Here is a 288358-nt window from a genome sequence, read left to right as displayed (position 1 = left end):
GGTTTGCAATCAGTAGCATGACCCACAGATTCCATTTCTCCTGCTGCAGTCCTCGTACCCAGAACCATGGCTCAAGCCCCAAATAATCTTGACTTAATTAGGCTCTGGGCTGCCTCTTATTTCCCATTGCAACCTGTCTAAGGAGGATGGATTATGTTGCATAGAAATAAGTATGACTCTATGAATCATTGTTACAGTTTGTCTTTTAGTCACCGGTTAGATTGATTTTCTTAGCCATTATTCCTCTGAAAGATTCTCTTCAAAAAAGAACATCAGCCAGGTACCCTTTCTGGCCAAGATAAGGTCATGGGTAGACAACCTTCCACCCAAACTTTCCATTGGAGGAGTCAAGGTCAACGTTACTGAGAATCTATAACTAAGGTTGCCACCTTTGGGAAATAAAAATATAGGGCATCCAATTAAATGGGAATTTCGAGTAAATAATGAATAACTTTTTAGTATAATTATGTCCCACATATGGTTATTCAAATGTAAATACACTAAAATTAAATAAAATGTAAAATGCAATTCTCTGGTTGCACTAGCCATATCGTCATATGCTACATTTGGCTATGGCACTGTATTGGATTAGTGCAGACTATAGAACATTTCCATCACCAGAGAAAGTCTGTCAGACAAGTGCCAGTTAAAGCAAACCAGGAAGATGATTGCTTGATCACCCAGATGACAGCTTCACCTGCTATGGCAGTGGTTTTCACCATTTTACAGCTCTCAATTATTTTTATTTAATTGTTTAACACAGTGGATTATTGGTTAAAGAGAGGAGGCATCAAGATACTGATTTAGCCTTGGCCAGTGAGGCTGAGTTGCCAGCTCGATCCCCAGTGGAAGGTAGGTGCCCTTTCTGGCCAAGATAATAGAAATTATCTGTTATCTTGACCTGGAGGAGGCAGCTGATGGATGTTTTGCTCTCACATCGATGTTTCTCTCTCTCTCCCTCTCCCTTCCTCTCTCTCTAAAAGTCAAATTTAAAAATCTTTTAAAAAAGAATACTGATTTAGTGTATAGAACAAGCTACTGAACTGTACACTTATAAATGGGATAATTCAAAAAATAGAATGAACTAATGAAGGGCCCTGACTGGGTAGCTCAGTTGGTTAGAGTGCCATCCCAATAAGCCAAGGTTGTGGGTTTGACCCCAGGTCAGGGCACATACAAGAATCAACCAATGAATAAGTGGAACAACAACAACAAATCCTCTCTCTCTCTCTCTCTCTCTCTCTCTCTCTCTCTCTCTCTTTCTCTCTTCCTGCCTTCCTCCCTTCCTCTTCCTCTAAAATCAATTTAAAAAATTTAAAATAGAATGAGCTAATGAGAGACCTAAACAGAATTATTCTGAATTTTGACCTCAGACCTGTAAGTTATATTCATATTATCCTTTCTTGATATGTCAGAATAACTCCAGTTCTTCAAAAATAAAAGTTAAAAGAAGAAAAATTTTATCCAAATTGGCTTTTCCTTTATTGGGAATAAAATTATCCAAACTCACAGTGTGTTATTTCTGGAGAAGTACTTGCAAATAGCAAATACAAAACATGAAAATTATAATAATAAAGTAATTGATGTTTTTAAAGTGCAAAATTCAAGAATTTCAAATATCAGGCCATGGAAGCAGTTTGGAGGGTTGTAATACATAGTTAAATTTCAATCTGCATATTAATATATATTTAGTCCCCAAACACAATATAAATATGTCATTTGAATTTGTAGATAAACCATGGTCTTTCTTGCATACTTAATTTAAAATAAATTAAGCAGCATGCATCACTTGTTAAATGGGGAAGAGTCAAACTTTGTCTTTATATGTTATGAATATTAATAAAGAACATGTTAAAATGGAAATAAGACAATCTTTAATAGTATACTGATCTAAATTCATTTTCTAAAACTTAAAGTTGTTTGCTCTTACATGCCATACTCAAAAACACACAATGATTTCGCATTTCTGTGGGGGTTGATGAGATTACAGCTTCTTGTGAATGCAGGTTATAAGCACAGAGACTGGAAGACTGTGAGTGGCTGACCTGGAGAAGCGAGGGGTGGGGTTGGTGTGTGTCTGCGTGTGTGTTTTCTCTTAGCCAGGGCTTTTGGGCCACACCATTTCTAGTATAAGCAATAGAACTCAGATTCAACCCAGTTTAAGCAAAAAGAGGTATTTATTTGCTCTGGAAACTGGCATGGCCAGAGGTATAGCTTGTTACAGGGACTCTAAGATGTGAAATGACATCATATGGGCTCTCTGTCACCCTCTCCTCTTAGCTCTGCGTTTCTCTGGGTCGGTCTCTTTATCTCCTAGATATTCTTCCATGTAGTGAGGGGAGATGGCAAAGCTCACATCATCCCAGCTTAATTGACCCCAAAGAGAGCTTCTCTCTTCTATCAGCCACAGGTAGGTGCACAAACAGATGATAGGAGGGAAGCAGGAAAGCACAGGAAAGAGTTAAAAGACTAGGGAAGAAACCCATGGAGCTCTGCTTGGCTCATGCTCCCACCTCCAGTGGCTGGGGAAATGGGCTATTAGGACTGGCCAGACCTTGAGGACTTGTCACCTTTATCATCCAGGGAGATAGAGAACCACACACAGTGCGAGAAAGGCAGTTCTACATGATAAAGGGGCTTCTGTTACCCGAAGAAGGAAGGCCGGAAGTGCCGGACTAAGATAAACCATAGACAATGGCTCTGGTGTGTCTTTGTGGGACCCAGATAATAGCTTGGAAAACAGCTTGAGCTCCTGAGCTGGAGATTCCCCCTTTGTCCCTCTGGATCCCATCTGGGGAGTTTCTGCTTTTGGTTGGGTCCAGCCAATGGGGGGTAGGGGGGCACATTGGCAGGAGGTTGGAGACAGGAAGAGGGTGGTTGGGGTATTTATTCCCCCAGCTCACCCCCTGCCAGGCTGGGTTGGGCAGTAGCTGTTTTTCTCTAGCAAAGGCCACCTCTACCAGCAGCTTTGGTGACTGCCCCCCCCCTTCAGGCCTGGTGTGAGGTGGTTTCCTCTGTTGCTTTCCCTGGAGTGCCTCGCCACCCCTGGTTGGTTTCCTTGACCCCTGCCCTCATTTTGCACATCCTTGCTGAACAATTCTCCATTCCGATTTGGAGTGTGCCACCTCCTTCCTGTGGGGACCTGCCTGATACGCTGCCCATGCCCCACACCATGGCGATTCCAGTCCTCCTGGATTTGCCCTTCTAGATACAAATATGGGCTTCCAGTTGTGAGTACGCAAAACAGAGTTTATTCCTTTATTATTTATTTGTGTCATAGCTGTAAATCTACCTTTGCCCAGCCCTGTATTTCTTTTTTTAAATATTTTAAAGTTATTTTTTAATACTCATCCGAGGATATTTCCCATTGATTTTTTAGATTGAGTGGAGGAGGGAGGGAAAGCCAGAGAGAAATATTGATGTGAGAGAAACACATCTATGCATGTGGCCTTACCAGGGCTGGGGATGGGGAGGAGCCTGCAACTGAACCGGGCTGATGCTCTATCCATTGAGCAAAACTGGCTAGGGCCACCCTGTGTTTCTGAAGGACTCCTGCTGAAGGCTTCACCCTGGGCAGGGCTGTCACCGCAGCCAGCCTGTGCCCGCAGAGCTTTATGGTTGGTGGGTCTGGCTCTACAGCTTTGCTCCCAGCAGTGGATGCAAGCCCCTCCATTCATTCCCCGAAGATCAACTCATGATATTTACTGTACATTTGCTGAAGGTGTAGGGATAACACAGAAATGACAAGGTAGAAAAGGCAAACAAAACTGAGGGTGAGAGCTCCGGGGCCCCTGAGCTGTGTAGTGCTTAGGAACTGTTCTCTCTCTCCTTCCTGGGGCCCAGAACAAACTCCTTGAATAGGCCAGTTCACACCTGGCAAGAGGCTTTGCACTGACTCCCAGGGACTGTTCAAGAGGTCACTTTAGCAGGCTCATCAGCTTAAGCCAGTTCTTTTGAGGTGCAGATAGAGATGGTAGATTGGCAGGAGTTGACTACTCAAATGTTAAGGAGTTGAATTGATTTTAAGAAGAGGCTCCATAAAACTGCTGCTGTTGAGTTTGCGGCCTGAAGGTGGAAAACACCCAAAAGCTCAAAGAATGTCAGCTATGTTGGTCCTAAGAAAATCCGTTTAAAATATGAAAAAAAGTCTGGATTCTTCCAAGGCCCTGAAGATGGATGGACACAGACAAGGCCTACAGCCTTCATTTTGTTTTAACCAGAGATTTCAACATTGACAGGGGTGGGGGTGGGGGGGGTGGAGTGTGTGGTGTGTAGTTTTGTGTTTAAACCCTTCACATTCCCATGTCCTTTGCAGACGGGGGCCTCATGAGGTGGGTGCTGGCAAACAAAACAAGATGTGCTTGAATGCGCTTGATCCATGAGTAAGTTTCCCTAAATGAAGAAGCAAGGGCAGCCCGAAGAATTTCAGGTGCCACAGATGTTCTCTGGGACCCAGGGAAGGGGGTGGGGAAGAGGTCACCTTTACCCCACACTCCAGGCCACATCCCAGGCAGCATATTAGCATCCCTGTAAATTAGAGTAGACACATTTTAGGAGCAGTGTGTAGGTGTCGATGGAAGTTGGCAAAAGAGAACTCATGTTGTTTAGTCTTTAAGAGAAAAATAAGCTATGCTAGTTTCACTGTCCCCTAGGGCTTCCTGTGCTGACGGAAATGGCCTGTGTCTGTGCAGTTCCATTCCAATAGCCATGAGCCACATGTGACTATTGAGCACTTGAAATGTGGCTAGTGGGATTGAGGAGCAGAATTTTTAAAATCTATTTTTTTATTGATTTCAGAGAGGGAGGGAGAGAAAGACAGAAATATCAATGATGACAGAGAATTATCTGCCTCCTGCACACCCCACAATGGGGATTGAGCCCACAACCCAGACATGTGCCCTGACCAGAAATCGAACCATGACCTCCTCGTTCATAGGTTGACGCTCAACCACTGAGCCATGCTGACCGGCTGAATTTTAATTTTAATAACCTCACATGGCTAGAGGCTACCAAATTGGACACCACAGCAAAGTATGCAAAATGTATCTGATTTAGGGCAGAGGACTAGGGGATTTACATAGACTTGGGTTTTACTAATGTTCATGAAATTAGGCCAGTGTACACACAACTTGGTTGGCTAGTGTTTAAGATTTACACAACCAGTTCTGGCATGTGATGGTGATGAACCAGAAAGCAGAGGAGAAAGCCTAGGCCTGTAGCTAGAGGAAGTGGTTGAAAAAAGATGAGCGAGGACTGGGCAGGAGAAAATTGGTGAAGAACATGATCCATCCATATACAAGTACCCACAGGGCATGCCCTGGCCTAGGAAGAAGCTGCAAGTGTATGACAAGTTGGTCCCACTCTCAAGGGACTTACTACCTTTGACATTGACACAAGATCTAGCCACATAAAGCACTTGGCGAGCAAGGCAGCCCAGAATGTCAAAGTTATGCCAAACAAATAAATACAGTGTGAACCAGAGAAGGGAGAGATCCAGGTCAGCCAGATCTTAGAACCAGACTGCCTGGACTGACTGCTGGCTTCTCCACTTACTGGTTGTGTGACCCTGGGCAAGTCACTTACTTTCTGTGATCACTTTCCTCTTCATAAAATGGAAATAATAAAAGCGCCAATATTATAGGGTTGTGGTGAGGATTAAATGACATAATATATGTGTGGTGCTTAGAAGCCTTAGCTATTATCAAAGGGGAGAAGCAAAGGTAGAGTAGGGGAGAGGGCATTAGCTTTTAAGACCTGCATTTATACTGAATGTAACTGAAACTGCTTGTGAACAATCTGATACTGAGCAAAAATAACATTTTTAAAAAATTTACAAAAGAAAATGGACATGAGCTCATGGCCAGAGCCCAAAAGATAGAAATGAGCAAGATAAAACAGTTGCTAAAAATGTTCGTGCACTAAAAATGGTGTGGCTCAGTGGTTGAGCAGCGACTCATGAACCAGGAGGTCACCGGTTCAATTCCCAGTCAGGGCACATACCCGGGTTGTGGGCTCAATCCCCCAGGGGTGTACAGGAGGCAGCCGAAGATGTTTCTCTCTGCCTTCCTCTCTCTTTCTCTCAAAATTAATAAAGGAAAACAATTAATAAATGTTCCTGGTATATAACCACAAAGGAAGCTGGAGAAGGGAGAAAATGGGTCAGTTCTAAGGAAGCCATTGAGGCTACAGAGAAGGCTGTTCAATACCTTTGGTTTTAAAGGGCTATGTAAAAAACCAGGAACCTGGCATCATTAAAGGATAAACACAAAGCCTGTCATATATGTCTCAGAATAGAAATTAAAAAGCTAGAATAAGGGAAACAATACTAATTAGAACAATATTGATGGTAACAATAAAAAAGCTTTTATTCTGCCGAAACCGGTTTGGCTTAGTGGATAGAGCGTCGGCCTGCGGACTGAAGGGTCCCGGGTTCGATTCCGGTCAAGGGCATGTACCTGGGTTGCGCGCACATCCCCAGTGGGAGATGTGCAGGAGGCAGCTGATCGATGTTTCTCTCTCATCGATGTTTCTGACTCTCTATCTTTCTCCCTTTCTCTCTGTAAAAAATCAATAAAATATATATATATATATATAAAATAAAGCTTTTATTCTATATTTGAACCAGAAATGAAATAAGGAGGTGGGGGGAGTGAAGTGATATAGGCAAATGGCAGGGAGAAGAACCACACAATTCCTTCTTTGTCTTGAAACTGGAGGTAGAACCTGGCCAGCCGACATGGCTCAGTGGTTGAGCATCAACCTATGAACCAGGGGGTCATGGTTTGATTCCTGGTCAGGGTACATGCCCGGGTTGTGGGCTCAGTCCCCAGTGTGGGGCGTGCAGGAAGCAGCTGGTCAGTGATTCTCTCTCATCATTGATGTTTCTATCTCCTCCTCCCTCTCCCTCCCTCTCTGAAATCAATAAACATATATTTAAAAAAAGAAACTGGAGGTAGATGCAGAAATAGAAGAGTCCCTGGATGTTTGGAATAAGTTCAAGTCAGTCTGCAGGTGGAAGAGGCTGTCATGGCGGATAGTGCGTTCTGTTTTGTATGTCAAGTTTTTGAGGAAGCACCAACTCAGAAAAAGGGAGAAGGTACCTGAGAAATGGAGGGCCTGAAAATTATGGCAATTGAAAGCCATAGATGTTGTGTGGGTTTAGCGGGGCGGGGGGGGGGTAGAGGAGGAGGGTGACTTGGAAGTAGGCATCTAAGCTAGGACCATATGTGTGAAGGGATGCCATTTGGAAAAGGACTTGACTATCCTTTGTATGAGGAGAGAGTGGGACTATGCCCTGTGGATTGACATTGGCGGGAAACACAGTCCAATTCAATGTCAAAACTTCTGAATGTGCTGTACTGGCATGGCTCAGTGGTTGAGCATTGACCTATGAACCAGGAGGTCGCGGTTTGATTCCCAGTCTGGGCACAAGCCCGGGTTGCAGGCTCTATCCCCAGTGTGGGGCATGTAGGAGGCAGCTGATCAATGATTCCCTCTCATCATTGATGTTTCTATCTCTCTCTCTCTCCCTCTCTCTTACTCTCTGAAATCAATATATATATATATATATTTAAAAAAATATATTTTATTGATTTTTTTAGAGGGAGGAAGGGAGAGGAATAGAGAGTTAGAAACATCGATGAGAGAGAAATATCAGCTGCCTCCTGCACACCCCCTACTGGGGATGTGCCTGAAACCAAGGTACATGCCCTTGACCAGAATTGAACCTGGGACCCTTCAGTCCGCAGGCTGATGCTCTATCCACTGAGCTAAACCGGCTAGCGCAACAAATATATTTTTTAAAAAAACTTCTGAATGCTTAGAAGCAATTACCAACTGCCTCAAAGTAATGGTGTCTCTACAGCAGTAAGGTCCAAACTGAGATTAACTGAATTTGTCAAGGTCGTTGTAGACAGAATTTTCATATAGGGTATGAGTTTGGTAGGTTAGGACCTCAAGCCTTAGTTCTTAGCCTATTTTAGGCCATAAACTCCTGTGAGAATCGGATAAAAACTATGGGTCCTTTCTATTAAAATACCTGTATGTGCCAACATACTACTTTTTCTGTTCAATTTTTCAAGTTCACTTTCCCTAAAGCAGAATCATGGTCCCTGGGTTAAGAAGCCCACAGCTGAAGGGATTCTTCTATCTCTAAAATGTAGCGGTTCTAAGTCCTTTCCCCAGAAGTTGCATTTTTACAGGTTTATCCCCAAGTGGTCTTTTGTAAACATTTTCAGGGCTGGATACCAAAAAAAGGGGGGGGGGCGGGGTGTGCTAGCAGTGCTTTCTCTCCATATCTGTGTTGGACACTTGCTACTCACGATCCAATGCCAAATCTCAAAGGTTCAACTTTCTAAATCCTGAAAGGACCAATGCCAAGTTGTTTGCCTCTTGTCTTCCAGCTGTGTCTGCATCAGGGGGGAAGCCATGTTGTAATACACAGACACACCACCAGATGGCACCCTTGGGAAAGTCTTGCTTTGCCAGTTGGCTCCCCAGTTCTGTTGTCCACTCTAAGCATAGTCAGGTAAAATGTGTGGAAGAGGGAAGAGAATCTGATATGGGGGAGGAAAGGTGACAATGACAAGACAGCCCTGGCCCTTTCCTGGGTTTTGGTATACAGAGTCAAGCCTTGATTATTTTCTTCTACTTCGTAGTTGCCAGCTTTTGGAGGCAGATGCATAGATTTATAGTAAAAGCAAGCATTTTTTTTTTGGTCCACATACATTTATTTTATGCCTCGGCTGATGCACCATATGATTTAGAAGCTGCTCATAATCTGAGGGAAGAGCCTGTTCTTCTTTTGGATTGTAAGCTTGCATATTCATTCTTTTATTGCATCTGTCCCCAACTTAACTTCCAGTAAAAATATTTGGTTTGCAGGGAAACATCACAGAAGGCTGCTATAGAAAGGGAAAATTCATTTAGATCTGCTCTGTCTGCTGTGAACATCAGGCCAACTGGAAAGAAGATCAAAGTGAAAGAAGGGGGCAGAAGTGGGCTGGGATGGAAAGCAGGATTATATCTGAAATCGGCAAGTCCCATCTTCTCTCTTGCTCCTTCCAAATATTTCTGAAAAAAACAGTTTCTTAAAGACCCATGTTCGGTTGGTTAGAACATCATCCTGACATGCTAAGGCTGCGGGTTTGATTCCCTGTCAAGGCACATACAAGAAGCAACGAATGACTGTATAAATAAGTGGAACAATAAATCAATGTTTCTCTCTCTCTTTTTTCCTCCCTCCTTCCCTCCCTCTGTAAAATCAATTTTTAAAAAACCCATGTTCATGCTACATTAAGCCTTATGTTTCTAGTTCTCACTTATGGTTTGGGGAGGTGTTTGCTAAGTTTACTTGAGAGAGGAGCCGATGTTGATTAGAGTACAATTATCTGTGTTGAGAAAGAATCTCCCCACTGGTTCGTAGTCTTTGGCAGGCAGTTAGCAGAAATAATAAGCTCAGAACAGATGCTGTGTTTCCTTGGGGCCTGGGTTTGGCCAGCTCTCTTTTCATTTTTGTACCTGCAAGTGGAAAATCACCACTTTAGTGAACATGTACCCCGTGGAAAAAATATTTGAAATTACCCAATAGAGGAAAGTGGCCTTTCTAAGATTGGCAATGAAGAGGTATGGCAGAATCACACCAAATTTAAAATGGGGGATTCTTTCCCCCCTTACATTTATTTAGAAGGTAGCTCTGCTAGAAACCTGCCTTTCTGAGCAGAGACGTGAAACAGAATTCCAGAGTGTGGAGACGCAGGCGTCTAATCATTGAGAGGGCATCTTTCTAGGCCTGGCTCTGTGCTGGGCGTTCTGGGGAATGAAGAGATTAAAGAGACATTGTTCCTCTCCTCCAGGAGCTTCCAACCTGGTGGGAAAGGCAAACATACAAGGACCCATGTTATGCCTGGAATTATAGTTGAGTGCCAAAAGCAAAATAAAATCAAAGTACAGCTCTGCTTGGCTGGGCAGCGCTGCGGCAATTGAAAATCTGCTAAAATGCAGACTGTTAGCAAAGTCAAATTATCCTTTGTCCTCGAAATGTAAGTAACTGGCTGGATGTGGGCCATTTTTCCTCATCTTTATACTTTTCTGTTCTTTGTAAAATTTCTAAAATAAGCATGTTTAGTTTCTTTTTTTCCCCCCTCATAAAAGCAAGTGGGAATCTGGTAAGAGGCAAATGTATACTTTTTTCTTTTACTCAAACTGATGTTAACAAAAGCAAACACTTATTTGGTAGTTACTATAGTGCCAGGTACTGTTCTGAGTGCTTTTATATATTAATTCATTTAATCCTTTCAGCCACCTCATGAGACAGGTATTATTATTAAACCCATTTTTCCCTGGCCAGTGTTCTCAGCAGTTAGAGTGTCAGTCCAAGCACTGAAGGGTTGTAGGTTTGATTCCTGGTCGTAATTGGGGTGCGTACAGGAGACAACTGATCAATGTGTTTCTCTCACCTCTCTCTCTCTCTCCCACTCTCTCTAAAAATCAATGGAAAAAAATATCCTCCGGTGAGGATTAACAACAACAACAAAACACCCCATTTTATAGAAGAAGCAATTGAGGCACAGAGAAGTTAAATAATTTGCCAGGGTTACACCAGGAGTTAAGTAGCTGAGCAAGGTAGCTCCAAAATTCAAGCTGCTTCATTTAGTGAGTTTTCTAAAGGAAGAGTTTTCCCTCCTAAATTAATTTCCCACTTAACTGAAGCTTGTCATCCTGTTTCAGGATTGGGCTTGGGAATGACCCATTCCTGGAGCAAGATGGCGTAGGAAGGGAGATGCTGGGATTGGAAAGACAAGCCCAAATGGCTCAGTTATCTGGAGGAACCTCCAAGTGTAGACCAAAGAGTTTGCAGCTGGTTGGCCTAGCCTGGCCTAAAGGATTCTGGGAAATTGCAAGTCATTCTCTGGAAAAGCTGCCGAGCTTGGGAGGGAGCATGGGGAAGGAGTTGTGTCAGGTTAGCAGTAAATGGATTTGGGGTTTGGGTTAGGGTTCAGGGTTAAGGTCCCAGATTAGAGTTGCATGTTAGAATTGAGGTTAGAAGGTTAGGGATAGAGTTGGGGGTGTAGTTTGGTGTTTGGATTAGGATTAAGGGTTTGAGTAACCATTAGTTAGGATTTTGGTTAGTGTTAGAGGTTTGGATTAAGGTTAGCTTTTAGGAGCTAAAGTTTGGTTTAGAGTTAGGAGTTATGGCTAGTGTTAGGGTCAGAGCAGGCCATTAACATCCAGCTCTTTTTTAAAAAATATTTTTTATTGATTTTTTAGAGAGAGAGGAAGGGAGAGGAGAGACAGAGAGAAACATTAATGTGAGAGGGAAATATCCATCAGCTACCTCGAGCTCACCCCTACTGGGAATCAAGCCTGTGGATCCAGCCCACAACCCAGGTGTGTGCCTTGACTGGGAATTGAACCGGTAACCTTTCAGTGCATGGCATGATGCCCAACCAACTGAATCACGCTGGCCAGGGATCAACATCAGCTCTTTTGAGTGGCTAAACGCTCTTGCCACTTGCTGGAGTCTGGGAGAAGACATGGGAATCTGGGGGGATGATTTTCAAGAACAAAGCAAGACCCTAGACCAGTGGTTAGCAAACTCATTAGTCAACAGAGCCAAATATCAACAGTACGATTGAAATTTCTTTTGAGAGCCACATTTTTTAAACTTAAACTATATAGGTAGGTACATTGTTATTAACTTCATTAGGGTACTCGTATCCTAAGCTGGCCTTTGCTAAAAACACCCTCAATCTGATTGAGGTACATTCGCTGAGGTTGACCCCTTCCAACTCTCCCATCCACACTCGTCTTGTATACTTGTTTCGCCCAGGCCGAAAACCGACTTCTGCGCATGGGCCACGAAGTTTCAATCGCACTGTACGTGCGCGCCCGCACATGGTATTTTGTGGAAGAGCCACACTCAAGGGGCCAAAGAGCCGCATGTGGCTCGCGAGCCGCGGTTTGCCGACCACTGCCCTAGACCAAGGCGGACCTCAGGATACAGCCCCAATCAGGTCTTCTAAATAGAAACAGAACAGGACCAAAGAAGACTCCTCATGACAGGAGCTGGGCTTGCGTGTGGGGAGTGAGCCATGACCAAGGCCGCCTGAAGTGGACCTAGGAGGCACAAAGCAAATACTAGAGGTAGGGACTGGCAACAAGAGTCCTGCAATGCAGTTACTATGCAGGGGTGAGTGAGACTGGAGCAGTGGGATGACTGTGGCTTTGAATCAGAAATGGTATTCCTAAGTCTAAAGTGTGGGACATCAGTGAACTTGTTTCAGTATAGTCCTCCTTGGGACTGGCTTAGCCTGGCAAAGTGGCCATGTGGATGGGTCTAAAAAACCCTGGACACTGGACTTTTCTTTCTCACATTGCATGGTTTCTTAGTCTATATCCCTCTTTGGTAGAGGGGACAAAGAGTCTCATCAGCTGCAATGTTCTCCTGGTCTGGTGGCCAACTGGCAGCGATTGTAGTGTCCTCCAGGGTCAAGAGAGTGCTGTGACTCCCACAAATACAGGCAGGAATTTTCAGGCCAAACACAGAACATCCCATGGAATTCTTATAAAGGGATGGCAAGAGAATGGGAATAGATGGATTTCTAAAGGTCTGGGTGGGTAAGGGCTTAAGGATTGCATTCCGGACAGTACTGATGGAAGGACTCACTGGAATTGGAAGCCAAAGTCATAACCTAGTTGCCGAGTAAATGCACTTGGAGGAACAAATATCTCTTTGAGACCTTGGTTTCAATTCTTTTGGATACATACCCAGAAGTGAAATTGCTGGATATATGGTGGTACTATTTGTAACTTTCTGAGGAATCTCCATACTGTTTTCCATATAGCAGTTGTGCCATTTACAATCCCACCAACAGTGTACAAGGGTTTCCACTTATCCACATCTTCAACAACACTTGTAATTTTCTGTCTTTTTGAGAGTGGTCATTCTAATGGGTGTGAGTTGATATCTCATTGTGGTTTTCATTTGCATTTATCTGATGATTTGTGATGTTGAGCATCTTTTCATATGCTTGCTGGCTATTTGTATATTATCTTTGGGAAAATGTCTATTCAAGTCCTTTGCCCATTTTTAAATCAGGTTATTTGATTTAAGCTATTATTTAGTTATAGGAGTTCTTGATATACTCTGGATATTACCCCTTATCAGATATATGATTTGCAAATATATTCTCTCATTCCTTAGGTTGCCTTTTTACTCTGTTGGTTGTGTCATTTGATGGTCAAAAGCTCTTAAGTTAGATGTAGTTCCATTTGTCTTTTTTTCTTTTGTTGCCTGTGCTTTTGATGTCATGTCTAATAAATCATTGCTAAATCCAAATATCAGGAAGCTTTCCCCCTATGTTTTCTTCTAGGAGTTTTATGGTTTGGGGTTTACGTTTAGACCTTGAGTCAATTTTGAGTTCATTTTTGTATATGTTGTAAGATAAGGGTCACACTTCATTCTTTTGCATGTGGATATCCAGTTTTCCCATCACCACTTATTGAAGAGTCTGTCCTTTCTCTATGGAGTGGTCTTGGCACCCTTGTCAAAGAGCATTTGGCAGTATGTGTAAGGGTTCATTTCTGGGCTCTTCTTCTATTCTATTGATCTATGTGTCTGTCTTTATGCTAGACCTCACTCACTCACTGTTTTTTTTTTAAGTTTGTTTTTTTTAGAAGAATTTTTATTTACTTATTTTTTAATATACAGTGGGGCCTTGACTTACGAGTGTCCCGACTAACGAGTATTTTGAGATATGAGCCGTCTCTCGGCCGATTTTTTGCTTTGAGTTGTGAGCTAAAATTCGGGTAACGAGCCAGCTTCAGATACCCCACTGCTAGTTGGCGCAGCGAACGTCACTGTGAACACCACATCAGCCCAGCATCACGTGTCTCACTCGTTCACTTTATGATTTGACATACGAGTAATTTGAGTTATGAGCTCGGTCACAGAATGAATTAAACTCGTAAGTCAAGGCCCCACTGTATTTTATGGATTTTCACAGAGAGGAAGGGAAAGGGATAGTTAGAAACATCGATGAGAGAGAAACATTCATCAGCTGCCTCCTGCACACCCCCTTCTGGGGATGTGCCCGAAACAAAGGTACATGCCCTTAGGACCCTTCAGTCCGCAGGCCGATGCTCTATCCACTGAGCCAAACCAGTTAGGGCCTCACTCACTGTTTTGATTACTCTAGTTTTGTAATATGTTTTGAAATCAGGAAGTGTGACTCTTTCAAATTTGTTGTTTTGGGCTATTTGCGGTTCCTTGAGCTTTCATAGGAATTTAAAGATTTTTTTCTATTTCTGCAAAAAAAAATGTCATTGGGATTTTGGTAGGGATTACATTGACATCTTAACAATATTAAGTCCTCTAATCCATGAATACAGGATGTCTTTCTATCTACTTGTATCATTTTAAATTTCTTTCAGCAATGGTTTATAGTTTTCATTGTATAAGTAAGTCTTTCACATCTTTGGTTAGGTTTATTCCTAAGTATTTTATTCCTTTTGGTACTGTTATAAATGGAATTGTTTTTTTTTTTACTTTCCTTTTCAGATTGTTAAGTGTACAAAAAAGTAACTGATTTTCATGTGTTTGTTTTGTATCCTGCAACTTTGCTGAATTTCTTTATTAGTTCTAACAGGTGTGGGGTTTTTTTGTAGAATATTTAGGGTTTCAATGTACAGCTTTTAGAAAAAACATAAGAATAACATAAGAACAAAATATTAACATATGCCTGAAATGATGAGTCTTTAAACAGTTCTTGTGAAAGCAAGCTGAAACTTCACTAGAGAGGGAGCTTATCCAAATTCCAGTAAACCTGAAATTCATGGCACCATCTATTGTCCCCCTGAGGTAAAAAGAGTGGACTAATCATATAAAAGTTACCATTGTCCATTACATAATGGAAAGGAGTGGGCAGACTTTGTCAATTAAGTCTGTTATAATGTTCATGCATATGATATTTTTGTTTTCAATGACATTTTTATTCCCTTAACCTTCTAGGGAGACTTCTGATAGCCACATATAGAGGTTTCATTATGCCAGTGCAGAATATAAAACACTGTTAGGGCTTTTGAATATTTTTTATTACAGTGAGTATATTGTACATGTAGTTTCAGCTTCACATTTATAAAGCTCACAAGAAGAGAGGGTGGTACTAGTAAAAGAAAAAGTCTGCCGGTTGGTGTGGCTAAGTGGTTGAGTGTCGACCCATGAACCAAGAGGTTGTTGGTTTGATTCCCCATCAGGGCACATGCCCAGGTTGTGGGCTTGATCCCCAGTTAGGGGGTGTGCAGGAGGCAGCTGATCAATGATGTTTTGCTCTCATCAGTGTTTCTCTCTCTCCCTTTCCCTTCCTCTCTCTCTCTCAAATTAATAAAAACATATATTTTTTTAAAGTCTGACTTTGAGGTCCATCTGGTAGATCAGTGTCAGGCATCTTCTAATAAGGCTCCTAGAGATTCCATGGAAAAAACAGCTAGAAATGTATTGGCAAAATCTCATTGCAAAGTAGGAAACTTTATTTCAGTAAATTCCTTGCCTGTGAACATTCGTCAGCTTAGAGATTGTTGGAGGTAAATGCACATGTGGAAAAACAAAAAACTTTCTTATTTTGCTACTTCTACTTAAAAATATTCTGAGACATTGATTGTGAACCTTTTGGGGAATTGTGGCAATAGTATTGGGTTAATTTTAAATACAGTGTGGGGCAAAAGTAGGCATATAGTTGTGAGTTCCCGAAACAGAGTTTATTGTATTATCATTTATTAATTCTTGTATTATTTTCCATGTGAACAACAGTAAACCTACTTTTTCCTACCCTGCATAGCCTATTCTGAATCCATCAGAGTTCTTAGTTGCCAGTGTCAAAATCCATTCTCACACTTAGCCCTGGCCAGGTTAGCTTAGTTGGTTGAAATGTTGTCCTGATATGCCAAGGTTGAGGGTTTGATCCCTGTCAGGGCACATAAAAGAAACAACCAATGAATGCTTGCTTTCCTCTCCCTCTCCCTCTCCCTCTCCCTCTCCCTCTCCCTCTCCCTCTCCCTCTCCCTCTCCCTCTCCCTCTCCTTCTCCTTCTCCCTCTCCCCTCCCCCCTCCCCTCCTGTCCCCTCTCCTCTCCTCTCCTCTCCTCTCCTCTCCTCTCTCTGGAATCAATAAATTAAAGAATCCACTCTCGTTCATTTAAGGAGTTTATTCAAAATATTAAATAGCTTTCAGAGTCTTGAGGAGGGCCAGAGAGTAGGGCTTGAAGTCTACGCAGCTAGAGAGGCAGACAAATCTCCCAAGGATTCCATGGGACTGTTCCAGAGGAACCACCCTGATGCAGAACTTACGATCCTAGATACACCACTCAGCTGAGTCCATGACACCCAGTTCAATTTAATCAGCATTAAAAAACACACAAACACAAATGAATTTATATTTTAAGACCTTATAGCAGTCTTTAATGTGTAATAGACTATGAGATTCGTTACCGATTGAGTCTGCTTGAGTAAGGCCAACTCTTCATTTTCAAGATGAGGAAGGGATGCCTAACAAGATGATATGACTTTTGTGAGGCCTTTTGACTCTCAGGCCATTATGAGTCGGCTCCAGTTTGTGTTGAATTAGTAAGACATTGTCAGTGTGCATGAATATCATTGCCGGACTCTCTTTGCTAATTTGTCACTGGAAGGATGATCATACATTCTCCCCCTACATTAACCTGCCCTTAACTAACTCCTGACCTTGGACAAGTCATGCAACCTCTCTGGCTTCAGTATCCTCATCTCTAAAATCCTCAGAAAACTGATATTGAGCACTCCACTAAGCACTGTAGGTGCGCTCTCATTTAATCCTTACCCCCATACTATGAAGCAGATATTTCTTTCTTTCTTTTTTTAAAAATATATTTTATTGATTTCTTACAGAAAGGAAGGGAGAGGGATAGAGAGTTAGAAACATCGATGAGAGAGAAACATCGATCAGCTGCCCCTGCCCACCCCCTACTGGGGATGTGCCCGCAACCAAGGTACATGCCCTTGGACTGGAATTGAACCTGGGACCCTTCAGTCCGCAGGCTGATGCTCTATCCACTGAGCCAAACCAGTTAGGGCTGAAGCAGATATTTCATTTGTTTTATTTTATGGATGTGGACACTGGGCCTAAAGGGGTTTGGAATCTTACCCCAAGGGGTAAAAATCAGAGCTGCCATTTGAGTTAGAGCACTTGCCCTTAAACCCTGTCTCTCCAGTTTTATGGAAAATTCCAGCTTTAATATTATTTTCTTCTTTGATTCGACCTTGATACCTTAGTGGGATTTGGGTACCTTGTTTGCTCTTGTGAGACCTATAATCGCCCACCAAGCTTCACTCTTTTTGGTCTTGGCCCAGTGTGATGTAATGACACTTGTCCCTGTTTAACAGGGAAGGTTGTGGGGATTAACGAGGTGATAGTGGGTAAGTGTTGTGAGCCTGTTTAATAAAAGCTTGGTCTCGTGGGCTTTCATATGGGAAAAGAATTCTTTTTAGTAGGAGGGAGAAACTGATGAGCACTCAATCGCAAGAAGTGTTTTGTTTTTAGATTGGTGGTCTCTTGAACCAAGACCTATCATTTTGTTTAATGATTTCCAACTCGAAAAGGCAATATAACAAGTGAGCCTTGAAATCAGTTAGTCAACCAAAAGGCAAACATTTTGTAACCAGGAGATAGGGGAGCTTTACAGCCTTTAAACAATATAATCTGAGAGCACCCCCTGCCATTTTACCAACTGGCAACAGAAAATACGTGGGTTTTAATCATTATAGTGCGATAGCCGGGGCAGCCAACTGATAGGAAGCTCAAACCTAATTTATTCCCAGGGGGAAAAACATAAGCTAAGAACCATGTTGTGTGTTTATTTTGTTTATGTTTTAAAGTCTACTGCAAGGGATTAACAATTCAAACACTATAAATATAACAGTCAAGTAACTCCTTCTAAAAATGATAAGCTGAGCCCCCTGGAAGATGCAGGGCTCATGGAAGGGACGTTAAGTGCAGGGGGCCGGCTTACAGCTCTTCTCATGCTCAAAGGAGCCAACGGCACATGCGTTGGGCCCTAGGTCTCCTAACACCAATGCGGTACCTTCATGGGCCATTCATTGCTTTAGAGCAGGGGTCCTCAAACTTTTTAAACAGGGGGCCAGTTCACTGTCCCTCAGACCATTGGAGGGCTGGACTATAGTTTTAAAAAAACCTATGAACAAATTCCTATGCACACTGCACATATCTTATTTTGAAGTAAAAAAGCAAAACGGGAACAAATACAATATTTGTATTTGCATGTGGCCCGCGGGCCATAGTTTGAGGACCCCTGCTTTAGACATTCTGACATCTCAATGCCCTAATATCTATTAGATCTCTCCTGCTTTCTCTTTGAGGGCACCTTGACCTTTCCCTCATAACCTTACCCGTAATTTTCATCATCACTTGCCAATGGTTGCCTCTTTCACCACATCGTTAATTCCATGTCGGTATACCCAATACCTAATGCAGAGTCTGGCACAGAGTAACTGCCCAATAAATATTTGTGTTTTTGTGGGAGAATGGGTGAGAATCGACAAAACAATTTTAATAAGATTTAAAATCTTTCTGTCTTCATAAAATCACAGTTAGACTTCAATTTTAGAAATGTGTGCTGCACCCTGGCTGGTTTAGCTCAGTGGATAGGGCATCAGCCTGTGGACTGAAGGGTCCCAGGTTCGATTCTGATCAAGGGCATGTACCTTGGTTTCGGGCACATCCCCAGCAGGGGGTGTACAAGAGGTGGCTGATCGATGTTTCTCTCTCATCGATGTTTCTGACTCTCTATCCCTCTCCCTTCCTCTCAGTAAAAATCAATAAAATATATTTTTAAACAATGAAAGAAAGAAAGAAATGTGTGCTGCAGAGTTTGTGTGGCTCCTGAAGCTGATTGGAGAAAGTTCAGAATATGGGCCCAGGAGCTCTTTTATCACCACGGCACTCCTTGGGGTAGGGGGAGCGTTAGTGGAATTGGGACATCTGTGAAGCTTTTCTTCTGTCCTCTGATGCCACTGTGTTCATGCTCAAGACCATGTGTATGTAGTATATTGGCAAAAAATTAAAAAGTGGGATTTAGAATCAGAAATGTCTCAGCTCAAATCTTACTTTCACTATTTCCTGGCTACGTGGTTTTAGCCACCACAGCTGCCATAAAAATGTTATTTCATGCTTCATTAGCATAATTGACTGAGGGCCCAGCTCTTCCCCCTTTGGATTCACTGCTACATTTGCATCTAGGCCTTGTTTCCCAGGTCTGCTCCCAGCCAGTGACTGAGCACAGTCAGGGCTCTGGCACAGGTCATTTCAGGGACATACAGGACTCCTTTACCTTGGCTTGAGGACTCCCCGTCTGCCTGGCTGTGCCTTTCCGAGAGCTGCGCCTCTCTGGGACTCTTCCTAGAAGTCCTGCTCCCTTCTGTCTCTCTTCCACAGGGACCAGACTGGCACTGCCATACAAAGTCACACCATGCATCTCCTGCTCCTCCCCCTGAGCCTTTCGCAGGCATTTCCTACACACATCCTTTGCACATCTAACCCCATCATGGTATCTAGTTCTCAGAGGGCCCAATGAATGAACACAGCTAGCCACCTAACCTCTCTATGACTCAGTTTCCTCATTCAGCGGTTCTCAACCTGTGGATCACGAACCCTTTGGCAGTCGAACGACCCTTTCACAGGGGTCGCCTAAGACCATCCTGCATATCAGATATTTTCATGATGATTCATAACAGTAGAAACATTACAGTTATGAAGTAGCAACGAAAATAATTTTATGGCTGGGTCACAACATGAGGAACTGTATTTAAAGGGCCAGGAGGTTGAGAACCACTGTGTTAAATGGAGATAGCAGAACTTCCCCTTGGGGTTGCAGTGACAATCAACATATACCCTTCAGAAATCTGTCGGGCATCTTGCAGGGAAAAGCTACCATTAATTCCCAGCTTTTTGCCTTCATCTTGCCCATCCCTGCTCCTTCCCATTCGCTCTTTATGGAAGTATCTTGTAGTTCTTCCCTTCAGGTCTCAAGGTATCAGCTAACTGGATGCCCCTGCTCCGTTCACCTGGGTTAATATATTAATGAACGTGAGTCTTCTGTGGCATAACCCCCAAGTCATTCTAACAACAGAACAACTTAAATAAATAATGAAAGGGTGGTGTGTCTTTGGCACTCTCCTAAGTCCCCCTTCTGCCTCTCTGTTCCTACCCCATGGCGGTGGGAGGAATAACTCTCAGCTGTTTCTTCTCTGCCCCCACTAAAGCCTGTTGTCAAAAAGGCCATGACAGTGAGGGCTCCTCATGCCTGTTCTGTATTTAGCTGCCTGTTCCTCTTGCTGATAGCATGGGTCTGCCATGTGCAGCTGGGAGTAAGAGCAATGAGGCTCCCAGTGTCACTGGCTCTGGATGCTCTCCTCGCTGCTCTGGAACTTCCTTTTAAGAACTCCATTCCTGAATGGCGCTCCCTCCTTTCTAAGCCTGAGGTTCTACTTGCACCAGAGGGATTGACCAAATAGAGCAGGGCTTGCTTATCCCTTCAAGCACACATGCTACAAGCATAGCACATAGAAGGTTCTATTTGGTAAATGGCAAAGTCCACCCTTGCCTCTGGTGTTGGAGTCCATCAAAATGTCTTCTTTGCCACCCAGACGTCTCTGGTTTCGCCCCACAGTAACTCATAAATGGTCTGATCTAGGGCAGACCTGGCATTAACTCAACTTGACTTCTGAACTAGGGCTACAGTGGGTGTCTTGGCTGTCTCCTAGCTGAATTGAACATTCTGAACCGTCTGCAACCTCCCTGAGAACTTCCAGCCCTGAGCCTTCCTTTCAGTATTTTCTGATGTGGTGTTATGACATATTAGAGTTCTAGATGATGTTTTGCAAATACCACCTACCTCTGTAGAGCCCAACAACCCAGGAGATCCTTTCAAACGGGCTAGAAGTATCACACAATGGCCTCTAAGAGCACAGAAGAAGCAGCCTGTGCTGTGTCTCTGCCTTTGGTAGTACACCATTTCCAAGACCTTCAGATCCCACATGCCTGGACTCATGGCTCTGCCAGAAGTTTGGCCCAGGAAGTGTAAAAACAAGGAATATTGAGACAGAGCGTAAATGCTGCATATTATAAAAAGTAACACCATAAACAAGTCTGGGTAGCAGACATTCTGGATGCCCCATCCATATTTTTGGTCCTCACCATTCCCATGCTTGCCAGTGGCTTCCTCCTTCAAGCCCCTGTGCCTATCATCAATTGATGCTAATTTGTCACTGGATCTACTTCCTTTCCTTTCCCCTAGGGTGGGACAACTCAGTTGGCTACTTAGTTGATAACTTTCTTTCTTTCTTTTTTTAAAAAAAATATATTTTATTGATTTTTTACAGAAAGGAAGGGAGAGGGATAGTTGATAACTTGCTCACAAATGTACCCCATGTTGGTTTTCTTCCCTTCCTTTTCACACTCCTATTTCCCTACCAACGCTTATTTGGTCTAGCTCTCAAACTACTCACACTCAAATCCTCATCTCCAGGCCAGCTTCTGGGAGAAGCCAACCTAGAACAGTTCATACACCAAACAATATTCTTTAAAAAAAGCCCTTCAGCCGGCTGGCGTGGCTCAGTGGTTGAGTGTCAACCTATGAACAAAGAGGTCAAGGTTTGATTCCAGGTCAGGGCACGTGCCCAGGTTGTGGCTTTGGTCCCCTGGGGGGGGGGGGGAGGGCATGCAGGAGGCAGCCAATCAATGATTTTCTCTCATCATTGATGTTTCTATCTCTCCATCTCCCTTCCTCTATGAAATAAAATAAAAAATAAAAAGCCATTCACACTGCTTATACCAATGAACTCCAATTATTTTGCTTGTGTACCTTCATTAGTACACATCTGTTATATTCATACGTATTTATTTATAAACTAGAGGCCCGGTGCATGGATTTGTGCACCGGTGGGGTCCCTTGGCCTGGCCTGCATCCTCTTGCAATCCAGGACCCCTCAGGGGATGTCAGACTGCAGTTTTGGCCCATTCCCCACAGGCCAGGCCAAGGGACCCCACCGGTGCACAAATCCATGCATCGGGCCTCTAATATGCATATAAGATCTTTGGTTAATCTCTTCCTGCCCTCCCCCCTCCACCCTTCCCTCTGAAATTCATCAATCTGTTCCATGTTTCCATGCCTGTGCATTGAGCATCTGCCCCCTGGTGGTCAGTGTGCATCATAGGTACTGGTCGAAAGGTCGAACGGTCGCTTAGGCTTTTATATCTATAATAATAAAAGTGTAACATGCTAATTAGACTGGACGTCCTTCCAGACAACCTTCCAGATGAAACTGGGACTGCAAAGGAAGCCCAGGAAGCCCAGGTCTTAGGTGCCTGCCAGTGGCTGGAGGGAAGCCTGGTCCCGGGTCTTGGGTGCCAGAGGGAAGCCAGTGCCGGCACCTGGGGGAAGGAAGGCCTACTCTTGCATGAATTTTGTGTGTTGGGCCTCTAGTATATAGATAATATACTATCATTAACCAGGATATTAAGTCAGAGGCTATATCCCGAGCAAGTTTTCTATCAATATCTCCAATAGGTACCTGGGTAATTTTGAGTTCTCGAACAAACTCTTTTCAGGTCTGAATAGATGGTTATTATTTTTTTTTACTTCAACTATTGTGGACAAATAGAAGGACAAGAAATGCAACATTTGTTGCACTGTCAGAGGGAGAAATCTAATATTTTCTGGTTGTTTGTTTTTTTGCCTTATTGTTATTTCCAGCTAGGTTGTTTTTGTGGGATTCTTCCAAGTCACCTGTTTCTTTTGTGAGGGTTAGTTTCATTATAACTAGAGACTAGAATCTGTAAACACATTTTAAGCAGGCAGAGAAAAACTGAGATGTTGCAAAATACTGAAATCAAATGACGAAGCTTATCATCCCCTCAATTGAGCAACTCCCACTCTGTCTCCAAAATAATTTGTTTTGTTCCTGTTTTGAGATTGTCTGACTTGCCCATAAATGGAAGGTGCTGGCATCAATCCATATATAAACTATTACTTGAGTTTCTTTTTCAGATACAGGTGTTATTTTTATTAAGGGTAAATCCACATACTAAAATTAACCATTTTAAAATGTGTACAATTTAGTGACATTTAGTACATTCACAGTGTTGTTTAACTCTCTCTCTACATATAGATATATATAAAGACATTTATATATTAGATATAGATATAGATGTAGACATATGTATTTCTATACAGACATAGTATATATTTAGGTGTGACAATCTGTTAAAAGAGAGCTACATTATTGACAAGAGCTATCAGAGGTGTGGGTTTTCTGGACACAGTGTGTGGAATCTTATTAGCAATCTGTGTTTTATGTCCTTGCTCCTAAGCTTGAGTTATCACCTTACTTTGGGTTATATAAGCTTTTTGCCTCTAATTCCAAGGATAGTTAAGAAGGAAGGCCTGCAGTCATATTAGCTAGGACCTAATCCCTCCTCATCGCTCACTAGTTCCTGTAACCTCAGGTAGTTGCTTTATCTCTTTGAGCCCATTTCATTACTTGTAAAGGTAAGATATAACAGTATTTACCTCCTAGAATGCTATAAGGATTGAATGAGCTGGTAGAAGTTACTTTACACAGAGTAAAACTGTTCAATAAACATGATGTAGCATCACTGTGGTCAGCATTATTATAACATTCAGCACCAGCGCCTGAAATAGCATGTTTTTTTGTTGTTGTTTGTTTGTTTGTTTTGCCTCCAGAGTTTATTTTCTTATTCTCTGGATCAAAAATAAATCTAATAGAAGTCATCGAGGTTTTCTTCCTGCACCCCAGTGGATCATCTTGACCACCCGTGGCAGTGTGCGCCCCTACTCTGGAGGCTACTGGTTTGGTTTCATCCAGCCCCCAGTTCTCTGTTCCTCAAGAGCCTCCCTGCCCTGCACCCACATTCCTGTACCTGCCCCGCCTCTCTAGGACACTCTGCTCCAGTCTGTCCAGCAACTGCCCTCCTCCAGTCCTTTGTTCCTGGCGCTGCTGTGTGCCCTCCTGTCCCCTTTACACCCACATTTTGTTCATTTTTCCTTTCCTGTGGGATTCTTCTAAGCTATTCCGGCCCAGAATGATGTCACACCGCTCCACATCCCTGGAACAAGTCTGGCCCTTGCCGCACATTAAAAAAAACTCACCTCCTACTTGTCTCTGCAACTGAACTCTAACAGGTACCCATAGGCCAAAGCTACTTGAGTGCAGAGACGAGGGAGAGCTAATTGGAGTTGAAGTGGTTTTTATTAAGTGGCATCCGGTCCCACATCCCCAAACCAGCCCGTGGGCCTGAAGATCATCTTGGGCTCCTAGCACAGACTGTGCTCTTCAGAAATCCCAGCGTCTCCTCTGGTGACCCTGGGGAGTTTAAACATTAATTGGTCTATGCCACAGAGGCAGTAAGGAAGCCATGAAGAGATTACTCTGACTTCCAGCTGAGAGGACAGAACAGTGCCAGGCTCAGGGTGATTTCACTCACATTTCTCTTAGATTACATCTTTTGTTCTGCCTTCCCAGGCTGAGTCAAGCACATTCATAATGAGACTTTTTTTTTTTTTAAAGAAGCCCAGAAGCCCACAATTATTTTTTTAAATAAAATGAAATCTCCCAAAGCATGGGTTGAACCCATGTTTTTTCTTTACGGCTTTATTAAAGATATATTTCACATACCATACAACTCACCCATTTAACGTGTACAGTGGTTTTTAGTATATTCAGAATTGTGCAACCTGACCTGGTGTTGTCAGTTTTACATTCAACTTGGAGAGGCAATAGTTCCCAGTTATTCAACTAATTAAAGTCCATCCATAATCAGTTGACTTAGTAAGGGAGATTATTTTAGATAATCTGGTGACCCTGATTCAACCAGGTGAAAGTCATTAAGAGCAGAGCTAAGGTTTCCCAGAGGAAATTCTGCCTGCAGACTGTAGCTTTAGCCTATGAGTTCCAGCGGCCTCTTTCCGGTGGCCTGTCCTATGGATTTCAGACTTGCCTAGCCAGCCCCCACTATTCCATAAGACAATTCTTTGCACCAAATCTCTTAATATACATCTCCTGTTGGTTATATATCTCTGGTTGAACTCTGACTGAGACACACTCACTTTTATAATATAAAAACAAAGTCCTCTTTTCTACCAGGGCCTGCTTTTCTTTCCTAGGATCTCTTGTAGTCTTCTCCCCTTTTGCCATGTGTTCTTTTTTTTAAAAATCTATTTGTTTATTGATTTCAGAGAGGAAGAGGAAGATAGAAACATCAGGATGAGAATCATTGATCAGCTGCCTCCTGCACGCCCCCTACTGGGGGGGATCAAGCCCACAACCTGGGCATGTGCCCTTGACCAGAATCAAACCAGGGACCTTTCAGTTCGCAGGCCAATGCTCTATCCACTGAGCAACACCAGCTAGGGTGAGAGGCTCTCCTTTGACACCCCCATGAGAGCCTAACAGTGCTAGAAACGTAGAAGGTGCTTGTGGTAGATGGCAAAAATGGCCACAAATTCTTCTTTTCTCGTAAGAATTGCAGTCTGTTACTCCATCTCTTAAATCTAGGCTTGGCTCTGTGAATTACTTTGTCAGTAGGATGTGTGTTACAGGGAGAGACTTGAAAACTACTTGGGTATTAGGGCTTGGAACTCTAAGATGACCTTGAGCTAGTCTGCTAGTGGGTGAAAGGCTACATGGAGGAGAAGCAAGGCATCCTACCTGAGAGTCTATCAACCACCAGACATGTGAGAGAGACCATTCTAGATCATCTAACACCTACCAGCCTAGAAGTTGAACACAGACACATAAGCCAGCCCAGATCAGAAGGACTACCCTATTAACCCATTGAATCATGAGCAAAATAAAATGTTTATGGTTTTAAACAATTAAAATGAGGTTATTTGTTACACAGCAATCGATAACTGGTACAGTGCTTAATAAATTCCCAAGCTCAGATAAAGAAAGGTATGTCATTTCAGTTTATAAATATTTTGTGCTTGCTATATGCCAGGCTTTGAGCTTGGCACCAAGAACATGAAGATGAGAATATGTGGTTCTTGAAAGCCTCCTTAAATATGACACCAAAAGTATAAGTGACAAAAGAAAAAAAGAGATAAATTGGCTTTCATCAAAATTAAAAACTTTTGTGCTTCAAAGGTCACTAGCAAGAAAGTGAAAAGACAATTATCAGAATGGGAGAAAATATTTACAAATCATTTATCTGATGAGGGACATACCTAGAATATATAAAGAATTCTTACAACTTGATAATCAGTTAAATAACCCAATTAAAAAAATTAGCAAAGGGTTTGAATAGATATTTCTCCAAAGAAGATATACAAATGGCTGATAAACATATGAAAAGATGCTCATTATCATTAGTTATTAGAGAAATGCAAATCAAAGCCACAATGATATATTACTTTCCATCTACTAGGATGGCTTATAATAAAAAAAGACAGACAATAGCAAGTCTTGACAAAGATATGGAGACATTGCAACCCTCATCCACTGCTGGGAGAAGCATAAAATGGCGCTGCTGCTTTAGAAAACAGTTTGGCAGTTATCCAAAAGAGTAAACACAGACTTACCATATGACCTAGTCTGGAGTATATTCTGACACCAACAGACAAATCTCCAATCCTCTGGACACGAATGGGATGTCCAACATTCTATTTATTTATTATTTTTTATTTATTTTTATTTTTAAATTAATCTTTACTGTTGAGAGTATTACATATGTCCTTCTCCCCCCCCCCCCCCATTGCCTCCCTCCAACCAGTTCCCACCCTTCCCCAGGCCTTCGCCACCCTATTGTCTGTGTCCATAGGTAATGTATATATGCATATAAGATCTTTGCTTAATCTCTTCCCATCCTCCCATTCTCCTTCCCTCTGAGAATTGTCAGTCAGTTCCATTTCCATGCCTCTGATTCTTTTTTATTCACCAGTTTATTCTGTTCATTAGATTTCTTATTCATTTATTTGATTTGTAGATTCAATTGTTGATAGATATGTATTTATTGCCTTTTTATTGTTTCTTCTTCTTCTTCTTCTTCTTCTTCTTCTTCTTCTTCTTCTTCTTCTTCTTCTTCTTCTTCTTCTTCTTCTTCTTCTCCTTCTTCTCCTTCTCCTTCTCCTTCTCCTTCTCCTTCTCCTTCTCCTTCTCCTTCTCCTTTTCTCCTTTTCTCCTTTTCTCCTTTTCTCCTTCTCCTTCTCCTTCTTCCTCTTCTTCTTAAAGAATATCCTTCAACATTTCATGTAATACTGGTTTGGTGGTGATGAACTCCTTTAGCTTTTTTCTTGTCTGGGAGTGGCAAGAAATATTCAAAGTGATGAATAGCCCTAACCAGTTTGGCTCAGTGGATAGAGCGTTTGCCTGCGTCGGCCTGCAGACTAAGGATTCCAGGTTCGATTCCGGTCAAGGGCATGTACCTTGGTTGTGGACACATACCCAGTGGGGAGTGTGCAGGAGGCAGCTGATCGATGTTTCTCTCTCATCGATGTTTCTAACTGTCTATCCCTCTCCCTTCCTCTCTGTAATAAATCAATAAAATATATTAAAAAAAGAAAAAAAGAAACCATTACTTAAAAAAAAAGTGATGAATAGCAAGGACCTACAACCAAGATTACTCTACCCAGCAAAGTTGTCATTTAGAATTGAAGGTCAGATAAAGAGCTTCACAGCCAACATTCCATTTAATTCTGACACTAACTACCTGGAGTTAGTGTCAGATTCCATGTATTTAATGGTTCAGTCCCACAAGACTGCCCATATTCCAGACACCATTCATAAGCATTGGGCCACTAGTATTTCTAACTGGCTTTAAATCAGAGGTTCCCATGGCCCACTCCTCAGGGTCAGTAGTTTTTTAGAATGGCTCTCAGAACTCAGGGAGATACTTATATTTACCAGTTTATTGTAACATACAACTCAGGAACAGCCAGATGAAGCGGTATATAGGGCAAGGTCTGGAGATGGAAGGAGTTGTGGAACTTTCATGCCTCTCCAGGTGCACCATCCTCCCAACAAGTCCATGTGTTCACCAATCTGAAAACTCTCTGAATCTCATTGTTCAAGGGTTTTGAAAGAGCTCCATCTCCAGCACCACCTCCCCTTCCCAGAGGTCTGTGGGTGGGGCTGAAAGTTCCAATCCTCAGATCATACAGTCTTTATAGTGATTAACCCTATCCTATGTCAATCTAGGGGTCCCTCACTAAGTCACCTCATTTGCATAAACTCAGGTGTGATTGAAAGGAGCTTGTTGTGACTAACCACAACAAAAAGATACTCCTAACACTGAGGAAATGTCAAGGCTTTTTAGGAGCTCTTTGCTAGGAACACTATGGGCAAAGACAAAATATATTTTTGTATTATATCACACCCAGCAATTTCACTCCTAGATATATACCCAAGGAAAATGAAAGCATGCATCCACACAAAAACTTCTACATGAATGTTCATAGCAGCATCATTCATAATAACCAAAAAGTAGAAACAACCCAATGTCTACCAACTGATGAGTGGATAAGCAAAATATGATATATCCATACAATGGGATATCATTTGGTAATGAAAAGGAATGAAGTTCTGATAAGTGCTGTGACATGGATGATCCTGAAAACTATTGTGCTAAGGGAAAGAAGCCAAACACACAAAAAACACATATCCTATTATTCTATTTGTGTTTTTTACTAAAGCACAATGTACAAATATTTTTATATTGTGACTAGTTGATCTCAAACTTGGCTGCTTATTGGACTCCCTGGGTAGCTTTAAAATGTAATGGTATCCCAGCTGGTGTGGCTCAGTGGTTGAGTGTTGACCTATGAACCACGAGGTCATAGTTTGATTCCCGATCAGGGCACATGCCCAGGTTGCGAGCTGTGCAGGAGGCAGCCAATCGATGAATCTCTCTCGTCATTGATGTTTCTATCTCTTTCTTCCTCTCTCTTCCTCTCTGAAATGAATAAAAATATATGTTAAAAAATATAATGATACCTGGGACCTGCCCCTCAGAGATTCCAATTTGATTGGCCTGGGCATGGAGATTTTTAAAAATACCTAAGTGAAAAAATAGCCAAGGCGGAGAACCTGTTCTCTAACCTCAGATTCTCTTTGGCTTGTGTGGATGTGCTGCTCAGGGTCAACATTACTTGAGGATTGAATGCCACGTGTCACTGACTCATGTTTTTATAATTCACATAAACTCTTTCTGTGTGTTGGCTTTCTCTAGAGCAGTGGTTCTCAACCTTCCTAATGCCGCGACCTTTTAATACAGTTCCTCATGTTGTGGTGACTGCTAAACATAAAATTATTTTCGTTGCTACTTCATAACTGTAATTTTGCTACTGTTAAGAATCGTAATGTAAATATCTGATATGCAGGATGTATTTTCATTGTTACAAATTGAACATAATTAAAGCATAGTGATTAATCACAAAAACAATATGTAATTATATATGTGTTTTCCGATGCTCTTAGGCGACCCCTGTGAAAGGGTCTTTTGACCCCCAAAGGGTCAGGACCCACAGGTTGAGAACCGCTGCTCTAGAGGATTTGTGTAACACTATTTTGACGGCATCCACTCTCTCCATAGGTTGGCAGTGTCTAAGGTGAATGGATAAGTATGTGGACATGACAGGTCATTTAGCCTGAATGGGTATTAAGAGGTCTTAAAACAACAATGAGTTACAAAAGTCATTCTTGAGCATATTTGACATGCACTCCTATCTCTCCTGAAGATGATGTGCCTTGATAACATAGCGTGCTTTTTACTGGAAGAAATGATGCTTTCAGATGTATAAATTACACAAGGGAGCCCAGCGGAGTGGCTCAGTGGTTGAGCATTGACCTATGAACCAGGAGGTCACGGTTCGATTCCCAGTCAGGGCACATGCCCGGGTTGTGGGCTTGATTCTTAGTAGGGGATGTACACGGAGGTAGCCGATCAATGATTCTCTCTCATCACTGATGTTTCTATCTCTATCTCCCTCTCCCTTCCCCTCTGAAATCAATAAAAAAAATATTAAAAAAATAAATGACACAAGGGAGATTTGAATTGTTCCTCCGCTGTTTCCTGCAGAGGTCACACACCTTTAGAAGGGCACTCTGCAGCCAGGGGGGACTTTCCCAAACAGGGACCTAGATGGCATACTTGAAAGATAGTGAAAGGCTTCTTTTAATAAATTACCTTCAAGAGGGAAAAGGAAATGCCTGCTTTATGAGCCAAAACAAATGGGCTGAACAGAAATCAAACACTTCAAGTAGAAAAGGAAGAAAAGGGCATTTGAGCAGAGAAGAGAGATGAGTCTGGGGTAAGTTGGTGCATCCAGGGTGTGAAAGGTGTATGGCTGACCCTAGTAGGGGGATGACCAGCTAGCTCCCCTGTTAGGGCTGTTGGCCGGTGTAAGCCGAGCCTCCTAGGTCCTGAGGCACAGGAAACACGGGCAAATGTCTGTGTTAGACAGAGGAAGTAACAGTGAAAGTAAAAGCACAGATATGGAAATACCTCCTGACTCCTGGGGAAATGGCAAGCTCTCCCCCAGTTCACTCTCCTATATGTTTGCATGAGAATGCTGACGTGTGGGCTGGAGTTCCTGGGAACCTCACCCTGTCCAGAGAAGTGCTTGGTGGAGCGTGGCCAGAAAGTCTGTTCCAACAGAGTTCAGAGCTGATACACTGTCCCACGCAATTTCCAGGCGGTGGTGGGTTCTGTCTTGTATTTATACAACCAACAGAAATAATCTATTTTAGAGAAAACAGCCAAAGAAGGGAGCTGAGGCTAGCAATTTCATAGCCTGCTCTGTAATTTAGCCTGGTATTCTCTGCTGAAGAAGAAAATAGTCCATGTGTTACCAGACAGTGGAGGATGAGAGGAGGAAGGTTCAAGCAATTTGGACACTGGTCTTGGAATTTTCTATGTGTCGGGAAGGGAGGAAAAACTTTTGACTTACCCCCCCCCCCATTTTAACATCATAGGAAGGCATTGCGTATTTGCAGAGGAGACAGACACACAAATTAAGGTATCGATGGACAGAGACATAAACATAGCAGGGTGGGCAGTAATAATAGAGAGAATGAGAGGAAATGAGAGTATTGGTCAAGAGCATGGGCAGACTGCTGCCTGGGATTGAGTCACAGCCACCACTGAGTAATAATTGACCTTGAGCGGGTTATGCAACCACTCTGTGCCCCAGTGTCCTTATCTGTAAAATAGGATAATATAGAGTACATATCTCCTGGAGCCTGGCATAAAGTGAGCCAATAAAAGTTCACTTTTATCATTATCATTAGTATAACTTGGATACTATGAGAGAACAGATGAGGATGAGCTAGCCTAGCCTGAAGCAGTCAGAGAGAATCACTTCCCAGGCCAGGGAAGGTGATGGCTTGGGCTGAGTCTCAAATGATGGATAGGAATTGGCAAGAGGGGAAGGAGACGGTGTTCCCAGTCTAGGCAGAGATGTGGGGTCTGTGGATGAGAAATAGGGTGTTTGTAAGGAAGGTTTCCAGTGATTCATATTTTTTGAGTCAAAATTCCCTTCCATGTGTGAAAAATAGGTGAACACATATATGAAAGTCACAATGTTTTCTTTGTGAAAACAGAAAATGACTGGGGTGCAAGGAGGTTAAGAACATCTTGTGATTTCCCTGATCTCTCCAGGGTCTGTAGTCTACAGTTTAGAAATCATTGCTGGAGACCTGGCTGGTGTTGCTCAGTGGTAAGAGCGTGGGCCCGTGCACCAAAGGATTTCAGGTTTGATTCCCAGTCAAGAGCATGTGCCTGGGTTGTCGGTTTAATCCTCAGTCATAGTCTCAGGCATCAATGTCCCCCCCCCCCCCCGCCACTCCATTCCTCTCTCTCTAAAAATCAATGCAGAAAGATCCTTGGGTGAGGATTAACAACAACAAAAATTTTTTTTAAAGAAATCATTGCTGGAATCTGCTGTATTTTGCACTCAGGTCCTGCTTTCCTCCAATAGCGCTACCCAGATGGAGAGCCATGGAAGGTTTTCGAACAGAGTAACCACGATGGGAATGATTATTCAGCATCTACATAAAACTTCTTTCAGTGCGCCTTTATTTATAGCAGTGTCTACAAATCAAAAAACTACATTTCCCAGACTCCTTGACAGCTGTGTAATTTCACTTGCACCAATCAGATGCAGTCATGTGAGACCAATTCAGTTCTCCCCTAAGTGAAGAAAGAGGCTGGCGAAGCTTCTGTTTGCATGTGCAGCTTACAATAGGCCTGGTGTGCCTGTGAAGTCAATGGGTCAGCAGTGCCTTCCTGAATCCTTAGACTACATCCGAGGTATGCGAGGCTAGAGCCAGCTGCTGAGAGGGCCACTTGCCAGTTTGCTCACATAACTCCTTCCCAAGGGTGGTGGTTTGCTGTCTGGAGAACCAGGTTAGCACACGTCTAGTGTCTGCTGTATCCCAGACCCAGATCCTGCCTTCTTTCCACCTCCAGCCTGTGCAGGGTTACCCCCACTCTGCCTGTCTCCTTTCCCCCAGCGTGTGGCCCCTCATTAATGGCATCTGGTCTCTACTGCAGGCTTGGGAAGGGAATCTGCACCGAGGTTTTGGTTACTTTCCTCCCAGAAGGCACCTGGGCTTCTTATGCAAACTTCCCCACATTGATGCAAACCTGACCATTTCCCTGCCTGGAAGCTTTTTGTTTGTTTGTTTAACCCACAAGTTCTCTCCCCAGACACCTTGCCACAAGTGATGCCACTTTGCAGAGGAAGAGGGATGTAGCCTAGGGTGGTGGGGTGGGGGAGATGCTGATACAGCAGGCCAAGCGATCTAGGTAAACTAACTGGAATGGAGAGGCAGGGATTTCCAGGTAATTTATACATTTTAATTTATTGGTTGATTTTTTGAGTGAGAGAAACATCGATCTGTTGTTCCACTTATTTCATGCATTCATCGGTTGATTCTTGTATGTGCCCTGACCGGACATTGAACCCACAACCTTGGCATATTGGCACAATGCTTTAGCCAACTGAGCTACCCGGCCAGGCCTCCAGGAAATTTATAGAGAAAATGAGTTGAAACTGTGTTCTGAAGTAGAAAGAATAATGTTTCAGAATCTTGAAGCAGACACTTAAAGTGAGGTAAGCAGTAAGCTGTAAGCACTAGCCTGGGGTGGGGTGGCTTATGGTAGGCCCGGGGAAGTTTCTGCCAGTCCTAGACAGGGTCCCCATGGGCATTGTGTCCGCTGTGTTCTGCACTCAGACACTTGGCTGAGGACACAGAGCAGGAGCAGAAATACAACCCATGTACCACTTGCCGAACTGTGTGCTCTGGGAGAGAAGAGATGGGTGCCTTTTAAAAACCACATTAAACCTCAGCCAGCGTGGCTCCATGGTTGAGTGTCAACCTATGAACCAGAAGGTCACTGTTTGATTCCCGGTCAAGGGCACATGTGGGGCATGCAGGAGGCAGCCGATCAGTGATTCTCTTTCATCATTGATGTTTCTATCTCTCCCTCTCCCTTCCTCTCTGAAATCAATAAAAATATATTTAAGAAAAAAATCTGCATTAAAGTGTCATAGGTGTAGCCCTTGTTCCAGGTGATGAGACAGAGAGGAGAGGCCCAGATACCACCTGTGTCAAAGCCTTCTGACACCTGGAAAAATGCCCCCCCCCCCACATGTGTAGAGCTGTCTGCCCAACCCTCCCACAGCTCTGCATGAAACAGCAGTTTGCCCTTTTATTACGTAACCACAAGGGAGGGCAAGGTGGCATTGACTTTGTTATTGTTTCTTCTGCCAAGTGTTCTCATGCCATAAACTGTGCATTACAAAGTCTGCAATCACTTTTTTTGAACTTTGAAAATTGCTTAGGGAAGAATTCTTCATCTCAAGAGAGGGTGTGGGGAGGGAGGAAGAGGAAAAAGAGGCGGAGACCAAGTCATCTTGGAATGCAAACTGCTGGTTTCCCTTCTGGAGTGATGACCTGAGTTTGGTCTTCTGTTCCTTGCGCAGGGAACGTGTTCAACAGGTATACAAGTGGATCAGGTTGTTTGTGGAAATGCTTTGAAAGTGCCTTCTGCTGTAATAGCAGGGCAGGCCATGTTTTCAAAACCACAACCACCAAAAACAGACAACAGGTCAGACCAGAATGAGCTGCTGAGACCCTCAGCCCACTGTTCACTGGGCACCACCTTCAGAAAGGGGGCGGGGTGGGCAGAGAAGAAGGATGGGTCCTCAACAGCAAGGGTGCAGCCTGTACGCACATTGGGGCAAAACCCCACAAGCCTGCACAAGAGACTGCGGTAGGTAGAAAGGCAGCTTTGGGAGTAAAACCTCTTTTTAAAAAGCACCAAAAGGACTTTATCCCAAGAAACCAGAAACACCAATCAGAAAGGATATATGCACCTCTATGTTCATAGCAGCACAATTCACCATAGCTAAGATCTGGAAACAGCCTAAGTGCCCATCTGTAGATGAATGGATTAGAAAACTGTGGTACATCTACACGATGGAATACTATGCTGCTATAAAAAAGAAGGAACTCTTACCATTTGCAACAGCATGGATGGAACTGGAGAGCATTATGCTAAGTGAAATAAGCCAGTCAATGAAGGAAAAATACCACATGATCTCACTCATTTGTGGAATATAATGATCAACATAATTTGATGAACAAGAATAGATCCAGAGACAAATGGTAGGGGAGGGGGGGTTAGAGAGCAATCAAAGGACTTGTAAGCATGCATATTAGCATAACCAATGGACACAGACACTGGGGTGGTGGGGGCTTGCCTGGGGTGGGAATGGCTGGGGTTGGGGGGTCAATTGGGGAAAAAGGAGACATATGTAAAACTTTAGACAATAAAAATAAAATAAAATAAAAAGCACCAAAGCAGCCCAGCCGGTCTGGCTCAGTGGTTGAGCGCCGACCTATGAACCAGGAGGTCATGGTTCCATGCTGGGTCAGGGCACAGGCCCGGGTTGCAAGCTTGATCCCTTCTGTGGGGTGTGCAGGAGGCAGCTGATCAATGACTCTCTCTCATTATTGATGTTTCTATCTCTCTCCCTCTCTGAAATCAATAAAAAGATATTTTTTTAAAAAAGCACCAAAGCCTTGGTATTAGCAATGGGCACAATTGCACAGTGAGAGTGTTCCCGTTATTGGACCTTACGCCATCAGAATTACTGAGTAAATTGTTAATCCATTCATCAATCATTAATGTGATTAAAATGACCAACTGATTTTTTCAGCATTAATTGAAAAAAAAATGCACCAAAGCGAACTAAAATGCTGGCCCAAGCCTGTTTATTCCGTCAGTAGCAGGTGCTTTGCTCTCCCAGTGCCAGTCCTCAGCATTTACTGTTTCCTGCACTCTGGCCCAACTTCAACAGCCAGCAATGCTGCTCAGCCCAGAGACGCTGTCTGGACATCAGAGTAGCCCTCAAACACGCTGGCTTCTCAGGCAGCGTGACTCAGATACATGTATTCTCTCTGGTCACGCTGCTCCCCAGCAGGAGGATGCTCCAGTGGACCACAATGGCGACTCACTTGACAACACACCCTTAAGTGGCTTCCTTCTCTGCCTTGTCTGATTTCCCCATTACCCTCCTGATGTTTCTAGAAATCTCCTCCTGAATCAACTACTTGCACTGGAATCTTTATATCAACTCCTACTTCTGGAGGAACCAGAACTAAGACAGCCTCCTAACATTGTCTGTTTTATTCAAATTTGCTCTCTTCCCTTGTTGAGCAGCTTTAACTGCCCTCCAAACAGGTTCATTCTCAAACTCAATGCCAGGTTGGAGTGGCTCTTCCATCCAAATAATGCATTTGATACACGGTATATGCAAGGTTTAACAAGCCTTTTGTGATTCTAAGGAACTTTCCAATTCTTTGGCAGACTAGATTTTATTACAGAAAATATTTGTTCTGGTATCTGACTCATAGATGGTATTTCACTTGGTAAATGTATTCTCTGATAGATTATATGAGGAGGGTCATGTTTAAATAAATTGGGGAAATTTAGAACTCAAACTAATTCTCTTGTAAATCCTTCCATAAACAATCCCAAATTCATCAATTTCCTTAAAGTGAGCTACCCTCACCTTGATTTAAACAGACTTGACCCATAGTCTTCCTGTTTTTTATGCTATTTCTATTAGTGCCTTTTAGCCTATTACCAAAGACCTAATACAGAACTATCTGAAATACAATATTAATGGTACAGAGCAAACAGGAAATTAGTTTTGTTCCCCAACATCACCCTAGGGCTGCTCTAATATTCCTTTATCTGTCATTAATTTGTTGAGAGAAGCTGGATGAATCGCTGACTCTGCATTCTTCAGTTTTCTAGTGTATTGATCAATAAATTAATATTTGAAGTTATATGAACTCAAGAAGGAATGGGACTATATTTCTTTCTTAGAAAATAAAATATTAGGGCTATTTTAGTATTAAAGTAATGTATGCATAGAGAAAACTAGAAGAATTCAGAAAAGTAGAAGATAAGAAAAGCATCTGTGTTCAGATACCTTCCCCCTATTTTTGCAATTATAAATAATGAACAATAGGATTTCGTGTTAGATTGTGCTTCCGCACTCCCCCCCCCCCATAATTAATTCTCATTTGTGATAGACAGACCCTGTGCTTTATAGATAATGGGTTTCTATACCTTTCTTCTATTTATATTGAGTGCCTACTCTGTGCTTGGCATCTGAAAGGGGAACACAGACCTCTAATCCACAAATAACAGCAGCCCAATAATAGAGTTCTATACAGGGTATTTTAGCAAGTCTCCAACTCTAGCTAGGGAAGGGTTTTAGAAGCATGAGTAAGACTTTTCCAGATAGAGCGCCCAGATAAGGATAATAAGAAAAATCAGGGTAATGTGATAGCAATGGGCGGAAAGCAGCAACAGTAGATAGGGTGGATAGGGGAGACCTCTCTGAAGAGGTGACATTTGAACTGAGACCTGAATGACAAGAAGTTTCCAGCCTTAAGGACCTGGTGGAAGAGTGTTTAAGGCCAAGGAACAGTAATCACCAAGGAGACTTGAGTGATCTTGGCTTATTCAAGGAAGAGCATGATGGGAATGACATGTGTGAAAGGGAGTGTAGTAAAGTTGACATCAGGGAATGGGAGAGGAAACTAAAGTGCGTCAAGTGAAAGGATTGCATGGCAAGTTTGAGAGTTCATCTGATACTGGGGAACACAAATCAGAAGTGGTTAGTAGCAATAGAAGTAGAGAAGGCAGATGGTTAGATTGATATATGGTTGGAGATTGCAGAACAAGTGCAGCAAAAAGGCAGTGGGTAGAGGGGAATATCCTGGGAGTGGAGTTTGTAGTGTTGTATTCTAAGGCAGCGGTTCTCAACCTGTGGGTCGCGACCCCTTTGGTGGTCGAACGACCCTTTCACAGGGGTCGCCTAAGACCATCCTGCATGTCAGATATTTACATTATGATTCATAACAGTAGCAACATTACAGTTATGAAGTAGCAACGAAAATAATTTTATGGTTGGGTCACAACATGAGGAACTGTATTTAAAGGGCCAGAAGGTTGAGAACCACTGTTCTAAGAGCTAAGCTGGAGAAGAGTGGACGGTGAGATGGTTGGGAAGAGGTGGGTGTGACAAACAGGAAGAAAACAAAGGGCTGAGGGATTGGAAGTCCTAGAGAGTTAAGAGAGCATTTGTGATAGAAATAGGCAGAGAGAAAGCTAGGACAAAAGGTTTCACTCAGAGACTATACTGGGGTGTAAGACAGCATTGTTCAAATAGCTTTGGGTGATGTCAGTGTCCCTTGTTGAGGTAAAATGGAGGTGATGGTTGTCGAGGTGTGGTATAAAGTGGGGTATTGGGACTTCATCAAATTAAAAACTTTTGTGCTTTAAAGGACACCATCAAGAATGTGAAAAGAGCCCTGGCCAGTGTGGCTCAGTTGGTTGGGTGTTGCCCTATGCACCAGAGGGTTGCTGGTTCGATTCCTGGTCAGGGTACATGCCCGGGTTGTAGACTTAATTGATGGTAGCGGGTGCGCAAGAGGCAGCTCATTGATGTCTCCCTCTCACACTGACTTTTCTCTCCCTCTCCCATCTTCTCTCTCTCTAAAAAATTAAATTAGATTAAAAGAATGTGAAGAGACAACCCACAGAATGGGAGAAAATATTTGCAAATTATTTGTGTGATAAGGAACTTGTAACTAAAATATATAAAGAACTTTTACAACTCAATGATAAAAAGATAACCAACCCAATTAAAAATAGAAAAAGATCTGAATAGATATTTTTTCCAAAGAATATATACAAGTGGTCATCAAGTACCTGAAAAGATGCTCAACATCATTAGCCATCAAGGAAATGCAAACCAAAACCATAATGAGATACCATATCACACCCACTAGAATGGCTGTAATCAAAGAAGTATATAATAAACAAGTGTTGGCAAGGATATGGAGAAATTGCAACTCTAATGCACTGCTGGTGGAAATGTAAAATGGTGCAGCTGTTTTAGAAAATAGTTTGGCAGTTCCTTCAAATGTTAAAATTAGAGTTACCATATGACCCAGCAATTTCTCTCCTAAGTATATACTTGAGAAATGAAAGCATATGTCAACACAAAAATTTATACACAAGTGTTCATAGTAACATTATTCAATAGCCAAAAGTGTAAACAACCCCAGATATCCATCAACTGACAAATGGGTAAACAAAATGTGGTATATTCATGTAATATTACAACATGGATGACTCTTGAAAACTTCATGCTAAATGATGGGGACAGGCACAAAAGACTACTTATTATATGATACATGATTCTCTTCATACAAAATGCACAGAATATGTAAATCTATAGAGACACAAAGTAGATTAGTAGTTGCTGAAAGAAGATTAGGAGGAGTAATGGGGAGTGGCCAGCATTCTGTTAATGAAATTGAACAGAAGAGAACAATAGCATAGAACCAAATAGAATAGGATAGAATAGAATAGAATAGAATAGAATAGAATAGAATAGAATAGAATAGAATAGAATAGAATAGAACACAATAGAATAGAATAGATCTTTACATCTCAATTTAGGTGTCATTTCCTCAGGAAGTCTTTCCTAACTAGGACAAATTCCCCTGTCCTTTGTAACACTAAGCACAGTTGAAAGTTTGCATTTATTGTATGAGGATTGGATGGATGTTGGAATCCCAGGGTGTGGATATAAATCCATTGCATCTCCAGCACCTAGCCCAGTGCCTGGCACATAGCAAGTGATTTGTAAATATATGGGAAGGAAGGAAAAAACGTAGAAAGTAAAGAAGGAATGAACTGGTAAATTGGGGGTCAAAGTTCTAGATGAAAGGCACAGAGTAACCTAGAGAGAAAGGAATAAAACGGGAATGTAGATGAGATCTGAAAAATAAAGGTTTCTAAGACTGTGTTTTCAAACTGGGGGTCACAACATTAGTGAGTTTGTGAAAATGATATCCTAAGTTGAGGCCAGCATTTTTTAAATGAAATTAAATGAATAGAAAATATCAGCGTCTATTGTACATACCAAGAGTGGTTGAGATTCTATTGCAGTGAGACTCGGCAGGGAATGCTAGAATGGGCTGTTACCCAAGGGAAAAGCGAAAGGGAAGGGAAGGGGAGGGGAGGGGAGGGGAGGGGACGGGAGGGGGGGGGAAGAACAGCTGAAGTGTCGGGGTTGGATGGTTGGATAAGAAGTAAATGGACCGGCTGTAGGATATAACCATTGGCTTCCAGAGAGACCTGGTAGTCAACCCGTTGGGACCAATGGCCATTTGGTAGCTCTAGGTTAACTGTGGTGTTACAAGCTGATGATGGGAGGTAGCCTATTGTTATATTGCCCTGTGACCTTGTAAAGCATAAAGGGGTTTTGGGTGATTAGTGGGGTCTACAGAGTGATAGGACCTGTGACCAGGATGAAGAAAGGAGCTCTCTTAGTAAGAGACTGAATATAAGTACATTAAAAAAGGGAGGCTTGAGTTTGCCTGGGCTGTAGAATAATTACATTGAAGAGTGGGACCATAGGGTATACCCTGATAATTTAGCTGCAGGTGGGATAGTTAGGAGTACCTGATAAGGGCCTTGCCATCAGGCTGTACATTATTTGATGGATAGATTGCCTTTAGAAGGACCCAGACCCTGGCTGTTGAGGAGGAGGGGGGATATTTCCTGTAAAAGGTTGAGGGAGGACCTGATCAGCATGTTCTCTCAGTAATTGTGGGACAAGATTTAAAATGGTAACATAAGCCCTAGCTCAGGGGTCCTCAAACTACGGCCCGAGGGCCACATGTAAATACAAATATTGTATTTGTTCCCGTTTTGTTTTTTTACTTCAAAATAAGATATGTGCAGTGTGCATAGGAATTTGTTCATAGATTTTTTTTTAAACTATAGTCCGGCCCTCCAACGGTCTGAGGGACAGTGAACTGGCCCCCTGTTTAAAAAGTTTGAGGACCCCTGCCCTAGCTGGTTTGGCTCAGTGGATAGAGCGTCAGCCTGCAGACTAAAGGGTCCCAGGTTCGATTCCAGCTGAGGGCACAGGCCTGGGTTGTGCAGGAGGGGTGTGCAGGAGGCAGCCGATCAATGATTCTCTCTCATCATTGATGTCTCTATCTCTTTCTCCCTCTCCCTTCCTCTTTGAAATCAATAAAAATTTATTAAAAAATAAAATTAAATGGGGATGTAGTCTCCTAGAAGGGTCTCTGTGGAAGGGAAGTTTCCTAATAACAAGGGTCCATACATGAGTTCAAAGGGACTAAGAAAGGAGGGTGTGCAGGGGGTTGCCCTGATGCAGATAAGCACTAGAGGTAAGAGAGTAGTCCAAGGTTCTTTAGTTTTGAGAGTTAATTTAGTTAGGTAAGCCTTAATTAAGGAATTCACGTTTTCTACCTTGCCTGAAGATTGGGGCCAGTAGAGGGGGTATAAATTCCACTTCATGTTCAGAGTGGAGGAGACCTGTTGGGTTATTTGAAATATAAAAGCAGGTCCTTTATCTGATTGTAATGAGGTGGGTAGGCTGGATCTGGAAATGATATGATGAATGAGAGCTTGTGTGACCTTGGAGGACTTTTCAGATGCAGTGGGAATGCTTCTACCCAGCCTGAGAAGGTAATCTACTAGGGTTAAGAGATATTAGGTTCTTTTATTTTAAAAATATTTTTATTGATTTCAGAGAGGAAGGGAGAGGGAGAGAGAGATTGAAACATCAATGACGAGAGAGACTCATTAATCAGCTGCCTCCTGCACACCCCACCCTGGGGATCAAGCCTGCAACCTGGGCATGTGCCCTGACTGGGAATCGAACCATGACCTCCTGGTTCATAGGTTGTAGTAGAGCTCAGGAAGTATGTCTCAGCGCTGTGGCTGTTGCAATGGTGTGAGCACACTCCACCATGACATGCTTCCTCGGCACACCAGGAAGTAGCAATGCCCGCCTGAACTAACTCCTAGAGCCACGTGCATAGTACCCCAGCCTTTCAGCCATTGGTCGCCTATAGCAACGTGTCTCCCTCTGATTGGTCACCTATAGCAACGTGTCACCCTCTGATTGGTCCCCTCATGCTATATATACCCCTGTAGTTCTTCAATTAAACAGATCTGCGTCAATGAACCTGGTCCCCGGGGTCGTGCATGCAGACGCCCTAGTGCGTTGGGGCCCCGTCGTCCTCACCCCCGAGGGATCCCCCGCTTTGCCGGGAGCCGGTCCATCCTTGCTGTTTCAAGGGACCTGGCATATATGGCATACGGTTCTTAATATGTTTGCTCACCTTCTTGGCGCTGTGTTTTAACCAAGGTCACCTCTCCGAGAAAGGTTGAATCCCCAGGTAGGGATTTTCCCCTGAAGTTAGGGAGGGAATAAAACCCCTCAACTAAGTGCCAGGCGGGTAATTAATCACTTTAACTATGAACAATCATGCTTAAGCTACATAATCTTTACTCCCTGGAATGGAGATAAGAAACGCCCTAACCTTTGTAATAGAGATTGATAGGATTGAATCAACTGGTATAAATACAGATGTAACAAGACAGCAAGACACAGAAGTTAGAAGTCAGAACTCAGAATACAGAACCTACACAGAACTTATAAGACAGAACTTCAGAGATAGGGCTTGGAAGACAGGACCAAGAGAGACAGAGCTTAGACAGAATTCAGAAGACAGAACCTACATGGAGCCTGGAGACAGAAGAACTTCGCTGGAGAGAACATGGCAATAGATCCTGGACTGAACCTGACTATAGAACATGGCAAGAGAACCTGACTAGAACCTGGTGACTGAACCTGGCTGGAGATCTGAAGCAGAACCTCTCTGGAGATCCAGACCAGAACTTGGCTGGAGATCCTGGCTAGGCTGCTGATCAACTGAACACTGTCTCCGAGTCTTTCCTTCTTCGCCGACTCCGTCCACACCTTTGGGGACCCCTGGACCTGCTGGGGTTGGACCCCGGCACCGCTTCAATAGGTTGACACTCAACCATTGAACCACACTGGCTGGGTGATATTTGGTTCTTTTAATAGGTGGCATGTGAGTGAAGTCAATTTGCCAGTCTTGTCCAGGGATTTGGCACCTTGCCTGATGAGTGGGGAAAGAAGGTCTAACCTGTCATTGGCTGGATACTGAGTAACAAGTAGAACAGGTTTTGGTGATATCTTGCAGTAGGGAAGCTAGGCTAGAACATGTGATGAGGGGTTTTAGGAGTTGTAAAAGCAGTCTGTATCCCACATGTAGGGAATTGCGAATAGCCTGTAAGATATTGCAGGCCTGTCCCTGGGGAAGGATATATTGTTCCTGAAATTTTAACCATGGATCTTCCTGAGTGGCCCTAAGACTAATAGGGGCTGAAGTTCCTCTGGAGTGTATTTGAGTGTTACATGAGGTAGAGCTAAGAGTTGGGAAGATCGAGGTTTCCTCTGAGCTGCTGCCGTGGTCTCCTGGTCTGCTTTGTTATTTCCCTGTATTGTGGGTTCGTTCCTGACTCGGTGTCCTTTGCAGTGTATGACTTTTAAGAAGGTTTGAAAAGGGGAGAGAGGTTCCTAAATACCAAACAGGAAGACCTATTGAGGCTTTCAATGATAGTGTCAAGGACTGTGGATGAGCGGTGGAAATAAATAAAGTCTAGGCTCCAATCTCAGTATTTAAGCAACAGGAGAGAGCCTGGGTGGTGTTGCTTTAGCTTAATAGGAGAAAAGGGGTCCCTTCGACATCAGGGATTTGTCCTGACTCACTGGACAAACTTTTCTACAACTTTCACAAACCTTCTTACCCATCACAAATAACCCATTTTAGCCAAAAAGTAAACATTTATAGATTTTCTGTAACAAAAGCTAGACTCAGATGAACTTAAAACTTGTTGAAATATTTAGATGTTTATCATTTAACCCAGCAATACTCCAAAGCCTTTAAGTTACCAAAGACTTTGGAAAATTATGTATAGGCCTATGAGGCTGGAGAAAAAGTGGAGGGAGGCGGGAGCAGGCCCTGCAGCCTGTTCTAGGGCTGTGGTTTCCAAGCCTGCAGCTGCTTGGATTTAAAACTGCCACATTTTTCCTTAGAGATAACATGTGAAGGTTTGGGTGATAGTGAGTTCTGCCTCTGATAATAGCAGGACTGTTAAGTAAGCATTTGCAGTTTTGCAGAAAAGAACGTTGTTCTTTGGGAAGAGGGGGTGAGAAGGCGTTGAGGTGAGAGCAGTTTTTCAGAGCATTGAAGAGGGTGAAAATGCTGGCCTTGGGATCTAAAGGCTCAGTGAAGATTCCCTTCGCTGTGTCATAGAGGGGCTTTGCGAGAAGACTAAAGTTGGCAACCCAGAGGCGAAAGTTCCCAGTGAGCTTGAGAAAAGAGAGTATCTCTTATCTAGAGGAGAGGACAGTCATGGAGGAGATAACATGTTTACTGCCTAAAGTAATGGCTCGACTTTGTGGGGTGAGGGTGAAACTGAGGTAGGTGACTGTGGTTTGGGACAACTGGGCTTTATGAGGGGATGCATGGTAGCCCTGGCCGGGCCCTGAGGTAGAATGAGAAAAGAGCGAATGAGGGAATTTAGTAAGATGCAGTGTAGAGGTGAGGTGGCTAATGGCTGTGAGACTAATCCGTTAACCCCCATAATAGAGACTGAGGAGGGGACAAGGATCCCAGCGAATTTGGGAAGGGCAGAATAAGTGGCCCCAGTGAAATTGGCTTACCTGCCACTACAATTGTTACCCAAGGCTCTGTCCTGGTGGTGTAAGTCTGGGGCCTTGTCAGGGCCTGGGCAGCTTCAGCCTTCAGTGGCCAGTCTTAGGAGGTCTGGGAGCTCCAAACTGGATCCAAAGGGTTGCCTTGCTGGACTGGCTGAGGTCCAACCTGGAGGGGCAAGACTATAGTCTGATTTCCAGTGGCCTTTCCTTCTGCACCTTGGGCAGGACGCAGGCAGGGGTCTCGGGTTTGGGCAGGACTTGGCCCAGTGTCCTTCCTCACTGCATTTGAACCGTGGGCCCAGAGGAGGCTTAGCTCCTGACTTACCCTTGGTTGGAGGACCAGCACTTTGTTTGGGGTTCATGAGAGCGGTGGCTAGATGCTGAAAGGACTCCTTCTGGGCCTCAGCCTTGGCCTGATCTCACCTTTGTTTTTGGATTTGGGTCTCCTTGTTTCTATTATTAAAGACCTTAAAGGCCAGGCTAATGAGGTCTTTTTGAGGGGTTTGTGGGACTGTGTCTATTTTTCAAAGTTTATGGCATATGTCGGGGGCTGATTGGGATATAAAATGGGTGTTCAGATGAAAAGCTTCCTCTGGGAAGGTGGGGTCTAAGGTGGTCAATTTCTGTAAGGCCTCCGTGAGGTGGGAGAGGAAGAGAGCTGGATTTTCGTCAGGGTCCTGAGTGATTTTATTAAGTTTGTCATAGTTGATTGCCTATGGCAGTGATGGTGAACGTATGGCACGTGTGTCAGAGGTGACACGTGAACTCATTTTTTTGGTTGATTTTTCTTTGTTAAATGGCATTTAAATATATAAAATAAATATCAAAAATATAAATCTTTGTTTTACTATGGTTGCAAATATAAAAAAATTTCTATATGTGACAGGGCACCAGAGTTAAGTTAGGGTTTTTCAAAATGCTGACACGCCGAGCTCAAAAGGTTCACCATCACTGGCCTATGGGAAGCCTTTTTGAGTCTGGCAATGAGACAGGTGATCATAAGGCTATGAAACCAGCACCCCAGAGAATTAACCTGATAGTCCCACCTCGGGTCAGTTCGGGGGACAGTGTCAGAGCCAACTGGGTTGGCAACCCCTTCCTGTCTATGGAGGGCATGACATGGTCCTGAGCTTTTAGCCACACTCTCTCCTCCTCCTCTGGGGTGAGAGAGGAGGACAGGATGACATAGATGTCATGCCATGTCAGGTCATAGGACTGGGTCAGGTACTCAAATTCCTTAGTAAAGGTGGTTGGGTCAATGGAAAAAGACCTTAGTCTTTTTACAGTCTGGGAAAGGTCAGACATAGAGAATGGGAAGTGGACTCAGACTATGCCCTCGGTTCCTGCTATCTCCCTCAGGAGTAGAATGGGAGTGGGAATAGAAGTGGCTGTTGAGGAAGGTGGTCTTTGGGTGGCCCGAGAGCACATGTTAGGTAGGGAAAAGGCTGTATTGGAACTCATGTTCTCAGGATTTGGGCTCTCAGAGGCCAGGAGATAAGGTGGTTGCTGGTTAGGAGGGTCTGGGAGGTCGGTGGTCTGCTGAGTCAAAAGTAGATTCAGAATCAGAAGTGTTAGGGGTATGATATTTTGTGTGAAGGAGAAGAGCTAATGGGTAGAACAGGATTGACAGAGAGAGGGTCCAAACCGAAGGGTGAAAAAGGCCTGGACATAGGGAATCTGACCATTTTCCATTGTGGTGACAGCAATTATCTAAATTGCGCTCATTATCTAGTTTGTATTGTGGCCAAACAGTGTTACAAGAGAAACTGAGGTGCGTGGGCCTGATCTCCCCTATGAGGGTAAGGTGTTTTAGGGGGTGTGGAGGGAGTGTTCCCCATGATAAGGAGAATAAGCATGGGCCACAAGAGAGGAGGGTGAGTGACAGACCACAAATCCAAGGTGACTGTTTAGGCAGGCATCTCCACCTCTAAACAAACCACCATGAGAAACAAGGGGCGACCCTCCCGACTGGGCGTCCCCAGTTCAGAAGGACGCAAGGCCAAACGGCCGAGGAGTCTTCTGGTCTAGCGCTAGGACTTTAGAGAAGTCAGTGAGAGTGAGTGGGCAGAAGGCTCAAGACGAGAGAAATTGTGGAACGTCACTCACCTAGAGAAGATTGGCCGGTGTGGGATGGAGGGGCAGCAATGGAGAAGGAGAGGTTTCTGATCTGGTCTCCTCCTTGGCTGGTTCCAGAGGCCTGTAAGGGAGGGAGGCCTAAATGAGACCAACAGTCGATCATGTCACCTGAGTATGATTCTGAGGTAAGCCCAGGATGAGCTACCGCTGCCTACTGCTCTCCGAGTAGCAAAGTTGGGGTGACTGAAGCCAGGACGATGGCTCCCCTTCCCCATGGAACCCTCCTGGGTTTTTGGCACCAAATGTTAGGGTCACCAAGGAGACCCAAATCCCACCAGAGGAATGCACACAGCCAAAGTGGTAAGGGATTATACATTTATTTGGTCATCTGGAAAACCAGATGGGCTGAGCCCCCAATGGCACTAACACCCAGGGATGGGAAATCAGAGGTTTTAAAGGACTCTAGGTAGGCTCTTTCGGCAGAGAACTCTCTGGGCAGGTCTGGATCCTGGGAAAGTCCGGAGGGGAAAGATAATGGTCTTAGCAAGTGGAATGTGGTCTTAGCAAGTGGAATGTGGTCTAAGCGAGAGGGAATGTCGGTTGTGAAATGGTATAAAGGTCAGTTCCCATGGGAGGGGATATAGATTCAATTATTTGATTAGACCTAAAAACGCTCGGCCACTGAGCCAAACCAGCTGGGCAGTACCTTATTTGATGAAACACTAGAGAGCCCAATTTAGACTGATCTTTTCAGAAAGTTTTTAACAAAGTCTTCCTTTGTACTTCTGCAACAGGTGGTTCTTTCCTTGGAGCCAGCCCCAGGCCATGGTATCTGGTGACTGTTTAACAATAGGCTCTCTGGAAGTGAGGGTGTGTGGGTAGCTGTGGACCCGATTTGTAGCGTTCGCCAATTTCTGTGGTGTGAAAAATTACATCACTGCTGATTGCAGGCTCCCAACTTGATGCCACCGGATGCAGAGTTGGGAAGACGAGTGCAGGGAGCTCCTCTGAACTAGAAGCAGCTGGATCCACACCACTGGCCCCAAGACACATGAAACCCTACCTGAGGGCAATGTTCTATGCACTCGAACTGATAATGTTTATAGGATATTTGATTTATATTTATGCTGCTAGTCAAGTATTTTCACAATTACTACACATTTTTGAAAAACACAACTAAATGCAATAACTTCAGAAATGCAACAACAACAATAATTACCATATTTACCTCTATCCTAGATCTGTATGGCACCTTCTTATTAAATTGCTCTCTTGATCAGACAACCTGCAGGGTTTTGCTCTTCTTTTTGCCTTGTGTCAACCTATTATTTTAATGACTAACATACTAAGTAAGCATTCCCAAGAAAAAACTACTCTGTAATTTTATTTATTGACTCTCTTGATGATCTTACTGACTCAGATCTTGGGAAACTCCCTTTTGGTGGGATTGTAAAATCAAAGATCAAAAATTTTTTTTAATGTGAAAAAATGTTCATCACAAATAGGGGAATCGCTGAGGCTATGGATCCTTTATCAAGGATATGTTTGAAGAGTTTAAAAACACTTCCACAAATAAAAGTTTTTTACTTTATGTCAGAGGTAGGTAATACATGGGAGGTGGTATTTGGGGGACAAATTTTAGAAATTGATGGTGGGCTGTTTTTTTTTTTGGTTGTCACAATGATTATTGACATTTAAAGGGTGAAGCCCAATCATGCTAGAATTGGAAATAGTCCCATGTTCCAAGTGACCTTCTAATGTCCTTCTGAACCTTCATGTAAGTGACATAAGCACCTAATTTCCCAGGAATGCAAGTACAGTATGACCTGAAGTGTGCTTGCATTTAATTGTGCTTAGAACTTTCAGGATTTGTTCACCATGTTGGGACATCATAGCAAACAGGCAGTACAGATTTTGTAATTTTTTTGCTACTAAAGTAAATCTGTGTCAGTCTGTGTCTAAAGCTGTCACTCACAGTGATGCTATCTATGATCTGTCTACTTTACTTTGTCTTCTAGCATTGTTATGCCCAAGGTTTACATTCTGAGGTGCATGATATCCTACCTAATAATAGACAAACATGGTAATTGACTGTACCTTCACTATGCCTCCCATCGGCTAATCAGCGTGATATGCAAATTAACTGCCAACAAAGATGGAGGCTAATTTGAATACTCCAGGCAGAGCAGGACAGTGCAGCTGCCAGCGTGAGAGCTGCCATCCAGGTCCCCGTGTGCAACCCCAGAAGCCGCTGGCCTGCTGCCAGTGATTAGATCCAATCCCAGCTGCAGGCCGACCCCAGAAGCCCCAGAAGCCGCCCAGAACCAGTGATCGGAGGGAGCCTGGGTCAGAGGCATCAGGTCTGGGCCGGGGGGGCCAAGTCAGCGATTGGTGTGAACTACAGAGGAAACACGTTTTCTGACCGCTCATTGGCTAAGCTCCCTGTATGCCACTGGTAATAGTCTTAGTAACTTGGGTGATAAGAATCCAAAAAGGTGATCTAGGGTTTTTCACCACACTCCTGGAAAAAAAAGGACGGTCCGCTGCTAGAGGGTTAAGAAATGTCATATCCTGCCCTAGCCAGTTTGGCTCAGTGGATACTGCCTTGGCCTGCCGATGGCAGGGTCTGGGTTCAATTCTGACCAAGTGCATGTACCTAGGTTGTAGGCTCCTCCCTGGCCGGGGCCCAGGTCAGAGCTCATGCAAGAGGCAACCAATCAAAGTGTTCCTCTCACTTTGATGTTTCTCTCTGTCTTTCCCTTTCTCTTCCACATTGTCTAAAAATCAATGGAAACATATCCTCAGGTGAGGATAAAAAATAATAAAGAAATTATTATTATATGAAAGACACATCTTGAAAATTCCTAAATAATGTTGTCATTTTTCATGGTGAAGGGACTGGAGTCCATGTTGATGAAAAAACCTTGCTGGCTGCGGTGACTGGCAGTGGCTGCAGCAGTGGGGTGATGGGGCTGGTGCCTTCCCCTGATCAGCCCGGTCACCTCCCACAAAGGGAGGCCAGACTGCGGCTTAGGCCCACTCTCCAAGGGGAGAAGGGAGCGGGCCTAAGCTGTCACTAGGACATCCCCTGAGGGTTCCCATTATGTGAGAGGGGGCAGGCTGGGCTGAGGGACATCACCCCCCCCCCAGTGCACGAATTTCGTGCACTGGGCCCCTAGTTTTATTATAAATATCTTTTATTTTTCCTTTCTATTAGGTCAGTGGTCGGCAAACTGTGGCTTGCCAGCCACATGTGGCTCTTTGGCCCCTTGAGTGTGGCTCGTCCACAAAATACTGACTTCGGCGCATGGGCCACGAAGTTTCAATCGCACTGTACATGCGCACCCGCATGTGGTATTTTGTGGAAGAGCCACACTCAAGGGGCCAAAGAGCCGCATGTGGCTCGCAAGCCGCAGTTTGCCAACCACTGTATTAGGTCATTACATTGATTTTTTTTACAATGATGTGTAAGGGTATGTGGTATCACCTATGAATTTCTTTTCAGATAAGTACAGGAAGACTGCTAAATATAGACTATACTATAGTAGGGATTGGTGGGTCTGAGACTACTGATCTAAATAGCTGTCTTTAGCATAATATGACACTACCATTTATGTTTCCAAGGCTGCCAGTGTATCCGCCTACCATGTGATATCAAAGAGTGGCCTGTCATATTCCCTTGGCTTTAAGACTGTTAAAAGATTATTCAATTCTGCCCCAGCCACTACTATTTGTAGTTTAAAATCACAATCATCATCTTCTTCTTCTTCTTCTTCTTCTTCTTCCTCCTCCTCCTCCTCCTCCTCCTCCTCCTCCTTCTCCTCCTCCTCCTCCTCCTCCTCCTCCTCCTCCTCCTCCTCCTCTTCTTTTCTTCTTCTTCTTCTTCTTCTTCTTCTTCTTCTTCTTCTTCTTCTTCTTCTTCTTCTTCTTCTTCTGTTTCCTTATTGGTTCTTTCTTTTAAAAATTTTTATCTTTATTGTTGAAAGTATTACAGCTATTTCCCCCTTTTCTCCATTGACCCCTTCTAGCCCACACCCCCTTTATCCATCTTCTTGATGGGTACTTCCAGTTTTGCCATTTGTTCCTCGGAACATTCTTGAAAAAAGGACATACTCACAAAGTCCAGTGGATAAAATCTTTGAGGCAGTTGTAAAATGAAGTGAACCCAAATTTCCTTGAGTTTAGAATTTGCCCCTGAGAAATTTGGAGGCAAGTATTAACAAGCACATCTATTTCATCTCACGCCATGCATATTGGCAATAAACACCCTGGTAAGAAAATAAACAGTTAGTGCTATGCACATAGTTACAATAAATAAATAAATAAATAAATAAATAAATAAATAAATAAATAAATAAATACTCTGAGCTGGATTCAAATATGAACCTAGAGTTCATGTTGTCCCACACAGTGGATGAGAAAAAAAATGCATCATCAGTGAATAAACCTGTAATGAATACGCAGGATTAACCTTTGGCAAGATTGCGAAGTAGCTGGCTTTGCTTCCAGCACTTCCATCTTCTTTCTGCGGAGCCCTTTTCTTCCCTCAGTGCCTCTCACAACCGCAAGCCTAAGGCTCTCAGTCAACGTGCAAGTAGCAAGCATTTTTTAGCTACTTCTACTGTATGCCAGGCAATGTGATAGGTGCAGTGAAATTTTTTTCTGAGTTTAAAAAATTGATTTGAGATGAGAGAGATAGAGAGAGAGAGAGAGAGAGAGAGAGAGAGAGAGAGAGAGAGAGAGAGAATTTGTTGTTCCACCAATTTATGCATTCATTGGTTGATTCTTGTATGTGCCCTGATCTGAGATGTATCCTGCAACCTTGATGTATCTGGAAGATGCTGAACCACTCAGCCAGGGCTCTTTTTCTGATCTGAAGGAGTCTCCCTGTCAGGAGGAAAGGGGTCTGCTCAACCTTTTTTTTTTCTTACTAACTCTAGAATCTTTTAAAAGCAGATGAGCTTTTTATAGAGATCAGGATAGTGGTTATCTTGGACAAGGAGGAGTGACTGGGAATGGGCATGAGCGCTTCTAGGGAGCTGTTTCTTTTTTTATTTTAGTCAAGATATATATCATAAAATTCACCTTAACTGTTTCTAATTGTGCAGTTCAGTATTGTTAAATACACTCACATTGTTGTAAATCATGTCCAGAATGTTTTCATCTTGCGAAACTGAAACTATACCTATTAAACACCAACTCCCCATTCTCCCTCCTCCCAGCCCCTGGTGACCCCTACAAGTAGAATGGTGAGTCTACTGCTTATTTCTATAAAGTTGACTAGTTTAGATACCTCATGTGCATGGAATGAGTCAGTATTTATCCTTTTGTGACTGATTTGCTTCATTTAGCATAATGTCCTCAAGATACAACCAGGAGGTCACAACTTGATTTCTAGTCAGGGCACATGCCTGGGTTGTGGTCTCGATCCCCAGTGTGGGGCGTGCAGGAGGCAGCCAATTAACGATTCTTTCTCATCACTGATGTTTCTCTCTCTCTCTCTCTCTCTCTCTCTCTCTCTCTCTCTCTCTCCCTCTTCTTTCCTCTCTGAAATCAATAAAAATATATTTTTTAAAAAGATGCATTCATATTGTAGCATGTGACAGGATTCCATCCCTAATGTTATATGTCTTCTTCATCTGAGTGCTGGTTACAGGGGTATGTTCACTTTGGGAAAATTTATCCAGCTGTGCCCTTATTAACTGGACACACTTCTGTATGCATATTGTACATCTAAAGAAGAGTTTACTTTAAAAAAATAGATGAAGATAAAATTTTAAGATCAATACTACCATTTCTCCTAAGGTCTTAGTGACTCATGGCGTTAATGTTGCCTTGGTTGTGTTAGAGGTGCGGGTTAGAGAAGGCAGTGCTTAACTCAAAGGACTACTTGCTGAGGGCAGAACCTCCAAAGAGGTGGCTTCAGATAGGCCCTCTTCAAACCTCACTCGAAAGCAAGGCTCTTGAGCCCCTTTATAGAGGAGAACATCACACTCCCAAATCACTAATACATAATACCCCCGAATAAAAGCAGAAGGTGAAGCAAAAACTGTCCTTAAAGAGGAGTATGAAATTGGGAAGAGAGCCCATTAAAATAAAATTTTAGAAAGAATAAAACAAAGTTGGAAGAAGACAGTCATGGAGGTTTGCCAGATTTAGCAAAAAATAAAATAAAAAAAATAACATAGGATACCCAGTAAAATTTGAATTCCAGATAATCAACAAATAAGTTTTTAAAGTGTAAATATGCTCCTAGTAGTGCCTGGGATATGCTTGTACTAAAAATACATTTGTTGTTTATCTGAAATTCAAATTTCACTGACCATTCGGCATCTTACCTGGCAATCTGAAGTGCGAGGGAAGAAGGAAGGAGATATATGGGCATTGACACCCTCCAATTGAAAATCTGTGTATAGCTTTTGACTCCCTCTCAGAAACTTAACTACTAATAAATAGCCTGTTGTTGACCAGAAACCTTATCAATAACAGAAACACTCGATTAACACATATTTTGTATGTTATGTGTATTACATACTGGATTCTTACAATAAAGTAAGATAGAGATAACAAAATGTTATTAAGAAACTCATAAGGGCCCTGGCATGGCACCTCAGTTGGTTAGAGCATCGTCCCGATGCACCAAGGTTGTCGATTTGATCCTTGGTCAGAGCACATACAAGAATCAACCAATGGATGAATAAGTGGAACAACAAATCTCTCTCTCTCTCTCTGTCAATCAATCAATAAAATCATAAGGAAGAGAAAATACATTTATTGTATTTACTGAAAAACACCTGTGTATAAATGGACCTGCATGGTTCAAACCCATATTGTTCAAGGGTCAGCTGTAATCATAGGGAACATAAAAAATGTCTTTTCAATACAGGAAACTACCCCAAAGCCAGATTTTTTGACAAGTACCTAGTATTGAATAATGGTCCCTACTCTAAGCAAGGGAAAGAAATTTCCACACTAGGATTAAGATTTTGCAATTAACAAAGAATTAGGGGACGTTTCTTGAATGTCTTGCTAGGGGTTTGGAGTTTAAACCAAATCTGGTCCCATTCACTGTTTTCCAGAGAGTTGGGTGACATCTGCTGCCTAGGATAGTGTTGTCTGGGCTGCAGACAGGAAGACAAAAGACTTCTGAAAGGCCTAGTGCCTGATAGTGACTTGTCTCATCAACTTTCATCTGAAAAAAAATCCTTGATGTGTATTAGTAGGGATTGCCATTAAAAGTGGTACATTACGCCCTAACTGGTTTGGCTCAGTGGACAGAGCGTCAGCCTGCTCACTGAAAGGTCCCAGGTTCGATTCCAGTCAAGGGCATGTACCTTGGTTGCGGGCACATCCCCAGTAGGAGGTGTGTAGGAGGCAGCTGGTCGATGTTTCTCTCTCATCGATATTTCTAGCTCTCTATCCCTCTCCCTTCCTCTCTGTAAAAAATCAAAAAATATATTTTTTTAAAAAGTGGTACATTAGTACTGGTGGAAAACAAATTCCTAAACACTCCGCCCGCCTTACTCATCAAAGCAAAAGCATCTAGGGTTTACTCAAGGTGAATGAGGGCAGTTATTCTGGCTGAGTTGGTCTTACCACACAATTTCTGATTCCCTTTGAAGCCCTGTAGTTGAACCCTTCTAATTTTGAGTCAGGAGAAGGGATAATCAGGCTGGATCAATGAAAGTGCTGAGGCTCATTGTTTAAAGAAATACATTTTAAAATTGCAAATATATCATGAGGATTAAATAATTAACAAAATGACCCTAAACTGAGGTTCTGCAAGGCCTATTTTAATGATTTCAGGAGTATAGTTGTACCTAATTAAAGGCACATGTCCTTTAAATGGTTTGCCCCTAGGAATAGGTAAACTATATATAAGTTCTATGATCTTTTTACACCATTAATTGCTTAGTAAACTTTTCTTTCATAGAGTGAAATAAACTTTGACCTGGTTCAGGTTCAATTATTACAAAACCTTAGAACAATGAAGCTGAATTTATTATAGGGAAGCTGAATCTATGACTGTTATCAACTGGGTATGTAGAATCTTGGTTGATACTTTTTATGGCCTTATGAAACTGTCAACAGCCCTGACCTGCATGTCCTTGGATGATTCCCTTAGGTGTCCACACCTCAGCTACTCAGCTACAAAATGAGGAGTGATCTCTACCCTGTAAGCTCTAAACCTTCAGGATCAGATTGCACTAAGGGCGTGTCCATCTCAAGGATAGATAACTTAGAACAATTTACCTAGATGTGTTCTTGGTAGTGATGGTTTCATCTTAATAAAATAAAGGTAAGAAGAATGTAGTAAAAGTGTTTCAATTCCTTCTTGTCCCCTTAGAAATCTTCATGGGTAAAATAATCAGGACTTGGAAAAAAACAGAATATCCATAAAGCAGTACAGCCGGGGTCAGCTCTAGAGGGGAGCACGGATTAAAGAACTGAGAATTGGTTACTGCAAGAAGAGAAGATGCTATGAGAGAAAACACACCTGTCTTTGCTTCCACAAAAGTCCAGATCATGCCTGTTGGGAACAAGAGATTCACTCCCACCCAGCCGGTATTGCTCAATGGTTGAGTGTTGACCTATGAACCAGGAGGTCACATGCCCTGGTTTTGGGCTCGATCCCCAGTAGGAGGCATGCAGGAGGCAGTTGATCAATGATTCTCTCTTATCATTGATGTTTCTATTTCTCTCTCCCTCTCCCTTCCTCTCTGAAATCAAGAGAAAATATATTGATTGACTGGAATCAAACAAGGTTATGTCACTTCAGCTGCTTCATTGGACCTGTTCCTGTCCCATTCCATGGTTCTGCCCTCCTCACCAAGGGGACAGGGTTCTGGATGTGTGTATGTAGACACTACAGAGTATATGTGCACACTCGAGGACAGACTAATGGAAACTAATTTACAAGAGGATCTAGGAGAGAGTTATAATGTGGTCCATGATGTGTATGGAGTATGTACAGTGTATGGTATTTTGTAGCAGTGTTCAGAATTTGCTCCAGAAAACTTTGCAAATTTTTTTTTTACCCTCCTGGGCATGAGAGGTATGGTAGGCGGAATAATACCTCCCTCCCCCCAAAAACGATGTTCATATCCTAATCCCTGGAACCTGTGAATATGTTACTTCACATGGATGAAGATACTCTGCAGATATGATTAAGGGTCACATGGAGATTAGGATTGCAATGGGGAGATGATCTTGGATTATCCAGATGGGCCCAATGTAATCACAAAGGTTCTTACAGGAAGGAGGCAGGAGTGTAAGAGAAGGAGAAGTGATGATAGAAGCAGAGATCGGAGTGATACAAGGCCAAGAGCCACAGAATTCAGGCAGCCTCTAGAAGTTGGAAAAGGCAAGGAAATGGATGATCCTTTAGAGCTTCCAGAAGGAATGCACCCCTGCTGACTCCTTGATTATAGGACTTTTGACCTTCAGAACTATAAACGAGTAAATTTGTGTTGTTTTATGCCCCTAAGTTTATGGCAATTTGTTACAGCAGCAATAAGAATCTAATATAGGAGGAGTCAACAGAGTGTTTTCAATTCGCCAAGCATGGCTTGGTGAAAGTATTACTGGAGCAGAGAGAATAAGAGCTAGAGCTGTACAAGAGGAAGTGGAAGGGTGAATAGGAGCTAGACTAGGCTGGACCTCCTAGGCCATTGAAGGAGAGTGTCATGGCCATATTTACATGTTGAAAGATCACTTAAGACTGCAGAAGAGGAAAGAATGGAGTGAGGGGCAGGATGCTGGAGACTAGTAAAAACCCCGCAATAGCCCAGGTGAGAAGTATTGGTAGTCTTGGTCAAGATGGTGGCAACAGTTGGGATGGAGAGAAGCAGAAGGATTCAAGGGACATATAGGACAGAGAATCAAAAGACTTGATGATTGATGCAGTGTGAGAGGTGATGACAGAGAGGGAGGTATCTAGGATGAAGTCTAGGTTCTTAGTTTAAGCAACCCAGTCAGCAGAATCACCATTTTCTTTAAAAAAAAGTATACATATATATTAATTATTTCAGAAAGGAAGGGAGAGGGAGAGAGAGATTGAAACATCAATGATGAGAGAGACTCATTGATCGGCTGCCTCCTGCTCATCCCATACTGGGGATCGAGCCTGCAGCCGGGCATATGCCCTGACTGGGAATCAAACCGTGACCTCCTGGTTCATAGGTCAACACTCAACCACTGAGCCACACCGGCTGGGTGAATCACCATTTTCTAAGGAAAGGCAGAATGCTGGAAGAGAAGAATTTTGGTGGGAAGATCAAGAGTATACTTTTGACATGTATAGCTTGAGGGTGTCACTGAGGCGATGCAGTGGAAATGGCAAGTAGGCATTTGAATATATAGGGGCAGGAGATTAAAATTTGGGAGTCAGAAATTTAATGGTAAGTAAAGCCATAGTGGAGATTGCCTAGGAAGAGAGAAGCAGGTAAGAGGAGGGCTGAGGAAATTGCTCTAAGGAAACCTAAGATGAAGCAGAGGAGAAGATGTCAGAAAAAGAGATCTGGAAATGATTAGAAAGCAGGGAGAGGAAAAAAAAGAGGGTGTGGAGTCACTGAATTCAACGGAACTGAGAGTTTTTCAAGAAAGAGGAAGTGACCATGAGGTCAAGAAAATAAGGACTAAAAGTGTCCCTTGCACATGAACATAATTGGTGACCTTCGCATGAACTTGATGTGGGGGAATGGGCACAGTGCCTAGGACTTGCCATCTCCTCTAAGTGTTCCTGGCAGTTGTTAGTGAGAACACACTCTTCAGGAAAAGCTGCATGGTGGTGAGAAGACCACCACCAAGGCGCACACAAACATGCACTTTGTAGGTGGTAGACAAACCTTCACCACACTTCCTTGTTTACTTGTCTCCTTTGGCCAGGATGACTCCATCACTTGCTCTGTCTCTTGACTACCTAGTCCTTGCTTGGTGCCATCCTGGGCTCCAGTCTTGGTTATTCTGAGACTTGAACCAATAATTCACCCACCCTCTCCTTCTCTTTCTTCTTTCCATTCTCCTGGTGTGACTAGAGAGTTTTGTGTCTCAGGGGAGTCTGAGTTAATCAACATTTCATTGCAACTGTTTCTTTTATTTTTTTTCTTTCTTTATTTTTTTTGTTAATCCTCACTTGAGAATATTTTTTCCATTGCTTTTTAGAGAGAGTGTGAGGGTAGAAGGGAGGGAGGGAGGGAGAGAGAGAGAGAGAGAGAGAGAGAGAGAGAGAGAGAGAGAGAAACATCAGTGTAAGAGACACATTGCTTAGTTACCTCCTCCACACACCCTGACCAGGGATCGAACAGGGAATCAAATCTGTGACCCTTCAGGGTGTGGGCCGACGCTCTAACCACTGATCAACACCAGCCAGGCCTCATTGCAGCTGTTTCTTATCCAGTGTGTATGCAGTGGTTCTTTATCAGGAAAGTGGCCAGTCCTATGAGCAAAGGACAGGAGGATATGAGGTAGGCAAGTTCAGGGAGAAGTTGAAGGGGAGGATACAGTAAGTCTTTTACCTCATAAGGAGCCAGGAAGGCTATTGGAAAAGCAAAAGAGTTGCCCTGGGTGGAAGGTTTACATACTCGGAAGAGAAAAGATTCCTCTACTTTTTTTGTTTACTGAAATTCAGCTTACATCTAATTCAGATGGCATTCTTTGACCATGACTACGAGGTATATATAGGAATCCAACATTCTCCACGCCATGAGTCAACAGAGCATAAGAATGGGAATAGGAACAGGTGTTCCTCAGGCCATGCTGCCAAATAAAACTTACCCAAGACAAAAGTGGCTCTCTCACTGAAAGCAGAGTGACAACAGGAATGCTGAGAGAGAAAAAAAAAACCAGTGAAAGAATGAAGTCATTTGGAGGGAAAGGCATAAAAGAAGAAAAGGGTTATACAAGGAGTTACACAAGGGAAATACAATACAGTTCTGGCTTATGAAATAAGCTTGAGTGCTGAAAAAATAATTGCACTAATTGGAGAATAATATCAGCGTTCTGAACTTGGTTTTGAACACAAACATAGCTCTTTTTTTTTTTTTTTGTAAATGTGGGGGTGGTTATTTCCCCCTTCACTCTTTCCTTTGCCCTTCAGATTTGAAAATTATTCTCTCAAGCAAAACAAAATTATTTTCTTCCATTTTCTGGGAAAGTGCTTGTCCTAGCTCTTCCCTCAGGATCTGTTGAATAAGTTAGTACTTGAGGAATGATAGCCACGGGTGACTACACTGGCATCAATAAATAATTGAGTATTGAAGTCAGAGTTCTTCTCATAGACTTGTGATCTCCTCTTCAGAGATCAGCTGAAGTCCAGCCCTCTCACTTTACATATGAGCAATTTGGCATGGAAAGATGAAGCAATTTTCCCAAAACCATAGAGCTAGTTTGTGGCAGATGGAGGCCTGGAACTTCAAGGTCAGGTGTCTACTAAGCTAAGCTGTCATGCTTGAATGTATCGAAACAGCAGCAGCCTCCATAACTGAAAGCTTCCTGAGGCAAGGAGGTACTATCTCCAGTTCTCACAACAAAACCTTTTTTAAAAACATATTTTTATTGATTTCAGAAAGGAAGGGAGAGGGAGGGAGAGAGAGATAGAAACATCAATGATGAGAGAAAGTCATTGATCCGCTGCCTCCTGCACGCCCCACACTGGGGATCTAGCCCACAACCCGAGCATGTGCCCTGACTGGGAATCGAACCATGACCTCCTGGCTCATAGGTCGACGCTCAACCACTGAGCCACACCGGGCAGCTGTTAAGCATTCTTACAGAATCTATAAGCCTGCCCCAAAATAAGATTCATATCAACTCTAGTTACTATTTGTAGTAACTAAGTAAATAAAAGGATAGAAGTAAGGAAGGAGAGAGAGCGAGAGAAAAAATCTAGAAACAACCTAAATGACTCCACAAGTAATATAAAATAAACCTTTGTAATATAATACTGAGTGTAAAAAGCTAGTTTCAGAAGTCTTCTTATAGCACACTATAGCCACACTATAGGTGGCTTTTTTTACAAAAATATATTTTATTGACTTTTTACAGAGAGGAAGGGAGAGGAATAGAGAGTTAGAAACATCGATGAGAGAGAAACATCGATCAGCTGCCTCCTGCACACCTCCCACTGGGGATGTACCCACAACCAAGGTATATGCCCTTGACCAGAATCAAACCTGGGACCTTTCAGTCCACAGGCTGATGCTCTATCCACTGGGCCAAACTGGTTAGGGCTAGTACACTACTCTTATTATGAAGTTCCTTTTTATTTATTTTTTGTTGATCCTCACCCGAGGATATTTTTCCCATTGATTTTTTTAGAGAGTGGAAAGGAGTGGGAGACACACACACAGAGAGAAACATCTATGTGAGAGAGATACATCAATTGGTTTCATTCTGCACGTGACCCACAGCCAGGGATCAAGCCTGCAACCGAGGCACGTGCCCTTGACCTGAATTGAACCCAGGACCCTTCAGTCCATGGAATTCCAACAATAAAAATGAAATAATCTAAGCATACATCTGTGTGATAAAATAATTTTTGTAAAAGCCAGAAAAGGGTACAATTCTGGGCAGTGCATAGAGCAGGCCGAAAGTGCTAGGAAAATGCTTCACCCTCCCCAGGAGCAGCTCTCAGCTCCCCATGCCACAGGAATGGGTGGATGAAAACCCCAGCTCTCTTGCCTCTCGGGCTGGGAGAACTCTGACTGGTGTCTGGAGCTTCCACGAGCTCCCCAGCGGGATGGAGCTGCGGTTACCTGCCGGGTAACTCTCCTGATTGCAGGCCCTCCGTGGGCTGGCTTCCCTGCACCCCAGTGGTGTTTTTTCCCATCATTGCACAAATAAGCGACTTGCACATGGTCTGCTTTGGGGAAAAAACCCTAACTAATCTCATATCTAAGATCCTAATGGTGACACTTGTAGCTTGAACACAGGACTCTGGGAAAATTAATGGAAGGACCTGTTTTAAGCATTGAAAGTGGGTGCTTGCACCAACAATCCGATATTATATGTCATCCAGATGTGACCTAGGGGTCCTCATGCTGCAGGGAATGAGGTGAAGTGTCCTGCCCTGCTCCCATTCTCTTCTTTGGGTGTCTCTCCCCCCCCCCCCAGATCTCACAGTCTATCACAGTCCTCAGCAGCCCCCAGGATACCTGCTTGAACTAATTTCTCTCAGCCACCTCTGCCACTGCTCTTTCTTACAGCTGCTGCCGAAACAGACAACTCCTTCACCAGAATCCGCATGGACCAAATCACCCCCAAACAAGCATTTGTGAATGAAATACCAGTTGCAAAATTGGTGGGGAGAGCAAGGACATGGGCAGTACAACCTCAGCCCTTTAAAACATTTTTTCTTAAAAATTTTCACTTACAGTTTGCATTCAATATTATTTTGTATTCATTTCAGGTGCACAGTGTAGTGGTTAGACAAGCATATACTTTACAAAGTGTTTCCCCGATATTTCCAGTAGCCAACTAGCAGCACACATCCTATATAATAAAAGGCTAACATGCAAATTGACCAAACGGCAGAACAACCAGTTGCTATGATGTGCACTGACCACCAGGGGGCTGACGCTCAATGCAGGAGCTGCCCCCTGGTCGTCAGTGCACTCCCACAGGGGGAGTGCTGCTCAGCCAGAACCTGGGCTCACGGCTGGTGAGCACAGCAGTGCTGGTGGGAGCCTCTCCCACCTCCATGGCAGTGCTAAGGATGTCCGACTGATGGCGTGGGGAGCGGGCCTAAGCCATCAGTCAGACATCTCCTGAGGGCTCCCAGGCTGTGAGAGGGTGCAGGCCAGGCTGACGGACCCCTGCCCGAGTGCACCAATTTTGTGCACTGGGCCTCTAGTAGTTATTATAATATTATTGACTATATTCCCTATGCTATACTTTATTCTCAGCCCTTCTTAAAGACCCACCACCACATCCCACCCCACCCCCTCTGATTTTTCCTTCAGTCTACTCCCTCTCCCTGCCAAGATCAATGGAGAGGGGGGGCAGGGGGGGACATATACATCTCTCCACAGTTCCAACCCTAAACTTGTATCTGCAAACCCACCAAGATGTTCTGCAACAAAAAGAAAGTTATAGGGCTAACTAGCAAATTGTTCTTCCTACCACATCTAAAACTATAGGCAAATACTTAACAGGAACCTTTCTGTTTTGAATGGGGAAAGTCTAGCTCTTCAACAGCACCCATTCAAAACCTCTTTCCAAGTTATGGTTAGATGAAAAGTGAGGCGATACGATATCACTCCTCATCAGTCATGTGTTTTTCAACTTGGAATCGAGGACCTGGGAGGTAGTTTTATTTATTTATTTTAAAAATATTTTTATTGATTTCAGAGAGGAAGGGAGAGGGAGAGAGAGATAGAAACATCAACGATGAGGGAGAATCATTGATCATCTGTCTCCTACACGCCCCCTACTCGGGATCAAGCCCACAACCCAGGCATGTGCCCTGACCGGGAATCGAACTATGACCTCCTGATTCAAAGATTGACGGTGAAACACTGAGCCACATCGTCTGGGCGAGTTTTTTGTTTGTTTGTTTGTTTGTTTTAATGGGGCTTGTCTGTGGGAAGCAATTTCAATTTTACAGGACACATCTCCTCCCATTTTTTTGGCACCACTTCCTCCACTTGTTTAGGTTTTCAAGTCATGGCAGAGTGAAAAGCCTTGGCAACTGAATAACATCCTCCGCAATTATCCAGTGCCGAATTTACTGGCTCTACCATACTTTAGTGGCTGATTTTGGGCAACTTACATAACTTCTTTGAGCCTCAGTTTTCTCATCTGTAAATGGGTTACTCACGTGTGCTTTGCAGGATGACTGCACCTAAACACAGCCCTGGCACAAAGAAGCCCAGCAGCCAATGTTAGGCACCTTTTCTATATAAAGAAGAGTATAAGGGATACCCTGCAATATCGAGCTCAGCACCATCCAACTGAGATCTAATGTGAGCCGCAAATGTGAGCTCCAGTATAATTTTACATTTTCCGGAAGTCACACAAGAAAGGGTTAAGAGAACCAGCTGAAATTAATTTTAATAATATACAGGGTGGGCAAAAGGAGGTTTACAGGGGTCCGGGTTATGATGATTACAATAGCTTTTTCCACTCAACAAGAATAAACTCTGTGTTTTGTGTCGTCATAACTGCAAAGCTACTTTTGCCCACGCCCGGATTTGACTTAACCAGTATATCAAAATGTTATCATTTCAACATGTAATCAGTATAAACATTAGTAATGAGAGCTTTTGTGTTCTTTTTTTTTCTTCATATTAAGTCTTTGAAATCCAGCATGAATTTTATACTTGTAACACGTCTCAGTGGGGGCCCCGCACATTTCAAGTGCTCATAAGCCCCATGTGGCCGGTGCAGTCTTAGCACTACGAATGGGATTGAATCTCTTTAAATTTCAAGATCTGGCCTTTTTCATTCTATTTTAGCACACATTTTAAATTGCGGAAGTGCTTGGCCCAATCCTGTCCCCCTCCCTGTTTTGTTTTGTTTTTGTTAATCCTCACTGGAGGATATTTTTTTCCATTGATTTTAGAGAGAGTGGGAGATGGGAGAGGGGGAAGGGGGAGAGAGAAACATGACTTGAGAGAGCCGCATCAATTGGTTGCCTCCTGCATACGCTCCAACTGGGGCAGGGAACCTGCAACTCAGGTACATGCCCTTGACAGGAATTGAGCCTGCAACCCTTGGGTTTGTGGGCCAATGCTCTAACCACTGAGCACACTGGACAGGGCAGTCCTGTTCCTTTAATATGACTAATTTATAGTTGTCTCATACATGAGATAGAACATGGGACTGATTATCCTAGAGCAGGAATCCCTAATCTCTTTGTGAGGAATGGCTGTTTTTCTTTTTAAAATCTTTATTGTTGAAAGTATTACATATGTCCCCTGTTTTCCTCCATTGACCTCTTCTGGCCTGCCCCCGACCCCTATCCCAGGCCTTCACCACCCTATTGTTTGTGTCCATGGGTTAAGCCTATATGCATACAAGTTCTTTGGTTGATCTCTTCCCACCCACCCACCCTCCCCCGCCTTCCCTCTGAGATTCACCAGTCTGTTCCATGCTTCTATGTCTCTGGATCTATTTTGCTCATCAGTTTATTTTGTTCCTTAGATTCCACATGTGAGTGAGATCATGGGATACTTATCTTTCTCTGACTAGCTTATTTCGCTTTTAGCATAATATGGCTGTTTTTCTTTTCCTCAGAACTTTCTCTTACCCTTTGAGACACCATGGAGGGACCTGAGGAGTATCATGCTAAGTGGGGCGGTGGGAAGGCTGTGCCTTGACTAACAGCTTGGATGGATGATGGCTGTCCTAGACTTGCGTTTTCCAGAGAATAGGTGTCACCTTAGATGTCAGAGTCCACTGCAAAAGCTGGTTCATGCTCAGTTAGTTATGGGCACTAAGTAAATATTAATAGAATTGATAAGATTGTGTTTTGGATAAAAACAGAAAAGCAATAGACTCTGACAAGGCTCTGTGTAATTAACCTTCATCTTTTGGGGCAAAGGAGAACTGAAGAAGGCCATTCATGTTATCTATCCTTGGTTCATATTTTTGGAATTTGCTCCCACCTAGGGATTCCAAGGATTTCCTAAATGTCAATCTAACCAGCGTATCACTCAAAGCACACTTTAGTGTTTCTTGTGTTGTTGGCATTTTGCTCAGTTTCCTTCCAGACTTTTTTCTATAAAGTTTTTGTGATCTTTTCATAGCTGAGCTCAAATTTAATACACAATTTTGTATCTCACTTTTACCAACTTATAATGTTTGCATTTTCCATGTTCTCATATAGATTTCATATTACACATGCATTTTTTGTTGATTTCCGAAAAGAAAGGAGAGGGAGAGAGAGAAACATCAATGATGGAATCACTGATTGGCTGCCTCCTGCACGTCCCAAACTGGGGGTAGAGCCCACAACCCACGCATATGCCCTGAACAGGAATAGAACTGTGACCTCCTAATTCATAGGTCAAAGCTCAACCATTGAGCCATGCTGACTGGGCTCATATATGTTTAATGACAGTATAATGGTCCATTGAGTGCATGTGCCATGATTTATGTAACCATTCTCCATTTCTATTTCCCTTCTTCTGGATATTATAGGATATAATTTTGTTCCATAACACTTAGTCACCAGAAACATTACCTTTCTTTATTTTTTAAAATAAAATTAAATCTGGGTTTGAATTCCCACATGCATAGCTGACAAAACACCCAATAGCAGCCATCACTGGGGGGCTTTTTCCTGTGTGTTATGTTCAGGGTATCTGGAGAATGCTTGGTATGAAAGTTAGACTATTCTTGACTCTAAGCCATGCATATCTACCCAAGCTGGCCTAAACCATGAAGGAGATGCACGGGCCTGTAACTGGAAGTTCAGAGGAGGTTTCTGGGTTGGTCTGATTCAGTCGCTTGACAACATTATTGAGGACCCAGTTTGTTCCTATTTCTACATTCAACTTAACCCTGGTGTTAGATGGTTGTCAATTGATGCTACATTCTTCCTTGTGTGCATTCAGAGATGGGAGGAAATAGAAAGACAGAAAGGAGAGAGAGAGAGAGAGAGAGAGAGAGAGAGAGAGAGAGAGAGAGAGAGAGAAAGGAGGAGGAGGAGGAGGAGGAGGAGGAGGAGGAGGAGGAGGAAGAGGAGGAGGAGGGAGATTATTCCAGAAGCTTCCTCTGAATAGCAAGCAGGTTTCTGTCACAGATGCCCCCAGAAAATGTCTCCTCCTTTCCCATTGTCCTAAATTGGGTCACAAGCCCATCCCTGCACCAAGAGCCATAGCCAGGGGTCAGAATTAAGCTCACTAGTCTTTTGATTGAGACATATATCTTATTACTACAACTAACGTGGGCTATTTCCCCCCCAAAGCACAAATGCACTGCATGGGGAAGTAAACATAGTTACCAATGGAAGAGGAATGCAAGATGACTAAAATGTCTCCTATACCTTCCAACTTCTGTTTTCAGTCCTAGCAACCAAAGCACCCAGCTGCACAAACACAGCTAATGAAATCCCCAAGGCACAGCAGTCCTAAGCCCACACCCGAAGACCCCCCTCCGTTGTTTTGAAGGTGGGGGAAGATCAGCTACCCCTTCCCTTGCCCCTCCAAGAGAAGCAAAAACAAATCCCAGATTTACTTTTTCAATTAATTATCCTGCTACACAATCTCTGTACTTAAAATTTTTTTTCTGACCTCCTTTGGGGAGAAAGATTACTAAGACTGAAAACCCTCCTTAATTACAAATGAAAGGACCAGTATGAATGGACTTCAAGAGGATCTGCACCATTAAAATATTTTGTCCAAAAAATCAAGAATCTGGGCACTTGGAAGAATAGAGCTACTGCTTCAAATCACACACATATTTGATTAAAGATAAATTTAGCTAAACTTTATTAAGTAGCCCTCACTTCTCTAGTTCACTCATCTACACACTCTCAAATCCTACTTTTAAAATTAAAAAATGGGCTGGTGAATGAATCTTGGACACAACGGAAATTACCTTCAATAGGTAAATGAATAAATAAACTATGGTATATCCAGACCAGAACATACTATTCAGACCTGAAAAATAAATAAGCTCTCCAGCCACAAAAACACATGGAAGAGTCTTTGGTGCACATTGCAAAATGAAAGAAGCCAAACTGAATAGGCTACATATTGTATCATTTCAACAATAGGATTTTTGGAAAAAGCAAAACTATGCAGGCAATAAAAAGATCAGTGACTGCCAGGGTTTGCAGGGAGAGATGTATAGGCAGAGCACGGAGGACTTTTAGGGCAGCGAAACTATCCTGTATGATACTATTATGGTGAATATACTATATCATAATACATTTTTCCAAACCCATATAATGTGCAACACCAGGAGTGCATGTTAAGTATGGATTTTGGTTGCAAATGATGTATCAATGTAGGTTCACTGATTGTAACGAATGTACCACTCGGGTACAAGATGTTGATGGTGGGGAGTTTGTGTGCATGGGGGTGTGGAGGTATGCAAGAACTCCCTGTACTTTCAGCTCAATTTCGCTGTGTACCTAAAATTCTTCTAAACAATTCAGGCTATTTTTAAAAGTGCAGGCTGGTATTATGATAGAATGGAGAATCGAGAGTCAGGAGACCAGGATTCAAACCCAGACTATCATTTACAAGCTGTGTAATCTTTAATTATTTTAACTTTTCTGTGTGTTGAGTTTACAGGTGAATGAAACCTATAAAATAAGGATAATGTTAATCCATCAGATTTCTTGTGAAGAGATAACATAGGTACTTTCACAGGGCATACAGTAGTTGCTCAATGTTGGTTGAGAGTGAAGACAGAGGAAAAGACAGGGAAACCAGGATTTCATCAAGTCAAGTGATGTTGGAAGCAATTTATAACAAGATCCACCAACTAGTGATGATGAGATAATCGGCGGTTATTTTTCCCCCTATGTTCCACTCCACTTTGGATTTGGGTTTTGGTGTCATCAAATTATGAATTAATAAAGTTTCTATTATTGCTTGAATGACTCAGAATACTACCCTTGCCTTTGTTCTCTATTGAAAGCTGATGGGAAGAAATGCAATTTGGGGTAGGTTTTGTTACTGTTGTTGGTTTTCTTTTTATTTATTTCTTTTTAATTTTTTTATTGATTTCAGAGAGGAAGGGAGAGGGAGAGGGAAATAGAAACATCAGTGATGAGAGAGAATCATTGATTGGCTGCCTCCTGCACGCCCCACACTGGGGATCGAGCCTGCAACCCGGGCATATGCCCTGACTGGGAATGAACTGTGACATCCTGGTTCGTAGGCTGACGCTCAACCACTGAGTCATGCCAGCCGGGCAGTTGCTGATTGTCATTTATCTAATAAATATTTATTGTGAATCCAAATAAATAGTGACAGGTACTTAATGCTGAACACTGGAGATGAAGCAGTGAATAAGCCAGACTTGGGCTTAGTGGTCACAGAGCTTATGCCTAGTGCTGAAGATTGGCATTAATCGAATTATGCCAGAGTGTTTTGAGGGTTACAGTAGGAAGTGCAGAGAACCAGGAAACCATGTAGCAAGGGGGCACAAATCACCTTTATGGTCAGGGAAGGCCTCCCTTGATGTCAAAATGCTGAGTATGCCGAGGTCTGAGGAATTTACTAGAAGGAATAGGGGGCTGGATTAGAGTGAATAGGACAGGACAGCGGTTCTCACTCTTGAGTATGCATCAGAATGAGTTAAGAATTACTACATAATAAATCAGCCAACGACAAACATTCAGTCAACAAACTGTGAGAGGTTTTGTGGGTCAGGAGTCCAGGAGCCACTTAGCTGAGTGCTTGTGGCTCGGACTCTCTCAGGAGGTTATAGTTGAGGTGCAGGACAGGGGAGGGATCAGCTTCTAAAGCAGCGGTTCTCAACCTGTGGGTCACGACCCCTTTGGCGGTCGAACGACCCTTTCACAGGGGTCGCCTAAGACCATCGTGCATATCAGATGTTTACATTAGGATTCATAACAGTAGCAACATTACAGTTATGAAGTAGCAACAAAAATAATTTTATGGTTGGGTCACAACATGAGGAACTGAAGGTTGAGAACCACTGTTCTAAAGGGTCCTGCTTCCAAGCTCAATCTTTTTTTTTTTTTTAAATTCAAAAGCACTTGTGAGCATTTAATGAACTTCCCTCCCTGGCTACCAGGACACAGGCCCTGCCAGCACCCTTAATGTTCTCCTCAGCTCTTCTGCTGGAGAACTTGGCCTTCACCATGACATGCTGCTTTGGGAGCCTTCCCTTCCCCAGAACTTGGTAGTAGCCCGACCACACCACATCAGTGACAGGAGCAGCTCCAGTCTTGTTTTTGGCAGCATTTACCCGTGTCTGCTCACCGACCAAGGTCCACAGTTTATCAAGGTTGACAGTTGGACAGAAGCTCTGGTTCCTCTTTAAGGGGTAATGCTTCACACCAGCTTTCCCAAAGGAACCCGGGTGATATTTGTCGAAGTTGAACCTGTGATAACTCAAGCCACCAGCATTACCTCAGCCTCCCCGGTGCTTCCTGTGCTTGCGATGCAGCCATGGTTGTGGCTCACATGGTCCCAGAGTTTCTGGGTCTTTCTCAGTCTGGATGGCATATGGGTGGCCGAGATGCAAGAGCCCAAGCTCACTCCTGTGGGCCTCTCCCCAGGGCTGCTTTGAAACATGGCCCATGGCTTCTGAGACAGAGAGAAAAAGAGAGACTATGAACCTTAAGATGGAAGCCACAGTCTTTTTTTAAATTCACTTTATTTTTTAAAGTATATTTTTATTGATTTCAGAGAGGAAGGGAGAGGGAGAGATAGAAACATCAATGATGAGAGAATCATTGATCGGCTGCCTCCTGCACGCCCCCTACTGGGGATCGAGCCCCCAACCAGGGCATGTGCCCTTGACTGGAATCAGTCCACAGGCCGATGCTCTATCCATTGAGCAAACCGGCTAGGGCTGTTCACTTTATTATTATTATTAGTTTTGTAATATGTCCTTTAAATGTTCAGTAGTTATTCTATGGTTATAACATATTTTTATTGCTATCATATTTTTCATTATATTACCTGAATATATTTTATTTTACATTTTGTCATCAAAAAGTACTGATTTTTCCCAGTTTTATTGAGATTTAATTGACATATACCATTGTATAAGTTCAAGGTGTACAACATGATGATTTGATATATGTATATATTGTGAAATGATTACTGCATCCATCAACTCATATAGGTACAAATATTTTTCCCTTGTGACAAGAACTTTTAAGAGCTGCTTGCTTAGCAACTTTCAAACTTTCCAGTTATAAGATAAAGAAGTTCTGGGGATGTAATGTACAACATGATAACTATAACCAATAATGCCATATTGTATAATTGACTTTATTTTTTAGAATAGTTTCAGATTTGTAGCAAAATTGAGAAGATAGTACAGAAGTTCCCATTGTTGCGTTAGCCTGGTACATTTGTTACAATTATTCAGGAACAAATGTTGATACATTATTATTAAACAAATTTGGTCCCAAGTCCACCCTTTACTCAGAATTTCTTAGTTTTTACAGAATGTCCTTATGTATGTTCCAGAATCCCATCCAGAATAGCACCTTATATTTCGCCACCATGTCTCCTTAGGCTTCTCTTGGTTGTGATATTTTCCTTGTTTTTAATGACCTTGATGGTTTTGAGGAATTACTGGTCAGGAATTTTGTAGGGCTGTAGTTGTTTTATAAGCTACTCTTTGAAGTGAGGTCTCATCACTCTAGCTATCCTCTGCAGTGAGAAGCCTGTACTACTAAATCTCTTGAGGGGAAGAATATAAAAGAATTTGTGGCTATATCTTTAAAACCCCCATAGCTTGCCAGACCCCACCCCAGAGTTCCTGATTCAGTAGGTCTGAGGTTGGGTCCAAGAGTTTGCTTTCTAACCAGTTTCCAGGTGACACTCCTGCTGCTGGTCCAGGGGATCTTGTTTGAAAGCTACTGGAAGTGGGGCCTCTGGGCAAGACCTTGGTGTGTGCAGGAATCAAAAAAGTTCATCAAGATCTATTTATTTCTCTCAAGACCTGTCTCACAACTACAACTCTCACTGAAATCAACCCACTGATTTAGCTTCTGGATATTGCCAATTTACACAAAACTATTAGCTAAAAATATGTGTTGCTGTATAAAACAGGTACAACAATAGCTTGTGTTTATATTAGATATGATTTATTTCATTTGATTGTCACAAATGCCAGGGAGAGAAATCAGGTATCTTCATCTGATATAAGAGGTAACTGGGACAGCAAAAGTCTAAGTGACTTGCTTAAGGTCTCACAGCTAGTTAATGATAGAACCAAGCTTGGGACTGGGTCATTTGAGCACAATTTCTATTATAATTATTCCCAACTTCTAAGATTTTCCACCTTTTGAACAATCAATAAAACGACCCACATGACAGTTTAGGTAATCAAATCAACAGAATACATAGATTTAAAGTAGCATTTTGTGTAGTGGAAAAGGAAGGAGTGAAACAAGTGATTTTGAAGCTCAGAAACCAGCAGCATTTGCAGTTTAAGTTGGAAAAACCTTCCTCTTTACCAATATTCAAATTCTTCCTGCTCACTGACTCCCACAATAGCTAATGAGTACACGTTGCCTACAGGTAGCATCTGAGAAAGTCACTGGAGGAACCACAGGGCACAGGGTCTTCTTGCCTGCCCACACGCACCAACAGGGTTGCTTAGCTCTGCTAACAAAGCTCCTGGCTCAGTGGTTGAGTGTTGACCTGTGAACCAGGAGATCACGTTTGATTCCCAGTCAGGGCACATATCCGGGTTGTAGGCTTGATCCCCAGTGTGGGGCCTGCAGGAGGCGGCCAATCAATGATTCTCTCTCATCATTGATGTTTCTATCTCTCTCTCCCTTTCCCTCCCTTCTCTAAAATAAATAAAAATATATTTAAAAAATAAAGAGGTTGTTAGTATGTCTCTTTCAGACTTTGGTTTGAATGGAAAAGACCTGGTAGTCCATATATCATACCACCACCAAGATGACTTGAAAATCTAGAAGTGGAGAAGACCATTGGATGTCTTTGAGTGTATGGATTAGTGTTCTTTAAATTCAGAGTAGAGACGCAATAGGATTGAATGCATAAATACCAATTGGAGGCACAAAAGCTAAGTAGCTACACACCAATAATTTTATTCAGTGAGAAAAACAGTCTAATCAGACCAAAGGAGTGGTTTCTAACCACATTTTTACCATTCCTTAGAGAACATCCTGCCTTTCATTTTAATTGATGTTGACACGTTGCCAAAAATAAAATAAGGCTTGGTGGAAATGGTTAAAGCAAGCAGTACTTCATATGTTCACATTAGGAAATAATGATTTCATATACGGAACTCTGAGTTCAAGTTCACTCTTATGTAGACAAAGAATACCCCAATACAGAGTGTAAGCATACACTTCTGTCCCAAAGTAGTGGTGCTGCTGGTGGGGAAGCAAGAAACTGTCCTATGGTGGTGGCGGTGATGAGGGTGTATGAAAGGTAGTGCCAATGACCTTAAATTGGATCCTTTCAACCCTAGTGGAGGTGGGGGCATGAAGCAGAGAGTCAGTGACCTTATAATTAATCCTGCCCAAATGGTATTAGGGGGAGTGCACAGAGGGCAGAGGGGGGAGGCACAAAACAAAGTCCCAGTGACCTAAAATTTGATACCATCCAATGGTGGTGGTGGTGACAGTGACTTTATTAACTTGTCTAAAAGTGTTGGCCCTATGGGAGGGTCGGGGGGAGGTGGTTGGGGAGCAGGAGCCACGGGCCACGAAGCCGAGCCAAGCCAATGACCTAACAATCCTGTCCAAAGGTGTTCGCAAGAGTTGGGGGTGGGAGGGATGGGAGGGGCGGGGCTCGAGGGGGGTCACGAAACAATGAGTCAGTGACATTCCAGCAAATCCTGTCCAATAGTGAGGGGCGGGAACGAAGCAGAACCAGCGAGTTTACATTTGAATCTGCCCAAAGGTGGTGGTGGTAATGGAGAGCATGAAACAGCCACTGTAGTTAAGTGGCAAACAGAACCTGAGAATCAAAGTGTGGAGATGTAAGGAACGCTTAGAAGCGCAACAGCCAGCCTCCAGGGAAGGCCTCCGGAAGAGGTACCTTCGCTTGCGAGAGGCCAGGAGCGGCGTGTAGGATCAAATTCCCGACGTGGGCCCAGGCCTTCTTCCAATCCTCCTCCACCTCCGCCACCTTTCGGCCACTGAGGCCCCAGTCGGGGGCGGAACGTGCGGTAGCAGCACCAGCCAGCGCGGCTGAGGCCCCGGAGCGAGGGGGGAACGCACGCCCCGTCACAAAAGAAAGCGAAGGCGGCAGCGGCCAATCAGCGGCCGGCGCGCGCGGCGGCTCCGCCCCTCTCGCCCCGCCCCTCGCTCCCCTCCGGCGCCGCGTACGTGCCGAGGCCGGCTCCGCCCCCGTGGGCGGGGCCTGGGGAAGCCGCGGGCGGTTGGCCGTATCTGGAGAGCTGCTGCCTCCGCTGTCGCTGTTGCTGCGGTAGCTGCATCCCAGCGTCCAGGCCGAGGCGGAGGCTGCGCGTTTGGCGAACGAGCCTGATCTGCGCCTCTCGGCTGCACCGGCCCCTGCGGTCGCCTGAGTGTCTCGGCTGGTGTGTGCACTGCCCCGGCGAGGATGCGGCTGTTCCGGTGGCTGCTGAAGCAGCCGGTGCCCAAGCAGATTGAGCGCTACTCTCGCTTCTCCCCGTCGCCGCTCTCCATCAAGCAGTTCCTGGACTTCGGTAAGTGCGGGGTCCCGAGCTCCCACGGTCGCCACGGTCCGGGCGCGGGGCCACTGTCTTCCGGGCCCTATGTCGCCGCAGGTCTCCGCAGTCTAAGTCGTGGGGACCGCGGGCGGGGCTCCGGGATGCCCGGGGGCTCTCCCAGGGGCTCGGATTTCGGGGCGCGCAGGGACAAGGCCTGGTACATCGGTCGGGGGCCTACCAGTAGACATAGAACCTCGTCCCGGGCGGAACTCCCTCCCCCCAAACCTGCATGTTTAGCTTCAGATCTACTTGACACAGACCTCCCTGCCCTTAAAACTTCCCAGCGAAATGCGGGTGGCTTTTTAAGTTTTTATTTTTAGATTTAATTTTATATTTAATTTTTTTTTGGTTGGGTAAGAGCTGTTTAGAAACACCTTGAGGTCGTATAAATTATGCAATGGCATTTTGTTCCTTTCCTGCTGTAAGACAGTGTTCGCGCGTGGCTGGAGCAGCAGGATTCGAACTGTTGTCTTCTTAGTGTCATGTTAAACAGAGGCCTAGGCTGCACACGCCTTAGGTGCTGGGAAGAGGGGACGGTTGGGCACCTATTGTCCGAGCAGGGTCCGATACAACCCAGTCACCTTTGGTTGCGCCTCAACTTTTGTGTGCTACCCTTCTCCCTGTCGGTTGGGCTAGTGGGCAGTTTTCAGGGGTTGCGGTCGGTTGGGCTGGTGGGCAGTTTTCAGGTGGGAGCCCAGAGGACCCAGTCCCCACCCTGCCTGAGGCCTAGCTGAGATGGGAATAGATTCCACCACCTTATGCTAATTGGATCGTGTTTCCCCAGAGTGGTGCCCTTTCAGCCGCTGAGCAAATACTCCTAATTGCTGAATGCGAGGGGGCTGGTTGTGAAACACCTGAAAGTAAACCCAAAGTACTAACTCAGGTATCAGAATGGAACTCGGCAGCCTGGAAGGAAAATAAAATGGAGCAGCAAAGATGTTCTAAGCTCCCAAGGGAAAAGAACCCATTATTCACATTTGTTCATTTCATAAATTTTATGTAAACGTCAAGGGATGATGTCAGATGGACATAAAAACCAAAGTGTGGAGTAGGTAGAATACTCTGGGAAGACCCAATGTACAAAATGGGATGTCCATGCTTAAGTTGGAATAGGAAGAGAGGAATTGGGTAAAGTTGCAATAATATTCAGTTTTAAGAAACCAATTTGCCAGAGAATGATGAGGAAAATTGAAATTCATTGAGGTGTTGACTGTTGGATCTTAAACTTCACTCCCCAAAGCTTTCCAGTAGTTTTACTCTACCATATCTGGCCACTTGTGAGAATTTTAGAGGTTTGAGGCAACTTCTGACTTCAGAGTTTAGAAAGAAAATGTCACTGTTGCTAGAAACAGCATGTTTTCCATCTTTTAATTTATGGTTTAGAGAAGATTCTGAAGGTGTCAGCCTCTTATTAGGGTAAACTGAACCGGGCTAATTCACAATAAAGAACAAAAGAAACCTCAAAACTCCCAGTTCCTCCTTCCCCCCTCAAAGTTGAAGTGATAGCTCTAATAGCTTGGTGAAATTTCACTTGATTTATTTCTATAGCAGCTAGTATCTACCCATGTTAATAGGTGTCTTTGCAAGGATGGTATTTGAGAAGAAAAACCACAGTGGGGGATAGTGCTATTGTGGAAAACCTATGGGACCAGTATCTGGAAATAAATGTTCTAATTCTTGCTCTGCCACTGGCTCAAGAGTGTGGCCTTGACTAAGTGACTGAACCTCACTGGGGTTCATTTTCCTCATGAATAAAATGTGTGGATTATACCAGGTAATCTCTAAAGCACAGCTCCAAAACTCTGTGGTTGTAATTTCAAAGGAAAAGTGATGAGCTGTTGAAAAGAAAATTACCTAATCTTTTGATGGACATTTCACATTAAAGGCCTCTGACCTGTTTTAGGAGGGGTGGAGGGATACACTAATCTAGGATACTGGAAGAAGCCTAGTAATTGAAGTCTTTTCCTTATAAGGAATTTTACAGAAGAGCTATACAGAATTGTACAGTAGTGGAATTTCTTAGAAACTAAAGCTTGTTTGTAATACCCAGAGATGAATTGGGTGGCAGACAGCCTACCTTTGATGATAACAACTAGAAGAGCGTTGCCATAGAAAGACCATCTCAAAGAATACCTTCTCTTAGTTCTTTTAGCTCCTGAAAGAGGCTAGAAAGGACATAAAGCTAGTTCCATTTTGGCAAGTGATATGGGAGCTTTAGAGTTTAGAATGGGTGTGGGGGTATTTTTAAGGTGAGGAGGGAGAAATAGAGGCTTTCTGCCTGTGTATGATTACAGAAGACTGCGGGGGGAGGGCATCTCAAATGCTTCAAAAACTAGGAGGGGAGGGACAAATGAGTCAGTCAGGTAGGGGCAAACTCCCAGGTGTATGCTGGCTCCAGAAGGGGCAGCTGATTGGTGCCAGTTCAATATATAGAAGAAGGAAGAGGATTTCAGAGAGGAAGGAAGAGGGAGAGAGAGATAGAAACATCAATGATGAGAAACATCAATGATGAGAGAGAATCATGGATCGGCTGCCTCCTGCACACTCCCACTGGGGACCCAGCCCACAACTTGGGCATGTGCCCTGACCAGGAATCGAACCATGACCTCCTGGGTCATAGGTCAATGCTCAACCACTGAGCCATGCCGTTCGGGCAGTTCAATGTATTTTTTAAAAACTTACGGGTCCAATGAAATAGATGCATGGGCCATGTTGACCCACACGCTGCCACTTTGTGAACTTTATGACCTTCTCCCTGGCTACTTTACAAACGGTACATAAATGTTTGACTAGAGTAACTGGACAGGGGCCAGAGAAGGGACATACACAGAACGTTATGCTTCAGTATTTGTTAGAACCATGTCAACAAGTACATTCTTGCTTCAATGGCCGCTGGAACAGCTTTATTATACCAATTCCTTGTTTAAGAGTGAAGACTAGAACTGGTTGTTACTTCAGAAGCAGTGCTTTTTTATTCCTTCATTAAATTTATTGGGATGACATTGGTTGAAACCTATATGATCTTATTAAGCAGTGCTTTTATTTTAAAGGAGTATTTATCAGCCTCAGCACTCCTGACATTTTGGGACAGGTCACTGTTCTGGGGGTGATGTCCTGCGCATTTACTAAAGCAGCATCCCTGGCCTCTACCCACTTGATGCCAGGAACAACCCCAACCCCCGAGGTGTGACAACCAGACAGGTCTCCTGAGAGTGCCACGTCCCCTGGGGGAGCAATATCACCCTCTGTTGAGGACCACCGCTGTGAAGTATTTAGATCAGTGGTCTGCATACCTGGGTCCCATCACCTCAACTTCTAATATAAATGGTTTGGGGTGGGGTGCAGGGTATTGGCATTTTTTAGAAGATCCCCGGGTTCTAAAGCATAACCAGAGTTGAAAACCACTAATTAGATGATCTGGATCTATAGTGCTGCCTCCCTATCATCTGTGTGCCTTTTTTTCTCTATGCCCTTTATTTTTTTCTGTATTTTATTTTTTGAAATAGAGAGGAAGGGAGAGGGAGAGAGAGAGAGAAACCTCAACGATGAGAGAGAATCACTGATGGGCTGCCTCCTGCAGGCCCCACACTGGGGATCAAGCCCACAACCTGGGCATGTACCCTGACCAGGAATCAAACCATGACCTCCTAGTTCATAGGTTGACACCAACCATTGAGCCACAGCAGCTGGGCTCTTTGCCCTTTAAAATGATAAAAGTTTCTTGAACTCAACCTTTACTTGAAATATGTCCTTCCACTCTGCAAAGTGTAGGAAGAATAGCAAGTGGTCTAAATGGATCAAAAGTTTATAATGGCAATAGTGCCTTCTAAAGGATGGGATTTTAAAAACTGACATTTTCTTTGTGGTATGAGACTATAGTCACATGGTTTCAAATTCAAAAGGTGCAAAAGGACATAAAGAAGTCAGTTTTCCACTTTTGGCCACTAGCCTCCCTGTTTGTGAGCCAATAGCAGCTTATACTTTTTTCTGTAACTTGCTTTTTAAACTGAATACCGTAGAGAGCTTTCCATAGCTGTATCAGCAGATCTTTCTTCTTTTTTATGGCTTTGGAGAATTTATTTATATGAGTGTGCTATATAATTCACTAGTCAACTCCCTGTCAATGGCTAGTAGGTTGTTTTGAATCTTTGCTGTGACAACCAGTGCTATAGTGAATTATGGTCAGCATTTCGTGCAAGGATGAGTGTGTATATATAGGACACATTCCTAAACATGGGATTACTACATCAAAGGGCCTGTGCAACTTGAAATTTTGATAAACATTGTCAACCTGCCTTCCTTAGAGGTTGTCTGTTTTATCTTCACTAGAAGGTTGAGTGGTCCTGTTTTCCTACACATTCACCACCTTGTCAAACTTTGGGTAAGTGGAAAATGATGTTTAGATAGCATTTTAGTTTAGCTTTTTATTATGGAAAATCTTAAACACATGCAGAAGTAGAGAGAGAATAGTATGATGCATTCCTGGGTTCATTATATTGCTATCCAGGTGCTTTTTGTCTATAGATGTTGTGTGTATGAGCAATCTGTTAGATTTTCTAATCAATGTCATGCTAGTTTCAGAAAAAAATAATTTTTTTCTATATTCAGACCAATTTATCCTTCTAATGATCTGTTCTTTAAAGATTTGTTAGAATCCCCCCTGAAACCTTTTAAACCTAGTTGTTTTGGGGTCTATTGTTTTTTGACAACTTTTGGGATTGTATCTGTATAGATTTTTTTTGTTTCTTTTAGAGTCTATTTTGATCATTTTGATGTATTTCTCTAGAAAATTATCCTGGTCATTGGGATGCAAAGTCAGTTTTCATTGCTGAGATAGTAGTCTCATATCAGTCTTAATTTTCTCTCTGGCTCTTTCCCCTTTATTTTATATTTGTTCTCTCCTCTCCTCTTTCTAGATTAGATTAGATGGTGCCTTATGTGATTGGATTCGTTGATTAGTCTTATGACGTTTGTTTCTAGTTCATTAATGTCTACCATGACTTTCCCTTCTGCTCTGTTGTTTAGCTACAGTTTTATAGCCCTAATTTTCTTTATACTTAGTTCTGTTGCATTGTGATCAGAGAATGTTATCTGAATCATTATTTAATTTGTTGACATTTATTTTGTAGCCCAATATTTGGTTATTTCTTGTGAATGTTCTTTTTAATCTTTTTTTAAAATATATTTTTTATTGATTAAGATATTACATATGTGTCCTTATCCCCACGTTACCCCCTACCCCCCCCCCGCTCATCCCCTCACCCCCCCGTTTTCCGTGTCCATTGGTTAGGCCTATATGCTTGCATATAAGTCCTTTGGTTGATCTTCCCCCTTACCCCCACCCTCCGCTACCTTCCCTCCAAGGCCCGACAGTCCAATCAATGCCTCTCCGTCTCTGGATCAGTCCTTGTTCCATAGTTTATGTTGTTCATTATATTTTTACAAATGAGTGAGATCATGTGGTATTTATCCTTCTCTGACTGGCTTATTTCACTTAGCATAATGCTCTCCAGTTCCATCCATGCTGTGGCAAATGGTAAGAGTTCCTGAAACCAGAAACACCAATCAGAAAGGATATATGCATCCCTATGTTCATAGCAGCACAATTTACCATAGCTAAGATTTGGAAACAGCCTAAGTGACCATCTGTAGATGAATGGATTAGAAAACCGTGATACATCTACACAATGGAATACTACGCTGCCGTGAATGTTCTTTGAGTTATGCTTTCTTCACAGGTTACAGAGAAGAGAGCATAACCCAAATCTACCATATTAATTATGTTGTTTAACTTTTCTCTACTTTCACTTTTATTTATTTTTTTGGTTAATTGTCACCCGAGGATATTTTTTTCCCATTGATTTTTAGAGAGTGGAAGGGAGGGACTGGGGCGAGGGGAGAGAGACACATCGATCGGTTGCCTCCTGCACATCCCCTGACCCAGGCCAGGATTGGGCCTGCAACCCAGGTACATGCTCTTGACTGGGAACTGAACCCAGACCCTTCCATCTGCAGATCAACACGCTAACCACTGAGCCAAAACAGCCAGGGCTCTACTTTTATTTTTTTTTAATCTCCTTGATCTGTCATGGCCCAAGAGAAGTTCAAGTTTCCTAATAACATGATTTTATTTCTTCATATATTGCCTATGGTTTTTGCTTTATGTTTGTTAATGTGATGTTTGCTGCTTGGATATTGTTAACTGTTATGTCCTTGTTGTGAGATGTACCATTTAGCAATAGAGTGCTCTCCTTTTACTAGTTTAATGCTTCTTGGTCTGGATTCAACCTTATTTGACATTGGGATCTAGATCCCTATTTTCCTCTTGTTTATATTTTCTGGTAGTGCATCGCCATTCTTTTTTTTTTTTTTCTTCAGAATTACTTTGTAATATTGCCTTGAAATACAGTATAAAGTTAGGTTTTGCTTTGTGCATTAAATTTTTTCTTTTGCCCTAGCTGGTTTGGCTCAGTGGACAGAGTGTCGGCCTGCAGACTGAAGGATCCTGGGTTCGATTCTTATCCAGGGCACATGCCTGGATTGTGGGCTTGATCTCCAGTAGGGGCCGTGCAGGAGGCAGCCGACCAATGAGTCTCCTCATCATTGATGTTTCTATCTCTCCCTCTCCCTTCCTTTCTGAAATCAATAAAACTATATTAAAAAAAATTTTTCTTTTATGTGATTAAGTTTAACCAATTTATATTTATTGATATGACAGATCTGTCATCTGCTATGATAAACATTTATACTTTCTGTTTTTAATGCCTTAATTTTCTACTAAATATATCTTATTTCTTTAGCCTTCTTTGTCTAGTATGGCCAGCACTAGCCACTTGAGCCTATTAAGCTCTTGAAATGTGGCTAGTGTGGCTGAGAAACTGAATTGATTTAATTGCAACTTAAATTTAAAACTGATACTTGATTCAGTTAATTGGAAAACTTTTAAGTGTATTTGGAACAATTTGGATATGTGAATCTATCTTAACTATAAATTTAATGACATCTAATTATAGATCAGTTATTTCTGATAGGAATTTAGCTTTGAATTGAGATTTTAAGTATAAGATACACACTGGGTTTCATGGACTTAATATAAAAATAGTAAAATATCTCAATATATTTTTGTATTGATTCCATGTTGAAATGAAAATCTTTTGGAGAGGTTGGATTAAATAAAATGTTAAAAATGTCACCTGTTTCTTTTTATGTTAATGTGCTGCGAGGAAGTTTAAAATTACATATGTGGCTGACATTATATTTCTATTGGACAGTGCAGCTTCAGACATATGTATTAATTTTTACTAGAAGTAAGAGGGACATAACATTTTTTAATGGTCAGAATAAACATTTATTGATTTTATTTCTCAATATAACTTTTCCTCTTTTTTCTTGAAACCTGTTACTCTCAGAATTTGGGGACCAATTTATTGTTTTGGGCAGTTAATGTTATGGTAGTTCTTTGTTATATTTGCAAAAGTTTGAGGTCTTTCTGTTAAGAAGTTGTTATGAATTGAAAGTTCTCTTAGTGATCAGTGTCTTCCCTTCTTCTTTCCCCAGGTGCTCTCTCTGGAGACTGCTTGAACCTTTCCCTTCTCTCCCCCCCCCACCCCCCCCCCCGCATGTTACCTTGGTCTTTTTCCTAAGCTCTAAGGGCCTTTCTTTTGCCTCTCTTAACTTTTTTCCTGAGCCCATGCAGTCCAGCTGGCTCACCTTTTCTACTTGTGTGACTTTCTAAAGAAACTTTCTCTTATAATTGGAGTCTTGACTCTGAATCCTTTCTTAGAACTCAAATACCAAGGTTGCTGGACTGAGGTCTCACCTCTGGTGGTGTTTCACCGCTAACAGTTTGAGTCACTATAGATCCTACTGTCAAGGCCAGACACTGGATCCTTTTAATTGGAAAACTTCTAAATTAAAAGAAGTTTTTTTCTTAGTTGTCTCTTTGTTATAATAGCTAGTCATTAAGATTCCCTTAATAAGATGAAGCAACAGAAATTAAAACAAAATTTAAAACAAAATCCAAGTCTACTCAGACTCTTTCCTGTTGCCTTTAGACATTTGCAGATATTGTAAAAATCAGGACATTGGAAGTACAATTGTCCTGCACTTAAGAAGAAAAATGCAAGAAAAAGAACAAAATATTATTTAAAGACAACCTAACATTTTATGTCCTAAAAACTCTGCTTGGTAACTGTCAGGTTGGTAACTGTCAGGTTGGAAGCTCCAGAATATGGCCAGACACAAATGTGGGCTAAACTATTACAGCTAGGTCCTACCAAACTGCTGCGATCCCTCAAGGAAATTATAATCTAATGTTACAATGGCTATTACGAGGAATGTTCCAATTAGGAAAAAATGGAATACATAAAACAGACATTAAAAAAGGAAAAATAGCCCTGACTGGTTTGGCTCAGTGGATAGAGCGTCGGCCTGCGGACTGGAAGGTCCCAGGTTCGATTCCGGTCAAGGGCATGTACCTTGGTTGTGGGCACATCCCCGGTGGGGAATGTTCAGGAGGCGGCTGATCGATGTTTCTCTTTCATTGATGTTTCTGGCTCTCTATCCCTCTCCCTTCCTCCCTGTAAAAAATCAATAAAATATATTTTTTTAAAAAAGGAAAAATAAATGTAAAAAATAAATGTTTCACAAGTTCTCTTACTGATCTAAGAAAAGGAGAACTTAGACTGTTACAACAAATTGAACTAGAACCTTCAGAATCTTGAATGAGTTCATAGGAAATGATTCACATTTTCATTGGGACGTGCTTTATATCATTCAGTTTCACCCTATCCATTTCTGGTTCCTTGATTAATCACTTTTATCCCTCCCTGCAGACTTAACTTCATATTTGTTGTATTTTCCAGCTCCTTTGCACTTAGTCTTTTGCATTGCTGCACTCTTTGTATGAAAGGCATTTGCACCTGGCTTCTGTTATTTCATTTTATTCTAAACTGTTTCTTTGCAGAGGGTAGAACTTCTGCTTCCTTGTGACCTCTCACAGCTTCCTCAGATGTTTTGCTCTCTGAAGAGAGTGGGCGCTCCATAAATGGCGAGTACTGACTCCATATAAAGGTTATTAAACCATGCCACTTTAACTGAGGCAGTTGTTATATAAGTTTAAACTTCTATAATGTCCCCACGTTTAAATATGGCATCTCCCAAATGAAACCACCAGAAAGCAGGTTGTCTGACAACTCAGCCTTCTCTTCACAGAAAAAATTTCTACCAGAATCACACTGGTTCTGTGAACCTCTGAGCCTTTAGTGATTAGAAGGTAGCAGCCATTTTCCCAGGTTTTACTATTTTTAGCTTTAAGGGCCCAGCCACCTCTGTTTTCCTTGAGAAAGTATTTTAAGATTCTGATACCCACTGAGAAGTTGACTTTAGTTCCAAATGATTGCTCTTCAAAAAGTCTTGGGTTTTTAAGTTATTATGCTCCTTAAAGCCAGGGGAGAACAGGAATTTTGTTTCTGGAGAAGATAAGTTGTTGTTTTTTAATTGTGGGAGGAAAAGGGAAAAACAATCGCTTTCTGTTTCTGGGTGTTTTTATTTCGTACCTTTACATAAATGCACAAGACACACCTTTCCTGTAAGCAGTAGGGTTTTTCTTCTGTGAGGAGTTGCCAAGAATTAGACTAACCTGTTGGGAGACAAGCCAGCTACTCAGAATTAAAGGGGAAGATAACAATTTCATTTAGCTTCATGCATCTTGCCCAGCCTTTCAGCTGAAAAAAAGAATTGGCCTTTTGGGTCTTATTGATTTGGTAGGGCTGGATTTCAACATAACCTGGTTTTATCAGACTCTGGGTACTAAAAGTGTAGCTCTGGTTTCATTCCACGTCTTTGCCCTTTTGTGTACTTTTGAAGGGGAGACGTGAACACACTTAACTGACCTAGTGTTGACTGAATGGTTTCTTCCCGTTAAACATTGGGAAATTGACCACACTGTTAGCAAGCTTTGGAAAATTTTGGTTTTGTAGAATCAGAAAATACCACCACTTTTCCTCTTTTTTTTTTTTTAAGTCCTCACCCAAGGATATGTTTTTATTAATTTTAGAGAGAGGGAGGGAGAGAGAGAAACATCGATGTGTGAGACATACATCCATCGGCTACTTCCTGGTTATGCCCCAACCCGGGGATTGAACCCAAAACCCTAGGTATGTGCCTTTGATGGGGAATCAAACCTGCAACTTTTTTTTTTTTTTTTTGGTGTATGGGACAATGCTCCAACCAAACAGACCCAGCAAGGGTTCCACTTTTCCTTTAAAAAAATACTGGTCCTGGCCAGGTAGCTCAGTTGGTACAGCAGTTCTCAACCTGTGGGTCGCGACCATCGGAAAACACATATAGCATATCAGATATTTACATTACGATTCATAACAGTAGCAAAATTACAGTTATGAGGTCACAACGAAAATAATTTTATGGTTGGGGGTCACCACAACATGAGGAACTGTATTAAAGGGCCGCGGCATTAGGAAGGTTGAGAACCACCTTTAGAGCATCGTCCCAACATGCCAAGGTTTGCAGGTTCGATTCCAGATCAGGGCACATGAAAGAATCAACCAAAGAATGCAACAAATCAGTCTCTCTCTCAAATCAATAAATAAAAGTTAAAAAATAGTATATGTGCATTCAGTTGTTTTACTTCCCTGATAATCTGGCTTCAGAGCTGGGCAAATCCTCTTGTTTTCAGAATACTGCACTTTAAGAGAGGTTATGGGACAATAGCCTGAGGGCCAGCCACCTGTTGTTTTTTACTGATAGTCTATTTTTAAGAGCAGTTTTAGGTTCACAGTAACATTTAGCAGAAAGTACAGGGAGTTTTCAGGTAACTCCCCTCCCCAGATATCAACATCCTTCACCAGTGTGGGACATTTGTTTCAATTGGTGAAGCCACATTGATATATCATTACCTCCCAAAGGCCATATTTTACTTTAGGGTTTCTTCTTTGGTACACTGTATGGATTTTGAAAACATCTGGTTTTATAAAGTTTTATTGGAACACCAAGTCATTCCTGTTTGTTACATATTGTCTGTTGCTTCTTTCCCTCCCCAACAGCAGTTGAGTAGTTGATACAGAGATGGTTTAGCCCACAAAGCCAAAAAAAGTTGACCATCTGGCCCTTTACAGAAAGTTTGTGACCTCTAAACTAAGTTAATTCAGTTCCCTGTTAAAGAAGCTTGAAGTGACTGCTCTTCATTTGCACTTAAATTATAAAGCTCCTTTTCTCCCCTTTGCTACTAACAGTAAACCTTGGCTCTCAAGAGTGTGGCTTTTGGAATAGCTAAGACTTTTCCAGGTAATTGGTAGTTTACCTATATGGTGTGTGGAATTACCATGTGAAAGGCTTAGGGAATTTTATAGCTCTCTCTTTTTTTTTAGAATATTGGAAAATAATTTTAAACATTTTTTAAAACTGATTTTTAGAGAGAGGGAGAGGGTAAGAGAGAGAATATTGATGTGAGAGCAAAACATCAATCACTGCTTCCTACTGGGGATTGAGCCCACATCCACACATGTGCCCTGACCAGGAACGGAACCAGCAACCTTTCAAATGCCACCCAACTAACTGAGCCACACCAGCCAGGGCTTATAGCTTTACTCTATAGGGCTATCATTAAAGTTTTAAGGGCACCAGTTTCTCCACAGCCCTGCCCAAATGAGGTTTTAAGATTTTAATTGTGTTATAGGTAACAGAGAAACTAAAAGATGTATTTCCACCCTCCCATGTGGGTTTATTGTCTACATTTTGTTGTATGTAAAGCACCATTGGCCATTTAGTGACTGGAACCTGGAGTTTTAATCACTTGCATGAATTCCTTGTCTATCTGGCATAGTGAGCTTTTGTGCTATGTAAATATTGTTTCCCACTGTGTTCTCCTCTTTGGTAATTATCAAAGCATACAATTAAAGGCATGTGCAAAGAATATCACTTACAATTCTTCCATCCATTTTTTTTTTACGATAGCCTTCCAGCTTTTGCCCATGTACATATAGGTTAACACTGACTGTTGCTTTTCTTTTTATTTAGCGCACAGTCCAAGTTTTTATACATTCAATCATTTCCAGTACTTTTATCATGGTCAGGTTTATCACCTAAATCCCTCCAGAATTTATTGCTATTTCTGATGAGACTTTTTGCTTAAGCCCAAAGGCTATGAACAAAGAGTTCTATGTCAAAATGTATGAATCCTGTGAGTTTGTGGCATGCTTTCCTGCTGTCCCTACCTGTTTGTGTAATAGGGGTGGTTTCTGGGAATATGTGAGGTGTTAACTGAATTGTCCTTTATTCAAAGTGTCCTTGGAGGCTTTCTGGATGGGGGGGACACAAATAGAAGAACAAATACAAATGTGTATTACACTTTTCCTTGATTTTTAGCTCCGTTCCTTGGCTGCATACTCCTATCAATGATCTCCAGAGTTGTTCCCAGATGTGTATTACTAGGCAAGGTTGGTGTAGGACAAACCAAAATCTTCTCTTAGATTCATTCAGTGGGAGCTTGAGCTTAGAGATCATCTATTCAAACTCCCCAGTTTCACACATGGCAAAGTAGAAACCCCAGGTAACAAAGAGACTGTCCAAAGCATCAGCTAGTTCTTGACATAACATCTTGGCCACCTCTTCCAAAGTGAGCCAGAAATTACTCTTTTTGGAGACACAGGCAGCTTACCTTTTTTTGTACCAATCTCTAGAAGCTACAATAGTGAGATGGGAAGAGGTAGCTGTAATTCTCATAACACCCAGATGAAGTAGATGTTTCCATTTCTTAGATGAAGATGCTAAACTTTAGATGACTTAAGTATCTTGACTAAGCAAAGTTAGGGGCAGAACCACAGTTAAAAGCTCAATCTACCTGAATTTTAAACCTCTGCATTTTTCATTCAACATAATATACCATTTCTTTCAATGTAATATACCATTGCCAGAATGCAGTTCTTTATAGCAAACAGAGTTTTAGTAATGCTGAGGTTTTGTCTAAATTTGTTCCATTAGACCAGTGGTTCTCAACCTTGGCTGCACATTAGAATGTTGTGGCCCCACCCCATAACAAAGAAACAGAATTTCTGGAGGATGAGGCCCAGAAATCAGGATTTTAAAAAGATTCCTAGGTGATTCTAATGTGCAGCCACGGTTGAGAACCACTGGATTAGACAGTCAGGAAATCGCATAATCTAATGGTCATCTAGTGTTATTATTTCTGAACTGTTAGATGGATATCTACTTACTTACTTACACTGAAGTAATTCTTATTCTGAAGACCACCACCATTTGTTAGTCTGCCTATTGTCTCTGAGGATGTGAGAAGCAATCTACGTGTAGACTATACTCAAGTCTTGATTTGTGGTGCCTACCACCAGTGGGAGCTTGGGCTAATCACTTAATCCCACTACATGCCAGTGACCTTTTCCACAAAATGGAAATGATAGCATCTAATCATAGGCTTGCTGCACTGATGAAATTAAGAAGTGCAGCACAGTGCGTGGTACATGGTAGGTGCTCTTAGATGTTGGCTATGCTTTTATTATGGGGAATTAGTGACACAGCATTTCCTGAATGAAATCAGCTTTCTGCTAAGAATAAAAACTGCGTAGGATGCTCTTGATCTCCAGTATTAATTATCTTAAAGGTTATTGGCTGAAGCTCCCAGCTATATAAAGTGATCATTTTCCAAGAAACAAAGCACTTTCAGCTCATTTGTGCTTTGAGTGTAATTGGCTTTGGATCCTTTTCATTCACTGGAATGGTTAACTTAACATTTTGCCTCAGTTAACCTTGAAGATGAGTACACTGTGACCTTTACTTAACTATTCCTGCTTCCATGGCAATAAGACATCCTGTAACTCACCAATCCACCCTCACGACTAGATCCTAACCCTCTCTGGAATTTGTTTGATATGGATCTGTGTGTGGCTTTGACTACAATTGTTACTTACATGTTCTTGCTGGTCAAAGCTTATTTGTGATATCAGTTCTCAACATTCATGCCTATTCTATCCACTCTCTGGCCAATATCATATTGACAGTCACTGCCACCATATTATCACCTTCCTCTCTACCTTTTGGCTCTTCCCCTCTAACTCTAAGGATTTCAATACCCCTAACCAAGTAGTATATAGAATGCAGTGATCTGTCTATAAGAGGAATTTACCATTACCAGCAAATGTTAGCTTGAACCACTGAATTTTATTTGCTATAGTAAGTTTACTAGGTATTTTAACTTTCAGTTCTAATCAGTAAATATTAAATACCTACAATGTGCCAAGTGTGCTAACGGACTTCCATTTTCTGAGGTATACTGGGACCTACAGGACATAGATCTCAGTGATTTGGAGCAATGGCAGAGGGATTGCCCAAGGGGTGGGCACAAATTGTGGGTCCTCAGTGAAATCCATGTATAACTTGCTTTGGCCTTATCTGGCATACAGTGGGGCAGGTTTCTTACTAGTCTGTTTATGAGCATATATCTTTCAAAAGAGTAAAACAAACAGGATTTCTAAAGAGAGGATCAAGGCACTAATGGAATCACTCATTTGCCCTCAGCACAGACACAGATGCCCTTCAGGGAAGGATCCACAACCCTCTCCTACTTTCATTATAAGGACTCTACCACAGTCACCCTGTAAACTTGATTCCTATGACAATACAAATAATCACATGAAGGTATGTACCACAGGCTTCAAACACCATCAGGAAGGTCTGCCTATAGTAGCACATTATGTATGAGATCTTTTTCGCATGTTTTTAAAAGAACAGCATGGCTGTAGTAGTTTTTTTTTTTAAATTGACTGATTATAGTTACAAGAAACCCTTTTTTATTTTGTTAATTATTATTTTTTAAATATATTTTTATTGATTTCAGAGAGGAAAGGAGATGGGGAGAGAGCGATAGAAACATCAATGATGAGAGAAAATCATTGATAGGCTGCCTCCTGCATGCCCCCTACTGGGGATGTGCCCGCAACCCAGGCATGTGCCCTTGACCGAAATGGAACCTGGGACCCTTCAGTCCGCAGGCCGACGCTCTACCCACTGAGCCAAACCAGCTAGGGCCAAGAAAACCTTTTTTTAGAAGATTGTGTTTTTCTTTAAAAACACTTTTTAATGACTGCATATTTCCCCATGTAAATATACACTATTGTAATTTATTTTACTATTGCTTTATTGTCTAGATATTAGGTTGTTAGATATTTAGGTTGTTTTTAATGTCCCCCTCCCCCCAGACCTTTTATTTGGAGAAATTTCTGACCTTAGGAAAAGTTGTAAGAACAATACAGTTAACACTCATGTCTAGCACTTAGATTCACCAGTTAACTGTGCCATCCAGCAGGTCCTTGAATAATGTTGTTTCATTATAATGTTGATGAGACACCATAGGAACCTAATGCTTGTCTGTATCAGTTAGCCTGTGGTAACATTGGTTTTATTATGTGTTTCACCAAAAGTTGGAGAACCTCCTGAAGGCATTAAGTGGGGACTTACTATGTTTGCTTTTATCTCCCCCCACAGCCCATTCATTCTTCACTGTGATATAGTTACCATGCTGAAGAATGAACTGGAAGTCTTCAAACAGAAGGGTCACCCTCCACCCTAACCATAAAAACTTTATTAGGCAGGCAGTTACCCCGAGGCAAAGTAAAGGGCAAAAGGGAGGTTCTTCTCCAGCATCCCTGAATAAACTATTTAAGAAGGATTAGGAAAGCCGGGGTGATGTTAGGACCCCCACCGAAAAGCCCTATGTAATCAGGAGTTTTGGGTGCTCACTTAGTCAATCTTTAGGTTGCTTCACTCTCAAACATGACTGAGTAAGCAAAGACCACCAGCCATCTGAGGGAAGTCCACAGCGAGAAAGAAAGAAACTAAGATAAATAAATGCCAATGTAATTTGAGAGCCCAGCCTGTGTGGCTCAGTGGTTGAGCTTCGACCTAGGAACCAAGAGGTCATGCTTTGGTTTGGTTTCCCGGTCAGGGCACACAGCCAATCAATGATACTCTCACAACATTGATGTTTCTATTTTTCTCCCTCTCCCTTCCTCTCTGAAATCAATAAAAAATATTTTTAAAAATGTAATTTGAGAAATAAATAATCTACACCTTCTCGTGAACATCTTAGGCGGGTGTCATTTTTCCAAAGATGGCCATGATGTTGCTTTTCTGTGATGGGCCTTTGCCAGCCCTCCATCAAGAGGGGGGAGTCGGATCCCCTTCCCCTGGAGTCTTTCCGGGCAGGCTGTGACTGCTGTGACTGCTTGGGTATGGCAGGAGGGGGCTAGCTGTGTGACTTCTGAGGCTGGAGCATAAAAGGCCAAATAGCTTCCACCTTGTTTACTAAACCCAATCCAACTCGCTCAAGGCTGCCATGCTGTGAGGAGGCCCCCTGACAGGTGATCCAGCAGTCTCCGGTAGGCAACGCTTGTAGGGTCAGACTTGTGAGTAGGAAGCCTTCAGATACTTCCAGCCCCACTGACCCTGCCCATGGTCTAGTCACTTCCCCAGCATTTGAGTTTTCCCAGCTGACGTCCCAGACAAACCATCCCTCCAGTGTCCTGTCTAAACCCCTGACCCACAACATCTGTGAGCATAATAAAATAGACACTGGGCCAAAAGAAGTCATGTAATATATGGGTGTTGTTGGGGTATTGAATATGATGGGGAAAGAGGTGTGTGTGTGAAACCCCCAATCTTCTTTATTTTTAAAATATATCTTTATTGATTTCAGAGCGGGAGAGAGAGAGAAATATCAATGATGAGAATCATTGACCAGCTGCCTCTTGCAGACCCCCTACTGGAAATCGAGCCCACAACCTGGGCATGTACCCTGACCAGGAATTGAATGTGACCTCCTGGTTCTTCAGTCTATGCTCAACCACTGAGCCATGCTGGCCGGGCGAAACCCCCTGTCTTTGGCTCTGGAGTTTCTGGTTCACTGTTAGCAATAACGTCAGTAATAACACTGTTAGTAATAATAACAAGGCCTGGTCTGGAGTTGAGAGCAGCCTCAAGTTTGGTAGACCCCAAATCTGCTACCTATTTTGATCTATTTTTATATTCAGGAATAAATTTTCACAAACAAAGGAAAACCTAAACTTTTCAGGCAGTGAAATAGTACTTCTAGACATGGAGTAAAACAAACATTTTAAAAGTATAAATGAAGCTAAAAAAATTAAGGGATTCTTTTGAAGGATATTCACAATCAGTTGATAGCTTCTCTGTTCACACTTTAGGCAGTGTCTCTGAAGGACTCTTCAATTAATCATTGTTTAGCCTTGGTAAGTCCAAGAATTAACTATGTATAGTTCTAAAATTCAATGTTTTCAAAAGATTGAAATCTTACAACTGGAGAAAAATCAAAGAGTTGCCCTGAAAATTCTATTTTCTCGGTTAATTTATCCATTTTAAGATGGTTAATGGTAAAAATACATTGACAGTATTTAGAAAAAGCAGCATTATGTGAATGAGCTGCTCACTCAGTTGGGTTTTGATGCCTTGCTAATAATTTTTCCATTTGTTGCTCTCCTTTTCCATTCCCTCATTCCATTACTACTATTCCCAAACTATCCCCCACCAAGTGTTAAAGGTGAAAGTGTTAAAGGACAAAGGTAGCCTTTAAGAAATCCAGACAGGAGATTCTACATGTGGTTATGAGGTTTCTCAGCCCTCTGCTCTAACTATAAGATACAAGGTCACTTCATTAACTGGAGAAATAATTGTGGGCTTTTTTGGCTTCCTGTAAATTAGTCGAAAAGAGTATTAAAGATTCACCAGAAATACAGGTCACTCTGGAAACCAGGTATAAAAATAATAAGTCTGAACTATTATTCTTGCTCTCAGAAGGCTAGTCAAATGCTCCTTTCTTACGGCGACCACCACTGAGAGGGCTTCCTGCATTAAATCAAAAGTCATTTGTGTGGGGTTTTTTTTGTTTGTTTTTAAAATATATTTTATTGATTTTTTACAGAGAGGAAGGGAGAGGGGGATAGAGAGTTAGAAACATCGATGAGAGAGAAACATCGATCAGCTGCCTCCTGCACACTCCCCACTGGGTATGTGCCCGCAACTAAGGTGCATGCCCTTGACCGGAATCGAACCTGGGAACTTTCAGTCCGCAGGCCGACGCTCTATCCACTGAGCCAAACCAGCCAGGGCTGTCATTTGTGTTTTTATGTCTAATTCATTCTATATCTTTTTAAAAATATATATTTTTACTGGAGTCGAACCTGGGATCCTTCAGTCTGCAGTGCAACACTCTATCCACTGAGCCAAACCAACCAGGGCCATTCTATATCTTGATGACTGGAAAGCTATTTGGAACTTTTCTAAGCAATGCCAATAATACCTTTTGCAAATGTAGATATTGTCTCCAGCTTTGCAATGGAAGGGCAAAGTAGGAAAAACAAACAGAAAGCTGAACAGAACGAAAGGCTCATCAAATGAGGAAGAAGAACTGAAGAAATAAACATGAATGTGTTAAAGCCAATGACTAATTTGTGTTCACTAAAGGCAAAATTTTCCATGTCCTTCACCCACTCCTCGGTCATCTTCTGAGTTGATACTAGGGAATAATTTAATTGGTAAATTTAAATAACATAGAGTAGAGAAATGCAGAATAAAAATAGAAAATCAAAGTGAAGGAATGTAGAAAAGCCACAGAAGTGGGGAAAAAGTGAAGTCAAATAACTGGAAAGAAGAACTGGAAAATAGTCTGCCAGAAGACGTATAAAAACAGAACCCTTTTGAGAGGACATTCAATTAAAACCAGAAGGATTTTTTTTTGTAAGTTTACTTTAAAAAGTTTATTGGAACCCTTTGCTTTAAACTGAGTAGCATTAATATACAGGATAAAATACTTGCAACCTATAGAAGGAAAACCACAGAAAGGTTTAAAAAAATCAGGTATCTCATATTTATTTTTAGGTTCACTAATTAACTAACTACAAAAGGACGTATTCCTCGTTTAAGCTGGTGTATAATTATGGTATCTGAGTACAAAGAATTTGTCTTGAAAGCTAAATTAGAATGTAGGAGGCAAAACTGGAGATTTTTCAGGTACTCTTTTTTAAAACTACAAACTTCTGAAAGTATTATTCTCCAATAAATCGTTGAGAAGCTACCAATAATGAGGCACTCTAATTGGTGCCATGGGGTCTGTGGCTGTTTCCCTGAGTGGCAGAGTGGTCCCTGAAAAAACACATTTGAAGAAAATCTCAGTATAAAGTAGGTGTATATTTATGGAATGAATGGATCTGTTGCCATCTGGAAATGCCTCTGAACAAGAGTCGATTTATATATTCTCCTACTTTTCTACTTGGCAGTTTTCCCACAGTGATTATTTGAAAACAAACCCAGATTATATCCCAGGTCACTTTTCTTTTTTTGTTAATTCTCACCTGAGGATATTTTTCCATTGATAAGTTTTAGACTTGCAGAGGTTCTCAACCTGTGGGTTGCGACCCCTGAAAATCCATCCTGCATATCAGATATTTACATTACGATTCATAACAGTAGCAAAATTACAGTTATGAAGTCGCAACGAAAATAATTTTATGGTTGGGGGTCACCACAACATGAGGAACTGTATTAAAGGGTCACGGCATTAGGAAGGTTGAGAACCGCTGTGAGGGAGTGGAAGGGACGGGGAGAGACAGAGAGAAACATCGATGTGAGAGAGACACATCCATTGGTTGCCTCCCGCACGCACCCCGACCAGGGTTGGGGCTCAAGCCTACAACCCAGGTACATGCCCTTGACCAGAATCAAACCCGAGACCCTTCAGTCCACAGGCTGATGCTCTATCCACTGAACCAAACCTGCTAGGACCCAGGTCACTTTTAACACTAGGGGCAGATTTGTGTTAAGGAGAAAAACTGCTTTCAAGGTGGCCTCTTGGAATAAATGTTCTTTTGCTATTCTTATTAAATTATTTTCTTAAATTTGCTATTTCAGAGGATAAAAATTTAACTAGAGGTTGCAGGATTATTTAATTTTCTCTTCCCGACCAGTAACTGCTACCATGGCACCATTTATTCCATCTATTAGATTGTAAATCATGGAAAATTTTTTATCTCTGAATAGGGAGAGACAATGCGTGTGAAAAAACGTCATACATGTTTCTACGGAAGGAGCTTCCTGTGCGCCTGGCTAACACCATGAGAGAAGTTAATCTTCTGCCGGATAATTTGCTTAACCGCCCTTCAGTGGGATTGGTCCAGAGTTGGTAAGTAAATAATGTGCCTTCAAATGGGTCTTTCCATGATGCTCTGAACAGTTGGCATTGGGACCATTCTCCCTAAAAGTGCACGCAGCGCCTGTGTAGGAGTGAGTCACTTGGGGTAGCCGGGTTTTCCAGGCAAATTAGGATTTTTTTTTTAACTGACAGTTTAAAATTGCCTTAATGAAAATACTTTTAAACTGTACAAGACACCTTTCAAATTTTGTCTTTCTGCTTAGAAATGGTGATGACTTATTTAAAAAATGGGAGAGTACAGAAAAGTACAGAGGAATAGCAATGCAGTTACCGATGTATGCAGGTCTGCAATCCTTTATATGGGGATATTGCTTCCATCAAGTCTCAGCCTTGCTCCTTTTGTTTTCCTTTTTTTAAAAAAACATATTTTATTGATTTTTTACAGAGAAGAAGGGAGAGGGATAGAGAGTTAGGAACATCCATCAGCTGCCTCCTGCACACCCCCCACTGGGGATGTACCCACAACCAAGGTACATGCCCTTGACCGGAATCGAACCTGGGACCCTTCAGTCTGCAGGCCAATGCTCTAGCCACTGAGCCAAACTGGTCAGGGCTTGTTTTCCTTTTAAAGAAGTTCCTTGAAGGCAATACTTCTTTTAGAGTGCATTAAGTTATGTAAAGGGACCTTGGATTGGAAAAATATCACTACTTGCTATGCTGCATTTGCCCTGTGAATAGTATGAAAAATTGTAATAAGTATCACTCAAAGCTCTATCAGATACAGCTCTGAGCTTAAAACGTGTTATTTAATTGAGGAAGTTGAATTTGTGAGTAAACCACTGACTAGGTCAGCAGGGTGAGGTTAGTGAGTGGTAGGATGAAGAAGAGTGGGTGCATTTTTAGAAAAGGATTTGCATATATTTGAGAAACACACGCAGGTCTCCTCTCGATTGTAAAAGCGAGGTAGAAGTCACTGGAGAAGGCTGGGGGAGAAGGGGAGGCCAGGTGCAAAAAGTGCTCTGAGGCAGGGACAGAGGAAGTGCTGTGGGACAAGTGGTTTTGTACTGCCCCTTGATGGGGGGCTGGAAATGACAGGGACAGGGAGAGCATTTTAGGGGAAGGGAATGATGTGGACAGACACAAGGAGAACGGAACTATTAACTTGCATTGAGAGTATCAGTGGAGGCCAGGCTACTGAAAGAGAATGGCCATTTAGTAGTCATTCCTCAGTGATACAGGGGTAAGCCAAAGTAGGTTTACAGCTGTTCCTATGGAAAATAATATAATACAAAATAAAGAATAATACAAGAATAAACTCTGTGCTTCACTTACAACTATCAACCTACTTTGGCCCACCCTGTATTAACTGTAATACATTCTTAGGGCTGAGAATAGAGAAACACTCTATTGGGAGGTCTAGGAGATCCATTGTCCAGTCCCTGTCCCAGACACACAGCAGCTCCTCCCTGTGGGAGGCACAGGGGCCCTGGAACCCAGGAGAGATGGCGACCATGGCTTTGATCTCATAGTCAGTTGCTTTCTGCATAGCTTGTTTCAGAAGGAGCAGCAAGTTTGCATGAGACTTCTTTATTGCTCAAGGCCATCATTAGAGATTTCCAAAAGCAAGTATATAAGCACTATTGGGGGCTACCGTGGTGGGGGTTCTAGGCAGGCTAGATGACTTTCAAGTCCCCTGGTCTTGGTGGCAGTGACAGTTAAATATTTATTATCACTTATTTAAAAAGTACTTCAGGAGCTTCAGAGTGAATTATTGGCAAAGTATAGACTCAAATTACTGTGCCAACTCTTTGTGTCTCCTCACCATTCTTTTCCATGGCCGTGCCAAACACACACACACACGTCATTTCCTCCTTTTCTTTTCTTAAACATTCAATTTTGAAATAATTTCCTACTTAACAGAAGAGTTGGCAAGACTAGTAGCAAGAATTCCCATTACAAACCTTTACCCAGATTCACTAATTGCTAACATTTGACATTTGTTCTACCATTCTCATTCATATTCTCTCTCTGTATATATATGTGTATATGTATATGTGTGTGTGTGTGTGTGTGTGTGTGTGTGTGTGTGTGTGTGTATGGCATAATGCACACACATATAATACGCACATGTTATTTTTTTCCTGAAACATTGCATTAATGATAGACATCATGACCCTTTACCCCTAACTAGTTTAGTAAGTATCTACTTAGAACAATTCTTAGAAAAACCACAGCATGTTAAATTTGGGGATTTAGCACTGATCCAGTAATATTTTCTAATATGTAGAACTTCTTATTTCATCAATTGTGCTAATAGTGTTCTTTTTTTATAGAACACCCTACCCCCAATTTAGGGATCCAGTGCAGGATCGTGCATTGTGTTTAGTTGTTATTTCTTTTCCCTCTTAAGAGTGGCCTTTGCAGGGTGGTTTGACCTGATGATTTTAGCACTATCTAATCCATAGCTTTATCCACCCAGAGACTTAAAAAATATACCCAGAGATGAACATATACTATGCATTGTCACAAAGGTCAAGTGAGGCTGATTAATAAAATATAATTTATATCTATTTATGTGCTTAATGGTCACTTTTAGTTGCTTAAATAGCCTCATCCTCTATCAGAGCTGGCTAGTAGGATTAGTGTCATTAATTGTTAGACATAATTAGAATAAGAGATACTTCTTTCAGGATATGTTAAGACCCAAAGCAGAGATCACACACCTCTGAGTAATTGAAATCTCTGCATCCCCACCGGATCCAGCAGGTCCTGTGTGAATGTAGCTGCTACAGTAAAGTGCCTCCCTGGGTCCCATTTTTCTGTGTTCTCTAGGTCTTTATGTTGGACACATTATTTCTTATACTGGCCTTGATTGAGATAAGGAGCTATTCTTTAAAAAATATATATTTTTATTGATTTCAGAGAGGAAGAGAGAGGGAGAAACAGCTAGAAACATCAATGATGAGAGAGAATCATCAATTGGCTGCCTCCTGCACCCCCCCCACCCCCCCAACTGGGGATCAAGCCCACAACCTGGGTATGTGCTCTGACCAGGAACAGAACCGTGAGTTCCTGGTTCATAGCTCGATGCTCAACCACTGAGCCACTCTGGCCAGGCAGATAGGGAGGAGCTCTTCTTAATTCTAAAGCTGTTTCTGAGTGTTTAAGAGAATTTAACTCTGAGAAGGAACCTTCATTATTTCTGGTTTCTAAGTTCTTAGCACACAATTCAGTGTCACACATGTGCTTCTTATAATTTATGTGCATTTTTTTGATAATTAAACTCTAGGTTTGGTGTGTCAGTTAGGGTATGTTTGTAAGAAATCCAACTAAACCTGGCTGAAACAATTACAATTGGCTTGTTTGTCACTATAAGATGCAGCCATAGGATGTGCTTTTGGTGTTGCTTTGATTCAGAGATTTCATGAGCTTCTCAAGGTCCTGCTTTCCACGGTGTTGGCTTCACCTTCAGGCTGGATTTCCTCCTGGTGACAGAATAGCTGCAACAATCCCGGTCTTCGCATCCACACAGCCAACTACAACAGCAGAGCAAGTTGATTTCTCTCCCAGAGACCTCCATTAAGTCTTTCTTATGTCACTGTTCTGCATTGAGACAGAATGCCCATTCCTGAGCCAATCCCGGTGCCCAGGGATATGTGACGCAGTAACAGGCTTAGACCTGGACTACCAGACTAATTAGGAATGAGTGACAAGAGAAATAGAATTGTCCAGAGAAAAGGCCCCCCAGGAGATGTGTGTGGCATTGGCTTTTCCCGAAGCACTTGAACTGCTTGGGGGAAGGGAGGGGATGTTACTTGAGTAAAAATGGGGGGTACTCTATGGAAGAGGGAAAGGAGAAATGGGTGTTGGGTAGACAGCTAACGCAGTAGGTCTTCTTTTTTCAGGTATATGCAGAGCTTCCTTGAACTTTTGGAGTATGAAAATAAGAGCCCTGAGGATCCAAAGGTCTTAGATAAGTAAGTATGGTACCAAGCTCGTCTAAAAGTCAAAAGATGCAGGTAAAAAGTGGTTTGGTGAATGGAGCTCATGTCAATGAGAATCAAGAAGTATTATTTGGATGGAAGCATTAGGTTTCTTAGTGGGGAATGACTCAACATTGCCTTTTTTAATTTAAAAATTGAGTTACAAACATAACAGTACAAAATAAATAATGACACTTAGATTATGGTTCATGATCTAATTCTTTAAAAAAATTTTAATTAACTATATTGGGGTGACATTGTTTAAATAAAATATCAGCTTCAAGTGTACAATTCTATAATACAGCACCTGTATATTCCATTGTGTGTTCATTACCCACACCGTATATTTGCTCTTCTTTACTCTTTACTGCCAGTTTCTTTCTGGCAACCACCATACTGTTTGTTTTCTGTGTCTAGGAGTTTTTTTCATTTGTTTGTCTTGTTTGTTCATATGTTGCTTTCAGTTTTATATCCCACATTAGAGAGAAAGCATAGGGTACTTGACATCTTCCATCTGACTTATTTTGCTTAGCATGATATGATCTAATTCTTAATACTTTTGTGCTTATGGGGAACTGGTGTTGGCCCTCACTCTAAATGTTGCAGTAAATGTTCCACCTAGTGGTCATTTGAAGAATGCAGTGGTCTCTTTATATGCATGAATCTATCTACACAGTCCTTTACAGTATTTTTAAGAAATATTTATTTATTTAGACTTATAAATTCTTTACTTTTACAGTTTCAAACAATCCAGATGCATATTGCGTACAGCTAACTAACTAGGTTATTTGTGACAGTGATACAATTTTTTCTCTTTTTAGTATATTATGATACATATTAAAATCTTCATGTAGTCTATTTAAAATTACTAATCCTGACCACTGATGAAGTTCTTGCATTATATAGGGTGTCCCCCCCAAAATGTATACATACTCTGAATGGTTATAAAGTTAGTATTTATTAACATACAGTTCATTTTAAAATTTAAAAGATTCTACAGAAATGAATAATTTTTTTATCAATGCCTTTTTTCAAACTTATGACCATTCTGGTCCAGGCACTGCTGATAATGTAAAGCAATGGAATGGCAAACATAAAAAATCATTTTGTTTGGTATTTGTGCGCCTTTAATTAGTCAACTCTTGCCAGTTTTGTACTGTAAACTTTTATCTTTTATGTATCTCCATAAAAAAGTCCAGCAGATAAATTTTCTTTGTTCAAAGCTTAGTCTAGCTTCACCCACTATATCAAATCAGTTAAACCTGAAATGGAGTGAAAATTAAGTGAATTATCAGCTGTTAAAGTGTGTTTATATTTTTTGGGATACCCCCAAAAATGTATATACAGTTTGAATGATTATAAAGGCAATGTTTGTACTTCAACTGCATTTTCAAACTTCCAGTAGCATTTTAGGATGAATTTCCTTTGTTCAAAACTTAGTCTGGCTGAAAAGAAAGCAACATCAGTTGAGCTATCAGCTGTTAAAGTGTGTATACATGTTTTGGACATGCCGTATATTTTTACCTTAAATCTGAGTTGGTGACATTTTACAAAGACATTTACTTAAGATATTAATTGCATCATTCATTGAACTGTGTTTTACATTAAAATTACTACTTCCTGGTTATATAATTAAGTACCACAGACTGTCCAAAGTTTTGCTTGATGAATTATAATCACAAACTGTAGTCTGCTTTATTACATATAGATTAAGTGGTTTAATAGTGTGATGCAAAAGAGATGTTTGAAATTATCCACTAAAAGCATTTAAAACTTTTTGAGTGACACTGAAACATATTAATGCTGGAATTATCCTTTACAAAAATATTTTTCCATATGGCAGTCTAACCTCTGTCATCCGCACCCCTGGGTCCACCAGTACTGTGGCAGTTGACTATTCTTTACAAATCTGTCTTATAGTCTTCTAAATCTGTACTCTTGCTTGCTCTTCCTTGTTCATCTATTTAGTCACTTGAGGAAGGACCAGTGAAAAGCTGAAATCTTTTCTTCTAAGCTCAGCACCAAGACAAGCATGTCCCCTCTTGCCCCTTCTGTTCAGCATAAGTATAGGAAGTCCTTCATATATTTCTCTGTTGCCTTCTGATTGATTGGCGAGAGCTCTCTGAGTTCTTGATTTGCTCAATGCCCATTTCTTCCACGGTACCAATAAGCTATTACACAATCTTTTCAGTCTTTAAAGAAAATGTTCAATGTGTTCCTACATTTGAATGCAGAAAATCAATAATGGTTTTATTTTGGAGAAACAGGAAAGAGTGTCCTTTTTATATGACAACTTTGATTCTATTGCTGCTATTATGCACGAAGACCACTAAATTCTCATTCTGATGGGAAATATTTGTTTTTCATTTTCATTTAACCAGAAAACATGAACCCTAGCTCTGAGTGTGGCTCTTTCCCTCAAGGAAATGAAGTATCCTTTTCACATTACTTTCTTCCTGTTTCATAAACACATGAATGAATGCATATGGAAGGCCCTTTGTGCTGAGGAATTTCTGAGTAGAAATCTGGTCTACACAATTGTGAGACTGAGCACCTTACATATAGGTGTTCCATTAAAAGAACTAGAGAAACCACACTTTATATAAGACCTCAGCACCAGGCATTTGACCCAGCCCTCTCAATTCACAGATAGGGAAACTGAGGTCAAGGTGTGAGGTGACTTGCCCAAGATCACAACATTAGTGAGTAGTAGAGCTGGATCTGGAAATCACATTTCCTTTTTCGTAGGACATTGTTCTTGACCATGTACCATACTGCCAGCACTGCTGGGTCAAGCCATGAGTGGTTAGGTCAAGTTTAGTTGTAAATTAAAATATAAAGGGGAAAATATTGACCTGTTTTATACTTGGCTAGGTGTTTGTGCAATGAATCTGTGAAACGTGGAAGGAAGGTTAGAGTTCCAGATGCAGTGTTTTCCTGACTATCAACTTGTTTTTTAAAAATATTTTTTTTATTGATTTCAGAGAGGAAGGGAGAGGGAGAGAGAGATAGAAACATCGATGATGAGAGGGAATCATTGATCAGCTGCCTCCTGCATGCCCCCACTGGGAATCGAGCCTGAAGCCTAGGCATGTGCCCTGACTGGAAATCGAACCATGGCCTCCTGGTTCACAGGTCGACACTCAACCACTGAGCCACGCCAGTTGGGCATTACTATCAACTCTTGCTGTCATTTAAGGTTTTGAAATTAAATGGATCCAATCCAGAAGCTTTGTTTTCTCAGAAGTCATTAGCAAGTAACAGTTTGCTTGGCTGATATCTTAAAAATGAGGGCTGGCCTCTTTTCTAGCTTCGAATTTTAGGACACAGATTTGTGGAAGTATGTGATATTCAATTTCTGCTGTGTGGTTCCCAGAGTCCTGTCTCAGTTTCTGGAGAAATAGGTGGTCAGTCTGATGTGATTTATGGATGTGAGCCTGCAATGTAAACTGCTAAGTGCTGGGTCCAGTGTGTACAAGATCTTTGTAATAATTGCTCTCACTCAGGAAGCTTTGGAAACTTGCCTAGGTACACGCAGCTAGTTAGGATATTTGGGATTTTTGAAGCCTGGGGCCCATAGTGAAGGAAGGAGTGAAGGTGAGTCATGTTACTCATAGTAGTAGTCTTTTGTGTTCAGTGAGAGGTTATATAGGAGTCATGGGCAGGGAAATCATTTAAGTAGAGTGAAAGGAGCTTAAAGGACAAGCACATTTATGTAATGACTAAGTGACCCGGTGCACAGATTTGTGCACATTGAAAGGAAATTAATTAGAAGGTGGCCGGCAGGGCAGGACTGGGCGAGATGGGCCGCACATGTCCTGGAGGCAACCTCCCGCAGTCCCTCTCAGGCATCTGCAGAGTGAGCGGAGTCCCTCTGGCAGGTGGGGTCCCTCAGCCTGGCCTGCGGGAATCGGGCTGAAACTGGCTCTCTGACATCCCCCAAGGGGTCCCAGAGTGCAAGAGGGCACTCTGCAAAGTTGCTGTCATACAGGGTGTGGAATGCAAATGCAAGTGTGCAGTAAATCAGATTTGGGGCGACAGTGCCCCAGCAACAACATAAACCATGGCCGAAGGTGGAATCGCGCAGCCCCGGGAGGAGTCAGGCTCCCTCCTTTCTGGTTTCGGGGTGCATCACCTGAGAACCGCCACTGCCAAGTCACTGCAGCTCAGCCGCTCCTGCATTGACTGCCTCCTGGTGGTCAGTGTGCATCATAGCGACCAGTCAGATGGTTGGACACTTAACATATTTGCTGTTTATATATATAGATAAGTTTAGAAGAGCCCCGGAAGATGGGGCAAGTAGCTGAGAACTGAACCATGAAGGCAAGTCTCCTCCTTTCAGATAAGTTGAGACACAGAGCATTATGGCCCTAGCCAGTTTGGCTCAGTGGATAGGGCATAGTCCCGAGGACAAGAGTCCCTGGTTTGATTCTGGTCAAGGGCACATACCTTGGTTGAGGCTCAATCCCGGGCCTGGTCAGGGCACGTGTGGGAGGCAACCAATCGATGTGTCTCTCTCACATTGATGTTTCTCCTCCTCCCTCTACTCTCTCTAAAAATCAATGGAAAAATATTGTTTTATGGATTAACAATAAAACAAAACAAAACAAAATAGAAAAAAGAAAGAAAGAGCATTATGTAAAGGACAAATTGTCCATCATAAAATTTCTTGTGAATAATTATGACCTCCTAATTTCAGAGTTGATTTACTCAGGTTTGTTGTCTTTGTATGCATTTGTTACAGACATATTTCATCATTGGGAAAAATAAGACTATTCAGATAATTAAAAAGAAAGTCACTCCACATTTCCACTGCCAGGGGACAACTATTCTAAACATTTTCCTTCCATCCCAACTTTTAACCAGGCATACCTATGCATTTGTATGAATTTTTTTTTTTTACAAAAATAACCATGTGACGTTACAGATCTACAGCACTATTCAGTTTCATAATAGTCCATCTAAAGATAAGTCATGGGATTTGAACTATCTTTGGGTTTTAGAAGGGTTTACAGTTTCCTTGTGACTACGAACAGTGCTCTAAAGCAGCAGTCGCCAACCTGTGGTCTGCGGACCACTGGTGGTCCGTGAGGTCCGAAAGGTTGGCGACCGCTGCTCTAAAGAACAGCTCTTAAATACAGCTGTTGCACTGTTTTAATTTGTTTTTCTTTTATGATTTGTGAAGGGGAAGTTTTTGGCATTTGCATTTCCTCTGGAAATTCTCCTTTGATACCATATTACTTGTCTAGTTTTCCTATGGTGGGGGCTCATCTTTTTTTTTTTATTAAGGATAGTAACTCTTCCAAATAGACTTTTCCCAGTTTTCCTTGTTTTTTTTGTTTGTTTGTTTTTTTGTTTGTTTGTTTTTGTTTGTTTGTTTGTTTGTTTTTGACAGAATTGCTGAAATTCTACCCAGTCATATAATTTCTTTCTTCCTGGTTTCTGCCTTTGGTATTAAATTTTGAACAGCCTTCCTTACTCCAAGGTTATATACTTTCTCACCTGATTTTCTTTTATCTTTTATGTGATTTTGCCCTCTTGCATTTAAATCTCTTAACCCACTGTTTGGCTGAAGGCTGGAAATTGGGTTGTGACTAAATTGTTAAGCAGCTGCCCCAGGTAATTTGATTGATTCCCGACTGATTTCCAATGCCACTTTATCGATATGCTCAATTTTTATATGCATATACTCACTCACCCTTCATCCTGGTTCCAAGCTTTTTATTGGTTCCATTGACTTGTCTTTCTCTTCTTAGTTACGTACCATTCATAATACATTTTCTGTCTACATCTTTACAGTAATATACCACAATACTTAAATAGGTTTGTTTTGTCTTTATCTACATTTCATCACTATATTTTACTGCTATGAGAATTATATTTCAAAATTTTACTCTTCAAAAGTTTGACATTATTTATTCATTAGCATATTGAATAAATAGCTAATATGCTAAGTGTCTGATCATCTGAACCTTTTGCTTTGGAACTCCATAATAAATTCTTGGAAAATTTTTTGGATTGTCCTCATGTTGTCAGAAGAAATAATGTGCTCTGCAATTATTTATTCAGCAAATATTTATAGAACCTGTGTTATATGTAACTAGAGGCCTGGTGCATGAAATTCCTGCATGGGTAGGGTCCCTAAGCCTGGTTGGCGATCAGGGCTGATCAGGGTCTTCTGGCTGCCAGCCGGAGCCTGCCTTCATTCCGCGCTGCCCCCTGGTGGTCAGTGCACTTCATAGCAAGTGATCAAACTCCCGGTCTTCCAGTCAAACTCCTGAGGGGACACTTTGCATATTAGCCTTTTATATATATAGATCATTTATCCAAAAAGGCAGTGGATTCCTTAAAAAGGTATTTGAGCATTTTTTCTTTATTGGAACTGTTTACTTTTTGTGTCTCCGAAAGAATTTCTGTAGAAAGTTTCAGGCAAAAACTTAGGTAATACTTCTGTTTCCCATGAGTTCTTCCTTGTAACCTGTAATGATTATGATGTCTCTACCTATAGAAATACCAGAAGATAAGTAGTCGGGAGATGGAACTGGGGAGGTTATGCATCAGCCATGAGATATAAAGACTGACTACGTTTGTTTCTCTCCCACACAGCTTTCTACAAGTTCTTATTCAAGTCAGAAATAGACACAATGATGTGGTTCCTACAATGGCACAAGGAGTGATTGAATACAAGGAGAAGTTTGGGTTTGATCCATTCATTAGCAGTAACATCCAGTATTTTCTGGATCGCTTCTATACCAACCGCATCTCCTTCCGCATGCTTATTAACCAGCACAGTAAGTGGGGCTTTTGGTCCAGATTTGAAATGGTAATCAGAGTGATTTCTTCCATATGTTTCCCTGTTACAAATCTGCATTTTTGTCTGTAGAAATTTCATTCCTAGTTGTTTTTTTTCTAAGTAAATCCTATCTAGTAAAAAGCTATTCATTAGTATTCTTTGTTCAAATAAATCATTGAAATGTTTTTTGATGCTAAGCCTTTGCTGTCCCATTCCTGATGGGGGCAAAGGTCCAGCTTTAATGGCGCCATATTAATCTCCAAACACTTTTATGTGTCTGAGAGAATTTTCTAGTATTTTTTCCAGGTTATTGGATGGTTTCCTTTTTGTTTTAAAAACATTGTTTCTGGGAATATTGAATTGGCATGTTGACAATGTGAGCAATTGGTCTTTTATGCCATAATGATCAGTGAAAACAGATTAAGTGAGTTATCAAACCATAATCCTGAGAGATTTAGTCCACTCTCCAGGCTGATAAGCAGATAAGAAAAAAAAAGCAACTAAAATTTTCTCCACAAAAAAAGTTGGGGCTTCTTTTTAGCATTGTCTCTTTGCCTGATTTCATAATTCCTTTGAAAAAAAATACATCTTTATTGATTTCACAGAGGAAGGGAGAAGGAGAGAGGGATAGAAACATCAGTAATGAGAGAGAATCATTGATTGGCTGCCCCCAGCACGCCCCACACTGGGGATTGAGCCCACAACCCGGGCATGTGCTCTGACCGGGAATCGAACCATAATCTCCTGGTTCATAGGTCAATGCTCAACCATTAAGCCACACCAGCCGGGCTGATTTCATAATTCTTATGAAAAAGCATCCACACATCTAAAGTCTAAATCATCCTCTTTATTGAGTCATAAAATGGATAATGTATCTTTATTTTACTAATTTTATTTATTTGAATAAATGAATGTTATACAGCTATTACATGAAGGTTGGACCCCCTGGCAATGGGCAAGGAGACACCAGATTGGTGGTGTCGCTCTTATATCCATCAGGGGCAAAGCAGGCACATAGTCCTTAGTTCATTCTAGCTGATGCCTGTGTTGTCGGCCAGCTGATTCATGCCTGGGCACATAAAAAAATAAATGTGGTTGGTTCTAAATGTATAGCTTTTAAAAATAGAAAGGTATGCTGTGTACCGAAACCAATATAATACTGAATGTCAACTGTAATTGAAAAAAATCATATTAGTTACAAGTAAAATATATAACTCTTCACAACAATAATCAAAGCATATTACTCTGATGATTGATAATAAAGGTAATTTATTATTTTTTAAAAAGTATGACAATTTATAGGAGATTTGAAGGAAAAAAAGAACCTATATACTATTTAACTAAACTACTTAGATAACTATAATGTCTTACTGACGTAAATCTGTGTCTGTGTATATATGTTTTATTTATTTTTAATATGTTTTTATTGATTTCAGAGAGGAAGGGAGAGAGGGAGAGAGAGAGAAACATCAGTGATGAGAAAGAATCATTGATCGGCTGCCTCCTGCACACACCACACTGGGGATCGAACCGTGACGTCCTGGTTCATAGGTTGACACTCAACTACTGAGCCACACTGGCCAGGCTATATGTACATGTTTTTAGATCATGGACTAAGCTTGTCACTTCTGATTTTCTTACACTTAATCATTTGGAAGTTTATGTATTGGCCTGGTGCTCATATTCAGAATTTTTATAATTTAAAATCTCCCCTATATTATTTAAGCATTCTCCTTTTGTGAAATCTAAGTTGTTCCCAATTTTTGTTTGATTTAAAAATAACTATACCAAAAATAAATAAATGTTATATTTGTATCTATAAACACTGAAGTTAGATTACTTTTTCCTTTGGGGCTCCTTTTGGCTTTTGTTCAAAAGTAAAATTTGCCAATCTTGTGTATTTTGAAAGCATTTATACTTTTAAAAATACTTGAATGTTCCTGGCCACGTGGCTCAGTTGGTTGGAGTGTCATCCTATACACCAAAAGGTTGAGCGTTCGATTGCCAGTCAGGGCACATATCTAGGTTGCAGGTTTGATCCCCTTGTTGGGGTGCGTATGGAAGGCAACAGGCAACTGATCGATGTTCCTCTCTCTCCCGCCCTCTCTCTCCGAAATCAATAAACATATCCTTGGGTGAGGATAAAAAAAATTAAAACACAAGAATCCTCCATTTTTCTCTGCTTGACCATCCCAGCCTGCTTTGTTTATAATCTCTCCCTTCCCTTCTGTGTTTGTTTAGCGCTTTTGTTTGGTGGTGACACAAATCCTGCTCATCCTAAACACATCGGAAGTATCGATCCCACCTGCAATGTGGCTGATGTCGTGAAAGGTAAGGAGACCACTGTAATGTTAGCGATTGTACTTCAAATAGGATTGTGGTGCTATCAAGGCAGCTTGGAGATAGGGTTATGTTGCTCAGTTGTTTGCCGAGTCCTCAGGCCACTCTGGGCCCAAGCTACTTCACCCAAATATGAAATGTTCTTTTTAGGCAGTTCAGGAAAAGATGCATAATTCGCGCTGCTCAAAATGGGAGTTTCTACTTCATTGACTAGGGTTTTACTTCTAGTTCTATCTTAAACCATGAACATTTGTCAGCCTAAGTAGGATCCTAAGTTTTGATCGCCACCAGTACCTGAAAATCTCAGAGAATGCAAACCCTTGTTATAAAATTTGGCTGAATTCACGTGTTTGTAAAATGGAAGCATCTTTTTGACGTGCACCCAGGCTTCAGAATCTACATGGCATGTGGGCTTCATGGGGTCACTAGACATCGAGCTGGACTCTGTCCCAGTAGCCTTGGTGTAAAACAGAGCCCTAAAACCATAAGTCCCTATCCCCAGGCGCTTTGAATCTGCGCTGCAGTTTCCTCGTCATTCATTTAAGATAGATGCCAGCTCCAGAAAACCTTCCTGGTTGCAAGTGATCCGCCAGGTTTCTAGACCTCTTTTTCAGTTGTTTTCAGGAGTACAGATTCTCTGTGCAGCCTCACATTCCCAAATTGTCCCTTCCCAAGATGATACCTCCTATGGTGACCGTCCTCTCCCTCCTCTGAACACACACAAGTGTTCGTGGCCACCACTCTCCTGGTCTTCACCAAGGATCTTTGTTGCTCTTCCATTTTCTGGACTGTGTAGCTAAGTCAGTAGGAGGTAGAAGAAGGCCTTGTCTGCTTGGTAAAGCTCTCAAGCCTACCTCAAGCAGAGTGACCTTTGCTACTGGAGTTAGAGCCAAGGGAGGTGTCCCAGTGTGTGCAGCCTCCACACTGGAGGAATATCACACCATCAGCAGCCAGTGCTGCTTGTGTACCTTGTGCATTTTTATTATAAATACTAGAGGCCCGGTGCATGAATTCATGCACGGGTGGGGTCCCTTGACCTAGCTACCGATTGGAGCCATCTGGCCCAGTCCTGATCTGGGCCGATCGGGGCTGGCCGGCCAGCCAGGGGGAGGGACCACATGAGGTTGGCTGGCTGTGGAAGGTTGGCTGTGGGAGTGCACTGACCACCAGGGGGCAGCTCCTGCATTGAGCATCTGACCCCTGGTGGTCAGTGCATGTCATAGCGACCAATTGTTCGATTGCTTAGGCTTTTATATATGTAGAGAGAGATAGATATTTTTATTGATTTCAGAGAGGAAGGGAGTGACAGAGAGAGAGAGAAACATCAATGATGAGAAAGAATCATTGATTGGCTGCCTCCTGAACATTCCACACTGGAGTTCGAGCCTGAAACCCAGGCATGTGCCCTGACTGGGAATTGAATTGTGACCTCCTGGTTCATAGGTCAGTGCTCAACCACTGAGCAACACTGGCTGGGCTACTCTGGGCATTCTTTTTTTAAAAATACTAGTATATATGCTTACCTGGCAGGGGAGATACCATGATCACAAAGGTGGTTTCCCCAGGGCGAGGCTTACCCATTGCACTCCGGGTATGCTGACCCCTGCGATTTCCCCAAATGTGGGAAACTCAACTGCATAATTTGTGGTAGTGGGGGACTGCATTCGCGCTCTCCCCTAAAAAAAAATAGTAGTATATTTTATTGATTTCAGAGAGGAAGGGAGAGGGAGAGAGAGATAGAAACATCAATGATGAAAGACGATCATTGGTTGGCTGCTTCCTGCACGCCCCACACCAGGGATCGAGCCCACAACCCAGGCTTGTGCCCTGACCAGGAATCAAACTGTGACCTCCTGGTTTACAGGTCGATGCTCAACCACTGAGCCATGCTGGCTGGGCTACCCTGAGCATTCTTCAATCCAGGGAAGAGGACCCAGGCCTAGGGGCCTTTGCCCAGCCTAGAATTGCCAAGCTGTTCTGGCCTCTGTTTAAGTAGGAAACATTCACTCAAATTATTTCCATTATAAGATGAATAGATCCAGCCTCAGCTTCCTAAGAATCCTACAGGTAACTCTCTCACAAGAGAAGCCTGTGGTTAATCATGACTTCTGCAGGCCTCTGCGGGGCGGGGGAGGGGGCAGGATTGGTCTTGGCATAGTTGTATGTTCATTAGACCATAGCACAATGTCTTTTATGAATCAGAAAGCCAGGTTTGGATAGTTGACTGCCCTTATGAAAAAAAGGTGTGCATTCGTAATGCAAAAGTGCATTATTATACGCTGTGTGTGTGCCTTTTCTCTTGAACTGCAAGCAATTTGAGGTCAGGGTGTGTGTCTTAAACTTGTTTTGAACTTACATGGAACTTAGTATATGCCTGTTAGATGGTCAATAAGTATTTCTTGGTTTGATAAATTTGAAACTCTTTGATGATTCTTTAAAAATAGCTTTATTGAGATATAATTCATATACATACTATATAATTCACCCACTTAAAGTGTACAATTCAGTGTGTGTTTTGTTTTTTTAGGATATTCACATAGTTGTACAGCCAGTGCCACAGTTCAATTTTAGAACATTTTCATCACTCCCGAAAGAAACCCTATACCCTTAGCAGTCAATCCCCACTACCACTCTTCCCAGGACTAGGCAACCACTAATCTACTTTCTGCTTATTCGGGACATTGCATGTGAATGGAATCATACAACATGTGGTCTTTTGTGTCTGGCTTCTTTCACTTAGCATAGTGTTTTCAAGGATCATCCATGTTGTTGCAGGCATTAGTACTTCATTCATTTTTATAGCCCAGTAATACTCAGTTGAATGGATAAACCACATTTTGTTTATTCACCGGCTGATGGACATTTGGGTTAGCTGAGCGACTTTGGACGTGTTATGTAAACTCTTTGGGCCTCAGTTTCTTCATCTATAAAATGGTACATTCACCTGTATCATAGAGTTAAATGAGTTACTATATGCAGAGCTCCTAAAGCAGTGCTAGCACCCAGTCAGCACTGTACACAAGTTTATAGCAGAAGCCCTTGTCCTCTCACAAATCGTGTGGCTTCTCATTTATACCACTGATCATATAACACATTGGTGCCTTTACATTTGTTTTTGGCATAAAGTCTAAAATATTTTTAGAACTCATTTAGGACATTTATAAGACAACTGGATATTTGACACTCAAGAAAGATTGTTTATTTGTGTAGGTGTGATACTGGTATTGTGTGTGTATTTTTTTTTAAAGGAGTCCTAGCTTTGAGAGAGCTATTTCAAAACATTATTCATGACATAAAATGACATGTGGGATTTACTTTAAATTATACGGAGGGAGGGTAGTGAGAAAGATTTGGCATGTGTTGAACACTGGTGAAGCTAGTAATGGATTCTTTATTTTGCAGTCACTATTTCTTCACAAATAAAGTCTTTCATTAGTTTTTAGGGAGGTTTTAGGGTCTTTTTTAATTTTTAAAAAATATATATTGATTTTAGAGAGGAAGAGTGAGGGAGTGAGAGAAAATCACTGATGAGAGAGAATCATTGATTGGCTGCCTCCTGCACACCCCTCAGGTGGGATCGACCCCCAACCCAGGCATGTGCCCTGACCGGGAATCAAACCGTGACCTCCTAGTTTATAGGTCGGCATTCAACCACTGAGCCATGCTGGCGGGGCAGTTTTTAGGGAGGTTTTAACCATGAATCAGTACAACTAGGTAAGCGACAGGGAGCTCTAGGCAACTGTTAGCCCTTCTGTATAGCAGAGGAATGAGCAGTGCTAAAGTGAGTCAGAGGCATTGGAGAGGGTGAGGAGGAACCTGCTTCAACTTGCCTCTCAAGGCCAAAAGAATCTTGTTTTGCAGCGCTTGCTATCTGTACTGCTCTTATTGGACTTATTACCAACTACCCGGCCTTGACAGCTGTACTTCTGTTGATCTCTCTAACTGGGGTGTAAAGTTCGAGAGGTCTGCAATTACTCTCACCCACGTGTGCATCACTCCTCTTAGGGACAGATTTTGTACCAAAAACCAGCTGAAGATCACGTGCAAAACAGTTCAGTCAATATTTGAAAGAAAGAAACCGAGAGTTCATGTCCACAGCCTGCCTCACAGCTTCCTGCTTCCTTTGTCCTGTGTAGTCATGATTTTGACCGCGGGCCAGATCCCCTTTCCCCTCCCTCTTCCTGTGCTGGCTCACAGCCTTATCTTCACTCTTTCTCTTGACCCTTTTGAGTTTTCACCCAGTGAGACCACTATTGCATAGTGAACAAAATTTACTCCACCCTCTCATTTCATCATTTCTGCCACTTGTTTGGCATTACTTTTAAAAAATATATATATATATTTTTGTTGATTTCAGAGAGGAAGGGAGAGAGAGAGGTAGAAACATTAGTGATGAGAGAGGATCATTGATCGGCTACCTCCTGCACGCCCCAAACTGGGGATCGAGCCCGAAACCTGGGCATGAGTCATAGATCGATGCTCGTGCCGGTCAGGCTGTTTGGCACAGCTTGAAGTCTGGCTTCCTGGCGAGACTGTGTCCAATAAAAGACACCTCCAGGTCCCTCTGCCACTCAGAATGCTACTTCCCTCAACACATGCATATGTATGCACACTCCTACCCCCACACTCATGGAGGAAGGGGGGACTGGCATGTCCCCTGCTCCCCACTGCCTCTTTCAAACCATGCTTTTTATTTCTCAACAGCCTCTTCCCTTAAGGAAAACAACAGTGGAGGGTGGTTTCAGAGTCTCAAAATGCATAAACACAGCAAGCAGCATCCATGCAGTCAACTTCTCTGCCACCCTTCATTCCCTTCATAAATCACACCTACTGATACCCACAGCACACTAAGTGCACTGGCTTGTACATACTTTCTTGGATGCTGTTGTGTCCCATCTGGTGAGGTATATGTTTAGTAAAGGTCACTTATTTGTCCTCAAACCATTGGTATAAGTTATACCACCTGTCGTGACTACATAATTTATTAAAATACTAGGGGCCCAGTTCACGAATTTGTGCACCTTGAAAGGGAACTGTGGGCCGCGAGGCTGCGGTGGGCACAGGGGTGGGTCTTGCCCCATCCTCCATGCCCCCACCTGGCCCCTCCCACCACAGCCTCTGGTCCCCTGTGTGCTGGCAGCCCCGCTCCCACCGCTGCCTCTCCCATGCACTGATGGCGCTGGCCCCACTCGTGCACCCACTGATGGCGTGGAGCGATTGGGGCCAGTGCCAGCAGTGGGTGCGAGCAGGGCTGGCGTGGTCAGTGGGTGTGAGCGGCAGCTGCTGCCCCGATTACCCTTCAGGAGCAGGGGGAGGTGGAGAAGCCCTCGGGGGCGATCGGAGCCAGCAGCCGCTGCTTGCACCCGCTGATGGCGATGAGCAATCGGGACTAGCACCAGCTAGTGAACTGGCAGCGGCTGTGAATGCCGGGTGGGACTGCAGCATGGGAGCAAAGAACTTTCAGTAACCACCAGAGGCTTGCCCTGATGACAGCAACTGGTGCTCCGCTTTGCTCTGGCACCCCCGCTCACCTGCTCCACCATCCTTCCACACCCAATGCCCGTCATGATCCACGTGCGCCCCCTGGTGGTCAGCGCATGTCATAGCAACCGGTTGTTCAGTTATTCTGCTGTTTGGTCTATTTGCATATTAGCCTTTTATTATATAGGATTGTGTAAACTTACCCTAGCTGGTTTGGCTCAGTGGTTAGAGTGTTGGTCCGTAGACTGAAGGGTCACAGGTTTGATTCTGGTGAAGGACGTGTACCTCAGTTGCAGGTTCGATCCCCACCCCTGGTCCAGGCACGTGCGGGAGGCAACCAGTTTATGTGTCTCTCTCACATTGATGTTTCTCTCTTGCTGTGTCCCCCTCCCTTCCACTTTCTCTAAAAAAAAAATATCAAAGGAAAAACTATCCTCAGGTGAGGATTAGCAACAACAAAAAAGACATGGGAATTGGAATATTCATAGATGTATGCGGTGTTTTCTAATCTAAGAAAGATGAGCTAGAACCCTAACCCATCCATATTCAAAGAAGAGGTTTTAGACATATGAAAAGATGGGTAGAGGAATAAATGGTGTGTTTACATGTGCATTTTAAGTCATGTTTATGATAGTAGTCATATTTTATGGTTTCCCACTTTAGCCAACATTTTTGTCAATCATCCAATTCCTGTTCCCAGTTGAGTCAGTGAAAGAGACTAATCCTATGTTACCAAAATAATAAAAAAAATTGTTCATTGAAGACAATAGAAAATATGGGACAAGAGAGAAGAGAATAAAAATGACCTGTTTTTATAACCCATTGCTTTATACATTTGAATTCATACTAAATTTACAGATCGGTATAAAACTGGGAATGATGTAAGTAATCTTTGTCTCTACATAATCCATAGTCTTTGTGTATTTCCCCATCTCTAGCACTCATGTCCATCATACATGGCCTTCCTGGGAGAATTCAGTACTTGACGATAGGAGCCTCTATTCTGCCCTCTGTATCAGTATTGTTGGAATCCTTCCTATGTCTGATCTGCAATACACAGAATCTCTAGAGTCAAATGATTTTTCCAGCCAGGTGTATACAACCTTTATTTTCAGTGGGACCTCAAATCAATTACCTTTTCTGCCATGGCAAAATGGGCTGGGCCACCTAGCAGGAACCCTGAAGGTCTCTCTTCTCCCTGTAGGCTGAAGCAAATGTTAACAGTTTTCTATTTCATTCCCCATGGGCATGAAAAATCTTAATTTTGTGAGTGTCAACATACCCGAGTAGACACTCTTTCTGGCTTAAAATAAGACTGTGAGAGGACAAACAAGGCAGAGAGCACCAGTGGTAAAAATGCCTGGAAATTCTTCCATTTCTTCTAGCAAAAAAGTACTGGAGTATCCACCCCAAAGGCTCTAGGAGCAACACCCAGAAGGGCTCAGAGTGCCCCGGCCTCTCCAGTTCTTTCCTCCTCCTCCTCCTCCTCCTCCTCCTCCTCCTCCTCCTCCTCCTCCTCCTCCTCTTCCTCCTCTTCCTCTTCCTCTTCCTCTTCCTCTTCCTCTTCCTCTTCCTCTTCCTCTTCCTCCTTTTCCTCCTCGAGGAAGGGAGGAGAGAGAGATTGAGACATCTCAATGATGAGAGAGAATCATGGATCGGCTGCCTCCTGCATGCCCCCTACTGGGGATCGAGCTTGGAACCAGGGCATGTGCCCTTGGCCAGAATCGAACCTGGGACCCTTCAGTCCACACACTGATGCTCTATCCACTGGCTAGGGCCAGCTTTTCTTCCCAGTACCCACAAGTGTGTGTCAGTTTCCTTGGCCTCTTAGTGAAGTCTTAACCACTCTGTTCCTCTTTTTAGAGTAGTTGGTATTTTTCACTAGGTTTTTACCTTCTCATGTGCTCTGAGATTTCTCAGTTAATCTTCTAACATGGCATCTCTATCTCTAATATTGTTTCCCTTCCTTTTGTTTTAGGAAGCTTGGTGTAGAGGGAGTTGAGCTCCTGGGTTTTAATGACAGCTCTACCATTGATTTTCTCAGCTGGAAAGATCCTGGTTTAGGCCGGTCAGATGTCCAGCCCAGATGATGTGTGTGTGTGTGTGTGTGTGTGTGTGTGTGTGTGTGTGTGTGGTGTGCACGTGCGTGCTTGCCTATGCATGCACACATGTTTTATAGCCTTAGGAAGCCTTAATGAACTAACAGTGATTACATGCTTAGATCTCTTGAGACAGACTAGAGAAAACTTTTATGTAGAAGAGTAGGGACAATATTTTTATTTTTGACTAGCCAGTTGTATAAATGTATAAAAGTGGGGTGCATCACGCACAACATTAATTGAATGTGCGGAACACTGAAGCATGTCTCCTTGTCGCTTATTTAGCACATTAATATCTACCTTTACACATCTGCAAATTATAGACTCGAGGTAGTGAATGCTAGAATTAGTATTGTAAAGCAGTTTCTGGGAGGTTCCTTCCATTGTGACCCTTTCCTCCTTTCTTTGTGAGAAACCAGGAAAGAGAATGGAAAATCCTGTGGGAAGATAATTTTAAAGGTACAAACTTAAATACTTGGTACAAAAGTCACCTCTCACAGCGATGTTAGCCTGCCTGTGTTGTTCCTATACGCCAGTAGGCTTAGCATAATGGCGTACAAATGGCATCCTGAAAGTGTGTCATTATTTTGGTTCGGAAATAATGTCTTGTGCTCTCATGTGGGGCTCTTCAGTTTGCGAATAACAGAGACTCACTTACACTAGTTCAAGAAACAGATTTATTGAAAGAACCTAGTAGGTCCCATGAAAATCCAAGGACAGGAAGCACTTCACAGGCGGAGCTATAGACATTGGAACTGGAAAACAAAAAGCAAGGCTGTTTTCTGTGTGTCTTTGTAAATGGGGTGGCCAAGTCCTAGCCCCTCTGCCTTCCTCTCTTGTCTGTAGACTGGCAGACTTGTTTAGGGCAATGATGGCCACCGCAGGCCTTCTAGATGATAACTCTCAGAGTTTCCTTTTGTCTTCTGCGCTGCCCGAGTCTTGAAATGAAATTCTCAAAAGATGAAGTTCTTTGCCTCAACCTATCTTTCTGCCCACAACCACAGGTTGTAGGATTTTGCTCAGCCTGTAGATTGGTTACCCTTTCATTAGATGCTCTGCCCCCCATATCTCCAGTCGGCTGTGGTTTGGAGGGTGAGAAAGGGTCTGGTACTTAGAAATACCTGGTGGTTCTCGCTTGGGATGCATTTTGGGTGAAAGGATGATGGTAGACATATCTTATTGGAATTGCTTTGTAACTTACAAGGGTTTCTAAAAAGCAGCATCTCTATGACTTTGCAATGCTTTGTGGCCATGTGCATTACCTTGTTCTGGCAGTGGCTTCTTAAACTTGAGCTTCACAGTTTTCTATGTCCTATTAAACCTGTTAGGGACCTTGGCACCTTTATGTGTTTTTTTTCAGCACCCACTCAAATTCATCCTTGCCCTGCCTCTTCTAAGATATTTATAAACAAATGATCATGTGTATTCACAACAGAGGCCAATATTTGATAGCAGAGTTCTATGGTGAATTTTGAATAGGCAAATCTTCTAATAAAAAATTAATAGCCCTAGCTGGTTTGGCTCAGTGGATAAAGTGTCAGCCCATGGACTGAAGGGTCCCGGGTTTACTTCTGGTCAAGGGCACGTACCTCGGTTTCAGGCTTATCCCAGGCCCTGCGAGTGTGTGCTGGAGGCAACCAATCAGTGTGTCTCTCTCACATAGGTGTTTCTCTCTCTCTCTGTCTCTCCCCTTCCAGTCCACTCTCTCTAAAAATTAATGGAAAAATATCCTCGGTGAGGATTAACAAAAATTAATAAAATAACCTCCATAATGTATTAAATTTTCCTGTGTGCTTTTCTTAAATTCTGGGCTAGGTTGGATCTGTTTGGCTAGTTGCTCGGTGAACCTTCACCTTGCTCTTTATGACTTGGCCTTTTAAATAAATAATCAGTCTTGTGTGTTTACAGGTTGAGTGTTCTAGCCTGGGGGATGTATGTATATGCCCACCAACAGTTTTGTTAGTTACTTTATGATCATTATCTTATTGTTCTTGAAAACTGATCCTTAAAACAATGAATAGCATTTATGTTTAGTGGCAGTAATAATAATTTCCTTTTAAAGATTGTTTGGAGCCTGGCCGGTGTTGCTTAGTGGTTCAGCGTTGACCTATGAACCAGGAGGTCACGGGTTTGATTCCCAGTCAGGGCACATGCCTGGGTTTTAGGCTCAGCCCCCAGTAGGGGGTGTGCAGGAGGCAGCCAATCAATGATTCTCCCTCATTGATGTTTCTAGTTCGCTCTCCCTCTCCCTTGCTCTCTGAAATCAATTTAAACAATTTTTTAAAAAGATTGTTGGTAATTACTTGCTCAGATGTATTGCAGATAAAAGTAATTTGGTAAATTATCATATTTAAAATGTTGGTTTCTAATTAAAATTAGAAAAGTCTTATTTGAAAGCTTGTTATAAGTAGAACTTGCATTCTACCCCAGAATGAAAGACATGAAATTATAAGCCAGTAGTTGAATTTTGGTTATGTGGGTGATGTTTAAAGTTTTTACATTTTTATGTTAGTTCACTTAAATAGAAGTGAAATAGAAGTTTGAGTACATGTGTGTTGTATACACCTCAATACCCCATGATCATTCATGTCCTGGGAGAGACAGTGACTGAATTAACATGGCCCAGCCTTGGCTTTCCCGGCAAGTGGTCCTCAAATCTAGCTTCTCTTCAGAATTACTTGCTAAGCTTTTTAAAATATAGATTCAACACAGACCTACTGCATCAGAATCTCTAGGGGCTCATTTTATAATCTGCATTTAAAAAAAACACAACCTGGTAGTGAATTCCACATACAAGGAGGTTTGGGAACCACGCAAGGCCTCTAGTTCCTAGTCTGACCAAAAAGAACATTTCTTGCTCTGGCCGGGTGGCTCAGCTGGTTGGAGCATCATCCCATGCACCAAAAGGTTGTGGGTTTGATTTCAATTAGAGCACATACCTAGGTTGTGGGTTCAATCCCTGGTCCGGTGCATACAGGAGGCAACTGATCTATGTTTCTCTCTTCCCTCCCTCCCTCCCTCCTCTCTCTCTAAAAATCAGTTTTAAAAAAAGCATATCCTCCAGTAAGGATTTTAAGAAAAAGAATATTTCTCCTTGAGAACTTTCTCATGGACAAGAAGATTGTTCCATTTAGCAAATGCTTGCTAGCTGTGTATCATGTCCAAGGCATGATGATGTGCTATGGGAATTTCTAAAGATGTGTATGAATGTAGATTTTACCATTACTATCCCTCAAATACTTGAATGGCTGGTGTATGTGAGTCTCATTGTGGTGGTTTGAGTTTTTCAAGCATCATTATGTGATTTTTAATTACAGCACTGATACACCATAATTTGTCATGATGCTTTAAAAACTCTTATTCACATGTGGTTTTAGGAAACACACTGGGTCTTTGGGTCTCAAGTTGATGGCTTCTATCTGGGTTCTGCCATCTCTTCTGCATGTTGCATTTGTGTAATACCTTTTCTTAATAATACCATTATACTCCCATGCCATTGGGCAAGCAAATGCCATGAGGCGATATCGCAGTTAGTGGGCACTTTTTCTTTTATGGTGAATGGAAGAATGATGTCAAAACACCTTTAAAGGTGTTATATACTTGGAGGAGTTGTTTTGAGCAGATATATTGGCTTTGTGTATGGATAGCAGAGCATCATTTTGAGATTTTAGGATTTGTTGGTTTAAATAAAGTAGCCTTGGAAGTTCTTGGTTGGCTTTGTGCTATTGTGTCACTAGGTGGAGATGTAGCATTGTTTGGTGCTATAGCCAAAGCAGAAAGAGTGCATCTTGATTTCTTTTTACAGATATTTAATGAGGTTTATTATACCCTAGGAAAAAACCCTGCAAATTTAATATAATTCTGTATTTTAATTTTTTTGGGTTTCAATTAAGTCCTACTTTAATGTTTGTTTTCACAGTGATCAAATCTTTTTTGCCTTTCCTCTTACTAACATTTCCTCATTATTTCATTTTGTCAGTTATTCTAATGTCTCTGTGGTTCTTTTAATGGTTTAATTCTAAAAGTTGAATAAAGGAATCAGAATTTTTATTCCGAGGTCAAATAATATATACAATTTTAATTTGCTAGCAATATGAGGTCAATGAACCGAAACTTACAGTCGGAACACACCTGAATCTTATCTTTGTATTATTTTAGGTTGATATGTCAAGTTTTAACATATTTAAATTCTATAGGGCTTTAAAAATTTTTTTTATTGATTTCATAGAGGAAGGGTGAGGGAGAGAGAGACAGAAACATCAGTGATGGGAGAGGATCATTGATTGGCTGCCTCCTGCATGGCCCCTACTGGGGATCAAGCCCGTAATCCAGGCATGTGCCCTGACCAGGAATTGAACCGTGACCACCTGGTTCATAGGTCAAAGCTCAACCACTGAGCCACACCAGATGGGCAAGCCACAAAGGCTATTTTTTAAAAAGGAAGTAGTTAATTAAAAATTCATCAAGTTAGAAATTGTCCTTGTTTGCTTATCTATTATGTCTATATCTATCTATCTATCTATCTATCTATCTATCTATCTATCTATCATCTGCTTGTGCCTGTGTTATTAGTGCAGGAGCTAAACTTTTTTTCTTTTTTTGCAGATGCGTATGAAACCGCCAAGATGTTATGTGAACAGTATTACATGGTAGCTCCTGAGTTGGAAATTGAAGAATTCAATGGTAAAAGAATAATTTTAACCTTAAGTACAAAGAAGTTGACACAAATCTGATTACTCCTAAGCTATATTTAAGCGAGATCCTAAAGTTTTGCTGATTTAAAAAATCTTTTCTATATTTTTAAAACCTTTTCTATATCTGTGGTCAACTAGGTATATTGTTGTAAGGAGTTTTTGTACAGGAATGTATAATCTATTAGAACTCAAAGTTCGTGGCACAGAAATAATCCAGTAGAAAATGCACAAAGGTATAAATAGGCAATTCTCAAAATAGCAAATGCAAACAAACAATAAACCTATGGGAAAGTGTTTAACTTTATTAAACAAAGAAGTACAAACAAAACCAAAAAGAAATGCCATTTTTGTCTTTCAAAATGGCAATGATTAAAACATTTTATTGCCTCGAATTATTGCCCAGAAAAACACTTTCTTACCAACACTTACACATTTCTGGTATAAGTTTAAATTGGTCCAGCCTTTCTCAAAAAATGCCACCAATATTCTTTCTCTTTGACCCAGTAAATTAGTAATAGTCTTATTCTTTGGCCCAATGAATTAAACTTCAGAAAGGGTATTATAAGAAAATATGGAAAATACAGATATGCACAGTTGTATGTACAAGAATGGTGAGCACAGTGGTTTCTTTATAGAGAAAAATGAGAAGATCCAAGTTTTCTGCAACAGAAGACATTAACATTATGGTTCGCTCATAAGATAGAATACTATGCAGCCCTTTAAAATAATGCTTTAAAAGAATCTTTTAAACACGCTATAAAAGTTTGTAATAGTGCAAGTTCACTGGAAAATATTTTGAAGGATTTCTAGCACCTAGGGAGAAACAACTCTGTGTGGAGAGTAGGGTTACAGCTGAGTTTTCTATTAATCGTATGAGTCTATATTTCCATGTTAAATTTTTTTTAAATTTGTAAGTTACCAAAAAAAAGACATACTCATTGTAAAAATACAAACAATACAGAAATATAGAGTAAAAGTGAGTCTCCACTGCTCTCAGTTCCATACAGAGCTTCATTTTTTTCCTAAATGGGGTTGGAAATATTCATGTTCTATGATGTTTTTTTTCACTTTGCTTTGAAGATCTTTGCCTGTGTTGTCATTTAGAGATTATCCATAGTGTAGATTGCCATAATTTATTTAATGATTTCCCAATGAAGGTGTGTGTGTGTGTGTGTGTGTGTGTGTGTGTGTGTGTGTACGTACGTACGTACGTACGTACGTATGTACGTATGTGTCTGTGTTTGGAGGGTTGGGAAAATTTGTGAATGTGTGGAAGTATTTCTGTGCTAAGCCCGGCCGGCATGGCTTAGTGGTTGAGCGTCGACTTATGAGCCAGGAGGTCACGGTTTGATTCCTAGTGAGGGCACATGCCCAGGTTGAGGGCTTGATCCCCCATGTGGGACGTGTAGGAGGCAACTGATCAATGATTCTCTCTCATCATTGATGCTTTTACCTCTCAGTCTCTCTCCCTTCCTCTCTGAAATCAATAAAAATATATTTTTAAAAAGATAAACCAAATTCCTTCTTAAAATATACCAGAACTGCATTTCACTTATCACATGATCTCATTCATATGTGGGATATAATGATCAACATAATTTGTGAACAAAAATAGATCCAGAGACAAATGTCAGGGGAGGTGGGTGGGTTAGAGAGCAACCAAAAGCTTGTAAGCATGTATATCAGCATAAACAATGGACACGGACACTGGGGCGGTGGGGGCTTGCCCGGGGTGGGAATGGCTGGGGAGGGGGAGGTCAATCGGGGAAAAAGCAGACATATGTAAAACTTTAGATAATAAATGAGAGAGAGAGAGAGAGAGAGAGAGATTAAAATGTGAAAGACTTCAGGCTGCTGTTGTAAGACATTGGCCCCTACAGTTTACTAGAAAGTATGGAATCAAAGCTGCTTTCAAAGTCCGTTGGGTCCTCTGAGTCGTGACAATGTTTTGAATCAATACACTATGAGAACCTAATGGACTTGGCTGGAGTATTCCTGAGTAGAAGCATCAGAATATTCTCTCTTCCTCCTGGCTATTTGGGGCCTGACCTCACTGTCCAGCTTTCTGTTTGTCAAACATGGAACTTACATTCACAGGTAGTAACCAGATGCTCTTCGGCATGAATAGCAGCCTCACTCACTGTAGGCCAGAGCAGCGAGCCTATTCTTGCTGATTCCCAGGTGCAACTGTGTCAGCCGCTCCTTCCCAGCGAAGTGGTCACACTGGGCAGCACACCCCGCCAGGAGCAGAGCTGTATGACTACTTTTGTCATTGTCTCATGCATGACTTTTTAAGCCCTTTTTCATCACCACTAAGATAAATGAATGCTGGTGGTTAGAGGCAGCCTCTAGTTTCCTCGTGCTTTCAGGTAATGTATTTATGATTTATATTTATGATTTCTTAAATGTCAAAGCTCTTTGCGAGTGCAGTTCAAGACTCTGCTTTGTCTCTAGTAAGTTCTGTGTTAGAGATGCAGGTTGGAGGTTGGCCCTGAACACCGTAAGTAGACACTATCGCTGCAGGATGAGAGAGAGTGCGCGTGTCTCCAACATGATGGCTGACTGTTTTCAGGGAGCAGTCAGATCATATCCATATACTTAATGGATTTATTTTCAAAGCGTGTGTGAACCAGCATAGCATTGCCTGTCAGGATGTTCCCGTTGCCCAACGGGTACCTTTAACAATAGTCAGCGACATGCTTGCTGCCCTTGCTCTGCATTTTAGACGAGTAAGACTGCCATTAACCCAAAAGAACAGTCATTGCTACCTGAGGATGTAAGTTTGGCTAGTTTGACACACCACCTTTTTTTCCCCTCAACTTTTTTCTTTTCCAATGTAAACCCCTGAGAAGGTGGTAAATAGGATTATGTAGGACACATACTGTGTGAACACCACAGTATTTACCAGTCCTCACTAGAATTCGGAATATTGGGGGCCAGTTCTAGTAAACTTCCTTTATTATCCTTTCTGTAACACATTTAACAGCTTTATTTACCTCAGATCTTTCTGACTGGCCACTTGTGGCAACCCATGTGGGTTCCTCCAATGACAAGTAGCTATTTCATCACACTTGTCCTCATTTCTCTTGAGAACTCAGTTGCCAAAACATTAAGCAAATAAACATTTCTAATTGACCTTTTCTGAATCCATATGGTAAGGCAGCAGGGCTTAGGGGGAAGATGGGAACTTTGTAGCTTAACCAGGCAGTAGAAATGTGGATTTGGACACTTAGATGTGGGCCTTAGACAGGTCACTTCCTGCCTGACACCCAGCTTCTTCATCCATACGCTCATGCTGTGGGGCAATCCTATATAATAAAAGGCTAATACACAAGTCAACCGAACCATGGAACTACCAGTCACTATGACGTGCACTGACCACCAGGGGGAAGATGCTCAACGCAGGAGCTGCCCCCTGGTGGTCAGCGCACTCCCATAGAGGGAGTTCCGCTCAGCTAGAAGCCAAGATCACGGCTGGTGAGCGCAGTGGCGGTGGCAGGAGCCTCTCCCGTCTCCACAGCAGCGCTAAGGCTGTCGGACTTACAGGGAGTGAGCCTAAGCTGTCAGTCAGACATCCCCCCAAGTGCTCCTGGACTGTGAGAGGGTGAAGGCTGGGCTGAGGGACCCCCCCCACCCTCCCAAGTGCATGAATCTCATGCACCAGGCCTCTGGTGAAAGGATAATGTTGCTGGGATCTCAAATACAGCACCAGGCACATACTGGATATTTTTATAAAATATATTTTTATTGATTTTAGAGAGGAAGTGGGGGGAAGAGAGAGAGAAAAACATCAATGATGAGAGAGAATCATTGATCGGCTGCCTCCTGTACGCCCCACGCTGGGGATCGAGCCCACAACCCGTGACCTCCTGGTTCATAGGTTGACACTCAACCACTGAGCCATACCTGCCAGGTATACTGGATATTTTTAAAAAGGGTGGCTACTAGAATTCAGGATTGACTTGGGAAAGATAAGACTTATATGGTTATGGCTTGAATTTTTCATTTCTAGATTAATCTTTCCTCTCAGGAGGTTGATAGCTTTAGATTTGGTGGGAAACAAAAATTTCAACTCATGCTATCTATTTTGTTATAAGAGGTTTCATAGAAAGGTTATGTATCTACTCTGGGATAGTTGACCTCTAGTTTCTCAATATTGGGTACTTTTGTGGATATTTTCAGGCAAATGGTTCTATGCAGCAGTCAAAAAGCCATTACTGATAGCTCCATTAATACTGTAGAAATTAATTTTTAGTTAAGAGAATAGGCAGCATTTATTGACTGCTTACAATGTGGCGGGCTCTATATAAATTAGTTTATCACCATGATCTCATTTCATCCTTATATTAACCCAGTGAGATAAGTTCTGCGCCATTTCAGAAATGGGATGCCGAGGCCCAGATGGGTTAAGTACCTATTAATATATCTATTAAATGCCTAAGTCAGAACTTGGCCCCAATGTGACTTTGAACTACACTATATATTGTCTCTAATAGCCTTATGCATTGATTTTTGGGAATTGATTAACCATCTCCAAGTGCCCAGGTACCATTTCTCTCTTTTTCCTTCTTGAATCTCTTATTACAACTGTTTTTTTTCCTCTTAGAAATCTGTTTTTATTTTAAATTTTATTTTTAATTGCAGTTTACAGTCAATATTATTTTGTATTAATTTTGGGCATACAGCATAGTGGTTAGACAATCAGATATTCCCTCTGATATTTCCAGTACCCCAACTGGCACCATGCTACACAGTTATTACAATATTATGTAATTGCTTATGAGGTAACTGCTTTTCTTTTGCTGCTTTTAAGATTCTTTGTCTTTAATGTTTGGCATTTTAATTATGATGTGTCTTGGTGTGGGCTTCTTTGAATTCATCTTGTTTGGGACTCTCTGTGCTTCCTGGACTTGTATGTCTTTTTCCATCACCAGGTAGGGGAAATGTTCTGTCACTATTTTTTCCAATAGGTTTTCAATATCTTGCTCTCCCCCTTCTTCTTCTGGCACCTGCATGATGCAAATGTTGGTATGCTTGAAGTTATCCCTGAGGCTCCTTACACTATCCTCATTTTTTGAATTCTTTTTTCTTTTTGCTGTTCTGATTGTATGTTTTCTGCTTCCTTATCTTCCAAATCTCTGATTTGAATGTTTGCTTCATCTACTTCACTGTTGATTCCCTGTAATGTAATCTTCATTTCTGTTTATTTTTTGTTTTCTAGTTTCCTATCTCTTTATTGACGTTCTAATTTCACCTACTCTTCCCCTAAGTTAATTGAGCATCCTTATAACCAGTGTTTTTAACTCTACATCTAGTAGATTGTTTTTCTCCTTTTTCTCCTTTTTCTGGAGTTTTGTTTTTTTCTGTTTTTTTTTTCTTCATCTTGGAATGTTTCTTTGCCTCCGCATTTTGGCAGCATCCCTGTGTTTGTTTCTGTGTATTAGGTAGAGCTGCTTTGTCTCCTGGAATTGGCAGAGTGGCCTTGTATAGTAGGTGTCCTGTAGGTCCAGTGGTTCAGCCTCCCCAGTCACCCAAGCAGGGCACTCCAGGTGTACCCCATATGGAGGCTGTGTGCACCCTCCTGTTGTAGTTGAGCCTTGATTGCTGTTGGCTCTTCAATGGGAAGCACTTACCCCAGGCCAGTTGGCTGCAAAGACTGGTTGCGACCACTGTGGAGGATCAGCTGTGCTGGGTCCATCCCACAGAGCAGTACTTAGTTCCAAGGGGCTCCTCAGTCACTTGGCTGGGCAGGACATAGCCAAGTAGAGTTAGTTGGGGCTGAATGTCCCTCAGAACTTCAGGTAGCCACTCTGTGAATCAAATGTAAGATCTGAGGAAATGTCATCAACCCATCCATTTTCAAAAGATACTTCTGAATGCACAGGAAAATATTTTCAGACAATTCTCCTATAGGCTTCACCTTCTCCATTTCGAGCCTCCAGTGTCATTAGATAGAGACCATAATTGAACTTGGCCACAGCAGAAGAGATGAGATCTTCTTGGAATCACAGAAGCTGGCGTCTCCCAATGGGAGCCAGTCTGTTCTGAGCATCCGTCTCTAGCTCAGCGTTGTTGGTCTGAGCCCAGTTTTTCCGTACTTCAAGCCCTTCTTCTGGCTTTGGAGAATTTGGAAGCAGAAGTTCTGGGGAAGGCTGTGGTCCCCACTGAGTCTGCCTTTTGAGTGAGTCACTGTGGAGGAGGTTGGGTGGTGCTTCGATGTGGTCTGAAGCTGTCCGCTGAGTGTACTGGCTCTGCATTTTGCTGATGATTAGTGAACATCTTTTCATATGTATGTCCTCTTTGGAGAAGTGTTTATTTGGGTCCTCTGCTCATTTTTTAATTGGATGGGGTTTTTTTGTGTGTGTGTTGAGTTATATGAGTTCTTTATAAATTTTGGATATTAACCCTTTTCCCTTGAATGCATTTTTTTTCTTGGTAGCTTCCATTATTTTTTCATTCTTATAGGAAAATTGTCTGAAAATAAAAAATTTCATATCTTATGTAGAGTTCTCTTGGTACTTAATAGATGTTGTTTTAATGAATGATATTTGGAGCAATGACTGTGCAAAAGAGAGACTTCATTAAGTCTCGAGCATGAAAAACCTGGACAGTTTTTTCCATTGACTTTTTAAAATGTACCTTTAGATGGAACATTCATATTCCATTTGTATCTTATTTTAAAAAGTCAGTAAATGTTTATTAAGAGCCCACTACATAAAAGCTCCTGGATCCGGGATTAAAAAAGAGTCATGGACAAAACATTTGGCATGGCTTTAAAGGGAAGAACAGACATGTAAACTATATTGCCCCCAAAGAAAAGTCCAAGTCATTGAGCAAGTCTTCAGAAGGCTCCTAGAGAGTGTTGATTGAACTAAAACACACACAATAAAACTATGAAAGGTATTTTAATTTCCCTGAGATTTCGAGTGAAAAAGGTTGAATTCAGAAGGCTGTTTATATAGCTAGTCATGCCTTTTAGTCCAAACAAACATTTAGTGTACTCCAAACAAAAACAGCAAAGCAACCAGGAGGTTCATCAGTGGCCCACTGATATCACCTCTTGCCATAGGGCCGTGGTCGGCAAACTGCGGCTCGCAAGCCACATGCGGCTCTTTGGCCCCTTGAGTGTGGCTCTTTCTAAGCCTTAGGAGTACCCTAATTAAGTTAATAGCAATGTACCTACCTATATAGTTTAAGTTTAAAAAATTTGGCTCTCAAAAGAAATTTCAATCATTGTACTGTTGATATTTGGCTCTGTTGACTAATGAGTTTGCCGACCACTGCCATAGGGTAACCAGAGGGAAATATGTCAAGCAGAAGAAGCCACAAAGGAGGCAGCAGAAGAGATGGTACCTGTTGCCAGAGGTTATCCTGGAGGGACTCCAGGAACAGAGCCAGGAGGTGCAAAGGACTGAAATGGGAAGTGAAAGGGTAGGGGTTAGTTGGAAGCTGGTGTAAGTTAGAGCTACCTCAAATGATTAATCCAGTCCCTCATTCTTCAACAAGAATATTACAACCAAGGTGTATCAGGCCTCAGGTGAAAACCAGCAGTGTGAATGAAAATGTGACTGGCATTTAAACTTAGCAGCTGCACTGTCAGGCCCCCCTTTCCAAATTCTGAGAGAAAATGAGTTTGAATGAAGAATTCTGTACCCAGCCAAACTTTCAATCAAGTGAATCAGAGGACTAAGGATTGAGAAATGTACCTCCCTTGCACACCTTTTTGAGGTAGGTTATCTGACAGTCTTGAATGGTGTGTTTACTAGGGATAGAAAAAGTAGCGAAAACATTCTAGAACTTCAATCAAAAACGATTTGAGGATGATTGCTATGCAGCATGTTTGGAAAGCAGTTGATTCTAATTTGAAAAGTCCTTAAGAATGGAGTAGGTACCATGCAGTAGAATAAAAAGCTGGAAGATTTTAGTGATATGGAGAGGAAAGCATAAGTTTCTTGTGCAGTTACCCAAGAGGAAGAGTAGTTAGAAGTTCTGGGAAATATGTAAGCCTGTATCAGAAAGACATGGTCCAAATATTCGGCGACTTAAAAAGGGTAGTCTGATTTTAAGCAGTTGGAGGACGATAAAGAGAATCCATTTCACCTTAAGACTGAGAGCATTCTTCTTCAAGTGATGCATGGATCATGTCATGGGACTCACAGGGAAGGAAATGTTATCCTGGTACATTGTTGTGGGTGCTCTGCAGTGATCGGTCTAGAATCTATAGGCAAAGTACAGAAGAGTTCACTGGCTGCCTCTGGGTGCAGTCTGGGGGGTTAGATAGGAAAGGGTGGAGGGACTTGTTTTCTTTTTAACAAATTTTAAAATCATTTATATATATTAACTTAGTAATTTAAAAAATAACTGATTATCAAAGCGTTCAGGATTTAGAATCACAAAAGCTCTTGGTTCAGGTGTCCAGTTTTAGTGCCTCTTCTGTTCTGGTGGGCAAGTCACATAGCCTCTGCAAAGCCTGTGTCTTCACCCATAATAATGCCACCCACCCTATGAGGCACACAGTATTATCACAAGGATTCAATTGGATAATGTACGTTCAAGCTCTTTGTAAACTAAGAACCAGACGAATGTTCTCTCTACTTTATGCTGTTAATTATGTACGTTATTAGAAGAAGTAGTTAGGTTGAAATTATAACATGGGTGGGTATGTCTGTGGTCTACTTAAGAAAGTTCACATAGTTTCAGTCTCGTAAGTGATTTCAGGTCATGAGGACTACATTTTCTAGCATCTACTCAGTAGCTCACACTGTTCTTAGTGCTTGACATGGAATTAGGCATTTCTTAGATTTCCCCAGAAAATCACTGATGCAAGGAGAAAGGACTGTAGATCTCCAGGGGGCTGTTAGCTCCTAGTAGAAAAGTCATGTAAACCTTACATTCTACTCTATAATATGCCTTGTTTGTCATAATTTAACATTGCTCTTTAGTCCAATTCACCAAAAAGATGTGCCCCTTTTCCTCTGTGGCTTCACACTCCCCCTGCTGACCACTGGGGTCAGTGGTAGGGGTGGGTGTCTCCCAATTTGAAAAACACTGAATGAGCCCTGGCCGGTGTGGCTCAGTTGGTTGAGCATCCTCCCGTGCACCGACAGGTCACCTGTTCAATTCCTGGTCAGGACACATGCCTGGGTTTCAGGCTCGATTCCCAGTAGGGGGCGTGCAGGAGGCAGCTGATGAATGATTCTCGCTCACCATTGATGTTTCTCTCTCCCTTCCTCACTTTGAAATCAATAAAAACAATTTTAAAAAGAAAAAAAAAAGAGTGATATTTGGATGGCCTTATGTAATGCTTAGAACATATGATGTAGGTGATAATATTCCATATTACTCAACTAAGTTCCAAAGCATTTGAATAATTTGCCCAGGGTCACATAGCTGGTAAGTAAAGGAACTGGATGCCTTCCCCCCCCCCAAAAAAAAAATTTTGTTGGACTTCAAAAGCATTTGCTCGGCCCTGCCTTTAGAGGTGGAAACCTAAATTAGCCTTTTGTAGAGTTCCTTTTTATGTACTCAGAAAATAGAATGCAAACATTTTTTACTTTCTTCTAGTTTGGGTCCTTATTCATTGACGATTTTGTCTCTGTTTTCAGCCAAAGCTCCAGGCAAACCTATTCAGGTAGTTTATGTGCCCTCACATCTGTTTCACATGCTATTTGAGTTGTTCAAGGTAAGTGGAATTTAACAACATGGGAAGAAGTCTTCATTTTAAATTACTTTGATTCAGGGCATAATGGATTCATTACATTAGCATAAGAAAAAGGTTTTGCATACCATTTAAAAAATTCTATTTCTGATATCCTGTGGGTTTTATAATTTGTACACTGTGAGCTGAAAAATTGCTGTGTACAGTGTAGTCTTCATGAATATTAGTATATATTGATTTTGAAGCTTAATTGTACTTTAGTGATTTGATGTAAAATCCATACTGTTTTTTCTTCAGTTAGGAGATTAGAGATGCTTTTTAGTTTCCAAACCTGGCAAGGTTTTATTGATGGTACATGGATCAACATAAAAACAATTTTACACATATTTACGCCTCTGAACATTAACTGTGCTGGTGCATTAGTCGTTGTTCTAGTCCTGAGAGCTACCGTAACCCTTTTACACATTCGAGTCAATTCAGAAAATCTGACAGAGGCAGAGGAGAAAGATATGGAAGGATTAAACCAAAAAAGAGCCTCCCCCCAAAAAAGAGTCTTTAGAATCTCTCTGGCTTAAGCTGCTGCTTTTGTTAACCAGTAGCTAATGGCATTTACAGTAGCAGAATTACAGGCACAAGGCTTTGGAGCTAAAATTTCATTTCTGCCACTATGTGCGAAACCCTAAATTGAACACCTGAAAATCACTTATGCTGATTTGCTTCCCCAAAACGATGCTGTTATTAATGCAACACTCAAAGGTGGAGATGGGCATTCAGTTGTGAACTTTCTCCTCAACAGCTGTGGCTTCTTTTTAACTGGCGTCTTCCACTTTTTTTTCCCAACCAAATGATTCATTCTGTGGGAAGCAGGTTTTCCACCTGCTTTTGAGGAAAGGCACTCTGAAACCACAGGCTGATAAGTAGATTTCAGGTTCACCAGTGAACCTCTGTGGCCTTGTGCCACACGATGAAAACATTCCTCTTGGTTGAAAGTCGAATGGCTTGAATACCCTAAAGCCAAACTAAAAGAAAAAAGGGAGGAAAACCCTAGCCAGTTTGGCTCAGTGGATAGAGCGTTGGCCTGTGGACTGAAGGGTCCTGGGTTTGATTCTGCTCAAGGGCACATACCTGGGTTGCAGGCATGATCCCCGGCCCTGGTTGGGGCACATGCAGAAGGCAGCCAATCGATGTGTCTCTCTCACATCGATGTTTCTCTCTGTTTCTTCTCCCTTCCACTCTCTCTAAATATCAATGGAAAAATACCCTCAGGTGAGGATTAACAAAAAAAAGGGCGGGGGGAAGAATTGATGTGTAGTATGGTAGATGGGACTTAAACTAGATGAAAAACAAAGCACCAGGGAGTGTTTCCATGATCTGAACCCACATTGAGCTAAGTTCTTTAGAGGGGAAAAAATGTCATATAAATGCAACCAATATCCACTCCCCTCCCACACACAAAAAACAGTGCATAAGTAAGCTCATGTGAGTTTCTTTTTTAAAATTGTGGTTTGTGAGGGTTGTAAAGAAAAGGGCTTATTATTTCAGAACTCAATGAGAGCAACAGTTGAACTCTATGAAGACAGAAAAGAGGCCTACCCAGCGGTTAAAACCCTTGTCACTCTGGGTAAAGAAGACTTGTCCATTAAGGTAACTGCTTTGTTTGTACATACACTTTAATTGTCAGTTCATGTCATAGTATCTAGACATTGTGGAATCAGAGGGAAGGGAAGAAGACTGACATTTGCTGAATGTCGGTATTCGTCAAGCTCTATGTTAGATCTTTGACTTAAGTTACCTCGTTTAAACTTTATTAGCAGCCTGTGTTTCAGGGAGCTAAACAGGGTCTCAAACCCAAGCCCGTGGGATCCCATGACACTTTCCTACCTCCTTTGTTTTACACTGTTCATATTTCATTGGGGGCTCAAAGCCCTTGAACACTTGAGAGTAACCTCATATGGGCTTTATTTAATAAACTTGTCTCCTATTAAGTCTGGAATGACTCCTCCTCCCCCCTCCCTTTACCACCACCTCCCCCTCTTCTTTCTCCTCCATTACAGATCAGCGACCTAGGTGGTGGCGTCCCCCTTCGAAAAATAGATCGTCTTTTTAACTACATGTATTCCACTGCTCCTAGACCGAGCCTGGAGCCTTCAAGAGCTGCCCCTCTGGTAAGCATCTTAAACTGCTGCTTAAGGAAAGACCGTTAACATGGGCAGGGACTCCCCACGGCTGGGCATAAGCCTCATTGAATTGGAATGCTCCCTGTGTGGGCCTGGCTTGGAGGAGGGAGAATTTTATGCCACTGCTGCTTTCTTTGTGAAGCCTTTGGACTGAGATTTCTTCTCTGATTTGTCTGAGACACACTCAGAGCTCCATGCCTTACTCCCAAATACAGAGAAAAGGCATTTCTTGTGGTTACAGGTGCTCCAGGAGCACCATTTACTACCTGGAGCTACCCCTGGAGGGGATGGAAGTCCAATTGCGGGTGAGCAAAGGAACAGTGCAGCATGCGTGGCTGTAGTGTGGTCCTGGCACTTTTGTGTGCATAGAGGCCAAATCACTCTGGGACCTTGAACTTCCCCACCAAATTTGTTTATATAATTAAAATGTCAAAATTAGGAACACTACATTTTTTATATTAAGTAGCACAAGCAGGAAACATATAGGTGGCGTATGCATTTTCAGAGCCTTTTCTGTCTCACTCTGGAAATAACCTTCAGCCCTATTAAGGCAGTGAGAACAGTCTGGTTACCATGGCAGCATTGAGATCCTGGTAGGGCCACACTTTCTTCCCCTGCTGAGTGTTTCTAATTGACAAACAACAATTGAACCCTTTGTCATTAAACACAGCAACATCTATCAGTCTGCAAAATGGTTCAGGGTATAAATTAAGCTTCATTTTCAAGTTCTACCTGACTGGTAAGCACGTAAGATTATATTTTATTTGCATGAATAAAATCTTACATTTTGCATTGTTTATTCAAGACAGAGTTTATTAACTCAGCATGTTGAAAACAGAGAGGGAGTCACTTACATTGGATTCAAGAAAATTCATGAAAAACCAATTTTGAAAGGCATTGCCTTGACCAGGCTCCTGGTACCTACTTAAATAAATGTCAAAAGGTGGAGGTGCAGGGTGGGGGTGGGGTGGGGGTAGAAACACCCACTACGAGCAAATCTAGAGCCTTCCCCAGTTATTTAAAAGGAACTTGAGTTGTCTATTCCAGGTCTCAAAATACCATCCTGGGGATAGCTGTTATGTCCTAGTTATTTGTTAATGAAACTGAACACCTGAAGCAAGAGACCTTAAAAAATGCGCGTGCACCATCCCATTTTGTAGATGAGAGAATAAGCTTAGTACCTCGCCCAAGGTCATTGAGCTCATCACAGCACTGGCTCTGTCTGTGTTCTTTCCAGTGTACCTACCACTTGGCCTCTCCTTGTGAAGAAATGCTTCCACTAACATCCCTCCCAGTTAGTAAACAGTCCTCAGCTTTAAAGTGTAGCCCTGGCCGATGTGGCTTAGTTGGGCAGGCACCAAAAGGTTGCTGGTTCAATTCTCCGTCAGGGCACATGCCTGGGCTGCAGGCTTGATCCCCGGGAAGGGGCATGCAGGAGGCAGCCGATTGACTGTCTCTCTCTTTCTCTCTCTCCTTCTCCCTCCTTCCCTCTCCTTTCCTCTCTCTCTCTAAAAATCAATAAAAATATTAAAACAAATAAAGTGGGCATGCAGATGTGTACTACTAGAGAACCTAGTGTCCTCACCCAACACGTTACTGTGTTCCAGCTCTGTGCTGTGACACATGCATTTGTTTTTCAGAAATGCCCTCCGAGCCAGCTCCTATTGACCTTTTGACACCCTGGAAAAGCTTCCCTGCACCTCACCAAATCTGAATTACAGGCCCCTCCTCTTGTTCCGCAGGACTCTGGGCTTGCCTGCCTCCTCACATCAGGCCTGTGTTGGCCCTAGGCATTGTCGGCTGGTCCCTGGCACACCTGAGAGTAGGGTCTGGGCTTTGCTGGAATGGATGAAGCTGTTTTCCTGGCCTCTTGCTGGCGTACACTGGCTTCTTGACTGTGGTGATCTCAGTAACCATTGTGGCTGTTTTGTCTTCACTACTGGCCACACTCTGTCAGTCTTAATGCCCTTAAAAGACGGGGTACACGCCTCTGTCATATCCAGCCCTTTGAGTTAGGCCCTCCCCTGAGGAAAAAATCTAGGGAAGATGGTAGAAATCCATGTAACAGTAGAATTGCTCTTCTGTAGTAGCCATAATAGCAATTTCCATGCGTTTAGTTTTATTATGTCTGACGAGTTTTGTTTTTTTTATTACTACATTTTCCGATGAGAAGACATTCTCACAGAGGTGCAGTAAATTGCTCAGAGTTGCCTGGCTGGTGTGGTTCAGTGGTTGAGCATCAAACTATGAACCAGGAGGTCATGGTTCAATTCCCGGCCAAGGCACATGCCTGGGTTGCGGGCTCAATCCCCAGTAGGGGGCGTGCAGGAGGCAGCTGAGCAATGATTCTCTCTCATCACTGATGTTTCTCTCTCTCTCTTCCTCTCCCCTTTTCTCTGAAATCAATAAAAATATATTGGGAGCCCCAGCTGGTTTGGATCAGTGGATAGAGCGTCGGCCTGCGGACTGAAGGGTCCCAGGTTTGATTCCGGCCAAGGGCATGTACCTTGGTTGCGGGCACATCCCCAGTAGGGGGTGTGCAGGAGGCAGCTGATTAATGCTTCTCTCTCATTGATGTTTCTGACTCTCTATCCCTCTCCCTTCCTCTCTGTAAAAAATCAATAAAATATATTTAAAAAAATAGAATGATAGAAATTAAAATATATATATATATTGGGAAAAAATTGCTCAGAGTTGCACAAAAAGCAAGTTTCAATTTAAGTGTATCTGAGCCTAAAGCCCATGCAACTGCCTAAAGCCCATTCACTGACCCCACCAACTCCTTTGTTAACCTTAGCAATGGATTTAATCAGAGGGACTGAAGCTTTCCCTCTACCCCAGCTTCAGTCTCGGTTGTTTTTATTGTTGTTAATACCTAAGGCCTTCCCCCCCCCCCCCAACAACCTATTACTGACAGTCAGAGTTCTACGATATAGAGATATAGGTGGGTACTGGAATTCTTGTCTTTAAAAATACTAGTATATGCACTACCATATATCCAAATCTTGTAGTATTCCTATAACCTCAGGAAGTAGTCACTCAGGAAATTTTCTTTTCAATGTGTTAGCCTTGGTGCTGGTAGATTTGCACTGCTGTGCTATTCAATTTATTTCTTTGCTTCAGAGGGCAAGGGAATCTGATAATGAAACTTTGAAATGATGTGGTTTCGTTTTGTTGCCAGTTCAAATCCCACTCGATTGGGATTTGCTTTAAAAATGTGCTTTCAAGTGCTAAGAAAGCACTAGTCAAAAATTGCAGTATTCCTATTATTTTCTAAACCTACGAGAAGTGCTTTTGTAGAGTGAAAATAGTTTGTTTGCCATAGGCAAGCATATACAGCATTGTAGAGGTTGAATCAATTGGTTTTTTTTCTTTAAGTCTGAATCAAGAATTTATTTTAATCTTGAATGATCCTCATACTAAACGTGATGGTGTGTGTGCCTGTCTCACGGAATTCATTTTCTTTCCCCTGTAGGCTGGATTTGGTTATGGCTTGCCAATTTCTCGTCTGTATGCTAGATATTTCCAAGGAGATCTAAAACTGTATTCTATGGAAGGAGTGGGTACGGATGCTGTAATTTATTTGAAGGTAATGCATTTTTTTCCTGTTAGTATGAAGGCATCTACGCTTTAAAACTGTAAGTTCTAATAACTACTAGATAATAGACCATAGCATCTATTATCTTTTATATTCAGCCTCAGATTTACTTAAGTTTTATGTGAAAACCATGTTATGCCTCACCCTTGACTGTACAGTCAGATATAGCAAAATATGAAATATGGAGCTATAAAGAGTAAAATGATTGACTTTTAAAACCTTAATTCAAAGTTGTGATTTTCAAAAGATTGCATATCCATTGAAAGGATTCATCTAGCAGGAGACAGATTATCATAAACTGGAATCTTTTAGTCTGTTGCTTTAAAAACTTGCTGGCTTTCCCAAAGCCACAATAACTCAGTTATCATAATATATTCATTTAAAAAGGCTGATCTAATAACAGAGTTCTCTGTGACACAGATTTTCTTATTCATTGATACTGTTATACTTTTCTTGACTTCTAAACTCTAGAATATTTGAAGTATTTTTTGAATAGGTTATATAAGTACATATTACAGAATTTTAATTCTACAAAAGGGAGAACTAAGTCTCTCCCACCACCGGCCCAAAATCACCCTATTCTGTTCCCAGCGGTAACCAAAGGTACCAGTTTCTTGTGGATCCTTCTAGAAAAATTTAATTTTTTTTCACACAAATGATTATTTCAGCACTTTGCTGTATATTTTTTTACTTTCAGTATGTATTGGAGATCTTTTCCTATCAGTTCATATAGAACTGGCTCCTTTTTAATGGCCACATAGTGTGCTATATGTTATAAAATATAACATACATGTAATGTATTATACCGTAACTTCACTAGTCTTTGGAGTGTTTATCTTAGATGCCAGTGCATTTGAATGTGTGATATTTGATAACACTTTATGGCTTTATGTTTGTAAATCTAGTATATATGGAATTTTATTTCTTTCTGAGCCCTTTGGGAGAATGGTTGCCCAGTGAACAGTAGTGCTTGGCCTAAGACCGTATAGTCCAAAGTATCTCAAAGCAGTATTAACTGGATTCAAATGCTTTTTGTTGTGGTCATGTGTACGTCAGTACTAGCTTTGAATGAGTGAATATTTTTATTCCTTTAAAAAAGCTTTCATTTCATCCTCCCAGTCTAAGTAATCTACTAAAATAGTATAGTTTTAATATAATTCAAAAAATATACATTAAGGTTTCTAATGTTTTAAATATAAAATTTGAATTCGTATTTCATGTGAGACAAATGGCACTGTGGCCCTTCGGTGTATATTTTTTTCCATTAGGCTCTTTCAAGTGAATCATTCGAGAGGCTTCCAGTATTCAATAAGTCAGCATGGCGTCATTACAAGACCACACCTGAAGCGGATGATTGGAGCAATCCCAGCAGAGAGCCCAGAGACGCTTCTAAATACAAGGCACAACAGTAATAAATTACTTCGCTTTCTATCCTAGAATATCTGATTTTCCCTACAGTGTGCCAGCCTGTCAATTGATACTTTCAGCCAACTCTTCTTTGTGGTTTTATCACTGGGAAAGCAAAGTGAGCCCTGGCCAGTGTGGCTCTGTTGGGCGTTGTCCCATGCACCAAGAGGTCCCTGGTTCCATTCCCAGAATACATTCCCTGCTTTCTAGCTCGATCTCCACTAGGGGGCGTTCAGGAGGCAGCGGATCAATGTTTCCCACTTCAATGTTTTTCTCTCTCCCTTTCCCTTTCTGTCTCTAAAATCAATAAAAACATATTTGGGGGGCGGGGAAGCAAAGCAAAGTTATCCTTAAAAAATATTGAAGCAGCTTTCTCACCCCAGACTGGAAAGAGGACAAGAATTGGGTAACCAGAATAGCCATTCAAATAGAGGCCTTGTTGTCCCAGGAGTCCTTGCACTGTGGAGATCTTAACAGCAGTGAGCGGAGTTTATCATGCCATGAATAATATTTGAAAAGTAATTGAGTTGGCAGTTTATCATCATCCACAGGGCTTGACAGAAAAAAAAAGCTAGAGAAATACTGTGGGTTCAAACTGAAAAAAAACCAAGAAGTTAAAATTATCAATCAAGATAAATAAAATGCAGTATATCTACACAATGGAATATTATTAGTCACCCTTTAAAATGAATGAGGTTCTGGCACATGCTACAATATGGATGAACCTGAAATCATTACACTAAGTACAATAAGCCAGACCCAAAAGGACAAATACCATATCATTCCACTTATATGAGGTACCTAGTATAGTCAGATTCATAGATATGAAAATTAGGATGGTGGTTGCCAAGGGCAGGGGGAATAGGGAGCTATTGCTTAATGGGGAGAGAGCTTCAGTTGGGGAAGATGAGAAAGTTCTAGAGGTCAGTTGCACAACAATGTGAATGCACTTAACACTACTGAACTGGACATTTAAGAATGACCGATCATATTGAGATTTTTTATGCAAATTTAACATTGCAATTTTCCTCCCTATCTATGATAATAAAAGTGTAATATGCTAATTAGACCAGACTTACTTCCAGACAAAGCTGGGCCTGTGAGGGAAGCCTGGGTCCTGGGTGCCAGAGGGAAGCCGGTGCTGGCAGCCAGGGGAAGGAAAGCCTACGCTTGCACGAACTTCGTGCACTGGGCCTCTAGTTATATTTTAATTGCATATATCTCTTCTTACCCTGAAAACCTTGTCTTAACATAATGCAGCAGAAAGCTATTTGTCTGCAAATATAGTTTATATAGCTTTGTCATTTTGTACCATTATCATAGCATTGGTCTTTTTTTTTTAAAAAAAAAATGTATTTTATTGATTTTTCACAGAAAGGAAAGGAGAGGGATAGAGAGTTAGAAACATCGATGAGAGAGAAACATCGATCAGCTGCCTCCTGCACACCTCCTACTGGGGATGTGCCTGCAACCAAGGTACATACCCTTGGCCGGAATCAAACTGGGACCTTTCAGTCCACAGACCGACGCTCTATCCACTGAGCCAAACAGGTTAGGGCAGCATTGGTCTTTTTGGTGAAGGATATAAAGGGGATCTACACTGATGTATTTTTTTTTTCCTATGGAGTCTTGTGATGGACCTCTGAGCAATATTGTGGGACTGGTCACTTACCTCAAATGATAAAATTTAGAGGAGTTTGGTTTGTGCAAGTGAGTGCAAGCACATAGGTGGTTATGCCTATGTATACACACACATACATACACACCACCACCACCATCACCACCACTACTGGCCAAGATTAAGCTACATCACCTTAATACACCTGGATCAATTTCCTTTGATTCCCTTCTCAGTCTGTATGTAAGTCAGGTAGTGTGTTGGGCATCAGTGTGACCAATTAATTCAAACTATTGCTCTGATGGGGGAGTTGTTGAGTAGTATAGAAGCAGTCTTTTAAAATAACATCCATTTGAATTGTAAAGAGATGGCTTTAGTTGACTATTGTTTTAAAGGCAGTTTTAAAGCTAAACAGTTTAGAGGTTGTATACTAATTCAGATGTGCTTAATTAGCCCTGGCTGGTTTGGCTCAGTGGATAGAGCATCGGTGTGCAGGAGGCAGCTGATTGATGTTTCTCTCTCATCGATGTTTCTGACTCTCTATCCCTCTCCCTTCCTCTCTGTAAAAAATCAATAAAATATATTTTTTAAAAAGATGTGCTTAATTAGTATACAACACTGTTCAGCAATATAATTTCTAATATAGTGTTAGACAAACGTATTTTAGCAAAAGACAATTTTTAAAATGCTAAAATGGTTAGCCTGATAATTTAAACTGTTAAATCATACAAGTAGGATAATCTTGGGGAAGTATTCACTAGGTGAATGAGAAATTCTAAGAAAACTTATTCTCTAACCAGGCTTTTAACAGTCTTATTGATATAATTTATATACCATAAAATTCACCCTTTTAAAGCATACAATTCGGTGGTATTTAGTATATTCAGAGTTGTGTGGCCCTCACCACTCCCTGATTTTAGAAAATTTTCATCTCCCCCAAAAGAAACCCTGTACTTGCTAGCAGTCATTCCTCATTTCTACTCAGGTTTTTAACTGAGAGTAAAGTATATATAGGTAATTAAATGGTAATTCTTTTTTCTGTAGTAACAATAGAGAATAATTCTGAGATAAGGCAAATATTTTTTTTAAATATATTTTATTGATTTTTTACAGATGGGAAGGGAGAGAGATAGAGAGTTAGAAACATCGATCAGCTGCCTCCTGCACACCCCCCACTGGAGATGTGCCCGCAACCAAGGTACATGCCCTTGACCGGAATCGAACCTGGGACCTTTCAGTCCGCAGGCTTATGCTCTATCCACTGAGCCAAACCGGTTTCGGCAAGGCAAATATTTTTTAATTATCACTCTAATTAAACACTGAGTAAGTCTTGGTTAAAATAGAGAAGGTTATACTCATAAACTCACTATGGATTTTCCCGTTATTTTCTTTGTAGAGACAAGATCAAGACTAATAGAACTTTCTAGAGAACTGAATGCTCTGGTCCTCTCTGTGAAGAAAGATCATCTTCCGCAAGTCAACCTCTGAGCTCCTTTCCTCTACCAACTCTGAGTGTGACACCATAGTTACTCCAGTACTGGACCTTTCCCAGAGAAACTTCCATGTAGCTACTTCAGATCTTCCAACTAGCGTAGTAAATTGAGTACCTTTATAGTATGTTGTGATTTGGTTGGTGCCTGTCATAAGAGAGCACAGAGCCTCGTGAGCGCTCTCGTGTCCTCATACCTCTCTCCTCATTATCATAGAGTCAAATGTCTACAGTGTCCCCAGGCTTCTAAGCTCCCTCCTCATCCCAGATACAGATCTCTACTGTTGTACTTTGTGACCAAATACCATGTTTGTCCCAAACCACTGACTAAGGCCTGGGGAATTGAAGACATTAGCTGAGCGATAATTCAATCCCAGGGCCCTTCTCACATGCATCACTCCTCGCTCTCTGATGGAGAGTTTTGCCTTCTGCCATCTGATCGTATTCTCATTGTGAGGTGTGTGTATTCCACGTTTAGTCTTTGATGCATTTGTTTTATTTTAAAATCCACGTATATGCTTCTATTATGTCCATTAAGCCGTTCCAAAAGTTGTCTTGGAATTTTTCACTTAACTGCTTGGCTTCAAAGATCTTAAGTGAAAAACTACCTTCTGGTCACTGTCAAGTTTGTAAAGAGTGGGAAGTAGAGCTTTTATGCTTATGTAAACTTTCTACTAACCTAATACTGTACCTTTGTCATATGATACTGCTTTGTAGTTTCCTAAGGAATTGAAGTCCTTGTGTGATGTACTTCACTAATTGTAAAATAGACTAAGGGTAAAGTTCTTTCTATTTTATTTTGGAAAATGCCCTACATCTTCATCATTTTCATTTTCATGAATTTTAGCCAGTTTTAGAATTGCCGATCTGATTTTCACAATCGTTTGCTTTTGGCTGAGAGTTGGAATTGGCAGAGGACTTAGGTGAGGGAAAAGGAGCCGTTATTATTGCCCCATAGAAATGGAAGCTATCGGAGAGTCCGGATTACAACCTGCCCCTTACATAGCTTCACGGGGTGTGTTTCTTTCATTTCATTATGCGCTAGTTCCCTTCATCTTTAGAAAGAACTCGCTCATGTCTTCCATCCTCAGAGGATCTCATCAGAGACGTCATAATCAGTTAGGTAGAAGAAAGGCCACTGTACATCCAAGACAGGAATGACAAGATGGTCTTTATGGAGGCTGAGTCAGTGTCTTGGGATAGGGCTTTTCCACCGGATTATTTCCTTGTGTAAAAAAATGTAGAAATAGTGGTTCTTTGCATTTAAAAGCCCTGGCTTCCTTATACATGTTAGCTAGTATATGAGTATCTTCCTAGGCCACTATTTCTAACATACTCCTGCCTTGTTCTGTTTCACTGTGCTTGAGGCATGCCCTTTGATTGTGATGCCCTTACAGCAAGATCCGTGTAAAGGTTGAAGATGGGAGATAGGGTATGGGAAATCCTCTCACATTCCTCCCTTTACCGATCTTTTCCAAAAGAAAAGATTTTTTCTAATGTTTTAGTGGCTTCATTTGTAGTCCTTCATTAATATGCTTTCTAGTTGACTCATATCCATCTGACCCAAGTACAATCTTGCCTCCTATTTGTTTTCTGCATTAAGAATTTAACTTTGCTCCCAATGTAACCATGAGCAGAGTTTCAGGAACATTTGGCATTCTCACAGTTTAGTGACCCAATATTCATTTATTGTTTTTGTTGGCTATGCATGATTCTTTGAACTTCCGTGCATCCCGTTGGCTGTTTGATGGGTTTGTTTCTGAGCAAATGGTCAGCTGTCTATCTATAAGTTGTAATATAAATAGGCATTGACCCCTTTCCTGCGAAATTCATTTAGTTTCCTCAATTCTATTGTTTGGATTTCATTGACTTGATTTTATTTTAAGTATTTAGAGACTGTCTACTATTTGGAACAGTGCCAGGCACATAGTAGGTGCTTAATAAATATTAGTGGAATGAAGGAATGCAAATTGAGAGACATTAACCTTGTGTGGAGGGCAACATCTTTAAATTCTTAAGCTAGCTTTTGTTTCCAAATTAAAAATCGTTCCATTCAAGAGCTGTGGAGGTACTGAATTTCCTATTCATAGTGCTAAGCAGTGACCTTGAAATGTAGAGAAATGAAAGAAAAGAAGTAGGGATGGATCCACAGAAGGTTTCTGATCCTTTTTTTGTCTTTAAATATTCATTTTGACTCCTTAATACAGTGGGTTATTTCCATCCAACCGAATGGCATGGTTTTATGGCCTTGCTTGTAGATTCCAAAGAACTTTCACTCACATAGAGCATCCCTTGATCCTTACTGTGCCATGAGGTGGACCATGCAGGCATTATCTCTGTTTTTCATGAGTCCCAAAACAGTGCAGTGTTTGCCAAGTGGCGTGGTAAGTGAATGGAAAAAACCAAAGAGAGTAATGGGTCTCCTTATTCCTAGACCTATACACTCAACAATGCACCAGGTAGTTAGTATTATCCTTTTTTGAGTGTGTGGAGAAGATAGAAACCAGTTTTTCTATAGTGCAAGAGAATTCCATTCAGTTTTCATTTTGGCATGGTTAGTTAGAGGAGCCAATCGAATAGATTTGGCAACTTTCACCGAGGAAGACAGGCAACTTAAAGTGCAAGGCAGTCAGTAATTGCTAGAGTTCTTTAGATTTAATTTTATGTTTGAATGAACTCAGTGCTCTCTGCCAGCCATTCACACAAAGACTCCTCATTTGAGAGTTGATGGTTTTATCTTTTGGAGGACTGGTTGCAGCTTTATTTAGATTTTCTTGCTTATTTACTAATGTTACAGTTCCTTATGTTTAGTAACTTGGCTGCCTCTCAGGTTCTTGGGTCACATCCTTTGTCCCTCCATTCTTTGGGCACCTCACTTTATTGTCTTCTAGTGTCTGCTGGTACTGAGCCAAGTCTAGATCTTTCATCCCCTTTGCTAGATGACCTGCTTGATTGTCTGCGGTACTTGTGATTTCTTGTTTATTCTTGAATTCAGTAACTTCATTTGAGTATGTCTCAGAGTTGACAGTCATCTGTTGGCTTTTTCTGGTTCTCAATGAGCATTAGATACTGACATTTGGGCCTAACAGTATTTCTTTTTTAAAAAAAAAATTTATTTACTTTAGAGAGGAAGAGAGAAGGAGAGAGTTAGAAACATCAGTGATGAGAGAATAATTGATTGGCTGCCTCCTGCACGCCCCCTACTGGGGAGTGAGCCTGCAACTCGGGCATGTGCCTTGACCAAGAATCGAACCTTGACCTCCTGTTCATGGGTTGACGCTCAACAATTGAGCCACACCAGCCGGGTTTGACTATTTCTCACTGGTTTATTTGTTCTCTTCAAGTTTGTACCAGCATTGGCTCTCTGTTAACTGTCTTTCACATTTACCTTTCATTCCATCACTGTCGTCTCCTTGTCTTTTTTCCTGCGGTGGGATTTCTTTCTCGTCTCCCAACCTTCCATCTCACTGACTCCGTTTTCTGTAGTGTTAATCCTAGGTCTTGATGCTTGCAATGTGGCTTTCACTTCTGCCCCCAAGTTTATTTTTTTCTCTGTTTCTTTCCTTAGCCCTACCAGCTTTTTTCTCTCATCATGTTGTCCTCTTTGGCTCCTTATTCTGTTACTTTGGAGGCTGAGCTCTGTTGTCTACATTGTTGGGGTTTCTGAAATCATTCTCTTTCCACAGTATGTTTATCTGTCTTTTGTTTCATTCATTCCTTTTCTTCTGTGTTGCTTTGCTCCGTTATTGTGGCACAAGTATGACGGCCTTTTCTGCTTATTATTCTTCATTGCATGGGACCAGTTCTGTCTGCCCAAGAAGAGTATGGAGAAATCCTCCTTGACTCCTTTCTCAAGTAAGAAGAGTTTGAATGATCACCTTAGCACTTGAACTGTAAGGCCAGATCTTGATGGTCTCTAATGATGAGGCTGTTGTTTTGCTTTTCGTTCTGCTCTCTGGATATGGGGGAACAGGGGATGCATCAAAGCCCCCTTGGGCCATGTTGTCTGTGAGTGCCTTTCGTGGACACTGTGAGATCCTCTGCCCAGGAGTAGCCATGTCCCACTGAAGAAGAGGGATTCCCCTTGGCTTCCCCCATTTCTGCTAGATGTCGCACTAGCAGGAGTGCAGTGGGTTCGTACTTAGGCTCTGCTGGAGTCTACGTACAGCAGGTCCTCGAATAACATCATTTCATTATAACATTAGTGAGGTGCCATAGGAACTTAGCTCTTGTTGATATCAGTTAGCCTATGGGAAAATTGCTTTTGTTTCACATCGTTTCACGTCAAGCCAAAGACCCTATCAATGACGTTCAGTGAGGACTTAGTGTAGTCAGCATTTGTGGCTCCTGAGTTAGTTTCTCTCCACTGCACACAAATGGTGCATCTGAGATCAACCTCCCCTCTTAGGTTTGCTTTTGGAAGTGCACCCATACAGTATGCATTCAGCTTCTCCTGCCTGCCGCCAGTCCTTGTTTCTCCAAGTTCAGAAGAAATGATTGGTAGAGAGTCCTTTGGAATGCTCTCAGGAACAGCCCAGCAACTGTGGCTTTCTTGACAAATTAAAGAACCTTCCTTTGATGAGTCCCCAGCTTCATTGGATCTGTCAGACACTCCCCTCGAGTCTTTGGTATGTGGTGGTAGCTTTTATTAGTTTCATTATAGGCAGCTTTTTCAGTTTTTGGTTGAGTGTATTGAAAGGGCAGGGGCACTTAGATAAACATGCATTTATTCTGCCATCTTTCCCAGTGGTCTGGGTGCTTAAACATTAACTTTGAAGAGAATGCCCTTCATAACCATAATCTATGTTAGTAAACAGAAGGACCCAATATCGCTAGCAGGAGGAAGCTTTAATAACTTGATCAATATGGGATTTTTGTTTATTGTTCTTAGTGGGAAGATAACTTTTAACTCAAATTCCTGTTTGAATGATTAGAGATAGCAGTGCCTTCTGGTTTGAAAGTAAGGGACATGTGACATTTTAATGAATGCAAGATGTTATCAGCCATTGACAATTATTTATTAGTTAGTTAAATATGATAGAATATTTCAAGCAAGCGTATAATCAGAGTTACCAAGATAAGTATAAACTATTTCTTACTAACAGTTCACTACTTGAGCTGCCCCACTGAGGGTAGTTACCCTTGTGAGAGCTTTACTGTGGTACAGGTTTTCTTACCTGTCTTTTCAATCAACCCATTTTATAATTTGGTTCATTAAGAAATAGAAAAGTTAAAGGCCTCATCAGGATTATTTCTGTGATTCGTGCATGAGCGTTTAGATGGTTTGTATATCTGGGGCCTACTGCAGGAGCACACAAGGTAATGTTTCAAAAGAGCACTGGCAGGTGGATCATGGCGTGGGGTTATGTGGCCTGTTTGTGGGACCTCCTTTCCTTGTGGCCAGCGTGTTATACTCGGCTGACTGTTTTCACCTTCAGGGCTGAGCATAATGACCAAAGAATGTGAATGACAGCCTGGCTGCCTTTAGTTGGGGACTAATCAAACTCCACTCTATGCAGTGCCTTCCCCTAAGGTCAGAGCAGTTGCCCTGGTTCTGTCCTTGTGTGAAATGGAGACTTCAAAACATGCCCACATGTAAGGGACAAAGGAAGTTAAAGTGGTAGTCAGAGGAGTGATGTCAAGGAAAGTCATGTTCATTCCTCTATTTAAATAATAGTGAACATCTACGGTATGCTAGCAACTGCGCTAAGTGCTGGGCATGTGGCAGTGATCAAAGCAGACAGAAGTCCCTGCCTCAGGGAGCTTATGTTCTAGTAGAGGAGACAGACAAAGCCTAACACAAAGGAAGTTTCTAGTATACTTGGGAGACAAGTGCTATGGAGAAAAATAAAGGGGGTGAATGGAGGGTACCAACTCTGTAAATATTTTCATTGTAGATAGGAGTGTTCCTTAGTGATTCCTGAATTATTTCACCTTTGTATCTTTTTTAAAAATCCTCACCCGAGGATATGTTTTTTAAAATTGATTTTGAGAGAGCGAGAAAAGGAGAAAGAGAAACATCGGTGTGAGAGAAACATCAATAGGTTGCCTCCTGTACGTGTCCCGACCAGGGATTGAACCTACAATCCTATGATGTACAGGACGATGCTCCAAGCAACTGAGCCACCAGCTATGGCACCTTTGTATCTTTTTTAAAAAATATATTTTTACTGATTTCAGAGAGGGAGAGAGATAGAAACAGCTTTGGTGACTTATTAACTGGCTTAGTCCTTTGTTGGGAACAGTATTAAGCTCAGTCTGGGAACACCTTGGCTTATAAGTTTTAGGCACTCACAGCTTTTCTTTTCTTTTCTTTTCTTTTTTTTTTTTTTTTTTTTTGCTTTGCAAACTTGATCTAATCTAATAATTAATGAATAGTTAAAATTATACCTAAATATTTGAAAAAACCACATAATTTTGTTTCAACATTTTCTGGCGTAACTATAATTTTGTTTCAATTACAGTTGACACACAATATTATATTAGTTTCAGGTGTATAATCCAGTTATTGGACATTATATAACATATTAAGTGGTCACCCTGATGAATCTAGTACCCATCTGGCACCATACACAGTTATTACATTATTATTGACTATAGTATTCCCTATGCTGTACTTTACATTCCCTTGACCATTTTGTAACTACCAATTTGTACTTCTAAATCCCTTCACCTTTTCACCTAGCCCCCAACGCCCCCATCTTTTAAAATCCCAGTCCCCCAACTCTCTCCCCTCTAGCAACCACCAGTTCTCTCTCTGTGTCTATCAGTCTCTTTCAATTTTGTTAGTTTATTTTGTTCTGTAGATTAACATATAAGTTAAATCATATGGTATTTGTCTTTCTCTGACTTCACTGAGCACAATACCCTCTAGGTTCATCCATGCAAATGGTAAGATTTCATTCTTTTTTATGGCTGTGTAATATTCCATGGTATAAGTATATCACAGCTCATGTATTCACTCATCTATTGATGAGCACTTAGGTTGCTTCCATAACTTGGCTATCCTATATAATAAAAGGCTTATATGCAAGTTGTCCCCTTGGGAGTTTGACCACTTGCTATGACGTGCGTTGACCACCAGGGGGAAGTGTGGAACAAAGAAAGGCCCCAGCTGGCAGCCAGGGGAAGGAAGGCTCTGATCAGCCCTGATCGCCGCCCAGGCCTAGGGACCCTACCCGTGCACAAATTTTGTGCACTGGGCCTCTAGTTGTAAATAATGCTGCAATGAACATATGGGTGCATATAGTCTTTTGAATTAGTGTTTTGGGTTTCTTTGGATATATACCCAGAAGTGGAATTGCTGGGTCATAAAGCAGATCCATCTTTTTAATTTTTTGAGGTAACTCCATACTGTCTTCCACAGTGGCTGCATCAGTCTGCATTCCCATCAGTAGTGCATGAGGACCCGCTTTTCTCCACATCCTCTCCATCACTTGTTTGTTGATTTGTTGATGATAGCCATTCTGACAGGTGTGAGTTAATATCTCATTGTGGTTTTAACTTGTATCTCTCTGATGATTAGTGATGTTGAGCATGTTTTCATATGTCTTTTGGCCATCTGTATGTCCTCTTTGGAGAAGTGTCTATTCAGGTCCTCTGCCCCTTTTTAAATTGGATTGGTTGTGTGTGGGGGTTTTTGGTGCTTAGTATGTGTTCTTTATAAATTTGGGATATTAACCTCTTATCAGATGTATCATTGGTGAATATGTTCTATCATTTAGTAGGTTGTCTGTTTACTTTTTTGATGGTTTTTCCTTTGCTGTGCAAAAATTCTTTAGTTTAATAGAGCCCCATTTGTTTATTTTTTCTTTTGTTTCCCTTGTGTGAGGAGATATAACAAAAATATTGCTACGACAAAAGTCTGAGATTTTATTGGGTATCTTATCTTCTAGGATTGTTATGGTTTTGAGTCTTACATTTAAGTCTTTAATCCATTTTGAGTTTCTCCTTGTGTAGGGTGTAAGGAGGGTCTAGTTTCATTTATTTGCAGGTATCTGTCCAATTTTCCCAGAAATATTTATTGAATAGACTATCTTTACCCCACCATATGTTCTTGCCTCCTTTGTCAAAGATTAATTGACCATATAAGTGTTGGTTTATTTCTGGGCTCCCTATTCTGTTCCATTGACCTATACTGAATGGCCAGATTATTATGACCACCCCATCAGTACTTCATTGGGCCACCTTTTGCCTTCAATACTGTGGCGATTTTTCTTGGCATTGACTCCACGAGATGTTGAAAGGTGATGTGAGGAATCTGACACCATACCATGCCTGATGAATAGCACTGTCCAGTTCTGTGAGATTTGATGGTTGTGGAACCAGCTGCCTGATGGCTCTTTAACTTTGTCCCACAAATGCTCAATTGGATTGAGATCTGGTGATTGTGGGGGCCACCTAAGCAAGGTAAAGTCTCCCTCATGTTCTTGAAACCACTCCTAAACAATACAAGCACCGTGGCATGGCGCATTGTCTTGTTGGAAGAAGCCATCTCCATTGGGATACGCCATCAACATGATAGGATGAACCTGATCAGCAACGATACTTAGGTATGTTGTGCTATTCAGATGTTGTTCCACATGAATTAAAGGGCCCAAATCATGCCAAGAAAACATGCCCCAAACCATAACACTGCCCCCACCAGCTTGAAGGGTTGTACTCATGCATGTGAGGTGCATGCTTTCATGCTGTTTCCGCCAAATTCTCACTCTGCCATCTGCATGATGCAACTGGAAACGTGATTCATCGGACCACATGACTTTTTTCCAATGCTCGACTGTCCAATCCTTGTGTTCCTGTGCAAATTGGAGACGTTTTATCTTGGTAACTGCAGACAGTGGAGGTGTTCAAACAGGCCTTCAGCTTCCATTTACCATACAATGCAATGTACAGCTAATTTTCCTACAAGCGTCAGGTGGTCATAATAAACTGGCCACTCAGTGTGTGTGTGTGTGTGTGTGTGTGTGTGTGTGTGTGTGTGTGTGTTCCATGTTCAAAGGCTGTTAAATCGTGTTGTTTACCCATATAGTCAGAAAAAAATCACTTCTACTGTCATGGTAAACAACCTGCTTCCCTATTTCTAATGGTCTGGCCCTCTAGCAACTTCAGCGGGAAATTATAGCTAATTTTCCTACAAACGTCAGGTGATCATAATAATCTGGCCACTCAGTGTATGTGTCTGTTTTTATATCAGTGCTATGCTGTTTTGTTTACTATGGGCTTATAGTATGGTTTGTTATCCGGTAGTGTGATACCTCTAACTTTGTTCTTCTTTCTCAATATTCCTGAGGCTATTAGGTATTTTGTTTTGTGGTGGTTTTTGTTTTTTAAATCAAAACTTATGCCACAGACATCTGAGAATCTAGACACTTCATATTAGTGTTTCGAAGTGTTTCATTGATACCTTAAGACAAGTGTTTTAAAACCGTGGCATGATTTAATTTCAAGTTGCCAATTTTGTTTTTACCAGCATCAGAAAGTTATGGCTACACTGCCAATGCCTGGTCTGCTTAATTTGACTTAAGAGTTTAATATGACTTAACATTAAAAGCTCATGCTACCCTGAAATATATAATTTCACACATATGGTGACATTCAACATTCAAGTGCCAGGGTTTTTTTACCCTTTGGGTCAAGTTTATTCAAACTTTTAAAGAATCACTGTTAGGCTTATAAAAATTAATATTTGTCAAAATGTTCAATAAACATTACATAAAACTAGCAGCAAAAAATATCTAGAAATCTGTTGCATGCAAATAGTTTTCTTCCCAACCATGGAGGTTTTTTTTTAAATATGTTTTTATTTTTAGAAAGAGGAAGGGAGAGTGAGAGAGAGATAGAAACATCAATGATGAGAGAGAATCATTGCTCGGCTGCCTCCTTACATGCTCCCTGCTGGGGATTGAGCCCACAACCCAGGCATGTGCCCTGACTGGGGATCGAACTGGGATCTCCTGGTTCATAGGTCAATGCTTAATCAATGAGCCATGCTGGCCAGGTGGTGCTTTTTACTTTTTTACTAAAAATAATTTATTGCTTTTTAAAAAGTAAATTAATAATTATAATAGATCTAGTGGCTCAGTGCACAAATTTGTGCACATTGAAAGGAAATTAATATCCTTTTAATATCGCTGTTCACCCTTTCTCTATAATACAAGTGTCAACCAAATTCATGATCAACAATGACAAGTGAAAACACATGTGTGTGATTGGCACCAGCGAGAGAGAGCTTTATATGTATTGTGCATGTGCAAGTCAACTTAGCTTTTTATAGATATAGAATAAACTTGCTTAATTAGAACTGCTTTCTGATTTAGCTAAACTTTTTCCAGCCCAGTGAAGCACCCCAACTTCTCTTTCAGCAACATAGCAGTAAATATCAACATGAAGCACATTATTATTGTAAATTACACAGGGAGAACAAAGGGTAAAATATTTAACTGCAGCAGTGTTTGACTATGTTCTGTGCAGTGAGAAAACCTGAAGTCATTTTCAAGGTCCACCATTTCTTACTTCTTTTCAGTCGGGTCAAGTTTCTAAGCTTTCTAAATCTCCATTTTCCGGCTAATGAAAAGAAAATAGGGTTCCACTGAGTCTCCTATCTACCTACTCCAGGACTTCTGTGAGGATCAAATGAGATGAGGCACGGGAAAACGCTTCTCAGACATTTGGTTACGGTGTAAAATGTTTCCACCTGTGTTCCTGGAACTCCAAGGAGGCTAGTCGCTAGGGAGAGGAAGCCAGGCGTTGCTATGTGATGTCATTACCCAGCATCCACAGTGACCCTGTTTTGGGGCTGGGCTGGGCTATGGGCCGCATTTTGCGCCATGGGGTCTCAGCAGCATCTGCTGCAATTTGGTGGGCTGTCGCTTCAAGGTGGTGGCGGAGCCTGTGTCCCATTTGGGGGAAGCCGAGTGTTGCTTTCTGGGCACCAGGTCTGCGGTGCCCTTTCTCTGTGTGCCCTTTCTCTGTGTGCATCATGGCAGCTCCTGCATTGAGCATCTGCCCCCTGGTGGTCAGTTCGCATCATAGCAACTGGTCAGAAGGTGGGAAGGGCACTTAGCATATTAGCCTTTTATATAGATAGATACCAAATTGAGTTTAATCTAACGTATTAACAGAAGCATAATACACTAGTAAACAGGGACTTCCAACTCGCTATATAACGAACTAAGAAGGAAGTTAATTAAATTCTTGATTTAGCTAGGGGAAAACATTGGTCACTGCCACTTAATCCCATAAATTCATGCTGTTCCACATTTAAAGGGGAAACAGAGTAGGGGTCCCCCTGCTCTTCCCACTAGAAATGCACTGGAAAGTGACAAGCCTAGGGCAGTATAAAGGCTGCTAATGCAAGTTGGAGCTGAAGTAAAAATTCTATTTTCAATGCCTTAGGGAAGTGGAAGGGATTAACATTCACCAGGTCTACATAGATGACACTTTGGTCATAAAACAGCCCAGAGTAAGAATTCATTTGTGGAATGTGGTGAGCATGGTCACGTCCTAATTCTTTCTTGGAGTTTGGAAGCATCACTGGTCATGTAACTATTAATATTCAGGAATAAAAGAGACACTAATGCTGTGCCTTCCTCAGCTTCCACAGTGGATCTTGCCCCCAAGGTGACTAAAAAGATGGCCCAATATCAGGAGTAGAGGTAGGGAGGTATAGTCAACTTCAGAAAATGGTTCCATATAAATTTTTGGATTATTCTAATCCTGCAAAATATGCCATTGGCATTTTGATAGGGATCACATTGAATCTATAGATTGCTTTTGGCAGCATGGACATTTTAATGATATTTTAAATCTTCCCATCCATGACCATGGTATATGCTTCCATTTATTTGTATCTTCCTCAACTTCTTTCTTCAGTGTTGTATAATTTTCTGAGTACCGATCTTTTACTTCCTTTGTTAAATTTATTCTTAGGTGCTTTATTTCTTTTTGGTACAATTATAAATGGGATTGCTTTCTTAGTTTCCCTTTCTGATACTTCATTATTGGTATATAAAAATGCAATAGACTTCTGGATGTTTATTTTGTATTCTGCTACTTTACTGAGTTCATTTATCAGTTTTAGTAGATTTTTGGTAGAATCTTTAGGGTTCTCTATATACAATGTTATCTACAAATAATTACAGTTTTACTTCTTCCTTTCCAGTGTGGATTTCTTTTATATCTTTTTGTCTGATTTCTGTGGCCCGGACTTCCGGTACTGTGTTGAATAAGAGTGGTGAAAGTGAACATCCTGTCTTGTTCCTGTTCTTAAGAGAAAGTTTTAGTCTTCCCCATTGAGTATGATGTTGGCTGTGGGTTTGTCAAAAACGGCCTTTATTATGTTGAGGTATGCTCCCTCTATTCCCTCTTTGCTCAGTTTTATAAATGGGTGCTGAATTTTATCAAGTGTTTTTCCTGTGTTTATTGATGTGATCCATGTGATTTTTATCTTGCATTTCATTTATTGATTTGCAGATAGTATACCCGCCTTGCATCCCAGGAGTAAATCCTACTTGGTCATGGCGTATGATCTTTTTAATGTATTGCTGGATCCAGCTTGCTATCATTTTGGTGAGGATTTTAACCTCCATGTTGATCAGAGACATTGGCCTGTAATTCTCTTTCTTTGTAGTGTCTTTATCCAGTTTTGGAATTAGGGTGATGCTGGTCTCGTAAAATGAGCTTGGGAGTCTTCCCTCCTCTTGAATTTTTTGGAATAGTTTTACAAGGATATGTAATTAGTTCTTCTTTGAATGTTCAGTAAGATTTACCTATCAGGCATTCACAGCTTTTAAACAATCTCTCACAGTCCTTATTTAAATCGTCGTAGAAGGATATGACAGCCTGAGAGCACTTGACATTAGCTTCCTTGGCTGGTACCAGGTAGGCCTCATCAGAGTTTTTCCATTTCATCAGAAACATTAATTCTCCACTGGGGTCTGTAGCTCCAATAATCCACTCCAGCTCCAAAACCCAGGCAAAGCTTTGTGGCTTTTCTGATTCTTCTTTCTTCTTCTTTGGTTTGCTCTCCTCTCCCTTATCTTCAGAATCAGTCAGCTGTGTGCTGGCCTCCCTCTGATTTGTCTGTCACATGTGCTGTTTTCTGTGACTGTAAAAACTCAGCACTGAGGTCGGGGCAGTCCAGGTTCTTTCTGGCTCCCATGTGTTGTCCTCATCTAAGAACCCCTTCCACTCGAGGACTCCACTCTGCCCTTTACCACTCGATGGTTGAGAACTTTTCCCACCACATAGTCCTCTTCCTCCTCTTCTAGCACAGCCTCCACTTAATTCTTGTCTTATTTTTTCCCCATAGTGCTCACCAGCTATGGGGACAAAGGGTGATGCTACTCGCTCAGCCAGCATGGCTAAGTGGTTGAGTGTCGGCCTAGGAACCAGGAGGTTGTGGGCTCAGTCCCCAGTGTGGGGTGTGCAGGAGGCCGCCGATCAATGATTCTATCTCATCATTGATGTTTCTCTCTCTCTCCCTTTCCTTTCCTCTCTGAAATCAATAAAAAAAACTTTTTTTTTTCAAAAGGGTGATGCTGCTCTCCGTGGTGGTTCCACGCCCTGGGAGGAAACAGCAAAGCCACAGTGGACACTTTCCATTCTCTGACACCTGCCTGTGTAGTCACTCATGGAGGGTAGAGCTAAGTATTGGAGAAAGACAGGATGCTAGGACGCCTTTAATCATTCCCATAGGTAGGGCCAATTTGTCTCCTTTAAATTGACTTATTTGCATATAAATAAAAGCACCTTAGGACATCACTACTGACAGTCTCCAAAAAAAATTGTTGGATACAGTTTAGTGCCTACATTAAAAGAAAGCCCACTCCTTTCTTAAATGGATATCCTTGCAGTGTTAATAAATCCCTAACAGTATTTGAATTCCCAATGTGCCTCCTTTTCCCCCAGCACTGGGGACTCTGCACGGGCTACATGCTCACCAGTGAAGTGGTGACTTCAGTGTTGGGTGGAATCTGCATGGCTCTTGAAAATGATAAACATCAGAAGTTGATGTCTAGAGTCCCATGGTTTATCCAGTTTGGACTATTGGGAATATTTTGGTGGGATTTAAAAAATGTTATAGGGATCTGAGTAGTAGATTTGTGATAACACTGAATCCAGGAAGCTCACAGTGAAAAGACTATGAACTTAACCTGAAAAACATTTCTCTATTCTATAAATCTCTCAGTGGCATTTGGATTAATCAGGCATAATTAAATGTAGTTAGATTTTTGTCAGATTGTAGTTCAAAATAATACTCGTCTTTGGAGAGGCTAATATATTCTGTAGAAATTTTATTAAGCACTTTAGTTAAGCAAACACGAAGAACAAAATCAGCCTCAGGAAGGTTAATTACTAAAAAAGCACAAAATATAGTAGATTGTGTAAACCATTAAAATTTTGAATACCATGGCTTGAGCATTAATGTATGTAGAGAGGTATTTTGGATTTTTTTTTCCACATTATATTTTCCAAAAGTACAGAATTGCAATTATAGTTTTTAAAAGTTCCCATCAAGTTTGCATAAGTTTTTCATGTTATAATTCCAAAAGTGAAGAATTACAGTGGTATTCTTTAAATGGCAACTAATCATTTTAGGATTCCACTAAGTTTGTTTCCATTGTAAGAACTCTATTTTTATTTCTGTAACTGTAAAGAAGTGATCTTTTAGGAGAAGTATTAGGAGAGAAAGTGTATGTAAAAGAGAGAATGTATATGAAAGCATCCGTCCGTGCCTGGCCTTTCAAAAAATGAAATGAAATTTTTAAAGAAAGGTGAAACAAGAGTTTAGATTATAACCATAAATCTTTATTTTTAGCAATGTCTTTAAAGGGAAAAGTAAAGGCATCAAATTGGTTTTATATGTCTTATTTTTTTGTACTCAGAGAATTACATTTTCAGTACCCTTGCATGTCTCAGGAAATAGCCTTTGATAAGAATCCCCGTAGAAATTTCTGAAACTCTCTCATGATGTGTTCATATTTGATAGTTCTTATCTATATTTCTTAATTAGAGCTTCCAAAGGATTGTCATCTCAGGAACACACGATTACCCAAGAAACGTGAGCCTTGTCTTTACCACCACTCAGATTCCATGGACTTTAAGCTGTTTTTGTGAGAAATGACGCCCAAATGCCCGTTGTTTGGTAGATATGAGATCTTTCTCATGCATATCTGAGGTGTTCATAGACAGAAAAACCCTGCCATTCCATTTTCTTCAGTCATTTTGCTGCTTGGCTTTTCAGTGAGGACTGTTTTCTATTGGAATTGAATCCTGTTGGGATAATAACAGTTCACTTGAAAGAACATTCTAGTAAATAATTCTAACTTTTGCCAACCTGAAAGTGGTCTGCTAATTGAAATTCTGTATATACCTTTTGCTAATGGGCTAAAACAGCACAAATGTCAAAGGTCATATATACTCTGTAAACAATATGTAAGCAAAGCAAAGCAATGTCTGAGTCCGGCACTGGGGCTGGTCTTGCTGTTCTCCAGTTCCCCTTGTGGTTTAATGGCAACCTTAGAATGGAATGCATATCAGTAACAACTACTTCATGTTTTCAAATATTCTTACCTTGGGATTCTTTCTGAGAGAAATTAAAAAGACTCTTACCATCCCATTGTAACTCTGTGTTGGCTCTTCATACATGCTTGGGCATCAAAAAGGCAGTTACAAAAGTTCATTCTGATTGGAAGTCAAAGGCACTGGCCATTTACCCATCCGTGCTCAAGGCAGTGTGACGAGACGAGTTTGGGAAAACAGATGAGTTAAATGCTTATATTGCTTATAATATATCACGACACCCCTTTCGTAGAAATTCCCTTTCCCTTTTGTCATTTGACCATTTATAACCGCGGGAAACCTCAATCTGTGTTTTAAAGGCATTATATTTTTTCATTAAGAATTGGCTTGGAAAAAAAAAAAAAAGAATTGGCTTGGGCCTTTGTCTAAAAAACTGCTGAGGTTACCTACTATTCCACATGTTTAACTAGGACAAATGTTTTAGGATAATTACAGCGAAAATCAGTAACGATAGGGATCTTAAACCACTGGCAACTGCCTGCCAGTGAAGGGGAACCAGGCCGAATAGCAGGCTTCAAAGCCTTGCTGGCCGAGCCTGGCCGGAGACAGATTTTGCCTGCCTGTCCTAACCAGCGCCAAAGGGCTCACCAAGATCCTGTCTCTGCTTCCTGTTTCTCTTGCTGCCTGTGTAACTCTTCCTGGGGAAAGCATCACCTAAAATCCTTTAGTTCCTTGCTTCTCACTTTTCAAAGTTCCCGTTAAGAGCTGGCATGTGGCTTTGACCAATACATTGTGCATATACTTAAAAGTCCTTTATAGACCAGACCAAACGAAATGTATCTGGACTCTGAGTAGACAGCCAAGGCAGGTTGGCCTAGGAAATGTCAAGTATTGACTATTTAAAACATATAAGTTGACTCTCTGCAGTGTTGGAGGAATCGGGTGATCGTGCCCCTGCCTTTGTTTCTATCGTGTTCCTTGTTACAATGATCCTCTCTTCTGCTGCTGCACTGCACCAGAACTGAATGAAGGCTACACTCTGCTTCAGAACCAGAGCTGTGCTCGAGTCCGTTCTGCACAGCACACCACACCACAGGTTTCAGGAGGATGGAGCAGAGCACTTTAGCATCCTGCCTAACCCTAATCTCTCTCTGCAGAATTGTTGCTGTTAGAATCATTTGAGGTTGTGATTGCTGCTTCAGGTTCATGTACACATCACACCATCTGCTGCTGTCAGTTCACATCCTCGTAGAGTACACAAGTGCTGACCACTGAGACATTTCCCAGATTTAGGATACAAGTTGTGAATACCTAAGAAATGCTTGAACCAAGTAAGAAAAGTGAATGCAGAGTAAAACACACTGTTATGAATATATCTAGCACTGTGTTTACATGTGAAGTTACTTGCTTGGCCGATTTTTTCATTATAACTCCTTAACTCCTCAAAGCAGAGTATAAACCGGGAACGATAACAGATTTGACACGAGAAGAATACTAACTAATGTGTTAAATACAAGTTCATTACAATGTGTGTACCCATAAGTCCTAATCTGATCCGGTTTGCTCTGTGCATCTGTCAGCTTAATGACAGTGATGAATGTACGTGTGCGTCCAGTGCTCATGAGCTGTCTTGTGGTTCATGAAATGAGCCTGGCCCCCTTGTGCTTTGTGCTATTTTGTGGCCTGGCTGGTCCACACTGTCATGAATGAAGGATGACTTCGGTTCGAGCTCATTTGTCACTCCACGTTCTGTGGAGAAAAGTGTTTTGTTGCTGTGATTGTTGGAAAAACATGACCGGACACGTGTGCGGCTCAGATAATGTTCCCTGTAAGTTGCAGAACCATCCGTGATGTGTGTCATAGCCAAGCTAGTCCCGGAGCACGTGGACAATTCTGTATCACAGTCATCAAACAATAAAATGGTAGTTGTGATTCATTGTGCTTTGGTGTGGTCTTTTCCTGAGCTTGGGCCAGTAGTCGCCTCCCTCTCTCACCTGTAAGCTTTGCCTACTACTGAAATTCAATATGTGAACAACAAGCATCTTTGAAAGTTGCTGGGAATGGAGTAAGGATACTTAAATTCTTATGATCCATCAAAAGAAAAATAGGTCATTTGGATTCTCTGTAGCAGGGAACATGTTTACCTGTCACTGGGCTGGGTGCTTAACAGTACTCTTGTCACTTCTAGACGTTGTTCTCTTTTTCAGGAACTCCTATTGGCAAAATAAAGGAACTGCTTAAGGTTAAACTTACAGAGGTTATTTTTAAAAAATATATATTTTATTGACTTTTTACAGAGAGGAAGGGAGAGGGATAGAGAGTTAGAAACATCGATGAGAGAGAAACATCGATCAGCTGCCTCCTGCACACCCCCCACTGGGGATGTGCCCGCAACCAAGGTACATGCCCTTGACTGGAATCGAACCTGCGACCCTTCAGTTCGCAGGCCAACGCTCTTATCCACTGAGCCAAACCAGTTAGGGCTACAGTGGTATTTTTTAAAATTTGGCCATGGATTGGGGAAAGGGGACCAAATAATATATTGTCCAAGCCAAGGACACCTTTGACAGTGAGAAAGAGCACTTTATGATGTAAACAGATGTAAGCCAGACTGTCCTGGGCAAGTTGGGTTTGAGAGGCCACGTAGACCAGAATGACCTGAAATTCTGGTTACATGTAGATTCCTGGGCTCTGCCTCAGCTCTCCTGATTCTGATTCTCTGGGGTGGAGGCTTAGGCATCTGTATTTTAACAAATGCCTTAGGGGCATGCTTTAAAAAGTGTAAGTTGTGCCCTAGCCAAGTAGCTCAATTGGTTGGAGTATCATCCTGATACAACAAGGTTGTGGGTCAGGGCACATACAAGAATCAACCAATGAATGCATAAATAAGTGGAACAGCACATTGATGTCTCTCTTTCTCACTCTCTTTCCCTTTTTCTTCCTCTCTCCCATTCTCTCTCTCTCTCTCTCTCTCTCTCTCTCTCTCTCTCTCTCTCTCTCTCTCTCTCTTTCTCTCTCTCTCTAAAAAAAATAAAAAAAGTGTAAGTTGTAAGCTGTTGCTATATGGACTATGCAGAAGATAACTTGAAATTTTAAAATTAAAAGGCAATTGGTTTTTTGATCTCTTCTGAGGAACTGGTGCCACACCAAAACCAGAACCCAGTGCCTCCAAAGACACTTGGCTGCAACTATGTGCTTCCTGAATGTAGTCTTCATATTAGCTTGCATTGTGTTATTCTATTTTAAAGATATATTCTTAATTGACTTTTTACAGAGAGGAAGGGAGAGGGATAGAGAGAAACATCGATCAGCTGCCTCCTGCACACCCCCTACTGGGGACTGTGCCTGCAACCAAGGTACATGCCCTTGACCGGAATCGAACCTGGGACCTTTCAGTCCGCAGGACAATGCTCTATCCACTGAGCCAAACCGATCAGGACCATTGTGTTATTCTTTTACTAAACATTCAGTGATGAGTGGGTGTCCTTTTTATTTACTATTATTTTTTAAATCTTTATTGTTGAAAGTATTACATATGTCCCCTTTTCCCCCTATTGACCCCTTATAGCCCACCCTGCCCCCTGCCCTAGGCCTTCACCACCCTGTTGTCTGTGTCCATGGGTTAAGCGTATAAGCATACAAATTCTTTGATCTTTTCCCACCCACCCACCCCTGGGTGTCTTTTTAAAATTTGAGAGCTACATAACTATCTTGTGTATTTATCACTTTAAAAAACCCACAAAATTTGTGTGGCTGGTGTGGCTCAGTTGGTTGAGTGTTGACCCATTAACTGAAATGTCACAGGTTCGATTCCCGGTCAGGGCACATGCCCGGGTTGTGGGCTCAATCCCCAGTAGGGGACGTGCAGGAGACAGTCAATCAATGTCTCTCTCCCTCTCCCTTCCTCTCTCTGAAATCAATAAAAACATATTTAAAAAATTTTTTTGAGCAAATTTGAGGCAAGAAACTTGGGTTTATATGGTTCTTGGGGGTGTGAATGTCAGGAAGTCAACATGTTTGCCTTGCTTCTGCTACCAGCTAGCTGTTAACTGTGCTTTAGTTTCCTCATCGATAAAATGAGGGAGTTGACCACGTGGATTCGAGGTTCTTTCCAGGTCTGATGTTCTATAGCATTCTTTAGGCACATTCTCTCTGGAGCATGCCTGCACCTTCCCCTTCCCCTCGCCCTCCCCCCAGGCATGATGCCTTTGCCTTTCTCTCTCCTAAACTCCAAGGGCCCTTCTTTTGCTTCTGTCATTTATTTACTGAGCCCACACAGCTCAGCTGGCTCACCTTTTCTACTTCTGTGACTTTCTAAAGAAACTTTCTCTTATAATTGAAAAAAAAATAAAACCTATAATGGAAAGCAGTTACTAATCAACTGCTTTCATGTTGTGATATGTTTTGCCCAAAGAATACAAAACCAGTGACTCTAAAAAGTGACACTGCTTTAGCCCTGGCCAGTGTGAACAGTGGTTAGTGAGTCAGCCCACACACCAAAGGATCAGAGTTCAAATCCCGGTCAAGGGCACATACCTGAATTGCAGGTTCAATCCCTGGCCCTGGTCGGGGCGTGTGTGGGAGACAACCAATATGTCTCTCTCACATCAATGTTTTCTCTTCTCCTCTCTCCTCTCCTCTCCTCTCCTCTCCTCTCCTCTCCTCTCCTCTCCTCTCCTCTCCTCCCCTCCCCTCCCCTCCCCTCCCCTCCCCTCCCCTCCCCTCCCCTCCCCTCCCCTCCCCTCCCCTCCCCTCCCCTCCCCTCCCCTCTCTCCTTCCCTTTCCCCTCTCCTCCCTTTCATTCTCTCCAAAAAATTAATGGGAAAATATCCTTGGGTGAGGATTAACTAAAAAAAAGTGACACTGGTTTTAGTTAGAATTTTAAAATTATCCATCTGTAACCAAAAGTCAGTGCTGTGCTGAAAAAGCATTCACAACTGGGCAACAGCATTCTTAGAGCAGCTACTCCTGCCCTGTTTTGAAGTTCATAAAGTAACAGTTTAGACTCAAGAGTCTATGGTTCCACGAAGTTGCCACAGAGCATTGCACTGTAGTGGACACTTTTACTTCTGTGTCTTTCATTTGTAATTCTTTCCAGTGTCTTAACAAAGGCATGTCTACAAATGATTATCTGCTGATACTGTCAGCTGTTCGCCTCATCATTACACATAGATGTGCTCTTTGATCACAAGAGTAAGTCACAATACATCATGTAGGAGATGTTGCCTTTAGGAAGGGTTTCTATAGACCAGCGGTTCTCAACCTGTGGGTCGCGACCCCTTTGGGGGTTGAACGACCCTTTCACAGGGGTCGCCTAAAACCATCGGAAAACACATATATGATTACATATTGTTCTTGTGATTAATCACTATGCTTTAATGATGTTCAATTTGTAACAATGAAAATACATCCTGCATATCAGATGTTTACATTATGATTCATAACAGTAGCAAAATTACAGTTATGCAGTAGCAACGAAAATAATTTTATGGTTGGGGGTCACCACAACATGAGGAACTGTATTAAAGGGTCGCGGCATTAGGAAGGTTGAGAACCGCTGCTATAGACTATCGTCCACCACTAGAACTCTGTGATGATGAGGATATTATCTATCTGTGCTACACAATATGGTCGTTAGTAGCCACCTGAACAGTTAAAAATGTGGCTAGTTTAATGTGTTTTTAATTTAATGTGTTTAAAAATTTTTTTAGTATATTTTTTAGAGGGAGAGAGAGAAACATCAATGATGAGAGAGAACCATTGATCTCCTGCCTCCTGCAACCCGGGCATGTGCCTTGACCAGTAATCGAACCATGACCTCCTGGTTCATAGGTCGACACTCAACCACTGAGCCACACCGGCCCAGCAATTCGTGTATTGATTTAAATTTAAATAGCCGCCTGTGGCTAACGGTTGCCATATTGGCCAGTGAAGCTATACACAGCTACTACATACTGTTGAAGCTTTTTACTTTAACATTGAGCATCCATTTTCACCTGTCACTGGGCTGGGTACTTAACAGTACCCTTGTCATTTCTAGATATTGTTCTTCGGTGACTCCTTTTGCCCTCTGCCCATTGATGACACTTTCATCAACATAATAGTCTCCTTTGGAATAAGAAAATAATGAAATGGTATTGAGACCTTTTTCTGCCATTGCTGCATATCAATTCTTACCTTTGCTGGGAAAGGCATTGATCATCAGCCTCTTTGAATCCAGTTATCTCAGAGGCACACTTTGTTCTGTGAGTTGAAATATTAACTACAGCCCAGAGGGTCTCAACTCAGCCACATTGGAATCTCCCAGTCACTGTCTCTGTGAAGTTTTTCTTTTTTTAATAAGAGTTCCCTAGGAGCTTGTAACGTGTGACAGGATTGAAAACCACTGATCAAGTCCAAACTAGGGACCAGCTAGAGAATAGCTAGAATGCTAGCAGCAGGACACGCTGTCTTCTTGGCACAGAGCAGACCGACGATCCCTGCCATCTTATTGATGCTGTTTAACAGCTCATTGGAAAGCACTTAAAGCAGCGGTTCTCAACCTGTGGGTTGAGACCCCTTTGGCGGTTGAACCACCTTTTCACAGGGGTCGCCTAAGACCATCCTGCAAATCAGATATTTACATGACGATTTATAACAGTAGCAACATTACAGTTATGAAGTAGCAATGAAAATAATTTTATGGTTGGGTCACAACATGAGGAACTGTACTTAAAGGGCCAGAAGGTTGAGAACCACTGACTTAAAGGCAAGAAGAGGCCTTATCGATTTGGATTTGAGGCTACCAAGCTGTTTCCTTCTGTGCAAGAAACTCTGAGCTAAGCTAATGCTGCTCGTGTCGTTTGCTGGCATTCCTGTCCAAACAGAATCCGCTAGTCCTCAAACAAAATAAACATGTTAATGATTTCAGCAGTGGGGATGGATACAGCTTGCCCCAGTTCCTTAGCAACCACTAAATATAATAGTGTAATTATTTCTGATGTTAAAGATGATTGTTGTCAGCTTAGCAGTCATTGGAACAGAACTTCCTATATGAAAACCGCTCTCTTCCTGGGCCTTCAATTGGTAACAAAATGGCAGTTAGTGAATAATGCCCCATTATTCAGGTGAGAGAGGCCCTTCAGACACCCTAAAATCAAAGAACCCAGGATGAGACATTGAGTGACCATCTCGTCCATAAAATAGCTCTGTCCAAATGGGAGAGTTTCAACTATTGCATGCAGAGCCCCACACCCGTTGATAAGGCCTTAAAGGAAAGTGTGTGCTGATGCCTCGGGACTTCGGTAGCTCCCCTAGAGCCTTATTGTTCATAGGCCTGGCTAAGGGGTGGCATCGTCAGTCTCCTCCAGTCAGTATTCTAAGTGAGTGGTTTCTAATAGAAAATCTACTTCTAAAAATCTACTTTTCCACCTTACCTGGTTTGGCTCAGTGGATAGAGCGACAGCCTGCCGACTGAAAAGTCCCGGATTTGATTCTAGTCAAGGGCACATGCCTGGGTTGCAGGCTTGATCCCCAGTGGGGGGGATGCAGGAGGCAGCCAATCAATTATTCTCTCTCATCATTGATGTTTCTCTCTCCCTCTCCCTTCCGCTCTGAAATTAATAAAAATATAAAAAAAATCTACTTTTCCTATTTTCTCCCACTCTGGGTAAGAGTTGATCATCTTTGCACTTGGGGAAATTTAGAGCGTCCCACCCCAAAGTGAATACTAAAATAATGTGAAATTATTTAGTAAAATCATTACAAAAATCTATTTAGCAGAATCAGAAACGTGCATTGTTCATCAAGAGCTCAGTAAAGTCAAAGGTCAGGAGAGGCCAGAACTGAGTCAAGCTACTGAACTGAACTTGGGGTGGAAGGCAAGGATGTGTCCTTTTTATTCATTACATCCCCAGCACCTACGAGCTCACTCAAATATTTATTGAATGGTGATGACAGGAATGTATGCTAGACCTTAAGTTAAAATGGACTCAGCCCAGCCGGCATGACTCAGTGGTTGAGTGTCACCCTATGAACCAGGAGGTCACGGTTCAATTCCCGGTCAGGGCATATGCCTGGGTTGTGGGCTTGATCCCCAGTGTGGGACATGCAGGAGGCAGCCGATCAATGATTATCTCTCATCATTGATGTTTCCATCTCTCTCCCTCCCCATTTCTCTCTGAAATAAATTTAAAAATATATACATATAATGCAGCTCAAAGGTCCCCATGCAGAAATAAGTTACTGGAGAAAGGAGCATGGAGTACCTTGCTACTGGATAACTAGAAATGAATCTTAGCTTAAACTGGCCGTGGTCAACATCCAAGGACCAAAACCAAAACAAAACCAACCAACCGAACACACAACGGGGACAACAGGCAGGAAACAGATTGTACCTGATAGCCAGAGACTATTCCAGAGCTTGTTTCAGCAGGAACACGTCCTATGATCAAAGACTGAACCCTTTCACTTCTTGTCTTCTTGGTGTCACCAAGTATGAATTGGGGATATGTACAGAGAACTGGGGGTGGGAAACTCCTAAACTTCCTTCTCTCCCAGCCATGGTTCTGTGATCATGAGTTAAGGATACAACACTTCCTGTCCTCATGGACCAATTCACATGTTCATTTGAGTCAGACATCCTCTGTTACATCTATTCTGCACTTCTCTTAAGACTCAAGAGAAACATTCAAGCAGATTCATCACAATGTAGGAATACTTCAACGGAAAACATGAATCTCTGTGTCTGCGTGAGGGTTACTGTTCCTCAGCTCTGTCAGGACCTGGGAAAAGTCTCAAGGGGTTATGACCAGTGTCTTCAATCATCACATGGCACACAGAGTATTGTCCCTCTCCCCAAGATGTCCCTATCCTAATCCTCAGAACCTGGGAATATGTTGTATTACATGGCAAGAAGGAATTAATGTTGCTGATGAACTTCAAATAGGGATATGTTCCTGAGTTATCCAAGTGGGCCTGATGTAATCACAAGGGTCCTTACAAGTAGAGGAGAGAGACAGAAGTGCCACAGTAATGTGATGTGAAAAATACTGTTCTGGCCATTGATGACTCTGAAAATGGAAGAGGCCATGAGCCAAGGAATGCAGGCAGCTTCTAGAAGCTGGAAGATGCAAGAAAACGGATTCTCCCCTAGAGCCTTCATTAGGGATGCAGCCATGCCAACACCTTCATTTTAGCCCAGTAAAGGGCCATTTTGGACTTCTGGCCTCCAGAACTGTAAAACAATAAATCTGTATTGTTTTAAGCCACTAAATTTGTTACAGCAATAAGAAACTAATACACACCTATTGAACATCTTTCATCTATCCTTAATCCCTGATATGGAAACAAGTAGAAAAAGAAAAAATGCCTCAGTTGTGTTAATGTTGATTTGTGGTTAGGCTAGTAAGTGGTATCTTGCCAACCTCTGTCCAGTGGAACACGATTCCAGACAAGAAAGACTGGTTATATCCTCAAGTTACGTAATGAGTCAGTTCCTGCCACAGGCATAGCAAATAACAGGTTTTCTTTGAACTTGGAAATTTTACAGTGACAAGTTTGTAACCAGTTGAAAAGGTCCCTGTGGAAAGGGTAAGTATCCCCATTCCTTCAGGTATGGATTCATTCCTTCTTTGAAAATGGAAGGTTACCTATAAAATATTTTAGGTCTAAACGGTGCTTTTATTAATATAGTACAGCAATCAGGCAAATCAATTCCTTTCCCCACCCCCAAGAAAGATAATGAAGGTAAGGAGATTAAACATTGCTTATAGGAAACAATACAAGCCAGCCCTACTCTGAACATTTCTTCTCATGTTTCCCACCTTTGGTCAACACAGCTGATACTCAGCTAATGTTGGTTTTCTAGAATATAAATTATGGCAGTTCACGAGGACCGAAAGTACAGATCAATTAGTGCCTACAGATATTTATGCCTTTAATAATATTTTCCAATTTTACTGGTCATTTATTGGCTTTTACCTGGTACTTGATGGTTTAAAGAATTTGATCACAAGATATACTTTGGTGCTTATGAACTGTCACACTTGGTTTGAAAAGCATCTCCATGGAAGTCTTTTTTAAATCTAATAGCTCCTACTGAATACCTAGAGAAGAAGTTTAAACATTCAACTTCACTAGCCCATGGGGACTCTGTGTGTAAACATTCTTGATAGTGTACCCTTTTATCTCGGGTGTTGTATTTATTAACAAAGGCTATTTCTCTTTGGGGCAAATGTCAGAGTTCTTAAACATGAGTTTTGTTATGCCTTCCAACGGATTGTTTTGCCCTTGAAAACATCTCTGCGGTATCATAAAAGTTGAGAACAAACCTGTCACTGTGACTCTAAATACAACTTGTCAGGAATGTTTTTGATCTGTGAGGCAGAGCCGAGTAATATGGTCTGTGAATAACAGGTGTTCTCTTCTTAAATTAATTCTTTTGCTGACTACAGGCCTGGCTTTATTGCTTCTAGAGCAGGGTGGGGAACCCTTTTTCTGCCAAGGGCTATTTGGATATTTATAACATCATTCTCTAGCCATACAAAATTATCAACTTAAAAATTAGCCTGCTATATTGGGTCAAACATTTCACTAACTCACCCCTAATGCCTTGGCAGGGCCAGACCAAATGATTTCGCGGGCCTTATACTGCCAGTGGGCCAGACATCCCCACCCCTGCTCCAGAGTCTGGGTTAACATTAGAACTGTTGTTACTCCAAAGAGCTAGACCTCACCAGATGGAGTTAATTTGGCTAGTGGAGGGCCTGAGCGCATTCTCAGAACATGGGCCAGGTGTGTGTGTGTATGGGGTCGGGGTGGGGGATCTGCTTTGATTGTTGACATTTGGGATCCCGATTTAGTGCCTCCACCCCCATCTGTCAGCTTCCAGCTGATCAAATGAGCTTTTTCCCAAAGCTGCAAAAGTGGTTGAAATGGCCACGCCCCCATGTTGCCAAGCAGGTTAAAAGCATTCATTCCATCAGGTGTAAGAAAAGTGGGTGGAGCCTGAGATTCTGGATCATGAGGCGTGAAACTTGGATGTTTCAGTTGTGAAGGCCCCAGGCGACCTCTCCAGCACCCACTCCGTGAGAGGTGAGCACTTTCTCATGGTCACTGAGTGACCGCCTCATTGCTGGAGAAGCCTCAGGACAATGCCAGCTGCCTCATCGATTTAGAGACCTTTCCAGGCAAAGGAGCCTTCAGAAGCCATTCCCTCCAACCCTTCATTCTACAGAAGCAGACACTGAGGTCAGAGAAGTGGTTTGGCCAAGGCCAGCAAGCAAGTTGGCAGGGGAGCCTACAAGCCAAAGTCCCAACCAGGGTCCCCACATGACCTCGCCCCCAGGCGGGTCTGTTCATAACTAGCGTTTAAGTCAGGTGCGCCCCCTCTGGCAACTCCTTGACTCTGCCCAGTGCTGCCCAGCGCAGAGGCCTGGCTTTCAGTGCTGGGGACACAGCTGGGCAGAGCTGGACCAGCTGTGACGCCTGGATTTTTGCACACGTTTGAGAAACAAGCAAAAATGTAATTCTGTATCCCTTTATTTAGAAACAGGTGGGGAATGCTGTGTTCCGTTTGGGAGCAGGAGTGGACTGGGAGCAGGAGCGAAAGGGTTGGGGTAGGTTTGAGGGCTGATTCCAGTAGTTTGCATGATTCAGCACCAGAGCAAATGCTTGGGCATAAGGTCAGCCTTGAACCCACATAGTCATCGTCATCTTGTCTAATATGTACAGCATAGTCTACAGTATGTATGCTCCTTATGGCTTTGTCCCGGAACACATTGCTATGACGCAACAAAAATCTCAAGTCCAAGAGGAGAAGGTGCAAACGCTTTATGAGTTCATGGCCGAGACTGGTGCCAAACGGGTCCCCGAGGCACAGGAATGCCTCTGCTCTGTTGGGGTTCATCTGACTCAGCTGTGTTTTGCCCTAGGGTTCGGCTGGGTGCGCAGATGAGGCCTGAAGATGGAGAAAAAGCAAACCGGCGCTCTTTCTGTCCCTCCCTCCAGGGATGGCTGGACTGACAGGAACTACGGCCTAAGGCATGGAGCAAGATTGCAAGCCCGCAGCTGGGTCTCTTCTCCACCGAGCAGGTCAGAAGGTAGAACTTCAGTCTCGGGTTGATTCCCTTTACCTTTGTAAGGCCCTGGTACACGGGAGCTGGCTTCCCACAAACAGCCATTCGCGGTGACCCCGGCATTACAAGTCCCCCGTGTGTTTAGCTGGTGGAAGGGTGGACATCTGATTTCAGGGTTCCCAGGAGGAGGGTGTAGTGGCTAATGGAGAAGTCCTGACATGGGGAGGCAAGGGGGCTGGGGTACCCACACCCCCCATGGGTACCTGCTGACTTTGGGTGTCCATGAAAAAAAGCCTACTTTCTCCACCTGTTAGCGGGGGTGTAACACTTGACAGTGAGTGGAGAGGAACTACTCTCTCATCCTCACCCTCCTTCACTGAACCTGTCCCCTTCCACAACCCCAAGTGGTGTGCTCTTGTCCTCCATCCGAAGCATCCTTCCCTTTCCAGAGCAAAAGAATCCTTCCTTGCCCTGACCGGTTTGGCTCGGTGGATAGAGCGTCGGCCTGCGGACTGAAGGGTCCCGGGTTCAATTCCAGTCAAGGGCATGTACCTTGGTTGCAGGCACATCCCCAGTACGGGGTGTGCAGGAGGCAGCTGATAGATGTTTCTCTCTCATCGATGTTTCTAACTCTCTATCCCTCTCCCTTCCTCTCTGTAAAAAATCAATAAAATATATTTTTTAAAAAAGAATCCTTCCTTACTTTGGGTCATTTCTGCTGACCTCCTCAAGCTTGCATCATGCTTTGGACATCCCTCACTGCAGTCCCGGCTCACTGGTGGCCATTGCTGTTGACTGACTGGCCCAAACAGAACCACCCCTTCTCGTCCTGGGAAGGGGAGAGGCTGAAAGAAACTGATGGCCGCAAAGCATCAACTGTTAGATTTCAGAATCCCCATCCCCCATCCCTTCTCAGTAGTCTTGTCACCTTAGGTGTTGCTAGCGGTCAGGAGAGGGACATTCGTTGAGATTTAGAACCCACTTGGGGATCATTTTGGCCCATCTCTGGAATATCTCAAGCATGGGGCATTTCCCATAATTGGCAGCTATGATGGCACTGAATCTGAGTCACGTAAGTGGCACCTGTCTGTAGGGGATATGAGGCCTGCAAACTTCTAATCAGCCCGATACATCAATCCCACACTATGTGCTCCAGAGAAGGATTCGGGTAAAAGTGGGTCTATCTGCCCTGGGCCTCTCTCCAGGCACCTCTTTTTTCTTCCCCTGTTTCTCACCACCTTGTCTCGCCTCGCTCGTCTTCTCTTCCTGGCTGTGAGTGTCGCCCAACTGAAGCAGTAAGCACGCGTGCCTAGTTTGCCCTGAGTGCATCACTGAAGAGAGAGACCTCCTCGGTCTCTAGGCCTTGACTGCAAAAAGGAAATTTCTCCCCCCAGGCCATGGTCCTGACAGCTCTCTGTCCCACATGAGCACTCGACAGAGTTCTTGGGGGAAAGGCCAAGAACAAGGAGGTTTCAAGCCAGCTTAGCTTCATGGTAAGCAGGGAGGTAGTTCAACCCCAACACAAGGGGGAAAGACATCCACCTTCCTTCACTGCTTGCCCCCCTTGTCACCCACAAAGCCAGTCCCCAAGGCCTCTGCAGAGGGGTGTTTGTGTCACAAGATGCTGGGCTCTGCCTGCCAGTTGCTGATTCAGGCCTCTGTCTCTGGCTTTACTGGGAGAGCCTGGCAATGCCTTTTCTACCCCAGCATGCAGTTCTACGCCTGGACTCTACCTGCTCACTTCCTCTCTGGGATGTGGGGATAGTGACTTCAAATAACTCAGCAGGAATGCTTAGGGTCGGCACCCTGTTTGGCAAACCTAGGGCCAGGGGTGAGTATAATACTCCCTGGATCACTGCAATGCTGAGCTCAGAACTTAGGTTCCCACAGTGCTCCGTGAAACTCTTTCAGAGCCTCCCTTCACTCCAAACTCTGATGGGAAGCCAGGAGACCAGCACCTGGATTTCCTGGCTGGTCCAGACATTTCTACAGGGCCCCAGGATGAACTGCTGTCGAAGTGCCCAAGTCACAAGGGAACCAGAGGGGCCTGGAGACTGAGGATTTCACCGGGGTTGTGAGAGTGAGAGCAGGAGAGGAGTCTGTTCTCGGGTTGTATATGGTCTGCACCCTGGATGGCATGTTTGAGAACAGACACATGCAGGTAGCACCCCCTATTGGTATACTATGTAGTTTGGTACATCAAACTGTTACTTGAGGTCCATGAAACGGCTAACTGGTCAGAAATGGGGAAAGCCAAGGCAGAGCAGCTCCACTGGCCTTTCCGAGACAGTGTTGTTCTTTATTGCATTTCCCACAGATGATGGTGACAGGGAAAAGCAATGAAGTCAAAGCAATGGTGCGAAAGTACCACCAGGAGCACATCAGGCCGGCCGTGGCGCTCTCATTTCTGGGACAGGAAAGAACAGATGCATTACAACGCTGGGTCTCAGTGGCTGAACTGAGAAGGTTGGCATTTGCCTTGGACACAACTGTCTCTATTGGGGACAGGTGAATTCTGGCAGAGCTGCGGTGGCAGGGGGCAACGTGCAGGGCCCTTAAGAACCGGAAGTAGCGGGTTGAGGGAACAGCCGCTTCCACACGTGGTGCACTTGGTGGGGGTAGGTGTAAAGACCAAAGCAGGATGCACCCCATGGCTGCAAGTCTCTCGGGGTGCTCTGCATCGTTCCTTAGCAAGGTTAAAGTACAGCAATTCTACATGATGCTAATGAAGTTTATAGGTTGTCCAGCTGGAAACCTCCATGCAGGGTCCAGGTGTTGGGCTGAGTGGAGACTGAAGTCTCCAGACCTTCCCAGGTTCTCCCTGCTAAGCTGTAGCTCCTGCAACTCTTAACCTTTCATACACCCACCAACCAGGCATTCCCAGTGTCCCCGCCCTCCTCCCCAGCCTGTGTGGTGTGGCTCCTGTGTCCGTCAGCAGCCTTTACTTTTCATCCTCATCCCCCTCGCTCAAGCTGCTGATGGAGGCTGAGGCAGCTTTGGGCGAGGAGGGGGGTGAGGTTTTGACTGGGAGCCAGGAGAAGGTGGGCGACGGGGAGCGGGAAGGGGACCGGCTCCTGGTGGGGCTGTTCACAGGGCTCTGCTTAGGGGACAGGGCCTGAAGCATCCGGCTACTTCTCTCCTGGAACATCTGCTTCTGCAGAGAAATTAGAGAGAAAGCATCTGTTAGTTACCTGAGATCACAGCGAAACAGCAAGGAAAGGCAGGAAGGAGAGCCCCCCAAACGTCTGCGCCCCCACATGGACTTGTACTCCAGGCCATGTTGGCCAAGACTCTCTAGGGAGGAGCTGCATGAAACTCAGGACCACGGAGCTGCTGACACATAAGGGCACCACCACTGCTGGTGCCTGGCACTGTCTCCTGCGTGCCCTCTTCTCCTCCATCTACAAAATCTGAGTGGCTGTTATTTGCCAGGCGAACAGCAATGTCCTGGATCCCGGAAGGGTAGCAGGAAAGAAAACCCAAAATCTCTGTCCTCGTGGTTATTGTATAAGGAGGCATCACACACACAAAATCAACATAAGATGAAGGATGTCAGACGGAACCATCGTCTGAGAAAAAGAAATGGACAGAGGAAGGAAATAAAAAAAGAGGGATGTGAGCATGGAGACAAGTGGGGTGCAGTTGCAAATGGGGTGCTCAGGGGACGCCCCCCCCCGAGAAAGTGCTATTTGAACAAAGACCTGAAAGAGATGAGGGAGGAGGCCACATGCAGGGAAATTAGGAGGAAGTACAGTCCAGACAGAGAACCCCGAGAAGGGAGCATAGAGTTCACGTTCAAGAAGGAGCAAGGAGGCCATGGTGGCTGGAGTGGAGTCACATGGCTGAGGAGGGGCATGGAAAGAAGGGCATGAGGGCGAGGTCGCCAGAAAAGTCCCAGCGAAGTGTGCTATGTAGGGTCTTGGTGGCCATGTGAGAATTTCAGCCTTTATGCTGAAGAAAAGAGAAACCTCTGGAGAGTGCCTTTACCTCTGCAGTTCTTAGCAAAAGAGTAACAAACTGCCCAGCCGGCGTGGCTCACATCGACCTATGAACCAGGAGGTCACAGTTTAATTCCCGTTCAGGGCACATACCTGAGTTGTGGGCTCGATCCCCAGTGTGGGGCATGCAGGAGGCAGCCGATCAACGATTCTCTCCCATCATTGATGTTTCTATCTCCCTCTCCACCTCCCTTCCTCTCTGACATACGTAAAAATATATTTAAAAAAATAATAATAACAAACTGACTTTGGGTTTAAGAAGACCACTCTGCAGTGCTGGGAGCAGACCACAGTAAAGCAAGGGCAGGGGCAGGGAGAAGAGCCGGGAGCTGCTGCAAGGAGAATCTGAGACTGCGATGGTGCCTTGGACCAGAGTGATGACCAGGAGCTTGGCTGGAGTCCGGGAACGTTCTTTTTTATTGATTTAGAGATGGAGAGAGAGAGACAGAAACATCAATGATGAGAGAGAATCACTGATTGGCTGCTCCTGCACACCCCCTACTGGGATCGAGCCCGCAACCCAGGCATGTGCCCTTGACTGGAATCGAACCTGGGATTCTTTAGTCCGCAGGCCGACGCTCTCTCCACTGAGCCAAACCAGCCAGAGCCCGGTATGTTCTTTTCCCATGGTATTATTAAGGTGTCCTTTACTTAAAGTAACACCTTTTAGCATGCAGTTCTGTGAGTTTCGATAAATGCCTATAGTTGTGTGATCACCACCACAAACAAATTCTAGGAATGTCCCATCAGCCCTCAGTTCCCTCAGGACCCTTCTCTAGTCAACCCCTCCTCAGCCTCTGGCAACAGATCTGGCTTCTGTTCTGCAGTTTTGAAATATCACTGAAATGGAAGTGTGCAGTATGTGGTCTGGCTACATGTTGAGGGCAGAACCAGCAGGACTCGAGACAGATGGGCGGTGGGGCGTGGGAGGAAGAGGCATCAAGTGACTCCGGTTTCCAGCCTGTGAAACTGGAAAGCCGGCGATGCCATTTGTTGGTGCGGGGTGGGTGAGGGATGAGGAGTGGGGAGCGGGGGAGGCTGTGGGGGTGCGGGAGGTTTGGATGGTAAGATGGGTTTTCCAGTCTGGGACCTCAGGTGCCTGCTGCCTGGTGCTTTTGGAACTGAGCCCTCCCCTGACACTGACTTTCTGGGGAGCCCCTGCGTGCCAGGCCGCCCGGAGCTGCCCATGATCTAACCTTCTGCGCTTTGCCTGCAGCACACGCCCCCCAACCCCAACACACATGCCCTTGACCGGAATTGAACCTGGGACCTTTCAGTCTGCAGGCCGACGCTCTATCCACTGAGCCAAACTGGCTAGGGCTCCTACTAGGTTATTTTAGACTTTGCTTGTTGTGTGAGTGATTCATTTTACAAACCACTACTGAACCTCTGGGACCAGGGGCTGCACAGGAGGTGGTCCTGTCTGAGCTGGGACTTCGGTGATGCACAGGAAGCGGGGTTAGGCATGGAGGGGGCCCGTGGGCTGCTGGAGGGCTCACTGGCCAAGCAGAGGGAGCTAAGTGGAAAGTACTCAATACGATTGCTTGGCGTGGCCAGAAGCCTGAGTGTATGTGCGTGTGTGAGTGCACGTGGAGCACCAGGAGGAGGTGGGATTTCCCCCCCCCCCCCAAAAAAAAGCCCCTGGAAGATTTTAGTCAAGGGAGGGGTATGATCAGATTGGTGTTTTAGAAATATCTTTGGGTGTGAGCATAAAAGGAAGGAAAGAAACCATACAGGAAAGGAACTAATGTTTGGCTGTAGTAAAATTTCTGAACCTCCAAAAAGCCACCGTGAAATAGATAAAAAGCAAAAGAAAAAACTGGAATTTTTTTGCACCATTTAACTGCAAATTATGAATCTTAGTATAGAAAGAAAGCTTAAACATAAAAAAGAAGGTAAAAACTTTCCCAGAAAAATGAGCATATGGCATATACAGGCAATTCACAGAAGACTTAAAAATGAACTGTAAAAAAGGTTCGGCATCACGAGTAAACAAACAAATGCAAAATGACTGAAGTGAGATTTCTTTTTATATATCAGACTTAAAGATTTTTTGAGCCTCCCAACTTAAATCAATTGTTTCCCAGATGTAGTTGACAGATGGCGCTTCGGAAGCTTAAGGCATACAGTTCTGTGTTGTAGCATCTTTGGGGGTTAGCATGCTCTGGCTTCTTCATCATGTTCTTACGTGTAATTCCTACAACTCTTTCTCTTGTGGTTACTGTGAGGCTTACATAGAATATCTTAACATTATAACACCCTGTTTTGAACTTTATGCTTTCACTTCTCCTCCTCACATTTTAGGTTATTGATGTTATCGTTAACATATTTTTATTGTGTAAACAATAGCAGGTTATTGCATTTCTGGTTATTTTTACCACATTTGTTTTCTTACTTTTAAATTCGAGTTGTAACTGAGTGATGTATCACCACTACCACATTACAGAATCTAAATTTGACTAAATATTTATTGTTACTAGTGAGCTTTATTCTACTTTCTCTTTTTTGGGGGGGGGGGTTGAGGGAGATGGAGGGGAGGATTCAGGGTTGTAATTTAAAATTGTTTACATTTTGTTTTTATCTATGGAGATCTCAAAAACTGTGACTGCCCAATCGGCATGGCTCAGTGGTTGAGCGTCAACCTATGAACTAGTAGATCACGGTTTGATTCCCAGTCAGGATACATGCCTGGATTGTGGGCTCGATCTCCAGTGTGGGGCATGCAGGAGGCATCCAATCAATGATTTTCTCTCATCATTAATGTTTCTCTCCCTCTCCCTTCCTCTCTGAAGTATATATATTTTAAATTGTGGCTGAGGTCTATAACTTTAAGTTTGTAATCTAGGCTTATATGATACTAGAGGCCCAGTGCACGAAATTCGTGCATGTGTAGGGTCCCTAGGCCTGGCCGGAGATCAGGGCCAATCAGGGCCTTCCAGCTGCTGGCCAAACCTTCCTTCCCTCATTCCACACTGCCCCCTGGTGGTCAGCACATGTCATAGCGAGCAATCGAACTCCTGGTTGAACTCCCAAGGGGACACTTTGCATAATATATATATATATATATATATATATATATATATAGAGAGAGAGAGAGAGAGAGAGAGAGAGAGAGAGAGAGATTACCTAACTAATAGTCACTAGTGACACACCTGAGAAACTCAGGCCACACAAAACCTAGCCTAGAGACTTGGATGACATTGTAGCCCATCCAACTCACTAATAAATCCTTAAAGCTTTAACCCTTCCCTCTTCCACCCGCACCCTCCCCCCCACCCCAATTTATAATGCCCTCTTTCTAAGAGAAGGATGGTGGAATTACTTTGCCTTGGAATGAATGGTATAAAGATGTACCTTCTCATATGAGTAATACTGATTTATCTCTATCCCTGGTCACTTCCTACCTAACAGTCTGCATCTCATTACTATTGCAGCAGTTTTGGCTCCCAAGAATAACCCTCTAAGGAGGATGATATGTATACCAGTGAGTCTAATACCAGGGCGTTCATTCATATTTTTATCAGCATATAACAGTTAAGTCATCCTTGAGTGTACTGTACTCCCCCCGCCCCCATCCTCCCCTCTGGCAACCATTAGCTTATGTTTTTTTAAATTTTAATTTTTTTATTGATTTCAGAGAAGAAGGAAGGGAGAGGGAGAGAGAGATAGACATATCAATGATGAGAGAGATTCATTGATTGGCTGCCTCCTTCACACCCCCTACTGGGGATTGAGCCCACAACCTGGGCATATGCCCTGACCGGGAATTTAACCGTGACCTCCTGGTTCATAGGCTGACGCTCAACCACTGAGCCACGCCGGCCAGGCAACTTGTTCTTTATGGGTCGGTTTCTGTTTTATTGCTTTTAGATTCCACAAATAAGTGAGATCATACAGTATTTATCTTTCTCTAACTTATTTCACCCAGCAAATGTGGCAGCAGGACAGGCCCTAGGGCCTGCATGGTTTTTGTTTGGGAACCTGAACCAGGCAAGACTGCACTGAATTCCATGACTAGATGGGGCCATGGATTTTGTTGTGTAGATGGGGAGAGACGTGGGCAGTGCCCTCTGTTGAAGTGCCACTGTAGGCAGGGCTGTTGGATGGGCTATGCAGCTTCCTGTGTGTCTGATTAGGTTCCCTCTTGGGTAGGCTAAAGGCTGTGTTCAGAAATAGGCAGAACTATGAGTCAGTTTCCCTGCCTGCGCACAGTGGGAGAGCCAGCTCCGAAGCCAGAACAGTTCTACCTGGTGGACTCTGGTCCAGTGTTGCTGGGCTACACAGATTTCTAGGTGTTATGGCCAGACTCTGATCAGGCCGGGCCAGGAATGACTCAGGTCCCTTGCCTGGAAGAGGCAGACCAGGCTCCAGGGTAATAAAAGCCTCTGAGTATCCAACTTGGAGCACCCTACACCCTGCTGAGTTGCCTGTTCACACTACACTCTGATTTGGCTCTGCAGATGAGCAAATATCCTGGCTTGGACTCCTACTTGGGTGGTATAGGCAGGACCTTGGTCTGCCAAGATCAGAGGGGTGATTGTTTCAAACCCCTCCCCCTTTTCTGTAACATGAGATTCTCTGTGGGCAAGCACTACTGATCCCCCTGTGGGGCGAGACTGGAGTGGTGGCTCCCAAGAAGTGACTACAGTGATGGGGGAGCTGGATGTCCACCCTGGGATCTCTTTTCCCACTGAAGGAACCATAGGCTCAGGGAGACCTCTTGGTATGGTGCTGCGCCAGCCTGGGGGAGGGGCAGTTGGTTAGCACACAGTCACTCCTCTACCCCTTCTAATGTGATCTGTCTGGGTCTCTGGTACAGGGGATGCTTCAGCCTGACCCATGTGTTCTAGGCTCCTCCCAGGGGTGTCTTGCCCACAAATAGTTGTTAGTTCTTCTTGTGTGTGTGGGGGGGGGGGAGCAAAATAAATAACCACTATGTTGTCATCTTGGTGATGTCACTATCCTAAGATTTTTAAAAATTTGCAATGGCTAGTGTTGGTGAGAGTTTAGTAACAAGACCACATGCATGTTACTGCTAGTGGAAGGGTAAAATAGAACCGCTGTGAGGGGTAATTTGGAAATAGGTACAAATACTTTTTTCCTGAAATCATCAGAGATGTAAGTAAATGTTTATTGTATACATGGATATTCAGTGCAGTGTCATAACAGACAAAACTGAAAATGCCCTAAATAGATGAGAGAAATCTTGCACAACTGAGAGGCTATATTAAGCAGCTGATGAAAATCAAGTCCTTAAAGAATATTTAATCATGTGAGAAAATGTTCATGAGCTGTTACAAAGTAAAAATGATTTTTACAACATGATCTGCATGATCCCAATTTTGTAAAAGGTTATATGAACAGGGGTGGGGGTGGCAAAAGTAAGTTTGCAGATGTTCATATGGAAAATAATATAATAATTAATATTAGAATAAACTATGTCTTCTATACTCACAACTATAAACCTACCATCTCATTACCATTAATATTTTTGTGGTACTGCCCCAATCTTTTTCCTGTCTATATGAACTACACCCTATACATGTAGATGGGAAAAAGATTGGGGCAATACCCCGAAAATATTAATGGTAAGAACTCTGGGTGATGAGAGACTGCAGGTAACTTTCGTCTCTTTGTTAAATTATTCTCAATTGGTACATTTATTTAAAAAATATAGCCTAATGGGCCTGTGCTTAAATATTGCTCCTAATCATAAGGAGCTCTTCAACAAATATGCTCTAGAAAGAAGCAAAAAGGTCACCAGCAATGACCGAGACAGGACCACTATAGATGGAATTCCCTTATATATCATTAAAACTTGCTAGAAAATGGAGTTTGACATTATTTAAAACTAGAGGCCTGGTGCATGAATTTGTGCATGGGTGGCGTCCGTCAACCTGGCCAGCGATCGGGGCTGATGGGGGCCCTTCTTGCCCAGTCCCAATTGGGCTGATCGGGGCTGGCCACGGGGAGGGACCACAGGAGGTTGACTGGCTGCGGGAGGTTGGCAGTGGGAGCATGCTGACCACCGGGGGGCAGCTCCTGCATTGAGCATCTGTCCCCTGGTGGTCAGTGTGCATCATAGCGACTGGTTGACCAATCGTTCAGTTGACTGGTCATAATGGTTGCTTAGACTTTTATATATATATAGATTATACCAACATTTGTGGCAGCTGAATGTCACAGGCATTTTAGTCTCCTTTTATTCTTTATTTTCAAATAGTTCTATAATGAACACATATTTTATCATCATAAAAAAAGCAATAACTGTAGGGAGAAAGAGAGAAGACAGAGGCAAGATTAGGCTGAAGGGCATTGCTATAATGACATGAAAAAATGTTAAGACCTCAGGTACATCATCAGTTCCCCTGCACTGATTTTCCTTTTATTTTTTTATATATTTTTATTGATTTCAGGAAGGACGGGAGAGGGAGAGAGAGATAGAAACATTAATGATGAGAGTCATTAATTGGCTGCCAACACGCCTCCTACTGGGGATCAAGCCTACAACCCGGGTATGTGACCTGACTGGAATCGAACCTGGGGCCATTCAGTCCACAGGCCGATGCTCTATCCACTGAGCCAAACCAGCTAGGGCTAGCCCATTACTTTTTAGAATCTCAAATCTCCTCTAGCAGATATAATAGAGATGCTTGATGATCGCTAAGATCCTTTCCAGATGTAAGACTCCACAATTCTACAAATACACCAATTATTCACCTTCCATTAAAGGTACTGGTAACTCCGCCAAAAGACCCAACTCCTCTCAAAATTAAACAAAAAAAAAATGCTATAGATGAAGCCCATTTATAAGACAAAAATCAAATACCAAAAGGAGAGGGTGGCCTATTATTAACAGCAACATTTAAAAAAAATCCTTGAACTTCTAGCATGCACTTTAAAATATGTGTTTTTATTACTGTAATCTTTAAGTGTATTTTTAGTGGCAGCCATTAGCCCTCCTGCTGTTAATGGATTATCAGCATTTCCATTAGAAGCCCACTTTCTAGGGAAATCTACGACTTGTCTATTACGGTTTGACTTAAGCTCATAACTGAGAATATTCTGCCTAAGGAGATGAAATCACTTGAATCCTTAATGATAAACAATGGTGTCGCACTTCATAAAATGTGATATCCTTGCAAAAGAACTCTGGGTCTCGATTTGCAAGCTGTCTGATCTGTTACTGGTGCCTTTTGAAGGGTGGTTCCCCTACAAAGAAGCTGAATTGAATCAGGTCAGGAGACAGTTTGTAATGAGCTTCCTGGGAAGAAAAGCACTTTAGAAATATAACAAATAATGAAGACCTGGCATGGCATTTTCAAAGAAAAAAGGTATTTTAATTCAGTCTTTTACTGTATCAAGAGGTTTCCATTTATAAAGATTTCTCCCAAGAAAATAATACCATTTATAGTCCTGTCCATATGAAAGTATTTTTCCCCTCCTACAAAGTTTTCCCTTTTAAGAAATTCTTAACATCCACCAAGGCACTAAATGTCATCACAGATGTCTTTAAAGATTTCAGTATTTCAGATATATTCTGACATATCTGCCCAAAAAGAAGCAAAAAATATCCTAGTTATCCTATCTGGTTTGGACCTTTGGGAAACAACAGAACTCAAGGAGAGAGTTTCAGTTGTGGATAAACAACTAAGGCTTATAGTATCTGATACCTGCCTGCCAGGCACTGTTAAAGGGCTGTATGTATAAAACAACTTATTCCTGCCCGGCCTGTGTGGCTCAGTGGTTAAGCGTCGACCTGTGAGCCAGGAAGTCATGGTTCAATTCCCAGTCAGGGCACATGCCAGGGTTGCACATGCCCGGGTTGTGGGCTTGATCCCCAGTGTGGGGCGTGCAGGAGGCAGCCAATCAGTGATTCTCATCATTGATGTTTCTCTCTCTCTCTCTCTCTCTCTCTCTCTCTTCCTTCCTCTCTGAAATCAATAAAAATATTTTTTTAAAAATAATTTCATCCTCCCGACACCCCTGGTAGGTGACTGAGAGGCAAGGGAATTTACCCAAGGCTACCCAGCCAGGAAGTGAGCCCCTTGTCATGATCAGTGCTATGTAATCAGCCACTTACATAGTAAGAAGCTTCCCATGATTATTCATGTTTTACTTATGCATTTGTTGGAAGACAATTTTTAAAACCACTGTCAAAAAGACTCAAATGGGGTATCTAATTCAAATCCACAAACTAAAATTTACATTTCTTTTCTGAAGATAAAAACAGTCTTAAAAATTAGCAGTGCCACTAGAATGCCTATTATAAAAATATTAAAAATCAAGTACTAGTGAGGATAGAGGGAAATTAGAACCCTGTGTATTATGGTGAGAATGTAAAATGGTGCAGCCACTGTGGAAAACAGCATGGCAGTTCTTAAAACAAAACAAAGCAAAACAAAAACAACAACACAAAAACCTAGAATTACCACATGATATAGCAATTCCACTTAATTGAAAGCAGGGACTTAAGCAGATATTTGTATATCCATGTGTATATCAGTACTATTCACAATAGCCAAAAGGTGGACACAATTCAGAAGTCTACCAATGAATGGAGGGATAAACAAAATGTGGTAGATACAAATAATATCCCATTATATATGTCTACACACACACACACACACACACACACACACACACACGGATTTGTTTTTTGTTTTTGTTTTTGTTTTGCTAGCATGGTATATTTTCATGATAGAAGTTGAAAAGAAACATTTTGTTTATTACAAAGTATTATGGAGGGTTTTCCTGACATGAAAAGTCTGAAAATTGAGCATTCATTCTCTCAACAAATATTTCCTGATAGCACACTATGTATGGTTCAGGTATTAATCTCAGCCTTAAGGATACAGGAGTAAACAATAGAGGGGAAAAAAAGTCTATGCTCACATTTATTTTTTTAATTGAAGCATAATTGACATATTTTAGTTTCGGGTGTATAACATGATTCAATATTTGTATATATTGTGAAATGATCCACAATAAGACTCGTTAACATCCATCACCACACATAGTTACACAATTTTGTGATGAGAGCTGTTATGATCTACTCTCTTAGCAACTTTTAAGTATGCAGTACAGTATTACATACAGTCACCATGCTGTACATTGCATCCCCAAGGCTTACTTACTTTATAAGTGGAAACTTGTACCTTTGATTCCCTTCACTCACTTTACCCACCCCTCCACCCCCTGCATCTAGCAACCACCAATGGACCTCCCATCATATAAATCTGTTTTTTCTAAAACACAATGTCAGCCTTTTCTTTTTTTTAAAGGTAATCTCATATGTCAGATGGCAAAGGCCTGTTTGGTTGGCCGACTGATTAAATTGAGGCAGAGGGAGTTTGTGGTCCAGGATGAACTAGAAATTTGCACTTGGCTTAAGGTCATTGTCTCCTGGTGCTCCAAGGAAAGGGTCTACATTCACATGGTAAAATAGAATAGACCCACTTTCACTTCAAACCGGAAATGATTCTCTGTGTTCAGTCAATGAAGAAATATAGTGGCAGATCATTCAAAATAATACATGTTTTTAAAAAAACAGCACATGTGGTTGGGGCACTAATGTTTAAATAGAATGTGTCTGCTCTGGATTCAGATATTTCAAACAAAAAACAACTTTCACTAGGAAGGCCCTACAGCAAAACCTAACTGTGAAAGCTGATTCAGCCTACCTCAGTCCTGGCTACTTGCCACTTAATACCTCAGAAGTGAATGGTGTTGCCTCCACCATGGCAACAAAGCTTCAAAATTTAACTTCTTTAAAGCCCCTCCCTTGATAGTGTCTTTCAAAGAGACACCCCCTCACTTTGTCGCTCTGCTTGGGTTACAGGCTGTCTTTTGAGAATGTCAAGAGGTTACAAGAATCAAGCACATACAGTCATGTATCACTTAACGACAAGGATGCATTCTGAGAAATGTCATAGGCAATTTCATCATTGTGTAGACATCATAGAGTGCACTTACACAAACCTAGATGGTGTAGCCTACTACACCTAGGCCCTATGGGATAGCCCAGGGGTGGGGAACCGTTTTTCTGCCAAGGGCCATTGGATATTTATAACATCATTTGCGGGCCACACAAAATTATCAACTTAAAAATGAGCCTGCTCTATTTGGTCAAACATTTAATTAACTCACCCCTAATGCCTTGGCAGGGCCAGGCCAAATGATTTCTCAGGCCTTATACGGCCCGCGCGCTGTACGTTCCCCACCCCTGGTATAGCTTATTTCTCCTAGGCTACAGGCCAGTACAGCACATTACGACAAAACACCACAGTAAATCGAGTTCAAGATGAAATAGTGTAATCAAAAGACCCAGTAGACATGAGATGTATGAAGCTGCTGCTGGTGTAACACAGCATATGTCTATAATAAATTTTATAAATAGAACAACTATAAACTACTGACAAAACTGTAGTATAGCAAATATATAAACCAGTAACATAGTCCTGTCAAGTATGATGTACTGTACTTAATTGTATGTGCTATGCTTTTTTTATTAATATATTTTTTATTGATTAAGATATTACATATGTGTCCTTGTCCCCACGTTACCCTCTACCCCCCCCCATGCCCCCTTCCCCCCCGTTGTCCGTGTCCATTGGTTAAGCCTATATGCCTGCATGTAAGTCCTTTGGTTGATCTTTCCCCCTTACCCCCACCCTCCCCTACCCTCCCTCCAAAGCCCAACAGTCCAATCAATGCCTCTCCGTCTCTGGATCAGTCCTTGTTCATCAGTTTATGTTGTTCATTATATTCCACAAATGAGTGAGATCATGTGGTATTTATCTGCTCTCCAGTTCCATCCATGCTGTGGCAAATGGTAAGAGTTCCTTTTTCTTCTTCCTCTTCTTAAAGAATCCCTTTCAGCATTTCATATAATGCTGGTTTGGTGGTGATGAACTCCTTTAGCTTTTTCTTATCCGTGAAGCTCTTTACCTGACCTTCTATTATGAATGATAGCTTTGCTGGATAAAGTAATCTTGGTTGCAGGTTCTTGCTATTCATCACTTTGAATATTTCTTGCCACTCTCTTCTGGCCTGCATGGTTTCTGTTGAGAAATCAGCTGACAGTCGTATGGGTACTCCCTTGTAGGTAACTGACTGTCTTTCTCTTGCTGCTTTTAAGATTCTCTCTTTGTCTTTTGCTCTTGGCATTTTAGTTATGATGTGTCTTGGGGTGGTCCTCTTTGGATTCCTTTTGTTTGGGGTTCTCTGCGCTTCCTGGACTTGTAAATCTATTTCTTTCACCAGGTAGGGGAAGTTTTCTGTCATTATTTCTTCAAATAGGTTTTCAATATCTTGCCCTCTCTCTTCTTCTGGTACCCCTATAATTCTGATGTTTGTATGCTTGAAGTTGTCCCAGAGGCTCCTTACACTATCTTCATATTTTTGGACTCTCTTTTCTTTTTTCTTTTTCGGTTGGGTATTTTTTGTTTCTTTGTATTTCAAATCTTTGACTTGATTCTTGGGATCCTCTTGTCTGCTGTTGGATCTCTGTAAATTATTCTTTATTTCAGTCAGTGTATGCTTAATTTCTAGTTGGTCCTTTTTCATGTCCTCCATGGTCTCACTATACTTATTGAGGGACTCATTAAATTTATCGGCGGTTTCCATAAAATTCTTGAAAAACCTTATAAACGTGGCCTTGAACCCTATATCCAGTCATTTGCTTTCCTCCATTTCTGCCATTTGTGACCTGTTTCTTTGTCTCCGCATTTTGGCTGCTTCCCTGTGTTGATAGAGTGGCTTTGTGTGCCAGGTGTCCTGTAGGGCCCAGTAGTTCAGCCTCCCCAGTTACCTGAGGTGGACACTCTTGGTGTACCCCCTTGTGGGCTTTGTGCACAGTCTTGTTGTAGCTATGCCTTGCTTGTTGTAGGATCACTGGGAGGAATTGACCTCCAGGCCAATTGGCTGTGAGAATCAGCTGTGTCTATGGTGGGAGAACTTCTGTGCTGGAGACACCCTTCTGGGGCAAGACTTGCTTCAGTGGGGCTTTGGTGCTCACTGAGACTGCACCCTGAGTGTGTCCCTTATGGATCTGAGGAGTTGTGATCTGGATGGTCCCCCTCTGACCACTGGGTACAGTGGCTCTTGGATCTAAGGAGGTGCTAATTTAGCCTCTGCCTGAGGTTACACAGCAGGAACTACGAAGAGAACTGCAGATTCCCCTTCCTTTTTTTTGGAGTTTGGAAGTGCCCTGATGCTGCTCAGCTGTGTAGCAATGCAAGCCGCTGTGGGGCCTTGGGCCTTCTCTTGGAAGTTCTGGGTCTGTCTGGCCCAGCTGCAGTTAGGTAATTACAGGTTGCAAATGGCCGGGGCATTCATATGCAAAAGCCTCTGCCGCAGCCTGGGCGGGGCGGGGTCTCAAGGAATCAAAGGGTGGAGCAGGCAGCTATGGCGGAGCCTCAGCCCCGCCCTAAGGAGTTGCGAGTCCCAGTGTCCCGGCAATGGCTGCAAGCACCTCTGAGGGAAAGGCGCCCTCAAGCTGGCCCGCTGCCAGACAGACCAGTTTCTCCCCGTATGAGTTCTGGGTCCCCAGAGACTTCCCGGAACTGGAATTCAGAGCCGTTGGGAGCTTGTGTCTCCCTTGGGATTCAAAAAGACACCCGCGTCCTCAGGTGCCAGACCCTTTCTGCGCGCGCGGGCCCCCGTACCTCTGCACTCCACCTCCGCAGCTCCTCTGGCTCTCAGTGTGCTTTTCTTTCCTTCTAGTTGTAGAATTTACACTCAGCCAGCCTTCCTGAAGTTCTGGATGATGTCCATTTTGTGTTTTTGATGTAATTTTCAATTGTTGTGGGAGGCAGCAATTTCCCGGTGTTTATCTATGCTGCCATCTTAGTTTCTCCCTGTACGTGCTATGCTTTAATGGGACTGGCAGCACCGTAGGTTTGTTTATACTAGCACTGCCACAAACTCATGAGTAGTGTGTTATACTACAACTAGAAGCCTGGTGCACAAATTCGTGCATGGGTGGGGTCCCTCGGCCTGGCCAGTGATCGGGGCCAATCTGGGCCATCTCACCCAGTCCCAATGGGGTCCGATCGGGGCCTGCCGGCTCAGGGGAGGGACTGTGAGAGGTTGGCTGGCCTCAGGAAGTTGGCCATAAGAACACACTGACCACCAGGGGCAGCTTCTGCATTGAGCATCTGCCCCCTGGTGGTCAGTGCATGTCATAGTGACCGGTTGTTCGGTTGTTTGGTTGCTTAGGCTTTTATATATATAAACTAGAGGCCCAGTGCACAAAAATTTGTGCACTCGGGGGAGGGAGGGGGGGGTTCCTCAGCCCGGCCGGTGCCCTCTCGCAGTCTGGGACCCCTTGGGAGATAACACCCTGCTGGCTTAGGCCTGCTTCTGGGTGGCAGAGGGCAGGCCCAACCCCCAGGTGCAGCCCCTGGTCGGGCTCAGAGCAGGGCTGATTGGGGAGTTGGGGCGCCGCCCCCTGTCATGCACTGAGCAAGGCGGATTGGGAGGTTGCGATGCCACCCTCAGTCATGCTCAGGGTAGGGCTGATTGGGGGATTGGGGCACCGCCCCCTGTCACACTCAAGGCAGGGTCGATGGGGAGGTTGCGGCGCCACCCCCTGTCACGCACAGAGCAGGGCCAATCCGGGGTTTGGGGCGCTGCCCCCTGTCACGCACAGAGCAGGGCGGATCAGGGGGTTGGTACACCGCCCTCTATCACCCACAGAGCAGGGCCGATCAGGGGGTTGGGGTGCCTCCACTGTCACACTTAGGGCAGGGCCGATGGGGAGGTTATGGCTCTACCCCATCACACACAGAGCAGGGCCCATGGGGGTGGGGGGGTTGGGGCGCCACCCTCTATCACCCACAGAACAGGGCCGATCAGGGGATTGGGGCACTGCCACTCTCACACTCAGGGCAGGGCCGATGGGGAGGTTATGGCTCTACCCTGTCACACACAGAGCAGGGCCGATCAGGGGGTTGGGGCGCCACACCCTGTCACACACAGAGCCGCAGGGCGATCAGGGGGTTGGGGAGCTCCCCCGTATCAAGCACAGAGCAGGGCTGATCAGGAGCCTGGGGTGCCTTCCCCTGTCATGAACAGAGCAGGGCCGATAGGGAGGTTGTGGCCCCACCCCCTGTCACACACAGAGCCACAGGGTGATCAGGGGGTTTGGGCGCTGCCCCCTGTCACGCTGATCCCGGTGCCGGGAGGCCTCTCGGCTCCGCTGATCCCGGTGGTGGGAGGCATATTACCCTTTTCCTATATAGGATAGAGGCCTGGTGCATGGGTGGGGCTGGCTGGTTTGCCCTGAAGGGTGTCCTGGATCAGGGTGGGGGTCCCCACTGGGGTGCCTGGCCAGCCTGGGTGAGGGGATGATGGCTATTTGCAGCTGGTCACACACCCTTCAGATGGGGATCCTCACTGGGGTGCTTGGCCAGCCTGGGTGAGGGGATGATGGCTGTTTGCAGCTGGTCACACACCCTTCAGGGTAGGGGTCCCCACTGGGGTGCCTGGCCAGTCTCGGTGAGGGGCAGAAGGCTGTTTTCAGGCTGATGGGTGACTGAAGCTCCCAACTGCTCCTTTTTTTCTTTTTTTTTTCTTTTTTTATTCTGGGCATGCTTTAGCTCTGAGGCTCCAGCTCTTAGGCCTCCGCAGGTGAAAGCAGGTATCTGGTTTGTTTCGGTTCTATAATCGAAACTCTATATCAACTCCAGCTCTGAGATCCCGGCTCACTGAAAGCAGGTTTCTGGGGTTTTGTTTAGCTTCTATATTTGTAACTATGTTTCAAACTGCAAGTTCAGAGGCCGGCAAGGCAGGCGGGGAACGTTGGAGTCCTCCATCACTGAAGCAAGCAAGCCTCCTGTTAGTTTCAAGCTGCCTGGTTGCCGGCTGCCATCTTGGCTGGCAGTTAATTTGCATATCTTGCTGATTAGCCAATGGGAAGGGTAGCGGTCGTACGCCAATTACCATCTTTCTCTTTTATTAGATAGGATGGCTATGACATCACTAGGTGATAGGAATTTTTCAGCTTCATTATAATCTTATGAGACCACCATCATATATGTGGTCCAACTTTGACTGAAACATCTTTATGTGGTGCGTGACTATACTTAAATAAATAGGGTGGTGGGTGATGAGATTGAAAAATGATATCTTGGGCTCTGATAATCCACCAATGAGACAATAAATGGGAATAGATAGTCTATTCTAGTGATTGAGAAGCTGATTGCTTGCTCAAATTGTGGTAGCCATCTGCCAAGATGGCCCCACCACCTCCTGGTATTCATATCCTTGTGATTGTCCTCCCCAAATATACCAGGATTAGTCTGTGAGGGCCAATCAAACCATGTCTGCCTGCTAAATTTGATCCATCAAAGATCAAGTTGGAACCAAGCTTTGTATCCAGAACTATATCTATTTGTATATATTAATCATATAGAGCAATATAGATCGATGTAAATATGAAAGATTTGAGCCATACCATATCCTTTGCAAATGCCGGAAGGCTCTATGAATTTTGTAACTTAAATCCTTCTATTTTCTGCCTTTTCAAGTTTGGGTTATTTGTATCAGTACTGTATTTTCAGATAATGTGGGTCCTCTATTTTAAGAAATGAGTTCCAGTCCTAAATTCACAAATAAAGAATTATTATAGTAATAGCATATTCATGAAAAGCAAATTACTTATCTTGGCGTTTAACATCCTTGTAACTATTCCTGTACTTTTAATGTCAACAGAAAAAAAGTAATGTCTAAGTCTGGCTGATACAGTAAATTAATGTTAATAACAGTTTTGACACTAATAGCAAGTGTTAAAAAGAAAAACCTCCCGTCTCTAAGCTGGGTTTCATTTCTTAAAAATCACCTCAGCTCGCTGTCACCAGACCCCCCACCCCAGAATAATTTCAGCTACTATTCACCTTCATTGGGAGCCTGAAACGACTAGGGTCTACTACACAGTTTCTATGAAGTGATATTCCTTCCCTGCCTTTGCTCACTCCATATGGAGAAAACACCCACCCCCTTGAGTTACAACACCAGAGCTTCTCAGCAGACACATTTCTGAGTCCCTATAAGCACATGAATACCTACATGGTTTCATTAACAAACCACTAGCTATTTCTTCAGCATTTGAAGATTAGTTGTGAAACTGAGAACCATTAAATTACACACCAGATTAATAGGGAACTTCAGACTTTATGTTATAGAGACCACAGAACACCAGAGAACAGGGTCTGCACTTTGTCCTCATGTTGGTCCCCAGTACTGTGCACACACAAGGACATTCATACTGTCCCATGAATTCAACTGACCTGAGCGAAAATGTTAACATGCCCGAGGGAGAAGGAAAAGGAACCCAGCCCCTGGCTCCTCCACTCTTGCCATCTCTTTCTAGCCGTCAACAAGGGTTAAAGCAGCCCCTTGCAGACTCAACCAACAGGACATGGATGGCCTGCGATATCCCCCCTCTCTATAATCACTTAGAAACCACTAGGCTTTCAGCAAAGTGTCTCTTCCCATTTCTCAAACGTTGTTCTTTTTCTATTACTAATTGAGTGTTTTACTTTTAGATAATCCTCTAATGAACCAGCTCAAATGAGCAGAGAGGCAGGAGTGACAACCCATCAATAAAATAATTAAAGCGAAGTGGATTTTGTTAGAGACTTCTCATGTCATAATAGGAAATCTAGGCTACTTAAAATCAGGGAAATTAAATGGAATCATTTATTTTTGTTTTAAAAGGAAGTTAGCTGTAAAAGTATCTCTTTCAAAGAACCCTCATTAACTCTGCTGACAATGTTGGTTATTTACTCTGGAAGGGCACATACAATAGAAAATACCAAGGGAGTTCAAGGTGGTTTCCAGAATTTTCTTTTCCCTTCTCATATATTTCATTCAGAATTTTCTGTAGAATTTAGGCAAGAGACCCTTGACAGTTTCTGTTTTAAGATTCAGATTGTGGCATCAGTTCCCAAAGACTTCTGTGCAACATATACATGCTATGGAAAAAACAGGAGGGGAAAAAAGAAGAAACAGGGAAATCAGGGCATGATGGGTATAGTTGCAGGGCCAAATCCTACCTCTTCTCTCTTCCAACCAATGAAAGAGGCGAGTTTCTGGTAACAAAATCTGACCAAGGCAGCTGTTTCATTCACACCCTCCTCCCCTGGTTGATCCAAGAGCCAGTTAGCCTTGTCTTACAAGTTCCATGATGCCACTGACTCAGTTCACCTTTATCGTCAAGCTTTGTATCATCTCCCACTGAGAACCTGAGATGAGCTACAGAACCAACCTCTGCAGTAATTACATTCAATGACTACCAAATGGCTTTAAGCTCTGGACAAGAGCTGGCTTTGGGTACTATTGGGTACTATATTGAGGGGTAAAGCAGGAACTAAATAGGGAAGTGACATGAACTTGAAGTCACTCAGGCTGACTGATGCCCAAAGTGGAGGCCACATATTGGACTGAGATAAGGGACACCCTTGACAGTTATGTGAAAAAGAAGATACACTGAAAACACCCGTCATCATGGGGCCAAGTGAAATAATTACATACCCATGCTCCATCTGGCCCAAACAGTTCTAAGAAGTTGCCAATGAATTCCCTTGACTTCTCTTCCCACTTTTGAATTAGATCATGACTCTTTTCTTCCACTTTGTTAACAAATTCCTTCGATCTTTCCTCCACATTCTTAACCTTTTCTTTCATCTTGTCTACCTGGTTTTGAAAGCGGTATTTCTTCTCCTGGTCAAAAAGTAGAGGAGGGGAAAAATGGATTTATCGGAGAGGGCATGAGAGAGGTCAGTCATTCACATTAATGGTTTTATTTTCTTTCAACTTGTGTTCTTAATCTGAAGAGTCCGGATGTTACTATTTCCCAAGAGCTGGATTGATGGGAAGGTACATCTCTTATTAGAAAAGTCACTTGTCACCCTGGCCAGTTTGGTTCAGTGGATAGAGCATTGGCCTGAAGACTGAGGGGTCCCGGGTTAGATTCTAGTCAAGGGCATGTACCTTGGTTGCAGGGTCCTCCCTGGCCCAGGCCCTAATGGGGGCACGTGCAAGAGGCAACCAATCAATGTGTTTCTCTCACATGGATATTTCTCTCTGTCTTTCCCTCTCTCTAAAAATCAATGGGAAAATATCCTCAGTTAAGAATTGAAAAAAAAGACAGAAAAAGAAAAGGCACTTATCATTAGTCTTGTTGGATATGTACAAGTGAAGTACAACTGGTTTTAACAGTCTCTTTTTTGTAAATGTCTTAGTTGAATTCGATTATATAAGAGAATAACCAAAAAATAAATATTTGCTCTTTATTATGGGTAGATATTGGGCAAATATTCACCCCCCCCCCCCAATTCTGCTGGGACTTAGCCAAAAGGCTAAATGTACATAGAATGGCCCCTCAGAGGCTTCCTGAATCTTCTGTTTCACTGAGACATTGTTAAAACCAATATGGGTTGAAAAAGTGGGTCATTTGCTGGGCCTTAGAAATCCACGTGTTATGCTAAACTTTTCATTGTAATGGTATTTTCCATGAAGCTAATTGAACTACATTGCTTTCCTTGGTGGTGAAGAAATCTTTTATCCTGATAGCTTCTTTTTACTGGGGCTTTGTTTTTCTTATAGCTTTTATGCAGCAGTGCTAATATCTGTATGCCTGGAAGGCATTGTATGTTAAGGCAAGTCACGTGGCACCTCTAAGCCTCAATTTCCTCATCTGTGAAATGGGATCATTATCCCTACCCTAGAGGGTAGCTGCAACAATTAGATAAACTAATGCAAGAATGTGCTTTGGCACAGCCTGGCATTTAGTAAAAGCTCAGTGTGTGTTATCTGTTTCATTGCTACTAAGCGGCCTAGGCATTTAATCCTGTTACCTGATGACAGTGGTATGAAAACCATGAAAATAACATGAGACAGAGGGTCCTCCCCTCCATGAAATCATCATACATTTTCTCCTAAATAGGTAATAAGCTTTATCATTTTTCTTCACTACACGGGACTGCAGTTCATTTCAGATTTCAGATTTTCTCAAGGCACCTGGACGATTGCAAAACTGGGTCAGGATTCCCTGATTTAGACTTTCCAAACTTCACTGCAGCCTCAGGGTGGGGTGTGAGCTATATGTGCTGCCACTCAGCTTTTTTAAAATAAATACATATTTGCAATATATATATATTATATATATTTCAGGAAGGAAGGGAGAGGAAGAGAGGAACAGAAATATCAGTGATGAGAGAAAATCATTGATTGGCTGCCTCCTGCACACCCCACACTGGGGATCGAGCCCACAACCTGGTCATGTGCCCTGACCGGGAATCGAACCGTGACCTCCTGGTTCATAGGTCGATGCTCAACCACTGAGCCATGTCAGCTGGGCCACTCAGCTATTTTTACTATATGGTTATTATAATGGCTCTCAGGGGCAGCACAGAGCAGTAGAATGAGCACTGGATCGGGAGTCACAAGGCTGGGAGGCTGCTGCACCTCCACCTCTACTTTGCTGAGGGGCCTTGGCCAGGTATCCTCTGAGCTCAGCTTTCCTCATTCCTACATGGAGGGACTTGGACAGGGTGACCCTCGGCAGGTTCCGGCCACCTCTGGGGTCCTGTGACTCATCTACACGCCCCTCCAACACATTTGACTCTCTCTCCAGGCTGCAGCCAGGTTTGTTGTCACAGAAAGGGCATGAGAGCATCCATGCCGACTGCACAGCTCCCTGAGCTCAGGGGCTTAGCCACAGGCCGCCTAAAGAGCGTGAGCGAGAACTTTTGGAAATGGCTCGACATGCTTGGATGGTTGACTGAATTCAGTTTAAAAGATCGGTTTAATGTCTTTAAATAACCGGGGCTTAATTCTCTATGAGACACCAAATAATCGCGTTGACTGAATTCTTTTCAGCCACGTATTCTGGTGCCACTTGAAGCTGACATTTTCCACTTTGTTGCCCGGCTTGCATGAAGCCACAGAGCCTGGACCACCAACACACACCCCCTGCCCCGCCCCCGTCTCCTGGGGACAACTAATAATCCCTGATTTACAATTAATGAGCCCTTCCTCATTGTGAAGGGAGCAGTGACCAATCTGTGTAAGCTACTGACTAATTATGGCTGTGCGTAATTCTAAGCATCTAGTTTTATAGAAAAATCCCTCTGAAAATACAGTATTTTGGGGGGTTGAAATTCTGGATGGATGGAGAGTTCTTGTTTTAATCAACTACCTGGGCTCCTTAGAGTCTAGGCAAATACAGTTGTCCAGACTCGCTACCATCACCTCCAGCAACTGGGCTGCCCTCTTTGCTTTTTAACAGTTTGTTTTGCTTGTTTTAAAGATTGTTTTAACAGCTACTCTATTATTAAGCTAACAGCAGCTCTGTGGGAACAATATGGCAGAAATACCCAAGGAAGCCAAAGACTTTAGGCTTTATTTAAGCAGCTGTAATTTCTCTGGACAAGAAAAAACTGTTTTTAAGGTGTCTGGTGAGCATCTGTGAGGTCTTAATAAAATGATAATTTAAAAATGTTAGAACAAGAAAGCGTTTTCTCTGGGTTTAGCTTTCCATCCCTTCTGCCCTCCTTCCTTCCCTCTGAGCAGAAGAGAACTATTTTTGTTGTTGTTGTTAATCCTCACCCGGGGATATTTTTCCATCGATTTTTAGAGAGAGTGAAGGGAGGGGGAGAGACAGAGAGAGAAACATTGATGTGAGAGAGACGCATCAATTGATTGCCTTCTTCCTGGCCCCGACCGGGGCTGGGGATCGAGCCTGCAACCGAGGTACGTGTCCTTGACCAGAATCGAACCGGGGAACCTTCAGTCCAAGGGCCCACCCTCTATCCTTTGAGCCAAACCGGCTAGGACTGGAAGAAAACTCTTGCTTTTCATGAGAGCAGATCTCCCAGAAACCGTTGGCCCAGGCCTGAGAACTCTAAAGAGGTATATTAAGGGGAGGGGAGGGAAGTGAGGCAGTTCCTTTATAAAATGTGGAGCTCACTACCTGTGTTCCTTGGTTGACTTATGTTACCCCTTTGAACACTGGTTTCTCCATCTGTAACATGGGGATGATAATACATCCTTGGGTTGTTATGTGGATTGAATAAGATCATAAATGTAAAACACCAAGAACACAGCGTGGCATATAGTAAGTGCTCAATAAACGGCGACAGTGGTGTGATTTGGTGGTCTTCAGAGGGTACGAAGTGGCACACTTACATTTATGAAGCTGACATTCAGTTCCTTTGCTGTGTACCCTCTCTGGAGGTTGCGACGGGCATACACATCATAGTCTCGGACAATTCTGGTGATGATATCTGATGTTGAGATGCCTTCCGTTCTCTGCGTTGGAACGAACATTCCTGTTCAGATAGGAAAGGGGAGATGACGAGAAAAAAGTAAGAGGGACTTGGTTAACCCATCTTCTTTAATCCTCCTTTGCAGAGAAAAGTTGCAGCTCCTGCTGTGTCATGGAGGTTTTCACATCTGGCCCAGCTGACTCTTCCAAGGCTCAGTTCTGCATGCTCCTGTTCTCCCATTAACACTGAGTGTTCATCATCCTGGACCTGGATGCACCATGCACTCACCCAGCTCCTAGCATTTGCTCATGCTCAGCCCTTCCTTTCTGCCTTGAATCCTCCTTCCCTGCTCACATCAGCCACAGCATTCCACCTCATCCTGCCACGTCCAGTTGCCAGGTTATGCCTTTGGGAAGTCTTTGCTGACACCCCTGGGCAGAATCCTCAACATTTAGGACTTGCAATGAGAATGGTGCCCCCTGCGACTGCATAGAGCATCTTCCACTAACAAAAGTATTTTCAATGTCTGTCTTCTTGTAGAAAGAGAACATTCTGAAAGCACCTAGTATGCCTTGACTGTCTTTGCATCCCCAGCACCAAGATCAGTGCCCCTGTGTCTAGCACAGCGGTTCTCAACCTGTGGGTCGCGACCCCTTTGGGGGTTGAACGACCCTTTCACTGGGGTTGCCTAAGACCATCGGAAAACACATATGTAATTACATATTGTTTTTGTGATTAATCACTATGCTTTAATTATGTTCAATTTGTAACAATGAAATTGGGAGTCACCACAACATGAGGAACTGTATTAAAGAGTCGTGGATGCCGAAACCGGTTTGGCTCAGTGGATAGAGCGTCGGCCTGCGGACTGAAAGGTCCCGGGTTCGATTCCGGTCAAGGGCATGTACCTGGGTTGTGGGCACTTCTCCAGTGGGGGTTGTGCAGGAGGCAGCTGATTGATGTTTCTCTCTCATCGATGTTTCTAACTATCTTTCTCTCTTCCTCTCTGTATAAAATCAATAAAATATATTTTTTAAAAAATAAAGAGTCGTGGTATTAGGAAGGTTGAGAACCACTGGTCTAGCACATGGAAGGTGCTCAAGAAATGCAAATTAAATGAGTAAATGAAGAGAGAATAAAACTGAATCAATGAATTAGTCAGATTATGGCAACTCCCCTTCTTCCCCAAGGAAGTCTGTGTCATGTTATACTGAAGGAAAAGAAGAAAAAGTGTTTTATTTTTGTTTTCTCTGATCTAAAAACATGTTTGCGGGGTGCTAGATGATTTTATCTCCCTAAGACTGTTCTACTCTGGATGGTGATATCCCCACTCAATGACCCTTTCATTTAGAATACGTGGGACTGATTAAAAAAAAAAAAGCAGAGGATGCCAAATTACAATAGAATTTCCTTAAAGTCCTCAGATATATATGGGTATACCAATACAGGGCTAAAAAGAGATCACAAATGTTATCAAAGACAAGAAGCTGGTTTGTGCTTACAGGTGTCAACTGAAATACTGTGTTGGCAATTGAGATCTTTCTACCTGGTATGATTATGGCTACTCAATCAGAGACATCAGCCATGGGACGGCATGATGGAAAGAGTCTAGGGACCATGATGCTGGCTTCTTGGTTTGTAGATTTGGGCAAGTTTCTCAAGCCTCAGAAGGCAAGTTACTTAACCTCAGTCTCCAAAGCTGAGAAACGAGGTGGCTAGATAAGATGACCTTGGGCTCATCCATGCCACTTCCCTCTCCCTCACTCCTTATACCCAATTTCCTTCTAATCATCAATCTACTTCGTAAATGTCTCCCCAACTGATGCAATTGTCTCCATTCTCCAATTCTAAACCAATCTAATGCCATCTTTTGCAAAGATTACAGCAAGAGACTCAATACCACTCTTCAGCGATGCCATTTTTTTGGTCCTCTCAGTTAACTCTCCCTATAGCAAGATCGCAGGGCAGTCTTTCAAAATGCAAGTCATATGCCTACCCAACAGCCTTCACTGGCTTTCTACTGTCCTCTGTATTTAATATATTTTTATTGATTTCAGAGAAGAAGGAAGAGGGAGAGATAGAAACATCAATGATGAGAGAGAATCATTGATCAGCTGCCTCCTGTATGCCCCACACTAGCGATCAAGCCTGCAACCTGGGCATGTGCCCTGACCAGGAATCAAACCATGACTTCCTGGTTCATAGGTTGATGCTCAACCACTGGGCTATGTTGGCTGGGCTACTGTCTTCTGTATTTATATTCAAATCCTTAACCTGGCCCTGCAGCAGCTTGCATTATCTCTTCCCTGTGCTTTTCTCCAGTCCCACCTCAGATGCTCTCCACTTCCTTCACTCCCTAAGTCAAGTCCTTGTGCTACACAGGGGCAGGGGGTACCATTTTAATTGTAGTCCATGGCACTGGGCAACAGTCTGGCCCTGCCTTGGTCCAGCCACACTGAACTTCAGTGTCCTGAAAGGGCTGGCCCCCTCTCTTTACTCTGCCACAAACACACTCCACCTGCTTAACTCTTGGTCATCCATTGGGTTTCACCTTTAGTGTCACTTCCTCAAGGAAATCTCTCAACCCCTGACTGGATCTTCCTGTTCGTTATTTCCCTACCAAGGTCCAACTAACTGCTCATCTCCTTCAGTTATTCCAAGGTCTTTATAAAACAACTTGTTCAATAACTGCCTTCCCGACTTGACTATAAGCTACATGAGGAAAGGAACTGCTCGTGTCTCATTCTCTTCTATAGTCTCAGCATCAGGTGACAATGGAGCACTTATAGGGACATTTGGTGAATGAGTGGCTAGATGAATATTGATCCCTAAATGCCTTTCCAAATCCAGTTTTCTCTGAATCTATCAAGGGGGGGAGGAGTAAATTTTCTAGTCTTCTGGCCCCTCCCAGGGTGTCCCTTCGGAGCTTTCTTTGGAGATCATCTGCATATTGGCAGTATCAGCAGCAGGGTGGCACTGCTGATGTTAAAGACAACACATCCGGTTTCTAATATTCTGTAGCTCAGAAGACAGAGTTGGAGTTCCCACTAGACCAAAAACGTCCTTTATCTCCTTCTAAAAAGGAGGACTCCAGAAAACCAAATGGAAGGCTGAGGATGAAAACATCTAAATGCGTGGGTATAAACAACACTCAAGTGACCCAGCTGTGCAGGGTGCTTTGGTGGGTGGGGAACTCTGAGCTGTCCCAAAGCAGGAAAGGGGGGACCTGAAATAACACTTTGGTGGGAGCAGCAGGGAGCCTTCTGGTGAGAAAGAAGTATGTGCCATCTTTCAGCAGACAGCTATTTCACTCTACCCCTGCCTGCTGAAATGTTAAGAGGATTCTCTGGCTATTCATGGACTTTAACAAATCACTTCGACACTGGTGACATGAGCTCACCCTTTCTTTGAAGTCACAGGGTGAGGCTTCTGTGGCTGAGTAACTAAAAGTTGGCTTTGGGGAGAGATTTGCTTTGTCTGGTTGGGAGGTAGGTCTCTGAAAGAAGCCAAGCCCTCTGCTGCTATAATGAGGCACCCGGCTTCCTCCACATCCTAATTATTGCTCTGCTAAAAATATTCAGTAATGAGTATGATCAGAGAACCTTTTTTATCATGCTTTTCAGAATTGCAGCATTTGGTTATGGAGCTATTTTAAGAAGCAGCAAAGCACATGTTAATGAAGGGAACTTTCAACAGTAGTAGGCAATATTAGAATGATGATGATGATGTGGACCTTACAGTCTACTTCATTTAAGCCCCATCTTTTAATCCAGCTTTGCAGTTGGATTTTGACATGTAGCTTTGATAAGCAGAGTAGAGTACTGTAAACTTTAATTCATGCCCTTGATACCTCTGGCTTCATTTAACGTGATTTCTGACAGGCAAAGTATACCTCAAGTATAAAAGCCAAATGTGGAGGCTTAGGCCATTTCTGAGCATCTTTCTCCCACGATGAATACGCTGGCCTCCTCTACCTGGACCCTAAACAGATCTCTGCTGTGGGCCTTCATTGGTGAGGACTCAACAGAGCAAATCAGTGGATCATAAGAATGGGTCCCTGTGCATAAGAAAAGTCACACATAGGCTTATGCCTGTGCTCCCAGGGCAAGTAAAATACCATCTGACTATTCAATTTGGAGATGAGAATTGTGGTGAAGTAAACATGAGCACAGTTCCCATCCCCTGAAATCTGGGCTGGCCTTAGTGACTTGCTTATAACAAACTGACTGTAGTATCAATCAGCAGTCGCCAACTGGTGGTCCGTGGACCACTGGTGGTCCGTGAGGTCCGAAAGGTTGGCGACCGCTGGTATAAATGACACCAGGTGACTTCCAGGGCTAGGGCAAAAAAAGTTGGCGGCTTCTATTAAGATGGCAAGCCCTCCGGATGCCTCCTCTTAGGACGCACACTCTTAGAACCCAGCCACCATGCTCTGAGAAGCCCATATGACCCAGGAGAGCCATGTGTAGGTGCTCCAAGGTCAAGCCCAACTGAACTCCCTGTGGGCAGCCAGCACCTGTTGCCAGCAACAGTTGGGACTTTAGATAACTGCAGCCCCAGCCAACATCTGACAACAGTCGTTTGAGACACCCAGCCAAACCCTCCACTCTTTTAGGTCACTAAACTGGGGCGGGGGGATAATTTCTAATGCAGCAATACGGTGCTGAATAGCATAGAGTTAGAAAAACGTTGGAGCTGTTCCTACACCTAAATAGCTAGAGTTGAGGTTTGACTCCCTAAAATCGGGAAAGCAACTTTTCTTAGCCCACTAGCGGTCATCCACCCAGAAGGAAAACCACCACTGAGTGCTTGTCCCTACTCTGGACAGTAGCTGAGGAACTGTCACCCTGGGATATATTGGTTCCATTAATCCTGGGGGTGATCCGGGGTGAACCAGAATCCCTGGTCTGGATTCTCACTACTCTAGGGGAGATCTATAGACCTGCAGCTTCTAACAACCTGGGGGCTCATTGGAAATGGGGATCTTGGGTCCCACCAGGCCCACTGAATCCAAACCTGCACTTTGAAAGGACCCTGAAGGGATCTGTAGGCACATTCCCAGTTGACAAGCACGGGTCTCTATTGGGTCCTTCAGAGCAGTGTTAGAAAAGGAGCAGCTGGCTCACAACTCAGATCTTACAAAGACTTAAACTGATGTAACTGATGCCCCAGTCAGTTCCTCCCCCTCCCAGACATGTTCCACAGCACCCTTGCAAGTCCGACGTGTATGGGGCTTCCTTTCTTAGAACTCCTTACAAACAAGATCAGGATTTGAAAACATCAGACCTCCCATTCTTACCTAATGCTTTTATAATTATTCAAAGTGTGTGTATACACCTTTTTTGAGACATCCTATATTTTACTGGAATCTACAAAAACTTATCCATGCTTTCTGTCCTCTGCATGTGGTATTCTGAGGATATTATTGTCATGTGACAAGATGATATACGGCAGGACTAGACTTGGCAGACAATGAGTCCAGATTGTTAATTAGCCAGTTATCTGTCGTCTTCTGGAAGGAACTTTCTTCGGAGTGTAAAATAATTTCATTGTGAGGACTTCATTGTGAATGAGGAAAATGATTGCCCTTTAAACCACAGGGTCCTGTGAGTTTGGTCTGATGAAGCCTTAAACCGGAAGTTGAATACTTTGGGGCTCAGGTTAATCCCTATATAAATACCTAACTGGGGTCTGCACCATTTAGCACATGTGAACAGAGGCTTGAAAAGGCTACTTGGGAGACCTCTGAAATTCCAATTGGTATGTCTATACTGGAGACGTAGGGCAGATGCCGCACTAAACCTGATTATTGTGCCACAGTAGACAGCGGAGCCGAAAACTCCTCACCTGCTTCCTTTATGTGCTTGTAAACATCATCTGAGCCAGCAGATGAGTACGGAATGTCATCATGGGCCACAAAGTCAATCTGTTAGAGAGAGAAGAGTGATGTCACCACTGGGGTGGATGTGCATATCTGCAATTTGAAAACGCCTTTTTGAAATAAAGCAGCTGGAATAAAGCAGTTGAAATAAGCAGTTTATAATGTGGCTTGGAATCCTGGACTGAAAGGTATTTCCAACCATCTCCATGTCTGTGAGAGAATGGGAACTAGATTGGTTTCTCTCCTTTGCTGGTCCCCCTTTCTTCTACCGCTGACAGTAGGTTTTCTTGGCCTCTTGTTTTTTCTGCCTCTAAACTTTGTCTTTTAGAGAATTCATTCATTCTTCACACTTGAGTCACCGCTGCTATGATGAGGAACCCAAGTCTCCATTTCCTGTCCCATTGATGGCAATAGGCACTCACACTTAAGTGCCATCTTATACGGTATTATGGAAATGAATTTAGTCTGATGAATGAATTTTATCTCTTTTCTCATTTGATTTTTCATAACCAACTTGTGAGGTAAGTAGGGTGCATATTATTATTTCAGTTGGGACATAAGGCTGCTGAATCTGGAAAACTTATTAGATTTGCCCAAAGTCACCCTTTTCTCTCTTACTACCCCTCACTGTCTCTTTAAAATCCATCTACCTGGAATTTCATTCATCCTGAAAACTGGTGCCCCCTTCTAAGGGCACCTCCATTTTTCCAGTTCACCTAGGCCCCAAACACCTTGGAAGTGGCCCGCCTCACTTCCTCTCTGTTGCTACTACACTAATCCAGGGTCACGTCACCTGATTATTGATATCAATTTGTACCTGACCTTCCTCACTACAGGCTCCTGTCCAAGTCATTCCTCTGTCACCTGGGGGATCTTCCTTAAACAGAATTTTCTCTGTGTCATCCTTGTGCCTGCTGACTTCACTAGTTCTGTTTCCTCCTACATCAAGTAAAACCTCCTTACCTACCTTTCAAAGCCCTTTATAACACACCTACACTCCACCTTGAGAGGTAGTTTGGAATAGCAGTTTAATTTGCATGGATGTGATTCTTGCCCCACCACTTACTAGCTACCTAACTTATAAATTGGTGGTAAAGATTAAATCAGGATTTCTCAAACTCGGTACCAGTGACATTTTGACCTAATCATTCTTTTTGGTGGGGTGTCTGTCCTGTGCACTGTAGGATGCTTAGTAGCACCCTACCATTTACCCACTAGATGCCAGTAGCACCCCTCTTGTTTAAGTGTTTAAAAATAATAACTGGCACATAGTACTCAATGTTAGTTATTATTATTCTTAGTACTCAAACTTAGTTCCTCCTCCTGTCCAATATAAAATAATAATAATAATAACAACAACAACAACTTCTCAGGGTAGCCATGAAATTGAGTACAATTTGTGTAAGAGCAAAGGACTTAGCACAGGGCTGGGCACATAGTGAATACTCAGAAAGTGGCAGCCATCATCACCATCATGAGTACTTCCATAATGCCTAGCACAAGTTGAATATACAATAGATGCTTAATAAAAATGTGTTAGTGATTGCTGGAAGTAAATTATATTGTAGTTCTTCCATTTTCTTTTTATTCTTGCTGGGACATTGTCTCCTCTGCTATTACCGATGCACATTTATCAGTGTTCTCTATTCTCTTCTGCATGGTGAATTTAAAAATAGACAAGAAAACTCTTAGAACTGCTTAATCTTATTTTTTTGTGCTGCTTATAAAAGAATAGCTCCTAATGTGGGTCTGGTAGGGAGATACAAAGCACATAATTTGATGCAAATCAAACGAATTTTTCATGTTTTCAACTAATACAAATCTTGTATCAGTAGGAGTCTCAGGGTCACAAAATCATAGATATAAAGTTCTTTCCCTAACGGCTGACCCCTGCCCTTCTGGATAAGATGTGTGTTCATTTGTTCTGTGAAAAATGCTGCCTGTGAATCTATAAGCACAAATAATGACAGTGGTGATGGTGACGATAATGACATTTTTGGAGCTCTTGCTATGAGCCAGCCACTGTTCCAAAGGTTTCACTTAGATGAGCTCATTAGATCCTCAAAACAGCCCCAGGAGGAAAGCACTAATATCATCCCATTTTACAGTTTAGGTCAATATTTTGCTCAAGGTTAGGAAGGGATAGAGGCTGGAGTTGGACCTGTTGGGGGCCTAACTCCAGAGCCCACACTGAAGAAGTGAGAGGCTATCAGTCCCCAGGATCGGGCAGGAGAGAGGGGCTCCATCAAGTGGCACCAAATGGCAGTTCCTGAAGTCCCCTCTTTTAGGAATTGGTAGAGTCTTTGGGCTTTCTGGGCATTGGCTGCAGAGCCAGGTGCCTTAATTCTGCTACTTAGAGAACAGGGGAGAGTAAGTACCTTGTGTTTTTCCAAAAACTCTGGGGTGAGTGTCCATGGAGCATCTCTGATGACTTCGTCCACATAGCGACAGTGTCTGAGAGCCTCGTATCGCTCCGCTTCATTCATCACGGTAAAACCTTTGAATTTGTGGGTAAGGTCGTCACTGCAAACTGAAACAGGCAAGTGCATTAAATGCTGTTAGCTGGCCCGGGTAACCGAAGCGGTACCTACATGGCTTCTTTAGCGAGACAAAAGGAGCTCAGTCTCGCTAGGTGCTTTGCATAATCGAACTCTGTTTTCTACGGAACAAAGGCTCAGGAAAGGGAAGCAAGCTGCAATGCAGCAGCAATCAGAATTTCATTTCAGTGCTAATTACAACTGCATTCTCCGCGGTGGCTTTTATTAAAATTATTCTCCACACTACTAATGTGACTTTCATTTGCTTTTTATTTCCCTAGCCCATCCTTCAGTGAAAATGACTATTTAGAAATAAAATGATCAAATGGAGAGACAGAGAAGGGAGAGAGAGGAGAGGCATCAAGAGGCCTGAAGTATAGAAGGTTTGAATAATCAGTTCCAATTCCTTTATTAGATCACTGTACATAGTAACCCAAGTGTAACTCACGTGCGTGTACATGTGCCTACGTGCGCAGCATACTTCTGTTTTCTGGATTGAGGACCAGTCCTGACACATCCAGCCACACAATCAAGAGGAGGAAGTCATGAAATACCAAGTCTGCTCTAACAGAGTTCATCCTCCCCACATCTTTATCCTCTCGAGATCTCGGGTTCCTTTTGAACCCTCAAATGGGAATAGTAATAACCTCCACTATTGGCCTTAGAATGGAGTTGTTGGGGATTTACATAAAAGTGCTTCAAAACAAACAGCACAATAAATACTATTCGTTATCCTATGCAGAATATCTTTTTTGTTGGCAAAGGCAGCTTTCTGGGGCTTTACTACACGTCAGGGAAAAATGTCATTGTGGGTACAGTCCCTGCTGCAGTGGTCAGATTACCCCAACTGCTTCTTAAGATGAGTTTTTTCCCCCCCTCAAGGTAATATGAACACACAATAAATTTACAAATTTTCAGTGTATGTGACATGTTTTAAAAACAAAAATGTTAGCCCTGGATGGGAGGCTCCGTTGGTTGGAGCATTGTCCCATACACCAAAAGGGTGCACGTTTGATTTTCGGGCAGGACACATACCTAGGTTGCAGGTTTGATCCCTGGTCTGGGCGGGTACAGGAGGCAAGCAATCGATGTTCTCAATCTCTCTCTCTCCTTTCCTCTCTCTAAAATTGATAAAACATATTCTTGAGTGAGGATTTAAAAAAATGCAATCACTTTCTTGGAACCAAATTATGATCCATATTCAGGACCAAATCTGGCGACAGAGCTGGTACAGCTTATGGCCATGCCTGGGATTCTTGGAAAAGCTCCTGTTGCAGCCCTCATATACTCCACATCCAAACCCTCAGCAAAACTGCTGGCTGTGCCTTCACAGTGGGGCTAGAAGTCATGTTGTTCTTACCACCTTCACTGCTCCCTTCCCGGCCCATTCCCCACCTCTCCTATAGGTTCCTACAGTGGCCTCCTATCTGGTCTCTTGCACACCTCCTGTTCTCATCAGCCACAATGATCCTGTTAAAATTCGTTAAACTCTGTCATTCATTTCCAGGCTCAGAACTCTCCCCATTTTCCCCAGAGTAAAAGCTAAACTCCTCCAGTGGCCTACAGGCTCCTCCTACAAGAGCCACAGCTCCACCCACTCCGTGCCTCTTTGACTGCATCTTTTATTTCATCCCAGCCCCTGACTTCCTTGCTGTTTCCTGAAGCCACTGGAATACTCTTTAGGTCAGGGCTTCACATTTTCTGTTCCCCAAATCTGGACAGCTTTGTTACAATTATCCATAGGGCTCATTCCCTGTCCTCCCTCAAGTCTTCCCCGACCATCCTATTCTAAACTGTGACCCCACCACTGCCACGGGCAGTCCCAATCCCCTCCCCAGTTTGCTTCTTGCCATAGAGTTTGTCATCATATAATTGTCTTATTTAATTTTGTTTATGGTTGGTGTCCTTCTACTAAAATATAAGCTCCCTGGAAACAGGGACTTTTTTGTCTCTTTCATTTTCTGATGACCCATAGTAGGCTTATAACAAATATTTGTTGAATGAATTAACAGTGCCTGATATATATAGATTAGAGGTCCGGTGCACAAGATTCGTGCACTGGAGGCGGGGGGGGCGGGGCGGGGGGGCGTCCCTCAGCCCAGCCTGCACCCTCTCACAGTCCGGGAACCCTCTGGGGATGTCCGCCTCCTGGCTTAGACCCAATTCCCAGGCAGTGCGACATCCCTCTTGCAGTCCAGGGCTCTCACAATCTAGGACCCCTTGCTCCTTACCACCCGCCTGCAGCAGAGGCAGGAGAGGCTCCCACCACCGCTGCAGTGCTTGCCAGCTGTGAGCCCAGCTTCTGGCTGAGCTGCGCTCCCCCTGTAGGAGTGCATTGACCACCAGGGGGCAGCTCCTGCATTGAGCGTCTGCCCCCTGGTGGTCAGTGTATATCATAGCGACCGGTCATGCCACCATTTGGTCGATTTGCATATTAGGGTTTTATTATATAGGATGCTCAATAAATGTTTACTATGATTTAAAATAATAGATGTATATCTACAGGCACATTTCAACACCATACATGCAAGTAAGAGGCCAGTGGATCTCTAGATACACATGTGTATGCCTATATATCTCCTATACATATTTCCTTAGATGCTGCATAGACATATATAGAACACAATAGAGAAAACAGTATAGTGGTGGTTTATATTACTGTAACACCATCGGCCACATGGCTGACTTGAAAACCTTGATTACTATCAGAACTATATAAAGACATTGTTAAATATAAAGATGAGTGGGCCCCACATCCCATGGTTTTGACTCAGGGGGTGCTATGGTCTGAATGTGTCCTCTCCGAATTACTCCCAAAGGTAATGATATGGGAGGTGGACCCTTCAGGGGTACAAAAGTCATGAGGGTGGATTAGTGTCTTATAAAAGAGGCTCCAGAGAGCTCCTTAGAACCTTCTACCATGTAAGAAAACAAGAAGGTGCCATCTATGAATCAGGAAGAGGCCCCTCACCAGAAGGAGACCATGTCAGCACCTTGATCTTAGGCTCCCCAGACTCTAGGACTGTGAGAAATAAACTTCCGTTGTTGTTAAGCTACCCAGTCTGTGGTATCTTGTTGTAGCAGCCTGAATGAACTAAGACAGTGGGTCTGGAGTGGGGTCCAGGCACTCCATTTTTCACAAGTTTCAGGGAAAATTCTGATGCATAAAACATTTGAAAGTCCCTGAAGTATATTATGAACATCTTGAGTAAAGAGCCCAGCCTGTTTTTTAATCATCCATCATGCCCAGCTGTCGTGGGGTGGGGCGGGGGACAAGGAGTAGGGCCATAATGACTATGTTATGTGTATTGATTCACTGACTATGTTAGCTTTTGATTCCCTAAATAGGAATCATTTATGAGCCAAGCTATACAATTTAAAAATTGATCTAAGACTTTAAATGTTCTTTTAGGACTTGACTAAAATACTACCTCAGGAATCATATTGAGCAGAAATGGATTTCAGATCCATCAATTTTCTATTGTAAAGAATACAAAACTAGCCCTAGCCAGTTTGGCTCAGTGCATAAAGCATTGGCCTGCGGACTGAAGGGTCCTAGGGTTCGATTCCCATCAAGGGCACCTACCTCAATTGCAGGCTCCATCCCCAACCCTGCTGGAGGCAACCAATCGATGTGTCTCTCTCATATAGATGGTTCTCTCTTTGTCTCCCCCCCCCCTCTTCTACTCTCTAAATATCAATGCAAAAATATCCTCGGGTAAGTATTAACAACAACAGCAAAAAAGAACATAAAACGAGGCTGGGTTATATCCCACCCCCCTTTTGAACCTGCACCTGAGTAATTTGGTATAACTTCTAGGTGGCCGAGGTAATGGCCTCCTGACCAAGCATAGAGAAAACAAACATCCTGTTTATGCCAATACAGGGTCCTATTTTCATACCCCACAAGTGACCTCAAGAAGCAGCTGAACACGCTGATCAGTTATTGTCTAAACATTAATTACACCCAGAGCAGCACTGTTGTTCTTGAGTCTTGGCAAATGCACTCTGACAACCAGATGGAGAACTCGGAGCCATGGTGTTCCATGGATGAATGCACTGAGCCTATCTGGGAGCTCACTGTACTCAAAATATTACCAGTACCCCTAAACTTATTGGGTGATCACTTCATAAGATATATTAATGTCTAATCACTAATTGAAGTATAATTGAAAAATACATTTTTTTTGAAAAAAAAGTTTTAAATTAAAAAATATATATTGCCAGTACCTCTCAGGAGAAAAAAAATATAACATAGGGGTTGGACTTTGGATTTGGTTTGGGTTCTAATGCTGGCTCTGTTGTCCCTGGTAAAGTTATTCAAACTCTTTAAGCCTCAGTTGTCTGTCTTTAAAACATGGCAAAGTTTTGAGAATTAAATTTGATCATCTGTATGAGCTCAGTAACGTTTGCCATTTCTTTATTTTTAAATATATTTGTATTGATTTCAGAGAAGAAAGGAGAGGGAGAGAGAGATAGAAACATCAATGATGAGAGAGAATCATTGATCGGTTGCCTCCTATACACCCCACACTGGGGATCGAGCCCACAACCTGGGCATGTGCCCTTGACCGGAATCAAACTGTGACCTCCTGGTCCATAGGTTGACGCTCAACCATCGAGCCACACCGGCCGGGCTGTCATTTATTAATAGTAGTAGAAATATAGGACCACTGATGGCAATATTCATTTGTGTTTTGGGCTCTGTCTTTGCCCTGTTCCCACTCCAAGCAGGCCTCCAGCTTCGTGTAACAGCCCCTCCCCCCCCTACACACACAAAAGTTGTGAAGTTCATGTTGCTGGCAGATAGCATGCCCTTCTGGCTACTGTTTCCCTATAGCCAGAGATCCTTGGTGGGTTTCTGAAAGGAAGAAGACACAGAGAGAAGATTCCTCCAAATGAGGAGGAATTCCTCCAAAGGTCTGTGGAGCCCAAAGCAACAGGTGCTAGCAGCAGAGCCTCTGGGAATGAGGGCCATGCTGCCCTGAGCACTGGGTTCCGCCGGGGCACCGACCACAGGTGCCTCACCTTGTACAGTGGACCTGGTCCTTTCTAATCATTTTGTGGGCTTGGATGATACGGGCAGTGCAAAAATAGTGCTTGGCTGAAGACTAGAAGCCCCTCTCTTGTTTCTGTAAATATTTTGAAATTTTGTTTGACTCTGGGGAGCTGAAGAGAGCCCAACAAGGACCAGACTGAATTTCCTACCAGTCAGGCAAAATGCGGTCTCCGAGGAATATTTCATTTCAATTAAAATACCATAGAGCACAAACCCACATTTATGGGGCAATGTTTGTGTCTGCTATAGTCCGAGTAGCACTGGGTTTATTATTGCCTCTTATTCCCCTCCTGTGAGGCAGAAATGGGGATTTGGTGACTCAAATCCTTAAACAATTAAAACAAACCAACAAGCTCTCCAATATAAATGTTAATTTCTTGACTTGTTTTTAAATGACTGGTTTTAAATTAAAATAGAGAAAACAGCTTTACAACTGGACAGTTTTGATTCGCTAAAATAATACCAGCAAGATAAGCTTGCATAAAACCATTTTGTGCCTGTTTCTATGTATTAGGTAGATCTGCTATGTCTCCCAGTGTTGGCAGGGTGGCCTTATGTGGTAGGTGTCCAGTGGGACAGGCCCTTTGATCCTCTAGCTGGGTGCTCCGGGAATGTCCCTCGTGTGGGTTAGGTGGGCCCTCCTGTTGTAACTGAGTCTTGATTTCTATTGGCCCGTTCATGTGTGGGATCGACACTCAGGCTGGCTGGCTGTGAGGCTCAACCCTGACCACAGTGTGCAAGCTGCTGTGTCGCTACTGACTACACTCAGTGGAATTCATCTCAGCAGGGTCTGGTGCTTGCCAAGATCTCCCTTTGGATATACTGTGTGCAGAGCTTATTGGATCCTGTTCTGATGTTATCTGAAGCTGGCCACTGGGTGTGTTGGTTTCTGGGGCCTCTTGGGAGGGACTCTGGTGCAGGCCAATGCAAGACGCTGCCTGTGACTGGTCCTTGGCAACCTGTTTGGAACTACAAGTGATCCACAGTTTGTGGCTGCCTCTGCTTGGCCTGGGTGCATGGAGGAAGGACCAAGCTGCACACTACGGCTAGCTTTTACCAGCACAGGGCCCAGGGCACCCCAAAGCACCCCAAGATCCACTTCCAACTGTCGGCTGTCTGTTAAGCTCAGGCATTGAAAGAACCTCTGGCTGTATTCCTCAGCAGGGCATAAGCTCCATGGGGTGAGTAAATTGCTTTCAAGTAAAAGAGTAAGGGTTATAATTAAGAGTCATGTGGTAAGTCTTGGTAAAGCCTTTTTCTTATACTTCCCAGAAAGGGAGAAAGCAAATAATTCTAATAGCTTGGTAATAAATCTTTTTGTAGGTCAGGTCATTTCATATCCATAGCTTCCAAGAAATTTTTAAAGGAGATCTCAATAAACTGTCACTGGATAGACTGTTACAATTATTATTATTTTTTTTTTTTACAATTATTTTTTATGACAATAGAAATAAATTATTTTTGTGATATTTGGAAAATAACTCATGAATTCAATAATTGAGTGGCATCGTCGTAACAAACTTCTTTCATTCCCATCTAAATATTTGTGTGAACAAAATACTTCAGCACTTACATCTATAACAAGAAATCTTATATAATAAAAGGGTAATATACAAATTGACCAAATGGCAGAACGACTGGTCTCTATGACGTGCACTGACCATCAGGAGGCAGATGCTCAATGCAGGAGCTGCCCCCTGGTGGTCAGTGTGCTCCCACAGGGGGAGCACCGCTCAGCCAGAAGTCAGGCTCATGGCTGGCAAGCACAGCGGCGGTAGGGAGGGGCCTTTCTCCTGCCTCAGTGGCAGCGCTAAGATGTCTGACTGCAGCTTAGGCGGGGAGTGGGCCTAAGCCATTAGTCGGACATCCTCCAAGGGCTCACAGACTGTGAAAGGGTGCAGGCTGGGCTGAGGGGACCCCCCGCAAGTGCACAAATGTCATGTATCGGGCCTCTAGTATAGGAATAAAACCAATGTTAAACTATGTCTCATTCTAGCAATAATAAATTCATCCACAAATAATGAGATCCGCTCATCTCATTTGACACCAAACAGGTTAAATGTCGAAGAAAACATTTCAAAAGACACCAGAAGGGGGGTAAAAACACCTTACCAATTAGAAGTGCAAGGTTAAAAATTATATTGGACTTCTCCCCAGAAACAATGCAAGCAAGAAGAGAATGGAGAAATATTTACAGGGTTGAGAGAAAAGAACCTACCTACCCACCTAGAATTCTGTACCCTGCAAAATTATCCTTTAAAAGGAAAGGAGAAATAAAGACTTCCTCAGACAAACACAAATTAAGGAAATTTGTTCCCAGTAGACCTGCTTTGCAATAAGTGTTTTAAAAAGGCCTTCAGAGGGGAAAAAAAGTTCTTCAGAGAGAAGGAAAATGATATGTTAGAAATTTGAATCTACATAAAGAAAAGAAGAACATTAGAGAATGAATAAGTTAACTTTTATTTGTCTTATTCTTAATTCATCTAACAGGTAACACTTTGTTTTAAATAATAACAGCAAGAATGTAGTCAATCATGTATGACATCTATATGCTTATATATAAGTGAAATGAATAACAGCAATAATTCAAGGGATAGGAAGGAGGAATTAGAAATATTTTATTATTATAAGGAACTTGCACTACTGGTACAGTGTTATTTGAAAGTGGACTTGGCTTAGTTAGAATGTATATTGCAAATTCTAAGTCAACCACTAAAAAAGTGAAAAAAGAAGTATAATTGATATGTTAAGAAAGGAGAGAAAATAGAAGAATGCCTGGCACATAGTAGGATCTCAATAAATAGTTAACTATTTCTTTAACACACTGTTTATAAATTCAACGAATTGAATATAGGCCACTAATGTTAATACATCATTCTCAGCGCTTTGGGTCATACAAAGGAAATAGATAATGATCTTGTTTAACCTTAATCATTCTGAACCCCTTTCAGCTCTCCAAGATTTGATATCCAAATAATATTGCTTTTCTCCTAACCTTCTCGAAAATTTTAGAAACATAAATTGGATCAAGTCTCAAACACAAGAAGAAAAGCATTCATGGAAAACAGGAAGCAGCCCTAGCTGGTTTGGCTCAGTGGATAGAGTGTCAGCCTGTGGACTGAAGGGTCCCGGGCTCGATTCTGGTCAAGGGCAGTTATATCGGTTGCAGGCTCGATCCCCAGCCATGGTTGGGGTGTGTGCAGGGTGGGGGTGGGGGTGAGCAACCAATCGATGCATCTCTCTTACACGATGTTTCTCTCTCTGTCTCCCCCCCTCCCTTCCACTCTCTCTAAAAATTAACCGAAAAATATCCTCGGGTGAGGATTAATGGGGAAAAAAAGAAAGAAAACATAGAGACGTTACCCTGTCTCTCTCTCTGGGGATTAGTGATGTATAAATCACATGTTATAATCCCGTTTCAGTTTTTGAAACATCATTTTAAATTTCAGACAGCAAACTTGTGAATCAATATGGGCTAAATTGGAAGCATTAACAATGTGAAATTTTAATAAAACTCTGAAAGGGGTCCTGTATAGGAAGCACATTATAAAGGAGTTTTCTAGACAAAGAGAAAATGCACTTCTTACCTCCTACTAATAAGTAGCTGTTGGGAAACAGTGTTTTTGCTTGCATAAGTGCCCTTGCGTGGCCTGAGTGGAAAAGGTCAAATATCCCATCGGCATATACTCTGACGGGTCTGTCAACTGTGGGAGAAAGAAAGCATCATGAACAGAACTGCAGAATAGCAAATCCCAGTTACCTGATTCTCCCATCAGTATGGCACTACAGGAAGGTTACCTGGATAAAACACAAGGTCTACGCACCATCAATTTCATATTAATGCAGGAAAGTAATTTTACAAAGAGGTTCTTGGGAAGACATCAGAGCAGAGTAGAAACATAGCAAAATGAAGACTGACCCAGAACACACACTTTAAGGCAACAGGAAAGACAAACACAGAGCACTGGGGACTTCTCTTGACCCAGAGTGGAGTCTTGGGAGTCTGAGCCAGCACATTCAGACAGACCAGGAATAACCACAGGGTTGGCAGAGTCAGTCCAGTGTCGAGGAATGTCGAGGCAGGAGTAACAGAGGAGCTCAATGAAAAGGACAAATGACTTCATTTTTGAGTTTGGCAGTCTTGAATGAAGACCCCTGAGTCCTGTTCCCAGAGACAGTGTTGTGCAGGAGTAGCTCATACTGCTCAGAGAGACAGTGATGCACCTTTATTCCAAAATCCAATCACACTGGCAGCCTGCAATCAGTCTCGGTAGGAATATTTATACCACAGAAATTAGCAAATGCTACCAATCAGGGCTTACTAGTATGTCCCTCCTGGAGGGCCAATTGTTAAGCATTTACCAGCATACTACTGCACAAGGGTCACTCCCTAATCTCTTTGGTATCCATGAGAGATGTGGGAGGGGGACGCACATGCCCCAAAAAGAAGAGAATCAGCGTACAAAAGTTACATGTGGGTGTGGGCCTCAGGGTTGGAGGCAAGCCACCAACACTACGGTTCTGCCTAAGGAGAGAGGACAAGAGTGAAGAGGCCACAGCAGACACTCTGACAATGGCATACAGAGCCCTCAGAAGTACCATTCCACGAGGAAGAGGGACTAACTTCACCACAGCCCTCTGGAAGCCAGGAGACTGGCCATGCAGGCTAGCAAATGCAGGATGACACTTTTGTCATCCCAAAGACATATCCCCTCAAAGAAGAGGGCTCTATTGGGGTTATGGGGCTTGGGTGCCAACTTTTACACCATTCTGGACTCACAACGAAGGAACTACAAAGTGAAAATATGGCAAACTGAACACACACACACACACACACACACACACACACACTCCTCCACTTCCTCCCAAACACAAGAATTACAGAGAAAAAAATGGAAAAGGTAGAATACCCCAAGGGCAGAGGAAATAAGGAAGGCAATGACAGTGAATGAGAGCAGTCCATAACATTTTGGAAAGTTGGTTTTCAAGTGCAGAATGACTACGGGTAGCCAGGCTCCGGAGTGGGGCATGTAGGCAAAGGGACTGCTGGTTTGTGTTTGTTATAAGCCTAAGAGTCTTATGGACTCTTTAAACTACGAGCATGAATTATGTTAATGCTATAAAAATACATTTTAAAAAAGAAATCCATGCAAACTTTGGTTGAGTGATCTTTAAGACTTAGATTTAAAGTTGTGATTATTTCTTGATGTGGTACAAACTCATTAATTTGGAACATAAATGAAAAGAAATGTTACATTAATAGATTCAGATGGTAAAATATTTCTGATAAATTTAATTTCTCTAATAAAAAATCTTGAGGCTTTATGTCAGACAGGGAATTGCAATTATTTCCAATTATATACCATTTTGAACAAACAGAATTGCCTTCACAGGATTATCCTGTATTCTAAATAAGGCACAGTAAATAGAAAATGCTTTGAAATAACAAACTGCCTAATGAGGGATCCTTGGTTTCAATGCTCTTATTCAATTTGATTTCAATTGAGGAAAATTTGTTTTAAGTTGTAAACCCCAGAGGAAAGCAGATGGCAATTTTGCAGAACTTTTCCTTATTGATTCAGAGGTGATCAAGATAAATGGATTCAGGAAGCAGGGAGGGAAGAAAAGTAAAGAAAGATGGTATAATTACCGAGAAAAAGGCCATTTAGGAAATCTTTTAACAGTATTTGTGCAGTTGATTTTGCAATAAGTTCACGTTTACAACTGTAATGTGTCAGCAGTTTCCAGGCTGGGAAACTCTACAGGACCAAAAGCAAAGAAAAGAAAAGAAAAGAAAAGGAATCCTGCCTCTTCAACAAATAAACTTCAAGAAAAAAAAAGAGAAAGAGAAAAATGGAAGGAGGACCTGCAGATTAGAAGAAATTTAGAAGACATATCAATATATTGTAGTGTATAGACATTATTTGGATTTGGGTTCAAACAAATTATATATAAATGATGATGTAAGATAACAGAATTGTAACACTGAATATTTGATTATATTAAAGCATTACTGGTAATTTTTCAGGCGAGATAATGGTATAGTGATAATGCTTTAAAAATAGTATATATATATATATATATATATATATATTCACAACTACTTATAAATGAAACTAATGATAAGAAGCCCTATCATTCAAATAATTCAAGAGGAAAGAATATATGGGGCATGCATGGGGCAAGACTGGCCATGGGTTGGTGGCTGTTAGGTATGGGTAACAGACTCATGAGGTTTCATCATGAGGTTTTACTTTTGTGTATGTTTGAAATTCTCCATAGCAAAAATGCTAGTAGAATGTAGCTTTTTAAAGTTAGTTCGTATATTTATTTGTTTTAATCCTTTGTTTGAGGGTTCCCTGGACATTCTTGTAGGTATCTGGGGACTCACCAGAGCATCTATGTTGGGAATATTGGCCTGTGAAGCAGAAGGTTTGGCAATTAGCACAAGTCAGAGCACAGCTATTCCATGGCCGTGGTTTAGAAACCTTAAGCCAGTGGTTCTCAACCTTCCTAATGTCGCGACCTTTTAATACAGTTCCTCGTGTTGTGGTGACCCCCAACCATAAAATTATTTTCGTTGCTACTTCATAACTGTAATGTTGCTACTGTTATGAATCGTAATGTAAATATCTGATATGCAGGATGTATTTTCATTGTCACAAATTGAACATAATTAAAGTATAGTGACTAATCACAAAAACAATATGTAATTATATATGTGTTTTTGAATGGTCTTAGGCGACCCCAAAGGGGTCGCGACCCACAGGTTGAGAACCACTGCCTTAAGCCATCTCCCAATGATTTCTGCCTGCTGGTGTTGCACCTCTATGTGATTCCCGTTCGTTTGGAGTGGGAGTGGGACCTGTGACTTGCTTCTGATGAGTCCAATCTGGCAAAGATGATAGCTGGCACTCCCATGATTATGCTAGTGTACAACTTGGTGGTTGTGAAGAAGCTAGCTGCCAGAATGGGGCAAGATGGCTGTGGCCTAACAGAAGACTGCGTGCCCTTGGCCACCGGCTGGATTTACAGCTAAAATACTGTGCAGTCAGCTTGAAAAAAAAAAAACAACACAAGAGAAGTGCAGCTGATTGGGCATATTATATCTGAGGAGCACTGAAGAAACAATGTGGAGAATGGTAAGAGAAGGGGAGTCGCCCAGAAAGGGCAAGCCCCCCTGGAGCTGGTGCTCAGCTGAGAGGCTGATATTGGCTTCAAAGCTCCCTCCCCTTGGGAGTGTGGGCTCACAATTCCACGCAGGGATCCCAAACCTGGAGCAGCAGAGACTGGAAAGAGAGCTCGTATGGCAGCGGGCAGAGGGAACCAGGGAAACTCTGTCTGCCTAGGAGGTTGGGCTAACCCTTCCCTTCCCAGTGAGAGAGCACACCTATTGTTAGCAGCCTGGGCCAGAGAGGGTCACCCTGGGCTCGGACTGCAGGAAAGGCTGTGCTGCAGTGTTTGGCTCCAGAAATAAGGGGCCTGAGGGTTGTACACAGCAGTGACTTTGATGGACCCTCTGCTTTCCTGAAAGGCATTGTGCAGAGCCCTGGACAGTGACTAAACTGTGTGGCGTGGGGGAGGGGGAGTTGGTGGCAGGGCAGATTGGGGATTTTTGACTTGGGCTGTGGAGCGTTGGGGGCACAAGTGGAGCTGGGATTCTCGACCCCCCCACCCCCCACTTTACTGAGACCAGCTGTGCAGAGAGATCTGAGTCCTGTGCGGGGCTGACTTTGTAACCCCTTCTGCTTGGACCTGTGGCACAAGAGTGCCAGGTCCTCACAGAACAGGGATATTTGGATGGTATCCCCTGGGAAGGCTTCTGTTGGGGAGATAGATGAGCAAGAGCTGGGCTTTGTGACTACATTGGGGGGAGGCTGATCAGAGCTCAGCCAGTCAGTCCTGGGAAGGAGAGACAGAGCAACATGTCCTCCTCCTGCAGGCTTGGGAACATAACCCCCAACAGGAGACGGTTTGGATCAGCTCTCTGAAGCCCAAGATAGCCCCACTGGTGCAGTTTGGTGTGTGTGTGTGGCAGGGGGGGGGTGTCGGGGGAACAGCTCAGAGCAGGACATCCCAAGAGTGAGACCTTCAGAGGCTATTGTCTGGGACCAGGAGAAAATGCTTAAGCCCCTCCTGTGGACTAAGCTGGCAACATTGTCAACTGGAGACTCTTTTGATCAAACCCACTAAGCTCCGGGCCGGTGCAACTGCTCATGTGGAAAAGGGGGCAGGCTGTACCCAGCCTGAACCTGCACCAGGCCACCTTAGGGGGAACCGGAGTTGGAGTCTCTGGTAGAGACTGAGGAGTTCGGCTTTGAAGTAGAGACTAATTTCCCCTCAGAGTGCCTGACGGTTTAATCTCTAAGCAGAGGGCCCACTGGCCCTAGCTAGGCTAGCCTGGCTCCACTGAAAGACTGTCTTTGGAAGATACTGGAGGAAGACCAGGCAACCTCAGGGGGCAGGTGGAGTAGCTGACATGTGGAGGTGGACCTCAGAGAGCCACAGACTGACCACAGCTATAACAGGAAACCAGGAGCCAAATTTGGACAGCTCCTGACATTGGCTGACACAAAAGTACCTCCCAGGAGGCCTGAGAGTAGCAGACAAAACAATCAGCCTCAGACAACATAATCTGCCTAGACAAACTTCACTTGGCTGGCTTCTTTTTTCTTTTTTATTGTTTTGGTATTATTATTATTATTAAGATTTTTCCCCCTTTTTTCTTGTTTCTTTCATATCTTTTACTGGCGTCCTTCCTTTTCTTACTCTTTCTTTTTTTCTTTTCCATTCTTTTGCTTTACCTTTCTCTCCTTTTGACCTTGCATAACTTTTTTCTTTCTGTCTTCTTGTCTTTTTCTATTCTTTTCCTACTCTACTCTTATTTTTGCTTTCCATTCTTTCCTTTCAGAATCTTTTTTTCTACCCCTTTTCTCTTCCAGTATTCTTTTTATTTTCTGTTTATTATTTTACTATTAGTAACATTATCTTTTCCTCTCTTTTTTATTATTCTTGTTCTTTTCTCTTTCCTAATTCTCTTTTCTTTTGTGGTTGTTTTGCTGTTTGTTGGGATATTTTATATGTTTGTGTTTGCTTCCTGTTTGTTTGGTTTGGTTTTTGTTTTGCCCTGTCAGCACCTGTAAAACAGCTCATACGACCTGGTTGTGGCTGAGCCTTACAGTTACCCAGCCTGGGAGGAGAGCCCATGCATGAACAGGATAATAACAATCAAGACCCAATTACAACAGAAGAGCCCAAATAACCAACAAAAGGGTCACCACTAGAATACCAAGCTTAGTAGTACAAGAAGACTGCACCACTAGGCCCACAAGACATTTACTGCAAAAGCCCACCCCATTAAGACCGGGAGTCACAGCAAGTATATCTAATGCAGAGATACAAACACAAAGAGACAACTAAAATGGGGAGATAAAGAAACAACACCCAAATTAAAGAAAAGGAAGAATCGCCAGAAAAAGACCTAAATGAGATGGAAATAAGCATGTTATCAGGCATAGAGTTCATAGTAATGGTTATAAAGATGCTCAAGGAACTTAGTAATAACTATAAGGAACTTAATGGGAACTCTATCAGCATGATAAAGGAGATAGAAACTATGAATAAGAAACAGGCAAAAATGAAGAATACTATATCTGACATCAAGAATATGCTGGAGGAATTAAAAGCAGGTTTGATGAAGCAGAGAATCAAATGAGAATTAGAAAACAAGGTAGAAAAAACAATCAGAGCAGCAAAAAGAAAAAAAATACTTTAAAAGCATGAGGACAGTTTAAGGGAACTTTGGGGCAACATGAAATGTAACATAGGGTACCGGGGGGGGGAAAGAAAGTGAGCAAGGGATAGAGAACCTATTTGGAGAAATAATGACAGAAAACTTCCCTAAGGTGGTGAAAGAAAAAGTCACACAAGTTCAGAAGGCACAGAAAGTCCCAAGAGCCCGTCAGTAGATGAGTGGATAAAATAGGTCCAGAGGCATGGAAGCACGGCACAGACTGATGGATCTCAGAGGGAAATAGGTGGGGTGGGAAGAGATTAACCAAAGAATGAATATATATATATATATATATATATATATATATATATATATATACACACACACACACATATACATACACACACACACACACACACACACACACACACACTGAGTGGCCAGATTATTATGACCAGCCAGATTATTATGCCCACCCCATCAGTACTTCATTGACACTTCCAAAAATACTGAATATTGAAAACTTCCTAAGCAAATACTTTCAAGGTTTTATTATTATTATTTGCATAACTAATTCACTTCATGGATGCAGATAATAGTGCCATAAGGCCTGGGGCAGGGCAGGAACCAGTGGAGGAGGGTAAGGGGGGGGGACTTCTGTAATACTCTCAACAATAAAGATCATTTTTTTAAAAAAGCAAGCTGCCATGTTGTGAAAGGGCCTGTACAGAGGGCCACATGGCAAGGAACTGCAGGTGACCTCTAGGAACTGAGGGTGACCTCTGCCTGACAACCAGCAAGAAGCTAGATCCTTGGTCTCACAGTTGCAAGGAAATAAAATCCTCCAACAACCTGAGTGATCTCAAAAGTAGATCTATGATCAGTTAAGCCTCCAGATACGAAATGAGCCCTGGGTGACACCTTGAATGCAGCCTTGTGAGACCCTGGGCAGAGGCCCTCAGCTTAGCCAGGCTCGGACTTCTGAACCATGGAAATCATGACCTAGCAAATATGTATTGTTTTATTTTTTATTTTTTAACCAAGAAAAAAATTTTAACAAGAATTAAAACTGGAGTGGGGGCAGGGGGCTTAGCAAACATAGGCCCAGTACACAGTAGACATGTCCTTGTCAGACTAGTCCAGTGTCTTGGCTCTTTTGTACACCTCATTGGCTGCAGCTGCCATCGGAGTTGGATGCTTGACAGCACTGCCCAGTGCGACGGCTAAGCGAAGATCCTTCTGAATGTATTTCAGGTAGAAATCAGGCTCCACGTTTCCTTGCAGAATATTTTGGTACTTCTGATACAGGTAGATGCTGGCCAGTGGTCCTTGATTAAGGATGTCCAAGAATGTCTGCTGAGACTGGCCTGTCTCTTGGGCCAGGGCCAGCCCCTCAGCGATGGTGGCCATGAAGCTCCCCTGGACCATGTTCACAATCAGCATCATTTTGGCTGCATTGCCAACCTCACCGAGAAAGAAGGAGGTTTTCCCTATGGCCTGGAAGCAGCTGCTACAGTCCTCATATAAGTCTCTGTCGCCGGCTGCTAAGATCACCAGCATCCCATCATTAGCCTGCTGCTGGTTCCCTGAGACCGGGGCTTCCAGAAAGCGGCCCCCCCTGGACACAATCAGCTGTGCCAGCTCCGTGACTGTGTCAGCATCCGTTGTTGACAAGTCCACATAGCATTTCCCAGAGCGCATCCCTTGCAGCACACCACGGGGGCCCAGCACCACATCCTGGGCTGTCTTTGGATCTGGCATACAGGCAAAGGTGATGTCACAAGTTGAAACAACTTCAGCAGGAGTTCTTCCCAGGTGGGCCCCCTCTGTCACTGCAGTCCCGTTCCAGACAGTCACCACATGACCCGTTTTTAGCAAGTTGGAGATGATGCCACTTCCCATGAGGCCGACGCCCAAAAATCCTATCTTTTTGTGTGTGGGTGTGATGCTGCCATTCATGGCCGTGCTGTCTGCTGCCTGGATGGAGGTGGACCCAGTATCCTCTCCACATATTTTCAACTTCTTTATAATTGTCTGGGAAGAGATAGCTGGCTTCCCGGTTTGGCTGAGCAGGAAGTGGTGGAAATGAGTGTCTATGTCTTTAAGAGGCCCGCTCGCAGTCGGCTGCCACTCAAATGCCGCCATGGGTCCGGCCGGCATCCCATTCATAGTAGCAGACTCGGGATCCTTCTCGTCCTGTGGGGGCGGACCCTGCTTCTGGGGACTCTGCTCTAGGGTTCTTTTCAGAAGGGACTTGGAGCCTCTCTCTAAAGAGCCTGAAGACACCCTCTTCTTTCTTTCTCTCCGTTTTTTCCTCAGCCTCCCTTCAGATAAGCGATGCTTACCCTTCTCGTCACTCGAGTTTGGCCTACGTTTCTCCTCACAGGAATCATGCCGCTTCTCGTCATCGGCAGAACTGTGGCATAATGTCTGATCTTTCTTTCTGTCAGTCCCGAGGAGTTCTTCCACAGCCTCCACAGCTTGCTGGAATCGTTTTCCCTTGGTCTTCTTTATCATTTCTTCCTTATACGCCTGATACGGCTTCAACTGTCCCGATTCGATCCAGGCATGGTCCTCCACCCCAAAAAACTTCACGAAGTACCATTTCTTTCCACGAGGTTTCTCCAGCTCCTCGGGTGGAGGAATAATCTTCCCCGGCCAAGGAGGATACGGGCCGAGTCGGCCCCACACCAAATCGCCCAGCTGCAGACTGACGGGCGCCATCTCGCCGATCCAGATGTACTAGCAGCAGCGGCGGGGAACCTTACGTCCCGCGTAATGGCGCTCCACGCTGGAGTGCGTGGATCCAGATGCACTGGGCGGCAAGGAACCTTACGTCCGCGAGGTGGCGCTCCACGCTGGCGTGCACGGATCCAGGTGAACTGGCCGCGGTGGCAGGGAACCTTATGTCAGCAGTCAGTGTGGTGGCCCTCCACGCTGGAGTGTGTGGATCCAGATGCACTGGCCATGGAGGCAGGGAACGTTAGGTCCGTGTGGTGGCGCTCCACGCTGGAGTGCGCCCGATCACGGGATCGGCCTGGCTCAACCTTAGCTCGCCCTGGCACTGCTGATTGGAATCCACCTGACCACGTAAGGGGGAGGCTCAAATGTGCATTGTTTTAAGCCGCCAGATCTGTGGCAATATGTTATGGGGCAATAGAAAGTGAATACAATGGCATTATACACTTTCTGCCCACCCACAGACTAGAACATTTCTAAAATATTTCAAGTAAATTCCTGTTTATCCTGAATGGTTAGAATAAGCATCCTATGTACGAAAAGGCTAATATGCAAATTGTCCCCTCCACCGGGAGTTCAACCAGGAGTTTGACCAGGGGGCAGGGCACTGGCCAACCACCCACATCCCCTCTCCCCCTGCCCACCAGCCTGGCCTGATCAGCCCCAATCAGGGTGGGCGATTGGACCCCACCCATGTACGAATTCTTGCACCAGGCCTCTAGTATTATATAAATGTGATGTTCAGGTAAAATGAAAGTCTGTATACCACACACTGATAAGCATGTTTAAAATAAACATAACAAACTACACATAACACCAAAATGATACTAAATATCTGCTTGAGGATCATGGATAGAAATACCAGATAATGACTATGGTACAGTATTGTGAAGAAAATGTGACTGTCTCAACTTTCTGGGATCTTACATTCCAAATTTTTGTAAGTTATTCAGCACTTTGAAGTAAATAAAATGATGAAGGGGGCTGTACTTACCTCACATCTCATGCCATATATAAAAACTCAAAATGGATCATAGACCTAAATGTAAGAGCTATAACTAAAAACTTCTAAAAAAAAAAAAAAAGGTGGAAATCTCAGTGAATTTGGCAAAGATTTCTTAAATAGGACCCCAAACATATACACTATAAAGCCCAAATAAATAAATAAATTGGACCTTGTTTAAAACTTATGCTCTTTAAACGATATTTTTACAAAAATGAAAAGGCAAGTCATAGACAGGGAGAAAATATTTGCAAAACAAAAGTATATATATATATATATATATATATATATATATATATATATATATATATATCAGATATAGGACTTTTATCTAGAATATACAAAGAACTTCCAAAACTCAATAATAAGACAAATAACTCATTTTAAAAGGGCAAAAAGGAATAGACATTTCATCAAAGAAAATAAATATATGGATAGCAAATAAGCTCATGAAACAATGCTCAATATCATTTTTTTAAAAATTGACCATACCTACCAAGTATTAGTGAGGATATAGAGCAACTGGAACTCTTACACATTGCTAGTAGAAATGTAAAATGGTACAATTGTTTTTGGAAAGCAGTTTGACAATTGGTTAAAAAATTAAGCATATACCTACCATATGGCCACACAGAAGGCAATCACCAACTGCATTATATCTAAACTCACCATTTTGTGGGGTGTGTTATGATGTTTGTTTGTTTTTTGAAAAATATATTTTATTGATTTTTTACAGAGAGGAAGAGAGAGATAGAAACACCGATCAGCTGCTTCCTGCACGCCTCCTACTGGGGATGTGCCCGCAACCAAGGTACATGCTCTTGACCGGAATCTAACCTGGGACCTTTCAGTCCGCAGGCCGACGCTCTATCCACTGAGCCAAACCGGTTAGGGCGTTATGATGTTTTTTTATATTACTTCAGATTCAGGCAACAACAAAAGTGTGATTATTCATTTTTTATAATGACTATTAGCACCCTACATTTAAATAATGTGTTAAAAGTGTGTATGATTTGCAAAGCCCATATACTAGTATTGCGCTTGATCTTCACATCAACTCTGTGAGGGAGGTAGGGGGAGAGAGGACTTACTATCCTCATTTCATAGAGGGACAAATGGCAGCTGAGCAAAAAGTTAAACAGCTTACCCAATGTCACAGAACCGAACTATGACTAAACACCAGTAATTATGGTAACTAGTACTACTTTTGTGTACAATTGATGTGCAAAATAGGTGGCACAAAAATTAACCTTTTAAAATCTAATATTTACATCTTATAAAGTTTACATAGTTTTATATAAACTTTATAATTTCCCTCTACTTTTGCCAGCAATATTATTTTCAATAAATGATAATGATGGATGTTTGCTTTTAAAATAATTAAAGTTTTAAAAAGAGTACATTAAAGGAAAGTTAAGTAAATTATAATGCAAGGGGCACACAAATGAAGCAAAATTCATTAAGGTAGATTTTGAGGAAAGAATTTGGAAATTCTACACACTGTGGAAACAGAATAATATAAATCCCATTTCTGAGAAGGAAAATAGGAAATCAGAACTGAGTTTCCCTTTGAGAAAAATGTCAGCTTTAATGAAAAGGAACCTAGGAAATAATCATTTGGACTTTTCCTTTACTGCAAGACAGGGGAGTAATTCTCTCTGCCTCAGGACACATACTAAACCCTTTATGTTAACAGTGCCACAGTGGACTAGTTGAGCTAAGGTCTAAGGTGCTGATTCCACCCAGCCGGCATAGCTCAGTGATTGAGCATCAACCTGTGAACCAGGAGGTCATCGATTCCCAGTTCGATTCCCAGTCAGAGCACATGCCTGGGTTGCAGACTCGATACCCAGTGTAGAGGGTGCAGGAGGCAGCTGATCAATGATTCTCTCTTATCATTGATATTTCTCTCTCTCTCTCTCTCTCTCTGTCTCTGTCTCTGTCTCTCTGTCTCTCTCTCTCTGTCTCTCTCTCTCTCCTATTCCCTTTCTCTCTTAAATCAAGAAAAAGATTTTTTTTAAAAGGTGCTGATTCCAACTGCCCTACTGTTTTTCTTGATGTTTCATTATCCTTGTAACTTCACTGACAATACATTGAGCAGAGCTATGAGCAGAGTTTGTCATTACCTCTTTCAGAATTTCTATGCTAGCCCCTGTTTGGGTAGACCTAAGATCGCAAAACATATTGTAGGCAATTATATATATATATATATATTTTTTTTTTAAATATATTTTATTGATATTTTACAGAGAGGAAGGGAGAGAGATAGAGAGTCAGAAACATCGATGAGAGAGAAACATCGATGAGCTGCCTCCTGCACATCTCCCACTGGGGATGTGCCCGCAACCCAGGTACATGCCCTTGACCGGAATCAAATCTAGGCCCTTTCAGTCCGCAAGCCGACGCTCTATCCACTGAGCCAAACCGATTTTGGCGGCAATTATATTAAGTCATAAAATAGGGCTAGTGAAGGAGCTAGTGAAGGATTTCAGTTATAACAATAATCTTGAAGCACATTATGAACCCCAAGCAGGGGTCTCTTTTGTCTTTTTGATGAAATGCCCAAGAAAGTGCCACAAAAGGTCATTGCTTACGAAACAAGTAGTCCAACAGCAAGATAAAAAAAAAAATGCTCTGAGCTTCTGTAGTGACAGCATAATGCTGCAACAAATATTTAGGATGATCTCCCTGGCACTCCCTCCAGCCACTATCAACAGTCACTCTAAAGCAGAGGTTCTTGCCATGTGGTCCCAGGACAGGCAGCGGCAGCAGCATCAGTTGGGAACTTGTCAGGAATACAAATTCTTGCTCCTCACCCCAGCCCTACCTCATCATAAGCTCTGGGGGTGGAGCCCAGCAGACTTTTAACAAGCTTTTCAGGGGATTGGGTGTGTTGAAATTTGAGGATCGCTGCTCTAATAAAGCAATGGTTATCACAGTGAGGTCTAAGACTAACATGTGCATTGGAGAAGTAACTTTTCAGTTCTCCAAGTCTCATTTGCCTCATCTGCAGAAAGGACACAGTAATATGCAACCTGCATAGTTTTTGCAAAGACTAAATGAGACAGGAAAGAGCAGCTGGCAGATTTAGAGTAAGTTGAACTTCCCTTTCCTTTCTCTAGAAAAGCAGGGTCCTTTTCTGCTTGGGCCTTTAACATTAGGTCACGTCTGTTCTCTTCATCACTACCTGCACTTCCAGTGCACCTTATGGATTTACCTGGGCTGTTCATTCAAAATACAGATGCTGGGGCCTCAGCCCAGATTTAGGGGTGGAGAGAGAGAGAGCAGGAAATCCACTTCTTTAACAAAATTACCAGGTGATTCCTTGCACACTGAAGACTGGGAACAACTGGTTTAGCTGCTCTGAACTACTGCCCCAAGCCACTTCTTGCCTTTCTCAAAAGCAGTAACCAAAAAAGCATACTAATTTGGCCCACTCTCCTCCTCCCTTCACTCTGTCCAAGCTACAGTAAGTCCTCACTTATCATCAATAGGTACTGCGACTTTAAGTGAAACGATGTACAATGAAACCGATTTTATCATAGGCTAATAGATATAAACAAGAGTTAGGTTCCTATGGCACCTCATCAATGTTATAACAAAACAACATGGAGCAAAACAACGTTATCTGAGAACCTGCTGTACTCTTAAAGAAGAGGCAGACTGTCATGGTTGAGAGATCAAGCTTGAACACAAAAAGGTTTGAGATCAAACCACAACTTCACTATTTACCAAAGTGTGGTCCCTCAGCATCAGCATCACCTGGGAACTTGTTAGCCAGCCAAGTTCTTAGGCCACACCCCAGTTGGACTGAATCAGAAACGCTGGGGGTAAAGCCCAGACATCTGTGTTTTAACAAACCCTCCAGGTGATGCTGATGCAAACTCAAGTGTGAGAAGCACTGCCACTTGACTCCCTGAATAACCCTGTGCAGATTCACAGCTTTCTAAAACCATCATTTCCTCATCTGTGAAATACTAAAAGTGCTAACCACATAAAGTTGTGACAATGACATGACACAATACAGATAAAGAACTTAATAGTAAACAATAAATATCTATTGTTATTATTATGAAGAAAACTGTCCTTTATCCCAGGGATTCTATTCAACTTGGGATGTTTGTTTCTGAGCCATCATACATGGCTCAAAGCTTAACTGCTAACTAGCCTGATTTCCGCTCCATCCCAACCAAATGGAATGCTATTCATTTACTGCTACACGGCTCTCTACCTCCATGTTTTCACTATTGCTGTTCCACTTGCCTAGAATGCCCTTCCATTCTCTGTCCACATTGTCCAAATCTTACTTCTCCCAACAAGATCAGCTGAGGTGGGCTCCCAGGTCTTGCTTGACTGCTCCAGGCCAAATAAATCTGCCTTTCTTTTAAATATATATTTTTATTGATTTCAGAGAGGAAGAGAGAGGGAGATAGAAATATCAATGAGAGAGAATTATTGATGGGCTGCCTCGTGCATGCCCCCTGCTGGGGATTGAGCTCAAAACCTGGGAATCAACCATGACCTCCTGGTTCATAGATTGACACCCAACCACTGAGAAACACTAGCCGGGCTAATCTGCCTTTCTTTCTTTTTTTTTCTTTTTTTAAAATATATTTTATTGATTTTTTACAGAGAGGAAGGGAGAGAGATAGAGAGTTAGAAACATCGATGAGAGAGAAACATCGATCAGCCGCCTCCTGCACATCTCCTACTGGGGATGTGCCCGCAACCCAGGTACATGCCCTTGACCGGAATCGAACCTAGGACCTTTCAGTCCGCAGGCCGACGCTCTATCCACTGAGCCAAACCGGTTTCGGCTAATCTGCCTTTCTTAACACTGTCCATTTTCATCTGTGTTGCAGGATTTAACCCCTAAGCAATCAATTTTCAATCTTTTTCATCTCATGGCACACATAAACTAATTACTATAATTCTGCAGCACACCAAAAAATGTATTGTTTGCCAATCTGACAAAAAAAATGGGTATAATTTTGATTCACTCATACTAGTTATTGTTGTGTTGCCTGTTGTCATTTTTTAATTTGGCAATCTAAGGGAAAAGAGGTCAGTGCCCCTGTCTCAATAGTCAAGTACTACACGTTTTAAAAATTCTTGTGGCACACCAGTGTGCCACGACATGCTGGTTGAAAATTCCTGCCCTAAACACATGCATGCATGCTACTGGTGGGTTTTATTTCTGGTTGTCTTGTCCCTTTATAATGAAGCTCTTAGGCGCTAGCCAGTTTGGCTCAGTGGATAGAGTGTCGGCCTGTGGACTGAAGGGTCCTGGGTTCAATTCTGGTCAAGGGAACATACCTTGGTTGCAGGCTCCTCCCTGGCCTGGGCCCTGGTTGGGGCTTGTAAGGGAGGCCACCAATCAATATGTTTCTCTCACATAGATGTTTCTCTCTCTTTCCCCTCTCTTCCAATCTCCACCCCCCAAAAAAATCAATGGAAAAATATCCTTGGGTGAGGATTAACACAAATATCTATATATATAAAAGCCTAAGTGACCGTTACGACCGGTCGACTGAACAACTGGTCACTATGACGTGCACTGACCACCAGGGGGAAGACACTCAATGCAGAAGCTGCCCCCTGGTGGTCAGTGCACTCCCACAGCCAACTTCCCACAGCCCGCCAACCTCCCACGGTCCCTCCCCCCCCCTGGCTGGGCAGCCTTGATTGGGACTGGACGAAATGACCCCGATCAGCCCCGATCACCAGCCAGGCCGAGGGACGCCCCCCACACGTGCACGAATTCGTGCACCAGGCCTCCAGTATATAATGAAGTTCTTAGGAACTGGAGACAGTACCTTATAGTTCTTTTTCAATCTCTTCCTTATGCAGCTCTGGTATATACTAAAGGAGTGAACAAAGCCCTAGAGCAGTTTAAGGCACAGGCTCTTTCATTTAAGGCACACTTGGAGAAGCTTTTTTAAAATGCGGACTTTAAAGAATGGTAATAATTACAGTAGTTTAGGTTTGTTTAAACTTCATAATTTAAAAAAATGCTTTAGTATTTTTAACCGAAACTAGTTGTCACAAAAACCTTGGGAAGTGGGGGTCATTGTCCCTATTTACACATGAGGAAACCATTCAGATCATTCTTGTGACTAGCCCAAGGCTGTAGGACTAGTAAATGGTAGAGCTGAGGCTCACACCACATCTCACTGTATTTTTTCCCTTGGCTACTTTGGTTTGCTGAGTTTGTTACTGGTGCTGTTATCCCTGTGCTGTGCCACAACCTCTAAATTCAACTCTCTGAAAGCGAGTGAGGCTCAAATAATGACGGGCCTTTCTGCTCCTTTGGATGTCAAGACAGGGCCCATTGGGAGAAGAAGTACAGCCTCACCTGGTGTTCCTAGGCGGGCCTGAGCAATGGTCAGTTTTTCATGGGGCGCTTGGCACTGGCAGCTGACTTCATCTGCAAATGGGGCAGGAGCAGTCAGCGTCTAGAAGGGAAAAAGAGAAAGGGAATAGAGTCTAATAAACTTTCCTTGGGCACTAACTTCCTCTGAAGTTTTATTTATGTTGGCTTCACAGGTATGATCAAGAAGTAGAATATATCAGTGGAGTCTTTCAGAGAAATATGGTACTATTAGAAATAAAAACGGGACACTGTCACTGAAACATTATTTTTTTTTTTGACTGCTGCCTCAGAAAGAATAACTCTTCAGTCTCTGCCATATGCCAGGTACCAGATGAGGTACTCTGCATATGCTAATTCCTCCAGGCCTCACAACAAACAGCCTGTGATGGCTAGATCCCTTCTATCCTTCTACAGCAAAGGAAAACACCACCTCCAGTTCACAGAAAAGGAAACTGAGGCTCAGCAGCATTAAGAAATATGCTAAGTCATGCCCTTGGAAAGTCACAGTGTTCAGCTTTGAACCTTTCACAACCAGCAAGGGCAGGCTTCAAGCATTAAGACTTACCCACACCCTGGGATACTCAGCTGGGAGGAATGCCATACTCAGGAGTGTGGCAGACATCTGTATTTCACACACACCAGCCTGGCCAATCACGAACTCTGACGTCTCTTCAGTGCAAAAGCCAAAGACGCTATCTGTTCCCTGGGAGGGCCTGAAAGCACAGCGTTTCTGGCGGGCTGCAGATAAATTGCTCCTGTGGTAGCTCCAACGGCCACCAACGGCTGGAGGCCCCGCCCCAGGCAGCTGGGGCTAAGGCTCTGGGGAGAGCTGTGAGAGAGATGTAGTCACTTGGATGCCTGCCCAGAAAGTGGCTCTGCATTTTTTAGTCAGCTTCTTAAAATGAAAACCTCACTCTCTCCAGACACGGGAAGACAAAGCCAGGGGTGTTTTTGTAAACAGGGCAAATGCAATCCAGAGTCGTCCATTTGCAGTCTCTGAGCCATGTCCTTATCATGGTCATCACTATACCTGCTTTGCTATTTTTAAAGCCGAAGTCACTGTAAATATTACTCGTGTTGTTGCAGAGATTGTTTCTTAGAGCTAGACACAGATGTTCCTCCACCTGATAAGACTCAACTGAATAATGATCCATACATTTGAAGAGGGACTGTGACCCACTTTTGCCATTCATTTATTTATTCACTAGTTCATTCATTTATTCACATGCTCATTCAAATATATGTCAAGCACTATCTTAGAACTGGGGATACAAATAGGGATGAAACCGGTCCCCGTCCTGGGGGAGTCCCGCTTATCTGTACTGCCAAGAACCCATCCTGCCCTGTTCCCACCCTTCCTCCCCATTGTAGCACCTTCCGCCCTGGAAACTGGAGTCCTGCCCCAGAGTTGCTTGGAGACTTCCCAACTGCCTGAGACACTTAACCCCCACCATCCCGTCCAGGGCTCTGAAAGCAGACCAAGACTTGGGACATGGACTCAGGAAACTTTAGTTCGTTACTAGTTCTTTTTCAGAAACATTAAGGCGACCACATGGGCCGGGGTGGGCCAGGGCAGCATTTGTAATATGTCCAAGGGGTACAGTGACCAGAGCAGACGCTCCATAGCCACAAATCTGAGGTTGAAATCCCCTTTCCAGCACTTACAGGCTGTGTATTCTCATTTGGCTTGCCTGGTTGAAAGAAACCGACACCCACTAAAGTTAGCTCAAGAGATGAGGGATTCTTTGAGGGCTACCCTGGCATGGAAACGGTGCGGGGAGGATAGGGGCAGCACCTGGTCCCAGAGAGCTAGCTGTGCACCAACCTGGCATGTGATCCTTTCTGTCCCACGCCCATTCACCCTACATCCTTCCATGATGTTAAAGTCTCTGCTTGCCTTTGACTCCCCGATAAACTTCGGTTTGAATGGGGCCCATCATGGCCTCCGCAACCTCACTTCCCAACACTCATGCAGCAGCTTCTGATTGAACCTTTCAGCCCCAGCTCCTGCTCCTACCAACTTACTGCTTCTTTCCATGTTGCCCAATTCACATTCCTAAGGGAGAATCAGACTGGCCAAGTTCATGAATTCAAACCAGGCTACAACCAGAATTAGCCTGCAATGAATCAGGTGCCTACCATCTGTGGCTGGTGAGGGGAGGAGGAGGGTGAGGGGGGTCATGGGTTGCCTGTCATTGCCCCTTTAGCAGGCGCTGCTGTTGGGGCCAGAAATGTATTTGACCTTGTGTGCTCTTAAAAGGGAGTTCGTTTACTTGGTTGAATCTCAGTTTCACCTATAAAATGGACACCAATCTTGCAGGTTGATGCAGAAAACAGAGATAAATTATGTCAAGTACCTGGTACTCAATAAATTGTGGCAATTATTATTACTGCTATTAGTATTCATTCTTATACATAATAATTTATAATACTTTATATTAAGACATAATAATAGATAATGTAGTTCCCTATAAAAAGAAGCAAATTGACTATGAACTTCTAGGACACAGCCCAAATAGGTAAATGGGTTAGCAAGTGGGGTTCTTACATTAATGATTCATTAGCATTTAATATATGTGGACAGTGAACTGTTTTCACATGAACTAAAATAAATTATTATTTTCGGATATTTTATGTGCTAATCTCAAAGCCTATTAAAGAGATAAGGTGTTGTCATTTTCCAAGAAAGGTGTACTCCAGAGGGTGTGAAATATGGTAATTAAAGCAGAGCAGAGCTAAAGAAAGTTGTAAAGCCACAATAGTACTCAAAGATGAAGATGAAGTTTATATGCACTATGCATTCTATTCTTAATTATTGTGGCCTCGAAGCAGGAAAAAGGGGAGAAGCAAAGAGCTGGAAGGCAGAGAGAGTTCATACGTATGTTTCCTGTTATGTTCAAGGCACTGTACTTGGAATGAGGAGAATACAAACATAAATGAGCCACAGCCTTGCTCTCCATAACACCACCTTCCTGGGTTGAAAGTCAAGGTCTGCATTCACAAAGACCTTGGTTAAGGCCCAGCTACCATCAACCAGCCCTGTGAGCTGATGCAGTAATTTTTTAGTCTGACCACCCTAGAACTATTACTTCTCTGAGCCAGAACAAATCGCTTACAAGGACTTCTATGCGGCTCAGGTCTGTCTCCTCCTACAAGGGGCAGACCAACCTCAGGACAACGGGATTAGGCTAGCCAGAGGCTTCAGAGAGGGGCAGAGACTGGTCCATCCTGGCCTCCAGGCTCTATACCAGCCTGCAGGGGACCCAGGCCCCCATCTATTCCTCACCATTTGCCAGAGCTGGGATGGTTCCAGAGATCCTCTGGGGTAGGCATAAAACTGGGGCCCAGTACATAACAGCTAAACCTTTGAGTGCCTACTTAGTGTCATGCATATCCATTTATATGCTAAGCACTTTAACTATATTAGCTAATTTCATTTGTACCACAGCTGGGTGAGGCAGGTTCTATCTCCACGGAACTGTCCAGGACCTGTCTTCAAAAGTGACACCAGTGGCAGCAAGAAGCAACAGCAGTGGTAGATGCCTCAGACTCAGTTATCTTTTTGGCTACCTTTGAACTGAGGACATTTTCAGGATTCTTAGACAATTAGGATGGAGGGGCCTCGAAAAGGAGATACTGGATTTCTTAATAATTAGAGAAGAGGGGGCAAAAATTAATTGAAAAAAGAAAAGCATGTGACCATATTTTGACCCAGACTTAGTGAAGTAAGTTAGATGACGTACATATAGTTACTGGCAAGCATCAGCTCAGAGTTCAAGTCACCAGATCACATTGTCAAGTATTTACTAGCACATTCTCTGTGTTTCATATGATCTAGGTTGTTTGGAGGGTGAATAAACAGAGGAGATAAGTCAGAAAGGAAGGAATGGAATTGGCTTTGGGGCAGCACCCTCAAAGGTGAAGGGTGGCCGTTTTAGAAAGGGAGACAGTATTAGTTTGAAAAGGCACATTTAATTTAATTAATATAAAATTATTATTTGAGAAAGAAACCCTACCCTATTTAACATATACGTCAAAGAAATTAAGCCTCTGGGCAGGTAGAGATTATCATAGAATAAACTATGGGCCACTAGGAAGCCATATTCTAAATTCAGGGTTGGGGAGGCACATGACATTTTTATGTTTGGCAGAAGAGAGTGAGGGTTTTAAAGGGTTAAGAAGCCCTGGACCAGGGCCCTGGACACCACATGTGCAGGGGCCTTGCCAGACCACAGACTTGGAGCTAGACTGTAATATAACTGCTCTCTACCTAATCTAAGATACCCAGTCATTGCATGTGAATATGTTACCTATTTGTCCTGCAAGGTTTGATTATGTAAACGGCACCATAGTAACATATTCCCATCAAGTTTTTTAAAGGGGAAGACATGCCGAAACTGGTTTGGCTCAGTGGATAGAGCGTCGGCCTGCGGACTGAAAGGTCCCGGGTTCGATTCCGGTCAAGGGCATGTACCTGGGTTGCGGGCACATCCCCAGTAGGAGATGTGCAAGAGGTAGCTAATCGATGTTTCTCTCTCATCGATGTTTCTAACTCTCTATCTCTCTCTCCCTTCCTCTCTGTAAAAAATCAATAAAATATATTTTAAAAAAAATTAAAAAATAAATAAATAAAGGGGAAGACATTAGATATTTGGCATTTCACTGGCAGAGTGTGTTTAACAGGACATTGTCAAATATTAAAACAAAAGCTTTAGGCACTATATAAAGTGTACAATGCAAACATTACCTGAGTACAAAAAATGGTCAGTAGAACCTGTACTTATGCAATGTGCATCACTGACTGACAACTGGACCAATCAGACAGCAGGTTAATCATCCAATCAGAACTTAGCATTGTCCTGCTGATGGTGATGGCCAACCACAGAATTGCTTGTTTAAGCTAAGCTATTCTTAACTACAGTGAGCCAATCCAGTCAGATAGTCCTGAGTTCAAATCCTAGCTTCGTTATTTAATATCCATTTGATTTTTTAAAATTGGATTTTAAAGAAACTTGTTGGTTCTTAACCCCTGTAATCTGTAATCTCCAGTATCCTCATCTATAAAAGGGGGAATAATAAAATGATCTACCTCATAAAGCTGTTGTGAGGAGTAAATAAAATGATGTCTGTGTGATTAATGTCTTCCTTTTGCCTCTCTAGCATCCATTCTCTTTCTACCCTTCTCTACTCTTCTCTGTATGGCTTCCTGTGTGGCCTGCACCAATGGAGTCTGTTGCCTTTCTACTTCCAGTTGGGTCAGGTCCATGGAAAGCACGCAAAATGCTGGAGGGCAGGACAAGAGTGAGCTCAGGGTATTTGTCTCCCTGGCTTTCTACCTGCTAAGAGGCTGTATATTGGTTCTGTTCTTTTAGTGAAATTCACAGCTTTAGTGAGGGGGCCCCCTTTCTAGAGCACTCTACGAAGTTCTGGTAATCAAAATCCCCCCTTGCCCCTTCATACCCTCTGAGGTTTCCTTAAACCCTGCCCATGCCTTTTAAATAGTCCCCTTGTTAGACTTCCTTCAAATTTCCTCTTTAGAGTGAGCCCTCTGTGTCTTGACAGGGCCTTGACCGATACACTGTATGTAACAGTATGATGCCAAGCTCAATAAATGTTAACTAGCAAATGTTGAAAAGACATGTTCAAAGTGCAAAGATCAAGTGAATTACCCATTGTTAATAATCATAACTATATCAATAATGCCTTCCAGTAGGACAGACGTTTACAACAACACAACATTTAACCAAGAGATGCATAAGAGACACAAGCAGGACCTCAGAAAGACTCACCTCCGCAGGTAGGCCTTTTGCCTTAGGACTCACCAGAAATTACAAAAAGACATTACAAAATCTAATCCTCAGTCTCATGCTGTTAGGATTGCATTTACCCACCTCTGAACATCATTTTTAAAGCCCAATTTTATTTGGAATCAGAATATTTTAGTCTTTTGAAGAGAGACAGGAAAAAAGCAGATCGTATAGTTGACCATAGGCTAACAACGAACCACTGGGTTTTTAGACATTGTAATATTTATAGCCAGTCTCCCCCAATGACTATAGAAGCACCAAGAAAACAAGGACTTGGTCTGTCCTATTCATTGCTATAGCCATACTTCCTAGGGCAGTACCTGGCATATAGAAGGTCCTCAATAAACATTTGTTCAATGGGGGGAATTTAAAGTCACTGGAGAGAGAATTATTATTGACAAAGAAAGGAACTGGAGAGAGAATGATTATTGATAAAAATTATACTCAAATAAATACACTTACCAATTTTTCTTATCATCATCATAATATCTATATATACAAAACCCTAATATGCAAATAGACCGAATGGCAGAACAACAGAACAACCGAGCAACCAGTCGCTATGACGTGTGCTGACCACCAGGGGAGGCACGTGAAACATGACGGTGTCGGCAACAGGCGGCAGAGCACAGAACATGGCAGGCATCGGCCACGGCAGGATGGTGGAGCAGGTGAGCGGGGGCTCCAGACCAAGGTGGGGTACCGGTTGCTGTCATTGGGGTGAGCCTCTGGTGGTTACTGAAAATTCTTTGCTCCCATGCACCGCAGTACTGCCCGGCACTCGCACCTGCTGCCAGCACCCGGCTCTAGCCCCGATTGCTCAGTGCTGTCAGCAGGTGCAAGAGGTAGCTGCTGGCCCTAATCAACCCTCAGGGCTTCTCCACCTCCCTCAGCTCCTGAGGGGCAATCAGGGATGGCAGCCACCTCTCACACCCACTGCCGGCGCCCAGCGCTGATCCCAATCGCTCAGTGCCATCAGCGGGTGTGAGCAGCAGCTGCCAGCCCTGATTGCCCCTGAGGGCTTCTCCACCTCCCCCTGCTCCTGAGGGGTGATAAGGGCAGCAGCCACCACTAGCACTCATTGACGCTCGCACCCACTGACAGTGCTGGACCCACTCGCACCCACTGCTGGCACCGGCTCCAATCGCTCCATGCTGTCAACGGGTGCCATCAGCGCATGGGAGTGGCAGCTGTGGGAGCAGGGCTGCTGGCGACAGGTGCCGTGGAGCCATGGCAGGAGGGGCCGGGTGGGGGTGCGGAGGATGCCCCTGTGCCCACTGCAGCCTCATGGCCCACAGTTCCTTTCAAGGTGCACGAATCCGTGCACTGGGCCCCTAGTTTATAATAAAAACTAGGGAAAATAAAGAGAAGATAGCAAAATTCAACAAGAATGTCACTTCCTAAATACAGCCATTGTTAATACTTTTTCTATTTCTTTTCAGGCTTTCTGATATGTTATATATACATATTAACAGCTTTGGAATCGTACTACTGCATAGACCAGTGATGAACCTATGACACATGTGTCAGAGGTGACACGTGAACTCATTTTTTTGGTTGATTTTTCTTTGTTAAATGGCATTTAAATATATAAAATAAATATCAAAATATGCATCTTTATTTTACTATGGTTGCAAATATAAAAAATTTCTATATGTGACATGGCACCAGAGTTAAGTTAGGGTTTTTCAAAATGCTGACACGCTGAGCTCAAAAGGTTCACCATCACTGGCATAGACAGTTGTTTTCACTCAATATATCATTATTACTTTATCATGTCATTTAAATATTCTTCAGCCTTACCACTTTTTCGACTTAACAGACTATTTTTTGGAGCAGATTCAGGTTCACAGCAAAATGAGAAGAAGATACAGATATTTCCATATAACTCTCACTAATTTTGATAGCTGTAAAAACAGTCCACTGAAAAGAAAAGCCATAATTTATTTAAATATTTATTTGTCGTTTGATATTAAGTTGTTTATGTTTTACTAATATAAATAACGTTCTAAACATAATGCTAAACCTCTGACTACTTCCTTAGGATAGATGCCTAAGAGCTGAATTACTTAGATCAGGGGTGTGAACATTTTAAAGATAAATATTTGAAGAACATTTTAACATATATTGGCAAATTACCTTCTACAAAAGCTGCCATCATTTATAGTCACATTACAATGCATAAAAGCACCTTTCTTGCTGCCATCTCAGTGGCTTTGAGTATTGTTGTTGTCAAATTTATAGACCAAAAAATGGTATCACGCTGTTTCAATATGCATTATTTTGATTACCAGAAAGATTGAACATTTTCCCAATGTTTATGAGTCATTTGTGTTTCCTTCTGAGACTAAGCTGTCCTTTGCTCATTTTTCTATTGTTGAGAACAAGTGTTTTGAAGATTGTTAAAAGCAAAACAATAGCACAGTTAAAAAATTATCTTAAATAGCTTTTTTAAAGTGCAGTTTCCAACTTTACCTAGAGTCCCTTCATAAGAAATTCATTTTTTTAAACCAAGGTGTGAACACCTGCATCTATGTCAGGTGAGCAGTTACTGTCCTCCAGGGATCAGAATTTTTATTAGGTCCTGGGGATACAGACCTTCTTAAAACGCTGACCACCCATAAGTCATAACTCCCTCCTCCCAATGTGGCCACCTTCCAAAGGATTTCAAGTAGCTGGAAGATCTCAGTACTATAAATAACACCACAGTTCATTGATTCTAAAAGCTCCATTTCCCCCCACACTTGAACATCTCTGAGACCTGGGGGAGGGGGGAGCCTTACAAGCAATGCTGTCTTAAAATCAGTGCTGGCAATTTTCTGCTATTTAACACCTCTAAAATGGAAGTTCATCTTATAACTAATGGCATCTTAGATTCATGAAATGCATACATGCTATTAACAATAGAAAAGAATCACCCTTACCTAGAAATAAAACGTTCCAGACCCTAAATCAAGTTTTTCTTCAGCAAAAGGAGTTTGTTTTATAATGAACATCAGTAACAACCTTATATCTTATTCATATCCCATCTCCTTCCCCAAAGGACTTGTGATGACTTCAAAAAAATAAAATTGGAAAACTTAAAATAATAGTTGCAAGATATGGGGGTCAGGGGGTGAAATGAGCACACAGAAAGGCCTCTCCCGGTCCTCTACATTTTGGAAAGGTCGGCTGTAGGCTCCCAGCAGTCAAAGCAAAGAGGAAGAAAAAGTTAATATTGTCCTTAAGCAAAAAACAAAGCAGCTATTAAGGAGAAGCACAGAATCTCCTGAGGCGAATTTTATAGAAATTCCTCCCATGGTGCCTCCATCAGGGGCAGGCGGGGTGATGTGTAGTGATGTGCAGTGATACTCAACAACAAATCAAACAACATACTCAACAACAGCCCTGGATAAAGACAATCCCGTTTGTCATGTTTATCTCGGTAGCGCCCTCCACACAAGGCTGAGCCCCAGAACCAAAAAGCAATTCAGTAAAGCATTTCCACAAGGAGCCAAACATGCAGCTTGAAAATGCAGTTCTCGCCCTCACAGCTAGATCCAAGGGCAAGATTTAGAATACCGAGACCAGGGTTTTCTAATGTGGGATAGGCCGACAATCCGTTAGAGAACAACACTTAGATTTCTTTTTCGTGTTAAAAGAACAAGAAAGGAAGCATTACTACCACCTAATCCTAACACACAGATTCATACTGGTGCCCCATCTCTGTCCACATGAAGTCTATGAGGTGTCCTTAAGGAAGAAGGCAAGATGTAAGACAGAGAAGGCGGGCCTGGGTCCCCTGACATTTTCATTTAGTTTCATTCAGCTTATTGCAATATAATGCAGCTCATCTGGACCTGAATAACTACATTTGTAGATGTCTATCTACTTGTATTATCTACCAAACCAGTACTCACAAGATCAGTGGGCGGCTTAAAACAGTTCCTGCAATGAAATAGGAAAACAAAGATAACACAAGAACAGGCGAACACCAGGAGTGTGTCAGAGATGACCCTTCTTCAACATCATGTATGAGTTCTGCGTCTGTCACAATACCAGGCGTGAAAAAAAATGACAACCTAATCAGAGCTGACAAGAAACCCTGGCTGGGTAGCTCAATTGGTTAGAATGATGTTCCGATATGCCAAGGTGTGGGTTCGATCCCCATATAAGAATCAACCCACGAATGCAGACGTAAGTGGAACAACAAATCAATGTGTGTTTTCTCTCTCTCTCTCTGTGTCCCTCTGTGTCTCTCTCTCAGATCAATAAATTAACAAATAAAAAAGACAGCTGAATTGAAAATTACTACAAAGAAGACTATATTTGAAATACCTGCTACCATTAGCATTACACCTCACCTAGTGCATACATTGGACCTTCAGATGCTAGCTAATCATGGCATGAAACTATTGTAATTACTGTGATACTTAAAAAAAAAAGCACCCTAAACATGAAGACAAGCCTCGATGGTTTTTTCAGCAAGGTTTCAAGACATGTGGTACTCAATCCCATAGTTCGCAAAATACTGTTAGGTGTAATGATAAATGTGTAGAAGCTTTTTTCGAGTCACGCCACCGTAAAACTGGCTGCTCTAATGTGTAGAAAATTTGATGTCAAGCTAAAATGCATTCCTTTGTCAGCAAATATATTTAGAAGACATATAGAAAACATTGCTGAAGATGGGGAGAAACAAGCATTAGGATAAATTATGCAGTGTGGGAGGCTTGCTACACAGTTGGATGGAAGCACAGATATTTCTAACATAGCTTGAGGTAGTTGCTAGATGCTATTTCAATAATAAACCTTCTTTTCTGAGCCACCAAAGAAAAGATATTCCAAAGAAGAAAGATTTTCCAAAGAAAGATGGTCCAAAGAAGACTGACTCTGCAAAATAGTTTCTTTTTCTTTTTTTTTTTTAATATATTTTATTGATTTCCCACAGAGAGAAAGGGAGAGAGACAGAGAGCCAGAAACATCAATCAGCTGCCTCCCGCACATCCACTGGGGATGTGCCCGCAACCAAGGTACATGCCCCTGACCAGAATCGAACCTGGGACCCTCCAGTCCGCAGGCCGACGCTCTATCCACTGAGCCAAACCGGCTCCGGCCAAAATAGTTTCTTGAATAAAAACTACTTTACAGAAACACTGTACATCTAACTACCAGTAAGGTGATTGCTTTGCTCTTGGACCTGGATCCCCCACCTACTTGAGAAATACCTGTCTTCATGACCCTTCTGCTATTGGCTCTCTAAGTGTCACTCCTAGGAGTTCCATCCTGGAAGATTGTAGATTAATTTAACCAGATCTCATCAAGAGATGGGCAAGTGTGGGGAAGGTATATCTATCTATCTATCTATCTATCTATCTATCTATCTATCTATCTATCTATCATCTATCTATCTATCCATCTATCTAGATATAAATATCATTGATTTCAGAGAGGAAGGGAGAGGGAGAGAGAGACAGAAACATCAATATGAGAATCACCCACCGGCTGCCTCCTGCACGCCCCCTATTGAGGACCGAGTCCACAACTGGGGCATGTGCCCTTGACAGAATCGAACCTGGGACCCTTCAGTTTGCAGTCCAACGCTCTATCCACTGAGCCAAACCAGCCAGGGCGGGAAGGTTCTAATAAATAGCTTTAATTACAGCTCTTCTATGTTTCTTCCCTTTACAAACCTGATAGGATGTCTTGGGACCAGCTATTTTCTAGAATTTTCCCTGCAGCAGGAGTATCCTGATCCACTCTTGCTAGCTAACCAATTCCATCCACTTCCTTCTGAGTCTAGAGCAGTGCTTCCCAACCTTTTTTTGGCCACACCCCACCTAAGCATTTCTAAAATCCTGATGCCCCTCCTGTGACATATAATTCTTATTATTTAAAAAGTGAACTCTCTATTCACATGGAGGAAGCCTAAAAGACCATTAACGGGCTTCCAAAGAACATGGCATCCATGAAAGAGAAAAATAAAAGAACGAAAGGACAGCTGAAGTACTGAGGAAGAAATCACTAAGAAATTGTTAAAATAATAATATGAAGTGATATGAAAAAATAGCAAATAAAGTTTCAAAGCATATAATAGAGAACTGAAATACACAAATATGTCACAATATATGTTTATATACTGTATATGAGGCCCCTAGAACCATAAGATGCAAAAAATTCACTATTAATAACTCATTCTCAAATTGCCCCCCTTAAAAATCAAATTGCCCCCCTGTGGGGCATGTGCCTCACGTTGGGAACCACTGGTCTAGACACTGACTTCCAGGCCAGGCCATTGTTAGAAAAAGCCTATAGTCTGGGCACCATGAATTTTAATTCACAGATTACCTGATTAGGGTTTGACTGGTCCTAGAAATAAGGCAAGTTTAGTTCAGGGGCTCACATAAGCTCTCTTTGGGGCTGGATATATTGACCCTTGGAAGGCCTGAGCACATTAAAGCTCTGTTAGTGGCCAAGAGCTTTAATTTTAGGTAGGATCTGACACCATTCCTTAGTGTTCCCTATCAGCTCACTAGAATTGTTTAGAAATGGGAAATCTGTTGTAGAGTGTGCTCTCTCTCAGTTATTGTGGTCAGAAAGTTTGTACTAGAGTGTAACATACATACAGAAACGTGCACATGTCCTCAGTATGTGGCTCAATGAACTTTCACAGGCTAAACACATACAGCAGCCAGATCAAGTAACCAACCACTGCCAACCTCCATCTTGTGCTCCTTCCCCTACCCTGACTCCTAACATCATAGATTAGCTTTGCCTACTTTAAAATATTGTATAGAAATGGAACCATGTAGTGTTTATTCTTTTGTATGTGGCCTACTTCATTCAATATTATGGCTGTGAGAGTCATCCATACTTTTTGCACGTGGGTGTACATTCTTCATTCTCATTGCTGTGTAGCATTACATTGGGTGAATATTGCCGGGAGCCGGTCCATCCTTGCTGTTTCAAGGGACCTGGCATATATGGCATACTGTTCTTAATATGTTTGCTCACCTTCTTGGCACTATGTGTTTTAACCAAGGTCTCCTCTCTGAGAAAGGTTTTCCCCAGGTAGGGATTTTCCCCTGAAGTTAGGGAGGGAATAAAACCCCTCAACTAAGTGCCAGGCCGGTAATTAATCACTTTAACTATGAACAATCATGCTTAAGCTACATAATCTTTACTCCCTGGAATGGAGATAAGAAACACCCTAACCTTTGTAATAGAGATTGATAGGATTGAATCAACTGGTATAAATACAGATGTAACAAGACAGAAAGAGACAGAACTTAGAACACAGAACTTAGGAGACAGAACCTAGGCACAGAACCTACACAGAATGTTCTCTAGAGACAGAAGAACTTCGCTGGAGAGAACATGGCAAAAGATCCTGGACAGAAACTGGCCTCAGAACCTAGCGAGAGAACATGGCAAAAGATCCTGGACTGAACCTGACTACAGAAATTGGCAAGAGAACCTGACTAGAACTTGGTGACTGAACCTGGCTGGAGAACCTGGACAGAACCTGGCAACAGAACCTGGCTGAACCTGGCTGGAGAACCTGGCTGGAGAACCTGGAGAACCTAGCAAGAGAACATGGATACAGAACCTGGCTGGAGATCCTAACCAGAACTTCGCTGGAGATCCTGACCAGAAATTCGCTGGAGATCCTGAACAGAACTTGACTGGAGATCCTGGCTAGAGATCCTGGCTAGGCTGCTGATCAACTGAACGCTGTCTCTGTGTCCTTCCTTCTTCGCCGACGCCGTCCACACCTTTGGGGACCCCTGGACCTGCTGGGGTTGGACCCCGGCAATTAGCTTTGCCTACTTTAAAATATTGTATAGAAATGGAACCATGTAGTGTTTATTCTTTTATAGCTGGCCTACTTCATTCAATATTATGGCTGCGAGAGTCATCCATACTTTTTGCACGTGGGTGTACATTCTTCATTCTCATTGCTGTGTAGCATTACATTGGGTGAATATACCACAATTTATCCATTCTACTTCAGCTAGGCATTTGGATAGTTTCCAGTTTGGGGTTATGAATAATGTTGCTAAGAACATCCTAATATTGATTTCTGTTGGCCATATGTACAAATTTCCTAGGAGTAGAAGCGCTAGATCAAAAATATTTACTTTGAATTTCTAAATTCACTACAAAGAGCCTGGACATCTGACTTGTTTATACTCCTGGTTCTGAAAGCAGAGAATGTGACATGGGAGAGCTGAATACAATGTTTCTCCAAGTGCATCCAAGCACGTCTGGCTCCTGAGCCACCTGGGAGCTTGAGCAGGTGACTCTTTGCTCACTGATGTCAGAGGACTGTGTGTAGTGGAAGCAGGGGGCTGTAGAAGTCAGACAAACCTAATTTTAAATGCCAGCTTTATCAGATTGTATTCAATCTTTATGGAATTACTGAATTCTTGGCTTCCTCGTTTATAACATGAGGAATAGTAATTCCTATTTCACAGGTCTGCAGGCTACTTTAATGAAGTAACACACATCAGGTATTCAGCACAGTCCCCAACAGTTTGCACTATAAATAGTTGTTCCAGCCCGGCTGGCGTGGCTAAGTGGTTGAGCGTCAACCTATGAACCAGGAGGTCATGGTTTGATTCCCAGTCAGGGAACATGCCTGGGTTGTGGGCTCAATCCCCAGTGGGGGGTGTGCAGGAGGCAGTTGATCAATGATTCTCTCTCATCACTGATGTTTCTATCTCTCCCTCTCCCTTCTTCTCTGAAATCAATAATAAAAATATTTTTAAAAAATAAATAGTTGTTCCATTCCTCCATTTGCCCACAGGAAAAAAAGTGAAACCTCTAGCCTTGAACCCAGTATAGAACAATTAACCTTATAACTAAACAATATGGACATAAAATAGATTTTAGTATTATATGACTGTGCCTCCAGTCAATATCAGGCATACTAGAAATGAAGCACAGAAGGCTTTGTGTACCAGGAACAGGCTTCCAACATCATTTGGTTGGCAGTAGGCTGTACACATCGTTCATGATGCTTCTATTAACCTATTATTATTGTTGTTGTTGTTGTTACTTTTCTTAAATGCCAGTTTACATAACCCTCAGCATTCTTTTACATTGATGTCAGGTTCAATTGGCACAGATTACTGAGTGGAGAACAAAAACACCAAGTCAAAGACTTTGGCAGGAGGGAGGAGGTTGTATGAAAATGTACCCCGCTCCATGGGCTGGCCCCGTGTGGCCCTGCACATTATTACACAGGCTCTCGCTACCAGGGCTTGCTGCTTTATTTTCTAATCACTGTGTTTTCAAGTGTGCCTTCAAGATTGTTGAGAGCTAAACTGTCTCTTTATCCCCAAGCAGGGTCAGCTTCCCCAGCCTCCCATACAACCTGGTTCATGCTGGGATAAAGAGGAAGGTAGGAATGTTAAAACAATAATGCTATGGTCTGAGGCCAGCAACGGGTAATCAGATCCTAGCAAGGTAGAGGCTGTTACCTGGGAGATTATTGGAAGAAAATAGGCCTAGCTTGCAAGGACTTAGTTTGTTCCTACCTTCCTTGCTTGCTCCTTTTCATCCTTCCCCTGGTGATCAGACAAAATAAATCTTTGTTTCTGTATTTATTTCACTAAGAGGCATCGAGAAGCTTTGTGTGAGCACCGGTGAAATATGCCAGTTTCAGGACTATGGCCTGACTCACTGCTGGACTTTAACCCCAAGCTTAGATGGATAGCATCAGTTAGAGAAGGCCCCTGTAGTTCAATGCCATACTGCCATGCCTCAAAGAAAACCCAATACAGACATACCTCACTTGATTGCACTTTACTTTATTGCACTCCACAGACGTTGGTTTTTTGTTTGTTTGTTTGTTTTGTTTTGTTACAAATTGAAGGCAAGACCATCCACCAGCCAAAAGATTATAATTGACTTTATTGTGATACTTGCTTTATTGCAGTGGTCTAGAACCAAACCTGCCATATCTCCAAGGTATTTTGAACTTCAGTATTATGAAATGGATAGATTCAGAGGCTAATGCTCATATTAAAAAGAGATTCGACCTAGGTTTCTATGAACAGTAACTAAAGCATTCAACATCTGATTCAGCATACACTCAACCTTTCTGAAGAAGCACCTGAAGAATAAAGCAGAAGACACCAGAGCTGATTTATACAACAGTGTTGTAAAGTTCCAAAGTAGTTTGTGATAATTTGTTATTCACATCTAGCCAACATGTCTTACCATAAGATCATTCAACCTGTTTTTACCCCAAATGGATAAAGGCAACAGGAGATAAGGAGTGGGGTAGCTCTGTGTTTTGATAGGAGCATCAGGTGAAACAGAATACACTATGGTAGACAATGTTTTATGGCTATGGAAGCTACATTCACAGTCATGGAACTGGAAAAGAACATCTATTCAACCCATTGTGGGTGATAGACTTGAGGCTCAGAGAGAAGTGATTTGCTTAAGCCCACACGATAATTCAATGGCAACACTGAGGTTGAAATGAGACTGCAAGCTCCAGCAAGCAGAGTCCAAGCTGAAGCATAGTTGTCTTGCCAGGCCCCAACCCCTTTGCTGTGGGTGAGTCCAGTTCTCCCTGGACCTTCAGATCTGAATTTGCCTTGACCTTGGGGGATGGTGAGGAGTCCCAGACGCCATAAAAGAACAGATCCATTTCATCTGATTACTACCATGTCTCATCAGAAACCACTCAGTCTTTCCACCTTTCCCTACCTTCCCCTAGCCCAGAGGCCTCTAGAGAGGAAATACCCTGGGACTGGACCCAGCTCCCCACCCAGGCTATCCCATAATTATACTTCTGCACCTGCCAAAAGCAAACCACCGTGACTTTCCCTCCACCTTCACAGAGAAAACAGATACTATCAGATAAGAGAGGCTTTCAACTTTCAGTAGCCTTCTATTTATAAATTATTTCTTACCCAAAACACCCTTGCCAGCTTCCTCATCACACAGTGGGAGAGCTGTCTCTTTTCCTGCCTGACGCCAATTCTTCCCCTTGTGCAGTGGAGCCCAACCTCTCCAGCTCTTAGGGGTTATTCCCTTCAACAAACTTCCCCCTCACTTTCACCCTCGCCCACTGGCCCATTCCACTTATACTTACGTGCAAGTTGCTACCATCTTATAAGAACGAGCCAAACCAAAAGTTTTGGTATATTGAATGAATGGAAGGAAAGAAGGATGGAACAAAAGAAGTTAGAAAGGAGGAAAGCTAGCCTCCCTCAACCCTAAGCCCTGATTTAGCCACCTTGGGGGTCCTATACATTCTATATGTTTCCCCCCTCAGTCGACTTCTACTTCCCTGCCTCCTGAAGGCTCCTCAACCTATTGTCGTCTGGCTTCTGCTCCCACAACTTCACTGAATATACCTTTATATTAAATAATAAACATTCATCCTTTTATATTGATGACACTATTGACTTCTTTCTAAATCCAAGGGAGACTTTTTCTTATTATCTCATTTGCTCTGTCTGCTGCATTTGGTTCTTTATTTTAATTTTTATTGAATTTATTAAGGAGACATTGATTAATAGATTTATACAGTTTCAAGTGTACAATTCTATAATACATCATCTGTATATTGCATTGTGTGTTTACCACCCCAAGTCAAGTCTCCTTCTGTCACTATTTATCCCCCTTTTCCCCTCTTCTACCGCCCTCACCCCCCCTTTCCCTCTGGTAATCACCATACTGTTATCTGTGTCTATGAGTTTTTCTTTGCTTAATCTCTTCACCTTTTTTACCCAGCCTCCCAACACCCCTCCACTCTGACAGCTGTCAGTCTGTTCTCTGAGTCTTTTCTATTTTGTTTGTTACTTTACTTTATTCATTAGATACGATTGGACATTCCCTTCATGAAACTTACCCTGCCCTCTCCCCCACCCCGATCTCTCAAATATTTGAGAAATACCTCTCTGTCTTCTTTTCACAATCCTTTCTCTATTGACCCTTTAAATGGTGTTCTCAGGGTTCCATCCTGGAAAGATTCTGGGATAAAGTAGATTAACTTAACCAGATATCATGTAGAGATAGGCAGATATAAGGAGCCTTCTAATAGTTTTAATTACAGCTCTTCTCTGTTCCCCCTGATAGGATGGCTCAGGGTCAGTTATTTTCCAGAATTAGCCTGTAGTAGGATTATCCCGAGGTGCTCTTGCTAACCATTTCTATTCAGTTCCTCTAAGTCCAGAAACTGTCTTGACTCAATTTTGCTCCTATCAATTTCACTACCTCAATTTTCCTTCCCTTCCCTTTCCTCTCCTCCATACCAATGCCTCCAAGATCTACATCTCCAGCTCAGAACTCTCTCTTGAGTTCCAAAGACAAACATTTACTAGACACCACCAAAGGGAAGTCCCCACGGTATCTCTAACAGAACTCTCACAGACTGCTGTCACCTGATGCTCCCATTCCAGTGATGGCACCCACTCACTGGATCCAGAAAATTGAGTCTTCCTTGATACTGTCCCACTCTCAGGCAGCTATCAAATCCTGGGGCTTTTGCCTCCTAATGTCTCTCATATCTATCCAGTTCTCTCCTTCTCTACTGCCACATCCATAACTTCAAACATTCTCATTTAGATTCCTGCAACAGCCTCCTAACTAAAACAGAATAGGATAGCACTGAAAATATGAGTGTGCCTAGCTGGTGTGGCTCAGTGGTTGAGTATCAACCTATGAACCAGGAGGTCATGGGTTCGATTCCTTGTCAGGGAATAAACCTGGGTTGCAGGCTCACTCCCAGTAGGGGGCATGCAGGAGGCAGCCGATCAATGATTCTCATCATTGTCGTTTCTATCACTCCCTCCCTTTCCCTTCCTGTCTGAAATCAATAAAAATGTTTTAAAAAGAAAATATGAGTACAAGATATAAAGTAAAGGAAAGTGGGGGTGTTTTTAGTTATGAGTAAATATATGTGTGTACTGTGAAACATACATATATCATTGTGGCTTCTCAGAGCTCATCCTCCACAGGCCTGGGCAGGTGTCTGAGGGCCCTCTAAGGCAGTGGTTCTCAACCTGTGGGTCGCGACCCCTTTGGCAGTCGAAGGACCCTTTCACAGGGGTCACCTAAGACCATCCTGCATATCAGATGTTTACATTATGATTCATAACAGTAGCAACATTACAGTTATGAAGTAGCAACGAAAATAATTTTATGGTTGGGTCACAACATGAGGAACTGTAGTTAAAGGGCCAAAAGGTTGAGAACCACTGCTCTAAGGCCACGTGTGGCTGCTGCACACTTGAAATTGGCTAGCCTAAATTGAGAGGTGTTGCAAGTATAATGTACACTGGATTTCAGATTTAATATGAAGAAAAGAATATAAAATACCTTTATATTAAATAATAAACGTTAATCCTTTTATATTGATGACATGTTGAAATACTAATATTTTGGATACATCAGGTTAAAGAAGTCAAACTTACAAAAAAAGCTCTCAAGGGATTTCAGCATCCTGGCACGCTTCCACATCCCGAACTACTGCCTTCTGTTCAATGGAAATGATCTTCAAGGTCAGGGGCTATGGATTACTTCTTTCGTTTCTCTCCACAGCACCTGGTGCATTGCTGTACATGGAAGCTGATAACCAACTGGCTAACTGGGTGCCGGGAGCCGGTCCATCCTTGCTGTTTCAAGGGACCTGGCATATATGGCATATGGTTCTTAATATGTTTGCTCACCTTCTTGGCGCTGTGTTTTAACCAAGGTCACCTCTCCGAGAAAGGTTGAATCCCCAGGTAGGGATTTTCCCCTGAAGTTAGGGAGGGAATAAAACCCCTCAACTAAGTGCCAGGCGGGTAATTAATCCCTTTAACTACGAACAATCATGCTTAAACTACATAATCTTTACTCCCTGGAATGGAGATAAGAAACGCCCTAGCCTTTGTAATAGAAATTGACAGGATTAAAATCAACTGGTATAAATACAGATGTAACCAGACAGAGAGAGACAGAACTCAGAACAAGACAGCAAGATACAGAACTCAGAACACAGAATCGAGAACACAGGGCTTGGAAGACAGGACCAAGAGAGACAGAGCCTAGGCACAGAACCTACACAGAACGTTCTCTAGAGACAGAAGAACTTCGCTGGAGAGAGCATGCCGGAGGATCCTGGACCGGGACTGGCCTCGGAGCCTAGAGACAGAGCCTAGCGGGAGAACATGGCAAGGGATCCTGGACTGAACCTGACTACAGAAATTGGCAAGAGAACCTGACTAGAACCCGGTGACTGAACTTGGCTAGAGGTCCTGACTAGGCTGCTGATCAAATGAACGCTATCTCCGTGTCATTCCTTCTTCGCCGACTCCGTCCACACCTTTGGGGACCCCTGGACCTGCTGGGGTTGGACCCCGGCATCTGGCGCCCGAACAGGGACCCCTAGGTAAGCGCCCCACACTCGGGACGGATCGGACTCCACCGTAGGAAGAAGGTGGATAGTCTTCGCCGACTCCGTCCACACCTTTGGGAATCCCTGGAACAGGATTCCCTTAGGTAAGCCCCCCCCCCTTGAAAACCCCCACACTCGGGACGGATAGGACTCCACCAGGGTGCTACAGACCCCCCTATAGAGGATAAGTAGGGTAAGAAGGTGGATAGTACAGAACTTAGATTGAGAAGATGTGCCATACTGAGTCCAAAGAAAGAAGACTCTGTATTGATCTTTAGATTAAGAAGATGTGCCATACTGAGTCTAAAGAAAAAAGACTCTGTATTGATCTTTAGATTAAGAAGATGTGCCATACTGAGTCTAAAGAAAAAAGACTCTGTATTGATCTTTTAACATATGTGCTTGCTAGCAGAGGAATTAAGGTTACTCCCAGTCAGACAGAACGTTTTATGCAAGAAGTATGTCCATGCTTTTCTGAGGAAGGAAAGGTAAATGTAATGGCATGGGAGAAGGTAGGCCCAAGGAGCCTTATCCTTAACCCCACTGCAGCCTTTCTACCCTGGGAAAGTGCAGGATTGGCAAGCTCTCCCTGGGATGATAGATCAGGACTCAGGTAATAGCGGAAAGCGCCAATCCTACTCTTAAAATGGATATAAGAGAGCATTTGAGGTTTTTCTTTTTAATGCTTGCTTTTAAAAAATAAAAAAGGGGGAATTTGCCGGGAGCCGGTCCATCCTTGCTGTTTCAAGGGACCTGGCATATATGGCATATGGTTCTTAATATGTTTGCTCACCTTCTTGGCGCTGTGTTTTAACCAAGGTCACCTCTCCGAGAAAGGTTGAATCCCCAGGTAGGGATTTTCCCCTGAAGTTAGGGAGGGAATAAAACCCCTCAACTAAGTGCCAGGCGGGTAATTAATCCCTTTAACTACGAACAATCATGCTTAAACTACATAATCTTTACTCCCTGGAATGGAGATAAGAAACGCCCTAGCCTTTGTAATAGAAATTGACAGGATTAAAATCAACTGGTATAAATACAGATGTAACCAGACAGAGAGAGACAGAACTCAGAACAAGACAGCAAGACACAGAATTCAGAACACAGAATCGAGAACACAGGGCTTGGAAGACAGGACCAAGAGAGACAGAGCCTAGGCACAGAACCTACACAGAACGTTCTCTAGAGACAGAAGAACTTCGCTGGAGAGAGCATGCCGGAGGATCCTGGACCGGGACTGGCCTCGGAGCCTAGAGACAGAGCCTAGCGGGAGAACATGGCAAGGGATCCTGGACTGAACCTGACTACAGAAATTGGCAAGAGAACCTGACTAGAACCCGGTGACTGAACTTGGCTAGAGGTCCTGGCTAGGCTGCTGATCAACTGAACGCTATCTCCGTGTCATTCCTTCTTCGCCGACTCCGTCCACACCTTTGGGGACCCCTGGACCTGCTGGGGTTGGACCCCGGCAACTGGGGATCCTGTTGGTGGGGGACTGAGTTTTCTCTCAGTTATCATCCAAAGCTCTGCATCACTAAATACTTTAATTCCCCACCCCCTGCCTGAATGAGGATACACGCACCCTGTTCATTTCCATATGATCAGACACCAAAATAAAACAAAGAACCTGCCTATCTTCTTACATTTGATTTTGATTCATTTGTTCCATAAGGAGTTCAGCATTCAGCAAATGGTGGGTTGGAGGGGTAGTGAAAGAACACATTTAAAATGGAAGAAACGAATTCATTGATTCCATGCCTGACTATGATCAACCTGCAAGAAATGAATGTTGCATTTGAACTGGGAGCAGCAGAAAAATGTCTAATAATAACTTTGGGCAGAATTCCAGAAGATCACAGAAAATGCCCAAGGAAGCCCATGTTTGTTTACTTTCACTAACACAGCACATTAAGTGCCCGCTTTTAAAATGCATGCTGCTCTAAGTGCCTACATAGATGGTGAGACCTAGTAAAGGAAGCCACTGATGTCTCTGGAAATCCAGCATCTTTTGGTGCTCCAGCTGGTGAGCATCCTATCTCTCAGCTGACATAATGCACCTTCTGCAAGACAGCAGTCTTTTGGCCCTGCTCCCCTTTGAAGTAAAGCCTGAAATGAACTCCTGCTAAAGTGGCATATTGAACCAGCCCAATTTTATTTCCCAGGCCTTCTCAGTTGATTCGTGGCACATCCATCTTCATGGAAGTGACTACTGCAGGCTAGAATTACAACTTCCTTCTGATAGCAGAATGTACTCCTACAAGAACTTGAGCAAGGTTGTTAACCAAATCCTTCAGCAGACAGCTTTCAGGGTGGCTGGGCCTTGTTAGAAAGGGTTAGTGGAACACCTGCTGGGCCCACAGGATTTGTCTAGGCAAAATCTGAAGGTTGAGGACATAAGAGGACACAGTCCTTGCCCACAGGGAGTCCTCATCCCTCAGGAGTTGGGTCTACAAGGAGGGCTGTTACATCATAGCCCGAGGCTACTCAGTGTCTCTTCTTGACAGTCAAAGTTTTGAGTCACCTTGCATCATGTTCAAGCAAGAAAATAACAAATAACAGAAATCGAATCCAAGATCAAGAATAAACACTGTAGTAATGGAAAGAAGAAACATCTCAAACCCATGCAGCATAGTAAAGTAGCCAGTGCAGTAAGATTACATTCCTAAAATATCAGCTCTATCTTAAAGCCTAGGTCATGTTCTGTTCTTTCTTAATTTCTTGTTAATATTTTTAAAATATTATTTTTTCTTTATTCTTATTGTTGACACTATTACAGATGTCCCCATCCCCCCCCCTTTGCCTGCCTCTACCCTGCCCCCGCCCTCCCTTCTGGCCATCACTGTTGTCTGTGCCTAATTTCTTTATCAGTGTTAATTCTACTTACTCCTCTCCTTTCTTATGCTTTTTCCCAACGAAAAATAAGGCAGGGTGGAAAGACTACAGGTATACCTTTCAGAAAAAAAATTTCCCCTTGAACATGATTCCACCGTATCCTCAATATCCCTATCAATTTGCTTCTTACAAGGATCTAAAATATAGATTGCTTTTAAATCCTATTTAGGTATGCCAACTTCCTGTTGCATTTCCTTAAATAACTATGCCAGGCTGTGTATTAGAGACCAGAGATACAGTGATGACAAGACAGGTTTCTAGTCAACATCCCTCTGGCAAACTTTGACTCGCTCTCAAGGAGTTCACTACTCTCCTTTCTGTCCCCACTGCACCCGGTAACACAACTCTTAGCACGCTGTGCCCTTATCAACCTGTATGGAAACTATCTGTTTATGTTTCAGTCTCTTCTCGAATCTCTAGATCACAAAGTACTTGAGGACTCAGAGCTTAGCATGTAGTGGGGGCTCAATCAATGAGGGCTGAGTTCAACTGGATCACAAAAGACAACCTTCACTGTAAATAATATAGAGGCAAACACATGTAGACACGAACACTGTACACACCTTCTCTAGTGCCATGCTAAATAGAGAGCCCAATTCATGACCCAAAAAAAGGCATTTTACACAATTGCTGAGATTTATTTTATTTTTTTAAATATATATTTTATTGATTTTTTTACAGAGAGGAAGAGAGACAGAGAGTTAGAAACATCAATGAGAGAGAAACATCAATCAGCTGCCTCCTGCACACCCCCCACTGGGGATGTGCCCGCAACCAAGGTACATGCCCCTGGCTGGAATCGAACCTGGGACCTTTCAGTCCGCAGGCCGACGCTCTATCCACTGAGCCAAACCAGTTAGGGGCAAATTGTTGAGATTTAAATAAAATCTGTATTTACAGACAATAACGTTGGGTGACATAAGTTCACATTCTGGAACTTGTAGTAAAGCTGTATAGCCCTTATATACTCAGAAATTTCCTTTTCCATTATTCCCAAGTAAAATTAGAGTTTGGGGAGCCAGTGTGTGCATCAGCTAATACAGTGACAACCACTCTGCCCTAGCCAGTTTGGCTCAGTGGATAGAGCATCGGCCGGAGAACTGAAAGGCCCCGGGTTTGATTCTGGTCAAAGACACATGCCTTGGTTGCAGGCTCGATCCCTGGCCCTGGTCGGGGCCCGTGCAGGAGGCAACCAATCGACGTGCCTCTCTCACATCGAAGTTCCTCTCTGTGTGTGTCTCCCCTTCCCTTCCACTCTCTCTAAAAATCAATGGAAAAAAAAATGTCTTTGGGTGAAGATTAACCAAAAAAAAAAAAATGTTTAAAAAAAAGCACATAACAACCACTTTCGTAATTGCTACTTTAAAAAAAATGTTTTATTATTGAGTCCTGTTTTCTCTAAACGGTATGAATTCAAGTTTGGTGACAAGTGGGAGAAGGAGACTGTCTTCTGCAGGCGAATCTCTCAAGTCTTTCATGCACTTTCCAAAGTTACGCAGCAGCCACACCTTGCCGCCACTGTGGCGGCAGGGGTCCATGTGTAATTTTGGACAAATGTGCTTGGGTGCTGGGAAAAACCCAGAATTTATATAATTTGAAATGTGAAGATATCAGCAAAGCTAAAGATCAACAGAAACTACTAAAACCTTCCAGAGAAATGCAAGTTTAGCATTTTCACTTGCCATTCATTCTCTTCAGGAGCAAACTTTGTTATTAAGTAGTTCACACGTGCCTGCATCCTTAAAGTAAAATTCTTAGCAAAGGAAAGTTGGGCTCTGAAGTGTGAATCAAAATTTATATACCCCTACAGTGATCAAAGTTTGCTGATCAGAGAAAAGGCGCTTCGAAGAATTGAGTGCAGTGGTTTACAAGTTGGTTGCAGTCCCTATTTAAACAGAGCCCGTTTTCAGCAGATCATGATAATGATGGACAACATAGAACATTTTTATCAAAAGTAGAAGAAAGCAGCCCTAGCTGGTTTGGGTCAGTGGATAGAGCATCGGCCTGCAGACCAAAGGGTCCCTGGTTTGAATCCGGTCAAGGGCCTGTACCTCGGTTGCAGGCCCCTCCCCGGCCAGGGCCCTAGTAGGGGCTTGTGCAAGAGGCAACCAATTGATGTGTTTCTCTCACATCAATATTTCTTTGTCTTTCCCTCTCTCTCTCTCTCTCTTCCATTCTCTCTAAAAATCAATGGACAAATATACACGGGTGAGGATTAAAAGAAAAAAACAGAACAAAGCAGTCACTTTAACAGTGGAACTGTTGTATATTCTTCACACACACACACACACACACACACACACACACACACTTTAAGCCAGAACTGCCAAAAAGATGGGAAGGGGATGTTTCTCACCTAAGAGTATGTTGCGGGGGGAGGGGGGGGATCTTCCACTTTGCAGGGGTAGAGCTCTGGGTTCAAATCCCAGATCTACCCCTTTGAAGCAATGTGACTTTGGGGAAGTCACTTACCCTCTCTGAACCTCAGTTTCTTCATTTCTAAAGCAGCAGGGAGATGGAAGTATAACATTGCCAGCTTTGCATGATTCTTGGGAGTTAACTCCAGGCTGAGCTGTTACAAGTGAAAGTGAAAAGTACTTGAACTTGCTTCCTTCCCTTGATTTCCTCTGCCCACCCTCACGGGCAGAAGCAAGCAAGGGAAAGAATCGCTAAAAGGCAAAAAGGGAAGGAAAAGAAGTTGGCACAAGAGACTCAACCGATACACAAACTGGAACTGTATGCTGCCTTTCTCTCACCTACCCTTTACCTACCTGTCAGCAAGTCTGATGCAAATTGGAACATTGGGTTTAACTTTTAAAAACATTTTGGGTGACACGTTTTTAGTGGTCAGTTTTTTCTATGCTAAAACATGAGATATTTAGTAGCTCAAAGGAAGTCCTTATTGGGATGGTTTGTATCTTTTGAGAACATAGGTAAAACGTTTATGTATGACATTCAATAAGTGGCTTAAAGTGCTGGGGAGCAGTTAATATCAAATTGCCTTAACAAAATATATTTTTGAAAAAACAGAAGCACAGTGAACAAAAGCCCACGGGGCTCTATATAACTTCCTTTGTTTTCATGCATTAGGAAGTTGTCCTAAGCCTGCCTTTGAATCCTTATGAACCCTTATGAAGAAATAACAGTTTCATGATGGGCTGGCTTTGGAATCTGTGAGCCCTCGTTGGGGTAGTTCACGGAAAATACTACATCACAAAATCCTTAAAAAACAATAAAAAAAAAACCCTCTTCCCAGGGTCAAACTCCACAGCCAATCAAAATATTGCACCCTTTAACTTGAGGGAAATGCTAGAGAGAAAATATAGCTCTAAACAGTGTATGGCTTGGATCTGAGGGTTCAAAGAGAAGTCTCCCCAAGTTCCACAAGACTCCAGGCCACCGAAAACCCGCTACCCATTTGTTCTTTTTGATTCAGTTAATGAGAAGGAAGGAAGCTCTAAGTGCCCCATTTGCACTTATTAAAGGCATGCAGCCCCTTGCTAAGTAAATGCAGCTCCCCCAGGTTCCCATACCTGAAAAGAAACCCTGACAGCAGACCCGGAAATGCTTGCAATTCATTTAAGATACACGTTATTTCTAAATACATCATCGGAGGGACTCTTTTGCTCAGTTATTTTGACATTTTCAAGCAAATGGGGAAGTTTGCTTCCATGTCGTTTTCATTTTTACCAAACTGGCATTAGGCACCAACATTAGTTGAAGACCGAATCATTCCTTACCTAGGACTGAGAACTTAACGGACTCGTCCCAAGCTTTGCGAAAAGAATACCATTTTGTAAATTGCACTGTGGCTTTTTTTTTTTTTTATCTTCAGACGAGAACACACTTAAAAGGAAAAAGGCCATTCCCTCCTCCCAAGCACAAAAACACAGCAGAGCCCAAGCAGCCCATTTCCTACCCAGCCGGTACAAAAATGCTTTGTAAGCGGAGAGCAGCGCCGGGTAGAGAAGCTAAATATAAACAGCTGAGAAGGATTAGGCGGTAGCTCCATTCTCATTTACATGAAAATCCTCAGCATCTTTTTCCTCGCTGGCTGCAGGCGCATAAGGAATTCTTTTGTGCCATAGCCACGCATACATTTGCATCCTTTGTCTTTACTTACCAGTCGAGGCTGTGGGCATGTGTGCTCTATTTCCTCCATGGTTTCTGAGGGAGGCTCATTGGAAAGGGATTTTGGGATACCTGTTTCTGACTCAGCATCAGTGGTAAGTACTGGCATGGCCAGTGACTGCTCCCTCCAAGCTCTACACCCCGTCAGTCTCCTCCCAGGCAGAGAATGTTTTCTTTCTCAGGTATTTTTCTCTTCCTTACCCATCCCCCTTCTTCATCACTTCTTTCTGTCTATCCTGGGGGGAGTAAAGAGGTTACCCCCCACCCCCGCCCCTTTCGTTCTGGGAGAAGCCGAGAGGCAAGGCCTCAGTTTATCACTAGAACAAGCAGATGGCACTGGAGCTGCGGTGCGGGATACAGTACCCTATTTGCATGGAGCGCGCTGATTGGCTACTGTCATCATAGTACCACTCCGCTAGGGAGCGGCCGCGCCCATTGGTGGCCTGCCGTGCCCACGGGGCCGAACTTGCCGCTTTTGTTTTTTTTTTTCTTTAATTCAGTTGCAAAGGTCTCAGTCCACTGGGGAAAGGGACCCGGGCTGCATTACCCAGATAAGATAAAAAACGCTTCCGGAGGCGGGGACAGGATGCCCCAAGAAAGAACACTGTAGACCTCTGCTAAAAAAGAACCATGTCCCTGGCGCGTTTGACGTGGTCCAGTCAGAAATTTGCCCAACAGGAGTCACTTTGAAGACAAAGCCACTTTTGAGCCCAAACTCCCTGTGCCCGCAATTGTCTGCTAACCCCGGATGGCTTCTCAGGGCATTTATTGTGAGCACCTGAGTGTTCACCCCTTGACTGCAACAAGAGCAGGACAGATCCCCTGAGGCCTGGCTTGCCTCCTGGAGCCTAGCCCTTGCGGGGGGGGGGGGGGGGGGGCGGTGAGGGGGCGACTTTGAAGGAGGTAAATTGTTTTTCAATAACTTGCCTTTTACCCCTGACTGCTCTCTCCAATTGCTTCCTCCCTCAGCCATACTCCCCCTGGTCCCCTATTCTGTTTCCTCAGTAAAGTTGCTGTTGTTTGCCTTTCCATACATTGTTCCACATGCTCATTTCCTCTGCTCCACCTCCTAAGCACCCAGCTCTCAGCAAATGCTCATGGCAATCACACAAACATCCCAGATGGGGTGTCAAAGAGGAAGTGACAATGTCTGAATCAGTCAGGAATACCCCCCTATTTTAAGAGGGGCATACACTCAAAAAAAAAACTTATGAAGGTATTCATTCTTGTGAAATATTGCACTTTTAATAATATTAATAAAAGTCATGGTAATTGCTAGCATTTTTAAGCACAGGCACAGTGCTAAGTACTTTACCTAGATCTTGTTTAATCTTCATAAGAACCCAAAGGAGTTGATCCTATTATCCCCATTTTACAGGTGAAGAAATTGCAATTTAGAGTAATTGCTCAGGGCCTCAAACTCATAAGCAATAGAGCTGGAATTGAAAGGATGGGGTGTGGGCCAGGGATGCAGCAGGTATAGAAAGAGCACCTAGATAGGAGTCCTCTTAAGGTAAGTCCCTGGGCTTCTAGATCTTTCATTGTAATGTATAGCAGTGGTTTTCATCCAAGTGTGGTCCAGGACCAGCAGCACCAACATCAGCATCACGTGGAAACTTGTTAGAAATGCAAATGATTCCCCCCCCTTGAAGACTTGATTCAGTAGCTCTGGGGAGGGGCCAGGATTCACACTCTAACAAGTTCCTACCTGATACTAATGCTGCAGATCCTGGGACCATCCATACTTTGAGAACCAGTAGTCCAAAGGATGAGATAAAAATACCTGCTTTCCCTTCCTCACAGAATTTGGGAGATCAAATAAGATATCATGTGAAAGCACTCTGTACATTAGAATGTGCTATACCAGTGGTCGGCAAACCGCGGCTCAGGAGCCATATGCGGCTCTTTGGTCCCTTGAGTGTGGCTCTTCCACAAAATACCACGTGCGGGCGCGCGTGTACAGTGCGATTGAAACTTCGTGGCCCATGCGCAGAAGTCGGTTTTCGGCCTCATCGAGTCTATTTTGAAGAAGTGGCGCTAGAAGAAGTGGGGGGTATCGGCAGGTCAGCTGACCCAGCGCAGACAGCCCCGGGATACGCAGCGCGGGGGTAGGGGGGTGGGGGGTGGGGGGTGGGGGGGGACGATTCATGCAGGAGTTGAGTGAGCCAGTCAGTCAGCAGTCTCATTGTGCCGTGGTTAGTGCTAGTCGTGTCCACAAATGGCGGGCGGGTGACAAAAGTACCTACTCAAAGCATAAAGCTACCTGTGTTTTTCCAACCAGCTGCAAATCCTACAGGTATTTTTGTCATTGACTTAAGAATTGTAATTATTTTGTGTTGGTAGCTTTATTATTATAAAATGAAACATTTTTTTAGGTGCCCTGTTTGACTTGGCTACAAAGAAGCAGCAAATACCTATATAGTTTAAGTTTAAAAAATTTGGCTCTCAAAAGAAATTTCAATCATTGTACTGTTGATATTTGGCTCTGTTGACTAATGAGTTTGCCGACCACTATGCTATACTAATGTAAGGGATCGTTATTTTTTTACTAGTGGCCCAGTGCACGAAATTTGTGCACATTAAAAGGGGATTAATTAGAGGAAATACTTTAATATTGCTATTTGCCCTTTCTCTATAATAGAAGAGTCAGAGATGAAAGAAAATTAGGAAAATGTATATGGAAATCTTCCTCCTGTCAGAGTCTGGGGCGTACCATGGGACCCAGAGTCAAGTCCCCACCCACTTACATGCACCTCGAAATCATGAGAGACCCAAACCTGGCCAGCCTCACCACCATTGGGCTAGATCCAGACCTTGTAAAGCCCCGCTGGGCGGGGTCACAGCCTCAGGTCCCCCGTGAAGCTGCGCCAGGCGGGGGACATGGCCTGAGGTCCCCTATCGAGCCCCACCGGGTGAGGGGTGCAACCATAGGTCCCCCGGCCTGGCACTGGGAGGGGGCGCTCAGCCTCAGGTCCCCCATCAATCCCCTCCGGGAGCAGGGTGCAGCCTCAGGTCCCTCATCAAGCCCCACTGAGTCGGGGGGGCATGGCCTGAGGTCCCCCGGCCCAGCACCGGGGTAGGAGGCACACCTTGAGGGCCCCCGTCAATCCCCGCCGGGTGGGGGGTGCAGCCTGAGGTCCCCTGTCAAGCCCCATCAGGCAGGGGGCATGGCCTCAGGTCGCCCAGCCCGGTACCAGGGTAGGGGCACATCCTGAGGTCTCCCATCAAGCCCCACTTGACATCACTTGACATCTCAGTTATTACCAACTAGAGGCCCAGTGCACAAATTTGTGCATGGGTGGGGTCTGGCCAGCCCGGCCCCAATCAGGGTGGATCCAGGCTAGGCCTGTCGGGAGGAGGAGATGGTGGGTGATTGGCCAGCGGACCCCACCTCCAATTGGGGTTGGGGAGCCGATTGGGGGTGGGCTTGGCCATGGGGAAGGGCTGTGGGTGGTTGGCCAGCTGACCTTGCCCCTGATTGGGGTGGGGGGGCTGTTCCGGGGTGGGGCCAGGTGAGGGGAAGGGCTGCAGGAAGTTGGCCAGCTGGCCCCACCCCTTACTGGGGTGGGGGGCAATCAGGGGCAGGGCCAGCCAGGAGGAGGGGCTGCAGGCAGATCAGGGTTGTGGGGGCCCATTGGGGGTGGGGCTTGCCAGGGGGAGGGGCCACAGGAGGTTGGCCAGCTGGCTCCACCCCCTGATCAGGCCAGTTCACTGGCGACAGTGGGCGTCATGGCAACTGGTCATTCTGGTCGTTGTGGTTCCGGTCATTACAGCATTACAGTCGCTGGCTTTTTATATATATACTAGGGGCCCGGTGCACGAAATTCGTGCACTGGGTGTGTGTGGGGGGGAGTGTCCCTCAGCCCAGCCTGCCCCCTCTCACATACTGGGAGCCCTCAGGCGTTGACCCCCATCACCCTCCAATCGCAGGATCGGCCCCTTGCCCAGGCCTGACGCCTCTGGCCTAGGCGTCCGGCCCGGGCAGCGGGGACCCGCAGCTGCAGCGGCCCCACGATCGTGGGCTTCGCTTTAGGCCCAGGCAAGGGACCCCTAGCTCCTGGGACTGCCAGCTTCGACCGTGCCCAGCTCCCATCGCTGGCTCCACCCCTACTTCCTGCTATCACTGGCCAGGGCGGAAAAGGCACCTGATTCTCCGATCATGGCTGGGGGGCAGGGCAAAGGCGGCCCTGGGGCCGCCTTTGCCCTGCCCCCCAGCTCTTAGCTCCCCCCTGGGTTTCCGATCACTGTCAGTGGCAGGGGGCTTCTTCCTGCTTTCCCTTTCGCCTCCCTGCATTGTGCCTACATATGCAAATTAACCGCCATCTTGTTGGCAGTTAACTGCCAATCTTAGTTGGCAGTTAATTTGCATATAGCCCTGATTAGCCAATGAAAAGGGTAGCTCGTACGCCAATTACCATTTTTCTCTTTTATTAGTGTTGATAGATGCTTGAGAAAATGCCAATGATGCAAGAATTCCAGTGACACTTGGGTCATCTGAAAAGAGGTCTTCCCGCCCACTTCCTCCCTCCTCATCCTCCCCATTTCCATCAAATCAAGACGCTGCCTCTGCCTAGGATGAGTATCTTCATTGTGTCACCCAAGTCAGACCCTTACCTACCAGTGCCATTATGTTAAATACAAGTCACACTTGACACATATTCAGCCTAAGTCCTTGAACCTCACAATTTAGACTTGTCTTCTGTCTTGAGGGTCAACTTTGTAACTACTACCAATTCCATTCCTATTCCATCCAGCCTTGTCTTGGCTTCCTCTTACCTCTCACCCCACAGGCCAGAGGTTGAATCTCAGTATGTCTCACAGTCCTAATGTGCAGAAATAGACACTTTCAGGCACTTCTCTTAGAGGGTTCCTTACCACTCACTCCAGGGACAGAGTCTTGACTGCTATTGCAACCCTAAATGTCTTTTGTGTGTGTGTGTGTATGTGTGTGTGTGTGTGTGTGCCCTTGATTTGAATCGAACCCAGGACCCTTCAGTCCGAAGGCCAATGCTCTATCCACTGAGCCAAACCAGCTGGAGCTAAACATCTTAATAATACCTACATGGGTTATTTTAACTTGGGGACTTCATAATGCTATTAAGATGATTAGTTGAGAATGGTCAGTTAATTTCACACAATGGAATTAAATATTCCATAACCCAGGGGTTATGTGGGGGGAAGGGATTGTTCAAATCCTGAGGATGGTAATAGTTACACAGGTATTAACATTGCTAAAAACTCCATAGGGCACATTTGTCAGTACACACTAACAATATATTTTTATTGATTTCAGAGAGGAAGGGAGGGAGGGAGAGGTAGAAACATCAGTGATGACGGAGAATCATTGATTGGATGCCTCATGCATGTCCCCCACTGGGGATTGAGCCCACAACCCAGGCATGCGCCCTTGACCAGACTCAAACCTGGGTTGCAGGCTCGATCCCCAGTAGGGGGCGTGCAGGAGGCAGCTGACCAATGATTCTCTCTACCCCTCTCCATTCCTCTCTGAAATCAATAAAAATATGTAAAAAAAAAAAGTTGTCAAAAATATTTCCAAAGATCTGCAGGGAAGAGCTAAAAGAATCTCTTCGCAGCAGAGGCTGTCTGAACCCTAACCCATCCCCTCGGGCCTTATCATTGTGGTGAACTGGCCCACTGCCAACTGTCAGCACCTGCATCTCTCTGGCTGAGGGCTTTCTTTGGCCATGGGAAATACCTGCCCCCTTCACCCATTCACCCACAGCACCACTGAGGCAGATCCGACCCCTTCCCTCCCCCAAGAGCTCTCAACCAATGATTTACAGGAGTGAATGTACAAAAACCCAAGTCCTCTACATGACTCCAGAGTTCCCCAGTGGCATTAATTTCCACTCACCATGGTGGTAGCCGGCTTGACTAGCTCACTCATCCACTCTCCTGAGGGTGTTTCCTGGCCTGACTTCCCAAATCAACTACTTGAACTTGAATCCTTGTCTCAGCATCAGCTTCTGGGGGATCTCCAACTAAGGCCCTACTTCAGCATCTCATCACAAAGTTGGTTTTTTGTGTGTTTTTTTTTAAATATATTTTTTATTGATTTCTTACAGAGAGGAAGGGAGAGGGATAGAGAGTTAGAAACATCGATGAGAGAGAAACATCGATCAGCTGCCTCCTGCACCTCTCCTACTGGGGATATGCCCGCAACCCAGGCACATGCCCTTGACCGGAATCGAACCCGGGACCCTCTAGTCCGCAGGCTGACGCTCTATCCACTGAGCCAAACCGGTCAGGGCACGTTATAGTATTTTCTATATGAAATAACTACTAGGCCATCATCTGTGGGTTGGACTCTTCAAGATTTTATTTCTTTTTATTGTTGACACTCTTTTTTTAAAAAATATATTTTATTGATTTTTTACAGAGAGAAAGGGAAAGAGATAGAGAGTTAGAAACATCGATCAGCTGCCTCCTGCACAATCCCTATTGGGGATTGTGCCTGCAACCAAGGTACATGCCCTTGACCGGAATCGAACCTGGGACCCTTGAGTCCCCAGGCCGACGCTCTATCCATTGAGCCAAACCAGTTAGGGCCACAAAGTTTTAATATGATCTGTTGCTTACGATGAAATACCTTTCATATCATTACATGTGAATGAAAATGAGTCAAAACCTGGTATATGAAAGTCTATTTTTCAGTAGGCATTACATTGAAGCCTTTTCCTCTTTAAAAATACCCTTCCTTTTTATTTTTTCAATTTTTAATCTAGTCATCCTGCTAGAAATTGTATAACCATTGTATAAAAATGTTAGGTCAAGTATACTGAAAATTTTCAGTGGTTTAGCTAGTTTGTATGCCCCTACACATATTACACAGCTCTTAATATTATCAAAGCCACATGTAAAGTATCCTTCCTTCCAAGTCCTCCCCCCCTCCACTCCTCACCGTTACTTTAGGCATCACTCTTTCCTTCATATCTCCTTTTTCTTCTTTACTCATTGTTCTTCACTGCCCCAGGTTGACCACAGAAGACTTCATCAAAAAGAAAGAGACTAGAGAAATGCAAGGTGAAGTTGACCAAGGAATTCTAGGTTACCTGGGAACCATTATTACCTGCTATGGAATTTTACTTTCATGGTTCTAATTTGAGGCACTTCTCCATGTGGCTCATGGTTTGGGCCTAAAACCTGACATAAGCCAAAAAACAAAAATTCCACTATACTAAGTAATGAAACCCCTGCATAAATCATTTTCATCCACTCTGGGAAAATGATGGTAATTTTTTTTCATTGTAAAGCATTTCACCCCTCACTTGGTGCCTTCATACATTGAATTATATCATAATAGCACTCTGAGATTGACAACTATTAATCGTGAAAAATTTCAAATGAGTAAGTAGATTTAGAGAGGTTAAGTGACATGAGCAAGGTCACACAGTAAATGACAGAAGTATCATTTGAATCCAGGTCTCTTGAATCTAAGTTTACTTTATTTTCCACCACACCACCTCACTCTTTTTTTAAAAAAATATATATATTATTGATTTATTTTACAGAGAGGAAGGGAGAAGGATAGAGAGTTAGAAACATCAATGAGAAACATCGATCAACTGCCTCCTGCACGCCCCCTACTGCGGATGTGCCCACAACCAAGGTACATGCCCTCGACCAGAATCGAACCTGGGACCTTTCAGTCCGTAGGCCAATGCTATATCCACTGAGCCAAACCGGTTAGGGCTCACTCTTTTTTAAAATTTATTTTTTTTTGAGAGGGAGAGAGAGAGAGAGAGAGAGAGAGAGAGAGAGAGAGAGAGAGAGAGAGAAGAAACATTGATGTGAGAGAGACACATGGACTGTCTGCCTCCCACATGCACCCCAACTGGGGATCGAACCCACAACCTAGGCACATGCCCTGACTGGGAATTGAACCAACAATCTTTCGGTGCACAGGGTGGTGCTCCAACAAACTGAGCCACACCAGCCAGGGCACTGCCTCACTCTTTGATATAGTTGGATTTGCTTTGTTAACAAGATTGCTAACTCATGCACATCTCATCATCCAAAATAACCCCTTCACTCCTCTTCTACTGAATTCATGTAACATGAAGCACTCTTCACTTGTATTTATTCAGTTCATTTCATATCTCTGAAACCATGGACCTGGACTCATTGTTGGTGCTTGAATTTACTTATGACAGAAAAATAAACACAGATGCTTTGCCAGATTCACTGGTAGGTCAAGAGCCAAGCTGATACAAGCCTACGACCTATAAAGGCCATTAGGGGAAAAAATTAATGGCCAGACATAAAAAAGTAGTCAGAGCTTCAAAACTTATTTTTTGAAAAACAAAATCAAGATGATAAAATGAAAGTACTTTATTCTTCACATGGATTTTCTTTCTTTTTAAAAATATATTTTATTGCCCTAACCGGTTTTGCTCAGTGGATAGAGCATTGGCCTGCAGACTGAAGGGTCCTAGGTTCGATTCCGGTCAAGGGCATGTACCTTGGTTGCAGGCACATCCCCAGTAAGAGGTGTGCAGGAGGCAGCTGATCGATGTTTCTCTCTCATCGATGTTTCTGACTCTCTGTCCCTCTCCCTTCCTCTCTGTAAAAAATCAATAAAATATATTTTTATTTTTTTAAAATATATTTTATTGATTTTTTTCACAGAGAGGTAGGGAGAGGAATAGAGAGTTAGAAACATCGATGAGAGAGAAACATCGATCAGCTGCCTCCTGCACACCTCCTACTGGGGATGTGCCTGCAACCAAGGTACATGCCCTTGACCGGAATCGAATCTAGGCCCTTTCAGTCCGTAGACTGACACTCTATCCACTTAGCCAAACCAGTTACGGCTGGATTTTCTTCTTTTTCCAGCTTCCATAACAATAAAAAAAGAGTTAACTTTTATTCATTCATTTGACCAAAATGTATTGAGGTTAAGGAAAGCTGTATAAGGTGATGGGGAGCAACTGCACAGACCCAACATGACAAACCTACTGCATGAATGCAAATGGCACTCATGAAATGTCATTTTACATCTTATACTTAAAGGAAATGAATATTTGGAATGAGTTAGAGAGATGATCAGTAAAGAGCTCCAGTTCTTAGCACTCAAAGACACCATACCATAATGGTTGTGCCTGTGTTTGAGAAGGTCCTAAAAGAGATGAGTTGTTTTAATCAAAATAAGATGTATTTATCTAAATGCTGATGATAAAATCTGTATGATGTATTTTGTTTTCCTGTAGCAAAACAGATACGTTAACAGCTTTTTATTTTGCATAAATTAAAGCTGCCCTTAGCTGGAATAAATAATTCTTATTGACATTACAGCTGTGTAGTCAGTAAAGAATTATTGTTGCTATTACTTGGTGGTATTTATAAACACTTTTATTTTCTAAGTGCTTTACAATCACTTATTGTCTAATTAATATCTAATCTGTTTACAAGTAATAATCACACGTGTAGTGCAGTATAATCAAAACTCCAAATGCAGCCGCCATCATACTCAAGAATGTTGTGTAAATTTTGGTTCCTCCTTGATGGGTCCAGACATATGGCTGAAACAGATAATACAAGAGAAAAAAATGAATAAAGATTCCTCACTTGGATTTGAGCATAATTTGGATTCACAACTTTTGTGTGCCCAATATATTATCTGAATGTCAGTGGATAAGTAAGAACATAGGTAATTTTCAACACTTAATGGCTCAATTACACAGACATATAATATTTTTAATTTATTTAAGCCACAAAATTGGATAATAGTTTATAATAAATGTTCAAGGGCAGGCAGCAACTTAACATTGGAACTCTCAGTCACAATCACCATTTCAGTGATTTTCATGAAAAAGATCAAATGTAGCAAAGGTGACTCAGGGACTGTTGAGGTTAATCTAACCAGGTTCAAGTCTAGACCAAGCTATGGCCAGTACAAACACCTGCCAGTCTTAATTATTCAATGTGAGTGGATGTACTGCTCTTGCTCTTCGGTCTCCCCAAGTGTTATTCTATAAGCAATTATGAGGACCACAAAAGGATTTTTTAAGCAGGTGACTAATATGCATACTAATCCAGATTTCCCCCCTAGAATTAATTTTTCTACACGTAGAATTGCTGAGTCAGAGTACTTGCATTTTTCAGGTTTTGTATGCGTGTTTTCTGCTACTATTATCAATTTGTCCTCTAGAGTAGTTGACCAAATTTACATGTCTGGTATTCCTAAAGAGTTGTCCTTCCTGGTTATTGATGTGCCATAACCAGCTCTCTTCCTTGTTGCTCTCCCACCAGGCAGTCTCCCGACACTGCAGCAAATACTGGAGTCCTGAGGAGCGTGCCTGAGACCTCAATGTCATACAGATGTGCTTGACAGCCCTAGCTGGTTTGGCTCAGCAGATAGAGCGTCAGCCTGCGGACTGAAGGGTCCCGGGTTCGATTCTAGTCAAGAACACATGCCCAGGTTGCAGGCACACCCAGTAGGGGGTGTGCAGGAGGCAGCAGATCAATGATTCTCATCATTGATATTTCTATCTCTCTTTCCCTCTCCCTTCCTATCTGAAATCAATAAAAATACATTTTAAAACAAACAAAAACAAATGTGCTTGACTGGCAAGTGAGTAATCAAGACTGGGATAGATAAGTTTATTAACAAGTAAACTATTATTATAATCCTTAGACGTTATACTACTCAATTATGAATGGCATGAAGTCCACAGTGAAATCTTCATCTTGCAAAATCTGTACTCAGAATCTTTAGATTCTCAAAGAGATTTAGTTTAATCTTCTGTAATATTTTCCTATTGCTATTGTAGCAATTTATCACAAAAGTAGTGGTTTAAAAACCACATGTTTATTATCTTAAAGTTTTTGGTGTCTGAAGTCTAAAATGGGTCTCAGTGGGCTAAAATCAAGGTATCAGCAAGATTGCATTTCTTCAGGAGGTTCTAATCCGTTTCCTTGCCTTTTCCAGCTTCTAGAGCTATCCACATTACTTTGCTCATGGCCCTCTCTCTCCCTTTCATCTTTAATGCCAGCAATTGTCTCATTCCAGCCTCTGTCTGCCTCAGTAGTCACATCTCTAACTCCCCTGCCTGCTTCTTTCACTTGAAAGGACCCTTGTGATCACATTGGGCCCACCTGAATAATCTAGGATAGTCTCTCTCATCTTAAATTTTTAAATTACATCTGTAAAATCCCTTTTGCCATGTAAAGTCACATACACCCAGGTTCTGAGAATTAGAATGTAGACATCTTGGGGGGGGGGGCATTATTCTGCCTACCACACCTTCCTTAACATGAGCTGGACCTGGTATCTCATCTCAGATATTCAAACAATACATCGCCTGTAATTTTCTTTTTATTATTATTATTATCATTATTATTGATTTCAGAGAGGAAGGGAGAGGGAGAGAGAGAGAGTCATTAATCAGCTGCCTCCTGCACGCCCCCTACAGAATCAAGCCCGAAACCCGGGCATCTGCCCTTGACTGAAATCAAACTCAGGACGCTTCAGCCTGCAAGCTGATGCTCTATCCACTGAGCCAAACCAGCGAGGGCTATAATTTTAATACTTAGTAATTTATGAAACTCTCCTCTATGTCAGGCACAGGCACTGTGCCAGGTTTGCAGATAAGAATCAGTGCTTAGAGAGGTTAAGTAATTTGCCCAAGGTCAGTGGCAGAGCTGAGTTTCAAACTCAGGCCTGTTGAACTGCAAAGCTCCTGCTCCTGCTCATTGTATGCTGCCCCTGAAGCTGGACATTTCCCATGCTCTGTTCAGTTTATTCTCTAGCCTTCATGTTGAAAGCTTTTCATTTGGTTTGACGTTTAATGATACAAAACTTTCTATTAAGCCCCTATAAATCCCATATTTGATTCACTTATAGGAGCCAGCAGACAATATCATCATGAAACACTCATTCAAGATAATGTCTCCACATCCTCTAATAATTAATCTTCCAAGGAGTAGCAGTTGATGGGTTCTTCCTCCATAACACGAGCAGAAGTGGATTCACTAGGTTATGTTCTGTGTGAGTGAAATCTCTAAATGATACCAGGTGGTGCCAGTGAGAAATGATCGTTCCAAAGACCCACAAGTCTATCAGATATCTTATTCTTGAAAAAATAGAGCCTAACACTTTAGGGGTCAAAGTTCATATCTTTTTTTAAAAATATATTTTATTGATTTTTTACAGAGAGGAAGAGAGAGGGATAGAGAGTTAGAAACATCCATGAGAGAGAAACATCGATCAGCTGCCTCCTGCATACCCCCCACTGGGGATGTGCCTGCAACCAAGGTACATGCCCTTGACCAGAATTGAACCTGGGACCTTTCAGTCCGCAGGCCGATGCTCTAGCCACTGAGCCAAATCGGTTAGGGCCAAAGTTCATATCTTAAAGTCTCTCATTGTCTCTGCTTCACTTCACAAGTTTCTCAGCCTTGGCTGCACATTAGAATCACCAGGGGAGCTTTCAAAGCCACTGAGGCCTGGTTCCCACTTCCTAGAGATTCTGGCTTCATCAGCCTGGGCACAGTACCAGGACTTTTAAAAATGCTGAACAAAGAACCAAAACAAAACAAAAAACAGTTGAAAACCATTATGGTAAAGCAGAGATGACAAGGGACTTTATTAAGACATGGGTTTTGACCCCCCAAACTATTATGCTTTCTTTTTTCCTGAAGCTCTCTATTAGTTTGCATTGAAAGAAATAAGCCCTATAAGTGTGTGTGTCCCAAGAAGCTGGCTATATAAAAACCTTCAATATGTCCAAAAGCAATCACTTTAAGCATCTAGTCTACTTTAGTGCCAGTTAAGGGCCTATGTCAAATGACTGACTAATGGTACTTGAGAGTAACTATATATAGTCAATGTGCTCTTACATAAGCACATCCTTGCTACAAGAAGTTCCTTTAAATAAGCAAGTAAACAAGCATGGGAAAGCACACTTTCAAATAAAAATAATTCTTTATTTCTGCAAAATAGTCGGGACAACATTCAAGTGTAGGAACTCAAAGGAACAAAACCACTAGCATTAAACCATGGCAATCCCTAGCACATACAACACCACTATTGCTCAAAACATCTTGGCATAATCCTTTTGAAATTTTCACCATGGCAAGTTTATAAGACCCCTAATGAAAATCAGTTATTATATAATCAAATAGAAATTTTAGGATCCAAAGAGGTATTAGCCAGATTTATCATTCACCTATTAGACTATCAGTTGACTTTTGGTTATTTCAAACATATCAGAAATAACCCACAATGATTACTGTGCCCTCAGAGGTCAATTCTTCTTGGAGAGCAGAGGTTCTCAAATTTCAATTTTCATAAGAATCACTTGGAGAACTTGTTAAACTTCAGTTTCCCGGAGATTCTAATTCAGTAGGCCAGGGAAGGGCCCATCAATTTGACATTCTATCAAGCTCACAGGTATTACCTGAGATCCACACTTTGAGTAACACCTGTGGAGCAAAAATGTGAAGATAAAAATACTCATGTGAGCCCTAACTGGTTTGGCTCAGTGGATAGAGCATTGGCCTGTGGACTGATGGGTCCCAGGTTCGATTGCGGTCAAGGGCATGTACTTTGGTTGTGGACACATCCCCAGTAGGGGGTGTGCAGGAGGCAGCTAATCAATGTTTCTCTCTCATTGATGTTTCTAACTATCCCTCTCCCTTCCTCTCTGTAAAAAAATCAATAAAATATATTAAAAATAAATACTCATGTGAATACAGAAGCTCTATTATCCTTTCTTTAAAAAGGATAGAAATTGTCAAAAGGACTCAGAAGCCAACTTGGGAAAACTCCTGCCAGCCAAAGATGGAAAGTTTAAGCATCAATAAGGATAAGAACAGCAATGTATTGAAATCTATCAAATATGTTTAAATCCATGAGTTCATAATACTACAAAAAAAAAAAGAAACAAAAAACCTCAGTTGTCTGCATTGGAGAATGCAATGGAACAAATGCATTATTTTGAAAACTGGGAACTGGAGGGAAACAAAATCAAGCATTTATCTCCCCATTCCCATACAAACTGTACCTTTGGGTAACCAAATAGTAAGTAAGAAGTGTATCATTTTAGAATGAGTAATTATAAAGGTATGAAGGTAATGAAGAAAGGCCTAAACCAGGAGTCAGACATCCCCTGAGGAGTCCCAGATTGTGAGAGGGTGCAGGCCAGGCTGAGGGACACCCTCCCCCCCCCAGTGCACAAATTTCGTGCACTGGGCCTCTACTATGTATAGTGCATATAAGATCTTTGGTTAATCTCTTCCCGCCCTCCCCCCTTCCCTCTGAGATTCATCAGTCTGTTCTGTTTCCATGCCTGTGGTTTCTGCCCTTGTGTTGAGCGTCTGCCCCCTGGTGGTCAGTGTGCTTCATAGCTACCGGCTGGTTGGCTGGTCAGCTGGTTGGCCAGTTGCTTAGGCTTTTACATATATACTAGAGGCCCAGTGCATAAAATTTGTGCACGGGGGTGTCCGTCAGCACGGCCTGCACACTCTCCAATCTGCGACCCCTCAGGGGATGTCCGACTGTCAGTTTTAAACATCCCTCTTGCAATCCAGGACCACTGGCTCCTAACCACTTATCTGCCTGCCTGCCTAATGCCCCAACTGCCCTCCCCCGCCAGCCTGATCTCGCTCCCAACTGCCTTCCCCTGCCGGCCTGGTTGCTCCCAACTGCCCTCCCCTGCTGACCTGATCTTGCCCCCAACTGCGCTCCACTGCCGGCCTGATATCGCCCCTAACTGCCTCTGCCTCGGCCCCCACCACCATGGCTTTGTCCAGAAGGAAGTCAGACATCTGGAAGATGGCCAGTTGACCATGTCTAATTAGCATATTACCCCTTTATTAGTATAGATAGATTACATAGGATAGGATTGCTTAAATGGTGGGGGGAGCCTTTTTCAGCAGGAGGTCAAACCTTTTGGCAGACAAAAATACATAACCCCTATATCTGGACTGATAGCCAGCCATATGCACTTTGCTGCCAAACCGGTCATTAAAAAACTGAACCACTTTCTTACACCTTGCACCAAATAGCTGTTGCCCTTAAAACCCCTCCTCAGCCCCACCTTAGGTTCTGCCTTCACAGTTCACCCAGATTTGGTTCTGATTGGTCAGTTTCTATGCCAGTCAGTGTCAAAAACTCCACCTACTATGCAGCCATTGGCTCCTCACAGTTCACCCAGATTTGGTTCTGATTGGTTGGTTTCTATGCCAGTCAGCATCAAAAGCTCCGCCTCCTAGGCAGCCATTGGTTCCTCTGGGAAATCCAGAACGGCCTTGCTGACAGCTGTCTCTCTCTCCAGGCCTATCTCCGGGCCTGATCCACAGCCTCCTCGCGGCTTCAGATCAGGTCCTGCCTCTATCTCTGGGCCTCTCTCTGGGCGTGATCCACAGCCATGGCAGTGGTGGCAAGGTTGTTACGCCTGCCTCACCGTGCCCACCCGCTCACCACCCTGCTCACCTGCCGGCCACCAGCCTTGCTGTGATAGGAGCCTGTGGACCACAGGGGAGGGACCAAGAGGTGCTCCATGCACTTCCTGGTGACCGTTTGTTTGGTCATTTTGGTCATTACGGCCATTGGCCTTTATTATATAGAGGCCCGGTGCATGGATTCATGTGTGGGGGTGGGGGGATGAGGGGGGGTCCCTCAGCCTGGCCTGTGCCCTTTCACAATCCAGGACCCCTCGGGGGATGTCCCACTGCCAGGTTAGGTCCGCCTGCAGGGATCATGCCTAACCCAGCAGTTGGACCTGGCCGGCAGGGATCGGGCCTAAACCAGCAGTGGGACATCCCCTGAGTGATGTAGCAGTGCTCCAAGTGGCAGGCGGCCAAGGAGGAGCCCGAGGTGAGGCCAGGCGCTGCACCACTTGTGCTTATCTTGGCCCACTGCGCCTGCTGCCACCACTCGCCTGCTGCTGCCATTTATTAGCACTGCACAGCGTTGGGAGAGACTCCTGTCACTGCAGCTGCACTCGCCAGCCAGTGAGCCCAGCTTCTGGTTGAGCGGCACTCCCACTGTGGGAGCACACTGACCACCAGGGGGCAGCTCCTGTGTTGAGTGCCCCTGGTGGTCAGTGCGTGTCATAGTGACTGGTTGACCGGTCAATCCAGTCGTTCGGTCGTAATGGTCACTTAGGCTTTTATGTATATAGATATATAGATTATCTTTGCTTTACCCCTGGCCAGTGTGTGTAGTGGTTAGAGCATCAGCCTGCTTACCAAAGGGTAACGGGTTCAATTCCCGGTCAAGGGCACATACCTGCATTGCAGGTTTGATCCTCAGTCCCAGTTGGGGTGCATGCAGGAGGTAACCACATCTCTCTCACATCGATATTTCTCTCTTTCTCTCTCTCTCTCTCCCTCTACCTCCCCCTCCTTCCCTTCCACTCTCTAAAAGTCAATGGGAAATAATATCCTTGGGTGAAGATTAACAAAAAAATTTATTTTTGCTTTATTATTTTAAAAGGTTAGGGGAATACATAATTGTAAAAAAAGAACAAAGCCCTAAAGTCCTTATAACTAGTGATTACTAACACTGTCAACATTTCTTGTATTTCCTTCTTCTGTGCTTAGATTTTCCACCCTCAACTGTGGAAAATATTGGTCATGAGTTGATCATCATTGAAGCTAGGTAAGGAGTACATAAACAGCACAAATAGGAAGACACTGTTTTGCCTAATTTTGCATATGGTTGTATTTCTCCATAATAAAAGTTATATTTTTTAAAATATGTTTTTGGCCCTGACCGGTTTGGCTCAGTGGATAGAGCGTCGGCCTGCAGACTGAAGGGTCCCAGGTTCGATTCCAGTCAAGGGCCTGTACCTAGGTTGTGGGCACATCCCCAGTAGGAGGTGTGCAGGAGGCAGCTGATCGATGTTTCTCTCTCATCAATGTTTCTAACTCTCTATCCTTCTCCTCCTCCCTTCCTCTCTGTAAAAAATCAATAAAATATTTTTTAAAAAAATGTTTTTATTGATTTTAGAGTGGGAGGATGGGAGAGGGAGAGAGAGAAACATTGATGAGTGAACCATGGTTCAGCTGTCTCTTGCATGCCCTCTACTGGAGATGGAGCCAGCAACCAAGGCATGTGCCCTGACTGGGAATGGAACCAGTGACCTCTGGGTGCACAGTACAATGCTCAACCAACTGAGCCACACTGGCCAGGGTTAAAAGTTGTCTTTTTAGAAAACATAAAAATCGGTCACCTTGGTTTATTAAATATCTATCACTTTAAGTGCATATACGGAGGCAATATGCATAAATGCCTGATCTTTGCCTTCAGACTTCTTTCTAGCTCCACTACCAAATTACGACTGTGTCTTCTTGAGTAAATGACTTAGACTCTTTAAGCCTCAGTTTCCTCACCAACAAAATAAGGCTAATAATGCCCCTGAGGATTTCATAGGAATTAAATGTAAGTAAAGCGTTTAGCTAGTGCCCTAAATAAATACCTTTGTTTAGACCTTCTTCCTTTGTTCTTTTTGTCAGCCACTTTTCAATACAGAAATGCAAAGAGCCCTTCTTGTTCTGGGGACAAGTAACTTTGATCTAGTCAATTTCTTTTCAAATAATTCCCTGGAAAATGTAGATGGCCTTGGTATGAAATGTTTGGTTCTCAGGGTTTAAAACTGCAAACCCTGGAGGGACCCAGGGGATGAGGAGTAAGAAGGAATGTATGTGTTTGATTCAATAGTTCTCAATCTAGGGTGATTTTGCCCCAAAGGGGTCACTTAATAATATCTGGAGATATTTTTGGTTGTCACAACTTGGGTGGGGGTACTATTGGTATCTCCTGGTTAGAGTCCAGGGATGCTGCTAAACATCCTATATAATAAAAGAGAAACATGTAAATTGACCATCCTTCCACTACACTCACCAGCCAATCAGGAATGAGTATGCAAATTAACCTCATCACCTCCATGGAGACTGACAGCAGGTAGGAGGCAGCTCCCAGCACGGCCTGCTTGGCCGTTGCGGCAGGGACACAGGAGCAGGCAAGTGCAGCCACAGGCAGCTCCTAGGACAGCCCGCTTGGCCGTCACTGCAGCAACCCGGGAGCAAGGAAGCGCAGCCAGCAGGTAGCTCCCAGCATGGCCCGCTTGGCTGTCGCTGTGGTGACCGGAGAGCAGGCAAGTGTGGCCCACAGGCAGCACCCAGCACGGCCTGCTTGGCAGTCACTGTGGTGTGGAGCAGGCAGGCCCTGGAGAGAGCAGAGAATCATGGGGATCAAGCCTAAGCCATCAGTAGGACATCCCCTGAGGGCTCCCAGATTGGAGAGGGTGCAGGTCAGGCTGAGGGACACACCCTCCCGTGCACGAATTTCATGCACCAGGCCTCTAGTCCTATTATATACACAGGATTGCTCCCCACAATGAAGAACTATCTGACCCCAAATATCAGTAGTACCAAGGCCGAGAAACCCTGAGCTAATGTAACCAAAATTCCTTGATGAGGCTTTTCCTAAATAATTAACTTTGCCTTTTTTTGTTCTTACCTAACACATACAGGTTATTAAAGGCATGCTCAGGAGAAATCATTCAAAATGTGATTACTCTAGCTCTGTGGCCCTATTTTGTTATTCATTTCTTTATGAGAAAAAAAAATCTGCGTAGTGTTCTGATTTCATTGCCTTTGAGTTTCAAATAGCAAACTCAACACATGCACGGATTACTTTCTTAATTAATAGATGGTGAAGGGTGGCATCACTTTATTAACTTGTGGGAAGGATGTATCATCTTCCAACATCTCAGTCATCTTTATTCCCAACTGTTACACTAATGGGGGAGGACTGGAATGAAAGGCATTCAGACACTACTCCCCAAACATTTCTCTTATTAATATAGCCTGTTGCAGTTTAGATGATACTTGCCTGCCATGTCATTATTAAATAAAAAACATTATGAGTAATTTACCCACCCCATCCCCTTTCTAATGTCAGGATACTTGAGGTCAAGACCACAGTGCCATAGGCACTGAAGAAGAGTGAAATAAATGATGGTAGCTGTGTATTCGCTGGAAAACAATAGTAAGGCCATTTCTGTGAGACGTGGTGTGTGTTTTGGGGGTCAGTGAGGTAAAAAAAGAGTGAGAGGATAAAAAGGTGGTGGAATGGCTTAAGGATCTATGATGTGTTCCTATTTCTTTATTCTCCCTTCCCCCATTCCAACCCTTCTATGAAAACTGCCTCGCCCAACAGCCAGGGAATTGGGTTGGGACACCTGATTAAGAGAGCCACACCAGGGCCTCTTCAGTGGTTTCTCAGATCCTCAGATTCCCTCCGTCAGGAATTAGAACTAAGAGATGGAGGCCGAGTGGGTCGGGAGCTGAGCTGTGAGCAGAGCATTGGAGTACATATGTCCAGAAATGGCTCTTTCCAAGGGCTTTTCAAGCTGCTTTGGGTTCTGTTCTTCCTGAAGCCTACTTTTCAGCTTTCTGTAGATTCTAATAGTCAGCCTTTGCATTCCTCCCTAATGAAAAAGTTAACTTAATGGGTCCTATTCCTTGCAACCCAACAATCTATCTCTGACACAGATATGTACACGTCCACACCTAGAGATGAGACTAACCTGAGAAGTGAAGCCAAGAGGGCTACCTACCAGGAAAGGCAAGAGCACTTAACATTCATTTGTACTTCATGCCTAGGAGGGTCAAGGGATGACACTCTGCCCCAGAGACCAGCTCATAGTAAATTCCCCTTCTCAGAAACCTTATTGTTTTAGATATACTATGTCATACTTTTGATACTTTCATATATAGTCTTACAACTCCTTTTGTGTTTTTATATTAAACTAGAGGCCCAGTGCACGGAATTAGTGCACTTGGGGGGCATCCCTCAGCCCTGCCTGTGCCCTCTCCATAGTCCAGGCATCCTCAGGGAATGTCTGACTGACAGCATAGTCCCACAGGCCTAAGCCAGCAGTCAGACATCCTTAGTGCTTCTGCGGAGGCAGGAGAGGCTCCTGCCACTGCTGCTGTGCTCACCAGCCATGAGCCCAGCTTCTGGCTGAGTAGTGCTCCCCCTGTGGGAGCACACTGAACACCAGGGGGCAGCTCCTATGTTGAGCACCTGCCTCCTGGTGGTCAGTGCGTGTCATAATGACCGGTCATTCCACCGTTCAGTCGATTTGCATATTAGCCTTTTATTATATAGGATTACTGTTTATCAGTCGATTTGCATATTAGCCTTTTATTATATAGGATTACTGTTTATCTCATAATGTTCCCTAAGTCTCATTTATAATCTTGATATTAATCTCTCATAAAATAAATATTGGGGAGATTAGTTCACACTCCCAGGGTCCAGTTTCTTGTCTCATCCTCAACCCACTCAGATAAACTTCTGCCCTCAACATTCCACTTAAAACTGGGTTACGTTTCCATGTATTTCTTAGCTGCATAGGAGGATTATTTAGAGCACCAGCTCTTGACTAGGGGAGATTTTATGCCCCCTCCCAAGGGTGAATTTTTAGTGTCTAGACAGAGTTTTGATTGTCACAAGTGGGGGAGGGGCATGTGACTAGCATCTAGCAGGGGTGGGCAAACTTTTTGACTCGAGGGCCACAATGGGTTCTTAAACTGGACCAGAGGGCCGGAACAAAAGCATGGATGGAGTGTTTGTGTGAACTAATATAAATTCAAAGTAAACATCATTACATAAAAGGGTACGGTCTTTTTTTTTTAGTTTTATTCATTTCAAACGGGCTGGATCCAGCCCTCGGGCCGTAGTTTGCCCACGGCTGATCTAGATAGAGACCAGGAATGCTGCTAAACATCCTACAATACACACGAAAATCCCTCACAGAAAAGAATGATCTGGCCCCAAATGTCAAAATGCCAAGGTTGAGAAACCCTACTTTAGGGCAGAGATAGGTCTTTGAGACAAATGACATAATTTAAAATGGACATAGGACTGCCATCAGAGGAATGGCCAAGTGAAAGATTCCTTTGGCCTCTCCCCCTGAAATTTCAACAAGTTAACCAACTATAATTCAACAAAGAATTCCCTGCTCAATACAAAGGCACACCTGCAAGACCTGTGTATTGAAACATCTAAAGGTGGGCAACTGGGAATATAAGGGTAGGTTAGAGGGGAGGAAAGCTCAGATGGCCCTCAGACTCAGCCCTGCAGCCCAGAGCTTGTAGCTCGTGGTGCACTCAGCCTGGAAAGGGGAGGAAGCCAGTGGTAGCAGGCACTTTCTTTGACCAGGAGGAACAGAGAGCTGCTGGAGGGCAGTCCAGAAGGGCAAGTGGAGTAGAGCGAACAGTGACTAAGCCAGCAGACTCCTGACAGAGCATGGGGTTCTGCAGTGCAGCTCTCCACTGTTGGGCTGGGCGGTGGTGTTTCAGATATAAAACAGAAACTCATAGACACAGACAACAGTATGATGGTTACCAGAGGGAAGGGGGTTGTGGAAGTATAAAAGGTAAAGGGGGCCAAATATATGGGGACAGAAGATGATTTGACTTTGGGTGGTGGGCACACAATACAATATACAGATCATGTATCATGGAAATGTACACTTGAACCCTATATAACCTTAAAAACCAATGTCACCCCAATAAATTTAACTTAAAAATATTAAATGGTCCTAGCCAGTTTGGCTCAGTGGATATAATGTTGGCCCATGGGCTGAAGGGTCCGGGGTTCGATTCTGGTCAAGGGCACGTACCTTGGTTGGGGTGCATGCTGAAGGCAACCAATCAATGTGTCTCTCTCACATTGATGTTTCCTCTCTCTGTCTCTCCCCCTCCCTTCCACTCTCTCTAAAAAAAATCAGTGGAAAAGTATCCTCAGGTGAGGGGTAACAAAAATAAATAAATAAAATGGACAAAGGATTTGAATTGATATTTCTCCAAAGAACACATACAAATGGCCAATAAACACACAAAAAATGCTCAACATCATTAGCCATTACGGAAATGCAAATCAAAACCACAATGAGCCCTAGCTGGCACAGCTCAGTGGTTTGAGCACCAGCCTGTGCACTGGAGGGCCTCAGGTTTTATTCCGGGTCAAGATTTGATCCCTGCCCCCAATCAGGGCTTGTGAGGGAGGCAACCAATCAATGTGTCTCTCTCACCCCCCTCTCTTTCTCGCTCTCTCTCTCTCTCTCTCTCTGTCTCTCTCTCTCTTCCGCCCTTCCATTCGCTCTAAAAATCAATGGAAAAAATATCCTCATTCCTTGGAGGAGGATTTAAAAAGAAACCCACAATGAGATACAACTTCACACCCACTAGAATAGCTATAATTTTTAAGAATGTAAAGTAAGTGTTGTAGAGGATATAGAGAAAATGGAACCTCCACACATTGCTGTAGAGGAAGGGAGCAGGATAGAGAGATAGAAACATCAACGAGAGAGGAATATCATCGATTGGCTGCCTTCTGCACAGCCCCTACTGGGGATTGAACCTGCAACCGAGGTACATGCTCTTGACCAGAATTGAACTTGGGACCCATCAAGCCACAGGTCGATGCTCTATTCATTGAGTCAAACTGGCCAGGGCTGGTGTGACCTCTTTGGAAAACAGTTTGCCACTTTCTCAAAAAATTAAAAATAGAGTTAACCTAGCAACTCCACTCAAAGGTATATACCCAAGAGACTTGAACATATATGTCCACAAAAAACCTTGTAGACGAATGTCATATCAACATTATTCACAATAACTAAGAAGTGAAAACAACCCAAATATCCATTGACCGATGAATGGAGAAACAAATTATGGTATATCCATACAGTGGAATATTATTTGGCCATTAAAAGGAATGAAGTACTGATACATGCCACAACAGTAATGAACTTTGAAAACATATGCTAAGTGAAAGAAGCTAGACATACTAGTAAAAGACCACATATTGTATGATTCTACTATAGGAAATGTCCAGAATAGGCAAATTCATAGAGACAGAATGTAGGGGTGTTGAGTGGGAATGGAAGCCCTTATCTCACCATGAAGATTTTTCAGCAAAGACTGGTAGAGGAAAGAAGAAATGTTTTCATTTTGATCTATGAATTCGCTATAGAAAATTGGAGTCCACTCCAATAAGTGGCATCTTGAAAGAACCATCTCTGTCATTCAATCTGTAGTTAACTATCAAACCCCTACAATGTGTCTTGCTCTCTGGGGGGCCCACAGAAGCACTCCTTTCAGGGAATCCTGGGAGATAGTGGAAGAAGCAAGAGCTTTGGAGTTAGATCTTGAGCTAGTAAAAATTTCAGCATGAAAGTATTTTATGCTACAAATTTATGATCCAAAGGAACAGAAGAAGGTAAATCAGTAGTATAAAATAATTTTACATATAATTAAAAATAGCAGAATGGTTGCCAGAAAGAACTAGGCTAACCACATTATTTCCTACCAGGGCACCTTAGGGGATCCCTGTTTTAATGAATAAATAAAAATGATGTGTAATTATCATATCAATTGCTTGCATCTAAGTGAGTGCTTCTGAAATTATTTGATGGTGCTTAAAAAGCTTTGGTCTCTGAAGTGCGTTTAGTGTCTCCTTGACTCTTATCTATATTATTAATTTGCAGATCAAAGTTAACTTGGTGCTATGCAAATGAGGAGACTTCAAATAAATGAGATTTTACTGTAAAATTTTAAATCCATATTACTTGTAACAGAACTGCAATATATTTTGAGAACGTGTTAACATATCTAAAAGAGACATTACAGCTTAAAGCAACGTTAACCAATAGAAATTTCTGTCATGATGGAATAGTCTATATGTGCATTATCTAGCTGTCCAAAATAAGGTAGCTAGGTGGTTACTGAGCATTTGAGATGTATCTAGTGTAACTGAGGAACTAAATGTTAAATTTTATTTAATGAACTTAAATTTAAATACCCATAAATGGCTAGAGGCTACCTTACTTGACAGTGTAAGTTGAAAGAAAAGGTAAAATTGGAATCCAAGAAACTGAATTCCAGCCCTACCCTTACTACCTTGGACAGTTTATTTAATGAACCTCTGTGAACTTCATTTTTCTTACTTGAAAATGAGAGTAACATAATATTTTCCTCACAGGAATTGGGGCAAGATGAATTAAGATATGTTCAGGCATTCTCTTATTTCCAAATAAGTGTCAATCAAGAACCAAAGTTAAATATGTGGAAAGTGGACAACCAACTCTCTCATTTAAAGGGAATTTTTATTCCTCGAGAGATAAAAAATATTATTAAATTCATAATTATCCTCAGCATTCAGATATAATATTTAATGACAATGCTTATAACTATCAGCTGGTAAACAGCACCATTAGCAATAGTCCGAAATGGTCATGTGTCAGCTTGGGAGTACCAATGTATAATGCACATAAGGGCTGGCAATCAGAAAGTTCAGTCTATAAAAGTCAAGGTCAGTTTGTGTATGAAACGTATATTGAGAACTGAAAATCATGATTAAAATGTTAATGCAATCACTTCTTTATTATTGTTACATTTAATAATGTAATTCATCTTGATTGCCCAAGGAGGTTGAATGAATCCATTCCATTTAACTAGGGAAAACTGAGGCACCAATTAGCAAAATAGGCTAGTTATTAGGAGCTTGAGCACTTTTGTTGAATATAATCACATGAAATTAGGCATGTAATGTACTTAGTACAGGGCATGCCACCTACTAAGGACTAAAAATGTCAGTTGTTATTATAAGTGACAAAAGATGGTATTGGGAGATTCATGAGATTAGAATCCATTGGCTATTTTTTAATTAACAAAAGGTATAAGAGTATAGAGTGATATTTGCAGATTTAATTTTACATGACTGGACCTAGAAAGATAATTTCAGTTGTACACATCTGCACCAGTCAGAAGCTGAATTTAGTTGTTTTGATACCACTTCAAATCTGTTTTTAGAACGATGAGCGATGAATGGGTAAAATGCCTCCTGATTCCCCCCTTAACTCAATAAAATGAGCTGGTAAAACTCATGAGCCTTCAACACACAAATGTCTCTAAATCTGAGATAATATGGAGGCAAATGGGAAAGAGATTGCGTGTGTAAATGCTCTACCAATCATAGATCAAGTGCTTGTGGATTCGGACCTATACTACTTTCTGGGGCATATGGTGCTTTAACTAGCCATCCACAACCACTTCAAGGGTTCTGAAGGGATGCTGGGACAGAAAAGAGCGGGGCCTGTGTCCTGAGGCCTGAGAAACCACTTTCAAGGAAGTGACATGAAACCAGCTTTACCATGAAGCAGAGAAATTACATCATTGCTAGGAAGCTTTCCTTGGTCCTAACCTCTTCTTCACATCACTTGGTGAAGGCCTGAGGTTGTGGGAACCGAGTGGAGGGGAAAATATGGGGACACCTGTAATACTCTCAACAATAAATATTTAAAACAAACATGCACACACAAAAACAAGGCTCCACTAAAATGCACATTCCCCTAAGCACCTCCCCCTCCCCAAATAAATAAAAGCTCACACAAGGTCGTCCCACTTATGTGCTAGTTGCATTGCAAAGAATCCAGAAGTGGGTGTCGTAATCAGGATTTTGTGACCTTTCTACTAGGAGAATTTCTAATGTATAGATAATGAATATTTTGCTAAAACATTCTCCATTGTTCCCAGCTGGCGTGGCTCAGTGGTTGAGTGTCAGCTTATGAACCAGATCACGGTTCAATTTCCAGTCGGGGCACATGTTCGGGTTGTGGGCTCGATCCCCAGTGTGGGGTGTGCAGTGTTTCTTATCTCTCCCTCCCTTTCCTTTCCTCTCTGAAATCAATAAAAAATACATTAAAAATGAATAAAACATTCTCCATCACCCCCAGGCTCCCACGACATCATTCTTCCCCTTAAGCTACCTACATTTCCTTATCCTGATATGACTTGGGTTTTTTGTTTTGCTTTGTTTTTAAGAAAGAGAATTTGTTCCTATCATCTAACTCTATGGGGATCTTGCATGCTTTGTAAGGGAAATAAATAAATATTAGCCATATTTTTTCTTTTGTATCACCTTAAAACAGAGAGGGTAATATTTCCATTCTGAGTGTGACTCTATTCATTAGTACAGGTCCATTATACTTGCAGATACATAAGACTTTACTTTTTGAAGCTACTTGGATATTCAAAGAGGCAAAAATCAACAAACAAGCATGTACAGTACCTTGTGCCAGAACTTGGGAGTGCAATTGTCTCTGCTGTCCTCTTCCATGGTGCATTCCTGGTGGCCCACCATGTCAGCTCCTGTCCTGCTTTCCCTATTTTTCTAGTGTCCTTTCTTTGGAGTTCTTTGGAGTCACGAGTGAAATTTTTCTTTCTCTGGGCTTATTGGAGCACTTGACCAAAGGTTAAGCTCAAACTCAAGCTCAGAGGGCTAGTCGCGTCCCAGTGATTGAATAAGCAGAGATCCAAGTTGCTGGGGGGGTTCTTGCTTTATTTACCGCAAACCTCCTCTTGTCTCTTCTGGGCTGTTGTTCACTGACAATTGCCGCGCTCTGGGCTGGCGCTCGGATGCCCTGTTGTGCAGGGACAGGCAGGTTGTGGTGAAAGCTGCACTTGTGAAAAAGGCCATTGTTTCATGTCCTCTGTGCCTCAATGGAGCTATGGCAGCAAATGCCATCGGTGAATTAACTCTGTCATTGTGTGCTGCCTCAACTGATTATGCTCCTGGAATGACAAACATTTTCTCTCTTTGTTTTTTCAAGATAAAAAGTGGTCAAGACCTTGAAGCATTAATATACAACTGAGCCCTTTATTTAAATGGGAGAATAAAGATAGAGAAAAGAAATCTCTCACATGTACTTAGATTCTAAAGCATTTTTCTCTTCTAAGGAGCTATTCTAAGCACCACTGATGAGAAATGTGTACATTTTAACCATGTAGGAGCTTCACAATTTGTATTGAAGTAATTTCTTCTCAGATAACACTGTGTGGTAAAAGAACGCAACTGAGGATTAACAAAATCAAATTTCCCATTAATTTTTAGAGAGAGTGGAAAGGAGGGGGAGAGACAGAGAGAAACATCAAAGTGAGAGAGACACATCAATTGGTTGCCTCCTGCACACGTCTGAACCAGGTCAGGGGATAGAGCCTGCAACTGAGATATGTGCCCTTAGTTGAAATCGAACCGGACCCTTCATTCCCTGGGCAGATGCTCTAACCACTGAGCCAGACCTGCTAGGGCAGAACACTGTAAATATGCATGTTTTTGGTCCTTTCTGAGAAAAAAGGTTCTTTTAAAATCTGGCTGCAGCAAAGTACTATGGGAACTTTGGCTGCTGATATTAATGTATCATACTTCAGTTCAGAATGAAGACCGCTGTCCATCTAAATTCACCTTAGCCACGTAAAGATTTTTTGTCCCATGCTAACGGGAAAACTCTCCGTCGCTTTCTCACATACTCTAATCACCAGGATGGTCAAACTTGCTCTCTGATCAACAGAAGGATCCTTTCAACCTTCCCGTCCACCTGGCATCCATCCTGCACTCTCTCTGTATGGATGCTGGCCCAGTGGCTGGGGGTGCTCTGTCAGTGAATTCACTGCTAGTTTTCTAGTGTGGCAGTGTGTCGTGTGCCAACTTGGTGAGCTGGAACCCCATTTCCAAGGATCCCCTTTCCTTAGGACTCTGGGCAAGAGTTGGCCAAAAGAGGAATTCTCCAAAGGTTGTCATAGTTGAGTGTGGTGATGAATGGGGGGTCCCAGCTGGTCCTCGTGTTCCTTCACTCTATGTCCAGATCTTCTTCCAAAATGTTGACCAACAACAGCCCCAGGCCCACCATGGGGCATTTGTGCAGCCCCACAGAGGTAGGAGTAGCTTCCTGTGTGCTTCCACTTTGGGAGCTGGATATACTGGGCTTCTGACTACCAGGTGGGTGGTTTCTCCCATCCTCCAACTCTCCTCTAGATCTCCACTCCCCCAGTCCCTCACACAACCAGCCAGGTCTCCTATAATGAATCCCTTCCTCCACAGCTCAAAGTGGTTCTGCTTCCCTGATTGAACTGATACACTTGTTTTTCCAAACCACACAAGGACTGTTAGGAGAGAATCCTCAACATGGGAGGAGTTTAGAGGGCAATAGGGAGAAAGCCCTGTGGAACTTGTGTTTAGAAGTGACTGAGGCCTGGCCGTGGTGGCACAGTGGTTGAGCGTCGACCTATGAACCAGGAGGTCATGATTCAATTCCTGATCAGGGCACATGCCCGGGTTGTGGGCTCAATCCCTAGTATGGGGCGTGCAGGAGGCAGCTGATCAATGATTCTCTCTCATTGATGTTTCTATCTCTCTTTCCCTCTCCCTTTCTGTCTGAAGTCAAAATATATTTTGAAAAAAAAAGAAGCGACTGAGAAACCCAAGGAAATAGATGCTATATTTGTATTGGACTTCTCCCCACAGTTCCTTATAGCCTCACCCTGCAATGCTTCTTTTCATCTCCAAGCATTTTTGCAGGTACCTCTTCCTTCTTCATTCCTATGCTTTCTCCTCATCTTCATTCTTATCCCCATGGATCATCCCCATAAAGAGGCTAGGATGGGCCATCAGAGGTAAGCCACACCATAAGGGTAGGTTCCAGATAGAAGACTAAAAGAGAAAAAAAACCACACACACCAAGTCCTGGACACATTATTGCTTCCATTATTGATTTACTGGATCCATTGAAATGATGCCCCAACTTGACACAGCACAGAAACCTTGAACGGGAGGTTTCTCTAAAACTAAGCTGAAGCTTGGTTCAGCTGTCAGGAAGACATCATCCGCCTCTATTTGCACTGGTTTGCTCTTCTCAGTAATGGAAAAATCACTCTTGTGTCATCAAGGCCCAATGGTTCACAAGAGGCTTATTTTGAAATTGCCTCTTGTTGTCATCCCTTAGAATAACAATGCATTTGGGGGGAAAAAGGAATAACAGTGCATTTGATTATATTTCCAAGCTTCTGTCTCACATCCAAAAGAAGAATCATTGCCAATCTATTTGCTCAATTAACTCCTGCTTAGAGTAGGCGATTATTTGTCATGAGTACGAGAAAGATGAGAGGAGAGGTTTTTTTTTTTTTTTTTTTTTTTTAGTTTTTTTTTTTATTGCTTAAAGTATTACAAAGGGTATTACATATGTATCCATTTTATCCCCCCGCCCTAGACAGTCCCCTAGCCTCCCCTATCACCCCGTGTCTTATGTCCATTGGTTAGGAGAGGTTTTGATTAATTCTGACTGTAAAGTAAATAGAACCAAGACAGGGCTACCAATACAATTACATACTGTATTCTTTTCTCTTTTTAATATATATATATATATATATATATATATATATATATATATAATTGATTTTTTACAGAGAGAAAGGGAAAGAGATAGAGAGTTAGAAACATCGATAAGCTGCCTCCTGCACACCCCCTACTGGAGATGTGTCCTCAGCCAAGGTACATGCCCTTGACCGGAATCAAACCTGGGACCCTTGAGTCCGCAGGCCGACGCTCTATCCACTAAGCCAAACCAGTTAGGGCAACATACTGTATTCTTAGCACAGACTTAGGTCATCAAATGAAGCCACCTACCTTTGGATTATGAAGGTGTCTATTATCTGAACACTTATTGGTGGTTTTCAGGGATCTTCTCTACTTTTGAGAATCTCATGAGTGAAAATGGTCTCAGGGGATCTCTCTGAACAATTCTCTGTGGTCTACCACAAGGGGCGCTTCGGAGCTCTGAGAGTTGTCAGTGGATGGAGTCTAGTCAAGCAGGCCCACAGAGTTAGAAACAGGCCAGCAGCAGATCTCAGCTACCATATATAGCACCTTTGCTCCTCTGGCTCCAAGCAGCCCCACTTGGTGAACAAAGGGAGAGGTGGATTTCAGCCCCTATTCTCCAACTCTGTGACGAGTTCTTGAAGCTCCTGACCCTCAGAGATAAAAAGCATCATCGGGGAAGCAAACTGTATCATCCCCATCACAGGAATTTGGGGGATGAGTATCCTCATGGCCCAGGAGGTATGGATGATCAACTAGGCCTCAGCTCCAGAGCTGGTAAAACCACCCTTCTTTTGCACGAATTCCTCAGCAGCATTCTGTTGACCTTACTAGACCTCGCTAGTGGGCAGGGATCATTGCCTTGGCTGCCATGTTTAAGAGGACTGACACACTTGTTTTTCCAAATCATACGAGGACTGTTAGGAGAGAATCCTCAACATGGGAGGAGTTTAGAGGGCAATAGGGAGAAAACCCCGTGGAACTTGTGTCTAGAAGCAACTGAGAAACCCAAGAAAATAGATGCTATATTTGTATTGGACCTCTCCCCACAGTTCCTTATAGCCCTCACCCCGCAATGCTTCTTTTCAGATCCAAGCATTTTTGCAGGTACCTCTTCCTCTGAGGAGTCCATGTGGCCATGGGATCCACCTCCCCCCCCCCCCCCGCAATATGCACTCCTAGAGTTCCTCACCCCCACTTCTAGAACATTTTGGAGTTTTCTTTCCAAATGACCTCAGCCTGCTTCCAGAGCCTATGTGGCCTCTTCCTTAGGGCCAATCTCTTGGGGGTAAACTTACTGCAGAGTTGCATATCCCTAGGTACAAGGGGTGGTCGAGCATGGGCTTTTAGCAGGAAAATGTGAACAGAATCTGGATATCTGGGTTGGCATATCCTGTGGTGTGGCACAGAGGAGCGGCTCTGGCTGTGGCATATATATATATGGTTTGGGTTTTGTTTTTTTGTTTTTTTTCCGTGAAGCAGTACAAAACTCAGAAGCTCTACTAGGTGCAACAAACATGAATATGATGCTAAGCAACTCTAGGCCTTTCCATAAAATGAATAAGATTTAAGTTTGACAGCATAGTAAACCTTAAAGCAGCAGTTCTCAAATTTCAATACAGCCTTTATATTGTTAAATAACCAAGGCTAGATTGAGTTATAGAGTTTTTGTTTTTAATAATATACTGAATGAGATAGCAATGACATGAAGTGATCTGAACAAAAGTGCATTGGTAAAATATTGATGCCATAAACAACCCACATGGCCCACAGTTTCACTAAAGGCGACGACTAGATTCTCTGGAGGATGAAGAGGTGACTTTTCCCACAAATGTCAGAAGCAGGCCCAGGTAGAGGTATTTTAAGTTACTGTAGAAATGAATGGCTTAATTAGCATTTTGTTATTTTAATTACAGTTAATTACAGGTAGTTCGTCATCAAAAGTCTGAGGATGGTGTTTGGATCTGAAGAATACCTAGTGTCAAATAAAAATAGATGCACAGAGAAACTGTAGGGAGCAAGGAACTTTGGAATTTATAAGATTTCTTTTTAGGCACACAGGAGCTTTAATTTGCAGAAACTTGTGAAAAGAACTAAGCTCCACACAAAGACACACATTTATCCATCCTTTGGGCCATTAACACAACTTCTCTAAGATGTCAGAGTGATAAGCCAAGTAACAGAAATTGTTTTCTTCTCTTCACCTCGTAACAATTATTTTAATGCATTGCTGGGGTTTTGTAGTCATTTTTCTCCCTAACAGAACAACTGATGTTGTGCCAGATGTGTAACTGACTTGGAGAAAAACTGAACATAATACATTTTGTAATTTTCACTACATCTTTCCCATGTTTTTTGCTGTTTGCCAGAGCCCTTTTGTGATGCAAAATTTCTGCGCTTGACCAGAGAACCCAGCTTGTTCTTTCTCCTTCATTTCCTCTCTCCCGTTCTCTCACCAACCAAGGCAAAAGGGAGTCATTATCTTCAACTGTGAATCTCCAAGAAGTTATTTTGTGGGTGAGGCCACATGTTAAAGGATTTCTAAGAACTTCTCCCAATTCCTGACTGTGGATACAAGCATCTGCATAAATTGGTGATTGTAAGAGAAACACACTTACACGTCTTGTGAAAATCCACAGAGGAAAAGAACAACATATAATGTTTCTAAACTTCTGATTTAAGAAAATGGACTTTAATGTCGTGAAATAAATCTAGGCAGTTAAGACACTTTGTGCCAGGGTCTTGAAATTAAAACCAAGGTGCCAATTTAAAAATGGCTTTGCTCCCAAGCTCTATGCCGGGCTCCAAAGGAAAACAAAATGTTGGGTGGCTCATTAGTAATGTTCCATACTCGTCTCTGCATAAGGGACAATTCAGCAGAAATGCCAAAGAAAGAAAATTATGTTCCCACAGTCATGTCACCTGCCCTCGTTGAGTGAAGAGAAAGCTGGTTATCTGTTTGGGGCTGGCATTAAAATCTTAGATGGCAACAAACAATTGGAAATTAAAATTTAAAAAAACAATACCAATTCAAAGCAGCATCAAAACATGAACGACTTAAGGATAAATTTAATGAAACATGAGGAAGTTGTGTCCACTGAAAACTTAAAAGACTGCCAAGAAAAAGGAAAGAAAACATACAAAAAGGGAGACATATACTGTGTCCATGGGTTGGGAAACTCAAAATTGTTAAAAATGTCTATTTTCTTGCCCTAGCCAGTTTGGCTCACTGGGTAGAGCGTCGACCTGGGGACTGAAGGGTCCCAGGTTCGATTCCGGTCAAGGGCATGTACCTTGGTTGCGGGCACATCCCCAGTGGAGAGTGTGCAGGAGGCAGCTTATCGATGCTTCTCTCTTATCGATGTTTCTAACTCTCTATCCCTCTCCCTTCCTCTCTGTAAAAAATCAATAAAAATATATATATATATAAATGTCTATTTTCTTCAAATTAATCTATAGATTCAATACAAACCCAGTCCAAACCCCAGCAAACTTTTTGGTAGGAATTGACTACCTCATTCTAAAAATTATATGAAAATATGAAAGACTTAGATTAGCCAAAATAATTCTGAAAAAATAAAAGAACATGTTGGAAACTCAGACTCTCTGATTTTAAGACACTGTAAAGCTACAGTAGTCAACATATTAGCATAGACATATAAATGGGACAAAATAGAAAAATCCAGAAATAGACCCACATATATGTGGTAGATTGATTTTTGATAAAAGTGCCAAGACAATGCAATGCTAAAAAAAAAATTTGCCTTTAAAAAGAACATGCTGCCCAGCTAGCATGGCTCAATGGTTGAGCATCGACCTATGAACCAGGAGGTCACAGTTTCAATTCCTAGTCAGGGCACATGTGACCCAACTGGGGGTTGTGCAGAAGGCAGCTGATCAATGATTCTCTCTCATCATTGATGTTTCTATCTCTCTCTCTCTCCAACCCTTCCTCTGTGAAATCAATTATATATATATATATATATATATATATATATATATATATATATATATATATATATATATTTAAAAAGAACATGCCGTCCATAGCAGTATTATTCAAAATAGCCAAAATCTGGAAGCAACCCATGCTTTTGAACACCTTTTGTTTTGAGGATGATCTTTTGAAGTAGTGCTGGCCTTACATAAGAGTCTTTTAGGTAATCCAGCTATTATTTGATTGATAGGAAGCTACAATACTAAATGCTGTAAGATACTAAAGAGTGGGAATCTTTAGAACAGGTGGGAGATGAGCCCTCCTTCCTCACAGAAAAAGGTATATCCAGGCATAAGTGACCACATATTGTTCAACCTGATATTTATGTCCAGGGTAACCATCCTGCAGATGACTCTAACAGGTAAGGCAATTCCTCGTCTAGATCCCTCGTTCTTGACTTTGGCTGCACATTGGAACCCCATCCTAAGAATTTATGATTTAATAGCTGGGGGTGGGGAAAGGTGGGCACTTAAACTTTGATAAACTACTCATATGATTCTAATTTACACCCAAAGTTGAGAACTGCTGCTCTAAACTTTATAAACTTTATGGACATATGTAAATTAAGAAACGTTCATGCTGCCATCCTCGGCTAAAATCCACTATTGACTGACTATATGATTAGTGTTCTAACATAATTCTTTTTTTTAATGAGAGACTTTTCTTTTAAATACAGAGGTGTTTTATTTTTGTTGTTAATCATCACCTGAGGATATTTTTCCACTGATGTATTTTTTTAGATAAAGTGGCAAGGAGGAAAAGAGACAGAGAGAAATAAACATCGATGTGAGAGAGACTCACATCCATTGGTTGTCCTGATTAGAGGGCTGGGGATGGAGCCTGCAACAAAGGTATGTGCCCTTGACCAGAATCAAACCCGGGACCCTTCAGTCTTCAAGCCGATGCTCTATCCATTAAGCCAAACTGCCTAGGGCTCATAATTCTTTCTTAACTTTGCTCCAATACCTTTAATAATTCACAGGTGGATTCTGGTTTTCTATCTCCAAGTGTGACTTCATGCTGCTGGTTTAGAAGGTCCTGAAGCATTAGTATAGAGCTATTTGTCTTTGGGACAGGTTTTATTCACGCTAACACTGCATATTTATGTTATGATCCAGGGCTCAGTCATCACAAAAGATTTGCCCATTGGTCAATACTTCATGTTAAATTACTTGAGGGCATGGATCTAACATTGCTCTCTAGGGGGACAGTGCCAAGAACATTATGCACTAATGAGTTTGAGAAAAGACCTTGATGGCTAAAATTACTTCTACATAAAATGGTACTCAAAGATGGTTAATTCTCATTCTAAGTTCTTGGCTTAATTAGTGTTCTCTTGTTAAGATATACATGCAGATGTCTCTGTTCTTATTGTTTGTTAAACAATAAAGGAGATACATACATTGCATGCTTTGTACCACACACAAGAATCTAAAGCCCTTTTTGTCTTTCATAACATTGACATTCTGCAGGAGTCCAGGCCAGATGTCTTTTGCCCTATGCTTTGAATAGATCTGATTATTTCTTCATGATTAGATTCAGGTTCGACATTGTTTTGCAAGAAGACTACTGTATATAGTTGACGCTCCTTTTCCCAAGTGCATTACGTTAGGAGGCATATGATTGATTACCTCTTATTGGAGATTCTACTTTTGGTCGTTTGGCTAAGATGGTGCACATACCTTTATGTGGTTATGTGTGTGTGTGTGTATGTGTGTCACAGCGACTGTGTTCACACTCTGAGAAGCTAAGTATCAGACCAGACTGAGTCCACAGCAAGAGGCAGTCGCTTTCCCAGGCTCCTGGCAAACCGGTCCAACCACGCCCATCGTACTGCCCGCCCGCGTTTCTTTTCCGGGAAAATCACCTCTCAGAACCAGAAAGCCCCTGCTCCAACGCACCCATATCTTTTCCCATCAGTATGGGCGCGCCTGCGCAGCGAGTCTGCAGGCGGCTCCTTTCCAGCGCCCGACCGCTTCTTTTTCCTGCTCTCCTTCCCTCCGGCTCCGCTAGAGCGATTTCCCCCTTAGGGGTCAACCACAGGTCCCCAAACGCGCGCTCGCGGGAAGACCTGGGGCGGGGCCTGGCGCGGCGCGGCACGTCAGGGGCCTTCCGGGCGGAAGTCCGCAGCCTCCGGAGCCGCTGATTGGCTTTCAGGCTGGCGCCTGTCTCTGCCCTCGTTCCAGTTTCAGGCTGGTTGGCGCGGAATCGAGAGACTCCCGGACCATGGCGCCTGTGCACGGCGACGACTGTGAGCTGGGGCCACGCGGGGTCCCGGGTTGGGAGTGCGGGGACCGTGGCATGATTGTGGGTGGTGGAGGCTAGAGGATGGATCTCTTTTAATTTTTCCTGAAGGAGGCGCGCGCCCCAGTCGTGCCGCGGGTCTGTTTGGGCGCGGACCTTGGTCGCCCCGGGCTGGGACTTTTCTGGTATAAGCCGGGGCTTGCTTGCTGGGCCCTTTGCTCCTGGCAGCCCCCCGCCTGCGGGGCTTTTGGTTTGGGAAACTGCGTCACCTCGGTCACTGCGGGTCTCCACACTCTCCTGCCTTTCTTTTTTTGTTTTGTTTTTTTCCTTTTGGTGAGTCGTGTGCCACGCTCTGGGCACACCTTTATAAGACTGGCCCCGGCAGGGCACAGTTTTGACGGAAAGTATTTCACTACTGCCACCCCAACTATGCACTTGAGGGCTACGATGCATGTCACCCCCTTTATAGAAACTCCCAGGAAATTGTCATACCTTGTAAAGAAAACTTTTAAGTGCTGTCACCAGAACATACAGATGCATTTTGTCTTTCTAGCTACCGGGTTTCTACTTTATGCATTAACAATTTTTCTTCCAAATTCTATGGAAAGTTCAAGTATGCCATAGAAATAGTGTTCACAATCTAGTCTTCTCTGATGAAGCTTTAAAAAAAAGTAGCAGTTCAGCATTTCAGATGTCCTGTATCACTCCATTTTCAGTGGTAATCTTTTACTTCAAAAAACTGAGTACGAAAATGCAAATGGCTTTGTCTGATTTCTGATTTTTTGAACGGTGTTCAACTAAAGTGTGACTTAAGTGAACTTCTAACTTAAAATCAGATGCTTCACTTTCTTAGCTGAAGCACATCTGTCACTCAAGTGCATCACTATTAATGAGAACTTGCTTCCTAATCAGCTTCCTTTGCATTCACCTAGATACGAATCAGAGATTTCAATTTATTCTTCTAGCCTTTTGTCTTTTAGGACAATTTATTTTAGGCAGTCGACTAGCCTGGATTACAAATGGGATGTAGGATGTGAACACATGCAGTCTCTGCAGCCCTACATCAGTGATTTGCCACTAAGCTGTTTCTTCACCCTAAAAACTGTACAACATCTGTGAACATCAAGAAATCACTCTTTGGCAATCTTGAGACCCCTCTTAAGTCATGGTGTTGATTAAGTGTTGCTGGAGACTTGTGACTGGAATTTTTCCTCTAGAGCAGACTGAAAGATTGTTACCGGGAAAGACTGTTGCAGGCCATAATTTTGTCTGCTTTTGGGGAGGATGGGGGTACTTCAGAAGGTAATTTTGAACCATGTATTAAATTTTTGTAACTGGATTTTTTTCACGCTTATTCTTTTTTGC

At 42.8% G+C, this 288358-nt stretch overlaps 4 protein-coding genes, 2 non-coding genes and 1 pseudogene across 11 annotated transcripts in view; 4 read left to right on the top strand and 3 right to left on the bottom strand.

Moving 5' to 3' along the window:
• The first annotated feature begins 72296 nt into the window (after positions 1-72296).
• PDK3 (pyruvate dehydrogenase kinase 3) lies at positions 72297-145189 on the top strand. 2 transcript variants are annotated; one of them, XM_059678573.1, is made up of 12 exons: positions 72297-72620; positions 92721-92862; positions 96738-96809; positions 103422-103606; positions 105850-105939; positions 118134-118211; positions 127828-127904; positions 129423-129524; positions 129935-130045; positions 133533-133646; positions 134924-135055; positions 138077-145189. In XM_059678573.1, the coding sequence occupies exons 1-12, from the start codon at positions 72515-72517 to the stop codon at positions 138092-138094; spliced, it is 1227 nt and encodes a 408-aa protein (XP_059534556.1). In that variant the 5' UTR covers positions 72297-72514; the 3' UTR covers positions 138095-145189. The 2 variants fall into 2 exon arrangements, with proteins under 2 accessions (XP_059534556.1, XP_059534555.1); XM_059678572.1 differs by having other exon boundaries at positions 134924-135063.
• Positions 104549-104689, top strand: LOC132225423 (small nucleolar RNA SNORA48). Its single transcript, XR_009450928.1, has one exon. It is a non-coding gene; the product is annotated as a small nucleolar RNA SNORA48 (small nucleolar RNA).
• LOC132225429 (U1 spliceosomal RNA) lies at positions 107464-107627 on the top strand. Its single transcript, XR_009450930.1, has one exon. It is a non-coding gene; the product is annotated as a U1 spliceosomal RNA (small nuclear RNA).
• A 5736-nt stretch (positions 145190-150925) lies between the features above and the next one.
• Positions 150926-151479, bottom strand: LOC132223711 (chromobox protein homolog 1-like; annotated as a pseudogene).
• A 13717-nt stretch (positions 151480-165196) lies between these two features.
• PCYT1B (phosphate cytidylyltransferase 1B, choline) lies at positions 165197-258547 on the bottom strand. 5 transcript variants are annotated; one of them, XM_059678575.1, is made up of 8 exons: positions 258481-258547; positions 224331-224430; positions 208088-208204; positions 199283-199434; positions 196871-196949; positions 190944-191086; positions 187287-187475; positions 165197-168904 (listed from the first exon to the last, which is right to left on the bottom strand). In XM_059678575.1, exons 1-8 carry the CDS (start codon positions 258532-258534, stop codon positions 168692-168694), a joined length of 1047 nt encoding a protein of 348 aa, XP_059534558.1. In that variant the 5' UTR covers positions 258535-258547; the 3' UTR covers positions 165197-168691. The 5 variants fall into 5 exon arrangements, with proteins under 5 accessions (XP_059534558.1, XP_059534557.1, XP_059534561.1 ...); XM_059678574.1 differs by lacking the exon at positions 258481-258547 and adding an exon at positions 251551-251891; XM_059678578.1 differs by lacking the exon at positions 258481-258547 and adding an exon at positions 224914-225148.
• LOC132223276 (cytokine-like nuclear factor N-PAC) lies at positions 215309-216967 on the bottom strand. The gene has a single exon (XM_059678498.1). It carries the CDS (start codon positions 216955-216957, stop codon positions 215368-215370), a length of 1590 nt encoding a protein of 529 aa, XP_059534481.1. The 5' UTR covers positions 216958-216967; the 3' UTR covers positions 215309-215367.
• Positions 258548-286894: 28347 nt separating the features above from the next.
• POLA1 (DNA polymerase alpha 1, catalytic subunit) overlaps positions 286895-288358 on the top strand; it is a 317031-nt gene continuing 315567 nt past the window's right edge. The window contains exon 1 of the mRNA XM_059680284.1: positions 286895-287000. Coding sequence (XP_059536267.1) covers positions 286976-287000 — 25 coding nt within the window. The 5' untranslated portion in view covers positions 286895-286975. The remainder of the gene's footprint in view (positions 287001-288358) is intronic.

Source organism: Myotis daubentonii, chromosome X (assembly GCF_963259705.1).
Source record: "Myotis daubentonii chromosome X, mMyoDau2.1, whole genome shotgun sequence".
Lineage (NCBI taxonomy): Eukaryota > Metazoa > Chordata > Mammalia > Chiroptera > Vespertilionidae > Myotis > Myotis daubentonii.
The sequence above is the reverse complement of the archived record's forward strand: the minus strand, read 5'-3'. Positions and strand labels throughout refer to the sequence as shown.

What these genes read in the sequence shown, in the direction of transcription:
- LOC132223276 (XM_059678498.1), bottom strand. Translation starts at nt 216,957, where the DNA reads ATGGCGCCCGTCAGTCTGCAGCTGGGCGATTTGGTGTGGGGCCGACTC.
- PDK3 (XM_059678572.1), top strand. Translation starts at nt 72,515, where the DNA reads ATGCGGCTGTTCCGGTGGCTGCTGAAGCAGCCGGTGCCCAAGCAGATT. An exon ending in GTGGGATTGGTCCAGAGTTG is followed by an intron (nt 92,863 to 96,737) that starts GTAAGTAAATAA and finishes TTCTTTTTTCAG; the next exon opens with GTATATGCAGAGCTTCCTTG. An exon ending in GATCCAAAGGTCTTAGATAA is followed by an intron (nt 96,810 to 103,421) that starts GTAAGTATGGTA and finishes TCTCCCACACAG; the next exon opens with CTTTCTACAAGTTCTTATTC.
- PCYT1B (XM_059678574.1), bottom strand. Translation starts at nt 251,667, where the DNA reads ATGCCAGTACTTACCACTGATGCTGAGTCAGAAACAGGTATCCCAAAA. An exon ending in CATGCCCACAGCCTCGACTG is followed by an intron (nt 224,431 to 251,550) that starts GTAAGTAAAGAC and finishes TTTCCCTTCTAG; the next exon opens with ACGCTGACTGCTCCTGCCCC. An exon ending in AGTTTTTGGAAAAACACAAG is followed by an intron (nt 196,950 to 199,282) that starts GTACTTACTCTC and finishes TCTCTCTAACAG; the next exon opens with ATTGACTTTGTGGCCCATGA.